Source organism: Cygnus olor, chromosome 1, assembly GCF_009769625.2.
Source record: "Cygnus olor isolate bCygOlo1 chromosome 1, bCygOlo1.pri.v2, whole genome shotgun sequence".
Taxonomy (NCBI): Eukaryota; Metazoa; Chordata; class Aves; order Anseriformes; family Anatidae; genus Cygnus; species Cygnus olor.
In genome coordinates this window covers 192,060,247-192,348,604 of record NC_049169.1, presented here as the reverse complement: position 1 = coordinate 192,348,604, position 288,358 = coordinate 192,060,247, and the positions used below count along the sequence as shown (strand labels likewise).

The 288,358-nt window shown below is 40.7% G+C and overlaps 7 protein-coding genes across 18 annotated transcripts in view; 4 read left to right on the top strand and 3 right to left on the bottom strand.

Annotated features, from left to right (window-relative positions):
• Positions 1-1,242, bottom strand: part of SLN (sarcolipin) — a 2,005-nt gene extending 763 nt beyond the window's left edge. The window contains exon 1 of the mRNA XM_040544111.1: positions 1,135-1,242. The gene's annotated coding sequence lies outside the window, so the exon portion shown is untranslated. The remainder of the gene's footprint in view (positions 1-1,134) is intronic.
• A 44,435-nt stretch (positions 1,243-45,677) lies between these two features.
• SLC35F2 (solute carrier family 35 member F2) lies at positions 45,678-66,048 on the bottom strand. Of its 2 annotated transcripts, XM_040544110.1 has the most exons (9): positions 65,798-65,910; positions 64,693-64,755; positions 60,309-60,484; positions 59,639-59,766; positions 54,424-54,583; positions 52,800-52,956; positions 51,950-52,002; positions 51,142-51,296; positions 45,678-47,014 (listed from the first exon to the last, which is right to left on the bottom strand). In XM_040544110.1, the coding sequence occupies exons 3-9, from the start codon at positions 60,451-60,453 to the stop codon at positions 46,796-46,798; spliced, it is 1,017 nt and encodes a 338-aa protein (XP_040400044.1). In that variant the 5' UTR covers positions 60,454-60,484; positions 64,693-64,755; positions 65,798-65,910; the 3' UTR covers positions 45,678-46,795. The 2 variants fall into 2 exon arrangements, with proteins under 2 accessions (XP_040400044.1, XP_040400043.1); XM_040544109.1 differs by lacking the exon at positions 64,693-64,755 and having other exon boundaries at positions 65,798-66,048.
• Positions 66,049-91,036: 24,988 nt separating this feature from the next.
• Positions 91,037-103,848, top strand: RAB39A (RAB39A, member RAS oncogene family). Its single transcript, XM_040544108.1, has 2 exons — positions 91,037-91,435; positions 100,561-103,848. The coding sequence occupies exons 1-2, from the start codon at positions 91,089-91,091 to the stop codon at positions 100,985-100,987; spliced, it is 774 nt and encodes a 257-aa protein (XP_040400042.1). The 5' UTR covers positions 91,037-91,088; the 3' UTR covers positions 100,988-103,848.
• A 9,541-nt stretch (positions 103,849-113,389) lies between these two features.
• Positions 113,390-146,609, top strand: CUL5 (cullin 5). Of its 2 annotated transcripts, none has more exons than XM_040544106.1 (19): positions 113,390-113,746; positions 120,272-120,381; positions 122,703-122,802; positions 124,208-124,384; positions 125,937-126,078; positions 127,213-127,358; positions 127,435-127,515; positions 128,710-128,803; positions 131,533-131,663; positions 132,410-132,517; positions 133,112-133,176; positions 136,174-136,306; positions 136,838-136,969; positions 137,600-137,723; positions 138,488-138,663; positions 138,782-138,943; positions 139,644-139,762; positions 141,141-141,264; positions 142,929-146,609. In XM_040544106.1, exons 1-19 carry the CDS (start codon positions 113,723-113,725, stop codon positions 143,121-143,123), a joined length of 2,343 nt encoding a protein of 780 aa, XP_040400040.1. In that variant the 5' UTR covers positions 113,390-113,722; the 3' UTR covers positions 143,124-146,609. The 2 variants fall into 2 exon arrangements, with proteins under 2 accessions (XP_040400040.1, XP_040400041.1); XM_040544107.1 differs by lacking the exon at positions 113,390-113,746 and adding an exon at positions 115,216-116,327.
• Positions 146,610-152,725: 6,116 nt separating this feature from the next.
• ACAT1 (acetyl-CoA acetyltransferase 1) lies at positions 152,726-169,540 on the top strand. Of its 2 annotated transcripts, none has more exons than XM_040544105.1 (12): positions 152,726-152,830; positions 154,587-154,634; positions 157,910-158,027; positions 158,842-158,937; positions 160,516-160,616; positions 163,025-163,168; positions 165,096-165,246; positions 165,799-165,894; positions 166,541-166,654; positions 167,054-167,118; positions 167,692-167,849; positions 169,171-169,540. In XM_040544105.1, exons 1-12 carry the CDS (start codon positions 152,774-152,776, stop codon positions 169,289-169,291), a joined length of 1,269 nt encoding a protein of 422 aa, XP_040400039.1. In that variant the 5' UTR covers positions 152,726-152,773; the 3' UTR covers positions 169,292-169,540. The 2 variants fall into 2 exon arrangements, with proteins under 2 accessions (XP_040400039.1, XP_040400038.1); XM_040544104.1 differs by lacking the exon at positions 152,726-152,830 and adding an exon at positions 153,000-153,262.
• Positions 169,541-170,109: 569 nt separating this feature from the next.
• On the bottom strand, positions 170,110-194,143 carry LOC121063558 (protein NPAT). 4 transcript variants are annotated; one of them, XM_040544100.1, is made up of 18 exons: positions 193,876-194,143; positions 190,898-191,016; positions 189,225-189,285; positions 187,949-188,021; positions 187,434-187,474; positions 186,089-186,319; positions 185,506-185,590; positions 184,226-184,358; positions 183,545-183,636; positions 183,374-183,461; positions 181,157-181,253; positions 180,667-180,792; positions 178,168-179,856; positions 176,252-176,367; positions 176,054-176,162; positions 174,933-174,990; positions 172,267-173,419; positions 170,110-171,402 (listed from the first exon to the last, which is right to left on the bottom strand). In XM_040544100.1, exons 1-18 carry the CDS (start codon positions 194,063-194,065, stop codon positions 171,325-171,327), a joined length of 4,539 nt encoding a protein of 1,512 aa, XP_040400034.1. In that variant the 5' UTR covers positions 194,066-194,143; the 3' UTR covers positions 170,110-171,324. The 4 variants fall into 4 exon arrangements, with proteins under 4 accessions (XP_040400034.1, XP_040400035.1, XP_040400036.1 ...); XM_040544101.1 differs by having other exon boundaries at positions 185,506-185,587; XM_040544102.1 differs by lacking the exons at positions 190,898-191,016; positions 193,876-194,143 and adding an exon at positions 190,399-190,506.
• ATM (ATM serine/threonine kinase) lies at positions 193,990-270,816 on the top strand. 6 transcript variants are annotated; one of them, XM_040544094.1, is made up of 63 exons: positions 193,990-194,149; positions 195,296-195,388; positions 195,471-195,583; positions 196,795-196,940; positions 197,348-197,512; positions 206,541-206,706; positions 206,994-207,232; positions 208,047-208,210; positions 208,574-208,737; positions 210,091-210,462; positions 211,013-211,207; positions 211,550-211,645; positions 212,707-212,932; positions 214,907-215,038; positions 215,756-215,881; positions 216,001-216,090; positions 217,117-217,288; positions 218,472-218,671; positions 219,193-219,275; positions 219,384-219,539; positions 220,024-220,099; positions 220,253-220,383; positions 221,786-221,906; positions 223,365-223,541; positions 224,190-224,359; positions 224,673-224,919; positions 225,515-225,630; positions 227,572-227,698; positions 228,554-228,753; positions 229,873-230,044; positions 232,078-232,242; positions 232,518-232,650; positions 233,674-233,769; positions 235,175-235,346; positions 236,006-236,147; positions 236,784-236,960; positions 237,433-237,607; positions 239,109-239,196; positions 239,546-239,701; positions 240,714-240,819; positions 241,492-241,580; positions 241,672-241,774; positions 242,748-242,896; positions 246,022-246,126; positions 246,678-246,797; positions 247,699-247,933; positions 249,831-249,998; positions 255,055-255,174; positions 256,049-256,266; positions 256,800-257,007; positions 257,937-258,050; positions 258,440-258,598; positions 259,854-259,992; positions 260,351-260,433; positions 261,655-261,795; positions 262,736-262,852; positions 264,037-264,186; positions 265,275-265,440; positions 266,724-266,810; positions 266,892-267,006; positions 268,577-268,640; positions 269,159-269,295; positions 269,415-270,816. In XM_040544094.1, the coding sequence occupies exons 2-63, from the start codon at positions 195,317-195,319 to the stop codon at positions 269,596-269,598; spliced, it is 9,195 nt and encodes a 3,064-aa protein (XP_040400028.1). In that variant the 5' UTR covers positions 193,990-194,149; positions 195,296-195,316; the 3' UTR covers positions 269,599-270,816. The 6 variants fall into 6 exon arrangements, with proteins under 6 accessions (XP_040400028.1, XP_040400031.1, XP_040400030.1 ...); XM_040544097.1 differs by having other exon boundaries at positions 239,546-239,702; positions 240,718-240,819; XM_040544096.1 differs by having other exon boundaries at positions 193,991-194,149; positions 269,418-270,816.
• Positions 270,817-288,358: the final 17,542 nt, after the last annotated feature.

The following is a 288,358-nucleotide window of genomic DNA, read 5'->3' as shown; positions in this document are numbered from 1 at the left end:
GAAGTACAAGCTATCTCAAGAAGCTTATCACCTTTGATTTCCAGCATTTGACAAGAAAGTCTCTCAGTGCCACCCCAAAACACATCTCACAGGGGTGAGCAGTCCCTGGAAGGTTGCTCTGCTTTGTGCAAGCATTTTATAATAAATAATGCCAAAACCCCATTTATTACTTTGAACTGGTATACACTATAAATATAGTACTGTTTAACATTCTCCAAATTCCTATATTTGTTTGCATATTTTCATTTTTAAAAGAAACTAGTTGCAAACCGTTCACATATAAAGAAAGGCTAATAAATCTCTAGGATTTTTACCCCAGTCACTTTTTCAACATTTCTTAAGTAATCTTTGCTGTAAATAAATTTTGCACAGAAATACTACAGCTTGGGAAAAAAAATGAATTTCAGCCTCTCTTGTAAAAGATAAAAGAAAAAACAATGTATTATTTACAGTATCACTACAATTAGAAGGAGAACCTAAGGTTAGATGCTTCCATGTCTGAAGAACTTAGTAAATTTTATAAGTAAATCCTATGGATAAAATAGGATTTTTGCAAGCATCTTCTGAATTTCCTGAACTTTCAAGCTGCTATAGATATTTTACTTCCAGAAATCCTATATCTTACTTCCAGAAATCTTACTTCCAGAAATCCCAGTCAAAGTCATATTCAAAAACTCTTCTGTTGGTTATTCTTTTCAATTACTTCATCACAGCAAGTTTTGATTTCTGTATGTTCTTGAAGTTCATGCAGAGAAATGAGAATACTTTATCAGGAATGACATACACTAATCCCATCTGTATGCCAGGTAAATAAAAAAAAACCTTTAAACAAATGAGACATAATCTCTAGACAAACCAAGAATTTCAGCCACACAACCAAAATCTTAGAAGAGAAGCTAGACTGGGCTGTAACATCTACAGAGCAAACAAGAGAAGCCTTGGGACCATACCAGAGTGAAGACAGAGAGTTTAAATAGAAAGTGCTTTAGTTTGCAGATTAAATATTAAAAGCCTAGTGCATGCAGTTAACAAAATTCCTCCATTCCCAAGCTGTTTTGCCAGCCTCCCGCGTCCTTGGGCAAGAGAAAAATCTGACCTAATAAGTAAGCCAAGTTTGTTTGTTTGTTTTTTTACCTTAAGGTAAATGGAGCCCAGTGGTTCTGCCTCTGGGGTATAATTTTCCTCTCAGCTTCTGCCTATCTCCCACTCGGTCTGGATGCCCCGTCCCTGTGTGGGAACTAAAGTAGTCTGAGGGAGGAGAGCAACAAGTGCATTGGCAACCAAGGTGCTGACATCACCCCCAAAATATTTTAAAAGGGCTAAGCTGGGCTGCAGGACTTGGTTAAGGCTTTTTCTGCTCTGAGGTCCACAGGCTGATTTACTCGCGTTAGTTCTCCTGAAGACAGCAGGGCTATGGGCAACCTTTCGGAGGCAATGGGATTTTACAGGGTGATTCCTGGGGCCCGTTGGTGTCTTCACACCCAACGTGGGGAAAAGAGAAGGAAAGAAGGATCCACTTGCAGAAACCTGTGTGTTGATTTCAGCTTCTCTGAAGATCATTTCCAACCGCCCACACAGTTAACTTCTTATGTACAGTATGGTTGCTGCTCTCCTGCTTACAACTGCATACTATCCTTATCATCCAACATCTTCTCGTGTTCATACAATTTTAAAAGAAGGTGAAGAAGAGCAAAATATGCTTTGCATTTAAATACAGTGTAAGGAAATCCATGAGCATTTGCTGGATAGAAAAGTTTGGTACAAGGAAGTTTGAAAAACACTGTCCTTCTAGTTAGAGCCCCCACTCACCTGCATGCTCCTCCCTCATCCATTTCCCGTGCTGGTATTAATACTCCATATTTTGGAGCAGACAGAGAAGTATTTCTGCCGCCCTGCAGCATTTCTTCCCAGAAGGCACGCCGCTTTCCAGTCCAGGTAGCTGGAATTCCCACATAACCTTATCTTTGCCCACGGCACCGCTAGAGCTTGTAGTAGATGCAAACAAAAAGAAATGGCAATTTGTTCCCTTTAAACCAATACGGATGACATGATGCCTCAGCAGGGTGGGCTAGACCGAGTCAGGAGCAGAGTGCAGCCTTGTACTGCCACAGGTCCCCTGGGCCAGGTGCTTGGAGCCTTTGCCTCAGATAAATAACACGAGTACTTCCAGAGAGGGGTCAGCTTCTGCTGCCGGCTGGGCAGGAGGATTCCGGTCAAGTCAAAGTGTGTAAAGCTAGCCTCAAAGTTGGCCCTCATCCTCACTGCCAAGCCCTCCTGGTGTACAGTATGGAGATTATCTCCTGATTCTGATGCCTTTTGTGTATTTATGCTAGGGAGTATCGAGGCTGGCTGGGAGGGTCCCCTTCCCTGGGTTCACCCATCCCCTTGCACCCTGCACGTCACAGTGATGCCCCAGTGAGGGAGCCTGGCTGGCTGGAAACCAATCCCAGGAAAAATAAACCAAAACAAATAGTTGTGGGTGGCCGGGGGGGGGGGGGGGGGTGGAGGGGAGAGTGGCTTGGTGTTTGCTGGGTGAGCCCTAAATAGCATCCCCACATGATCACTGGACGCAGGAGGTGGACAAGTACCACAGAAACCTTCCCTCTTATTGGCTTGGCTGCCTTTTTACTGCCCTCCTAAACATCCAAGCAGCAGGGCTGCAAAAGCCAACACGCTGAGTGGGAGTCCTCTGCTAAAATATGCAGAGGAAGGAGCTTTACCCATGCTTCATTCAGGACTTAGATGTCTATGTAGCTTGCAAGGCCCTGTAGTGATGTGTGCTGGGCTGGGCTGAGCCACCACAGCGTCATTTCTTAGGGAAGGCTTGAGCAAATTTGATGTCCTCATTTTGCTGGTTTCCTGTGGGGGGGGATATGGGAAATCCAGGTTCAAAATGCTCCCCTCAGCCCAAAGTAAGCAGGAACATCTTCTGGTTTCCACATGTTCTCCCAGCACCCCCTTCATCTCAGACTTCATCCACAACAGCTAGATATGAAATGTCACAAAGCAAATGTAAAATGGTCTTTGCCTGAATATCTTCAAATTTCTAGGATTCAGCTTATTAGGACTTCCAGACTGGCTCTACATCCAGGGTTGGGTTTATAGCTCCCTCACTGCTCATACTGTCAGGGTGTCCCGTCAATATGAGCATCTGTTCTTGCTGCTGTGATAGTTCATTGGGTGAATAGCCCTAGACCAGGGAACTTGTTCATAGTCAAGTTCTCTACACAACATCCTCAATACTGCTAACATTGCAAAAATGAAATGGCAAGCTCAAATATTCCGTATAGCTGAGAAATTAACTTTCTTCAACCTATCAGCAACTTGAAGGCAGCTCATTTGATAGAACTCATTTGCTAGAGACCCTACTAGCTAGGAAATACTTTCTGATGGACAAAGCTAGTCCCTAGTAGCTTTAGAAGAGTCAGACTACTAAGTTACACATACTTTTGATGCCATCAGACAGAATGCTCCTATATATACAGATATACATGCATACATATATTTCGCAAAGACTTGTGAGCAAAAAGCATAACACTGAATAGGGGTTACCAATAAACACACCTGAGCTGTGGGGCCTGCCTGGATGTTGACTGTAAACCCAGCCAGTGTCTGGAACATCTGACTCCAATACGCTGTGGATTAGACTCTCCAGTTGCCAGAGGCTGAATCTTCTGAACCATCCCCAAATCCATAACCTTGCTATTTACAAACAAAGAGCCCAAAAGCTTTAAAGGCCATGTCTTTAAAAGGATGTTTTATTTAGCAAAGTTATGTAATACTGATTAGGAAAGCAGAAAGAAAAGAAAAAAAAAAGAAATAAAAAGAGGAGAATAAACTAAATGGCTTTACTTTAAATGCTACCCCAGAGATTTAGATACTGTGCTAAATATTTTCTTGTCACTTTTATTTTTCCTTCTTTTTCTGACAGATCTGGTTCTCAACTTTCACATGCCCTGTGCCAAAGCTCCCTCTTCATGCCTCACATACTCAAACTTAAGGCTCTGGTCTATATTTAAAGTTGCTGTGACTATCTCAAGTTCTTCCTAGCCCACTAATCAAGTAGCACATAATCTTTCAAAACCATTCTTATACAATCAGAGCAGATCGTGTTTATTTTGGCTCTCATACCTTTTTCACTACATGCAACATGTATATATATTAAATCTAATAATCAGTTCATTTTTAAAATGGCACCTACTCTTTCGTGTAATCATGAGTATGTTCTTAGAAGACCCACTCAAAACACTGATCTTACTCTGTATGAACCTAAGTTTGTAGCAGCATACTATACTTTTAATCACAGTATGTATTTCATACATAACTATCATGTCTCACCACGGGACCTGAGAACACACATGACTTAAGTCTGGTCAGCAGATAGCCCACATATCTTAAATCTGCCGATTTATAGTACTTCTAACTGGGCACCACCACTGCAAAAAGCTACTGGGCAGAAGACATACGAAGGAGTCTGGATATTGCCACATCTCACTTTTAGGGTCCTGGCCAAATTCACAACACCCACCACAGCATCCTGCCACAGTGCTGGGCAGGTGCGGGACCCACAGCACAGAGCCTCCTGCAGAAGTGGTCACCAGAGGCTCCCTTAATAGAGTCAGCGAAGGAAAAACACACACTTGGTAGCTGCAGGTTGTCTGCCCGCTGTAGAAGTCTGCCATAGGGTGAGCATCCCTGAATTCCACAGATAGTACTGACTACATCTGAAAGGAGCTTTGGGAGAACAGGAAGGCTGGACCTAGCTAAAAGGCAGAGGTCTATTTTCAGCAGATGGACCTACCTGAGTTCCCAAGAATGGGATCCACACCAGCCATGGGGTGAGAAGGTAGTTGGTTAGGTTAGCTGATGGAGAACGATATGGGCCAAAGCAAGTCTTAAACGCTGTCATTGTTTGTGAGCCAGTTGCCTTTCCTGGGGCTGCAGAGACACTTCATTCTGCTTAGACACAGGTGGTTTTAGCCTCTTTGTGTTAAGCCTTATAGCCTTTTATTTTAAAAGTTGAATGCATTGACACTGTTGAGATCCTTCCTCAATGCAAGGAGTGAGACTTTACATCCTCCAAAGCCAACAGCACACCATGTCCCTGTCCTGAGATCTCACATATTATTCCTATAGAGAGTTGCCTATCCAGCAGATGAGGAGAGGCTGACAGACATTATCGTGTCTGTATGACATGTACATTATCACCAGTATGCCTTTTTCAGATTACTGAAGCATAAAACAGATCCTAAAGTGGACAGGGACATCAGATCAGCAGAAAGAAAGGAGAAATCATTAGATGTTTGGAGTACCCAGTCACAAAAGGAGTTACCAACTACCTTTGCATCCATCTCAGTCACAGGCACATATGGGAGGTGGAGATCCGGATGCATTTCTCTTCTCCCTCTGGGCAGATGGGCAAAGGACTGCACAGCCCTGTGAGCAGGATTCAGAGAGCTAACTGCCACTGCAGGTCATTCAGCTCCTAGAGAACTTCACTGACGAAAAATGTAAGTGCATCCAGATAGTGTCTCCAGGGATGAGATGTCAGCCCTGTGAGGATCTTCAGAATTTATGTTTTGGGCATGGTGAGCATAAGTGCTCCATATTGTTGATGTTTGCAGCTCACCAATCTTGTCCTTCTGGAAATCACTGAAAATGTCCATAAAACTTTCACATTTTAATGACCACAACACACTCTCTCACAGTCATTCATTCACATTGAGTTTTGCTTCATGCAGGCTTGTTAGCAAGGCTGATCCTCAATGGGAACACAACAGGGAATCATCACGATTTTTTGGTGTCTGGTGAGTGGGATTAATCGCTTCTAAGTTGAAATATCACACTGCAGTCAGTGGGGAGAAACAGTACTCCAATTGGCAATTCATTTCACATAAAATAGATATTTACAGTGGCCTGCAAGGTATTTAGCTCTTATATCTCCACAATTATGTGAGATGAATATGAACTGAGAAGTCCAGGATAACAAGGCAAAATGTTTTAGAGAAGATTGTAATAGCCAAAGTGTGGATCACTTCAAATGCACATTTATAATTGATGCCAAATCACAGTCTCTTGTTCTGTCAGATTTTATTTATTTTTAGACTTGTTATTATATTTTATTGTTTAATGTTTTCATTTTTAGCTTTGTTATTTCTAGACTTCTTTTCACAATAAGCTGTGAGACAGAAAACATTCTTTGTTATTTCTATCCAACATTTCCAACTGGACAGAAGATGCAGTACTATGAGCCAAGTTACAAACCCACATGGTAACACAACGAGACTAGGTCAGTGGTTCTGACCCACAGAAGGTCACAGGCAGCCCTGAACACAACGGAGAAAGAGGACAACTTAAATTGCATCTAAGGCAACACAAAAGAAAGGTAAGGCAAGAAGGATGAAAGAGCGGGAGGCCTCAGTTTTAGTCTGTTATAGCTGGCTGTCTTCAAACTGCTTTAAATGTCAGGTCAAGAGTGATGAAAACACCAGTTCACCTGCAATAGCAGTGACCTCGTCACCTCAAGGACAATCAGGACAGTGAATAACATTTAGGAGACTGAATATCAGTGGTGAAATAGTGTGGAAATGCTGTAGAAAGCTTAGCCAAAATGGTTGTATTTTACATCTCAGCTTGAATACACTCACACTTGCTCTGAATAGAGCCATGTTCTAGGACACAGCCTTTGTTTTTCACTAGATTTTAAAGAAAAATGTTGAAAGGCAACTTTTCCTGTGGTGCTAAGCATCAGACCTTGCAGATAATGAATTTCTTCTGGAAGATAACTGAAAGCTCTCAGGGGATTCAGGACTATGCGCTGGGACATGCTCTCACTGCACTCCCTTGCCCAGCCAGTATTGGCTGAAGCTATGGAGAGGCTTTTGAGCTTAACTTTCTGTAAAGCTAATTTCAGCAACCAGGGTCAAGGTCACAGCAAAGTAGGTTACCGTGGCCACACTCCTCCACAGGGTTAGAGCTTAAAACATGCTGCTGGCCGGAGCTGCAGCCACAGCAGGCAGGTGCAGGATCAATCCCTGTGGCTGCAGGCCCCACACCAGCAACATCTTCAGGGGCAGAGCAGTTCTGACCATTGCCACTTCAGTAAAAGTTTCTTACTGCAATGGATGCAATCTCCAGGTTGTATGTTTGAACTGGCAGACTTTCACCTACAAACACAAGGCGCTAAGGCAGCAGAAAAAAATCTAGTCAGCATTTGTTTGCATGAAAAACAACCTACAATGTAGCATCCAAATGCATGACAGGCATTGATAGCAGAATCTGTACTGGAGGGAGAACGTGTAGAAATTCAAAATATGATCAGCTTTGTTTTCTGAACTGATCTCTGCTCACAGGTGGTGAAGGAAAATCTTCAGTGCAGCAGGGTCAGAGGCACAGGCAAAGAAGAGCAGCTTTCTGTACACAGACTTTGAGGTCCGGACAAACTTCGCATGCCTGGCAGAGAGAAGACCGAAGAGTGGTTACTGCAGTCTCAGGCTAAGAAATTCAGCAGGTCTTCCCAGTTGCACAGCGTATAGTGTTCAGGCTGGGAGGTCTATAGTATTGCTAGTGGCAGGTAGGAGTGTGAAGACACCCTTAATGTCAGCCTTTCCCGACCTGCTAACCCAATACATCCTAGGGTTTCACAAACATCTTTTGGGGCTGGTAGCCAAAATCTTTTAGAATTGGTCTTCATGAAAAGCTCTTTGAGGTTAATGGACATCTGTCTACTCTTGTCAGCAGGCCTTGCATGAGAATTTTACACCAGGATGCTTTCTTGGGATGAGTATGACAGTTTGCTGTGTTTGATACACTGATAAAGTAACGAAGTACTTCCCTATAACTTGTGTTTCCTTATGGTATCACATTAAGGAAATATTTTGAGTGAAACTTTACAGTGCTCTTATATCAAGACTGACTGATGCCTCTGTTGCTATCAAAGTAGTGAAACTCTCCAGCAACTGGTCCAGACGCCCTGGCACAGGAATGGACACAAGGCAGCAAGGGAGGCTGTGAACTGGCTGTATAAGCACAGGCAGGGTGCTTATCTCAGTGACAGCAGGGCAGGTTACTGTGAGCTTATTTCTGAGTAGGACATGAGGTGCTGCCGATGTCCAGCAGGTTCTCCCTTCACCCTACCCCAGAGTGAGGAGCCTGTGTGCCCACAGCCTGATTTAGTTCTCTTACACGAAAAGAAGTGAGTCTTTAATAAACTATGTCCTGGCACTGCATAGAAATATATTTTTATCTCCGTGAACAACCATATCAGCACTACTGCTATGTGAAAAGCTCTCAGCTCTAGCTCATACAGCTGTCGTGTGAGTTCTTAAATCTCCAGAGTCATTTATAAGGCACCCTGTAAAAACTCCTTGTGAGGAAGGTTTGCCTTTAGTTACTAGGTAGCCACCAGCCGTTGTTCCAACACACCCTGGTGCCTTCGGCCTGCAGTGTTTGTGTGGATCTGTAGGACTGTGGGTGGATGAACCTGCTGCTGAAGGCTCATGGCCTAGCTCTTCCCCAGCATGCAAGCCTGCATGGATGCCCTTAACCCAAAGCGGTGCTTCTCCTCTGTGGGAAAAAATGCTTCCTATTTGCCACAGAACAGCAAACACAGATGCTATGGAGCAGGTGCTGCATTTCAAGGAGGCAGCATTATTTCTTCTCAAATGGATGATATGTTGCCCAAATCCACATAGCTAAGCTGCAGCAGCCACAGAGAAGTGGGAACCATTTCTTGGTGGCTATAAAGGCCTGTAGAAGGGTATGCCTAGGTGGGGTTTTGGGGGCTCTCCTGAAGGACAGGAGCTACTGACAAGATAGCACAGCATTGCATACAGCATCCAAAAGAAGTGGAGTCTGGAGTCCCTCCGTGTACTTCTGGGAAACCTCAGGCAGCCCCACCTGAGTCCAACAAAGCAAAACCTCTGAAATTCCAGCTAAACCCTAGCAAAACTGAGTCCTTAAATAACTTTTGGCAGCCAAATAAGAAACAAGTTCGGGGTGATACTCTGCCTGTTAGCATGAGCTTTCGTTTCCTCCCACTCTCTCTACTTCACAAACACCAACAGGGAACTCTTGGACTTAACTGTACAGTTTGGTTAGATTAAAAGAGAAAAAAGAAAGAAACAGCACCACGGTGGGATGTCATTCCCTCAGCTAGAAGATCATCAGGAAGATCATCTAGCCAGCAGTGGGTAGTTATATAGTACAATGTCCACCATGAGAAGATAGAGCCCAAGCCTAAGAACGTGGAAAGGGAACCATGATCTTCCCGAGGGATGCTCAGAGCAGTGTGCAAACAGAGCCAGCAAGCTGAAACTCTAACCCGCATTCCATCTGGGGGAATAAAATACCAGATAGAAAGTGCCTGCCCTGCTTCTGCATTTGTAAAGCTCAGAGGTGGAAGCAGCATATTTCCAGCCAGGAAACACTGCAAGAAAACATGAGGGGCTGCAAATAGGGTATGTAGGGATGAGCTCCAGCGCCAGCCCTTGAAGTATAGAGACTAGGCTGAATATCTGTATTAGAACCAGGAATATTGTTGATTTTAAGAAAAAAAAAAGTTTATCTCCATAAACGTTTCATAACATGAGATCTGGTGTGACCATGGTTTAGCAATCATTGATTAGATATGTTTTTTACAGTAGTTTGAGTTTCTGGATGCTGTAGACAAGACCCTTGAGTTAGTCAGGAGATGCCTGAGACAGGAGCAACACAACATATCTTTTGCAAGGTGTAGGTGCGCTCTAATAATGTAAATGGGAGTAATGAGTAGATAAAGTGCCACTGAATGGTGGCTAAAATATGTTTCTGCTGGCTCACCACATTCATAAAGACCCTCTGCAGAGAGATGCTGATACTTACATTTCTATTGTATTTATTAAGCCAAACACAAGGCCAATATAAACTAGCCTTGCTCCAGTGAGAAAAGTCATGATCCTCATCTTAAAATATTTCATTCTGTGAACTAAAACCAAGTGAGAGACAACCCTCAGTACAAACAGTATTGTTTTCATGATTTCGAGGCAGAGTGATTAATGCAGTGCTTGTGGTATTTAGTTTTCAAATTGCCCACATCCAGCATTCCAGCTATAGGCTGAATTTGGTTTGCATAACACCATCAAGTAACCATAGCAACCCAAATAAGTGGTTGATTCCCAAGAAAAGTATGAAATAAAATAGCAAACGTGACCTTAATTTAAGTAGTCATGGCCTAATCAGCTTTCCTTCCTACCTAGGGGTGTTTGGTGTTAATGAGCCCATGAAGGATCTCATTTTTCTCTTGAATTCAAGAGGAATCTTGCTACAGGTTTTAGCCAGGCCAGAAATGAGCCCTAAGTGCATGGCGGCCCTATTTCATGTTTTTTTTAGGACAAGCAAAGCTAATATGTCTGCAGTGACACCACAGGGAGGGAAGGCAGGAGCAGATCCCCTCTCAGCACTGACTCACCCTTCCATCTTTGAAGTACTAATACACAGCCAAAGAGAGTCAAGAGGTCTCTAATGACTTTCTAATCACATCAGTCATTTACCCTGAGCAAATGGAAGTAAATCTGAAATGAAACTTGGCACAAGACTATGCAGACTGGAATTTTGTACGTAACTATTCAAAAGAAATTGTGTGTTTGTTTTGTTTCGGTTGGTGTTTTTTCTTTTTCAGGACAATTATGGAATAAAAGAGAAGCCAGACACAGATACCCTAGACAATCCAGCAACCCCCTCTCACCCCAGGACCCAGACCCTTGCTCCAGGCTATCACTAATACAGCCGAGCTTTAGGGACTGTCAGGATCCAGCTCAGAAACGAAGCTTTGAACAGCCAGATCCTGGAGCAGCCCAAGTAAGCACCCTCAGTCTGGGCTCCCCCAGTGCTTCTTTCCTATTGCTTGGTCAAAACCCACATCTGATATAAACTGATATAAGCCATTTAGAGGTTGCCCTCCTCATCTGTTTTACTAGACATATGTTTGGGCTTTTTGCAATACAATTGTTAAGAGTAAACAGTGATTTTTAACAGGACTACTGGCCAGGAACGTACAGGGAGCAAAGTCTTTTAACACTCAATAGCTACAATACTAAGGTTAAGCTTCCTCTTTTGTTTGTGATAAATATCCCTTGCCCTCTTCCTGTCTTAGCAATCACACCTTGTGCGTCACTGGTGAACAGTTAAATCCACTTTTTCCTTTCTACAAAATCAATTAACACATCTCGGCATGAGCAGATGGAGGCTTCATTACCTGAGGGTATACAACTGCAGACAGAGAGCAGCGAGTGAGCAGTGCACAGACACCTACATTTGTGCCTGCAGACTTCAGTGTGATACGGCTAAGGAAAAAACAAGGCCATCCGCTCCCTGCTCAGCCAGCATACCTTTCCTCGGAAGCACCATACCCTCTGTTAACACATTATCGTTCATTCCCTTCTCTGGAGTGCTTTACGCTCCCAGGGCTTGATTAGGCAACCAGTAAAATCAAATCTGCATGCAACCAAACCAGCTGTCAGCGTACCTTTCCCTGGATCCGACCACAGACAGCCCTGCAGCTGTGAACTGCCAGCACATGGTGTTTGTGGCACCTGGTGCCAGGCCGCCGCCCTCCCTCCACCCTGAGCGCACCGCTCACCGCAAGCCACCCCGCACTGTGCAAACACTTGCAGCTGGGCTCCTCGAGGGGCTGCCCGCTTCCAGGAAGGGTGAGCCTGGAAACCCAGGGACTCTGTGATGTTCCCAGAGCACCTCCCTTGTTTCCCTCTCCATGTGCAAGGTGCTCTCAGAAGACTGTGTCGAGTAGCAGCAGGATCTGCCCTTAGCAGGGTGCTACAAGTGGTGTTCTCCCATCAGACATAGGCGAATTGCCTATACTGCAGCCCACTTCCCGTTGTTGGAGCAGACACTAGAGGCAAAATTGGCCGTATGTCTATTTTTCCTTGCATGTTGGCCAAAACAAGTGAAAGGGGAACGGAGGGCTGCTGTGTCCTTTAGCTGTTGCAGTGTGTACAAAGATCTCCCCAGCTTGTAAGGAGAAGTGTGGCTGGTGGCAGGTCTGGCTGCCTGTGTGGACAGATCACCAGCAGGGTGGTAATTTCGGGCTGGGAGGGGTGGAGCTCCATGATGAACCCCCACAAGAAACGAGAGAGCTGCTGAAGATGGCCAGATGGCAGCACTAGGCCTTCAGAGCCAGCCATTATGTGTTCCCATTATTTCACTGTAAAGCAGTCTGAGCTTTGACACCTAGCAATGAACACGTAAACAGTGACACCTAAATGGTGACCTTGACCAGCAGGAAAGTGGTTGACCTGTATTGTCTGTGAGGGGTGAAAGCACAGGGGTTCCAACACGCTCTCCTTGAAAGCGCTTTGTGTGACAACACTGGCTGATGCACCTCTGGCATTCACCCTTCTCTGAAGCCCATTTCAGCTCTTCTTCACTAGAAGAGGTGTAATCTGCCATCTTCCAGGTGTGTGTGTATCATAGGAGACACTTTCCAGATTGGAGGTCAGGCTGAACTGGCGGCAAGACCGAATTCCTACTTCTTCGTAGCTTCTCTGACAGAGAGGCTCAGGCACACGGGTCAGTACACTCCTTGTCTTGGCCTGGTCATATGAACAAAATCAGTTCTTCGCCTAGTAACCACCTGCCCCTAATAGTCTGCTTACGCTGGATGACATGACATTGACCTGTGCCAGACCTAGCTAACAAAAGCATCTCTGCCACCAGCAGGAACAGGCAGTGAACCATGCCCTGATCCTCCGCAGAGCTCCTGCGGGGCCCGCTGCACTCTTGGGGAGAAGTGGCAATCTGTGCCAGGTCAGACAAGAAACTTGTTATCCCAGGAAACATTAGCAGGATGTTGCTTCATTATCTTGAGATAAAGTTCAGTTTTTCCACCCCTGACACGCTGGCAGGGGTTGATGTTTGTTTGATGATTACCTGCGCAGCAAGGACACATGCCCCGTGCTAGCTCGTGTTGTTTTCTCTGCGCCGTTCTCCTTGCAATAAGAAATGATTGGTTCAGTGCCAATTATTTTCTGAGGTTTGCCGGCTCATGGCTTGGGTATGACCACCCTGGGAAAAGGGGAGGTGCTAGGGAAATGTCAGCCAAGGAGCAAAGCAGAAGTGTGCATGTGTATGTGTGTACGTGTGTGTGTACAAGGGGGACAGGATGCACGGGATACTCTTAAGCAAACAAGTTTGTCCCCCCCAAAGGCATGGCTATGCATTCCTGTGCATCCCCAAGGCATTTGACTTGGAAAAAGAAGGTCTTCCCCTGTCAGCACCCTAACAAAGAAGGTGCATGAAGCATGGTTGCAAGGAAAAGTGGCAGGCAACAGAGCTTTCTGCATCCAGCCACAAGTATTTTTGGACAGGACTGAACCCACAGCCACTTTTCACTTGGTCAGCAGCAGTGCCTACGGTGGGATTTACCACTATGCCTGGCCATGGCTGGTCCTTCTCACCATACTGCACTAGGCAGGGAAAGCAGAGCGGGTTTGGAGTGGTCAGGGAAATGCATGCCATTTGTGGCATCACCAGAATACTGCAAATAACACCATGATTGTATAAATTACTGTTTTTTATCAAGTATACTCAAATCATTTCTTCAGCAGAAACTCAGACTCTTACCAATTTAAAGGCATGGTAGCAGAGAGATCAAAAAGACAACCAGAGTTTCAGTCTTAAGAGACTGTAAAATCGGGGTTATTTGGGCAGCTTTCCTTCCTCACATCACTCCTCTGTTCTTTACTCCACATCAGTCCAAATCCAGGTTATCTTACTTGTTCAAGCCATGAATTTCATAAATGCCTTTGGCACTTTAGCAGACCTATGCCTGTAAAAACTGTAATCTGAGCAAGAAATATTTCTGGTCTCACCTACAAATCTCACCTTGAATTGGGGTTGCATCTCAGTACTGCCTTTGTTGCCCAGTCACACACACCACAGATGCTGCAAGGGGCGAGGAGCTTTCTGACCAGCCTCCTGAGTGCACGATGGAGATAAAAATTCCAGCCATCCATCTGCAGCATCACCAGTGCCCACTCTGAGAGCCTCCCTGGAGCACCTGCTGTCCACTGGGTCCTGTCTCCATGAGTGAAGGAAATTTGGCCTTCTGACACCAAAAAATCCCTTTTCAAGGCTCAGTGTTCATCAGCTCTGAACTTCTGCTGAATTCACTACTCTGCATTTTTTTATACCCTGTTTATTATTTTATCCAGGTATTTCAGATTCCCATCCCAGACTACTGATGATGCAGCGAGTGAGGGGAAAGAAGTGCTCTATTACTTGATCTCAGTCCCACCAGGCTTAGCATAAAACCAGAAGTATCTCCTGCAGGAGGCGAGTTCCTTGTGTCATGAGCTAAGCCTTTCGGACAGATTGACAAGCCAGCCTTTACACTAATTTCTTTGGCAGGAGGTCTTCATCACATAGCATAGGTTGGCAACATCAGCTCATGTTTATCATCATTTTTGGGACAAAGCATGGCTTGTCACACCTGACATTTATCTTTCGCCATGGTTAGGTGCAAATCCCAGTTTACGGGCTTGCTGAAACTTTAGCTAAGCTCCAGTTTTAAAAAAGAAGCAATGGGACAGGATTCACCTACCCATAAATTTGTCAGGCCTGTATCTCTGCTGCTCATCCTTTCTAGACAAAGCCCATGGGCACACAGGGAGGAGGAGGATATCTGCTCTCCCCAGACCCTGGGATTTCTCCCCTGCCATAAGGATGCCCTTGCCTCTGTGCTCCCCACTAGTCCTTAATGCCCCATCTGCTCTGTGATCCAGGCACATCCAGGACACACACTTGGCCAAGATCCATGGGCCATGCCTCCCACCCTCAGGCCCCCAGACTGCCCTTGGACTATTTTATTCAGTAGGTGCAGCACACAGGCCTAATGTCACACCAGGCTGGTCAGCCTCTGCCTTGCAGACCTGCCTGCCCTCTTGGCTTTGCTCAGCCATGGCAGAAGAGCTGCTGTGCAGTGAGGACATGTCCTCCTTTCCCTTCTGCCCTGCGAGCTACGTGCTGAGCTCTCACACAGTCCCCAGAGCTGAGATGGAAACGACTGTTCAGCACAGGTTGCATTGCCACCCCCTTATAGATAATCATGTTCCCTGCTTAGGTCTCCTCTCATGGCAGACTTGCCTGGACCTTTTTTGGCTGCTTTGGGACTGAGATACAAAGCAAAGTGTAAAATTGTGCTCAGGGCAGCAGCAGCACCTCTGCTCATCGATCACGCAGGGGACAGGCGGGCTGGAGGCAGCCCTGCGGCACGGCAGGAACAGGGCTCGCAGCGGAGAGGGTCTGTGCTATTAATGGTGCCGCGAGGGAACAGCTGCTCCACTTACAGCCCATGAAATATTTGCAAAATAAACTTCTGGAACGTGATAAGGACATTTAATAGGATGTCATCTCCTGGGATTAATGGGGCACTAGAAGAACTGTAAGGTCATAATCCTGCTGCAAAGAGTGACTCTGAGGGAAAGTACGCTGCTCTCTTCTGCTGGTTTGCAGTGCTAAGGCATGTAGTCAAGAAACCCTTTGTGCCAAGCACTGGTCAGACACAGAATTGGCAACGGGCACAGGTGCAGACCTGGGGAGCAGGTGCTGAACCCAGCCAGGTCTCCACTCGCTCAGAACAGACAGAGTCTTGTCTATGCTCCTGGCTTTCATACATCCGTGCAGGCTGCAAGAACATTCCCTCTTCCCAAGGTGGACTGAGGATTTATGCTGCCTCCCATGTTGTTGTTTAATCTTCCTGGGACAAGCAGAGAGGAGACTGATGGCTCAGCCCCAGGGCAGATAGAGCAGCACAAGACAGAGCCATGGCACAGCCTCAGCATCCTTATGGCCTGCAATGTCAGCACCACTGGGCTGAGAACAGACTTGTGCTACTGATGCCAGTGCTCACACTGCAGAGTCACCACCCTGATGGAGGAAGGGGTTCAGTTACCCAAACGTTGTTGTTGTACCTGTTGGAAACAACGTGCCAACGGGACCCTTCAAGGTGCCAGCCTCTAAGCGCTGTGATGACCAATTTTAAAACAGTGCTCACCTGCTTGGTGCACGTGGCAGTGAACAAACTGCTTCACCCAAATCTGCAGGAGATAAACATGGCTTCTGTGCATTTGCTGGTGACACCACTAAGTCAGGTCTCTCAAACACTGCTGTATGGCCTAGCTGTTCCCCATGAGTCATTAGCAACCGTGAGTAGCTCCAGGTAGAAAGCAGCTGCCCTCTGGCCAGCGAGGATTGCTGTGTCCGTGGAGGCTGTTGCAGCACGCGGTGCTCCAGACCTCTGCGGACTGAGGTCAGCGTGGGCTGGTCAGATGGGGACAGAGCATGAGCCACAGCGGGTGAAGGCTGCTAAAGGGGATGGGGAACTGCCCAGTGCCTGAGGAGTCTACCTGGAGGTGTAAAGGGCAAAATCTAGTTAGGCAAGTTCAGGCAGCCAGGCTATGCGAATCTTAAGGCATTTTCCTGCCTGCAGTGCAGCTAGGTTAATAAATGCTTATCTGAGGAGGCAAATCATTCATAGCTCCACTTCTAATTTCAAACATTTATAAAAGGGTGCAGTGTTACACAGATGGAAATTTGTACTGGGACGCAAACAGACACTGCACCGCAGAAATATCCTGGCTACAGAAAACTAATGCAAGCAGAGGGAGGACCCCCTTCTCTGCGAACTAAAAAGCCAGTTCCCACCCAGCATTCAGCCTAGTTTATACATCAAAACCTAAAATGAGCCTGGTGGGAGGGAGGCAGTACCAGGAGGCAGGTCCAGAGGTGTGCTTGCATGGATTTCGCTTGGCATGGTACATCCTAGTTTGCCTCATCCTGTTCAACCCCAGCTACCAGAAGATGTCAGGGGTATTAAGTTGTCTGCATTGGGATTCAGATGAAACAATTCCCATCAAGAACATTTTCTCTAAACTGTTAGTAAAGGCTATATTTTTAACAATGCTTTGGGGTTTTGTTTTGGTTTTTGTGTGTGTGTGTTTATTTTGGCTAAAAGCTAGAGCTAAGAAAGCCCTGGAGAAAATCTCCAGCACCTTGGGTGAGATTTTAAGATGCATTTTCTCCCATCTCCTTTCTTGGTAGGATGGAGAGGAATTATTCACAGTTTATTTCTCACTATCTTTCATGAGAACTGTTCGCTGAGACGATGAACATTTACATAAATTCAGCTGTTCTGTAAGTACTGTACCATTTCTTAGTTTTCCTGTCACATAATCATGGGCAAATGTGAAAATTTCAGTAGAGAAGCAGTTAACGTTTACAGAGAGTTGTAGCTGCAGTGTGCTCAGGGAGAAACAGCTGGCAAAATAACCTCCCTCAAGGGCCTGATTTAAACCCCAGGAAAGCCAGAGACGCTTTTCCATGGTTTTTGGTTCAAGCAACACTTACTCTGCTTATCTCTTGGACCACTTATACTGTTGTAAAATTTGGATGGACTTGCAAGCCAAGAAAAAAAAAAAAAAAAGACAAATTCAGATCTACTTCTTTAATTTGAACAAAAATCTTTGAAATAGAATGTGGACTTTTTATTATATTGAAACAAAAAAGAAAGCTTGTATCAATTGCCCCAATAAAGAAGAATTAGTTTTTCCATTCAAAAGCGTGTTATTTATTTACTTTATACAGCAAGTTCTTTTGTCTGAATTTCAAAGCTTCTGAGTATCACTACAGACCAAGCTATAATTTATCTATTTGATAAACTGCATACCGGAAAGCTGTTTTGGTATGAACAGTTCAGACAATGAAGTGGTTGCATTGGCTGTTCTTTATTCCTAGATAATTCCAGAGGAGAGAGGGGAAAAATGAGAACGACCTATATAGAAAACAAGCGTGATATTTTCTTTGCTCAACTGTCTTCATGATTAAGATGTAGGGGTGTACAGACAAAGCTCATCTCCAGCCTAAGGAGATCAATCTTTCTGAAATGTCCAAAGTCTCTCTGGAGCTCCAGGTCTCAGCTGGTGCTGGCCACCACAGACAGGGAGGTGGTGGGCAGAGGTGGGAAGGTGTCTGCCTTGCTCCCAACCACAGGTGGTTGGGAGGGTCTCACCTGCAGCCCCTTGAGAACGGGGAGGGGGTTTCCTGAGTGCTCCTCTCCCCTCTGGTGCCTGCTCAAGCCCATCATTGGGGCAGGAGGCTCCCTGCCTGCTCTGCATTTTCAGGAAGAGTCTTGCTGCAATTCATAGGGTTGGGAAAGCTTTTGTAAAGTTTGCAGAGGCCAGAAAAGCCGAGAGGAAAACCATCCATAAATTCTCTGCCTTTGCACAGGTGGCAACTTTGATTTCCCTATTATATTGTGTACTATGGATATTTTACATTTATGGATTGGGGCATTGTTACTCAAGCTACAAAGTTTGTCACAGGCTGTGGGTAGATAATCCTTGTGTTTTAGACAGGTAAGGGACAGACTGCAATAATTTATTGAGGAATGAAATGCTGGTCTTTACAGATGCAAAATTCCAGAGAGAGCTTGGCTTTTCAATCATTAGTCCTTGCTGAAGCAGCATTTAAAGTATTCTTTACTGCATGCGGTTATATATACTCACACCAGCCCTGTACTGATACGGGCTTGGAGGTCTGGCAGGTTTCCCAGATCATTGTTGTGCTCCGTAAGTCTCAGACAACGGAGGTACAACGCACAGCCAGGCCTGCTGTGAGCCGAGCAGACGGGGTCACAGCGGTGCCACCACTGCATGGGGTTTTGAGCTCTGACCACTGCCACCGTGGCCATCCTCAGCTCTCACTTCCTCCCTTCCTCAGGACATCTGTCAGCTGGTTGCTTCGAAAATCTCATTGAGAAGGGGTGGGCATTCTCTGATCCCAGAAAGACTTGTTTGGATGAATTATTCTGCAGTATAATGTTTCAGCTGCCCTTACTCTCCAGGCATGGAAAGCAATGAGAACATGTCGAGAAGGATTAGATGATTCTTCACTTGGAGGACTGGTTAAATAATCTGCTGTCATGTCAGGTGAAGAAAGACGTGGCCTGGCTACAGAGGCAACCCCAAATGGACACAGCAGATGAAACAATACCAAAAATGACTCTGCAAGTGGTCTGGGCCTGAAAAAAATGTCTCTCCACATAGCAGCAAAAGTGTCTGAAGCAGTTAAAAGATGCCTTCATTATTCAGTGGAAGAAGGTGGATCTGTGGAGCAGCTTACTGGGTGCTTGCAGCCAGGACACTAATGTTTGCATTTAAATCCACAGAAGGACACTTTCATCTGAGTGCCTTCTGAGAGCTGCCAGAGTTGGAGAAGCTGGGAAAAAGAAGGAAAGCTCAACAGTGTCAGTGGCTTTTAGATACCAACGTATTTCTTCTGCCTACTGGCAAAAAATAATACTAATACAATAAATGCACAAGTCTGACAGGTGGCCGATCCATGCACCCACAGCCTGGCTGAGCGCCGAGCTACCGGAGGCGGGGAGCCACGCGACAGCATCCCATCAATGCTCGAGTGCACGCTTAACTCTACGTGAGTCAGCTGCTGATTTCAGAAGAGCTCTTCTCACACAGAAAGCGGAATGCAGTTGAGGGGTTTTGCTGAATCAGGCCCCAGGGAAACTGTGATAGGACATGTTAAATTCTAATATGATTTCCTTACTGAAAGATGGTCTAGTCTTATTTTAGTCGTTTGAGGTACTGCTACTGACCATTAGAGTAGATCTCTGTGATCCAAAAAGTGTCAGGGAAATGCAAATGCGGCTAAAGTGTAGCCAGTTTCAATATTTTAAAAGCTCTTTCAATTTGTTAGCCAAAGCTGCATGTATGGCACTGTGTCAACGGGTAAGGAAGAGGAGCACGTAATTCTGCTCTGTCTGCACATCTCTGTTAATCCAAAAGCTGCATCATTTGTTGAAGGGAAACACAGATGGTCTGACGTAGAGTCAGTACATTTCATTTCATAAAGGGGCTGCAGACTCCTCAGATGCACCAAGATGCTTAATATTAGAACCAGACAGCAGGGAAAGTGGACAAGGGTGGAGTAACGCAGCTGTCTGTGAGTGTGGGGTGTATTTCCCAGCACATTCGCAGGGTTTTGTGCTTACTTGGTGGAAAAGCTGAAACCAATGGGATTTGTGGCTCAAATACCCTCATCTGTCCTTTCCTGCTAACATCACCCTCTCTATCATCATCTTAGAGACAAAGATGGGGGGCCCTTGCTCTGTGTTTAGGCTGTGGTACCATGCATCGTGGTACCATGTGGCATGGTCCCCAGAGCCAAGGGGAGTACAGATATTTAGCCACGCTAGGCTAAGAACACCTCATCATGCATTATTGTCCTGACATTCTCCAAATCCGTCTCATCCCATGAGCTTTGTTTTACAGTGCTGGGTGAAACATGTCCCCCACAGCCAGTGCAGGGAGAGGCAAACCTGGTCTTCTTAGGCTGAGGGAACTGAATCCAGGTCTTTCATTTCCCAGGCAAGTGCTGTGGTCATTTCTTGATACATCCAGGTGGGTGGCTGCGCAGCACCACTGGTGGCAGCAATGTGTTTTGTGAGGACCCTGCTCCCAGAGGGGTGGGATGCAGGCACAGAGACCAATGTATGGACTGCCAGGGAACTGGGTAGGACAGCTGGAGACTTCCAAGCAAGCTGCAGTGCCAATCTGCATGTCCTGTGCACAGCCTGAAGTCCCTGCAGCCAAACAGCATGGTGCCCGGAAAGCGTGGACAATTGTACAGGCACTTACCGTGGCATGGCCTGGATCATTTTGGAGGGACATCTTGGGTCTCAGTTTGGGCTGTGATATTCAGTTCTCTCTCAGTATCTCTCCAGATCCCTATGGTCATTACCACCTGCAGGGTTTAATTTTGGGATCACCGACCATTTTTCCACAAGGCTTCAAAGTCATTCTTTGTTCTGGGAGTCCTGTTCTGGTGGTGGGTCAGGAAGGGAGCTGCAGGCATTTGGACTGTTGCTTTACCCGTTGTAGTGTTGGTACCTACTGGAAACCCCCAGGAGGATGTATGAGGTCAACCTAAGGCTCTCTCCAAGGTCAAAGCACTCCAGAGAGGCACACAAAGAAAAGGCTTCCAGGAATCCTCATTAAGCCTCAGAAGGAGTCAGTCCTGCACCAAGGCTGGCCTTGCCAGAGGGCAGGAAGTGAAACATTCTACCAAAATATCTGGTTGTTTTTTCGAATTAATTCGGTCCCTGTTTTTTTTTGTTTTTTTGTTTTTAATTGGTTTCTTTGAATTCTACTTCTGTTAATTGCTGTGATGGCTACCTCAGTGTCATCTTTTCTAATACTTCAGTTATAGAATTGCGTGCTTAAATGCTAGCCAATGTGACACCCATCTATAAGAAGGGCCGGAGGGCAGACCCGGGGAACTATAGGCCTGTCAGTTTGACCTCAGTGCCAGGAAAGCTCATGGAGCAGATTATCTTGAGGGTCATCACGCAGCACTTGCAGGGCAAAGCAGGCGATCAGGCCCAGTCAGCATGGGTTTATGAAAGGCAGGTCCTGCTTGACGACCTGATCTCCTTCTATGACAAAGTGACGCGCTTGGTGGATGAGGGAAGGGCTGTGGATGTGGTTTACCTTGACCTCAGTAAGGCTTTTGACACCGTTCCCCACAACATCTCCTCAAGAAACTGGCTGCTCGGGGGCTTGGACTGGCGTACGCTTCGCTGGGTTAGAAACTGGCTGGATAGCCGGGCCCAGAGAGTTGTGGTGAATGGAGTCAAATCTGGTTGGAGGCTGGTCACAAGTGGTGTCCCCCAGGGCTCGGTACTGGGGCCGGTCCTCTTTAATATCTTTATCGATGATCTGGATGAGGGCGTCCAGTGCACCCTCAGTAAGTTTGCAGATGACACCAAGCTAAGTGCGTGTGTTTGATCTGCTTGAGGGCAGGAAGGCTCTGCAGGAGGATCTGGATAGGCTGGAGCGATGGGCTGAGGTCAACTGTATGAAGTTCAACAAGGCCAAGTGCCGGATCCTGCACCTGGGGCGCAACAACCCCAAGCAGAGTAAAGGCTGGGAGATGAGTGGTTGGAAAGCTGCCTGGCCGAGAAGGACCTGGGAGTATTGGTTGATAGTCGGCTGAATATGAGCAGCAGTGTGCTCAGGTGGCCAAGAAGGCCAACAGCATCCTGGCCTGTATAAGAAGCAGTGTGACCAGCAGGTCTAGGGAATTGATTGTCCCCCTGTACTCGGCTCTGGTGAGGCCGCACCTCGAGTACTGTGTTCAGTTTTGGGCCCCTCGCTACAGGAAGGACATGGACGTGCTCGAGCGAGTCCAGAGAAGGGCGACCAAGCTAGTGAGGGTCTGGAGAACAAGTCTTACGAGGAGCGGCTGAGGGAGCTGGGCTTGTTCAGCCTGGAGAAGAGGAGGCTCGGGGGTGACCTTATCGCTCTCTACAGTTACCTTAAAGGAGGCTGTAGTGAGGTGGGGGTTGGTCTGTTCTCCCACGTGCCTGGTGACAGGACGAGGGGGAATGGGCGAAAGTTGCGACAGGGGAGTTTAGGTTGGATGTTAGGAAGTACTTCTTTACCGAAAGGGTTATTAAGCATTGGAACGGGCTGCCCAGGGAGGTGGTGGAGTCACCATCCCTTGAGGTCTTTAAAAGACGTTTAGATGTAGAGCTTAGCGATATGGTTTAGTGGAGTGCTTAGTGGTAGGTCGGAGGTTGGACTCGATGATCTTGAGGTCTCTTCCAACCTAGAAATCTGTGTCTGTGTCTGTGTCTGTGTCTGTGTGTGTGTCTGAATTCTACTTCTGTTAATTGCTGTGATGGCTACCTCAATGTCATCTTTTCTAATACTTCAGTTATAGAATTGCGTGCTTAAATGTTCCATATCAGTATAGCATAGCCAAGACAGGGGCCTGTGACAACTACAGAAGTGAACCAATCATGATATAATCAATATTATCTTGCCTTCATCCTGAACACTAAAATGGAGTAGTTAACAAGAGCATACAAGTATTTTGTAACCTTGTGATGGCATAGGCAGACCTGGAGGAGGGTAGCAGCATAAAAATATTAGGCATAAACAAGGGAAAGCAGAGAAGAAAGAAACCCATTTGGGCCCCAGATTCTCTTACTAATGGGCTCTCGGGCCTGATGAGCTGGACTTCAGTGACTATGAGTGACCAGGGACCACAGCCAGTAGTGCAAACTATTAGCTCCACAGTATTGTGTCCTCACAGATAACAGACTATGGCTGCAAAGGACTACATTTTCTCATAGTAATGGTTCTTAATATTGTGTAAGAATTGCCCATTGGCAAGTGTGTTGCTGGTTAATTAATTTAGCAGGCTACTTAGTTTTAAAGCTGGCTTGATTTGCCACTCCTAAACATTCCCATCACAGAGATCTCTACCAGCCTAGCTGATATGAAGATACACTCAAACAAAATGGCAAGACCTACCTAAGCTGCAGTTGTATCTTGTGTCAGCTCTACTTAAGTACAGTTTTATCTGCACATTAAAAGCTGCAGCATAGCCAACAACTACCTGTGAACTTCCCAGTAATATTCCTGCTGCCCTTTGATTTAGGACTTGAAAAGTGAAACATTAGCTTGAAAGGTGAAACACAAATTGCTGGGGCAGGAGGTCATTTGCTGGAAGTTTTTATACCTCAGGAGTCCTATTTGCAAGCTCTTCTGACTACAGTAGCTACACGTTTGCTTTTCAGTTAAAGTGAAGTGTTCTTGTTTGTTAAGATGATTCCAGGTGCTGAAGCTGCAGGGAGGAATTCAAACATACCATGATAATCATTATAACCCACATGAGGTGGCAACTCTATCCTAATTAAGAATGCAACTTCTTAAAGATTTAACCTGGCCTTTGCCTGACAGTGGGATCCCAACCATGTTAGAATTTTTTAATCTGTTTTAACAAGGGCAAGGAATTAAAGCGGTCCACTGACTCAGCCACAGTTTCAAGGAACAGTCTCAGACTCAGAATTAAGACAACCCTCCTCCATTTCAGACTCAGCTAAGCCTCAATCTTTTATGTGGGGCTCGTAGATCAGTTTCCTCATGTTGTTCTGCCTACCAGCTTACTTGGAAACCTCCTTCTGCTGTACTGCAACTAAGCACAGAATTTTCTCTCGTAATCAGAGTGAGCTCAGTGTTGCTGAAGACATTTTGGTCTCAGTTCCTCCACCAAGGTGACAATAAACAACTGTAGCATATCTACATTTACAAGAGAAAATTGTCAGAGAAGAATGTTATTTGAAAAAGATGCTATGCCTGTTTAAAAGGCCAGCTTGAGCTATAATTAGGCAGCACTCAGCTGGATGCAGAGGAGGTCCCTGAACTGTAATGTAATACCTGTGTGGAATAAGACTAGAAACAAATTTATAATGCCAGCCCACAAAGCAGCTGAAGTTGAGAATAAAATTGGGCAATGAAACAAAACAAGGCAGGAATGAAATCTACATCATATTTACTACCCACCTTCTAGCCCAAACCTACCTTTTAACCTACAAATGAACTCCCTCCACATTCAAATATTTCCACTGTAGGAAGGGAGAGAGGTGAAAGTAGAGTGTGGTGGCTCTGGGGAAGCTGGGACCACGCCAAGGTGTCCTGCAGCACTGGAGACGCTGGCAGGGGCACAGCCACCCTTAGGAGGAGGCAGGAGTCACAGCAAGGCAGAGTCCTGCAGGTCCACCCCAGCTGCCCAGAACTGTTTTTTCCTACCAGGAAATTTGCTTCCAGCTAGTAGCACCTCAAAAACAGATCGCTGCTGCTTGGTGTGGTTTTGACCAGATATGAGTAGCTCCAAAATGCAAGAAGAGCTCGGAGGAGACCGAGCTGTATGTAGGGCACTGAGGAGAAGCCCTGTTTCAGGCATCTCCATCTCCTGGTGGACCCCTGGCCATTGTTGATGCCCTGGGGCATCAATTCTGATGCAGACACGGAAGAACAGGATCTGAAATTCATGCTCAGCCTGCATGTCCTGGAGGTGGTCACTCTGACCGGCTTCCAGAGCCTGTGGGCAGCCAGCACTGGCTGGGATGAGGAGTGAGCCAAAGAGCTCCAATTCCAGGAGTCATACACATGGCTGGACCAGCACAACCTGCACATCCATCTCGGGTCCAAAAAACAAGACCACAGCACTGTGGCTGGAGCTACCCTGCTCATGCATACCCTGAGTTTTATCAGCAGGTGTGAAGGACTTGCAACTTGAAGGAAGTTGCAACTTCCTTTTTTGTCTCATTAACTATTTTGCTTCACCATGGGATGTGTAAATAAAAAGGCATCCCTAAGCTGTACTGCTGTCTTATTTCTGCCTGGCCTTGGGAGTGCTCATGGCACATCCCCACTGCAGAGACTTCTCGGGCCATGGGCAGCACAAAGGCAGAACACATTTGTGTTCCGAATGTGGAGATGAACCAAAAGAACAGGTATTTGGAGACTAAATCCATGCTGTTTGTTTTATCTCCCTGATTCAGCATATTACAAATTTTTGACCTTGTATCGATTTCTGGTTTTAGCAGAGACGGTGTTTACAGGAACCAATTGTAACTTGACCTACTTACGCTTTCTTGGTCTAAGAATAGCTCATCCTGGGCTTCCATTGCCTGCCAGGACTGACAGCTGCTCGTGAGATCACTATCAGACATACTTTAAAGGGTGTTTTCCACTTAAGGAGATCTACAAGATGCCTTTTGCCTTTTTTAGGTTTCAATTATTACTAGAAAAAAATAATAATATTCATTTAGAAGAGATTGTGGCCTAAAAATGACCTTGCAAAACACATCCAAAGGAGTTGGTAAAGCAAAGTGAGAAAGAGAAATAGCAAAGCAGGACAGATCTATGTCTGTTTCTTCTTTATTTTTGGCTTCTAGGATCTCATCAGCAGCTTGGACATCTCTGCAGCCAGTTCCCTTTTTTGGGCTCTTTCACCCAATGCAAAGGTGTCTGTGTGAATGCGGGTCCATGCCGAGGCACATTTATATCCTGTCTTTCTCACCTTCTTGCCTCAAACCCCTGATACCCACACAACACTGGCAAAATAAGGGGCACTTCCACTGACCAGCCATGCATGGACACCGCTGGACCTGCCCCACTGCCCACCCCCTGTCCTGCCAACACAGCCGATGCGGAGTGAGACAGGGCCCACAGCCAGCCCAGTGCTGCTGTGGGTGCAGGCACTAGTGGCTCTGCTCCCATTACTTTACTGTGGGTTTCTGTGTTTGAGGCTTTTCAACTGTGTTTGGGGCTTTTCAGCTTCAACCTAATGTGTTTTTCCAGAGATAAATCTGTTCACTGGCACAGCTTGCCCAGAGAGGTTATGGGACCTCTCTTCCTCCATGGAGGTCTACAAAAGCTGCCTGGACGTGGTCCTGGGCAGCCTGCTGTAGGTGTCCCTGCTTGGGCAGGGATTGGACCAGGAGACCTCCAGAGGGCCCTTCCAAACTCAGCTATTCTGTGATTCTGTGAAACATGCATGCAGGGCTTTTGGTGACAACTAAATGTCTTTGAATTTCTACTTTTTTAGTTATAACTTTGTTATTTTCCTACCTTTGGGATTATAATGCACCTTCTAGGTAATAGCGGTCAGATTTCCTTCTCTGAGAAATGAGACTGACAAATAATGGATGCAAGTATTGGAGGAGGAGGGGCAGAGAAAGCAACAAATAAGACTTGAATTCGTATTTGAGAGCAATCAGAGGAGCAGCCTCAGTTCCTCCCCTCTCGCAGGGTGGTGAGGTCCATGCAGCTCCCCTGGGGCATTTCCCAGGGGTGCACTCCAGCTGCACGGGCCTGGATCTGCAGGCAGAGTCAGGCTGGTGCTGCAGCAGATAAATCCACCAGGGAATTTATCATCAGGGCTGGCAAGGTGCAGACAGCCCACATGCCAGTGCTAGGATGCAGCAGTTTGTGGCAAGACCAGAAGCCCCAGCGAGGGCAAGGCCAGGCTCGCAACATCCCACCTGTGTCAGGGCCACCACCAGCGGCCACCACACAGCAACCTCCTCAGTAGGCCTGTGCCAGGGCTGTCTCCATCCCTGGCTGGGGGCTAACCTCCCCAGAGGTTCGTCTTCCAGTTTGCTGTAAGATATTCATTTTTCCCTCTCAAGCACAGGTACCCATGTGCAGTGGCTGGTCATCCCCTCAATGAGGCTTCTGGAGGGACCATCCACAAACAGGAGGCAGGCACAGGGAAGCCCCACTGTACTGCCAGGATTTTCATGGAAACTGAACCAAAGTCATCAATACTGGACAGGACTCTCACCAGGGCTGTCACCAGCTTTTCACCAGGGAGCACAACTTGAAGCATCCCCTCCCCTGCAGTCCCTCAGCTGCACACCAGGCCCTTTCCCTCCCTCTCAGCCACCCAAACCACTACCCCACCGTGCAACACTTTGCACCACTGCGTACAGGAAAGTCAGAGTAAATCTCTCATTCTCCAAACCTTCCAAGACCAAGGATACAATTTATCTGACCTTGTCCTGAGGGCAGGAGCTGGAGAATGTAGCACCCCTGCCTTTTACTTCTTGCTTCCACTGCTGTTGTGGAGACTCCAGGTGGCCAAGCACACGCCCTAGTAGGTCATGGCCAAAAACTTATCTTGACATCTCCCTGAGACAACAGCAAGAAAAAAGATTTGAAATATGAAGACCTCATCAGCAGAATGTGATGCCTATTAATCTGACATTTATTTGCATTAAGCTAGTGATATTTATTAATGCTCGTCATTCACAATGGACATGTTTTGCAGAAACACGTTTTGATCCGTCATTCGTTGTCACCTGGTTGCTGTTATTAACTGCTATGGCTTCGTGATTTGCTGCTTTTGTGTATCATAGATCACTTGAATCACATGATTGTCATCTTCCTGACTGAGCACTGTAGATTTTATGAACAGGAATCAAGAAGTGCGTACAGATAAATTAAAATTCTTAATTACTATCTCTAATTTATAAAGTCCCTTAACTATTTGGTAAATAAAAGTTGTGCACAACACCTAAAAAGCAATTTCATCATGTGCCCTTTCAAAGACATTATTTCCATCGCTATGTTTTATTACTAAAATGGTAGTATCTGAGGATCAGAATCACTTGAGAAAGCACTGAGCAGTTAAGTAACAAGAATATCCCTAACTTGAAGAACTTAAACCTATGCACAAGAATATAAAAAGATATAAAACATATAGATTTTATTTGGATCTGGTGAAAAAAAAAAAAAAAAAAAAAAGATGAGGAAACCCAAGAAGACTAATGGCACTACTGGTTGGGGGACTGGGAAAGAAAACTTTTCTATGGGCACAATCCAATATATTGTGTTTCATTCAAATTACGTGTCAGAGAAAACTTGTGCATTCAAATACCTGGAAAATTTGTGACTCATCTGATGTGTACTGATAATAATATTTTCCGTATCATATTTGTTTTACTCAGTTTACCCAATCTTCATCTTAAGGACAACCTGCTTTATCCCACCGCAGCACCTGAGCACTCACCAATCTTCTGGAGTGATGCCCATGGAATCCATGGCTGTAATGATGAAAGAGGGAAATTAGCCCTTTAGAGCCTGGTCTGAACTGGCTAGTTAGCTCCTTCTTTTGACATGAGAGCTTAAGCAAAATTGCAAACTGTTCATAGAATCGTAGAAACGTGGACTATGCTGAGTTGGAAGGGACCCACAAGGATCATCGAGGTCTTGACTCCATACAGGACCACCCAAAAATCTGACCAGATGCCTGAGAGTGTTTTCCAAACACTTCTTGAACTCCAGCAGTCTCAGTGCCATGACCACATCCCTGGGGAGCCTGTCCCAGTGCCAGACCACCCTCTCAGTGAAAAACCTTTCCCTAACACCCAGCCTGACCTTCTCCTGTCCCAGCTCCATGCCGTTCCCTCGGGTCCTGTCGCTGTCCCCAGAGAGCAGAGCTCAGCGCCTGTCCCTCCGCTCCCCTCGTGAGGGAGCTGCAGGCCGCCATGAGGCCTCCCCTCAGCCTGCTCTGCTCTGGGCTGAACAAACCAAGGGACCTCAGCCACTCCCCATACATCTTGCCCTCTAGACCCTTCACATTCTTCTTAGCCCTCCTTTGGATGCTCTCTAATAGTTTTATGTCCTTCTTGTACTGTGGTGTCCAAAACTGCACACAGTGCTCAAGGTAAGGCCATACCAGCGCGAAGGGCAAAGTATAGTGCAAGCACAGACTAGAGTGCTTCTACAAGGAAGAAAAATTGAGGGGTATCGTATTTCCCAAGTATGTAAAGTGTTTTATCCGTGAGTATATAAAGAGTCAGCTAGCAACACACAGTCTATGGCCAGGACCTTCTCACAAAGTTTCATGCCTTGTTTTCTCTCCTGGTTTCATAGAAAGCACCTCTCTGGTTGCCTTCACATCTGACCCTTGGTGGTTTCCCTCCTCTCACAAAAAAGCAGCAGCTACCACACCTTTTCTCCCTCCTGAGATTTTTCACTCAGACCATTAGGAAACACCTTGGACCCCAGGGTCCAAACACATGGCTTTCCCCATGTGCATTATTTTTCTGCTGTACCTAATCAGGGAGACATTCAGTCTTCCCTTGTTCTTCAGAATGGAAGGCAACTGTCATGCCTTCATCAAAATGTGAGCTACCAAATCGTATTCTGATGTGAGCTTCTTACAACAAAAAGACAGAGAGAAAGCCCTCAAAATGAAGTCTTGTTCTGACTTTTATTTACAATTAATATGGAACTCAGTGAATGAAAACAAGCTTGAAAAATGAAGAAAATCCTTCACAGAATTACATTATGCAAATTGTTTTAATGGAAAAGCCTGCTTGCTTTATTAGAGCCCATACTGCCTGCTCGACAGTCATGTTCTTAATCAGATTAATTGCTCTTGCTTCTGCAGTTTAGAGGAAAGCCAGGGTTGCACACAATTGTTAATGTAGATTAAAACTAATTTACAACCTGAAAATCTGCACTGTGATCTGCAGCATCTCAGCTGAGCCACAGACACCTCCCATCCTCTGCCCAAGGTTGATGAGACTGAGAGAGGCAACAGCCTTGTAGAAATGCTGAAGTGTGGTTGTGCTAATGCTCTTGCTCCCTTTTTTAATTTAATCAGGCTCTCTCTCACAACAAGATGACAAGCAAGTGCCCCAGGAATTGTGTTGGATATGCATGGACATCTACTGGGTACAGAGTAGCAGGACTAAAAAAACGTCCCCTAGATGTTGAGGACCTCTGTAGCAAATTCACACATGCCAAAAAATTGCTGTGTACATGCACAAGGTACAGACTGAATAAAAAGGCAGTTGCCCATCCCTGTATTTGCCTGTTCAGGAAACGTGATTTTTATTTAGGAACAGAGTGTTGACGCAGAGTGCTGTTCTGGAATAGTTGATTCACCTAAATAGTGTTAGTCAATTTGCTATGTACGGTAAAAGCATCCAAGAGCTCAAATGCTCAGGTTATCTATAAGAAAGATTCCCATTGCAATCCCAGTCTGCATATGGGCTTTCCATGTGAGAAACAAAAGCCTACTCAACAAGATTGGATCTTGCTATGATTCAATATGATACTGTAGTGCCTTTTCATGCAGTAATAATCCTAATAGCACACATTTCTGGTAGCTCCAAAATAAGGTATCTGCAAAATGACAAATTATTGTCCTTCCTTCTACTGTCTTGTGCAGAAAATAACATGAGAAACTTCCAATTTCCTACTTACAAAGTAGACTTGTTGCTAGAAGAGCTGGATCTCAGTTTGAAACATGAAGTGAACCTTCAGATCATCAGGTCCAGCCCCCTGCTCTTACAGGAATTTATGCCCCCAGATCACCAGGAGGGCTCCAAGCCAGTTAAATCAGCATACTATTGGATTTGGAGCTTGGCTTTGTTTTCCATCTTGTTTCACTTTCAAAACAGCAAAGGTCAAGGGTGTGCCATTACTGTGAATTCACGCAAAAATAGGGAAGACTCAGCTCCCTGCATGTCGTCAGTACTGTGATTACTTTGTGAAGAGCCTGTGGAAGTTTTAAGAGAAACCAGGCTTACTTGGGTTAGTACTGCCAGTTTCCAATATTTAAATATCATGAGTCAGATCCTGAAAAAAAAAATTAATTTTCTTCAAATAGCAGCAAATATAGAAGTCTTTTGATTTAAGCCATTATTGTTTCCTTGGATCACATTTCTTCTGCAAACACAAAGGCAAGAAAATTATTTTTTTTGTAAAATGCAAGAAACTCACCTCATCTCAGGTTGCCAGGACCCACAGGTCTAAAAGCACCCTGAGATGCCTAAAAAAAATCACAAGAATTAGTAGCTTAGTGCTAAATAAACTTGTCTCCAAATGGAGTTTTGATTTCCAAGTACATTGACTTGGCTCCTATTCTCTTTAAACCCGGAACCTGAGTAAGTGTTGGATTTCTCTTCTTCTCTTCAGTGCTCTTTTGTTTCATGTACAGGGGAACAGTCATTATTCAGAAGGTAGTGTGATAACTTCCTTGCAAGTAAGACAAGAATCTCTTCTTACCCTTTGAAATGCCTTAGATTATGAGATAGTTTCAAGTTAAAAAAAATTGCCAAGGAATGAAATTTCTTCAGAAGTGTCCTTTGAGTCAAAGATGAAAGTGATGCCCAGCAGGTACAGGCTAGCTGTAGTCAAAGAGAAGATGAACTCCCAGCAGAAGCTGTGAAATTCACTCCCTCTAGTTTAGCTACTGTGTAAGACTACACTGTTCTCTATTAATAATCCTTTTTTTTTTTTCCTGTGCACTGGTTATACCAATAAATATGCAAAAAATCTGCCTGTGAATCTGCCCTTTTATCCTAATTATCCTGGTGCTTATGGTGCTTTCCCTAAGAACAGGACTTGGACCTCCAGACACTTCATACAGTGACCCAAGTGCCATTAAGAGATTACACATCTGCACACCTCTGCAGCAGGTGAAGGACACCAGGGCTGTGAGAGGGGGCACCAGCTTGGACCTCGGGAAGATGATCTTCTAGACTTAGCAATGATCTGCTGATGTATCTGTGAGCATTTAGCATCTTCTGCCTTGGTAAATGTGAGATTCTGGGAAAGTTCATTGATATTCTGTGGAATTATATGTTTGAATTCAATGCTATGAATGCAGAAAAGCTAAGATCCTCTTGCAGGAGGTGGAAAATTAACATGGAGAGGCAGGGTAAGCATCCAGACCAGAGATGCTGGTGGTAAGAGGACTGTTTCTGAGAAAACTTCTTTCATCTCCTGCAAATCTGTACTACCCTTAAGCCCATATTTCCTTGATTGCCCTCATGCCAACCATACTGGTTCTTACTCTGACTTTAAGCCAGGGCACGCCAACAAGGGAAGCTCAGGCTCAGGTTTGTGTCCCTGACTCTGTTGCCAGCTTTAGCTTCCCCAGGAAAGCAATGCTCACAGAATAACGACACGTTGCATCCTGTTCTGGTCAGGCAAGTTATAACGTTCAATTTGTTGGTGCTACAACATAGTATCAATGTTGCACATTCAAGGGTCCTTTAATGGATATCAGGAAGGAAATGCCATTCTTGTCTGACTTGAAAAATTAACTCTTAAAAATTAACAATGTTCCCAGTAGATCTCTAACTCTCAGTCCTCTAAGACTGTTGAGGATCAGAGCACTCCTAGGCTACTTCTTGTATCTAACTTCAGAAGTATTTGCAGGGGAATCTGGTATCTTCTTATCCCCCTCTAATACCTGGGAAACATGAGTTTGGAAGATCAAATGACTTTCCCCAACCACCTAGCAGTCCCGTGACACAGTCTCCTGGCTCAGCTCCTGGGGTCCTGGCTATCATCACAGCTCCTCAGACCACAGCAGTTCCATTGTGTTATGTGAGAAGCTGTAATAAAATAGCTTATTTCCATGCTTTCTGAGTATCCTGTACTTCGTGCACCTCCATTGTGCCTGTATGGCTGGCAGTAACCCAGTAAGCCCGTGCTGACTGCTGCATACCCAACCAGCAACCAGACAATACCATAACCCTGCTATGCAAAGTGCTTTAATGCACTCCTTCTAAGTTAACTAAATGTTGCTGATGTTCTCTGATAAATAAAAGCCCTCTAAACTGTTCCCAGTGGTACAGTACTGATCAGGGAGTAGTGTATCTCAAGGCAACTCCTTTACGTTGAAATTTTATATAAAGAATATGCTGAAGCTTCACCATAAATAATTAACTCTCTTTTTAAAATATTAATGCAGTTTGTTGATAGCTTCTGTTTTGCTTATGGTGTCTCAAAGATGTTGTCTGTAGGCAAGTATAGATCTTATCTCTGATGAAAAAAAGCTTTGAAAATAGTCTAACACCTTTGCAGTTGAAAGTCTTTCTCCAGACAGGCACTTTTAACTGAAGTGTGCTGTCTGCGAGGCAGCGCTCCTGAGAAGGAAGATCTAAAGATCAAAACAGAGCACAGCAAAGTCACTGCAAACAAATCTGTTTTGTGTTTGACCAGCTAATGTCAGCCACTTACAAATCCCAGAATTTTGGTGCTAAGGCCACAGTCAGAAGTATGCAAGTTTGGATAGAGATGGTTTGAGGCAATAATTGACATTATTTCCACAGTAACTAATACAAAAAGCATTAATTCAAGGCAGCTCAGTGCTGAGAAATGAGAGCAGTCTGTAGTACATCGTTTTCTTTACTGTAGTTCCCTTCTATTTAGAAAGAGCATATGGGCATCAAGGCTGATGGCATCTAACAAATGAGTACTATCCCCGTTTCTGGAGCCAATCATGAGGCTGCAGATAACTAGAACTGCATTTTTAAGCTCGTAGAAATGTGACAAAGCTTTTCCAATTATTTTTCTGTTTGGAAAGACTCAAGTTTCCAACCAGCTGTTGACGGGGCACCGAGAGGAATCTGGAGCATTCCAGTCTCGACCCTCCACAAAACAGAGGGCACAAATGCCACAGCTCTGGTGCCAGCTTTATGAGTTAAATGCCTCTCAAAGCTCACTCTTCTAAGAATGGTCCTGCGTAGCCAAGAGCGACTTTTGTTGTCAGCCTCGCGTCCTCTGCTCCCGACAGCTCAAAGCTGATCCTTCACAATATTTCTGTGCTGTTTCTTGATGCAGCTTGGTAACAGCGTCTATCTGGCCTGCACTGAACACTAGGGATTTCGTTTAAAAATAAATAAATAAATAAATGGTTACTATTAAAGGAAACTGAGAAAAATGAAGTATAGAATAAAAAAAAAAACAAAACAAAACAAAAAAAAAACCTTCCTTAGGGTTGGAAAGTTGACAACTGCCAGCTTATAAGCAGAGTTCCAGACGTGGAAAAACACCCCTCCACATCCTTGCCTTTGTGCCAACCCAGTAAAATATCCACTCTCAAAATGCAGAATTAAATTGCCTCCTGTTACTGCAGTAAACCTGCAGATGAGCGTGGCTAATCTGTTGTACTGAACACAGGCATCTATTGTTTGTGTTATTATCTGCTGAGCACAGATTCCAACACTGAACACAAATGCAGGGCATTGGTATGCCGGAGCTCCTGAGCTCCGCTGTTTGTGTTAAATGGGTTCACATAAGTACTAGTGTAAATGGTCAAGCTCATTATTCCCTCCTAGGAATGTGCTCGCTCGGTTTCAGATGAGAAGGAAGTGCTTCTGTTGACTCCTGCGGCTTCTTCAGACACCCAGAGCAGCTCTTGCCTGCAGACCTGTCACTGCAACACGGCCTCGAGTCAATTAGGCCATTTCAAAATGCAAAAAGAATATTTGGTGTCACTGGCAGATGGTGAAGCTCTGGAAGTAGATAAAGTCTGGGTACATTTTCAGGGAAGAAGAATGAAGAAATAAGCACATAAAACTGAAATGTTGCTAGACCTTAGAACAGAAACGTGGTTTTCTGGGTGTGTTCTGCCTCAGCTGAGCAGTGGTGTATGAGGGAGAATTTTCCTGCACTGGATCATGGTCCTCTCTGCAGCAGTGAAATTTCCAGGAGTCTCCACTGCTGGCAGAGCCTAAACAGAAAAATCAAAGTCCTAAGAGCTCCGCACCTGTATAAAGATGTGTACAACTTCTCCCCTCCTTCTGGTGGTACAGCACTGGTCTTTTCTGGTTGACTGCTCCATCTTCCAAATGGGACACTTTCAAAACTACCATATTACCTTCGGGTTGCTTTAGTATCACGCTATTAGTCCAGATCCTTATCTTAGCAAGTTAGCATCAAAATGTCACCGCATGATCAAAGCACCGGAATTCACACTACTTTCCCTCTTTGCTTGAAGAAGTGAAATTATTAACTAGGTTATTAAAATAAAATTTTAACACTGTATGCATTCACAACATTTTGCTTCCACTAATTAATTTCCAACTGAATCCCCTGCCAGAGGATCAGCTTACTACTGAGACAGAGGTCACAGCATGCAGAAGCTTAATTGGAGGGGAAGAAGTCGCAGAGGGACACAGCCCCCCTGCATCTCCACACTGGGCTGGACCGACGGCTGCCACGGGCCAGGCAGAGCTGGAACCGCATGAGATTGTGCAAATGCAGCTGCAGGGCTTTGCTGCTGTGGAGCTCTGTCCTCATTGCAAGCGTCAGAGCATGCACAGGAATGTGTTGCCTTCGTAATGAAGAGAATTGTAATCAGCTTGTCCCATCCCTGAAGTAGGCAGGATTACATTTCAGCAGCAGGGTGGCCAGGTGTTCACCAGCACCATGTCCATACCAAGATTTTAGCAAGCCTCCAGATCTGCCTATGCAAGGCACAGCCGCAGGGCTGCCACTAGTAGCTGTGGCTTGGGTGACTGAATGGACCCATCCCACTGCAGCATCTTTGCAAACAACCCCTGTCCATGTGGCCTTCAGCAGGAGAGGGGGAAGGTGATGGGAACAGAGGTCGTGCCCATCCAAGGGGCCACATCCCACCTGCCTGACCACACTGTTGGGAGCCACCATAGATGTCCCTGCTTCCTCAGCCAGGACGCCCATAGTCAGGCAGGACTAACCTGACTATCATGGAAAGGGGATACCAGCACACACAAGTTCATTTTAGCGATCATTAATCAGTATGACCAGGCAGGTGACAAAAATTCATCTGGCAAAAGCATCCATAGGTCAGTCCCTTACTGGGAGAAATCAGATTGGCATCCATCTTCTGCTCTCTGTTCCCCTTTTTAAGGGAAGCATGTGAAGGACTTGGTTTCAGGGACATCAGTCCATCAGCTTTGTCTGCAGGATATGGGACACAAGCCTCAGAGAAGTTCTTCCTTGAGGCTACAGGCTGATCCAGTACTGAGTAACTCTCAACATGCAACATCCCCAATTTATAATCAAAACTGAATATTGGATTATTTGAATGAAATTTCTCAGATCTGTCACTTCTGCTAACTGAATGGCCATCAAATGACTAGGGAAATTTCCCTGTGGAAAACTTTGTAGTACTACCACCAAATTAAAAAGCAAAATTCAGGTCTTCTGTAAAGCAATTTTAATTCAGTTTGTTAAAAAAAAAAAAAAAGCCTCTAAATTCTGCCAGCAGCCTTATAATACTACTTAAAGACTATTGTACTCTTTTTGCAGAAAGAAAAGGTAGCAGTTCTTCAAATTCTCTTCTTTTAGTACAGAGATGAAAGGTCCTTTTCTTTACAAAAAGTTACCAGCTCTTAGTAGACCATAATCCTTGTAATGGAGTCTTAAGGTTAACTGTCTGGGATGGGATATTTGTCTTTTGAAATGTCTTTCATGTTTGGATAAATCATTCCCTTCCCTCAATGCAGTACCTTTTTTTCCCAGCCGTCGTTCAAACACTATCAGAAAACCTGTGAAGGAACTGTAGAGGAGAGACAACACACACTGTGAAATTACAAGGACTTTTGTAAACACCTATAGAAAATGCAGACGGGTGTTTGATGCAACATTTTACTGCAAAAATGTTATATTAGCAATAGTCAAAGTAGGTCACTAGAGCCTTTGAAGTGGCTCTCTCACTCCACTGGGTGACACCACAGAATTTGCAGAATTTGCAGAGCAAAATTAAGGGATGAGGAGTGTGCTCTCCAAACTCACTGGCTGTCCTCTACTAAAAATAGTCTTCAGTGAAAGAAAGCAGGACCCAGGTATGCACATGGGCTTGACATTTAAGAGGCTGTCATCACACTGGCATTAATGAAGTTTGCACTAACACTCGTCACTGCTTGTTCCTGGATGAAGTACATACGGATTCCTGGCACCCAAAGATTCACTGCAGAAACGACACAGCAGAGGGGAGAAAAGGACATTAAAAAGGCACCTGTACTGGGGGTGGAGTGGGACTCAGTCTTCTGAAATGGTGTCACAACAAACTTGTGCTGCTCATCCAGACCCTGGACAATAGAAGAACTGCTGGGTCCTCCCTGTTCTGCTTCACCTGAGCTATCTGGTGGTACAGCTCACCTCTACCACAGTTTTCACCTGATAAAACACGGAAAATAAAACTAAAGACCATCAGATTCTGTTTTGCTCTGACTGGTCTTCCCCAGACAAATTTGGGGAGGACGAGCATAGACCAGCAGCTCTTCATGGAAGGCAGATGCACAAGGCTAAGTTTTAAGGCAGGGATTTGACCCACAGGGACAGGAGCTGTGTCACACCACGTGTAGGCAGGGGCTTCTTCAAGCACCGCTCCACACGGGCAGCAAGGGCAAGGCTGCACCAGCCTGGGCTCCCATCGCCCTTGGCAGACTCCAGCAGTCTCCTAGAAGACCTTGCGCATCAGACAGCCCCTCAAACCACATGCCAGGGCCTGAAAGATGCAACCTGAGTTTGAGGACATAAAACCGTTCTGGTGGATTGCAACTCAGCCTTCACACCTTTTCAGATTCTGTGAACAAAAGAAAATCTCAAAATAATAACTAACATCTTAAAGCCACCGGGGATTTCCATAGAGACCAGGAAGACCAGGACCAAGTACTGTGCAATGTACTTGGAACCAAACATCATGTGGACACCACACGGGCAGGATCCGGCATCACTCCCCACTGGATGCAGTTTGCTCCACTTCAGCAGAGCTCCCCTCCAGGACACCAGAACTTGAGCATCAGCCACACCATGTGACATTTTTCAGTTCCCCAGAAAAACACTTACTGCAAGTCTGAGTGTGAGGAAACACACCTAGTTGGAGAGTTCCTTTTCTTTCTCCATCCTGGTAGACCAACCTCTCCCAAAAGAAGTTGGTTTTTACAGCATGTGGCAAGAATTATATTCGTAACAAGCGTATAAGGAAAAAAAAAAAAAAAGGAAATACATGGCAAAGACTTAATGTGGTGATCTTCTGGTGTTTCCCAGAGCCCGCTCCATACTAGTTGCTGTGAAGCTGTCAATGCCTTTCTCTTTGCAGAAGCAAATCCTCTGCTGTGGTAGAAGCTGCAGCTTCCACTTGTGCTTGAAAACTGAACAGACCAAGCGTGGTGGTTTTACCCTGCTGGGCAGCTGAGCTCCACCACTCCACCACAACCTCTCTCTCACTCCCCCTCCTCAAAGGGAAAGCAGGAGAAAATACAATGGAAAGAGCTCGAGGGCTGAGAAAAGGACAGGGAGATCGCTCAACAATTATTGTCATGGGCAAAACAGGCTCACCATAGGGAGATTAATAAAATTTATTAATTATATTTATTAGAAATAGTTATAATAATTATAATTTATGGCCTATGACTAACAGACTACTCTAGTGAGAACTAAAAACAAACAAAAAAAACACCTTCCCCCATCCACCCTATTCTACCTCCTCCCCCTGAGCGGTGCAGGGGAAAGGGGAATGGGGGCTGCGGTCGGTCACCCACGCTTCATCTCTGCCGCTCCTTCACAGTCACTCTCTGCCCCTGCTCCCCGTGGGGTCCCTCCCACGGGATGCCGTCCTTCCCGAACTGAGCCTGGGGGGCTGCCCACAGGCTGCAGCTCTTCAGGAACTGCTCCCACACGGCTCCGTACCACGGGGTCCATCCCCCAGGAGCAAACTGCTCCAGCACAGGTCCCCCACGGGCGGCAGCTCCCCCCAGACCCCCTGCTCCTGCGTGGGCTCCTCTCCACGGGCTGCAGCTCCGGCCCGGGGCCTGCTCCACCGGGGGCTCCTCCATGGGCTGCAGCGTGGAGATCTGCTCCATGTGGGACCCGTGGGCTGCAGGGGGACAGCCTGCTCCACCAGGGGCCTCTCCACGGGCCGCAGGGGAACTTGTGCTGCGTGCCTGGAGCACCTCCTGCCCTCCTGCTGCACTCACCTTGGGGGCTGCAGGGCTGCTTCTCTCTCAGCTCTCACCCCTCTCTCCCAGCTGCTGTCGCACAGCAGATTTTCCCTTCCTTCAATCTGCTCTCCCAGAGGCCCAACCAGCGTCACTCATGGCTCAGCTCTGGCCAGCGGCGGGTCCCTTTTGGAGCAGGTTGGAACTGGTTCTGATCTGACCTGGGGCAGCTGCTGGGCTCTTCTCACAGAGGCCACCCCTGCAGCCCCCCTGCTACCTAAACCTTGCCACATAAATCCAATACACCAAGGCACAAGCTCAGGCTGTGTCCCGCAGTCATCCATATCGCTGAATTTTGTTCCTGGCATGGTTTTGTCTCTCCTATATAGTCCCTAGGACAGCTCAGGGCTTGTCATGGGGCAGCAACCATTCCCTACAGGTGACAGCACTGCAGCCACCCCACTGGGCATGAAACTTCTTGGCTGTTTGGGTCTGAGCCACACTGTGCCATTGGCTTAGGAATCCCAAAGCACCTCTTTTAGTTACCAGTACGTGGTGTGCACTTACGCAGCCATAAGGTCTTGCCAGTGACTCACTCTTGGGCAGGTCTACCAGTGCCATGGAGGACCTCTGCATCTTGTGTCTGTAGGAGGTCCCCAGCAGGCCGGAGGGCTGATGTGGCTCCAAATCCTATTGCATGGGCCTCACGTCTTCTGTGAGGCCTTCTGTGCTGCTGCAAATCCCTTCCAGTAAAACTAATCACCTGTGTATTTCAAAGTGGGCCCCAAAAAAGTGAGTCTGGGCCCATGTTTAACTGGGATGTGAGGATGATTTTCAGCCTCATACCTTCAACCCGTCCCCATGAGCACAGACCAATTTGTGCTTCATGACACCCCAATTGCTGCAGTGGCTGCCGTCTGCAGAGCCCAAGGGACACCTCCCTTTGGCAGATGACCCTCAGCTGGAACCTGAGACCCAAAGCGAGTCATCCCAGCCATTGAATGTCCCAGCTGGGGTGGGCCTGTGGCTCCTGCCAGGCCTGATTCTGTGCAAGCCAAGCAAGCAGATTCTTCCTGCCCAATGACTCAGATTAAGGAAAACAACCAGAATAAAAGCAATATCTCTCCAGTGGAGCAAAGTGTGTGTCACCATTCACACGTTGGTATAGCTCAGAGATAAGATGGCATCTTGAGTTTGCACACATGAAAGTCATAGAAGCACAGAATCCCGGAATATCCCAAGTTGGAAGGGAGGTAGCCCTCTGATTGTTTCTCAGTAATACAGACATTTCTCATGTTTGTACAACTAGGCAGATACTGTAGGGGGGAACGCACCATATCTTTGTGAATGCTGATTCCTGTTTGACTAAATTCATAACCTTAATATCACATTAACACGGCATGTACATTTATGCTGTAATTGCATTCCAACTGCCTGAATGCTCCTCTTAATTTGCTCATGCTACTTTAGTTTTGTTGTGAGTTATAAATCATTCTTGCTCTCAAGAAACAAATTAATTTATGGATGCTACAAGAGATAGGATTACCCAGCAGGATTTTTTATTTATTTATTTAGCACATGCTACGTATAAACTTTATTAGATGAAAGTAATTTCTTCAGGGAAGTCCAACAGGCACTTGCACTATGGCAGAGGGAGACAAATTACACAGATTTTTTAGCTTCAAAGAGCATGGCAGTCTCCTTGTGACTGATTGGAAGGAGCTCTGCTACAGATAATTCAGCAAAGCAAAAATACCAGTGTTATCATGCACTGGTCCAGCTTTTAAATACTCACTGATTTTTCCAGGGCACAAATATTATGCACACATACTTATTATCATCAGAAGCAGTGGCTTGTTTAAGGCTGGTTGGTGCTTTCCACTCCAAGCAAGCGTGGAGTCATCATTAAAAATCTATAATTTTTTGTCATGTTAGTTAATTTTTCAAGGATGGGGTGTTTTAGTGGCTCAGTAGTTTGAGGCTAAAATGTAAAACACTCCTCACTTCATTACAAAGATCCATGTATGGATGAGATAGCTGGTTTCTTAAAAAAAAAAAAAAAAAAAAAAAAAAAAGAATAATCTGTTAAAGCAAAACCTGTCTTTTCTGGAGGACTGAGAAGCATCCATGCTTGTGTGCAGTCCTCTGTCTGCCACATTTAACCTGCTTGCCACCATCCTTTCAGTCATGCACTGTTGAGTTACATCATTGACTTCTGGAAGGCGCACTCTCAGAGTGCTCTGTGCAGATTCAAAATAACTAGGTGCGGTGTCAGTAGATGGTGCTGAAGAGCAGCAACATCGACCTGGACTGTTGTAGCATCAAAAATATACCTGGAGAGTTGCAACGGCTTTTGCTAGCTGCTATTTATATAAATTTTCTGTGACCTGCAATTCTGGGGATATTGCACTATTTCCAGCCTTTGATACAAAATCACCCTTAGTATTTCTACAAAATCAATTTAACATTCTTAAATAAACATGGCAACTTCTGTTGTACAATAATAATATGCCTCCATTATTTTTTTTTGGTCATGTTCTCTAATGCCTTCTTGGGATGTCATTTGTACTGTAGTTCCAGTATTCATTACCTGCTGTCTTGGAGTACTCTGGATGTTCTGACACTGTGATTTATGAGAACAAAATACACCTTTATTACAACATTTTTACCTAGCTGTTCCCAGACTTTTTATGCCTTTGGAAACAGAGAAGCTAAATACATTTGTTGCTTTAAAAACTTGGTCTGAGACAGTGAAGGAACACACACAGACACATACACACAAGTTCCAGCCAGCCAGCACTGCCTTATGCAAATAAATATTTAAGCCTATTTTAGAAAAGGATCTAGAGATGATCTCACAACTTTTTGCTGGTATATAAAGAGATGCTCTCACATCCAAGCCAAGGTTCATTCCAGCTGCATGGGGAAGGTGCAGCACGAGATGGGACACCAGGCAGGAATGTACAGAATGCATTTCACCTCTCACATCTCCCAGTGGTGGTGACATGGGCCAGCTTCCTCCCAGCTTTGAGCCTCGGTGCGCTCTGACCCACCAACCAGCCAGGCGCAAAGGTTTTCCCTCTTGATTTGCTCTCAGTTCAGATGTCATTCTGCAAAACGTTGCAGTCAGCAGTGGTGTAAACACTGGTGACCCAACGCAGGAGGTATCTGGTATGTATTTTGTTTGCCATCAGCTGTAGCCGCAGTGATCTTCCTGCCTTGCTGCATGAGCTCTGCTGTTGGTATCAACAGCCAGCGAGATCAACTGGAGATGAGCTGGAGAAATAAAGTTTATTTTGAATACGGTGTTGTCATGAGCTTGAGTTTGGTGGTACTGATCCCAGGTCCTACATTTAAGATGAAAATATCACAACTGTTCCCAGCTGGTGGCTTAACAAAAATACATCAGACTTGAAGGGCATGGGAACCTGCTCCCAGAGGCTGCTTACATTCAGAGAGCTCTGAGTTGTAACTTTCTCTCTTCACTCTTTATATGACCAAAAGGCAGCTCATGAAAAAAATAAAATAATATAAAAATCAATTCTCCTACTTCCAGAAAAGGTGAATTCAACATTACTTTGGGAATTTAATGTCATAAAGAGATGCTACAGCTTAACTAAAAACTACAAATTTGATTCTGAACAATCAGCTGCAATGCTTTGACCTGTGTTTTACAAGAAAGCAGATTTTCCCCTCTGCCTCTCTAAAATATATAACTTGCAGTCTTGAACAGTCTTTTATAAGAGAAAAAATAAATTGCATCTGGAGAGGAGTGCAAGATGCACATTTTGGATACCACTGCACATAAATCTTGCTGAAATCTTGCATGGGCTTGCATAGCTTCTAAGCAAATCTCTCTTTCATCCCTCCCATAAATTGTTAATCTTCCAGCTTGGATAGTCCCTTACTACAGACACTAATGTGTGTAAGAATGGGGCACTGAGCTTGGTTGGGATCTCCAGACCTGGTTTGATCCCACCCAAAACTAAGCACCCAAAATAATAAATCCTGATAAGGAAATATTTGCATCTTTAAGGGAGAGCTGAATAGATCTCCCCAGGGGATCGCTAAAGAGAGAGCTCAGGATGGTGAGGCTCCAACACCTCGAATGCTGCTCACTTGATAAATGTAGGTTTAGGTGTAGCCCTAAGTTAAAAATTAAATTCTATAACATCACAGCTCACCAGCTTTGTATCAGCTCTAACACGTAAGTTGCCAAGAACTTAAATCAGCTGTATTTTGGTGAAAGACCGAGACAGTACCAGGAGACTTCACTTTGCATTTTTAGGAATCTTCTGTCTGCTTGCTCAAAATTGTTCATGACTGATCATGTAGCCTCTGCTGCTTCTCTGTGTCAAACTTCCTATATTGATTGAAATAGATATTTACTAGACAGATATTTATAACTCGATGAAATAGCCCACAATACGTAATGTGTGAGTGAACGCTGCTGACAAGGACTGATATGCTTGTCCCAGACATCACATCATATAGAACCAAGAGTGTGCAACACAGGAAAGGTCAAAAACCTTAAAATAGCTGATGTCAAAAAGCTCATCTTCTCCCTCAGACTGTAGTGCAGATAATGTCACCACTCAATTACTGCCGCGCTAATTTTTCCTTTTCCAACACATCATGACATTCTGATGCCAGATAATTCTTGATGTCCTTGTAACCAAACCTTGGAGGGAGGCTGGATGTCACACATTTTTATCTGGATACTTGGGTTTAATGCAAGTGACAGCTGGGTTGTTTCTCCAGCTTACTCCAATATTAAAAAGATACACGTGAAGGAAACTTCTACACACCTTCTCTCAGAGGTGCCAGATGATCTGGCATCTGTGATTCATTAACTGAACATTTGTTTCCCCAGGGGCAATATGCCTGTCACTGGTGTTCTGTAGCAATGCATCTTTCTTGAAGACTCTGCATCTACCTTCTTCCCACCCACGGGACAGCCGGTGGGCAGCGCGGCGTGTCTGTCCCCCATCCCATGAAGAGCAGGCACCAGGGGACCAGCACCCTGTGCTTTGGGCATTGCAAGGCTCAGGCTTCAGGAAACTGCCTGAGCCTCCTCTTTTAGTGGAGCTGCTGTGACATGAGCTGGTGACCCAGAGTCCCCTTTGATTCTTTTTTTTTTAATATATTTTTTTTAATTATTTATTTATTGCACAAAGGGAAAAACCTCCGCCTGCTTTTCTTCTAATGGGAAATATTAGAAGGGATGCTGCCAACTTAAGAGCTAACTTACCTGCCAAGGTCAGCACGCTTTAGCACGCTGTTGCCAGCCTCTGACTAGGGGCACTTTCAATCACACCTGCCTTATAACTGCAGCTGCTGCCTCATGATTCAGAGCCTCTGCAAAGGGCTCTGCTATTTTTCTTGCGGTGCATAAAATGAGACCATATTTTCATGCCACACTGCAAACGGGATGTGCAGGCACGCCAAAGCCCAGATACACGCAGCTGCTTCAGCAAAGCCCATGGAGATGCTGAAATGCCACCCAGCGACCACAGAAAGAAAATGCTGCAGGTCGGGCCACGGGCTTCACCTGGGATTTGTCAAACCCAGCTTTAGCTGTGTAAATGTTAAACATCTAAAGTAATCGCCTATGGCCCAGCACAGTCATCAGGGAAGCATCCAGTGGCTCAACCACAGGCTGCAGTGCCATTTTGGAGATCCTAGGTCATCTCACCTGGCCTCCACCTGCTGCTCCAGGCCAGAGGTCTCCTCTAGAGCCTGGGTCCTATCTTGCCAGCCCCAACAGATGCCACAGACTCCACAGGGTGTCTCTGTTGACACCCTTTGGCAACTGAATCATACCCCACAGATTCAGATTAGACAGGACCCCAGCAACCCTATTACACAAACTACATAGCTTGCTACATTTAGGAACTAGATCCTACTCTGTGACAAAAGCTGCAGGGTTCCGGAGCATTCACCTACAGATCTATAGATTTGCTTGTCATTTGTTTTGTAACTGCACATAGATAACTAACAACACAGGTAACGGTGGGTGGGATTTAGCTCCAGGTTGTAGGCATCTAAAATTAGGTATGGAGAACTACAACTTCATCCAGATGGCCTCTGTTAGGCATCTGCTGCCATCAGACTTCCCTACCCCAAATGGTTTCAGCTTTTGATGTACAGATGTCTACAGATGCCTGAGTTTAGGTGTCTTAATCTGGAGTCCAAATCTAACCCAAATTGTAAAGCAAAAGATAAAGGGGCCCAAATGCTTTTCATCAACACCTCTTTACCCTTCTGTGCATGAACTACGTAGTGAAAAGATGATGTCTGTCGCCTTACTATCTGCTGAAAGTTTGTTTGATATTGCTAAATAAATCAGGTAAGATTTTTGCTGAATCATTTTGCTTGCATAAACTATACCAGAAGTACACAAACTAGTCTTTGTGATTCGATCACCACTATCTCCAGGAAATGTCACGTTTAGTCATTATGGTATGACGTTCAGTCATTAAAAGAATCATTTGGTCAGTAAAATCAACTAATATAATTTTCAGCAAAAAAAAAAAAAATCTGAGCTTATAAAAATAAACAAACCAAGAGCCAACTCTTCAGCTGCTGAAAACTTTATTCATTGTTACTTCATACGCCTGAACTGTGAAGATTTGTACAAAAAAGATCCCCATATGGTTTTACTGATGTGAAAACTGCAGCTTCATGAATTTTAAACATTTTATTGTAAATATGAAGAGGGGGAGTAAAACTGCAAATGAATCTACTGAAAGCACTTAACCTTTGGGAGATTATGTCATTATCGTTGCAATGACGATTGCCTAAGACCTCAAAAATTTTTTAGAAATGCAAATTTTATTCAAACCTTTCTGCAGAAATATGTCCCATTTCAAGGAGAACTTCACTGAGAAGTGAACTTCAGTTCAAACACTTGCTGTTTCATCCAGAAAAAAAAGTAAAATCAGTTCTTACGGGATAGAGGACTGTCTGTCTCCTCCACCTAGTGGGAATGCACCAAAGAGCAGGCTACTGAGAGAAAAAGAAGGGATTATAAAAACACAGGCTCAAACTGCCTGTATAAGCAAAATTAAAAAATAAAATACTTGTTCTCTGCAGCAACCCCAGCTGCGACAAAGAATGCAGGACTATGAAGAGACAAACATTTGACTGGAATGTCAGAAGCAAAAGCCTTCAGCAGATAAACGAAGTCCATCAGCACGTGGAAGGTGTGTGCACATAACACGGCTCGCAGCGCTAAATCCCATGAAAAGCTGAGTGGCTTTTGCAAGATGCTATGTGAGGGCACCCGGCACTGAGGAGTGGGAACCATGAAGCCCCCCAACAGCATCTTGCAGATTTAGGTCCCTAATGCAATACAGAGTATATTTGCTCCAGTTAGCAACCTGAGAACATTCTTTGGCTTTTTCCCCCAAGCATTTGCTGTTAAGTTAATTAAGCATTTAAAAATAACAGTCTCTCACTTCCCAGAGACTCCACATAAATATTACTCTGTCTTCTTCATAGGGCCAGATTTTCTGCAAGGGTAAATCAATACAGTTTCACTGATTGAAGATCTGGCCTTAAAAAGTCTATCTGGTGCATTAAAACCAGCGCAGCATGACATGCGCCTTGGCAGTAGAACAGTTCTCCAGATTAATATTTGAAGAAAACTTTGGCAGTAAAATAAAAGCTCTGTGTTGAAACACTGCCATTTTTTTAATCAGTGCTGACCACCACAGATTCGTCTCTTGTGAACTGCACGGTTACAACCGGCGTTTGGCTGTCGTTTTCCTCAAGCTTCAGCCCAGCGTTGTCCAAGCCGGTGCTGCGCGGCTGCGGCATGGCAGTGGGCTCTGCAGTCTGAGTCGGAGTGGAGCAATACAAGATGAAGCCCACCATGATGATGACGAAGGACAGGATATAAAGACCTGAAAACTAGCAGAGGAAAAAAGCGCGTTAAGTCTTGTCTGATGCAGAAACACGCAAATGCAGCTTTGTTTTAAGAAGGCAAAAGCCACCCTCCCTGTTAAAAGTATTTTAATAAGGATTACCACCACACTCTGCATTCAAGTCTGGAAAACAAACATGAGCAGCTCTATTCACTGATAGATTCGAGCTGCTGTTTTTCTCTGCAACTCCACCTTAAAACTGTTGGGCAAAGAATATATATAGGAATCCTAATAGATAGAACAAATGTGGTGACACCTAAGGACAGTTGTTCACACATGTGAATGCTGGAACACTGTTCCCCTCAGAGAGTATTTTTTCAACACAGACAAATATTTCACGTCCTGGCAAGAGATGGATCTCTCCCTCCTACTGCAAGTCACCAGAGCAGTTGGTTCTCTGCACAACTGTTAACCAACTGCAGGGCCAAGTAACTGCTATCACTGGTCCAAAATTGGTTTGTTCCCTACACCCAGCAAGTTCTTGAAGAGATGGAGACTGTGGTGCCTTTTACAGGGTGGGCATCTCTGCTCCCTACTGGAAATGAGCAGTCAGTGGTGTGAGGTGAGGATATGAACTGCTGAGGAACATCAGGCATTTGGATCACTATCAACTTGACTGTTGAAAGTCTAACAATTGCCAAGATCCATCCACCTTGAAAGAAAAATAAATGCTTACTTCATAACATCAAATTCAATAGGACAAAGTGCTCAAGTTATGCACAGCCAAGAACACTTTCTCAGCAAGTTTGGTAAAATCTTCTGTATTGTCTTTGCCAAACCACAGATTAAGGAGTAGGATGACGGACATAGTGCATCTTACATCTTACTGTCACGCCAGTGGAAGCAGTATCTTTACCCAGACTGTAGGGTGACAGTCTGAATTCTCAACACAGCCTGAGAAATTCCAAAATATACCCAAATCTCCTTAGCTTCTTTAGATTTCTTTGAAAAATATGTTCTGGTTTGTCAAGCAGCTGAGCTGGATGAAGTGAATGGAGCTGGAATGGCACTGGACTCTGATCCAAAACCACCTGAGGCATCCACAATTAAGGCACTGCAATTCCTAGCTGGTAGTCACTTGGCCTGGAAACCTTTGGAAGGCACTGTGCAAAAGCAAAAGCAGGCTGAAGCAGCCTGGCCTTCTGGTATCTGATGCTGAATCCTGAGGCTGCTCAGAATTAACTCATCTCTGAGAGGATTCTGATTTTACTCTGTGCAGCGTATATCCCTTTATTCAATACCAAGCCTGACGTGTAGTTGAGGTGTTACTGAAGGAGTGCAACTCCATCTAGTGTCTGTATTTGCAGTATACTCTTCCTGAAGGAGTTTATACAACAGAAATGCTTGGAGACCTTCTTTAATATCTCTTGAGGGATTGCAGATATCTGTATATAATGAGCTCATTAGGAACAAGCACAGAAAAGATTAGCAGTGGAGTAAAAGGAAAAAAAAAGAGCTTATCTCTTAACAAGAGAGATGCAAAATTCACATTCCACCTTAAATGGATTTAGTTGGGCTGAAAAGTTGACGGTGTCAATAAACACTGTGCTCAAGTCAAAAACTCAAATTCCTGGGCTCAGCCACTGCTGTAGCCACTATACTTTTCTGCAGCTTCTGTTTCACAGCAGGCTCAGACACCAGGAGCTCAGAGCTCTCCACACCTCATTCAAGCCTGCAGCCCAGTCAAGGCTTGAGTGGTTCACTGTGAAATATCATCTGGTAATGGGGAAAATCTTTCTTTATTGGATAGTTTGATTCATTGCATTTTTATTTGTAGATTTATGTGTCCAGCATGTTTTCTAATCCATGAGGTGCCCTGCCTGGTGCCTTTGCCCCACAGGGAAAAAAAAAAAAAAACTAACTTGAACTTTCTGCTGTGAAGTGTTATGTTAAAAGCCCTGCCAAAATCAGCCTCCATCATTGCTTGGTTCCTAAACCATCTCAGACGCTCTGACAACAGAAGATGTGGCATTCTTTTACTCCCTTTTTTGGGTATTTTGTTGTTTCTAACCACAGATGCAATTTCATGTTAACATGTACTTGAAATTCTCTCATGCTACATCCCCAGAGTCTTCTCTAATTCATTTTTCCTTTTTGCCACCCTGTAGCTAATAATGGAAAGATCTGTTCCCACGAAAACCTCTTCCCCAAATAAGCTAAAAATCCTACAGTTTATTGTGTCCCTTCCAAAGCTCTTGCTTACTTCTTCCTCTTTTCTATTCTGAATATAGATTTATAATGTATAAGGTGCAGTCTAGTCAGAGGTGTCCCCAGGGGTCAGTAGTGGGTCCGGTCTTGTTCAACTTCACCATGAGTGGCATGGATGAAGGATCAGAGTGCACCCTCAGCCAGGTTGCTGATGACACAAAACTGGGAAGGGTGGTTGATAGCCCAGAGGGCTGTGCTGCCATTCAGAGACCTGGACAGGCTGGAGGTTTGGGTGAAGAGGAACCTCTTGAAGTTCAACAAAGAGAAGGGCCCTTCACCCAGGGAGGAATAACCCCAAGCACCAGTACAGGCTGGGGGCTGACCTACTGGAGAGCAGCTCTGCACAGAGGGGCCTGGGGGTCCTGGTGGGCAGCATGCTGACCAGGAGGCAGCAACGTGCCCCTGTGGCCAAGAAGGCCAACGGGATCCTGGGCTGCATTCGGAAGAGTGTTGCCAGCAGGTCAAGGGAGGTGATCCTCCCGCTCTGCTCAGCCCTGGGGAGGCCACACCTCAAGTACTGCACCCAGCTCTGGGCTCCCCAGTACAAGAGGGACATGGACATGTCAAAGAGTCCAGTACAGAGCTACAGAAATGACTAGGGGACTGAAGCATCTCACTTATGAGGAAAGTCTGAGAGAGCTGTGAGGGTGACAGAGCACTGTAACAGGTTGCCCAGAGAGGTTGTGGAGTCTCCTTCTCTGAAGATATTCAAAACCCTCCTGGATGCCATCCTGGCTACGTGCTTTAGGTGACCCTGCTTGAGCAGGGGGTTGGGCTAGATGATCCCCAGAGGTCCCTTCCAACCTCAGCCACTCCGTGATAATCACTTCTTCAGTTAAGCTATCTAATGCTGAAATACATGTTTGGAAGTGACTTAGAAAGGGTATTTTTAACATGTAAGTACAGTTCATCTCCTACATTCATTTTTAATGGATGCTTTGTAGTTTTTAGCAATTTGGAGCAAATTTTGGAACCCAAACAAGGAGGAAAGATGAGCCAGGAGTCTCCTGAAAATGAAAATCTGGCTGTCATTGGGTCCTACCATTACCAGACCTCTCTGCCACAAAATAAATTGGCCTTCATCGCAGAAACAAGTCTAACATAAAAGCTTCTGACTCTCTAGAATGCTGTAGAGAAAGTAACCACGTGGAATAACACAAATTAAGTGTCTCAAGCAAAGTTCACAGGCTTCTCACTGAGCCCCTTCAGTCACTGAGCAACTGACTTGACTTCTCCAGCTGCTGTAACGAGCTACGTTCTCACAAGTGATTCTGGATGGAAAGCATAAGGCGGGATGAAATGTTTTAGCACTGTCATTTAGCTTGAATAGGCACTACAAAAAGTATTTTAGGAAGCAGTAAAAGTAATTGCCTTTTGGAAAGCATAAGGAACATTTATCTGCGTTTTTTTAGTTCTTTTAGTCACTACTAAGCAGCAGTACTGAGAGAGCTCAAGTCTTCTCCTGAGACGTTTGTCGTACTGAACACATGAAATTTATAAAAGAAAACTATGATTTCTGTAAATCACACTAAACTGCTACTCTTTCAGGACAGTTAGATTCAAATCCTCCCTTTGGACGCTCAGAGAGATGAACCAAATCTAAAGTACAGCTCCACACAGGGAGTACAGCAAGAACTCCACCATTTACCTCAGGAAATTATTTACTATCTCTCAACTAATGTATTCCACGAAGTGTAAAATTGTTTTAAAAAATCATTAACTGCCTAATGGTGCACCATGAGGTAATTAACTATGAGTCCTGACTGACATCTGTCAATGACAACTCGTACAAGCTGTAGAAATTCACAAGTGCAAACAATTGTTCAGGTGCTCTTCAAGTGCTCTATCTATAATTCTGGAGTAAAAACTTACTGTAAGCTATAGTGAGAGAAAGAAGTGACTTACTTTGTAGTAAAACAGGAAAAGTCCAAAGAAAAGGCTGTAGAGGTCCGCAGTCAGAATGCCCAAGTTGACCGAGGTTGCACTCGTAACTTTAATCACTACTGGCATGAAGCTGTACAGCCCAAACATACACAGGGCAAACACTGCGAACAGTAACGCTGAAAAATAAGATGACAATTGACTCCTAAGGGGTGGAATAATGAGTTTAAAGAACACTGATATTCTTCAGATGTGTCAAAACTATGTATGTTCATCTTTCAGGATAAGGTCTCCGAAAAGATATGGAAATGTAAACTTAAGAAAAACACAGCAAAAATACATCTCTTCCAAAACTACCCTGTACTGCAGAAATGACTGTCTATACAAGATCGTTCTTTCCTAGCTAACATGACAGCTGACTGAAGAAATTTAGATCCATATTTCTTAATAACGTACAGTTCTGAGATCTAAATGTGTCACAGATCCCATTTTCCCAGTATCTCATCTAGGAAGGATGAGAGAAAAATATTCTTGCAGTGTTCCAACACCAAACACGTTTGTGACTAAAGGGGGTTGATTTTTGCAATTTATTTTGAAAAATGGTTTCATGCTATATGTAAAATGCAAAATCTGAGCTCAAAGTTCTAATGTTCGACCCTGCACTCCTTATGTCTTTGTTGAACTGCAAAGTTTGCAGAAAATAAATGTGCAACAATATGAATGTTACTTAATAACTAGAGAAAGGAAATGAAAACCCCAGCATTTCAAGTCTAAATGATCATCATTTTTCCAGTGTTCTGTAAAAATGCACATCATTTTGCCTTACACATACCAATTTTCCAGTTCCATTGAATTCTCATTATATCCCTATGTTCCACAATGGCTCTAGAGTTAGAGAAAAGATATAATAAAAAAAGAAAAAAAAACACAGATTATATTGTATTCAAATAGAGAATTTAATTAACAGAATATACAAGAAACATTTTGATTTGTAACCCTTTAATTTTTGTTTGAAATGTTATTGAATGGCACTAACTCCAACCTCTAACAAGCATGAGGAAAGACTTGAAAATTAAAGTGCCTGAAAGTCAAGAGCACTTTTATTGAATTCTTATGCCTTCTTCCCAGGCCTTTTCATCCTTCAGATTCATTTTTATGTGAAATATAATTTGAGGAAATTATTAACTCTAATGATGAGAAATGAGGAACATAAAATTCATTAGATAGGCTTAAGTGTATGTGGTCTGTTCCTCTAAGGTGGTTATTTGTAAAAGTATACATGGCTTCATTTGAAACTGAAGTTCAATATGGAAGACCTCCTGCTAATGATTATCTCCTAAAACTATCCACTGAGAAAAGCCATTAAGAAACACATTCCCGCAAGCAGTCCTCAGCGTACTGCATGGCCTCACGAAGGTCAACAAATCGAAAATAAAGCCAAGTATCACTTGTATTCAACTGTAGGATTTGAGCTTTACAATTGCTGTAATAAGAGCAGTGCAAACCAAAAGGATATAAAATGGATGCTGATCAGCAACAAAAATAAAATTCAAATAGAAGGACTCCAATATAGCCCAAATGCAGAGGCAACAAAGAATTAACAACAACAAAATTTCATTGAAGACAAGCAATCATCTGTAGAATATTCTTAATTAGTTTTAAAATAAATATTAGATCCTTACAGCTGTAGACCGCTGATAATAGTCCCAAACAAGCCCACCATTCCTAGAAACTCCACTCTGCTCAGATTTTTCACAATGTATTCCTCACTCACATTAGATATGGCATACAAAGAAGCACCCAGAAGAACTAAGACATCTCCAATCACCACGTCACTTCCTGTACAGAAATATTAATCCACAATAAGGGTAATGCTGCAAACACTTTTGTTTTAAAAAACTTTCCTTAAATAGACAAGCAAATTTATCTCTAGCATTTCTATTTTCCTTGCGCTTTTCAGGGTAGGGGGGAAGGAAGCATCTGTGTGCAGGCAAGTTGCTGGCTAACTGCTCGCATCCCCCTGCACAGTCTGGAAGGAGCTGAACTTGGCATTTAAATCACATCCTGACCAAGCTGCTGTGTAGGTCCAGGTCTGCTTCTGCTGACATTAGGCGCTGTCGGAACTGCAAAGTCCAAGTCAGAGATGCTCTCTGCCTTTTCTCAACATCATCCCGCCTTTTGCCATAAGGCAAAAATCCATCTATTGATTTCAGCAGAACCTGGACTGAGCTTCAAGCTTATGACAGATCTTAAGTGGGCGCTGCAGACAGGTGGTATCAGGTGTCACGCTGTGCTATGTGCATACTGGGCAAATGGGACTCCCTGTAATACAATCGGTCATCAAGCAAATGCCGTTATGCATCAGCTGAACAGCAAGGCAATTGCTGTTGTTTAAACCCTTGAATTGATTTAAAATTTCCTTCCCTGAGCCAGCTGGCAATCACTGCAGATATGTCTGGAATATGAGGGTAAGCAATAGTAAGGACATGCAGGTCAGTGAGTTGTGCACAACGGGTCTAAAGTGTAAGGGAAAGAGCATTTTTCTCCCTTAGGGCCAAGAGGTTTGTAGCACACAGCATCACAGCTAAACCTCAGTTTGACTTTCTACCTTACCTACAGCTGTGACCCCAGCAGGCTTAGCTTTACACTGCCTGATGAAGGCAATGCTACTTTCCTGTCCCTCTGAAATTTGCCTTGCCTCACACCCTCTGGCTCTGGAAATTCTCAATTCTTATTCAAGGTAAGATCACTGGGATTCTGGGCATCCTTCCTCCCAGCTCCTCTTGCTCTCATGCCATAAGACAGCACTTTCCAGGCTGGGGACCTTGGGGACACAGGGACTATTTCTGCTGGGTCTGCCAAAGACAACCAGAGAAGTGAGCCTGTTGGTAAGTAGCTTCTGGATTGCTATTTGTGCTCAGAGAACACTGCCCACCAGCAAAGTCTGAAGCATCTTTTATCAGACCCCGTCATATGTAAAATGAACAAGCTTTCAGGAAAAAGGCCTTTCATCAGGTTTCATCAACAGCAGCAAAATTTAAGCTTAACGTGAGTGTTTCCCTTTTAAGGTGGAAGAAATAATCCAAAACCACAAGCAAACAAAATTTCTCAGCTCTCTATAAAACCAACGTCTCCTCAGCCACTATCTTCTTGAAGAAGAAATACAAATAGCAGTGTGTCTTCTCCTTTTCTTAAAATAAAACTATATCCTTTCCCCCTGCATTTGCCTCTCTTTCTCCTTTGCAAGTTGGACAATCATAGAAACTGTGACCCCACTTTTCCCCCACGTGATAAGCAATTCCTTACCTTCACTGTCTTGCCTCCCTGCCAAAATGTCTGCACCCACCATTGTTCCTACACCCAACAAGCAGACGGCAACTGCGATAAAATGGATCAGTCGGTATCTTGCACGGAGAATGAACCAGGACAAAGCCATCAGCACAGGGATCCCGAAACAATCCAGTAGCTGTGAGCACAGAGAAATGAGTTTCACAAGAAGCCTACCCCAAATGTGGATTTCACTATCCTGAAAGCAAACGTTCAGGATTTTATCTTCCAGCATCACCAGATGTTACTGAAAACCACAAAAAAAAAAAAAAAAAAAAACCAACAAACGTGGATTCGTTTAAATGCAGGAGGGGTCTGACCAACATTTTAACATGAAAAGTACATTGAGAGCAAAGGGGTCTTGGGGAGGGGGAGAGGAGGCACTGTTCCCTCTCTCACTGACCTAGAAACTCTTCCAGTGATGGATCTCATCTATCTTAGCAGCTTCACAAATTAATGCTAGGACGTTGCACTGAAACCACGCTGCTTCCCGTGACACCAATACGAGGAGGTGGTTCACCCACACCAATCTGGGCCTGCTAACGGAGACAGCTGATCTGATTTTACAGCAAAGTGAGTAAGGCAAAAATCAGACCCTGCAGTTTCGTTAATTTTTTTTTCTTCAAGTGGATCCTACTGAAAAAGCATTGGTACATGTGCTGGGAGCCACGTGCTAAATTGGTGGAAGGAAAACAGGATGGGAAGAAGAGGTTTTCCAAGCCATCTTCACAATCTTCTGGCTTCTCAAAGTCATGTACAATCCACCAATGTTTTTTCAGCCCACCTCAGCCAGAAGCAGGTAACTGGAATTTATCCGTGCCACGGCAGCAAAGACACACAAGGCAGCTGGAGTTCAGAAGCACTTCAGATGTGTTTGCAGACATTGCCCTGAGCAGATTTAACAGCCAAAGTTCAAGGATGTCTGCACTCCATGACAAACACTGACACTAACTTCTCTTTCCTTTCTTCATTACCTCCTCCCTGTGTGTTCCTCAAATCTTACGTATCTTTGCCTTGCTGTAAGCCTCACCCACGTTATGGGGAAAAAATAAAAATCAAAAATCAGCTAACCACTTAACACAGAAAAATAAGTAACAGCATAAAACGGACTTAATGTTCTATAATAACCAAATAACACCAAGAACATTGAGCTAATCATAATTGGTTCAATACTTAATTCGACAAAATAGATTTTGTTTCCAAATTTGTCTAGGGCAAAAAGAGGTGGATTTTCTGAGTGCCATATAGAAGGGACCAGGCTATAGCAGACCAGATAGTCAGCCTTCCAAAGACTGCTCACGAATTACTCTTAAATGTCAACCCTTAAAACCTGGCCTCCTGAAGTCAATACAAAGTGTTAGGTTCAGGTCTCTAGGACTGTGGCAGAAGTGTTACAAATCAAGGTAAGAGCCCCCAGTCCTTCTGTAACGTTCCTGTCAAACTTCTGCCAGCTTCTACCCACCACCACGGTCTTCTACTTCTGTTAGTTCAGCCATCACCCACAAGGGTTACATCCAAACTTTCTTAAGTCTGTTTTTACATCTGTAACTACAAATATTAAAGCCTTACCAGCACAGCATTAAGGGGGATGTTACAGATTAAATCCTAATGGTTCTCTCTAATCCTTCCATTTATTTGTCTTTGTTTCTTGGATTGTCTCCAGCTTGTTCAGCTTCCGAAGTCTGTGTAAAAGCACAGGTACTTGCCCAGGCTGTATTATCAGACATTAGAAGCACACAAGTCATAACACATGACACCGTGTATTTCAATACAACTTTGTTCTATCAAAAAAGTATCGTGCTGTGAGTTTCTATCTATCAGCCTTTTTCTCTACCTCACCTTTTGTCTGGGTTCAAAAAAAAAAAAACACCAAAACAACAAAAACTTCTAAGACTTCCTCCGAATTTGGCTGTTTTAACAAGTATCAAGAAGTGTCGATTTATCTGTTTCAGCAACATGTATGATTTAGCTCTCATAACTCTGTTTTTTCACCTCTGGTCCGAAGCAGTTCTGTCCTGAATACAGAGCTGTATTTGAAAGCACTGAGTCTTAACCAAAGATCTCTGGTGTTAAGTTGTAATCATGGAAATGAAGAAATATTACAAAAATAACGGAGCAAAATGTTTACCCCCCTCATAGTAGACACCTCTTCTGTTAATAAGTAAGCTTTCGCTTCTCCATTTATTGGGTTGTTACCATGCAGCTTTCTAACCTCCAAGCAGTTTTTCAACCCAAACAGAAAGAGCGGAAGAAAAAAACCTTCAGTAAAAAAAATACTTAATTAGGATGTAAGGAAGTAGTAGATAACGTCCTCTTTCAGTAACACCAGATGGGGAATCGCTGCATCCAGACCAATAACATGCTGTAGAGCTACAGCATCCTGGTTAGCGGACTAGCAGCCAGGACATGCAGGCACCAAATGATGAAGAACACACGCTGGTAATCTGTTGCAGGGAACAATTACCCCCAATTACAGCCAAAAAAATCTGATTTCCAACTACTGGGTCTTGACTTCCCTTCATCTACTACGTTACTAAGCTCTTTGGTGGAAAATGCTCTCTTCTGTACAGGATCAAGATCAAAGAAGCGCAAAGCAGATGCAACATCGCAATGAATCGTGTCAATGGAACCAATTAAAAGAATGAAGTTTATTTATTCCAGCTTCATGACACTTACGGCAGTACCGCGGTTCTGATTACTATTGCCAGTAGAGCCTCACCAAACTCTCATCTTCCTCAATCCTAGCCTGTATCTTTACACGGGGGGGGAAAAGATAACCTGTTGATCTGATTTACAAGTGTTTTGCCTTAAGCCAGGCTTTGGCCACACTGTTTATAGGAAGGTTTTAAAGGTAGGGTGAGTAAATTATTAAAAGACGTTTTAAAACGCGGTTAATCAATTATCACAGATTGCTGGAGGTTGCTGGTTTGTCGTAACTGCCAGCTCCAGACAGCTTTGAGAGCACTAAAGCTCACCGGCTCCCGCTGCTCACTTCCCCACATGCTTTCCAAAGGGCGGCCTCCAGCTGAGCCCCAGGGGCTCACCCCGCAGTTTCTCCTGTTGAAGTTCAGACTCTTGCACAAGCTATTCCGCCTACAAAATTTCCCCACCTGAATTATCAACGGAGAAAACGCTAATCGTGCCTCATAACGTGCTGAAAACATGAAGCCACAGCTGCACTGCTCGCTTTTTGCTGTGAAATATGTGGTCAAACAACAGCACAGTCAGGTCCTGCCTCCAGCCAGGAGCACACCAGCACTGAGGAAGTCTCAGCCACAGCCCTACAAAAGGAGTCGCGGCTGAGACCAAAGTCTTTCTCTGTATTTACAGAGCAGAGAGCTGCCATCCTGATGTTATCTCTGCAAAAATCTCCCAAACCCCTCCTCGCAATGCTAGCTTTTGATAACTAAAGAAAACCTTTTTTCTTTCCCTGTGTTTACGTGAAAATACATGGAAGTTCCTTGCTGAGCGGAAACTTATCTTTGAAGAAAACCACTGGGCTGAGCTGAAGTTCCAGCCCGCCAGCATTTTCACAGTGATCTCACTGTATTCAGGAAGGTTTCACATACTCCTGCTTTGCTCTTTCACTCCCTGGGCATCCATTTACAGCCGCTACTAAGGCCAGAAGCTCTGAACCACAGATTCTAATGTAACTGCTGAACTGCTTGCTGCTGACAGATAGCCAAAGCCTTGTACTGGAGCAAATCACGGGCTTTTTCTGTCCTGAATCTTGTTTCTGACAGTGCTTAGAACCTGAGAACTCCAGAAAATGTGCAAGAAACCTGGCTGCAACTGGCAGTTGCAGCAAATTCACAGTTACTGAACTGGCACTGGAAGCATCAGTCTGAAGATTATCACAAGCAAAAAAGGTTCAGCAAATGTTTGAATTTGGCAATTGAACTCGATGACCCACTGTACCTATTCTTTCTTAATTTCCATGAAAGAAGTCATGGGAACAGCTTTATTACTGCTGAGAATTTGGATCAAAGTCCTGTCTTTTCCAGCAGTAAAGTACGTGATCAAACAGTGTCTCAATTATCAGCTTAGCTTAGTCTTGAGACTGAAACATGTCATTCTTTAGACTAATTTCTGAGGCATTATTTGTAAGTAAATTAAAGGCTCAATGAGCCATAACACTTAATTACACAGTGGAAATGCGACAATAATAACCCATAAGGAACATTACTGCTCTTGTAACAGTGCAAGAAAAAGTTACTGCAGCTCTCTAAAAGGAGCCCAGACCACAGGAGTTTATTGCTTTACAGGTAAATCTTTTAAATATTAACCCTTGTTACTTTGAACACTTACTTTTACTCTGTAAAACTGATACCTAAACACTCTTTTTCACTGAACAGCTAATTCTGTATCACACCTTATGCCTTTATTCAGGTAAACGGGGCCATGATCCAAGCCACAGATCCACCATCGGTAACAGCAGCCATAGGCTGGCACAGCTCCATCGCCCTCTACTCTTGCTGCCGCGCTGTCCCCTCCTTGTCCCAGCAGAAGCAGCTGATGTCCATGCAGGGTAACAAAAACAGCACCCTTGGTCCTCCTGCTGTTTCAGGACAGGAGATGTGTCCTGGTGCAGTGATGCAGCACCGAGCACTGGCACCGCAAGGGACGTTACTGTTAACTGGCACTTTGGGTGCCCAGCACACTTCCCTCCCATCTCTCACACAGAGGGGTCTGAAGTGCCACATCTGAACGCGTTGCTGCATGGTCAGAAACACCAGCTAACTTCCAGTATGTCCTCACATGTGGGATTACATCGCACAAAGCCTCCCACTGCTTCTAGGACTAGGTAGGAGATCCACTTCGCCTCCATCAGCAAGAACCCGAGCTGAGTCAGTGTTATCCGGTCCTAAATCTTTATTTTGTCTCATGAAAACAAAAACAAAACAAAACAAAAAAACCACCTTAGTGGCTGTCAGCAAACTCTTAGAAGTGCTTTCTATCAAAATAATTAGAGTTCAACTCAAGAGCTGGCACTGGGTAATACCAGCCAATTTTCCCAGCTTCCTGGAAATGTTATTCATGAGGCAGGATGCTCTTCTTTGTACTGCAGAGAAAATAGATATTGAAAAGCTTTTTCAGGCTTAAATAGCTTCCCTATCTGTCCTACGAATCTCATTTCAGAAACAAGACCAAAACTGTAATCAAAGCAGCAGTCCAAATAGAGACTGATCCTTACCTGCACGCTTGTGAGGGTCGTGTATTGGTAGGCTTTCACAATCGTGTAATTGGCTTCGACATCAGCCAGTCCCAAAAACAGGTACTTCCACCACCTCTGCTTCAAAATTTTAAGAAGACTGTCATCACCTGTTTAGAAGAAAGCAGCAATCAACATGTTTCCTTGCATGGAAAGGAAGGAAACTTGCTTTTTAGAAGCCTAAGTAATACTGAGGTGTTCAGTTTGGATTGCCCCTGGTTAAGAAAGGTACAACAACAGCAAAATGTAGCCTGGGAAAAAACAATACAAATAGTGAAAAGCACAGAAATCCTTCCATGTGAAAAGAAAAAAAAATTAGGAATGCTTAAAGAGTAAATTAATAATATAGGAACAATATTAAATAGCCTCTGGTTAAAAAAAAAAGTAAAACAATGCCTTTCTCCTAATATAATACAGGACTTAAAACCAAAGAGAACAATTTTAAACAGATATGAAGTGAAATCTAATTAACTGCACATTTAACCTACGAAATTCATCCCCATGTGTTATTATAAGGCAGGAATTTCAGCAGGATCTTTAAAAAAAGAGGACAGATATCGAGTAAGTTCTTTAGTTTCAAAATCTGAAAGGAAAATGTAGAAGAGAAAGAAAAACAAAAGCAGCATAATCTCCCGTCCCATATTTCACATACCAGTCCTAAATGCCAGTATTGTTGTATAAACTAGAAGAAGCAAAAAATAGTTGATAAAACTTTGCAACATGGGAGTGTTCACTTGGTATTGTTCCGCTAGGTACTGGCTTGTAACAGCAGTCCCACAGATAAACAAGGAGAGCATCTGGCCCAGAAGGATGGTTTTCAGAATATGCCTGTAAATATAAAAGACAACACAGTAAGCTTAGAACCAAATGTTCAAGCTGGTTTTGAGGATGTTTGGTTATTGTACAGGGAAAAAGCTGGTTTTTAGATTGGCAATTCTTTTTTCACTGCCTATCAGTGTTCCTCCATTTCAGCAGCAAGCGGTGCTCTGTCTACACAGATCTCACCCAACCTCAGGACAGCCAGCAAAAATAGGTGAGGCCAGCCCGACCCAGCAGTAACAGAAACTGCAAAACATTTGCAAGGATCTGCACGCAGCTCAGCCGGGCAGGCTCAGCCCAGTGAGAGGATCTGTTCTCATCGTGAGAGATTTTGATAAGCGCAGCCTGAGTTACACCCTCTGTCCTTTTTGCTATATTCTGTTACATTCTGGTATAGCTGAGGATGCAGTTAAGAGCATATTTTGGCCACAGATCACATCAGCTTTTATTGTGACTTCTAAGTCACAGAATCACAGAATCATCCAGGTTGGAAGAGACCTCCAAGATCACCGAGTCCAACCCCTGACCTAACACTAACAAGTCCTCCACTAAACCATATCACCACCTCATGCTCTTCTAGCAGCGATTCTTCGCTTAATATAAAGTGGCCTTGGACTATTCCAGATGTTCCCAGATGAATAAAAGCACGCAAAGACCGCTGTGTATCCTGTGGTGAGGCTGGCTTTCCTGCCACTGGAGCTATGCAGTCGTGCCACCCTGGTCCCCGCCTGCCTTCTCACAGATGCTGTCCAGCAAGGTTGGCTCGATGCTGCGCTGCCTGCGTGGGTCTGCACAAGTTCACATTTAATTTGTTTACTCTGAAGACTACCGATGACAATTTAACTGCCTGCACAACTGATTCATTTGTTGCTACAGAGTAATTGAGCAAGGAAAGAGCATCCCACTAGGATTTTGCACCTATCCTGTGCCCACAGCTCTCCACTGATAATTTCCAAGTCGCTCCCGCGTGCCAGACACACCACGGGACAGACACTGGTTGTTTTTCCAACGCAGTAATTACCAGATGACCCAGCCACGATGTGCAATCCAGCTGCCAATGGCATCCGTAGGAAGGGTGTGTTCTGGAGTGCTAACGCCAACTCAAACCATGCAATTGATCCCTTCTTTTGGGATGACGGCATCATCTTTGCACGGGGTCAAATTCAGCTGCCTGCATTTCATTTTCAGCCCAGCCTGACACCAAGGCCCATCCCCCCTTAAAAATGCTGCTAAACACACTGCCGTCTCCAAATCCATTCTGATGAGACAGCAAATCTCTGAAGTCCAGCAGTGCTGCACTTCCAAGAGACACGAGGCCCATGTTTTGCTACAGCTTGCCTTGAACATCCTAGCAACAGTGCACATCCACACTGCAAATATTCATGGATCTTGTGGCAACCTTTAAGATCCTATCCAGCCTGGTGTGAACGCCTCTTTCTGGCCCATGAAAGAACAAACATTCCCTTTTCCAGCATTTGGAAGGCTGAAGTAAGCAAGGGAAGCCACGTTTCAGATAGAAATTCATCACGGCTACTTTGTGGCACAGCATTAACTGTGAATACTGCTGTAAAATGCACGTAAAGCAGAAGGAGAGGTTGCTGGGAAAAAAAAAAAAAGCTTTGGAGCTATCCCATTTTTGTCATACTGGCTTTCTTTTCACTCTAGCAAGTACCATCTGGTGAACAAATTAGCAAAGACTGTGCACACATTCCAGTTAATCCTTCAGACCAATGCAGAAATGTCTCTTTACGTACACCTGAAGAATTCAGGCCATCAGGTGCCATTAAGAAGATTTCTTAATTAAGAATTTCAGAGCCGAGACTACCTCTTCTCTCCAGCAGACACAAGCATGGCTCCCGGCTCTCCCTTTGCCAGCCCTGCAAACTCTGGCTCCTCTCGTAGGTGGTAAGAGGACAGAAGAGCCACTGAAATATCAAGGAAGAACTAAGGTGGTGAATGAGAGTAAGGGAAAATGGGGTTTCAGCAGCACAGGCAACACCACCCCGCAGGCAGCTGGCCTGTTTAAATATGGGTTTCTGTGAAGCAGGTTTTTAAACATCCTCCCAAGCTATGCAAGAGGCAGCTTTGCTTCACCTAAACTATCGCACTCTCTTTACAGAAGAAGCCTGGACTCTACCTGCACGGTGTTTTGGCCAGCTGGGTACTGACCAAGCTCTGGTGAGAGGCTGAGAGAAAATTTGCTGTCGTTCAAATTTGCTAAGCATTAATCAGCTTCAAAATCAGCTTCATTTATCAAAATCAAGGATGATCTGGTTGTCTCAGAGGAGCTGATCCTCAGCTTTCATAATAACTAAGTTTCTCCAGTTTCAAGTACCTAGGGAATTCTCTCTTTGCATTTTTGCAGGTGGGAAGAGAAGCAGGGCTGGAATCTGCAGGACTGTTTGCTTGGTGGTTACTGCACCAGCAAGCATTGCTATTTTGTTAATGTGTGCCCAGGCACTCCTACAGCGCTCGCTTCTGCAGTGCTGGGGGCTTCTGACAAGGCAGGCAGTCAGCCTCAGCCCGCCTTCTTTATTTTTCCCCATTTTAACTCAGGGATTTGTCTTTTCCCCTCTCTGAACAGATTCAAAAACACTGAGATCAAATGAGGCAAATACATACACTGATCACTGACAGTAGAAGTCCGTCCTCAGAAAACATCCTAAGAACCCCAAAACACTCCATTTCTGGCAGCTTTCTCAGCCATGCACATACAGCATGAGCCTCTTGCATGGGTGCCCCATGCCACGACGAGGTGCACACCTGCCAGGAAGCAGCAGCACTTTCTCCCCACTCCATCTATCCAGGTGCCAAAGCAAACTTCTTCCAAGTGGGACAGCCACAAGGTGCCTGCAGCGTGACGTGGCAGCAAGGCAGCGGTTTGACACAGTAAGGTTACTCGTGTTAAACGCGTGCTCAAGTGCTTTACTTGAGTTTTAGGAGCTCAGTGCTCACCAAATTCCAACAACAAATGAAAAAACCTTTCTACAAAGTGTTCCTCTGCAAGAATTTGAGAGTAAACTAAATCCTATTGGTTTCATTTTGCAAGACAATTTCTCATGGGAAAAATGCTTGAGACATGCTTCCCTTCATTCTAGTATTGACATGACTATCGATTACTGTGATTCTTATTAATAATTCACCTTTTCTTAAAATATATTAACTTTTCCATGCCAGAAATTGGTCCTCTTTTCTTTTTTTGTTTGTTTTTAAATGCATTGGTAAGGACTAAACCACTTGAGACCCTGGTGACGCAAGGTAAGTGGTCTGAAATGGCCTTTTAGCTTTATAGCTTATTTTTTTGGTAGTATTTTTGTTTTGTTGTTGTATTTTTTTGAGGAGGGCGTTCTGGTTTTATACTGCTTGGTACTTGGCTACTCAGTAATTACTTCTCCTCTCCCTTTAGACAGTGTATCTTATCTGACTATACCTGTAAGCAGCTCTGAGTCCTTCTTGGATTTGCAGAACATATGATGACTTCCCACAGAGGTCTGTAGGAGGCCAGCGCTGACCAAGCCTATTCAGTGTGCAGCTCTCAACATCATGAGAAAGCCAGAGTGGCTTTCTGTGGCTCCATGTGAAATGCAGAAGAAAAATACCCCAGGATACTAAAATATATTCAGAGTCTGTATCTGAGGAAGTCAAAGAAAATCTGTTAGGCCCACTGTTAACAGTTTTATTGGCTATTTTAATAAACCCTATAATTTTAATCTGATTTCTTTCCCCACTAAAACAAATACTGCTTTCCTTTCAGTAATTAAGATTTATTTATGCCAGCAGTTAAACAGTAACAGGTAACACTTGGCAACACTCTTTATGTAGACAGCTTACTCACATTTCAGCTTTAACTACTACTAACTACTACTGACCCCTTCCTGAACAAGAAAAACAAAAAGGAGACAGACTTTCATTTGAAGAATCTCACATTGCACATGAAAATGCAGGTTCAGACTGAAGCCATATTCCAATATGATGAGTAGATAGTTCAGGAGAGAAAAAGTTTTTTTCCAGAGTTAAACTTTTCAGTATTTCAACGCTCTATTTTGAAATCGAGGTCAATTTAATTCGTAAAAGGTAAGGAACTGGAGGAAAAAAAAAATGTTTTGCTTCAAGAACCAGAAAGTATACTTTCTATGTTTTTTCCCCCATGTATTTTAGCTTAAAAAAAAAAAAAAACACAACAACAAAACAAACAGTCCAACTCATTTATTACATACAAGTATTAAACCTCCATATACTCAGGCTTCTAAGAAATCTCAGGTGGCTGAGCCTCCAACCACCTGGAAAAAAAAATTAAAATTCAATTCAGTAACACAGAGAAGACCTTGAAGAAGTCAGCGAGAGCTACTTATTTTCTTTCAAGTACCAACAATAGACTCAGTACAGCCCTTTGGCAACATTTTGGCAAAACTACTAGCACAGGTGAGGTTACTGAGCAGCTCATTCCAGTCCTATCCTGCCTTTTGGGGCATTCCTAGCATGCAGGAGCAACTGGAAGATGAAAAACTTGTAACCAAGAACAGAAAGATGGGTTTTACCCTCTGGAATAGGTCTGTATCTGACCGCACACAGCCCATGTCTTTCAGGTGTTAAGCGTGATGCTGGCAGGACAGCCAGCACCTCCTGTTTGTCAGCTGAGGGTACCTGATGCAGGACTTCACAGAGATTCACCTGGAGCCCTAAAAAGGCTTTTAAACAGAGATCCCCTCCAGATGAAGGCCAGACCTGTGGGCAAGGGGTAGTTCTTGCGGGCTGGGCGCAGGAGGAGGCAGTCTGTGCTCGCTGAAGGCAGCCCTTGGCCAGCACACGAAGGCGTGCAGCACCTGCACGGCCGGTGGGCTTCTCCCCCCAGATTTTCTGTGCTTTACCAGTGCTGCCAGGGGATGTGACACACCTTCCTGGGGCTCTGTCCCAAGCTGATTCAAGGGACGAGGGGACGGGGGACCTTGGTCTTTGTGGACTCTGCACTCTCAGGTATTTTGTTCTCTCAGGTATTTCGTTCTATTACCTGCCTTCCCCACCCCCCTTTGCCACAACGCCAATAAAAAGAGGATAAAGAGGAAGACATAACACTAAACCAGACCTACCGAAACCAACCCAACAACCCCAGCGCATCCCGGACCCGCGCCACGCCGCTCCCACCGCCGGGAGCTGCAGCACATCGCTCCCCCTCGGGCTTCCCTCAGCGGGGCTCCGCTCCCTGCTCCCCCCCCCCTCCCAGGCTCGCCCTCGAAGACCCGCAGCCCTCCCCCGTTACCGAGGGGGCCGAGCGGCTCGGCGAGCAGCCCGGCTCCACGTGGAGGCCGGCGGCCGCCGACTCACCATGTGCACAGCTTGGCCCCGAGCAGCGCCAGCAGCCGGCGCCGAGGGACAGCGGCGGCCTCTTGGGGCGCCTCAGCCCCGGCTTCGGCCTCGGCTCCAGCCCCGGCAGCCTCCATGGCGCGGCGCTGCCCCGCAGCCCCGTGCCCGCCGTGAGAGAAGGAGCTCCGGGCGCTGCCTGCCGGTCCTGGCCTGACCCAGCCCGCTGGAGGCCGGGCCCAGCTTTGTGCCCGCCGAGGAGCCGCCCCCAGGCGGGGCACGGCTCGTCGCGAGGCGGGAGGCTTGTGGGGTTTCGTGCCTGTGTGGCGGGAGTGCCCAAGCTCTGCCTTCCTCCTGGTACAGCAAAGTTACCCCAGAGACTTAGGTTTGAGTTGTTCCCCGATCTCTGCCACAGCTCCTCCAAGTCTCCGGTTCACACTGATGAACCCCATCCAGAAAGATTTAACCCTGCCCTCGTCGTCTTCACCCACATCTCTCCCACTCGTAGAACTCATCTGGAGAACTCGGTGGTGTTTTGCATGGAGGTTTTTTTAATGACTCCCACTTCTAATGACACTCCGTCTGCATCGCAGATGATGGAAAAACCAAGAGGTGCCTCCAGGAAGAGCAGCCTCCTGCCCTTGGTGCAAATGTCTGTCCCTGTCCTGGCTATGCCAGCATCCACTCTGCCACAAGATGGCTTGTCTCTGTTCCCCACAGCATGATGGTTTGATCTCTCTCTCTCCATAACCTAAAATAAAAGTAAGATTAAAAAATAGAAGAACTATCAGCCACTGCGTATGTTGTCATATCTGATCTCTACAACTGATGTACTATTATCTTTGCTTTTCATTTTATTTCTCATATATTTGCAATCTGCTGCTGATTCACCAAAGATGGAGAATCATGGTTTTGGTGCTTTTTGTCTCCACCTAAGCTCCACACTTGGGGTTCCACGATCCACGTAGGCTGCGGCTGCCTCACAATCAAAAAGAAGGAAGGAAGGAAGGAAGGAAGGAAGGAAGGAAGGAAGGAAGGAAGGAAGGAAGGAAGGAAGGAAGGAAGGAAGGAAGGGAGGGAGGGAGGGAGGAAGGAGTAGCAAAGATTTTTTAAAAGTGGTGGTACATGTGTTAGACTTTGAGGACTAAGTTCCGTTTAAGGTGTAATAAACTTGCTATCTTTGGAAAATGTTATGGTTTGTGGATAAGCATGTCCATGAACACAGAGATACTGGGATATCTAGGAGCCAGGAGTTGGACTCAGTGACCTTTGTAGGTCCCTTCCGACTCGGGATATTCTGTGATTCTGTGATGACTTTGTGCTAAGACACTCCTGCTTCAGGCTCCAGCTTTTACCACAGTTCTGTGTTCACCTCAGGTGTGACCAGGGCTGCATGGTGCTGGCGAGGCCAGCGGGCTCCTGAGACCCAGCCCAGCCCAGGACTGGCATTATCGCTCCCTCGTGCTGCCTCACCAGCAGAAACCTGTGAGTGTGAACACCAAAGGCTGTGCATCCTCCTTCAGGTGTGAAAGCTCTGCTCCTGGAGTTCTACCAAAGTAATTGGTCTCACTATAATGTGGCTTATTCTGTCTTTTCCAGGGTGAGTGGTTAAGTTTAACTGCATTCAGAATGCATTTGGATTCTCAATGGTCCTCTAAAATAGCAGGCATACATCTCTTCTGACTTTGAAAAACATTGGTAAAGAACTATTAGCAATGTATTTGCATAATTCTTTAAAAAACGAGGCATATTCAAAATTTATGTCAAACTATTTCGAAGTGTGATTGAAAGAACTAAGAATCTAAGTATTTCTTACAGTTGGTTATCTTCTAGAATGGTTGAAGGATACTCCAAAAGTAATGGCATAGCTGTTTTTCAAAAAATAAAATAAAAAAATAAATAAAGCAGAGAGGATATAAAAGTATTAGCACAGCCATTACAAATGAGACTCAGATGTACCTCTCATATCATTATCTGCTTTCTTGTCCTTTTTGTTAAAGTTTGACTTCAGTGTGTTGGATCAAGCTGTTAATGCTGCTAAGAAAAACTTAAATTTGAGCAGGTGATAGGTGATAAAAGTAGGTGGGGGGAGGAGTCTCTCCTGGCTTCTTTGTACAAAAATCTGCTCAATGTCTGGAGTCAGTCTGTTCTCTCTCACTGCGCTATTTGTGTATTATTTTCAATAATAGTAGATAAAAACAAATAACATAATTTTTAAGTTGACAGCATCTGGAAGTTCTATGGAACTTAAAGCAAAGGGCCATTGTACACCCTGACACTTTACTGTATATTACTATTTTCTGTTTTTACTTTATCTACAACAAGAAGCACAAAATATCATAGGTGAACTTAAAATCTGAAACTGCCGCAGTGATTTCTAATAAAATTATGAGCAAGCAGAATTGTGAGGTTTTTTATCAAAAGCATTTATACCACTAGGGGTCCTTCATGGTCAGATTATTATTTCTTCCACTTTTTTCCCCACTTCTTCATGCATGCTACATATGAGAATTACTGTCTATAAAGAAATTTACTTTGTTCACTATAATATAATCTTAGAAAAATGGTGATTTTCCTTGCTGAATTGTTTTATGGAAAAAAAAAAAGTATATGGATTTTTCAAATAGAATATTTAATAGAACCTCCTTTTTTATGAAGTAAAATGTCATTTTATTTTGTAGCTCAACAACTGCACATTTAACATTTCCAATTCTTCACCAACTTACACTCAACTTCTCCAACAAAACCTCTTTTCTCTTAGACAAAAAATAAAAAAGGAAGCAAAGGTCAAACTACTGAGACAAATCAGAATAAACAATTCAAACAATAGCACAATATATAAGGTAGTTTTTGTCTGCCTTATTTTCATGACTTTCTTCGTATTTTTCCAAGTTAGAAGCCAGTTAATAATGTTTGAAAACTGAAAGAACTGTGCAACCTTGGGAACTTGGGTAGTAGGACTGAGATTAGATGTATCTTTACAAAACACAATACCACTTATCTGGAAACCAGTAACAAAGAGTTGTAGCATATGCTCATCATTTGGAAACAATTAGGTCCTAAGACAAAGAAGTACTTGCTGTTCCCAGGATGGCCATGAGCTGGAAAGGCCTAGTAGCAGCACAAAGGGCAAATGGTAATCCTAGGATGCGTCAGCACCCAGAGCCAGGACAAGAAGCAATGGGCACAAACTGGCACACAGCAGGTTCCCTCTGAACATCAGGAAGCACTCTGGTACTTTGCACTACTGTACTGTGCAGCACATCTGTACTGAGCGCTGTGCCTCGCTGGCACAGGTTGCCCAGAGAGGCTGTGGAGTCTCCTCTTTGGAGACCTTCAAAAGCTGCCTGGACGTGGTCCTGGGCAGCCTGCTCTGGGTGTCCCTGCTTGAGCAGGGGTTGGAGCAGACTTCCAGAGGTCCTTTCCAACCTCAACAATACCGTGATTCTGTGGACCTGTGATCAGCTGGAATCAAGACAGAGATGCACTGGACTATCATCAATCCTGGAGAGAATTCTTCTGAAATATGGCATACATGATGATTACTCATGTTCAAGAAAAATGCACAAAAAGACGCAAAAATTGAAGCCATGAGAGCATGGCTTGTTAGTCTAGCTGAGATGCTGAGATGGACAAGGCTGCTGTCAAAAAAATGCACTGAGAACAAACCTCAGAAAAGGAGATAAACCTTTAAAAATAAACGACAATGTTAGCAGAAGAACAAGCATGTATATATTAAACATTATTAATTTTAGGCTGAAAATGAGTGACGTGCGGAAAACAGACTCCACAATCAGTAAGATGGTAAAGTAGGTATGTTTATCCAGCACTGGGCAGCACGGGGAGTAGTCCCACCAAAGTCGTGCGCACCCCTACACGGCAAGTTGCCTTGGTTATATGCAGCAAAGAGTTACATATGCATGGTTTCCCAATACGCCTATACGTATACATAACCTATCCCCACTTCATATTAAAATTAGTTCCAAGAAGTCATTTCCATAAACTTCTCCCGTCTGCGCTTGCACAGTGTCTCCTGGTGGTGGTCGCGGGGATGAAGGCTGATAACTCTTCTTCATCACCACTAGTTGACCTCCTGCCTTTGTGCAGACTCAGCTGCTCCTTGGCTCTTGTCCTAACCACAGGGGCGGTCTCAGATGGTTTTTGAGACAGGTTCCCTGTTTTTGTCAGTAACCATCCTTTGTGACAGGCCCCAAGACTTCTTGTTTTGGTTAATTTGCACAGTGGTAAGCAAAGACATTAAGCAACATCTATTTTTAATACAATAATCTAGGTGTTCATTAGTCAGCATCCTGTCCACTAAGATTCTCTTAACTCCCTCTCTCATGAGAAGACATATTTCATATTTGCAATGCAGCTGTCTTTGTCAGAAAATCAGGCCCTGGAATGGATATTCTATGGGAGTAGTAGAAAAAAGAATCACAATAAATTACTTAGTGCAACTTAAGTGTTAGGCTGGCTGACTCAAGGGGCAAGCACGCTCCCAGGAATTTCAGGGCTAAAATTCCAACTTTTATTGTTCCTAACGGGCCTGTTTTCTGACAGCAGGCACTTATGGGGAGCGGGTGGTGTTGAGACACAGGGCCCCCACAGGCTGAATGCCGGGCATTTGGTATTGTGAGGGAGGTGCTGCAAGCAGGCCGAAGGATGCGCCATGGCACCTACACCATGGCACCAAGTGCCACCATTTCCTATGTGCAGAGTAGCCAATCAGCAGACGCTGCCAGAATCGTGCCCATGGCTCTCCTGCTTTGATTGGTCAGCCCAGCCATCACTCCAAGAGGTGACCCACTCAGCAGCACTGGAGGCAGAAGTGGGGCGGGGCCCAGACACGAGGAGTGAAGGCGTCAGGGTGGGGGCAGCTGCCGGCCCAGTGAGGGCACCTACATTTTTGGGGCCCACCTGGTCATCTGGGGTGTGACCCCAGGAAAATATCCATTGTTTCTGCAGATGTAGTGCCCCTGAGGCCTAAGTAAACTCATGGGAGTGCTGATTTCTGTAATAACCAGTTAGATCCCACAGAGCAGTGGCTTCACAGAATCACAGAATCATCTAGGTTGGAAGAGACCTCCAAGATCACCGAGTCCAACCTCTGACCTAACACTAACAAGTCCTCCACTAAACCATATCACTAAGCTCTACATCTAAACGTCTTTTAAAGACCTCAAGGGATGGTGACCCAACCACTTCCCTGGGCAGCCCATTCCAATGCCTAACAACCCTTTCAGTAAAGAAGTTCTTCCTAATATCCAACCTAAACCTCCCCTGGCACAACTTTAGCCCATTCCCCCTCGTCCTGTCACCAGGCACGTGGGAGAATAGACCAACCCCCACCTCACTACAGCCTCCCTTAAGGTACCTACAGAGAGCGATAAGGTCGCCCCTGAGCCTCCTCTTCTCCAGGCTGAACAATCCCAGCTCCCTCAGCCACTCCTCATAAGACTCGTTCTCCAGACCCCTCACTTCACACCCAGCCCAAACATGACTGCCTCCAACCTTCAGTCCTCCAGCACTGGCACCATTGTAAACGACACTCAAAGAGCTCAGGGGATGCTGGAGATACAGCTTCACAAGGGCAGCTATGTCTTGGAAAGGCAGACACAACAAAGCCCAAGTACCACCACAATTTGCATCTGCTCAGGACATGTTGATAGCATGACTTTTTCCCCACTCTACCGCTGAAATGAAGGAAACTGTTCCTCAACCCCCTAGCAGATTTCTTTCTCTTTTCAGAAGTATATTCTCCCAGTGACTTCATGGAATAACATTTAACACCTCCAGTTATGTAGCCACAGCGTGCAACAAGACCTCTTTGACTTTAACCTTCTCTTCTATGGACTAAACAAAATAGGTTTGTTTAGTTTTGTTTAAGTTGGTCACCCTGATGACTGTGAACATAATACTGGAACCTAGCAAATTGCCTAGTTTCCTGGGTTGCACTTCAGTCAGGAATTATAGCCTAATGAATATGCCTGAAGTTTGGAAAGATTTTTCATTTTGTTTTCCAGGGAGAAACTCCTGACTATATGAATTCGGTGGGGATCAAACAGGTGTACTTGGCTGCATTTCTGTCAGATTAGACAATGCACAGAAAATGGTCATTCTGGCCTGCATTACAGGCCTGGTTTTGTGCCGTGCCCAGTGATCAGTTCATTCCCTGCATGGGCCCCTGCCCTGCTCTGGTCTGGGCTGGTTGGAGCTGCACCCCCCAGGGGACCGACCAGCTTTCCTTTTCAAGGATGAACCACTGCGCTGAGCCTTCCACCTCTGGTGCATGCTCCAGCCCCTTCTCTTGAATTCTTCTAATCCTAGCAGGTGTCCCTGCAGGTGGTTGAGCCAGCAGAAAACTTTTGTTTTGTTTTGTTTTTTATCACAATTTTTTCTTTTTTTTTGGATAAGATTAGTGTCCTGATGACTCCGCGTCCTGAATCAGATCACTGTCAAGAGGACAAACACCACTTCCAGTGCAAAGGCAGAGGCATACAGGGTACAGGGCTGGAGTTACAAGAATAGCTCTAGTGTAGATCTGTTGTGTTAAGATTGGGTTCTTCTTGGTGAAACACATTTTATCTGTGCTGTCATCCTATTTTTAATATAATCAGTTTAGGAATTTTAGCATTTAGAAGAATATCACTAATGAAGTACTTTGTTTACTACGTTGATCCCATTTTATTATTAAAATACCTTGTGACACTGCACTTAGCCTTGATATTACAGCAAAAGATACAATGAGTGTATATTTATTTGCAAACCCTGCCATTTTGAGATGTCTTAACTAAGACTGCATTGTTTCTGGAGTATTTATTTCAGACCACTTGTTTGTCTGTGATGGCATACTGAAAGAAATTATCACTAAACTCACCACGGCGAAGGCCAGAATCTACAACTGGTCTGAGTGAATGCCAGACTTTGCGTTCTGTGTAGTTTACCCTTAAATCTTAACGCATGCAGACCAAGGCTGAGAAGAGACTAACCAGGCACTGCCAAAACCAGGTTTAAGGGTGTGATAACATTCCACAGGCCAGTGAGCCCCCTGTCTCCACTCCCAATCTAACAGAAGAGTTGGGCAGTGTTTCAAAGGTTGTTTTTGCACCATACTGGCACTATAACTTCTCCTTCACGCCTTGGTGAAAGAGTAGTAGGTAAGAATGTCTCAGGCAGTATTGTGATGGCCCATCACAGGCAAAATGTGGTTTGCAGAGAGAAGACATCGTTTCATTAGGTCAACTACTAATATTTGAAGATAGATAGACACAAGAGAAGATAAATACGCAAACAGTTCATCCAATTGGGTTTGCAGTGTTCCAGACTTGGGCTGTGGTATTATTAAGATAGGGAACTGAGAAAGAAGTTTTTTGAAAGAGCTTGCAGCAGCATATTTTACCTTGTCAGTGAAAGACTGGACGAGAGTTAATAAATCAGCTGCACAGTCTGTGATGCACTGATAAATGGTCATACCTGAGAGAGGAAGAGGACAAAAACTAGTTCTTTCCTTCTTGTCCACTTTTGCCATATTCTTTTTTTCAAGAATTAATACAATCGGTACTATGAGAATTGAAATGCATTCTGAATTTTATTTTATTTATTTTGCACAAGCTCCACAAAGAAAATGAATGTCCTAATTGTTATAAGGTAAGCACATGAATGGAGATCTCCAACTGCTCCAGCCTGATGAATGTTCCTTTCAAAGTGTTTCTCGGGTTTTATCAAAACATATTTTAGAATCGCAGAATAGTTTATGTTGGAAGGAATCTCTGGAGGTTATCTGGCCCAACACCCTGTTCAAAGCAGAGTCAGCTAGAACAGGTTGTTCAGGGCCATGTCCAGTTAAGCCTGAATATCTCCAACCCTGGAGATTCCACAACTCTGTAGGCCCCTGTCCCAGTTTTTAAGTACCCTCATGGTGTGTGAGAGAGAAAGATATAAAGAGAGAGAGAGAGAGAGAGAGAGAGAGATTCTCTTATCTACTCAGAAATTCCCTTGGAAATGGTGACCGTTGTCCTTTGTCCTTTTGATGTGTGCCTCCAACAGAAGTCAGGCTCTGTCTTCTGTACTTCCTCCCAACAGAAAAAGCAAAGACTGCAGTAAGATCATGCAGGGTGGTTTAGTAGTTTCACCATTTAATGTCTCAGAAGCATGGTTTCTGCCAGTTTCTTTTTGAAGTCTTACATTGTCTTACTTGTTATTAACTGTTTCTTCTTTTTTTCTGTTCACATCTATATTGAAAGAAGGGTTACTTATTCTTAGGAAAGACATTGTTCTTAAAATCAATGCATGCCTTCTGACATTTAGAACCACGCTTGGAGGCAGAGTATTCTGAAGAAGTATATTCAGTGTTACCCAGGAAAAATCAGATATTGCATGTCAACTTCAATATGGAACTAAAATCAAATTAATTTTTCTTCATTTTAAGTTTTTGTCAAGATCAACAAGACATGAGTAGTAGCAGACATTCAAATGGTGTAAAATAAAACTCTATTTTACATATTAAAATACATGGTTGAAAATAGATACTGTAAGCTCGTATAAATAATGCAGAAGTAAACAGAAGTAAGCAATTATTTTTCCTAAATTTCCTACATATACAAAAGACATTTTATTCATATTGCCTGCTTGAAGAATTTCTAGTTAGATAACATGATCTTGTTTAACATCAATTTCCTCTTAGAAAAATGATTATTTTTTCTCAAGACCACTCTATTGCAGTATTAAGTATTTAAAGCTTTTGTTGTAAATACAAATCTGTTCTATTATTAATGTTGGATCTTAGGTTTTGGTATTTTTATTCTGAAGAGTTCCTAAAAACTTTCTCTAGGAAGAGAGAGAGGAAAGTATTTCATAACAGTAGAATAAAAGATAAAGAGATTAGGTGTCAACCAGACCTGTGGAACAGCATTCCAGTCTTTGTTTTAATCTTGGCAAGACATCCGACTAATGAGTAAATGATGCAAGCTGCACCTTTAACACAGCATTACCTTAGCTGAACTTTCCCTGCGTTGGAAGATATTGGAAGACATTTGGAACCTACAGTTTAGCATACATCCAAAGGGGATTTTGTTATTGTTGTTGTTCATCTCATAAGTGAACACAAAATGAGCAGGTTTTGTTTGTTTGTTTGTTTTTGTCAAAAGTAGTCTCCGAAAATAGTAGTCTTCCAGACACTCAGGCAAAGCTCAGCTGCCATATTAGAAAAGCGTTTATTCAGTACTTACTTAACATGCTGAAGTGCTTTCCTAAACATTCTTACTAAGAAATGTAACCAGATTGGTTTAGCCATTCTTTTTTCCTATTCCTAGAACTAAAATTTATCACAGAATTCTCTTTATCTGACAGTCTTCATATATATACAACCTTAGTAAAATCAATGTTATGTTGAAAAAATAAATCAAAGAAGAAAGACTAATTCTTGGAGATTTGTTAGGAGGGGAGGGTTTACAAAATAACATATGCTCCTGTCTAAAATCTCAACTGTTTCATAGTAAGATGGTTCATGATTTTATCAGGATTTTATCTCACTTAAAGCAGTATAAGGTAGCAGTGCTCTATGAACTTTGATAGTGTTTACGCAAAGGTACTTGTAACATTGAACAGAATTTTGTTTGATTGTTTGCTTTATCTTACAACTTTTCCTTATATTCCTGGCCATCAGTTCTGGAAACTGCAAGTTACACCTTTCCACAGGAAATACACAGGCAAAGAATCAGTATCCAAGACATAATGACCACATAGGAACAGTGCTATGCTTATAGTTTGCCATTCTGTTTGGGTATGATAAATATAATAGACCATGCCAGATAAATGCTTACTATTACATCTGTGAGAGAAAAAATATCTAGACTGATTTACAGGAACTGCTTGCATGATTTTACTACAAAATCGCTATTTCATGAAAATTGTAATTTTTGTTGTTTGCAGTTTATTATGTTTGCAGGGTGGTGTTTGTTTGTTTTCTTTCCTTTTTTTTTTTTTTTTTTTCTTTTCTGTGTGATGCCTCTTTGGCTTGCAAATTTTTCAGGTACACCCCCCTCAGCCACTTGATCCACCAGTATCCCTTAGCCCGCCACAACTACTCAGCCCACTTATACTACTAAAAACCTTGCCACCAGTACCCAGCCTAAAAAAGCAGACAGTGGTGTCAGCCACAACAGTCACAATGTGACACCTCAGTATTACAGTGATCACTTCCAAAACACCTTCTATTTCTATAACCAGTATGTACGAATCAATGGTTATTCAGTTCTCACAGCGTGCTAAATTATACTCCCTTGTTATCTGCATTTCATTAGCAGTGACTCAAAACTTTTTCAAATAGCTCTGATTACTTTTGCATTTTGAAAAGACCATAGTGCTTCCTGGAGTTGTAAACAGTACAAGGTATTAGAGAATGCACACTCAGGAAAAAGGACTTTCAAAATTTGTAGACAAATACGTATTTACTTGTACTTTGACTCACCTGGAACTGTCAGACAATTTCCCATTTCTTAACAGGTAAGTCAGAACTTCACCAAAAGAAAGAACAAGCCCGTTCATTATTTGGAAATCACAAGCCAGATGTTAATTTGAGCTACACTGGAACAAATTCAGAGTGACTGCCAAGACTGTAAGTATACATCTGAACTCAAACTTTGATCTAGCCATTACTTCAGGCTTGCATTCAGGCTGGCCTAAGTCAAACAAAGGGCTAGGTAGCCAGCTGCTCACCTGACCTTGATGAGCTGTAATTATTGGATATCTTCAAGGAAAGATATAATAAAAACTGTTCCTATGAACCTGATATAAATGCTTCTAATTGAATGAAGTATGAAAACCAGAATGTTTGATAAGGCTTAATCACTGCTAACCAAGGCAAGCAACTTTTACCTCCAGGTCTGGCGTGAAGAGAGCTGCTGAATGACCTGTAATGCCACCAGCAGAGCTGTGCATGCCTAGGGCTTCCAAAAGGGGGGCTTGTTCATAAAATAACCCTCTTAAACTCAGGTAATTGTCTTCCAAATTATTTATTAGTTTCATACTGTCAGCTGCTTGTACTAACAAACATTCATTATAGTGTTTCTGTTACAGCAGTGAATGTGATGCTGTCATTTAAGGAGACTTCAGCAAAGACAATGGGGAAAAACAATTTTACCGCAGCTATTGGAATTTATTTCTGGAAAAAGTCACTTTTCTAAAAATGATTGGTCTATAAATCTCTCTGTGGGTCCAGTCCTACAAAATGCTGAGAATCTTTTCAGCACGGATGTTTTTTCCATTGGCTTTGACAAAAGTAAGAGGAACACTGCACTTAGGCAAAGTGTTTGGGTTTTGTTGTTGTTTTGGTTTGGTTTGGTTTTTGTAAAGTGGTTTTGCTTGTTTGTTTGTTTTTGTGTTTGTTTTTTTTTTCCAGCCTGTCTTAAAATTACATTGGCTAGAAAGAGAGAGTTACATCTCCGTAACACCTCTGCGACATCTCCGGCATAGCACCTCACTAGCACAATGTATCGTTCGTTACACCTTCTTAACAAGCTTAATTATTGCCAAGGCACCCCCGTAAACCCAGCGTGCCCTGTAAGGCACGATTGTTTAAACAGAACGTATCTGAAGGTAAAGCACAGATTTTGGCAGGCGAGACGTGGATTTTTTTTTTTCTACCACTGTGCTCAAATGTTCACTTTTATAAACTTTTACTTCATTTAGGATTTTCAGCACCGCCCCTCCACCTCCCTCACGGCAGCAATGGGAGCGCTCAGGGGCCAAGATGGCGGCTCCCCGGCGCCGCCTGGCGGCTGGAGGAGCGGCGGAGAGCGCGAGCGCGCGGTCGCAGCCCGCCTTGCGCGCGGGGGGGGGGGGGGAGGTGGGCGCATGCGCAGTCGCGCGCACGCTAGGCGCGGTGGCGGGTGGATGCTCGCACAGCTTGGGATTTGGCGCCAAGTGTGAGGCGTCGGAGCCATCTTTGGTGCCCTGTGTGCGTGTGGTTTAAGCTTCAGAACTTTACCGGATTAGTATTTGTTAACGCCCTCCACGCCAGTGCTTAGTGTTTATGGATTGTTGTTAATACACAGTAGAAATATTTGTTAGCAGTACATTCAAAATTAGGTACCAGTGTAGAAATCACAAAGCTGGTGCTGTGGTTTGAGCACCGGTGACCACAGTTGCGGTGTCCATCTCTGTGGAAGCAATTAGGCTCCAGAGCTCTCACATGAGAAACCACTTTCTTTCCAAGCAAGAAAGATGATATGCAGGGCTACTTCAGCGATAACTGAGAAGATAAAAGCCCAAATATCCACATAACAACTATTACAAGAATGTTAAAAAAAAAAAAAAAGCAAATGCTTTTCTATTAAAAAGCTCTACCTGTAATTCTGCTATCAGCATAAAATATTCAAGTGTAGCTAATGGTAAATACTAACTCTTTTGTTGGTAATGTTTGTTTTTTAAAAGAGTAAAGAGCCATTTCCTCAGTATACATCACACTTGTTCAGCATGCTAGGCCATAGAATGTGTGTCGAGGAAGGAAAAGTAATTTCATTCTTTGCTTATCTGTGGTAAACGTTTAACATTCATCTTCATATCGCCAATGTTAAAATGTGAATTCTGCCAATAAAACACTCTGAAGGCACACGTGGTAACGTGGCATATATACAGATGTTAAACTGTCATGTTATGGAGTAGGTATATTTGAAGAACTGAGAATGTTGGACATACTCAAAGATTTTTCCTTACTTTCTCAAGTGAGCTAGAATGACAAAGTCAGTTCATGCACTTCACAGAATGTGAATCATAAAATATCCTGAGTTGGAAGGAACCCCACAAGAACAATCGAGTCTGAGCCCAACTTCCACACTATAAATAAATTTTGTGGATGGTAAGACTTGTGAGTTGAAGTTTCAGCAATGGTGTATAGCATTGCATTCAGTGACCTTTTGTTGGTGGATTTAATGACTCTTGCACACACAGTACAAACTCTCCTCTGGATAGTGGCCTGGATGCATCCACTTCTAGCACTGGTACTCCAGAAAGAGCATATTGCTTGCTTCCAATTCTGCCTATTTTATCCATTTCTCTGACTCCCTGCGTACATCTCTGCAGACTCAAAGAGGGCTCCTCTTACAGCTGAGGAGGGAAATGAGAGATCTCCCAGCCTGCATGTGGTTTGTGCTGCCTTCCCAGAGGGATCCAGCAGCTCCTCACCCCCTTCTAGGCCTGAATTCATCCGCAGGCTACGGTCTCCTTCAGGGCTGTACCTGCTCCTGCAGGGGTTCCTTCATCAGCTGCAGTCCCTGCAGGGAGGACTGCCTGGGATGTCCTCATAAGTCTCCTCCTGCATCTCCTGTCATCTCCTCTTGAGCCTCCTTCTGTACCACTCCTTACACATCCTCACATGTCTCCCATTGTATTTCCTACCTCCAGCAGCTGTTTTTTTCTTAAATATGCTTTCACAGAGGGCTATATGCTTCTCTGACTGGTTCTAGTTTTGGTGCAGGATGGGTTGGTTTTGTCCATGCCAGCTGGAACTGGCTGTGACTGAAGGGCAGTCCGTGATCTTCTCCTACACAGGTGACCCCTGTAGCTCCCCTGCTACCAGAACTACCAGTTATGCCCAATATACCAGTTTCTTTAACTCCTGGCAACTCAAGGTCTAATTAGGGGCCGTATTTAGGCAGAAGTGTTTTCAGTCTCACCCCTGCTGCTCCACTGGCCAGATTTCCTCTGTCTCTCACTGCCACCTGGTGGATAGTGCTGCTTGTCAGAATTGTCTACCATGGCACATCAAGCAGACAGACCTAAGGAGCTTCCTTTCCTTCGATACAGTATCCTTTGGCAGATAAAAAGAGAGCTACACACCCATCACCGTCAATATATTGATTCAAACCAATCATAGCATGTAAGTAGCAGCATTCCAAGACTGAACATTGAGAATCCCTAAAAATCTTTGACTGATTCCTAAAAAGAGACGCTTTCTGGGCCCTAAGAACTGAAATGCTGAGAACAAAGATGTGTGGGTGATCTTTCAGAAATCTCAGGCTGGAGTTCGTGTGAGGGTTTGACCTGTTGATAATAATTTTCATTTTTATCCCAGGTGTCATTCAGATTCAGATTCATCCCTGGGACCAGGAGCAGGACTTGAAAAGAGGCTTCACTGATGAAAGGCTTGTCTGTGTTTTTTCTGAAACAGAACAGTCTAGTTTGGAGTGACAGTAATATCCGTGACAGTAACAAATGACTCAGAAGGGGTAGTGGAAGTGAAACCCTCCCTTCCTGGCAGGGATCTCAGAGAGCTGGTTCTGCAATGGCATGCAAATAAACCCTTCAGGAGAACAACCTTACTTCCCTCCACACCCCTCTCCCCCCTCTTTTTGTTATCCTGTCCCCTCATCCACATTCTGCTCAGTCCCTTAAATGAGACCATGTGCAAAGCAGGAGGCTGGGGTCGGCGCATGGTGGTTCCTCCATCAGTAGCTGTCCCTTTAGAGTCATGCCTCTTGGTCATGGTCTTCTTCCTCCCGCTCCAACCTGGTTGTTTTGTCTTTTGTGCTTGCACTTTCCATCCTTTCTTAAATATGTCTCTCAAGGAGGCACTATAAACTCACCTGCTTGGCTCTGATATGCCACCAGCTTGGCTGATGGGCTCAGCTGTGTCCTCCGATGGGGCCAGTGGAGCCAGCTGGGCTACTCAGCAAAGGGTAGCGCTAAGCTCTTTTTCCACACAGGTCCTCCTGCAGCCCCCTCCCTTCAAATTCTTGCCAACTATATTCAGTGCACAAATATATGCAATTTTACAATTTGCACGGCTTCCCTGTGCCATGGCAGAGGTGATGCAGTCAGGGACACAAGCCGGGCGGGTTGGAGCTGAGGTTTCTTTCGCAAGCTCCTCATCCTGTGGGAGGGATGGTGCAATTCTGGAGGGAGGTCGGGTGGCTCAGCCTGCTGGTTCCTGCTGTGCTGGGTGTCGTGCTGGCACGGGGTCATGAGGTTGTGCCGGGCTCCGTCCCTCTCCCTGGGCTCCCCACAAGTTGCAGAGATGATCCTGGTCATGGGTCTTCCCTCCCTGTAGTCTTTTTTCAGCCACATCCGATTACCCCAGTACCTCTCAGTGCCCTTAGGTACGGGATTTGCTAGAGAATACATTGTTGATAATTAAGCCATTTCTTTTCTGATTTGCTCTCACCATTGCTTATGTTCACAGTCTGCTTGCTCCAGTCTTTTCTGGATGCTTTTGCAATTCACGGTGGTCAGTAGGTCGTTTGCACAGCTTGGCTGTGTCCTTGAGCAAAACCAAAACCACTCTGTTGTTGGTCGATCATGCTTTAACTGAGTAAAAAGTCAGTTAGTGTTCACAGGTTCGTGCTAACAGCTACGCTAACTCAGCCTAACCCATACTAATACCCACACACAACAGCTCGGCTGCTCTCTCCAGCTGCTGAAGTCCCAGATGCACAAGTCCCTGTCACTCGGGGCTTCTTCTGTCTGTTACACACACTTGCACACAGAGAGCCCTCTTTCCCAGGAAAATTCTTAGAAATGATGTTTTATAAGAAGCTCGGACTAGGTCTTCCTAGATGAAGGGAGACAGAAGGAAGGTTCAGGGTATTGCCAGACAAGCTGTCGTGGTCCTGAGGACTCTAAGAGGCCTGAATTGCCCTGACCAGCCTCATCTGGGGCCTCCCCTCACTCTCCAGCCCATGGGAAACTTTATTTAAACTCTATTCAGCTTTAAATGGCTTTCCAAACCCTACCAGAGTGTGAAGGTTCCCATCACAGGTCTGCCTCTGACAGCTCTATGGAAGCTGTAGTTACAGCTCTTCAAAATCTCCACTAACACATTGGGGTAGCAAAAAGTGTTGTGTACCTTAAACCATTTCCATAACTTGGATTTCAGCATTTTTAAAATGTTCTGTGGCTGAGCCTTTCACTTCACTGTGAGTAACAGAATGGGGAACATAATACTGCTTAACAACTTGTTTAGAAGGCAGTTTGGAAATTCTTTTCCTTGCTCTGTCTGTAGTCTCTGATGCGTAAATTCCCTGTTAAGAATAGTTTTTAAAGTCCCAGCTACCTCAGAGCCCGGCTTGCCTTTCAGTCCCAAAGTCAGGGTCTATTTGGATGATATATATATATATATATATATCTCACTGCTGAGATGTGCTTAACACTGTCATTGTATTTGGAAAACTCTTGAATAACTACTGAAATACACCCTCCATACATTGAACATCCCCCTTTTGACACAATCACGTTGTTTCTTCTAAGATGCTTTCTTGCAGGCCTGCAAAAGCCTTAAGCACTCCTGGTTTGTGAGCCATTTTGCTCACCTGTTCAGATCAATGGTTCATATTTTAGCTGCCTCAGAAAATAACATTTCAGCACCAGAACTCCACATCTTTCCAGGAGCTAGTAAATCTCTTTTGACAGACACTCTGGCACAGGCATGTCTACTAACACACTGATAGTACACTTGTTTGTTTGTTTGTTTGTTTGTTAAAAGAAAAGAAAGGAAAGCACCAGGCAGGCAATTTCAGTCATGGTCCAAGACGCCATTAACGAAGTATCTGGGATTTGGGGGGTTGCCTGTGTGGCACCTTCAGACTTTTTTTCTTCTTGAACACCGCTGTCTTTGACCTTTCTTTGAATACTGCTGTCCCAAGCAAAACTAAAACTGGTAAGAAATGCTGTCTTTTACTCAGTCAGACAAGTTCAAGTTTTGAAAACTTTCTGCAAAATCTCTGTTGGCCCAATGATAAGGAAACACAGCACACGTATGTAGGATGTGAGGGTATTATGTGTAAGTAGAATGAAGACCCAATGCCTACAATTTACTTAGTTTATTTATTTTTCTTTCTGTCAGATGATGTTCATTTGGGATCACATCTCCATCCTTAGATCTGGGGTCTTCAGCAGAATATACTGCTTTAAGAATTGCAAAGACTTTTTTTTTTTCAGACGTCTCATGAAAAAAAAAAAAAAAGACAATAAACGAGACTTCAAACTAATGGAGAAACCTCACAAAACAGCCAACAGTAGGAGGAACCTCTGGCTTTGTCAAAACTGTGGAATTCCCTTGGGCAGAGGAGGACTTCCTGCCCTGAAGGCACTTGATCTACCACGAGTGTAAGCAAGGTGGGGCTCCAACTGGCAGCACAGGGGCTGGCTTTTGGGGTGCAAGACCCTGGAACCTACTTGCAGCTCCAAAGCCTGAGACGAGCCTTTGCCCTAGAAGGATGCAGGGCAGCTGACACCTTTTTAGGATGTACGTTGCCCCTAGCCTACTCTGTTCCTCCAGCGGTCAGAGGGAATTGTGGTCCTGTGCTCATTCGGACTGGCTGACCTGCTGGGTCTATGGATGACAGCTCAACTCCTGTGTGTTGCAGTTCTCCTTGGCCTTCAGCTTCAATGCAGTATCAGATGACCACATGTGGGAGCCTCCCCCACAGGGCTATTACCTAAAACTGTTTATCACTTTCCGCATTAGATCATCAATACGTAAGCTGGCAATGGCTCTGCTACCCATGTGGCCTGAGGCCCAATGACTTTGATGTTCTCTGTCCCTGAGGCAAATTAACAGTTGCCACTGCAGTTTCTGTAACCCTTCAGCCTTCCACCCAAATAGCAAGAAAAGAAACCTTACCTGTGCTACCAGCTTCTACTGGCTTGATCTAGTCAGTTCAAGCTCAGCAGACGTAATTATGGCTCATTTGTCTGGGCAATTCTTCTGGGTAGGTGAAACTCAGTGACACCTACCATACATGGAAGCTCTTTGCTTAATTTTCCTAAGTGGTGCAGGGAGAGTTGCCTTCCCATCCTGAATTAATTCAGCAACTCCATTTATGTATCAGTGTCTTCTATGTCCTTTGTGAGGCCTGAAACAGTAAAAAGCATATGAGTTGCAGGCACAAGACAGGGAAGAGATATTGGGAAGGCAATTAAAAATAATATTCCTCTTCAGAATTTATCAGAGAATGCATCTGGAGCAAAGGTGGAAATTCGTGAAAAACAGATGACCATGAGAGTGGGTGATGACTTATAGGATTCCTCCAGAGATGCAAGGCTTACAGAAGAAAGTACTGACTTTGACCAGCATATCCACAGGGTCGATGGCACAAAGCTGAGACAAAAAACATTCTTTGTTAGCTGAATTCTACATTGTTTCATGCCCTGACACTTCCCAAACAGAAAAGAGCTGTAGGAGGTGGACGTCACCAGAGCAAAGAATGTGCGGAATCTCAGAAGGATTTATTCCAAATGATAAATGGAGAAGTTGAGTGAGGTTACAAATAACAGAAAGGAAGGCATGAAAATGCATTGCTCATTTTAGATAGTAGAATAAATTGTTATTTTGGATTTGGTTCTTAATCTCACCTAAAGGTAGTCTTAATCTCACCTAAAGGCAGATTCTTATGCATCTTAGGTATTAACTCTGAAATGTCAATGTGCGTGAATTCAGTTCAGTATTTCAGTGGAGCAGATTGCATGTTCCTAGATTTTCCTGACACCTCACTGCGCTAATTGTACTTCTGTGACTGTGATGTCTAACATGGCAAGATTTTGTGGAAATGGATACCATCTACTACACTTGGAGCAAACAGACATTTGGGAAGCAATTGTTGTTGGAAGTCTGATCTAGTCCCAGTCAACATGAAGCTGGGAGTGACTGCGCTGGGTATAACAGTATTACAACATCATGAGGGAGGCAAAGAGGGTGTCTACTGAACCAGATGACAAGCCTATGGATGAGGTATGGGTAGTTTACTTGTGTGGAACAGGGGTGGCTTAACAGTCGGTGAGCTGTGAGGCAAACTACACAAATTACTTAATGGTTATAAAACATCTGTTAGGCAAATACCAAATTTCTGGCTTTTAATGTTCTGAAGAGTTGTAGCTTTGTAAGCCTGTCTTTGAAATTATGGTGTAGGTCCTTCTGGAAGATTGGGTTTGAGAAGTTAGAAGTTTTCCTTGTTCCATCTGGGTGTTTCTGTTCCTTTCTGACTGCCTCTGTGAGTTCATTCTGCTGTGGAGTTGTTTCACTTGTGTCATTTGCACAGAGCAATTAAAATGCCTCATGAGTAAAGCAGGTCTGAGATATGTATGTGTAGGATCAGTGGATTTTGATGATTCAGTCCTGCAGCATTTTCTTTTTTATTTTTGCAGTGTTTACGCATTTGTTCTAGCACGTACATATCTGTCTCAACAGCACAGGGAACACCTTCACATGCATCAACCAAGGACAGCTTCTAAGAGGACAGAGCGTACCTTTGAATGAACCACCGCATTACCACACTGAGACTTAGGAGACTAAAAATACCCTCACCAACCATTTATTTGTGTTGAAATGTACACTGGAAATCGTTACTGATACCATAAACTGAAAGAAGCTTATAACTCCTACCATGTTTTCCCAGAATCTTCCTCTCTCCTTGGCCTGCGAAGAGCTCCAGGTGTTCCAGACACAGTGCCAGAAATGAAGCTCCAGCAATACATAACAAATGAAATAAGGTTGTGTTAAGCAATAAGTACAAAAACTTCCGACACATTTCCCTTTACTCAGTGGAGGTTTTATGATGCATTATTTTTTTCTCAACCACCTCAGCTCCTTCTAACACATCAGTAACAGGAATTCGCCACCTGCCTCTAATACTGTTCCACAGGTCTGTGGCTTTTTTTGATGGACATGCTGTCCCACAAAGCTTAACTGCTTTTCTGCACACAGTAGCATCAATTAGGTTATTCCCCAAACAAACTGTTCCCAGTTTGTTCTGAAGTTTGAAGCTGGAGCTGTATCAGAGCTGTAGAATATATAATCAGTGTCTGTATCCTCCAATGGGTCTGTTGGTTTAATGGAAAATATTTTCTGGCCTTACAAATCTTGCCTCTATTGCAAAATAGAAGCCTCTATACTGAGAAAAATATTTTTAGTTATTCCTAAACTTTACTGTAGAAAGACTAGCTGCACATTCTCATACAGGAAGACTGTTTGGAAGAGCTTCTCAGAAAATTAAAATCAAAAAAAAACAAAACAAACAAACAAAAAAACACCACAGCAAAAGACCAAGAGGCACATGTTGGCATTCTGGTAGCTTAGTCATGAGAGCTGCGTACAAACAGCACAGGGCAGAGACGCAGCAGACTGCCAGAAATATAGAGCACAGGAGTGCTCTCATTATGTACAAACTGAAATTTAACCAGGATTGAACAAAAAATGTTCGTTTTTGTTTAGCATTTTAATTTACCTGCCAGTTGCTGAGTCCTACAGAACAGAAGAGGATGAAATGAAATTTTTTCAGTTAAGAAGGCTGAGTAGGGTAGTTTAAGACCAGAAGTTCACATGTGGTATCCAGTCCTGCAAAGGCTGCTTGTGTGATCTCAGGCAGGCAACCTGGATCTTGCTGCCTGAGCCCCAGTTTTTGACATGAAGATACCACTGTCGCGTACAGAATGTAACTACACTGATATTTCTTACACATTTCTCTGTGACTTTGATGTGAGTTCAACAACTATTCCTTAAAAGTGTATTTCTCTAACTTACCAGAATGCACTTCGCTATCAGTGCATAACTGCATAATCGTTACTCCTTTTTTGATACAAACACTTCCATACTTGAAGATATTTGTTATAATTTTTCTTCCAAAAGTACACTTTTAACAACTTTAGTGTTAGAGCGGCATAAGATTTAAGGTGGTTCTGACCCTACAATTTGTTGGTTTTGAGTTTTTTTTTTCACTGCAACCATAGAGAGTCATACAAGCAGTGTCATTTAAAACAGAAGCTGAACAGTATGATTGCTGCAGCCTTAATTATAGTTTTGTGAGAAGGTGCACAAGCCCTTGTCAGACAAAAAGAGACTGGGTTCAGTGTTACCAAGAAGAAGAAATGTACTATGCCATTGAGGCTCTAGTAAGCAAATTCAGTGATTCTGAGAAAATTGATTAGTTTACACTAAGAAGAGTGGCTGTGTGCAGCTTTGTCTTCATTAGCATTCAGCACTCCTAGCACTTAATCCTAGTTTCCACTGATGCAGGCACGCACAGACCCGCTCAGCAGCTACTGCAAAACTTTCCATACAAACATAGTGCAAAAGCGAATGTGTTTTTTTTTCACAGTCTTGTCAGGTGAATACTCACTCTGCACTTCAGTAAAACTGTACCAATGGCTTGGGTTTGTGTTGTCAGTCACTCCTTAGAATAGCATTTAAATAATATGATCTTCCTTTTGCATCACCTTCTCATCCTTTTTTCTTAACGAATTTACTTGAAGATGTTCATATCTCCCTCTTACTGAAAGCAGAAAGTTCCATAAGCCATCGCAGAGGTTTATGTTAGCTTCAGCAAGAGTTAGAACGACTCACTGAAAACACCACAGGAGAAAGTGTAAAACCCATCAAATACTGTGAACTGCAAAAAGAAAGAAGGGCAGCCGATTTATTCTCATACCACATAAGAGATTTTAGGGCAGACTGATCATATCAACATAGTGCCATTGTGCTACTCAGATACTAAATTTATATGTGTGCATCAAAGAAGTGAGTGAAGAAACATTACCAGACTGTTATGATTTAAGAAACATCCTTCCCACTGAAATCCAGCTGGCTCCATGGCATTGAAGGAGAGTCATTATTCATTTGTAGGAAGTATCCCACCTCTAGTACTACTCTATTAAAAAAAAAAAAAAAAAGAAAAGAAAAGAAAAAAATAAGAAGAAGAAAGAAAGAAGAAAGAAGAAAGAAGAAAGAAGAAAGAAAAAGAAGAAAGAAGAAACAAGAAAGAAGAAAGAAGAAAAGAAAGAAAGAAGAAAGAAGGAGAAGAAGGAGAAGAAGGAGAAGAAGGAGAAGAAGAAGAAGAAGAAGAAGAAGAAGAAGAAGAAGAAGAAGAAGAAGAAGAAGAAGAAGAAGAAGAGGAAGAAGAGCTGCCAGCATCTTCCAACAGCATATGCATAGTGGAACTTTTTCTGCAATGAACTGAGCAGCTGTGTCAGCCTCCAAACTAATAACCTAGGCCATAAATATGGGCACGGCAGCTTACTTCCAATCCAGTCCCTTAGTTCTCTTCGGTTCTTGGGAAAGCATAAATTTTCAGACCCAGGTCGACCGGGGTTGAGAATCAACTACTTTGGTCCATGTCTGTCTAAGCCTCTGTGTAATGATGTGTGCATGTTCTTCACCTGATCTGTGGTGACCTACCCACTTTAAAAAAAGTTAAGAATAATCCACACAAAGTTAAAAAAAAAAAAAAAAGGAAATGAGGAACTTTTAGATTGCAAGGTATTAATTTATGGCTTAGTGTAGTCATCTATATTAGATTTGGAAGTAGTATTTTTGTAATAATTTCCCAGAGTTTAGGCTGGATTTACACTTCTTGGAAGAGCAGACTCAAATTGCCAATGCCATGGTAGTGGAAACTGTCTGAAGGAAGGTCATGTTCATGCTGCTGCTTTAACTTCTCTGTTTCAGCTGTTCCACCTCCATAAACCAAACCAATTTTTGATCGATCTCTTCTTCCAACTGCTGGTCAGAGATCTCTGCGATGGACTGGGCACTGTCAGGGCCCCTGCTGTCTGTCAGACTAACGAAAACTTGAATGACTTGGAAATAAAATTCACCCACCTTGTCCACTCCACATCAAACACAACAAACACGTGTTTCTGAGGTAGCATTTCACATATGGCATTCAAAAGGTCCCAAACGAAGGTATAAGGTTGTGTTTTGGATATATATGAATTTCTGCCTCACCATCTTTCTACAATGCCAAGCTGAGTTAGGCAGACCAGACTCTGGAAGCCTGCAAATACTTAGAAACATGCTTAGCTCAACTGTAGGCAAATTGACTTCTCTCACCTCTAGGAATGAAACGAGCTGTGCAACTCATTAGCATGAGGTTCTTCCAATCCTGATTGCAGAGGACAACAACCTGCTGCGCCTCTAAGCCAAAAAGCACAGACCTGAGGCTCTGAAGGCCTGGGGGTGTCAGCCAGGGCAGTGATCCACACAGGGTCTGGGTACTACATAATGAGCACTTCTGGCAAGCATCAGAGTTGCTGATATCACATACTTCATGCCTCTGTTTCACAAGCAAATGCTTTTTGTACCCAAGTGCCACTTTTGTTAAAACAGTTAGAAAAGATCACTAGGAATAACCTATAAACATGCCCCGTATCAAACTGCAAGAATTGGATTGATTGCATCCTTCTGAAGGTTCATTTATCAAAGTTAGCATTGTTTTATTTTAATTGTTACTCAAAGGGAACAACTACGCAAGTACAAGCTACGTTCAATTTATTTTTCACAAGAGCAGCTAGTGAAAGTAGAGGGGAGAAACGCACAGGGTTTGGTAAGAAACACACTCAGACATGCACATGGGCATAGAAGGCCTGGGGACTGCATGGCCGTCCCAAAAGGTCCTTGGAAAGCTGGGATTCCTGGAGCAGGCAGCATTCCACAGCTTCAGTTCAGCATGCACAGCAAGGTAAGCCCCTTTGGCAGCTTCGCCTTTTATAGGTTCTGGGTTACCCAGCTGAGTGTCCCAGGGCCAGCCACGCTGCACATCCCACCCCAGCTCATTTTGGGGTTGGAAGCTGTGATCTCCTACGCGGTGCGTGCAAACCCCTCTTCTTCTGACTTAAGACCTGCCCTTAGTCAGGCCATGCTCTTCCACACCATGGGGCTGCAAGGTCTACCAGAGCCTACATGGAGCTACACTTACTCATCTCACCCTTGTGACCACCTAACACATTGGAGTATCAAAACCAGACTGAGGCAATGAGAAAACTGGTTGTAGCTGTCTGTCCCACAGAGTTACAACAGGTTGACTGAAATACATCGCCCATCTCCACTCTCCACTCTCCAAGTGTGCATCCATACAAGCGTCCGCTTGCTGCAGATCTGCCAGCAGCAGCCCACCTGTCAGCTCTGTCAGCCTCCTCCTCATGGCCCCCAGGCCCCCAGCCTCCTGGGATTTCTGTGAATTTGTCCCCAAAGCCCTCACCAGCAACCTGTGGGTGTCTGCTGTCCTCTGTGGTCCTCAGGCCTTACAAGAAATCTGAGGAAACTGCTGCTCAGCAGACTGACCATAGCATGATACTGAGCTGAAGATCCCCGAGGCAAAGGAATTCCTCAGGAGGGCATCCACACTGACAGAATCATTTCATTACCAGGGTAAGGGTATTTCAGCAAGGCACCCGAAAAGTGGTTTGTACTGTGTGGAAATCAGGACCGCGCACCCATCTCCTCCCCTGTTCCCGTCTCCTTCCCTTTATTACACCTCTTCCCAAGACAGCAGTCAGACACACTCTCCCCAGACACACCAAATGGAAGTCCAGAGATTATTATTCCTCTGCTTATGTCTTAGGGAGAATAGGAGGAATAGAAGGGCACCGAAGCTGGTGAAGGGCCTGGAACACAAGTCCTGCAAGGAGCAGCTGAGGGAACTGGGGTTGTTTAGTCTGGAGAAGAGGAGGCTCAGGAGAGACCTTATTGCTCTCTACAACTACCTGAAAGGAAGGCGTGGGGAGCTGGTGGTCGGTCTCTTCTCACAGATAACTAGTGATAGGAGTAGAGGCAATGGCCTCAAGTTGTGCCAGGGGAGGTTTAGGTTGGAAATGAGGAGACATTTCTTCTCAGGAAGAGCAGTCAGGCATTGGGACGGGTTGCCCAGGGAGGTGGTGGAGTCACCGTCCCTGGGGGTGTTCAAGGAAAGGTTGGACGTGGTGCTTAGGGACATGGTTTAGTGGGTGACATTGGTGGTAGGGGGACGGTTGGACCAGATGATCTTGGAGGTCTTTTCCAGCCTTAATGATTCCATAATTCTATGACTCTAAGTGTTCTCCCCCTTCCCCCGTCACCACACGCCAGCTCCTCGCCCACCTCCCCCGACCCCTCTCCCTGCTCCTTGCCCGCCATTTCCTGTGGGCTCCCCCCCGCCTTTCCCTCAGGCTCCCCCCATCCCCACCCCGGGGGGCCCCTCTCCACATCCCCAGCACCTCGAGGAGGAGGAGAAGAAGGAGGAGGAGAAGGAGGAGGAGGAGAAGGAGGAGGGGGATGAGGAGGAAGAGGAGGAGGAGGCGGCCCCGGCGGGAGGGCTCTGCCGCGCCGCCGCAGCGCAGCCGAGGCGAGGTCGGCCCCGGCGGGCAGCCGGTGCTGAAGGGACAGCGGCCGCCCCGTCCCGCCCCGTCCCGCCCCGTCCCGCCCCGGGCGGCCGCAGGGAGCCCCCCGGGAGCGGGGCGGGGGGGAAGCGGCCGGCTCGGGGCTCTCGTCCGTCCGTCCGTCCGTCCTGCCGCCGGCCCCCGCCCCGCCCGGGCCGCCCGGGCCCCGCTCGTCCCCCCCGCCGCCGCGCCCATGCCGGGCGTTGGGGCGATCGGAGCGCGGTGCGGGCACCGGTACCGCCACCGGCCCCGGCCCCGGCCGCGGAAGAGCCCCCGAGAGAGCCCCGAGGAGGAGCCGGGCCAGGCCGGGGCCGCCATGGACGCGGCGATTTGGATCTACCAGTTCCGGCTGATCGTGCTGGGGGACTCCACCGTGGGCAAGTCGTGCCTCCTGCACCGCTTCACCGAGGGGCGCTTCCCCGGGCCGCTGCACTCCGACCCCACCGTGGGGGTGGACTTCTTCTCCCGCCTGGTGGAGATCGAGCCCGGCAAGAGGGTCAAGCTGCAGCTCTGGGACACGGCCGGGCAGGAGCGGTTCAGGTAAGGGGACCCGGGGCGCTGCCCGAGCCCCCCGCCCCGAGCCGCCTCCACCCGGCTCCCCGGCAGCCCCCTCCAGCCCCGCTGCCCTTCCCCGCCCAGCCTTCGCCCGAGCTAACAAGTGGCCTTGCCCTGTGCCTCCTTCCTTCTCTCCTCACTGCCCTGGAGTCCTGAACCTGGGGTGGCGAACCCGCATCTCCTCCTCCTTGGCGGCCGGAGGGCCCCGCATCCCTCTCCGGTTCTGACTTTGTCATCGTCGCCCGGCCTCCCCTGCAGCGCTCCCCGCTCCCAGCCGGGCAGACCAGGCCACCTCCCTGCCCTCCATCCTTGCAGCACCAGAGCAGCCCTGGCACCATCACAGCCACGGGCGGTCACCCACTGGGGTTTTACACCTGCCTTCTGCACCTGCTCCAATATTCACTAGTACTCCCGTCAGTGAGCGCGTAGCTCAGCTAGCTCAAATGCTGCTCCGAGTGCTCAGTCCTCTCCTTTCCTCTCTCTGTCACAAACAGTTTGCGTACAGTGTTGGTTTGGACCCAGGGTTCAGTAGGTGTGAGCTCAGGTGGGATGCTAACGCGCAGCCCATCTGCCTGTTGTGCTCTGTGCTGCTTCACCCACGCGCTTGTTACTGGGTCCAGCAGTAGGGTTGCAATGGGTCTCCTCACTGGCGACAGCAGAACCCGTTCTGCTCCCTGGCTTCCTCTGCAACAGTTGTGCAGATCCTGGCACTCAGCTGAAGAGGTGGGGTTTCAGCATCTTACCAGGGAAGGTGAACCCTCCTTCAATAACAAGCACTACAGTGAAACAACAAAAAAAAACTTTCCAGGGCATGCATGAGTCACAGGCTTAAGTATATTTTCGCAGGCAGGCCTCTGAAGGGTTAGGAAAGAAATTACCAGTGATAATGGCAAGCTCTTAACATTTTTCATCCTCCTTGTGCTTTCCAGCAAAGAAGGAGAAATCCTTGTAAACAAGTGACTAAGGAGGTATAATCTCTTTATTTTGAATTTGCTGACGAATAGCCAGGATGGCCAATGACAAGGCACTTGACTGAAAGGAATGCAAATACAGAGTTTTGCATACATCTTAACTCAAATGATAGCCATCGTTTACAAGGGAATGCTCAGGGGATATTCAGTGATGAGTCATGCATTCAGCTGCTTTAAAATTTACCAGTAGTATACATCTGTGTTTTTGCCAATGCCCAGCAGATACAAACTGGAGGAAGTAGTTTTAAACATCTGTGGTTGTTTTTCTGCTAGAAGTTTCTTGTCAGTTGGTGTACCAAATATCACAGCATTTATTGCATAGTCTGTTTTGCATGTGCTCAAGTAAATTGTAAATATTTTACTAAATTATACACCACAGGTTAAAAACTTGCATGTTCTGTTCTCTGCTATTGGAGAAGACTACAGATCACAAGCAAGGATAGTCTTGGGGAAGAACTAATTATTCTGAGAAATAATCCAATTTTGTGGAATGCCGAGCAGTTTGCAGTTAAGATTCCCAGTTGTGCTCTAATTCACTTGCATTGGTACTTTAGAGGAGGTAAAACCTGGTTTAAAAGCTCCTTGGAGAGTTGCCCGTGTGCAGGACAAAACACTGGCTGTATAATAACCCCCTTCTTTTGGTCCCAGCTATTAGGGACATTCCCTGGGGACAGGTGCGACCCACCTGCCATCACACCATCTTGAAAGAGAGCACTTATTTTCTTGGAGAAATTGTTTACTTGTGCCTAGTTCATTGATGCCTCTGTATTTGAACTGGGTTTCTTGCATGTTCTTAGAACTCATCCTTAACATGCATCGTTTGCATTACTGCTCAAAGGAAAAGTAATTTTTAACGCTTCCACAAGCAAGCTGCAAGCACAGTTTACTTGTTATGAGCTCAGCCAGTGCAGTTACTTACTATATTTGTACGGACACCAGTGGGGCACCACTAAGCAGGATCTCCCATGGTGCTAGCTCCCATACAGACAACATAATCGTCAGTGCGTCGAGTGGTTTACTAGAAAAAGAACCTACAGACCTGCTTAGTGTAGACTCAGGTCCATAACACAGACTAAGGTAAAGGAGGGATTCCCCCTTCCTTTTTAACTTGGGGTTAGTTGTCATTTAGAGCAGTCTGCTGCTCTGGCTATTTGTTTCACATGGTCTACTTTGCTGTGATTCGTTTGCTTTAATTTTCCTGTATTTAAATCCAACAAAATGAATTTTAATCGTGGAACTTCCAAGGCTATGAAGCAATGCTGCTAAGACTGAGAATTTATTTCAAGAAGTTAGGCACATAATATTATGGGAATGCCTCAGTCATACTAACCCCGTTAATATAGCAGACTATGATATTAACTAGGTACATTCTGCTTCCAATACGTCTTGAAAATAAAACACTACCCTTACTCTTCTTTTTGAATAAGCAATATGTATTTTCAAAATTACCATCATTATAACGTAGTCTTTAGTCCTAGTGTAAAAATAACTCTTCAAAATTAGGTAAAGCTTTTAGTGAAAGTTTGGTTCATCTGGTAAGCATCAGTAAGATCATAATGAGAAAGAAACACTGTGACTGATTTAAAGTCGTCCTAAAGCCATGGTCTGATGTGATTAATACATCTTCTAATTCATTTTCAAAAACAGTTGTTCAGTAGCCATCATCTTACCAAGGCTTACCTTGAGCGTATTAATTAGGGTCTTACATCCTTAACCTAATATTTAGATCAAGCTAAGAAGATGACTTCTTTTTGAGACTGTACTTTCCCCTGCCATTATGCTACCTTGATCAGAATAAATGAGTGGAACGAACACGTACTCTACGTGGGAAGTTATCATTTCAAAAAGAATTTACAATCTGCATTTAACAACTACTCCCTATTAAAACTAAAGACTCTAAAGTTATCCTTTGGAAAAAAAAATCTAACATATCATTACTGTACATCATAACATATGCCTTCTTGAAGAGTAGTGTCACCTCCAGCAGTTCCAAATGTAGAACAATCTGGAGGAACCTTACAGCATTCAATATCAAGGTGTTGTGGTTCCCTTTCTGTCCTTGTTGTAGTCTTACCTTTTTATCAGGTTCTGATCGGGAGAAAACTGATTTTCTCCAGTCCTTTATCCCTTTATTTACCCTGCATTTACCTTTAATTTATTAGAAATGCCAAGCATTTTACAAAATGAGCAAAAATATTATTCATACAAGTATTTTTGCTGAAAATCAGGAATAAGGATAGTCTAGAGGATGCTGGGACAGTCCATATTTAGCAGCAGCATAGTTAAGGAGCTTTGTAACTTAAATTTTGTTTATATGGAGTGGGGGAGAAAATAAGAATTACCTTTTCAATAACGCTTACATCAATTTTTGTAACTTCCAGACAAAGATGGTATAATATGTTACATATTTAGTGTGGGCTGGCCAGAGGCAGTAGCATACCCATCGTCAATGGCCAGTGTGCCATGCACACTCCAGTCTGCACTCTGAGGAGCTGTACAGCCACGAGACTCCCAGGCAGAAGGGGTTGCACTCACCTCTATAGGTAGGAGGGTTGTTTCCCTTTCTTCAGTGCTGCTTCCTTAGTGCTTTTTCCTTCCTTTAATGCCTGCTTCCTATGGAAGCAGGCAAAGTCCCTCCTGAAACATTATCAGCTTGCACCTCCAACAAAGGCACACTCAAAGGCATTGGTTAGGACATTTCCATTAACTATTGCTTTGAGAAGGGTTCAGAGACTCCTGTGAAAGAGAAGTGGAGAGAGGAGGCAGCGAAGAAGTATCAGGCACAAAGGAACAGAAGAAAACAAAGTGTTGTAGGCAGAAAGGTAAGACACGTGAAAGATAGGTGCGGGGATGGATCGGAGAGTTCAGTTCCCTTTCATTCAAAGTCACAGGCAGATTTGCCAGATTCTAAATCCAAAATAAGTTGTGCTTCCCACTTCGAACACGTTGTCTGAAGGCTCTTCAGGAAAGCAGACAGCAGGCTTCATTGCCTACCATCTCCCTCATTTTAGAATGGGGGAAGAATGAGAGAAGCCTTTAGAAGAAAGGCTGGTCTTTGGCCATTATTTTCTCATCCTGATCCCACCCTGTCTTTAGCTTAAGGCTTTCCCACTGCTAAAGGAAATACTCTCCCTCCTTCCCCACAGAAAATGAATCATGGTGCTTCAAGTAACGCATTCCCTTCCATAATGGTAGTTTTATGACAATTAATTAGCTGAACCAAAATTAGCTGTCTACATGGGAAGACATTTCAGGAATTTAGGATCTACGTGGGGATAACTGGAGCAATCGGAGTCTGAACATCCTTTATGCATAAGCTGGATAACATTAAACTTTACCTGCCATCCGTTCGTCATCCGGACCCTAAGGTTTTCTTCTTTTCTTCAAAAAGAGACAATAAAGGAGTTAAAAACATTTTGCTTTTGGAGTCAGATGCTGCAGCACTTACCAAAGTGTGTGTAATCATGTCAGTGATTGTCAAAGAGTCCAAGAAGGGCTGGTCTGGTTTTGTCTAAGGTCTGTATTCAGATATCTTGTCTTTGATAGAGTCTTTGAATTCTCCGGAGTACTCTGCTAGCCTGTACTTTCAATTTGAGGGATTTCCTGAGACTGATGTGGTTTATCTATTTACTAAACCTCAATCAGTCTCTTGTTCAATACTTGTTCGGTCTGCTGTGGAACACAGACAACCTCTTTGCATTCGTAATGTCTTTCCCAAGGAGATCCACAAGTCTACCAGCTGTTGCCTGAAGAGCCATTGTTTTCAGTTTGTTTCTTCTGAAGCTGGCTCCTAGCTATATTTGGCAGCTTGTACTTGAAGGGCTTTTGTACTTGAAGAGGTTAACTGTGAATCTTTATCTGCTCTGCCTGTGATGCTCATGGTTTTGTAGACCTCTGTCATATTTGCACCAAGTTGTCTCTTTTCGAGGCTACCGTGTCCTCGCCAGCTCGGGATTGCTTGCTTCGTTAAGATGGTGTTTACGCTGTAGAAGAGCAATGTCTTCTGTTGAAGGCTTTTTCCTTTCAGTTGTATCAACTAACGTCTGCTGAGAAACACCACTTTAAAAGCTATTAGAAGATCTAGGGCTAGATATCACTTAGTTGCCTGGTCGCTGGAGCGAGATCCAGAGCCGTGTATTAGGAAGGTTCCTTGCACAATGCCTGAAGCATCGAACTGATCACACCCTCCAAGTGGGACATGCCCCAGGGACAACAAAGGGGAAGTGATGGGGGTGGGAAAGGGATCGAAACCAACCCTGCTTTGAGGGGCTTCTGCCACGTGAAGTTCACAGCCTGGAATCACCTCCTGAGAGCAAAGGAAGAGGATAAAGAATGCTCTCCCTGTTTGTGAAGTACAGGTGCCTATACCTACAGCTCCTATAAAACACAGCTCTTAGGGTTCTGAGCACATCAACAGTCTGTGCAACCTTTTGCTTTACCAGGGGCCTGGCTGCTTGGCGTCTGGCCAGTTCTTGCTGTTTCTTTACAATAACAACACAAAACATTCATGCAGGAAGCAGGAAAAGTGTGCTTAGACACATCTTTCCTAATCTCGTAGTGCATCTTACCAGGAAGGCCATTCAGGAGTCTGGATCGGTGTTTCTCGTTCCTAATGGTGGCACTGCACAGAGAGGAGTACAGAATTTTTGAGCCAGAAGTAGGAGTACAACTCTGTAGACTGGTGATTAAGGGCTTTGCTGTGAGCGGCAGCACTGTAGAGTCTGATCAGTGTTGTAAGTCCTTTGTGGATTTTACATTACATGGCTATGGGATGAAATATCTCAGTGTTCCTGAGTTCAGAACTGAAGAACTGCACCTTGAAGAATCCACTGCTGTCTGGCCCTGTGAACTTGTCTCTCTTGCACAGATCCAAAAAAAGAGAAGAGATTATTCCTCCCTCCCTCCACTCACCTGCTGCTTTTGCTTAGATGAGCCCAGCACCTCCTCTTCCCCTGTGGGGGCTATGGCCAGTGGCTCCCAGGCTTTCCGGATGACTCTCAGCCCTCCTTATCTCTTGCTGGCCACCAAGCACACTCATCATCAGGCTTTTCAGTGAAGACGTACACAGTATATTGACGTAGTCTGTAACATCTCTAAAGGTGGAAGTGCTCTGAGCAGAACGCTTAGGGTGGCCTCTGTAGCGTGGGCCCTGTGAACACGGCCCTGTGTGTTGTGAAGCGGGGCGCTAGGAAGCTGTGTGAGAGGTAGGTACCTTCACTGAAAGAAAGCTCACCTACATTTCGTGGGGAGTTGGAACCCATCTGAAGGTGTTTGGTGTGTTCCTGGGGAGCTGTTCCTGGGACACTTGGGTTGGTTTCCAGCTGTGACAGGAGCTGAGGGAAGGCAGGCGCTGCCCCATGAGCTGCTCCCAGCCCGCACAGAGGCAGAGCACGCAGGCCCCGCAGAGCTTGTCTGGGCACCATGGTTAGATATAGAATCATAGAATCACAGAATCATTAAGGCTGGAAAAGACCTCCAAGATCATCTGGTCCAACCGTCCCCCTACCACCAATGTCACCCACTAAACCATGTCCCTAAGCACCACGTCCAACCTTTCCTTGAACACCCCCAGGGACGGTGACTCCACCACCTCCCTGGGCAACCCGTCCCAATGCCTGACTGCTCTTCCTGAGAAGAAATGTCTCCTCATTTCCAACCTAAACCTCCCCTGGCACAACTTGAGGCCATTGCCTCTACTCCTGTCACTAGTTATCTGTGAGAAGAGACTGACCACCAGCTCCCCACAGCTTCCTTTCCATGCAGCTGAGTGGAGCACAGCTTGAGATGTTGGTCTTTTAGCTCTGCCTAAGCCTTGCTAAAGGCACCTAAAAGTACTATAATCTTTAGCCACAACATTAATGAGGCAAAATTTGCTCTTGCGCTTATTTTCATAGGGTGAGAGAAAAAAAAAACAGACTTACCAGACCATGAAATACACCCACTTTACACAGTTCATTTTCCAAATAACTCTGACATCCACTGAAAATACATTTGTCTATACTTATTCTACTCTAATTGTCATATTTAAGTCAAATATTTTGCATCTGTGGGATGTTTCAGATACTGTTGAACAACCTGCTATGTTCATGTGCCCAGACGTTTTTCCCAGTTTTTGCGATGTGCAGCCCAAAGTTACAGATGCTTTTTAATCATCTTTGTTACAGGCAACATATACAGAAAATTAAATATAATGGCCTAGATCACCAGCTAGTGCCAGTTGGCGTAGCTCTGCGGAACTGAGTTACAGCCAACGAGGGTACAGAATTCCAAGTGTAAGCACACAGTAAGACAATAAATACTGTTCTTCAGAACTCCACTTCACAGACACGATACAACATTATTCTACATAAAAATGCTAAGTAAATGATGCAGTGCCTTTTCAGTACTAACCTTTTTTTTCAGCTGCTAATATATTGCTTTGGCATAACTGTTTTCAGGACGGGTTCTTTTTCTTGAAAATCGGTTGTATTAGCTATCACTTCGAAACCAAATCCCATTTTTGTCACATACTTCAGCTCTGTCTGGAACAACTTGAATTATTTTGATGTACTCATCTGTGTTTGCAACTGCTTTACTGAAAACAAAATGAAACAAAAAAACACTTAAGAAAACCTGAAGCAGATTTATTTAGTACTTCACAAAATACAACCTTTATTTATGGTCATTTTTCATACCCAGGCTATGTGAATAAGTTGAGGGTGAGACCCTATTGTCTTCAGATTCAAACTGCTCAGAGACATACTCCATGGAGCACTCTGTTGCTGGAAACATAGAAAAGATCTTTCTAAAACATTAAGACAAACAAACCCTCCCTGTTATCTAAATAAAACCCTTTCAAATGCAGTTTGCCGTGACTAAATGAATTTAGTTATGCCAAGAAATCTAAGCCTTATCTAACTGCACTTACCTATCTGTAATATGACTACTGCTCCTAATTATACCTTGGTGTTCAAATTGTTAGAAAACACTATATGAAAAGCGATTAAGTGAAAATCAGAGGGAGCTCCTTTTATGGAAAGATGCAGCTGTGTACCGTTCATCCTGATTCAAATGTTTTGAATCTCCATTCTCTCAATAATCTTAAGATAAAATATAGTTAATTCCTGTTAATATAGATTTTGTGTCTCATTTCAGTTGGAGAATACTTACATATACACACTTGCTCTATGTTTACGCTACTAATGTAGTGCTTATATCCACTCCTAGGTAGGCCATCATTTCATTTAAAATGTCTCTTCTTGCCTTCTCCATCCTCCTCTATTGCACGTGATTACAGATGTAAAATCATTTTTAGTCCCTATATCTTACTCTACATTCTAATTAACTTTTTTTTTTTAATTATTCTTCTTCCAGAGCATATTAAAAATCTTTCTGGAGGAAGGGTCTCCTTCTTCCAAAATTACTTCCAGTGAATGGTCTGGAACACACAGGGCTGAAAAGAACAAAATATGTCACCACTTCTGGAAGTCTCATACCAAAAAATAGTAAATGCAATTAATAAAGAGCTTTTGAACCTCCATATGAATGATATGCTGGAAATAGAAATGTTCTTTGTCAGTGCTGTAACAAGTGTGTGTTGGCCCAGCTCAGTACAGTGTTGTTGAGGGAGTTTCCTTCCTTAGTCTGTTGACCTCTACAAGCACAAATAACTTGTGATTATCTGTACAATTTTTGCTGTCAAACCATTTGTCTATAAGGAATACAAAAGGATACAGGTTACCTGTTTCATTTGAAAATGACTGATTAGAACAAAGTGAAGTGAATATTCTTATAAAACTGAAGAACTCAGACTTTCAACACTAACAAATACTGTCAAAATATATATATAAATATTGCCCTGTGAACATGTGCAACAGTTTGCTAATAAAGAGTACTTTGCAGAAAAATTCAGCACTCAAAATTGGCACTAGAAATGTTGACTTAAGAACATTTAGAGTATGACTTTTGAAGTAGGAAAAAATTAAAACCTTTTTTGTGGAGAAGGTAAATTAATAAATTCCAGTTAATTTCAAAAAAACATGGTAAGTTCATAAAACTTATAGTGGGTAAAAAAGGAACATAGTCACATGGAAAAATATCCTGTTTACAAATAAAGTGAAAATATATTTTAATTTTCCTTTTTTGTGTTTTTCTTCACAGATCAATAACACGATCTTATTATCGCAATTCTGTCGGTGGCTTGCTAGTGTTTGACATCACAAATCGACGATCTTTTGAACATGTGAAAGACTGGCTAGAAGAAGCAAAAATGCATGTACAGCCCTTTCAGATTGTTTTCCTGTTAGTAGGACATAAATGTGACTTAGTATCACAGCGTGAGGTTACAAGGGAAGAAGCTGAAAAACTGTCATCTGCCTGTGGTATGAAATACATAGAAACCTCAGCAAAAGATGCCACAAATGTTGAAGAGTCCTTTACAATTCTTACGCGAGACATCTATGAACTTGTAAAAAAAGGAGAAATCACAATACAAGATGGATGGGAAGGTGTTAAGAGTGGCTTTGTTCCAAATGTTGTACATTCATCAGAGGAAGCCGTAAAGCCCAGAAGACAGTGCATCTGCTGAATTTGTGGCATGCCAAAGAGCACATCAGGTGTTCAGAAGATGACTCCAACCTAAATAACAGAATAATAATTCTGAAACAATATTAGATCATGGCATAGCTGAATCATAGGATAATAACTTGGTTTTGTATCCTTCTGTCTAATTCATAACTTCATAAAACTTTAAGTGCTTTTGTTTTTATTTTATTTTGTTTTACAGAGTACAATATCTTCGTGTGGTCTTCAGGAAAAGAAATTATATATTGCTAAAGGAAAAATTAATCCTATAGCAAGACATTGTGAAAGCGCAATAATCACCGTGACAACATCCTCTCCTGGGCTCTGTATTTTGAATACAGTTTAAAATCAAGCCCTGCTAGGTGAGGATGAGATGAGCTTATTACTTTTGTTCATCCTGCCTTAGTTTTGGACAAGAAAATATCATACCTTATACGTTTTTTATGTGATTCTTTACTCAAGTGCAGCATTGCTCATCAACGTTAAAGTTTAGTAAACTGTAGAATTTCATAATAAAGATAATTCTAAATAAAGCAAGCTGAAAGATTGCTCCAATAGCAAACACTTTTGATATGACTATGAATACAAGCCTTACTAAAGAAAAAGAATGTTTTAGAAAAGATGATTTATTTGTATATGAAAATGGGTAATAGAAGCAATGAAATTTAGCAATGAAATTTACTATTAAATATTTTCTGAATTACCAATGAAACTAAATGTAACATCACATATGATCCAACTATTTTGACTTGTATACAAAATAGATTTCCCAACTGACTGAGTTGCATTTTGGAGGCCAGATCCTCAGCTGGGTAGTTATCATAGCCACACTGATGCCTAAAGAATTGCGTTAATTTACACAAACAATTTCCATATCAGCTTTAAAAAAAAAAAAATTATCTACTTCTAACTAGATGTAAAAAGGAATTTAAAAGTGCTGTAACCCATGGGGACCCAGAACTTGCATTTGAAGAGAATAAGGATTGGTTTAATCTCAGCCAACAAATGTTAATTGGTTGCCTAAAAAATAAAGGTTTTAAAACCAAAACTGTTACAAATAGAGTGTTTGGAGAGAAAAGAATTTCTAAAATAATTCTTGGCTACAGGCAGCAAAGTTGGAGAAGCCCTATTCTAAGAAAGCAACACACAATAGCTTTTAATAACAATAATAATAGGAGAAATCTGTGATCATGTAGCATTTTACTGAGCTTGAGGTCATCCTACTGCTACTACTCTGAATATAACACACACTAGCTTTACGCAAACTGTGCCCTATATGTCTAGCACTTAAATACCAAATAAGTCTGTGTCTATTTTATCTCTAGTAGTGTAACAAGATGGCTTGATCTCCAGAGTTGATAAGCATCTACAGTTTACCTGAGCATACTCATAACCTCTGAACATCAAGCCAATTACTTTCATATAAAGACATGGTATCAGGTTACAATTCTCCATTTTCATGATCAGGGAACAGGTCCATCTAATCTTAACCTTTTTCTTCAACAGTCGTGCAATTGGTTTTCCTTTAGATTACTTTTAGGTCCTTTTACAAGCCTTTTGTAAATATTCCATGGTATCAAGACAAGTTGGTTCCAGTCAATTTCTTCATTTAGGGCCACTAAAATTATTGTCTTCTGAGGGAACAGAAAGGTTATTCTTTCAAGAGTTTGAGTCTCATTTGCACTGAGGCACAGTTACCCTGTCATAGAATGATACAGAGGCCTTAATATAAACAGGAATCAGCCTTAATTCGTTAGCAATTAAAATAGTTAGCTAATTCTAGTCTCAGCATGCCACAAAGTAATTGCTGTGAGCCTGATTCTCTATTAAACTACACATTTTAGTCATTTCTACCAATTCCATTTTGATTTGAGGGCATTTTAGGCACTCCGAGTAAACATAAATAACAGCAGATGCCAAAAGCTAGTGCGGAAATCAGGTCGTGTGCATTTGACACTGATTATCATAGTAGGCCCACGTTGTGTATCTCAAAAGATCTTCTCTTAGTTGTTTAAGAGGACAGAATGGACCAATGAATAAACCGGTGGCTGGGGAGCCAACAGGCCTGAAGTCTGCCACTGGTTCACTGTGTGTTTGTGAGCAAGGCATTTAAGCTTTCTGTGCCTCACCTGTATCTCAGAAATGGAGCTGATCATTCTTCCTGATCCTTCATTCACAAAGTCCTTTGAGACCCCATCTGACTGTATGATCTCTGGTCTGGACTCTTTTCTGTGTGTGCTATCTGTTGTAGAGCGTTTAGCAGATGCAGTATCCATGGGATGTGTATGCTGCATTCTCCTATCATACCAAAAATGATTTAAAAGATTAAGACAGCTATATAAGTACCAGGTATTGCTGTTATTATAAATCTACATTTCATTACACATTACCTTCAGGTTAAAATCTTTTATGTTAAACTTTTCTTCCTGAATACTCTGGAACCAATGAGCTTTTCATTCTGTATGAAGAAATCTGCGTGTGTGCAGCAGGGAAGGGACTGGGAGAAGAGGGGAGGGAGGGGAGGTGTGTACAGAGAAATAAACACTCATCAGAACAGAGCCTTAACGATCTCTGCTGTGAATGTTGTACCTGTAAGTGTCTGTCACATTTATTACAGTGGGAGTAGAGCTTTGAACCAGATTCAACTGTGTAAGGAACTGGTGTTGTCAATGCAACGAGAAGAGAAATTCACTGCATTTTAAAGTACTGTGCACATCGTTGTCTTATTTGTAACTCCTAAAAATGTAGATTAACGTGTACATTCAAACATTGTCTATCTTGATGATATATTAAACCAATACCGTACCTTCTCACTACATGCTTGCAGTTAATGGAAATGTCTGATAAATAGATTACTTGCTGAAATATGTCAGTTTGCTTTCAGATGCTTTGCACTGAGTATATAAGTAACAGGTTGTAAGTAATATGCTGTGGAGCATGTTCAGGGCATTTATATTCCTTTTTTTTCCCAAGAAAGGACAAATATGATGCTTACTATTGATACCAAAATGAAGTTTCCATAAATTTGGCAACCAAATTAGTAAGTAGAAAATATTAAAAATGAAAAAACAACAACAAAAACCTGTTGCAAATTAAAGTTTGGTAAATCCCAGATAGGAAAAGGAAAAAACGGTTAAAATAGTAACCTGTTTGTATTTGGATTCACAGGTCCAGCAAATGAGTGGATATGAAATACCATTTTTGATTCCTACAGTTTTTTAACTTGCATTGCTTTAAGTTTGATAAAGAAAAAAAAATCTTTCTCTGCTCATATAAATGTTTTACACATGAATTCTTCAGATATTTTGGCTTGCTTATAACTGGGTTTGTCCTGTGTAAGAAACAGAGCGTAGCTACATGTCTCAGGAGTCATGTCAGGGAACCAAGGAAAAAAAATTGAGGTAACACACATCCATAACATTCATTTATGCCTTTGTTATGGAATAGACCTACAGATCTAACTCTGTGCTAGATGATTAAATTCCTGGTGGCTGCCTTGTGCTCACAGAAAATAATACTGGCTTAACTGAGTGCCCGTGTACACTAGAGTTGCTCGGTGCTGAGATCCCCCTGCTCCAGCCAGCCTGGGACTGGTACCCAGGCTGCCTTACTTAGAGCAAAGATGGGTGGATCCTCAACGCTTGCAGGTATGTCAGGCACGGTGTTCCAGCTGCCTCGCACAGTACATACCTCCTTGCTCTCTTTACATAATTAACATCCGGGGGAGCAATTTTCCCCTAGCTGTAGACCCAAGCACGTGACAGCAGCTCCTCCAAGTCTCCACCCTTGCCTTTCGCCCAGAGCAGGCACAGCAACCTCAGCAGCCTTTGTTCAGCCTCGGAGAGCAAGGAGGGCCGAGGGCTTGTTCTCTGCACGGGCCTGGAAGGGGCATGACATGCAAACGTGCTGGGCTGTTTGAGAAATGGTTAAGCATCAAAGCACAATTGTCTATAGCTAACATTTGCTATTCTCTAATGATTCCTCTAATGATGCTTTGTTATAGTACTTAGCTGTATGCAGCACCACTTACAATGCCTAAGTTAGTTTCTTCAGGATAATAACAGTATCATGGAATGTATTTGAAATGGGAAGAACTTGACCAAAAATTCATCCTCCTGATCTTTAGAGAGAAAAATGAATCTCATGACTGCATGTATACATACCTCCCAGCCCGTTTCTAGTAGTAATTCAGGGCCTGGGCTTAGCATTAGGTTTTTTGAGGCTTTCAGCTGAAAACCGACCACCTACACGCGGCGTCATTTTACTCAGCAAAATTCCCTCTTCTATGAAGCGAATGCAGCTGAGGAAAAACTGATCTTTACTCTTGAGCACGGCAGAGTTGTTTATCACGTTTCAATGAACGTGCAAATCTGACGAACATAATGCGATTGAAGACGTGCCAGTCCAGCATAACGTGAAGACTATGAAGTCGTGCAGGTTCCTGAAGACGATTTGCCTTGCATAATACTTAATTAGTGGGAGTGTAGCATACGTGTGAAGAAAACATAGTTGGTTCTGAGAACCCAAAAATATTTCACTGAGCGGCAATTCTGCCATGGAAGAGCCAGCTCTGGAAACCCAGACCTCCAGTGAGCACTTGTTTTTCTTCCTGGAGCTGCTGCTCCCACAAGCAATGCCTGGAGCAGCGAACACGAGACTCAAGTGTGTCCAGGAAAAGAACTCGCTAACAAATACCAAACTGTGATAACATACCAGAGGAGCACAATACACACACGGTGGGCTTTTCCCCTGGGAATAGCTGTTCAGTAGCAAGCACCGCTGCAGCACCTGAATGGCATCACCCACCGTGACTGCCCTTTGCCCCTGAAGGCTGGACAGGAATAGGGAGTAGCAGCTTTTTATGTAGGGGTAGGTAAATTTTGATTTAAACTCACAGCTGAAGAATCCAAAATCCAGATCCAGAGCTGCTAGAACGGATCAGCATCTTTGAAGGTATCCCCTGTACTCATTTTGCAGAGAAAGTCATGTTTTAGGCGAGGCCTGAGCTACTTGGGGATTGACACTCAGTGTGTCATCTGCTGAGAGTGGGAGCAGAGCTGTGCAACAGCTGACACCAGCCTTCAGCAGTGTCACAGCCCAGATCAAACTAAGAATAACCCTGCTTACCTCCACAGGCTGCTAAAGACCCACCTTGCAGCCAAAGAGCTTCTAAAGAAACCTAAGAGTAGAGACAACAAGAAGTTACCTGCACTGTAAACAAAATAAATGCCTAGGTAAATGAACTGAAGTTTCATCTAAATCACTGGGATTCTTAATTGCTGTGGCTTCAAATCTGCTTGTGTAAAAACTGATTTTTCCTTTTCTATGAAATTTGTGGAGGGACAGACCGAGTCTCCTGGCCAGGACAGAACTCGGTTGCCTGGGAAATGAATGCATCAGGTAAGGACGGAAAGGAGGACACAGATCACCTCCTCCATCCCTGCCCAGCCCAGAGAGAGCAATGAGACCGAATGTTGTCAGAGCCCTTAACACACTACAGAAATTGCCATAATTGCTGTGGGACTGCAGATGGGATGATGGAAAGTGCCAAAGACGTGGAGCTGACACAGAACTACAGGCTGCTGAAGCCGCCACTCCAGCTGCTCCCTAAGGACTGGTTAATGCTGTGGGCAGCCACAGGAGAGGAACAGTTGGGTATAAATCTGTGTGGACACTACAGCCACCTTGCAGACTTCTTCCCATCTCACCTTCTCCTCTGCATGTCTTCTTTACAGGAAAGCACTGCCAGAAGCTATATTTGGCACTAAGGTATGACAGGGAGCAGGGCGACAGCAACAACCGCTAATATTTTTAAAGTATGAAGGTCCTAAGACTACGGGGAAGAAATATGGAAAATATTTCAGTCATAATCCTAGTAATAAAAAACTGGCAGGGCTGGCACTGCTCGGCAGCACTTTTGAGAATTGCTTAAGTTTTCTACAACAAGCAGATAGTTTAGCTATTTAGTCATATTTTACATTAATTTGCTTTAAAAAAAATAATTAGTGTATTATTCAGGAGAAAAAAAGTCTCGTCTGTGCAGATCATTTTTGTCATTTCCCTGATGTATAGCCGGTGTAACGTGCAATAAAAGAGCAAGCTATGCCAGGGCATAAGCTTAGAAGACATAAGTCTTGACTCTCGTCAGTCAGACCATTGAAACAGCAGCACCGTTCGTTTCGCTGGGGCTTTTCTCTGCCCACTTCTCTGTGGAAAAGTGTCTGATTCTCAGAGAGCTTTTAAAACAAAGCAGAGACAAAGGTCACTGAGCAGTGAAAAGGAGCTGCATCTGTGAGCAAGTGTCAGAAAAGCAGCATATAGAATTATAACTTTTCATGTTAAATCCTCTTGCACTCCACCATGCTGCACAAATTACAGCTCCCTGAGTCCACTGAGTGAATGGAACAGTAAATTTCTAGCTGTCCAAAAAAGGCTAGGAGAGGAAAAATTAGATCGGATTCAATTCCCCGCAGCGGTTCTCTGCAGCTCCGTGACTGGGCACGGAACAATGGCCACATTTTGTCGAGCGCACATGGCTTCTCCATGTCCCAGGAGGAATTCAGCCTCGGCAAAAACCCTCCTGCAGGTTCTGCCTGCAAACAGTAGTGCTGCACCGCTACGCATCATCTTCAGCGTAACTCAGGGCAAAAAGCAAACTTTTCGACCAAGTAAACTGCGAGGGAATAGCACTGTTGTCTAAAAATGTATCAGAGAAGAATAAACATCAGGGAGAGAGAAGAGTTATCTAATCTACAGGACCACGTTGGCATAACAAACAGGTCTTCCTGAGATGCACGGCATAGGCATTTCTGGTAATGCTAAGATATGAAAATCTTAAACAATTTTAAGTGAAAGCAACAATGAGCTCTGCTCCTACATGTAGGCAATTTTTCCAGAATAATAGTCATTAGCTGAAAGAGCGAGGTGAAGCCCAGATAGTAAACACCAGAAATAAAAGTGTTTGCTTTCTTGCTAAAATAGAAACAAATACAGAAGTTTCACATAAAAAGTTTGGTCACCGATGGTGCTTCTGTTTCCAGCTGCAGGTGTTGGCTTCTGTGTCTCCTTGCCCCTTTAAAAAAGTATCTTCAGAGACTATCGTGGCACAGGTCATGTAAGGGGCCATACTGCAGTGATGAACGAGGCTTCCCCACTGAAAGAACAGAAGACTCAATATCCCTCATACATTCATCTAGTTTAACTGGAAAGGAGTCTAAAACTGACTAATCACCCACATTTTCTTTTTTTTTTTCCTTCATGGACTAAGTAAAAATTATAAGCAACTATGTATGTCTTATTCATACCAGGTGTTTCAGGGAATTAGGTGCATAGCAGTGCGTATCTCTCTCCGATGCAACTCAAAGCCAACAGATTTGCCCCTGGACTCAATTCACGCCAAGCCATCTAGGATATTACGCAGGGTATTCATTTCACTGATCATCCAAGTCTTCATGAGCTGCTACTTGCAAATCACTTCGGACAGCTCTGGGATTAAGTGTCGTTCACCCTGTCTTTTACAACCCATGCAAAGGACATAAAACTGTACAGCAATGTAGCACCATATACTAATCAATAATTAATATCTTCATTACCATCAGAATTTAGTAATAGTCCATTTGCAATAGAAATATAGCAAATAAAACAAGATTATGAAACACTTTGTACTTTCGAAGTGCCCTGAAGTGGTACTAAAATACCACAAAACCTTGAGGCTCAGAGATGTCTTTACTTCCCAGAAAAATAATGCATGGATCTTTAGAAAGAAAATAAATCACAGTCATTATGTAAGCCATGCAAAATGAAATGAACTTTATTTTTAATATCAGTAAAAAGTACTATTCACTCCTTGTCTCAGAGGCTTCTCAGTTTTTCAAGTTTTCTTTATTCCTTGACTGGACTATTCACAAGTACTGCATGGGAGCATACCAGGGCAGGAGCAAATTGCTGCTCCTTCCAGGCCAACTGCCTGAATGTTCCAGTAATGGCTACGGGATTTCTAAGGTTACTGAGAACAGACAAGACCATGGAAGGTGCTCATATGCTGTTGCGTCATGTGTATTCTTACATTTTTCTGCAAGAGTAGGTTTCTATGCCTCTGCTCATGCCCAAACCCAAGCCCAAGCCCAAGCCACGTTCCTGAGCTCTCACATCCCGCTGCAAGCTTTCATCTAGACACCCACCTAAGGCTGAGTCTACATACAAAGATCTCCTTAAAAAAACAACCATACCTCCATACCTCCATACCTCCTCTCCTCTCCTCTCCTCGAGTCTCCTCTCCTCGAGTCTCCTCTCCTCTCCCCGAGTCGTCTCTCCTCTCCTCTCCTCTCCTCTCCTCCCCTCTCCTCCCCTCCCCTCCCCTTCCCTCCCCTCCTCTCCCCTCCATAAACAGCGCTAAAGAATACAGTAAAAGACATCATTGGTCTAGCCATATCCAAATGGGACATATAAAATCTGTCACATTATGAAATAAACCATTTTAAAATATAGCATTATGTAACAGCCCAACTTAATTTAGCTTAAATGCTGGCTAAGCAAAATTCACTAAATTCTAATGATTTGCATTTTGGTTTTGTCCTCCAAGCTTTGTATCAAAGAGAACTGAGATGAAGTTCCCTGCAGAATGTTATTTCTGGCTAACTTCTGGTTTATTTTCTGTCTAAATGATACCTAATTTTTTCTTCAAAAGTAGTTGAAAAACATCACTGAATTGTGGCATTAATAGTAAGCGTATACTAAAAAATTAATAACTGCGATAGAAATTGAAAGGAAAATTGAGTCTCAAATAACAGGAAATAATCTCATTTTGAAAGAGTTTGAAGAAAAGAGGATAAACCAGTTCATGGTCCCAGAAATGACTGCCTCAATGTCGCAGTCTAAAGAGTATCTGTATGTACCCCAGCTCCTGTGGGTCACAGACTTGGGTACCTGTGAAGTAATATTCAGATTGTGGAATGGAGTGGCTAGTGCACATGTATACAGTCCACGCATTTTACTGACCTTGCCAGAGACCTTGTAACTTCAGCGCTGTTGAGGAATTCGTACACAATGGACAGTATGTAATATACTTCAGCCTATATTGTTTATTACTTACTATACATACAACAGTATAACTGCATGCATTATATATACAATGAATATTGCATATATATTTAAATATATAGTATATAATGCACAAATAAGATAACAGCAAAGAAAATAAAGACTAATTAAAGATTAAAGACTAGGTAAAGACCAGCGTTCAGAAGCTGGAAACTTTGTCAAAATAGGGAACTCTTCAGTACCTCCTTGTTACTTCTCAGGTAAGAGAAGGCCTTAATATGGCTACTTATTAATTTCATAAGGCTGCAGGCCTTATTTAGTCAACATTATCTCAACTTCCATAGAGTACAGATTCACTGAATATTTTCTTACAGCTTTTCTATAGAGGTAAGACTTTACAGTCTTTAGATGTCTCTATGGTCACTCGTATGAATTTGTCTTCAAATCATGTCCTTCATTGTATGTCCCAAAAAATACTGAGAGTACTATTGTCCTCATTTGCAGTTGAGGAATAAGTTATCTTAGAGAGCAAAGCTGTAAATTTTAAAAGCTAGGAGAGAAGCCAAATGCTCGATGTCTCAGGCCGTACCTGAGGCACCTTTTTGCTCTGTATACAGTTCCCATTGACCTGAGTGGTGACTGTGAGTACTTGACACTTTTGTCAGTAACACCATTGCCCTTCCAGATGGACAATCAGAAATTCGCTTGTGGTTTTCCTGGCAGCTGGGAAAAATATGATGTAAATGACTTGTGTCAGGTGAGCCTTGCATGACTCCAAAGATCAAAGGGTTCATAGAATCATACAATCATAGAATCACAGAATGGTTTGGGTTGGAAGGGACCTTAAAGCCCATCCAGTTCCAACCCCCCTGCCATGGGCAGGGACACCTCCCACTAGACCAGGTTGCTCAGGTCTTCATCCAGCCTGGTCTTGAATGCCTCCAAGGATGGGGCATCCACAACCTATCTGGGCAACCTGTGCTAGGGTCTCACCGCTCTCTGAGTGAAGAATTTCCTCCTAACATCTAATCTAAATCTCCCCTCCTTTAGTTTAAACCTATTCCCCCTTGACCTAACATTGTCTGCCCGAGTAAAAAATTGGTCTCCATCTTTTTATAAGCCCCTTTTTAGTACTGAAAGGCTGCATTGAGGTCTCCCTGGAGCCTTTTCTTCTCCAAGCTGATCATCCCCAGCTCTCTCAGCCTTTCTTCACAGGAGAGGTGCTCCAAACCTCTGATCATCTTCATGGCCCTCCTCAGATCCACATCCTTCTTGTGCTGGAGGCCCCAGACCTGGATGTAGAACTCCAAGTGGGGCCTCACAAGGGCAGAGCAGAGGGGCACAATCCCCTCCCTCCACCTGCTGCCCACCCCTCTGTTGGTGCAGCCCAGGATGCAGTTGGCCTTCTGGGCTGCAGGCACGCACTGCTGGCTCATGCTGAGCTTTTCATCCACCATAACACCCAAGTCCTTCTCTGCAGGGCTGCTCTCAATAGGTTTTCCACCCCATCTGTACTCTTGCCTGGGATTGCCCCAATCCAGATGCAGCACCTTGCACTTGGCTTTGTTGAACCTCATTAGATTCATGTGGGCCCACTTCTCAAGCTTTTACTGGTCCCTTTAGATGTCATCCTTTCCTTCTGTTGTATCAGCTGCACCACTCAGCTTGCAGTGAATGGGGCTACATCTGGCTGGTGTCACTAGCACTGTTCCCCAGGGCTCAATTCTAAGGTCAGTACTGCTCAACATTTTTATCAGTGATCTGGATGCAGGAGTGGAATGCATCCTCAGCAAGTCTGAAGATACTAAACTGGGAGGTGCCGTTGACTCCCTGGAGGGATGAGAGGCCTTGCAGAGGGATCTACATACACTGGAGCATTGGGCAATCAACAGCATGAAGTTCAACATGAGCCAGCAGTGTACCCTGGCAGCCAAGAGGGCAAACTGCATTTTGGGGTGCATTAAATGCAGCTTACCCAGCCGGTCAAAAGAGGTGATCCTCCGCTATATTTAGCGTTAGTGTGGCCTCACATTGAACACTGCGTGCAGTTCTGGGCCCCACAGTACAAAAAGGATGTCAAGGTCCTTGAAAGCGTCCAGAGGAGGCAACAAAGTTGGTAAAAGGCCTGGAAGGCATGTCCTGTGAGGAGATACTGAGGGCACTTGGGTTTGTTTAGTTTGGATGGAAGGAGGCTGAGAGGTGATCTCATTGCTCTCTGCAGCTTCCTGAGGGGGGGAGGCACAGCCGGTCTCTGCTCCCTGCTAACAGATGACTGGACATGTGGGAATTAGCCAGTGGAGGATCAAACTGGACATAAGGAAAAATGTATTTACCATGAGGGTGGTCAAGCACTGGTACAGACTTCCTTGTGAGGTGGTTGATGCCTTGTCAGTGTTCAAGAGGTGTTTGGACAATGCCCTCAATGACATGCTTTAACTTTCAGCTAGCCCTGAAGAGGTCAGGCAGTTGGACTCGATGATCTTTGATGGGCCCTTCCAAGTGAGCTATTTATTCTATGTTATGCTATGCTGTGCTATGTTATGTTCTTCTGTCCATTTCTTAGGAGAAATGGACAATTCAGCTGACAATTTCAGGGCAAGTCTGTCTCCTTCCATGGTTCCCTCTCTCACCACCTCAGTTCTTTCCAACTTCTTTCAGCAAACCAGACAGAGGTGAAGGAGACAAGCCATGCTCTTGTACAGCGACAATTCTGCCAGTCAGGTACCCTGCCTGGGAGCAACAGCAAAATCACTTGTGGGGATCACAGTGCACGGGTGACAGGGCCACGGGTGACAGGGCCACAGGTGACAGGAATTCTGGGGTCAAATAAAAAGCTGAAAGTGTAAATGTTTTCTTCAAGACACATTTTAGATGAAGGCTATGTGTTTTAATAAGAAAGTTAAATTGTGTTTTCTATAGCTATACACCGAAAAATCCCACCGTAAAGGTGCCTAAAACCCACACATTTCTTACTAAATAGAAAACCCGTGGAGTCTAAAGGGTTTATGAAGAAGAGTGGCCAGTTATGGGGAGATCGGGACGTCGGGAAGTGACACTGCTCTGTAAAACACGGGTCCGTGCCTGTACCCGCGGGGAGCCCCCCGCCGTGGGGCCGGCAGGCCGCCCGCCTTCCCCTTCCCCTTCCCCTCACGGGGAGCCGGGGCGGTGCCGGCCCGGCGGGGCTCGCCCCGGAGCTCGGCCCCGGAGCTCTGAGCCCCTGCGGGGGACCAGCCTCCGGCCGGCCCAGCGGCCAGGCCCTCCCGTGGCCGCCGAGGCGATCCGGGGGGCGGCGGGACGGCAGGGGGCGCTGCAGGCGGAGCTCGCCACCCGGTCGTCCGCGCTTGGCGGCGGGGCCGGCTCGGCGGCGCCGCATCATGTGGGCCGGCCCCTTCCATGGAGCCGGGGCTGCCGCCGAGCGCCTCCTGGGCGGACGCCGCCATGAGGCTCTGAGGGGCGGCTGCGTGCCGAGGAGCCAGCCGGTCGCCCCGCCGAGCGCACGGAGCCTGCTGCCGGCATCTCCCCCGGGAAGGGGAGCCCGGAGCTGCAGCCGCTGCTCCTGCTGCCGCCGCCGCGGGGCCGGCCGGGCGGGCGGGCGGCCCGCGGCCATGTAAAGCGGCAGCGGCCGGGGAGGGGGGGAGCCGAGCAGAGCCCGGGGAGAGGAGCAGCAGCTTCAGCAGCCGCCGCCGGCCGGGGAGGGATCATGGCGACGTCTAATCTCCTAAAGGTGAGAGCGGGGCCCGGCAGGGCCCTGCGGGAGGGGGCCCCGGCGGCTGGGCCTGCGGGCGGGGGGCCGGGGCAGGCCCCGGGCTCGGAGCTCCACGGGGCGGCGGCGGCGGCGGCCCCGGCTTCGGGCGAAGGGCGCCGGGCCGGTGGGCTCCTGCTGCCGCTGCCGGTGGCCTCCTGCCGGTGGCCACCACTCGCCCTTCCCCGCTGGGGTCTCCTGACACCGACGGGGGCGCGGGGTCGGCCCCTTTGTTCGTTTCGGGGAGCCCGGGCGTGCGGAGGGCGAGCTGAACAAAAGAGTTGGGAAAGGCCTTTCGTGGGGAGCAGGTGGCCTCGGTTGGGTTGCCACCGCTGTGGTTTTTTATTATTATTATTATTATTATTATTATTATTTTCTAACCGTGTTTTTCCGCAAAGGAAAACTCCTCGAGGCCTCCCGGTTACGTTAAACAGCTTGGCTTTTGGAGTCAGACGTTTCCCAGCGCTTCCCCGGCGTTTGATGACAGATGTCAGTCACCCCAAACTGCCGCAAGTTTTAACACAAGTTTTTGCCGTCACAGGCCGGTGTCGGAGCCCGGGACTGCCTGTCCTGATCTTTGCGGCACGCGTGTGGAGAGGAGCGTGTGTGGCCTCAGAGGCCATGCCAGCACACAGAGCGCGGGCCTACCTCAAACAACTGCTCCTGGAGCCGCCAGCAAGCGCTTCGGGAACGTCAGGCTACTTGGGGTGGAAGGCCCCAAAGAGGCTACTTCTATCAGTTAGCGGTTTAAAATATACATAAATATAAAGTACATGTGTTCAGCACTGTGTACGATACTTAAATACCGTTCCAAAGAAGTGCTGCTCACATTTAAGCAACCTGACCTATTTTGGATGTATAGGTTTGTCCTGAAAGTGCTGGTTGTACCGCTCTGAGATGCTCAGTGAGAAAATGAGAAATAATTGATAGCCTTCTTTCTGCCTGGTATCCAAAATAAAAAGGTTTAACTGCCTGAAAATACATATAAAATAATAATAATGTTATTGAAATTTAAGTGTACCTAAAATGAATTATCATTAATTCCTTTCATTTTGCCTAAGTGGGTAGCTAGATTTTAAAGGAAATAAGGCTGAAATAAAAACATGAAATTACAGAATTCAAGACTGCTGGAGGAAAAACTTCATGTTTCACCCAACGGCATAATGTGATTTTTGTGGAAGAAGATGATTTTAGAGTGAACAAACTCAGTTTGTCTACTAGTTATTGTTTTAGTCCTTCACTTTGCAGTGAATCTAAGGATCTCTGGAAAGACTGCTGTGTGCTCTGACAAGACCTGGTTGTATAGCCCATAGCAGACAGAAGAAACAGGCCTGTGAGATTTGTCAGCATTCCACGTAAGCTGTTTTGAAAGAAAAATAGGTGTACAGTAAGTGAAAATAGTCAAAGGCCTTGATTTTGTGAGATGACTCTTTCTGGTCTGAAGCCTCTTTGTTGGCTTAGTGATGTCTTTGCAATCGGCTTTTAAACCATGAGCATTTTAAATTGACAAAAAGATGTATGTATGCACAGTGTGTTTCAGGAAAAAATGCTACATAGGTATTTAGAGCAGGCCTTTTTGACATCGTGGGGGTTTTTAAAGCAATATATGTTAGTTTCCTAAAGACAATAATTTATGAGTCCTATGTTACAAAAGGGAATATTACTCAGTGATTTGACTTATTTATAATGACACACTAAACCAGTAGGAGACTTGGAGCTAGATAAGGTCTTCTGTTCCCCAGTTCTGATGCTCAGAGTGCTCTCAGAGAAGCAAGCTGTCAGTCCTAGGTTATTGTTGATTGGCAGTGCCTTGTACTGATTGAGGTTTGGAGATGTACTTCTGCTTTCATGCTCAGGGCAAAAAAGCAATGTCCCCTGTACGGTAAAAATCCTTGAGTAAGAAAGGAAAGGTGTTAAAATCTCTATTTTTTTTCTGTATTTTTTTCTCCCAAAAGCCCATGTAGTCAAATCCAAGTCAGGTTTAAGTGGGTCTTGTTTTTGCTAGGATAAACAGGAACAAAGAGTTTTCTCTGGTTTTCCCCCATCGTCTCTTGACCTTCTACACAGCTTAGAAAATGAAGTGAAATACTTGTGTCTTACTCTACTAATGAATCCTAGCAGAATCAAAATGTGACTGCCTCTCATCACTTTAAAGGGCATCATTGAAACTTCACTAATCCAGTTTTCATAAATGCGCAATGTAAACAATTTTTTAGTGAGAAGCATATTCTGAAAGAGCCTTCTTCAAATGCAGAATTAGAATGACCAATCATGCCTTGAATCCTGATGCGACACAGGGAATTGTAATGTGACCAAACTTGCAAAACACTCAGTAAGACCTTACATTGCCTGGTAAGCTAGTTTGTACCCAACCTGTAGCAGCATTGAGGGTTTTTTTTTTGCAGGTGGCTGATGAGTACCATAGAAGTCTGGTCTCTTAAACTACGTGTGAGGCTGGTACTTTCAGAACGGGGTACTTTGATTCAGGGAACATGTTGGATTTGTAACCCGTTCGCTTTGTTGGTGGCAAGACACTCTAAGCCAGTTCTCTCCTGACATGAAGGTACACGAGATTTTCTGCAGCTCCTGGAATAGAAAGCAGCTCAGTTTATCACAGCACAAAGAAAACCTGAAGCTGTATCCATGCTAGCAGGTCTTGACACTTCTGTAGAGCTTACTGGAGCTGCTGGAGGTGGCAGCAAGTGCAAGACTCCATGCTGGCAGGATGAATTGCAGTTTGGGCCTGGTATTAGGAGGGAAGTAGCAGATACTCTGTGGATTTAAGTGAAACAAGAACCATGATTTACCCTTCCATTTGTTTCAACTATATATTTGGATCTTATGCCTCTGTCACTTAAAACTGGCAACATCTGAAATTTTTAAATTCTTCAGCTTAAAGTAAATATTTCCAGATTTGTATTTTAAGTTCATCTGTGTCTTCCTGCTTATTTCTAATTAGAGTATCTTTAAGAAGCTCATGAATGTTGCACCTTGGTTAGTTACATAGCAGAACTTTCCCTGTGGCTATTTTTCTGCTTTGTGTAGCAACTTCACTACTACCATTATACTGATTTTTAGAGCTAGTAGGGAGGGAGATCAATCAGACTGTGAATCTTCGTGCTTATTGCAGTCTAGGAGCTCGTATTTCCTACTTCATACCTCTGTGAACTAGCCTTAATACGTGCGTTGTCTGAAAACAGTTCAGTAGTAAAAGCAAAGATGTTATTGAAATGTGCTTTATAATAGAGGCTGTTGCTTTTCCACAGTGTTGTTTCAAGCGTCTGACAGATCAGGACTACAGTTGTGTGCACCTAAAACGTCGAGAGTACACAGTAAAGAGTGCTGCTGAATGGCCAAGTGAACACTTCAAAGTACAGAGGGGCAACAGCAGGGAGGTCTGGGAGCAGAGCCTCGATCCTCTGATTTCTAGTCTAGCTCCCATTGAATTCCACATTTATTTAGGCTTTTGTATCATATTCTGTGCCTGCTTCTGCTGTGCTGCTCTGAAACTTGTTTGTAGTTATGGAGAAGAATTTCATGTTATGTGGTAGTACCCAAATCAGGAAAACTGTTAGTGGAACAATTCAGATTGCATTCTTTTACTAATTCTACATAATATCCACCAACATAGGCTGGGAGGTTTTCTGTGTGATAGTGTAAAATAGTGTGTTTAGGTGTTTGTTCATAGAAGAAAGGAAAGCTCTAGCATATATTTCAATATAATAGCGAAGCTGTGTGCGTTTCAAGTGAAGTTTAGTGTTAAAATGGAACTTTAAATCTCTGAGCACATTTAGTAAAGTGACTTTTGAAACAGACTATTTCATAAGCTGAGTTATTTTCCAAAGTGTTAAATTTTAAACTCCTAGGATGGTTACTTAGCCAGGGTATGGCCATCAATCCTAATTCACGTTGTCAGAGGAGACGTGGTAAGTGCAGTAACCCTAGTCGAAGGTGTGACTTACCTTCCTGCTTGCCTTCCCTTCTAGCTGTGCTTTGAGGAACTGAGCTGAGAAAGAAAAATTCTCCAGGAAATACCAGTCAGAAGTCACCGGGGTGTGCAGGTGCTCGAGGAAGTGAGAACAGGTCCTTCGTTTTGTCCGGGTCACTGGTGGCTATGTGACTTTGGTAACGACGAAGAATTACCACCGTTTGACCTCTTCTACTGTAAAATTGTTTTTGAATTATTCTTATGCACTAAGAGGGGTAGGGTTATTGAATGTGACCGATGCACAGTACGCTGTGTTGTGCGCCCTTTCGTGTTGTAACTTAAGTACAAGAGCATAAGATGAGCAGTCACAAAAGCGTGAATCTATCTGTGAAACGTTGAATTGTTAATCGAGATTAAAGAGTAGTTTAGATGAGTGGGATTTTTAATCCCAATAATCACGTTCCCTCATCAGCTTGATTTAGGAAGAGAGGAGGAAGTGTAAAAAAAAGTCTTATGTTTAGGAAGCAAAGTTCTAAATTTTCTTTGTTGTGTTTTCTGCCAAGCTTTATTTAGGGAATTCTTTTCAATTAGGTGCATGTTTGTTGCAACTGGGCGTGTGGTTTTTACAACTGAAGTGGAGTTTGTGTGCTTCTTAGCATGTACCGGGAAATCATGATGTCAATTGCATGAACACTACTACTTGCAAATACTATTTTACTTCCTCTGTGTTTTACAGTGAAACAAGTCTTACTCACAAAGATAAGAGCATTCATTTTAATTAGTTTATTTTTTTTTATCTTCATCTGTGTTCAGGAAAGGGCTGAATTGCAGAACAGGCTTCTCGCCTTTACCAGAAAACTTAGGGGATCTACTCTGAAGTTTCACTCCAAAGGAAAACTTTTAAGGACGTTGGTTTTACTTATCTTATAATGCCTTTTCTGGAACTTCTAACTCCTCAGCAGCTAGTCTTTCAAGTTCATTATCCTGCAAAGAGGGACTGGGAACAGAAATGGCTGCAAGTAGAGGCTAATCATTTTCACAGGAATAGAAAAGATGTGAGAAAGTCATCAAAGTTTGGGAAATAATTGTAATGCCAGGCCTATTTGGGGGAAGAATGTATTTGAGGATTTTCAAAGATGTAGCATTCAAATTATTATTATTATTTTACAGGGGAAGATAACAAGCAAAAGTCCCTTTCTCTGAATTTGACAAGCAATTTGAAATATTTTCTTACATGATGAAAACATTCTGAACTTCCTTGGACAGGGGCTGCTTCCATGAGACCCATACTCAGTGCCTACCACGATGATCTGATAATGCTGTGAGGCCTCCTGGTGCTGTTGCTATAAAAATAGTTCCTGCGATGCCTGTTGCATCTTTATAACTTAAAGCTGAGATGTAAGAGCAGCAGGGGATACAGGTTCCAAACTGTGCTTATTCTGAATATTAAATAACAAATGTATTTGTAAGTTTCCATGTACAGGTTAATCAGAAGAAGATGGTTTAGAGAACATGGCATGCTGCTCGTGCTTATTTAGCTGAAGAGATGCTAGTGGCAGAACAGTGCACTTGTCAGAATTTCAAGTAGTTAGACTGTATTATTTGCTGTATTTGAAGTGAATTGTGTCAAATTTACATTACTAGCCAAGACAATGAGCTGTTCAAAAGTAAACAGTGTATTGGAACATAATGGTGGAGGTAACCAGTAGTCGTTCTGCCACAACTTCCGTTCAACTGTTTCTTTAATTGCAGGTTTTTCTTTTTAAAATGTGGAGCTGTAAGCAAGTAGGATTACAACAGTAAAAGGTGTTTCTCTCTTAAAGTGGTTTGGTTTTGTTTTGTTTAATAATGGAAGTCACCTGATCAGAAAAATATGGGAGCACTTGATTTGTTTAACTTTCCTTTTAATTTGTACAGTGAGTTTGAAAAAAATCACCTTGGATTAGATTTTTTGGAATAGTGTGAATCCTTCTGAACTGCACCAGCTGTAACCTTGGCTACTGAGGTGCTGATGGCCAGTTAGCCCACAGGAAGGGAGTCTGATACAACAGCTCCTGTGTTACTCTGCTTCCTTCCTCTCTTTGCTGCTCATGTCAAGCACATGTGGAGCTAAAGGTACATGGCAGCATCCACAGGTGCTAACCTGGTTCCTAGCTGCCGTTTTGGTCATGGTAACTTATTCAGAAAAGGTTTGCAGCCCTGCCTCCTGTCTTTTGCTGTGTGTATCTTGGCTGGAGCAGTTCAGCTGACAGAGTATCGTTCGTGTTGTCTGTGTATAACTCCGTTAACAGGTGGAGAACATTTGCTGGAACCTGTTGCGCTGTACTAATGCAGTGAATGAAGGAAGAAGTTGGCTAGCTGATTCTCTAAGAAACAAGTAGTAGCTTTGTCACTTTTTAGAATAATACTTTTTGTGAAAAGCTTGATTCGGCTATGGTGGTGTTGCTCAAATGCTGGGTAATGAGAGACACCTCTGAGAAGAAGGTGTTTTTATGTTATCCACAGAAACTGCAATCCTTAAAGATCACTCTAAATAATAAGCTATTTTATTAACAATACATTTTTTTTGTTCCTTTTAGAATAAAGGTTCACTTCAATTTGAAGACAAATGGGATTTCATGCGCCCTATCGTTCTGAAACTTCTTCGTCAGGAGTCTGTCACAAAACAGCAATGGTTTGATCTGTTTTCGTAAGTAATTTTTTTGGCATCTTGTGTTCTCCTGTGTAATAGAAATACTGTTATGGTACTACTTATCCTACTAGTTTGTTACGTTTCACCAAGTGTGCCTACTTCACAGTAAATGCGCAAAAGTAGTGTTTTACTGGGATTCAGATCTTTGCAAATAAAGTGGAGAAAGAACAGCAGAGCTTTGACTTCATCTGATCATAGTGAACAAGTTTTCTACCTGCCCACAAAGCTTTTGTTAGAGACACGATGTTGATTACTACTTTGGCAGTAATTTCATTTAAAGGCAGTTTGAATGTTAGATTTTTCTGATTTAAATGGTTTTCTTCTCAAGTAACTTAAGAATGCTAGTGAAGTAAAAGGGTAATGCAGATTAACTGGTATAAGTTGAATAATTGCATACCTTAAGAATAATACATATAACATTTTTCAGACATTGTTTGCATTATTGTACCTTCTAAAAACCTGCGAGGTAGAGATCCCTCTCTCAGGATAAAAACACCGCTGTTTTCCTCCTTCCAAAAAGCCTGAAGTTACTTCCTGTTAGGTGCTGATTTCTTTCCTTAAAATACATTATGTCACCTTTGTCAGCGTAATATGGAAGTGAGTTACAACATACATATCAAAAGTTGACCTAAAATCATCTTTGTCTCAACGTGGCGTTATTTTCTCTCAAATACAGTTGCAGCTTAAATCAGCAGTTTCTTCCTCTGCTTTTTAAAATCACTCACAAAAGTTTAGTTTGAAATGCAGTCTTGTTGCTCTTTTTGAATCACAGTGCAGTAATTCTCTTTAGAGCCATCTGATTGCACCTGTCACGCTTTTCTGCCAACCAAACAGAAAGGTAGTTTATCATGTAATGAATTTTAATATCTTATGATATCACTGCCATAGTAGTTGCCAGAAATGTGGTGTAGTTAAGTTACAAATTCAGTCCTGAGTCATTGCTTTCATTTTTTTTTAATAACTAGTTCAATAATTCTGCACTGGTATTGAAATTTTCCAAGTATTATTTTGCTCATAGCTGAATTGTTGAACTGAATTTAAGTACCTTTAAATTAAGTATATCAAGGGAAAGTATCCCACTCTCCTAAGTTTTTGTTTTTGGACAGCGCTTTTTGTTAAACTTTTTAATAAAAATTTGAAAGCTGTAGGGGTGTTCTACCTGCTCTTTGTGTATTATCTTCCAGTATTTCTTTTTAACTTCTGTCAGGAAATGGTGGCATTCTGAATACAGTAACATCTTTTCTGCTCGTGAAACTTACATAAGCCTCCTAAGTTAGCTAGATCTCTGTAAATCCTTGGCCAGCGCCTTTGTTCTGTGTAAAAGGAACTTTTTATCTTGCAGGTTTTGTCTTTTCAGTTAAACTAAAAAAGTTGCTTTTGTATTGAAATAACTGTATTGAATTAATAGGAACAAAGCCATACCTGTAGATACTGTAGTTGCTTTCCTGCAAAGACTTGGCCTTATTATTGAAAGGAGGAAGAAGAAATAGGGGAAGGTAATGAGCTAAAAAAGAACCCAACAACCTTGGTAGGCTACGCTAAATATGATGTTACATTTAGGAGTGTGACTTTCTTTATTTAGTCTTTAACATGGAAAGGAAATAGGAATTAAGTTACACTTGCTGGACTGTCACCTGAGAAACTCAGGAATTTATTTGAATATTGATTAAAACTCATTAATATAATTTTGCTTTGTGTTGCTATTTGGTAGCTTTTCTGCAGTAGAGCTGCACTTCAAAATGCTCCCACCATTGAAATGTTTAAGTGATCTTATTAAACTATTTAAAGCTTTTTAAATTACCTGATGCCTGGACCTCAGGTTTCTCACCTGGAAGGCTGGTTTCCTTTGCAGCAGAAGAATGTTATAGTGCTTGGATTGTGAAAGTTTGAGTGAAGGCTGCGTCTTAGAGTATTTCAGAGTAACACAGGCTGAGTTGCAGTACTTCTGCTGGCAAGTGATTTCCATCATTGTCAAAGAAAAGCTTTAAAAAATTGTCCATAATGCAATAAGGATTATGGAATAGGTGGTGAAGACAAAGTTGACTTCTGCATATTCTTTAAATCTCCTTCTTGACCATAATATTTTCCTAGCCAGGTTGCTGTTATTGCTTCCCATAATTCCTTAAAGTTTTGGTCTCTTCTCCAAACGTATTTTCTTGCATGTGTCACTGTGATCTACCCATATATTGTTGGACAGTGATAACTAATGTATGTATTATTTCCTTAGAAGTACTTAAATTATGGCTGTTTCAGCCTCATGTATTACAGGATTTAACTTTGAGTAGTTGCTACTAAAAGATGAATAAATTGTTTTCTAGAGATGTACATGCCGTTTGCTTGTGGGATGACAAAGGTCCAGCAAAAATCCATCAGGCTCTGAAGGAAGACATCCTTGATTTTATTAAACAAGCACAAGCAGTAAGTTATTAACGTTTCATAACTTCTATTCGTATTATTAGAAAAAATAACCAAACGATTCTGACTTTCTTTGGATTGAAATGCATTGCTTTTTTGTTTGAAATGTTGATATTCTAGAGATCGTAATTACCCTGTGAACTTCTGTTGACAAACAGAAGATTTAGCCTTGAGCATTTGCTTTGTCTCATTGTTTTCTCACAGTTCTTGAAACTGGGGTAAGCAATGTCTTTCTTCTTTTAAGCATTATTTTTGTTTACCCAACGGTGCTTATGGAGTATTCTTCCTCTTGAAAATTTCTTGAGGCAAAGTTTTCTATAAGAAATTACTGTCTGGGAAGTACTTTTTGTCTAACTTCAGTGCTTTGCTGACATTTGTTAATGGTTTTTTAAATGTCATATATATGGCATATTAGAAACATCTGTTCTGTTGGCTCAGCAAGATGCACTGTCCAGTTTTATGGACTCTCTGCAAATAGTCATCAATAGATTCAAAAGGCAACTTTTGTTTTTAAAAACGCGTAGTAAAAGATATTCCATGTAATAAGGGATTTGAAAGTGATCTCTTGTGAGATTCAAAAAATAAATGAATAAAATTCCATGACAAAGATTTGTAAAGGGGAAAATGAATCTTTAAAGCCTTTCTCTAGTGAAGAGATTTACAGTGCTATGGCTTTGTTCAAAGGAAGATACGGTTCTTGTATAGGCCTTTATATAAGCAGGCATATACATGTTGATTTTTATTTACTTTAAAGTTCCATCATGCATACATGCATAAATGCTGTGCTGAACCGGGGCCCTCAGTATGGTCTGTGTTGGCTGCTGGTTTAGGGACATCTTTTTAGGCATTATGATAGTGGTTGTAGTTCTCAAGCATTGCTAAAATATACTTGTTACCTTTTATTTGGCCCAGATAGCTAGTTAAGTAGATGCATTAAATTAAACTTTTTAAAGTTTTTTTTATTAATTTTTTTTAATTTTTTATTTTTTATTTTATAAAAGTCATTTTTTAAACTAAAAAATTAAACTTAAATTAAACTCCCACTGTATATAATGTAATAATCCTTACAGGCTTGTACATTTTTTTTTGGTATAGTTGTACCAGTGCAAGCCTCTAAGACCAAAGACTTTAAGCTTCTTGACTTGCAGATGGCTTAAAAAAAATATTCAGTTGGAAACATGTTAACAACTTCTTTGCTGGTACCTTTCCTTTCCATTTAGGAAAGGTCTACATGCCACAGGTTGATGACCACTGCTCTAAACTAAATGGCACTTAAATGTGTAGACATTCTTATTCTGCTATATCTATATATTTGTATTTTGTATGGGAAAATATTATAAGCAAAGTTAATCTGTTTTTATGCAGAAATTTGTTTATAAATTACCTCCTCTTCTTCCCCCTCCTCCAGAGAGTGCTGAGCCATCAAGATGATACAGCTTTACTAAAAGCATATATAGTGGAGTGGCGCAAGTTCTTCACCCAGTGTGATATTCTGCCCAAGCCATTTTGTCAATTAGAGATTACTTTAATGGGCAAGCAGGGCAGCAACAAGAAGTCGAATGTAGAAGACAGTATTGTTCGAAAGGTAAGTGAGAGGTATTAAAGGGTTTTGTTGCACACTATTCTGCTTACAGTGATAGTACAGAAGATATTGTGTGTCTAAAGATGAAATTGCACCAACCATATAATACGATGTATCATTTTACTTCAGTCCCAGGGTCAGAACAACCTGCAACTTGCTATTTTTTTCTCTGCATGGCAATTTCAGTTTCTTTCTCTAGTTTTGCTTTGGCTATTAGCAGTTTCGTTTCTTTTTGTTTTGTTTATTTGGGTGGTTGTTTGGTTTTTATTTACTTAAAAAAATACTATAACTTCAATCCTAGTGGAGAGACAATTATAAACTCACCTACTCTGAAAACTTTTCCTCTGCCTGGGAAGCTCTTCATATAATCACCCAAAATGATCTTTTTATTTTCATCAAATACCTACATTAAATTATTCTCTGTCTATAATATCTAAAAGCAGTTTGACCATGACAAAGCTGTGATGTGTTTCTGAGGTAGGTTGACATTCCCTCTGTTTTCTTCTGCATTTGTACTCATTTCAGCTCTTGTAAACCCATTCTATAATTGTACAGTGCAGCTGTAATGTGCATACTGACAATGTTAAAATTGTCCAAAAGTAATTGAGGAAGCATAATCAAATAAGTGTTTGCTTTAAAGAACATTGCAATGTTTTGAACAATTCCCTTCCAATACATATGACTTTAACATTAGAAGTGGAAGTTTAGCTGAAATTGACAAACAGTTATGGAGAAACTTAGAATAAAGAAAGATAAAATGAACTCTCAAAAGGATATCTGGCTTTTATCGGGTGCTTGCTGTGTTAAAATCTACACCGTACAAAGCAAGAATGAAAGACTATGCAGTCTTACCACTTACTTTGCCGTATTGCTGTGTCATCTTTTCCTAAGCTTGTTTTTTGTAAGTTTGTTCACAATCATGAGTCAGAGTTTGAACTGGTAAATTTTACAATTCCAGCTGCTTTCCACTTCCAGTATAGACTGATAACTGGCATGCTTAGGGTGCATTCGTGGTAGTTACTGCCATGTTTGAAGGTACATGGTGATACATGATGAATATGCTTTGCTCTGCATATTGAAATTTCGTGTTAGAGAAATGCAACCCAAAACCATCTTATTTATTTATTTACATAACTGTTGTGGTGTTTGAGTTTTAGTTTTTACTTAAGATTGAGCCTGCCAAATGATGAACTGTTTGTCTGAAAAGTACCCCCTGGCACTACAACTCCTGACACATTCTATTGCTGGAAATGGTACTTGGCTAATTAATGAAACCTGTAGAAGGAATACAGAAACAATACAGAATGGTGGAAGTAATAACTGAATCAGATGATCTTTGCTTCCCCAGTTGTCCCATTTCATAAAGTAAGCTTAAAATATAAACTGCAAATAACCTCTATAACAAGCCAAGAGCGAGTTCTAAAGTAGGTATATATCCTGCAAACTAGATCATAATTTGCTTGATTTCTGTTTCTGCTCTCTTGTGTTTCTTTTGTACAAACTTAGGTCTGCATATACCTTTCTGATGGGATTTTTTTTTCTTCCTAATATGCAGCTCATGCTAGATACGTGGAATGAATCCATATTTTCAAATATAAAAAATAGACTTCAGGACAGTGCAATGAAGCTAGTTCATGCTGAAAGACTGGGAGAAGCTTTTGACTCTCAACTTGTAATTGGAGTTCGAGAATCATATGGTATGTCTCGCACAAACTGATCTCTCTTGCCTCCTTACCTAAGGAAATGAATTTTCATCATAGAAGTTGACAGATCTGTTGGTAATTTTGGAATGATTATCTCATTTTGTACTGAAGATGTTGTGATGTGATACCAACTAAATTCTGTTCAAAGTATCTATAACTTCTAAGTGATTTTGCTATGCATTGGTTTCTGCAAAATTGGTATTTTCAAGGAGCAAACATTTTGATCTCTTAAGCTTGCAGAAATAACCTCAAGTCTGTGCTATTTTCCATACCATTTGTGATTTTTCTGACAGTTTGAAAAAGAAATAGTAAGCAGGCTGCATCTAAGACTCCCAGCTTTTCTTTTTTTACAGCAAAATTTTTTACAGCAAAATGTAGATTGGTATATCGGAAGCTTTTATGACATTTCACCATTGTCTGCATTTTTTTTCAAAGCTCTGCAGCCTGTTGAAGTAAACATGCGACTAATTCTCTCTCAGATGACTTTATAGATATTCTAAGTATTTAGAATTCTAAATGTATAGGTGTTCTAAATTCTAAATGTTTTAAAGCCTGTTCCATTTAAGGGCTTGTTTTATTTTATTGATTTATTTATTTCCATAACAGTTGAGAGGAAGGTGGAAACTTTTTTTGCTCAAGGTGCTAGTTAGGAGTAACCCTGCTGTCTCCACACCTAATTTTTCTAAAATAGGAAAAAATCCTAATACAGAAAAAAATGTCAAAAATAAAGTCATGGAGACTCTTAAGAACATTGTCTAAGAAAAGCTGTTTGCTCAATGAGGTAGAGAAGTCTTTGCTTCATTGGGCATTATGCTGAGCTTTGTTGTTGTTGTTTTTTTTTTTAACTTTTCAGTATTGCAACTGTATGTGTATTTTTCTGGTTACAATCTTAGAATGTCTGAAATGATGGAGATAAGTATACACTGTTTTCTAGTTCTCTACAGGTAATCTAAATCTTCTTGGAACAAAGATTGAGCAGTTGATTACCTTGGATTCAACGTGCATTTGCGGGATATTTCAAATTGTTCACAGGCATCTTGAAATACAAAACTTATTTTAATGAGAGGGATTTGCTTATTATTGGCCATGTAATTTTCCAAGAATTAAGTTTGGACTTTCTCTTTGCAGTTAACCTTTGTTCTAATCCTGAAGATAAACTTCAGATTTATCGGGATAACTTTGAAAAGGCATATTTGGATTCAACAGAGAGATTTTATAGAACACAGGCTCCTTCTTATTTACAACAAAACGGTGTACAGAATTATATGAAATATGTAAGTAAAAATTCTGTTGTAAATTTGTTCTGGAAATGTTAGTGCTTAAAATGATTGCTGTTCTACTTTTGCACAGGCAGATGCTAAACTCAAGGAAGAAGAGAAAAGAGCACTACGATATTTAGAAACAAGACGTGAATGTAACTCTGTGGAAGCAGTAAGTATAGCATAGAAAAATCACTGTATTTTATTTTTATATATAGTTATTACATGTGAGTTGATTTTGTGTGTGTGTGTTTGTGCTACTTGGTAGCAATAAATTGTTATGAAACTGTTGATCTTACTTTTTTTAATCATCTGTTACATTTTTTCTTCCAAAAACCTATGTTACTTTCTAATCTGGCAATTTACAATTTCTACAGATATCTTAGTAGTAAATCTAGATTAAAGTTCAGATGGAAGGGCAGATTTTCATTCAAGTTGATTTTTATTCTTTCATTTTGAGTCAGTTTTTTCCCCATATGCTTAACAGTGGATGAGGATGTTTGAAAACAAGTACACCGATGTAGTAGGTGAACAGTTTCTCAGTGCTCATTTAGAGCACCTGAAAGTGTTACTGTTCATTGCGATCAGAAGGAAAAATGAAAGTTTCATTAAATCTGTTCCAGATTTCCTCTTAGACTGAATACGGCCATTTAGTATGTTCCTGTCCTGCTCTCTTTCCCCCCAGCTGAGCAATATTTTACACAGTTCAGACTCAGGAGAAAGATTTAACTGCAGTGAATAGCTCATAATTGTCTATGTTGGAATTGGTTCAGGAAATAGGTTATTTTAAATAAGTACCCTTTAAATCTGAATTTACTGCAGTTGATCAAAATTTATTTTATGTCTCGTGTTAAGTTGTAAATCATTCAATTTGCATAGCTATACATTGTAACCTGTATGAAGAGGCTGACAAAAGAGAAATGGTCCGGACGTGTACAAACGGTTTCTGTGCTAGATCTGGCTGTAGTGTCTTGTTTAAGCCAACCAGGCTGGTCCAAATAGGGTATGCTGGAATGAGAACTATTCTTAGCTCTTGGATGTATACTTGGAAACTAAGTAGGGTAGTTGGTGTTCCAGAAGTCATGGCTCCCTAGAGAGGAAAAAGGTGGTAGAAATGTTAAGCTGGTTCCTGGTTTGGGAGAGGGTTTACCACATTTACTAACCTACACATTTTAAGGAGATACGGTTTCATGTATAGATTTTTCTTCAAACTACACTTATTTCTGTGAATCAATTTTTATTTTATTAATTGTTTTATACAGTATACATGTTGAGAACAGATTTTGTGTCACAACAAACTTGAGACAGCTCAGACTTTTGAGTTCAGATGGCTAAATGAGCTAATTCTGTGTTTAATACGTTTCAGCTAATGGAGTGCTGCGTCAATGCCCTGGTGACATCTTTTAAAGAGACTATTTTAGCTGAATGCCAAGGCATGATCAAACGAAATGAAACAGAAAGTAAGTGAAGCTTCAAGAACAGTGCAGGATGAACTCAGCGTCGGCTGTATAAAAATAGATTTGTTGGCAGATTTATCAAATCACTGCTTTTAATAGATAGTGGCAGTGTTTTGTAGATAAAATGTTACTGCGTGTATGTAACTTTATCCCACAAAATTATCGTTATTGGTTAGTATTTTTTAATATCACTTCTGTATGTACGGTACCCTGACTTGAATGACTGAATAGCTCTCATATTACTTGAATGAAAGGAATATTTTATTATTCCTTTTATTTATTTAGCATTTCTTATTATTTTCCTTATTTTTCTTACAGCTTATTTTCCTCATGTTAAATTTACTGTGATAAATTTTCCATGTGTGTCATTTTTTGAGTAGTTCATACTGTCGTGTTGTTCCTTCTCTGGCTGCTTCCCCCCCCCAAAAAAAAAAAAAAGTGAAACATCTCTTAAAATATCTCTTATTGCAATATCTCTTATTGCTCATCATCTGGTTCTTAGTGCAGGACCAATAGGTCCATGAACCAAACGTCTGCCAATTGTTCATTTGGTTTGATAACCAGTATGTGACTGTGAATACTGAAAGTTAGCTCTGTATGCCTTTTTAAAGTTTTCAAAAGGCTCTGCTGCTGCCAGAAATTGGGAGGTTAATGTTCAGAAGTTGTGTGTTGGTCCTGTATGATAAACCAAACTAGGTAAGTCATTAAAAAGTCATAAATCAAGTTGAAATCACAGGGTGATTACTTTTTTTGAAGGCTCAGTATCCTGCAGACAGTGATTATTTATTAATATTTATATGAGTTCTTCACTTCTATGCAAATCCAGTGAAAACTGGATTTTATAACTTAAAATAGTGTAGGAAATACTTCTAAAGCTAGAAATATTTGCCCTCAAAACTATGTTATAGTGATCTGTTTGTGTAGCAGCATGATTTCTGGCAGTAGTCCAAAGCTAAATCTAGAAAGCCACCAAACTTATACGAGTATAGGTTACAGCCTCTGGGAGAATACAGGAGGCTTATTTAAATGAAGAGCTTCAGAAGATTTCATCTGTAGCACCCAAAGCATCTTTCTTTAGAAACTTGGTGAAGTATTCACACCGTCCTCTGTTCCCTTATGGCTGCCTCTGCCCCATGATATTGCTGGGTTGCAAAATACTTTTGTTTTTATTTGGTATACAAGAACTCAAGCATCTCTTTCAAATCTTTTCTTTCCTGGACCTATGTTACACTGTTTAAAATGCTTTAGTGAAGGATGCAGGTGCAGATGATTAAAGATTTAAAGACTGGAGCTATACATAGAAATATATACATCTAACAGTATCCTCTGCTGTACTTCACTTACACATGTGTCTCTCTGACATTAATTGCCCCAACAACTTCATTTTTTTTCTTATTGAACAGCATCTGACATAAAAGGGCTGTTTTTTTATGCTATGAGCTGTGCAGTGCTGTAAAATACTCAGTTACACTAAGTATTTAATATTTACGTGCCCTGCAAGGGAAGGAAGGCAAAATGTTTTCCACCAAATACCAAAGATGTCATGACTTGCAAACACTCTTCGGAATCAGCTTTGTGAATTCTTGTTTACTTATAGTACTGGGGAGGGAGGCCTAAATTTCGTTCTTGAAAGACTTCATAACATAAATAAAAAGTAAATTTGTCTTCTATGAATGAAAAATGAAAATAGAACTTGTTTAAATGCCTCCAACAACTACAGTATGGATTTCTTTACCTTTCAGTTGCATTCTGAGAGGCATTTCATTGAAATGTTCATTTCTTCTTCTTTTTTTTTTAATTTGGAAATCCATCTTTGAAGACTCTGAAGTATTCCTCAGTCGCTGCTTATTAGGAGAGACCACTGATTTTTATTTTTTATTTTTTTGGGGGGGGATTATTATGCCATCACTATCTTGGATGAACAGACATCATACCCTTTAATATCCCGCCCACTTTTTTTTTTTTTCACCAAATATCTGTGGTCTCTCTAAGTTCATCTGCTGGTTTTAGCCCAGGTGTTTCTTTGTGGCCAGCTTTGTGAAGGGATTATTGATGTTTCAATCCTCTTTTCTAGTAATGTTAAAAAATAACTTCACAAGAAGTAGACAAATACACTGTATTATTATTTTTTTTTTTTTAAGTTTTTGAAATGGTAACTTTAAGAACTAAATTGTTTGGGGAAAAATAAAAGAAAAAGTGCTATGTACCATGATCAGTTCCAGTTACTTTAGAATTTGGCATGCTTTTATTTAAAACATTGTAGATGATATTGAAAGATGCATAGAGAGAGCTCTTTTTGGCTTTAATTTTGAAAGAGAAATGTTGAGACCATATGATTTCTTACTCAAACTCTTGTAGGCTTCTGACTGAAAGAGATCCATTTTTGCCAGGGATTTTAAGGCAAGTTATACTGGGAGCCTGGATTTGATCTAAATTGCCATTGACTTCAGGGAGTTATATTCAAGTTTGTGATCTTAGATGTGTAAGCAAGTATTACATGACAATAGATATTTCTTTTTTGCCTTCAGAAGAATATCCTTGTGGGTTCAGAACTAATACAGTCTTCAAAACATTTTTCTTTCTAAGGGATGAATTGGATTATCCGTTCCTTACATATTCAGTGTCTCACTTGAGATAATCCCAAGCAGCACACTTGTGTTTTGCTTTTGTGGTTTGTTTGTTTTTTTAACAGGTCTTTGACTGGTGGCTTTATCAGTATTTGTATCTTTCAGAGTTGCATTTAATGTTTTCACTGATGGATAAAGTTCCAAATGGGATAGAGCCCATGTTGAAAGACTTGGAAGAACATATTGTTAGTGCTGGACTTGCAGATATGGTAGCAGCTGCTGAAACTATTACTACTGTAAGTGTGTTGTTTTAAAATAAATGAGAAAAAAAAAGTTAAATGCCCTAATTTTAGGATATACAAATGTGAATTGAAATAATTATTGAAGATTTTTTGTTTGAACATAAATCTTTCACTCTATCAAAATTTGCGATGCCCTTAAAATGTAAGCAATACAGAAATTATTCTCAGTTGTTGCTTTAAAACATGAATCCAATTTGTGGTAAAGAAAAGCTTATAAACTAAGTGCAAAGGATACTTACATGTTAGGATTTAAAAGGCCTAATCAGTTTTCTCTAAGTCCTAACTCCCTGATGAAATTTGAAATTTACTTTCAACCACTGATCTAAGAGTGGTCATTCAGTGTGGAAACTTAAAAAGCTTTGGTTTTCACCATTCTTTCTGAGCATTTTATCATCTTTTTCTCTGGGTCTAGGAGGCCTGAGTATTTGTAGCAATTAGGATGTGCCTTTGGTTGGTCCTTGAAAACCTTTTTTTTCATTGGGAAATTATTCTACAATATTTAAAAATTGTATCTGTTCTCTTTATATATTTTTTTTTATATAGGTATTTCTATTCTGAAAATCTGTGAGGCTTACATGTTGTAAAAGTCCTTTCAGTACAGGGAATAAAAATAAAATGTTCAGTCATAATCACTCAGGCTTGACGATACTGTGTTATTGCAGAGCGGAGAATTATATGTAAGCTCACACTAACTTCTCTGGAGCCTGTTTTTTGTTTGATTTTTGCCTCTTTAACTTTAGGATTCTGAGAAGTACGTAGAGCAATTGCTTACGCTATTTAATCGATTTAGTAAGTTGGTTAAAGAAGCTTTTCAGGATGATCCAAGATTTCTTACTGCAAGAGATAAGGTATGTGTTTCTACTGACCACTTGTTTTCAGCTTTTTAAGAATTGTTGAAAATCATATTATGATGTCTCTCAAATCCCTTGCTAAATCTAGAAGTTGCTCTTATTCTTGTAAATATGTGCACTAAAACACTGAAATATAACAATTCAATAGTTTTTAATTTGTAGCGTAATAATGCGTTTCTGTTGCATTCATGTATAGCTTTGTAATGCTGTAGATCAGAAGATGATCTTTGTGTAGAGCAAATTAAATTTTAATGCCTGATTCAGCGATACGTTTAGGAATTACCTAAAATTTGTATTTGGGTGCAGTCCCATGACTTCAGATATGCAACCCATTCCATGCAATCCCTTCCTAAGCTGCTGCTTAAGGTAGTGCGTTAACAGAAAAGAGGAAAATGTAAAACATCAATTAATGGAAAACTGAGTCATAGGATTTGAACTCTCATATCGAAAATCAAATCTGTAAACTTTGAGCTAATAAAAGAATTAGATGAATTTCTTTTTTGCAGTAATTTAAAAAGGGAAATAAAATCTATGATTCATATATTAAAGAGAGAAATTGAGTAACGTGCTAATCATCTCAATTTATTCTAGGCATACAAAGCAGTTGTGAATGATGCTACAATATTTAAACTTGAATTGCCATTGAAGCAAAAGGGGTAAGCCTTATAAACTTTAATGTAAATCAAGGTTTTTAAGTTGTTAAAGACTGAGCTTCTCTTTTTAAATGTCCTTATGAGGTAGTGCTGTATTTAAAAGTGCTTTGTATTTTTTGTGTTACAGAATTTCAGATTGATTATCAAACTGTTAAGATGCTTTTCACGTGGAGGCAGATCAGTGAATAGCAGTTGATTTAAACTCAGCTTATTTCTTGTAATTATGGATCTATTGTTTTGTAGTAATGAGTTGTTTCAGTGGTTGAATTTAATGATGCTTTCATGGATTATTTCTTCCAAAAAACTGAGCTACATAACTGCCTAAATTTCAGTGAAAGTCCTGGGGAAAACTGAGGCTGTAATCTTTGAGAACTATGACTGGTTAAGATGTGACCATCCAGCAGCCAGCTGGATGGCCTTCTCTGGTGCCAGCTGGGAGCGGGACCTGTGCGGCTGTTCCTTTTTTGTTTCAGTGCAGGGTTAACCAGGTTAGTTGAAACAACTTTCAGTAGAAGATTAAGCTGACCTATGTGACTCTTCACTCGAGAGGAAAAAGCACGCTTACAGTAGCTACTCTGCAAACTCAGCCCAGAGGAGGTAGAAGTCAGTCAGTTGATGTTAACATTTAACACGTGGTGTGCCACCGGAGTAGGAATCTGTACACATTATGTGTTTGGGCTCGCTTATGTGTAGTTTGTAGTCTGATTTACTGCAGAAACAACGCTTATGTAGCTGGGCTGCCAGCTTCCCTTTCCATTAACTTCTGAACTAGTTTGTCCAATCGTGTTGAAATTAGGGTGCATTGAAAGGTGAATGAAGGGTGCACATCTCCAATTTCTGTACCTTATATAAAAATAGGAGCACAGTAGATGAAAGAAAGCAGAAAATGGAAAGAGGAAGTGCCTACTTGGGAAAAGCCAGACAACAGGGGACGTGGATCCAGATTGTTCTCATGTTAGATAGTTAGGGCATCGTTTCTTATAGTTTCTAGTTTAGAGACCATTTATTTAAAAAAACAAAAAAAAAACAAAACAAAAAAAAAAACATGAGTTTGAAATTCAGAGGCGCTTTTAATTTATTTGCTAGGACTCTGTTAGAAACTGGGTACATTCTCTTTTTCAGAATACTAACACTGTGCACAAAATAACGTGCGTTCAATGGCAAGCTGATCTAAGTTCTCTAAAAGCCATAGATAAAGTAAGTCTGCGTTATCACAAGACAGTTATACCAGTTGAAATGATTCTCTACATTTTTATAGTTATGGGTAAAACCTGTATATTTCTTAATTCCAGTTTATCACATTACTCTTTTCAGGATAAGTTGCTATCAATTTAACTTACCTACAAGTTCCTAGTTTGTTTTTCCTGGGGAAAAGACATAATTAAACTATATCTGTGAGAATTTATTATTTAACAGCCACCCTTCCCCAACTCACAGGTGCTAGATACCTGTTCAGTATTTGTGTTCATGGCATCACAGAACGGCTGAGGTTGGAAGGGCCCTCTGGAGGTCAGCTGGTCCAAGCCCTGCTCAAGCAGGGACACGTAGAGCAGTATCTTGCCCAGGACCAAGTCTAGATGACCTGGTTCTTACGCTCTTTGCTTTTGGACTAATGGTATGCCTGGACGGGGATTAGCCTTGCTGTTTTTGTTACTGGAGGAACACCTTTACAAAGGACTGGATTCCTGCTTTGCATATTTTGCACAGATGTAGGCAAGATAGAGGAGTTTGTCTCTGCTAATGTTTGAATTTCCCATGGGAATATGCAAATCAATACCACATTAAAACTGCTTTTCAATCCTAAAAATAAACCTGCCTAGCGATCTCTTAAAGACCACCATGATGGCAGTGGTCTTCTGTCCAGTATTCTTCCTTGCAAGCTCCTTCGATTTGCCCACATACACAGTGTATTTTAATTAAATTAAATTTCATCCTGTTTAATCTGTGCCATTAAGTTCAGTTTAAGAATTTAGTTGGGTTTTTGTGTGTTGTCAGAATCTTGAAGACTGCTATTCAGAAATATGTCAGAACCCATTGATTAAATAACGGCTCTGCTATGTGATAAACAAAAGATTAGAGATCTGCTTTTACTGCAGGTGGTCTTAAGCAGCAGACACCAGCCTGCAAGCTGCTGCATGAACTAAAAAGGATGAGTTCTCTGAAGAGTTTTCACAGCTGTCTACTCTAGGTGACAAGCAAGGGTGAGAGAATGAGGAAGAGCACTGGATTCATGAGCATCCCTACAGCATCTTACCTGTAATCTTGCTCACTGCCTTTATTTCTCCTAGAGAACCATTTACAGAGTGCTGGCCCTAACAATTTGAGACTGGCAACCAGGGGGTGCCACCTGACTTCTGGAGTAGGATTGGTTGTTGGCACTATTTTAGTCAACAGCCTAGATGTGGGTTCAGAACACAACCCTGTGCTTGCAGGCCTTTTGAAGAACTGTCTACTACTGAAGAGTCTGTCTACTGTAGCATCTTCTTGTTCAGCTTTTTTATCTCCCAGTTGTTAGCCTCTTGTTTCTGCCTGTTATAGTTTGACCATGTTACTAAGTGCTAGGTGTGTCAGGTTTTGCCTTCTGAGAAATGCAGTGCAGGAGGTTGTTCTTGAGACTTGTCAAGAGACCACACGGGCAAGATGAGTGAGACATTTCGCTATGGTATTTGTTGATTCTTTACCGGAATGCTCACTGTTGTGCAATATTTAGTTGCTTAAAACTACAGTTTGAATGTAGTCATAGACAGAGTTCTAAAATTAAAAGCAGTTGGAGTGATCAAGCTGTAGAAGCTGTCTGAAAATGTTAAACAATATTTATTCTTCTAAGAAGAAAAGGGAGTTGTCCTTTAATTTTTCATTAGCATAACAAGGGTATGAATTCTCCACCAAGTCCCCTGCCAAGGGATCAGGAAAGAGTGGTCTGTCTTGTTAACAGTGCAACTACTCCAGAATAGCAGGATTCTCTTCAGTTTGAAGATGTGTTGTTGTTCTTTTATTTAGTGTTGGATTGAAAACACAGCCGGAATCCAAATGCCCTGAGCTTCTTGCTAATTACTGTGACATGTTGCTAAGAAAAACACCACTAAGCAAAAAACTAACCTCTGAAGAAATTGAAGCAAAGCTTAAAGAAGTGGTACGTTCTTGCTTTCTTCTATTTGGTTAGTCTTGAATGTATTTAGTTTTTTATTTCCTTATGTGGGTGGAGGTCTTGATCTTCAAAAAGCTATGCGAAGTGTAACAGTTGGGAAAGGAGTTTCTTATATCATGAAGTGTGAGTGTTTATAACTTGTTAACCATGCAGTGTTTCATGTCTCCGTGTTGTCAGATCACAAAATTGAATAAGCTAAATTATTGCCTATATCAAACTAGTGTTACGGTAACGGATGTTAATATAGAAAATAATACAGGATACGTTTTCATGCCAGTTGTTAATGTCTTCTCTGATTTAAAAGAAGTTCCTTGATGGCTGACAAATGAAGAAATCAGAGGTGTGATGTTATAAAAGATTCGTAGCTGATGGCTATGATACAGTATAGTACAGCTCCTCTTAAGGCAATCTCAGGTAGCCTTTTCCTACTTCTTAGTCCACAAAGGCATGAGATGGGCATTTAAAGACTTGTCAGATTAACAGTGCAAATAAGTATATTACAATCTTTCTTGACAGCTTTTGGTACTTAAATATGTACAGAATAAAGATGTTTTCATGCGATATCACAAAGCTCACTTAACACGACGCCTGATATTAGATATATCAGCTGACAGTGAAATTGAGGAGAATATGGTGGAGTGGCTCAGAGTAAGTAGCCTGATGACTTTCTTTTCTTTGGTTATTCCTGTTGCTTGTGTTAATTCCCACTCTTAGACTTAGATATCCTTCTTGCTGAGGTGAGTTCTATTTTAAATCACAGGCTACTTTCATCTTCTTACACTTCAATTTTATTATGATACTTTGTGGGAGTTAAACAGTTTAGCTTTCTTTCCTAAGAGAAATGTTGATCCTAATAGTGACAATGACAGATTTTAAAATATTTCACATATGATTACCTTCGTATTTTCCATATGCAAATGAGCAAAATGCAGCGTACTTGTTGTTTAGGTATGTAAATTATTTGAGACTGGTGGCCTAATTGTGAAACTTTATGTACATTTGAATATTATTTGTATGCTTTACTTAACTGATTCCTTAATGCATGCATATGTTCTTAAGCACCTGGATTTTTTAAAAAAGAATCATCATATGCCCATAAGGGGTAACTGCTTGCAGTCCATGCAAAAAAGACCTTTATAGTACAACAAGCAACAATGTAATAAAGTGATGCTATCAGTGTACTTTACTGCTTTTCATTTTTTTTTAGTTTGTTATTTTAAAAGTGAAGCTTTTTGTTCTTAGCTATGTCATAATTTAGTGTCCTGTTTGTTTATACAGGAAGTAGGTATGCCAGCAGACTATGTAAACAAGTTGGCTAGAATGTTTCAAGATATCAAAGTATCTGAAGACTTGAACCAGGCCTTCAAAGAAATGCACAAAAATAATAAACTTGCTTTACCAGGTATTGTTTTTCAAGCGATTTGCTGTTTTTAATTTCTCTTGCGGGAAAATAATTCTGTTGAATCTTGAGTTAAAAATTACATCAACTGCAGGTTGAACGTAGCCTTTGGGGCACTGCTACCCCCTAGATTGGAATGTCTGTACTCTGTGTAGACTCCGCTTTCTCTTACAGTTGACACTTGAGATATATTATTCTGGTAGTTTCTGTGTTTTTCTCACTGTTAGCAATCTTGTAGATACAGACTCCCTAGCTAATTGTAGCTAAATTCCAAGCAAGATTTGGATTGGTTTCAACCAGCTGAATGCCTTAACTACCCCCTTCTTTCGTGTCCTCATCATTCTTCGTGAGTGCTTCATGCTGTGCTCTTCCTTTACCTGCTGGCGGGAGAGATGGATGCACGCTGTTAAGAGTTCAGATGACATTTCTGAGATTAAATTTCACTGATGAGAGAGAGGCTGGGGAACATCCAGGTTTGGACCTGTCACTGCTGAAAAGCCTTAAGTAGTGCTTACTGACATCAGCTATAAATCTGCATCAGTGCGTAAGGAGCTCTGCAGAGGCAAGCCAGAAGAGCAGAGGTTTCAGTCAGCATTGCTGGCAGAAAGCCAGTGGTCCATAAATAGAGTACATTAATGTTTAAATAGTTAGGCACCCTGCTAATTTCTGAAAAGTTACTCCTTCATAATTGTATTAGGAGTAGACAAAAATGCATTCTGTTTGTCTGTTATACCTGCAGATTCCTCTAACCCAGTATTGTCTTACAGCTGACTCTGTGAATATTAAAATTTTAAATGCTGGTGCCTGGTCCCGTAGTTCTGAAAAAGTATTTGTCTCGCTGCCCACGGAATTAGAAGACCTCATCCCAGAAGTTGAAGAGTTTTATAAAAAGAATCACAGTGGTAGAAAACTGCACTGGCACCACCTCATGTCCAACGGAATTGTAAGTGTCCAGTTTTTGTTGCTTCAGCCTCAACGACTGCATGTTCTGTGTGTTTATAATAGCAAGAAAGCTTCTTATTCAGAAAGGCTTATAAACACGTTTGCCATTCTGTTCACAGATAACATTTAAGAACGAGGTTGGCCAGTATGACTTGGAGGTAACAACATTTCAGCTAGCTGTGCTGTTTGCATGGAACCAAAGACCCAGAGAGAAGATCAGCTTTGAAAATCTTAAACTGGCAACTGAACTCCCTGATGCAGAACTTAGGAGGACTTTATGGGTATTTCCCTTTCTCTTGAAACAGATTTCTTCCCGATTTTTGTACTCCGGAGTACTGGATAAGTATTTTTAAAGCGCTATCAGATAACACTTTGAAATGTGGACGCCTTCCTTGCTAATTAATCTGTTGTAATGCTGGCTCCTTGCACTACTGTTGAGCACACACAGCCTTTACATTAACATGCTCTCTATTCTCAGAGTTACATAACTTAAGCTTTTGAAAACAGCAAAACCTTTCTGACCGTATACTGCCTAAAGCACACAGCTGTGATCGTGGTTTATGGAGCAGGACTGGTTTAATTCTAGGAACTCACTATCACTCGGTAAATGTATGTTGCTTAAAAATAACATCAGTGTTTGCTCTACCAGACTTCTAATAATTTAGCTCACAAATAAAAAGAGAAATCATGTAAATGAGACTTAATACCACAAGCTACTCTGTAGCCGTGAGTTCGTGCATTTTACTTTGTGTTATTTTACTTATGCTAACTCGTTTTACCAAATCTCTTTCTGAAATATGGCCCCTTTCTGATTTTACTAGTATCATCGTGTTGCCCCCTAGCAGCTCCAAACAAGGCTACATGGTTCCTCCGTTACAGTCTGCACAGTGGTGAACAATGTTCTTAAATAGTAACTTGTTTCCATTTAGAAAGTCTGGTGTTTTATTTTCATTCTTTTTTCCCCCCCCTTTTTCTCTGTAGTCTCTTGTAGCATTTCCAAAGCTGAAACGTCAGGTTTTATTGTATGAACCTCAAGTCAATTCACCCAAAGACTTTACAGAAGGAACCCTCTTCTCGGTGAACCAGGAGTTCAGTTTAATGTAAGATGATGTTTGAAAATGAAAATAACAATGTGCTATTTTATGATTAAGGGAATTCACCTTAACCTTCATCCTTGGAAGTTTTCAAGATTCAGCTAGACACAGGCTTTGCTATCCTGTCCTCACTTCAGTTTTAGTGGTAGTCGTGCTTCAAATAGGTGGTTGAACCAGATGACCTCCAGCGGCTCCTTCAGACAAGCGTTTGTATGGTTCTGATTTCCGTGAAGTTAAACTTCTTAAACACCTAGGGAAGAGGTGCAAAATGTGAGGCTCTATCTTCCTGTTACTAGTGAACCCATGAGATTTCATGTAGAAAGAACACCATGTAAGCAGAACACGAGTGCTTCCATGCAGAACACCCCCAAACACACGCAGTTCCAAAAGCAGAGTTTTAATTTAAAGGAAATGGAACTGCTTAATATTCTGGTATGCTGTCAAAAGCGGGGCTTTTTGGTGTGACTTCCATCAGAGAGGAGTGTCTTCATTTCAGTGAGAACTGCAGTGCTCTTCTACTGGTGCTTTGAAATCGTTCAAAGCACACAGTAGTATGGAGAGAATATATACAGCCTCTTTTATATTGATTTTTGCTTCTCTTCATTATCAATAACTACAATTAGAACTGGCTCCTTGCTAGTGACTTGAGTTCTGGTCCTCGTACTCAGTAGCAGCTGGACATCTGGATCTGTGGAGAGAGAGGTGACAAATCTGCTGCTCTTGGGGCTTAGTTTCTTGCCCTTTTGCCCAGGGCCACGATGGTTTGTTCATGTCGTTTGGATCACAAGCTTTGGGAAATGATGCAAGCACATGACAGAAGAGTCAGGCTGCACAGAAATTTTGGGGGTGACTGCTGAAGAATACCATGAGCTTTTTTCTTATGTTTGTTGTAGTCTGTTTTTTCCTCTTTTTTATTTCTTTAATGCCATACAGACAGTTCTTGTGATGTAATGAACTGGTCCCATTTTCTGAACTCTGTTGTAAAATCTTCTTTGAAGAACCCTAGTTTTATATAATTAAAGTGAAATATATTTCTATGGAAATCTATTCTTTAAAATAGTGCTGGTAACTTTTCAATTTTGGACACTGTCAGTTTCAGCTGATGATTTTTTTTTTTTTGTAACAGTAGTATATTCATGTTAGTTTTTTCCTTTTTTTCATGAAGGAATTGGCATTGAATTCTGATTTGTCAGCTGGCTTTCAATGGCTATCAATTATCAATGGCTATCAATGGCTATCAATTTGTCAGCTGGCTGCAATGCTAATAGCCTATAAATATCTGATATATGATGATACTCCTTGCTGCTGTAATTTTAGTTTAATAGGAATTCCTTAACTGAAAATGTATTTTTGCCTTATTTTTTATACAATACAACTTTTTCAGAAAAAACGCTAAAGTTCAGAAAAGGGGCAAGATAAATTTGATCGGTCGATTGCAACTTACTACAGAGAGAATGCGAGAAGAGGAAAATGAAGGAATAGTCCAGCTAAGAATATTAAGAACCCAGGTTAGTAAATGTCAGAGGAATTTAAAATAACCTTATTTCTTTTGTTGTATTACTGCTACTGCATGTTATCCACATTTGAATGTTGATGTATGAAATGAATGCTTCTGGATCCTACTGGCTCTTACTTCTGCTATGTGCTTTTGATACTTTGTGAATAGCAGATTTTGTGTGTGCGTGTGCTTGTGTACTTGTAGTTGTCAGCCTCCTGTTCTGATGCAACAGATTATATTAATCAGGACAGAGCAGCTATTAAGCAAGTAGTGAACGCATAACTGTGTAGTGATGGGTAAGGTTGACTTACCTGAGCCACCAACATGAAGCGTATATTCAGATCTCTTTGACTACTCTGTGAAGAGAGTAGAATAATCTCAGAGATGGGATCCCTCTTTCCTGATAGCAGTATGGCTTTCTGAGAGACCTCTTTAGAGGGAAAGTTTGTAATTGCAGCTTGGCTGTACAGACTGCTTCGTGGTGGATTGTCCTTTCTCATTCAGGTACCATGTCAAACCTTTTGAGCTGACAATTCTTAGCAACTGATTTGGGGGAGGGCATCCCATCATTACTTGCGATGGAGTCTCAAAATTCCATTTTACCTCCAAATTGCAGGTTTCTTCTGATCAGTCAGATTAGACTCCAAGCCAGCCAAGTTATAAACTGTCACCTGACTTAGCATCCTGGACATTCTTTCAGCCAAAGGATTAATGCCTAGTTGTGCTTATCAAATAAGAACTCCTTGTGAATGTCACTTAGACACTAAACTCGCATTTCACAAAGTATTCACAAGGTGTATCTCAAGTCACCCTGGAAATGGTGACTTCTGCTCAGAGAATGTAGGACAGGTGAATGACCATTATAGGTTTTAGTGACTAACGCTCTAGATATAAAAAGCAACAGTAGATTCACCTTTGACTGGAGTTGTCATACTTTTCGTGCATCTTGAGTGCTTCCTTTTGTTAAACTATCAACTTCTTTGTAAAGACAGTTTGGTATCTACTTTGGCCAAGGAATACAGCAGCAGAATGTGACTTACACTTAGTGCTTGATTGCTGGCAAATTCAAAGCTGTATGCTTCATGGATTTGTAACTTTAAACATGTTTTTAACATATCTTAAACGAGCCTTTTGTGTACTTCTTTGGTTTGAGTTTTGTCAAGTTCTTGGCGACAACTTAAAAGGTAATGAACTCTGTTGTTTGACCTTGCAAGTAAAAAATGTTCTTACATTGTTTTTCAGCATTCTTGGTTTTATTTTACTTTGTTCCCTCTTACAAGACTAGGGGAATAGAAACTTCCAGGAGATCTTTCTACTGTTTTATTCTAGTGTTTAAAGTCTAATCATGATGGCCTACTTGGGCAACTGGTTATAATTCACAAAGGTGAAAGAAAGAAACGCTGTGTTTGGAGAGTCTCTTTTCAAGTGGGTTAAGATTTGGTCCTCACTTGAGAAATATATAAGCCAGAATAGATGTTGGCACTGCCTTGTTTTAACTGGGGAATGTCTTAAGTGCAGTATTTATGATGGCAAAATAACTTTTATATTTGATGTTTTAGGAAAAATATACATTTCTTTGCTGTCTTGCCTTAACCAGGAGCCAACTATTAATGATGTGCTCGTTTTGTTACTTCCACCAGATATTTCAATTTTTTTTCTCTTGTTCCCCACCAGGAGGCTATCATCCAAATAATGAAAATGCGGAAGAAAATTACTAATGCCCAGCTTCAGACTGAACTGGTAGAAATATTGAAAAACATGTTCTTGCCACAAAAGAAAATGATAAAAGAGCAAATTGAATGGCTTATAGAGCACAAATATATCAGAAGAGATGAGTCAGATATCAACACCTTCATATATATGGCATAATTTAAGGACTCCGTGAGATGCTGAAAACATAAATGGAAGGGTGCTTGGACAGACAGCTGCAACAGTTTGTGCTGCAGAAGGACTTGTTTTGACTTTCATTACGTATTAAAATCCCTGCCTTACCTTAAAGAGGACTATATTTTGCCAATCTCATTCAGCTAGCATGATGGCATTCCCTTCATGTTGCACACTTTTAACAGCATGCTGTTTTGTGGGAAACTTGCATTCATGAAGAGCCCATTGTGAACTTTTAAAAGTAGATTTGATTTACACCCACTGGGAAGAATACAGGTTTGGGTTTTTAGATGACCAGTACTTGCACAAGGAAAAAATATTCAAATATTCATGCACTGAGGAACTGCTATTAGTTTTGTTTTGGTTTTTGTTGTTTTTTTTTTTTTTTTGAAATGCGATTAGGACTAGAAGTAGCACTTTCACTTTTGTGTTTTGGATCAACAGAGTAATGTACTGTCCACCTCTGATCCTTTTATGTAATAACATTTGAGAGACACACATGCCTCACAAACTGATATGTATTTGTTACAGTTAAAATCTGTTGGCTAGAGCAGTGCTTCAATCTAGTAACTGGATTTTAATATTTGACACATTAGTGACACAAAACTAATTCCAACTCATGGGTGATATTTTTCCTTAAGCAAGAGATCATTGTTTTTAAATTGCTGTAAAGAAGTGGATATACATTATTTGTTACTTTACATTATTTGGACAGGTGATTTGGTACAATCCTTTTTGAGAAGGTAAAGCATTCTTGAATACTTCACTCTAAAAACAGTTTTCATGGGTGGTTGTGTTATAGTGAACAGAAATATTAAGTGTATTTCCTTGTACATTTAATATTTGTATTCCAAATGTTTAAGTATGACTACATATATCTGAATGCATTAAATAGTAATTGATGCACAAATCCCCCGGAAAAAGGATAACACTCGAAGATCCCTGTATTAATTCCTCATTAGTAACTCTAACCTTCGATACATATATATAATCGAATTTGACTGGTTTTGTTCCTTGAAAGTCAATGCCTTTATATAAAAAACAAACCCTCTGCTTTTTATTTTGAAACTGGCAGGATGGGAAATACAATTCTGGTGAAAATGGTAAAAAGCTAAGGAAAAATACCTTGTTTAGCGTATGCAGAGAGAGTGCCAAATACACATCAGGATTTTCAACTTTTTAATGTTACCTCTTCTATTTTCAATCATCTTAAGTAGTTGTTTGGCAGTGCCTGCCTCTCTGCTACTCTGAAATGTCCCAGCATGTACTGGACTTATAATAAGAATCACTGGAGCAGAGTGCCTGTCTTGGGACAAAAGGTAAGTTGAGCTTTACTCAGTTATGTATGAATATTCTTATATAAATTGCAAGTGTGCGATGTTTTTTTACCAGTTCAAGTACAACATCTAAAGGTCTTGTCTTCTCTGATGATTGAAAGGGGGTAGAGGATATAATTAACTTTAGTCAAAAAGGAAAGCCTTCTAATAAGATAGAGGAAGAGATTTATTTAACATGGTTGCAGTAAAGGATATAATAAGAGTGGTTTGAAAGTGAACTCACTACAAGAATGGCTGTTTGCCCCCCTTAAAGAGGCTGCATGCTGTTAGTAATGGAAATGCCAATGGGACTGCCTAAGAACAGTGTGTACTTGGACATCTGTTTGCCTAAGAAGTTTGCAGTAGTGAGGGTTTAATGAACAAGAAGAGATGGGGAGAAATCAAGACCTGGTAAATTACAATTGATTGAAATCCCACAGCTTATGTTACATGTTTTTACTGATACTCACAAGTAGATGCTGCTTAAAAATATTGCATCTCTTATGTTCCCCAATGGTGTTGCTGTTGAGAATCAAAAGCAAGTGGTGCTCTGTGTAGTTAACCACTTAAACTCTTGGAATATTAGAAAACAAAATTCTAATAAAAGCCTTGTGCTACAAGATTTTCAGTATCTGTAACTTAAATTACAAGTAATAAATGCTCACTTGGGATTGTTGGAGGGAAACTGACAACCCAGAGCTCTAAAGCATGACAGTCTGAGCACGTTCTTTTCAACATAAGGAACTCCAGCCCTTAACCGTTGAAGAACAGGTATGAAATTGTCACACAGAAGGAGCTGTAAAGGGGATAATGCTAAATCAGAAGCCATTGATTAACATTTGAGAGAGAAGTTGGTGGGCTCCATCTCAGATACAACTGTTCAGGACGGCAGAGAGTATGCAGAAAGCAACAGGTTGCTGAAAGCTAATGAGCTACATCTTCCCTCAACTAATAAATATGAAATAGTGTAACCTAAATGCTATCTATGTACTTCTCAACTCCTGGAATGTGGAAATACAATTGGTAATGTGCCTATGACATGGTCATTTTTCTTCAAATATATACCGAAGATGGATGTCGGGTTTTTTTTATTAAATCTGAGAATCACACCAGCAAATTTGTTAAAGATGCAGAATCTCATTTAGCATCCTTCATCAGGTCATGTTCACCAATATGCACTTAAAACTAGGATCACCTGGGGCACAGGGAGATACCTGGGGTAAACTGTTCTTTTGGGGAGGGCAGAGTTCAGATCTCAATGAAAATGAACTATTCTTCACTTGCAATATGGCAACAACGCACTTTTAAGGCTGCAGTTTTTAGCTATGAATATACATGTCCAAAGACCTTGCTTAAAGAGGTGCTGCATCTGAAAAACATGTTGCCACACACACTGCCACGGTGAATAGCTACGGAAAAAAATCTGTTGTAGGAGAAGGGGGAAAAAATCACTCGTAATGGGTTTAATTAAAAAATACTGTTAAAACTTTCTCTGTCCCAACAACGTGATGAGTATCTCAGTTTCAATTCTGAAGTCTTCCATTTTCCTCTTTCCACAGTTGGTGTCCCTAGCTCCTATTTTTGTTCATCTTTCATTTGTTCTGACTGTAATGCAATTACATTTCCAAGAGAAAATGTGACTTTCTTGTTTTCACCTTTTTAAACTTGATATAAGTGTTCTGAATGTTCACATGTTGCATTGATTTGCATTGGGATGCCATTGTCCTGTAAAGTGCAAATTTTAAAAATACAATTGGCAAAAAGATTTGATAGTTTTACAGAAAGATTTGCTATCTTAAACTCAAACTGTTTTCTATTTTCATCTAAATGACTGGGATGCTATCTTTGTAATTCTCTGAGGTCATATTTGTGAAATAAACAATACATGAAAGCTTTCCTGTCATATACACTATATGTAGTCTGGAGTGTTGAGCAAACTTGAGTTCCTGAGTTGTAATATCTATCTACGTATGGTATTTACAATTTTGAATGTGTGCCACTACCAAGATGATAATGCTGTACAATTTTGAATGGTGGTAGTTTCTGTATGGCAGTCCAGCTGAACTATTTTGATGTACTGCTTAATTTTGAATTTTATTTTTTAAGTTGTATAATTTATTTTCTTGCAAAATAAAAAATGTAATATAAAAGACTACTTCTTTTAGCAAGATATTTTGGTCTCTTTCCCCTGCAAAATTGTTTAAGTCTAGTTCAGGTACTGCTCCTGAAAAAATACCATTATATGAAATTTGCCAGATTGCAAGTCCTAAAGTCTTGTGATCGGAGTAAATTTTAGATTTAAAACAAAAAAAAAAAGGGGGGGGGGGGCTAAAAGACTTAATTCCTTTTTAGTTGTGATTTTCAAGTACTTGAGGATATACATAGAGTTATTTCAGTTTCTCAAATTCTATTTAGAGGTGAGCTATAAGTCTTGCAATTTAAATTTATCAACACCTGCCATGCCAAAAGTGGCTTGGGGTGCCTGACTTTAGGGCATTTTTTAAAATGGTTATGTCTCCGTATAAGTTACTGGGATGTAATTGCCAAAATTACAAAAATGCCAAATATTTTGGTTCACGTGTCTGCAGTTACTTAAAATGAGCATCTCAGAAAATTACTGGTGTCATTGCCAGATTGGTGAGACCATCAGGTGCCTGAACTGCACTAAGCAAACAGAGGTGTGGGAGCTGCTGATTGCCCACAGGAGTGCTTTTACTGCAATGGCTTTTCTTCTCCAATTGTCCTTGTCTTCTAATGTGAAAATTTTTTCTTACGTTTCAACTCCTTTTTTCTTTAAGTGCACCAATTAAATGTAATGTTTTGTGCTTTCTGGTATATGCAAATACTAGAATTATTTGTGTGGAATAAGTAGTATTTTTGAGTGAGTGCACATGGTAATGTTCAAACTGGCAGTTTGTGTAGGTAGAACTTTCATAGCATGTTGCCATTATTTCTAAACTTTTTTTTCTTCTTCACTCTTAGGGCAAAATGTCGCCTTTCACAACAGTGGTCTTCTAGGTGAAGTCCGTCTCTATAAATAAGCCAATTATCACAGCAGTTGCTTGGCCGAATCAACTCCTACCAGTTCAAATTGATCACAGCTTAGCCAGAAGCAGTGGCCTAAATATGAAAGGTTTTAAACCTGCTTCATTCTCCTACTGAACTAGGAATGGGGCTTTCTTTCTTTCTTTGCTTTACATGTAAACATCTGTTTGAACAATACACAGGTGCGGTCCCTGCTTTTCATTTTCGGTTGTTTTAGTGATGGAGATCCACTGTGTAACTTGAGCTGGATGCTGTGCACCACGTCCCGTGAGTGATCTGAAACCTGTAAGAGAGAAGGGTTGGTGGCGTGTTGTCCGCTGCTTCCATCTGCTGACCTGGGGCATGGTTACAGCAAATCTCGTCTCCCAAGCGAAGGAAGAGGGCACATTGGTTTTTTTCAGTCATCTAAAACACTGAAAAGTGACAAATAGCAGCTGTGAAATTAGTATATTATAGATGCTATTGGTGAGAAGTGATGGTAAAAGAATTAAAGGAGGGAGTGCACTATTGTTTTTTATGTACGCTTTTCCCATTTTTAAGACCATGGTCTAACGTGATGTGTGTACGGCTCAGGCTTTGCTATCTGTTGATTTCTACTACTAAAGACATAAAGGAAATTGGCACACCTGCAGGTCTTGTAGCAAGTAGTGGGAGGAACTTGGATCAGGGTAGGTACTGTGTAGGAGTTACTGTACTAAGCAGGTATGCTAGATGCCTGCAAGCCCCCCTGGCCCCAATGCTGTTCAGCCATCGTTTCTGGGGACACTGGGGCGTGGAAGAACCGCTGTCCGTGGCATGTCACCAGTCACTGCAGCCAGACTTGGTGCCAGGGGCCTTGCGTGTTGCCAGAAGCTTTTGACAGGCTTCCACACCAACCAGGGGCAAGGATAGCTAGTTGTCATGGAACTGGGGAAGCGAGGGCTTTGGCTGGGAGAATTCAAGTGTGCATGTGACTGAGGTTTACAAAAGCTGAGTGGCAGAGAGTAGGGCAAAACTATTTTCAGAGTCCTGTAGCATCAGCACTGTTGGGTATCTGATAAAAATTAGCAGCTTGCTTTAAAACGCTACGCCAGGACTTGCTACCTGCATCCCCAGCTCCCCCCAGAAACAGGCTGGGTAAAGTCATGTGTAAGTCCATAAACAAATACTAAAGGCAAGGATATACCCCTCTATTACTGCTGGACAACAGGTAGATGGTTGGGAAGTCCAGAGAAAGCACTGTGACTCTTCTGCTCAGCCTCAGTCAGTGGCCATAGGGATGATATTCTGCTGCAGTCCTTGTTGAAGTCTCTTCTTGAATTCTTTGAAATGCGAATTATCCTAAAAAAAAAATCTGAGGAAGCAACAGCTGCAAGGGGAGGGAGGAGGACAAGGAAGAGGAAGATGTGTGAGGATCCCAGGACCAAAAATGTAAAATGCTGGGGAGCACCCAGCAGAGCACCCTTGTCAGTGCCCACCATCCCCTGAAGGCATCTCCATGACTTCTGCCTTGTGGAAAGAGCATGTCACATGCAAAAGGATCTCTTCCCTCCTCCCCCTGCAGCGTCCTCCTCTGCTGGTGTGTGTGGCCATCATCCCATAACTTGGCATGGGGTCAGGGCACAGTTGCTGTAAATAAACTCCGTTTATTTACCTTCCCGCTTCCTAGGGGAAAGTGCAGCCCAAACCAGCGGGAGGACTGCGCCCTGCTGCATCCCCAGGCACATGTGCACATGAGGGAATGCTGGCTTAGATGCGTTTCTGGTTTGATCCTTTAAAAGAGTTCTTGCTGTATTTTTTATGCTGTGGTAGGAGCTTCATCTCCTGAAATGTGTACTCTGGGGAGATGTTTCTTTTTTTCTTTACCTAGCTCCTCTATCTGGTAGAGTTCTTCTGCAGCTTGAGACTAACTTGGATAAATGTTACTTCAAGAACACCTGTCCTCTTGTTGGAGACTTAAAAATGCAAAACAATAAAATAATTTCAATATAGAGCTATGTTGTATGTTCCAAATGTCCATAGAGCTAATACTTATATCACTGAAAATTGATAAACTACCCTGTGGACCAGAGATGTGATGCTTTGTATGTTTGATTGTCACATTTCAGCAACCTCCTAAGCAGGAGACCACGGTGCATCAAAGGGGTGGTTGTCCACGTACCAGCTAACCTGAGAAGCTGCAAGCCTGTGTTGTGCTGTGCCGTGCCTCAGGTGCGGCTTGGCCGCCTGGCCTGTGCTGCACATTCCCCTTGGCTACGGGAGAAGTTTGGCTGCCTGATTGTGATGAAGGAACCTGTAGGAGCTCCCACGTGGACTGGCAATTACACCACCTCATGTTCTTGTCGTTATCTTAAAGGGAAGCAGCATCTTCTCCTCAGAATCCTTTTGTTTGACTGGAGAGGTTGGGTCTAGAACAGTTTTATTCTTTGACAATCCTGTAAGAGCCCTGAAGGCCTGGGGGAACCTCTCCATGATGGGATCTGCACCACAGGCCATGCTCTGACTGGAGGTGTGTGTGATGTTGCACACCTCAGGGTTTCCACTGTCTGACAGGACTGTTACTTATCTATACTACCATCTTCCATTCTTACATGAGCTCCAATAAATGGCATTTTAGAATCATAGATTCATTTAGGTTGGATAAGACCTTCAAGATCATCGAGTCCAACCATCGCCTAACACTTAAGTCCACCACTAAGCCCTGTACCTAAGCACCACATCCACATGGTTCTTAGATTCTTCCAGGGAAGGTGACTTCCCACCTCCCTGGTGGCCCATCCCAGTGCCTAACCACCCTTCCTATGAAGTAAATCCTTCCTGGCTTCTAATCTAAACCTCTTCTGGTGCAGTTCGAGCTTTTCCCTTGTGTCCTATCGCTTTAATCAATATGTTTGGGAGTCCAAACACCTTTCCAGCTGGGGTGATGTGAACCTGGCCCCAGTGCATGACATTTGGCACGGTTGGCAGGGTCCCAGTGAGCTCTGGCAAAGGGAGAGCGAGGAACAGACTGGGTGCCCAGCTGGCACGCAGCCACAGCATTCGGCCAGGGTGACCTCCCTGCGGAGTTGGGAAAATGAGAAATTATTAAAATGCCTCACCTCAGATAAATAGTCTCCAAAAAACAGGGAAAAAACTCAGCAAGATTTGCATCGTGCTTGGTTGTTACCAAGATGCTTGAAATGAATATGCCACTATTTTGCTGTAAGGCAAGAAGAAGTGTGAGAGCTGCAAACACGGCAGCACAGAGGCTCAGAGGCAGCTGGGGCTGGTGTGTCTGGTGTTGGGGTATGCAGAGCAGGAGGGAAACCTGAGACACCAAGGGGTGGATGGTGGGAGGGAGATCTGCAGGACTTCATGCTCAGGAGTAGGCAGAGGAGTCAGATGGTGGGGTGTGGTAACAGCATTGTTAATCCTTTGGGGATTAACAAAGCACAGAGGGCCCTGCGGGTATCGCAGCACACTGTCTATGTGCTCAGTTACGTGGAGTCGTAAAACTGCAGAAATAAACTAGCAGAGGCTGAGACAGTGGTTATAGTGAGAATGGGAGCTTGGAGGAAATAGCACCCATTTGAGTCCTCCTGAATTAGCGTGTTTGGGTGCTGTCTTGCAAAACCCTGTAGCTGCCCAGGGACTGAGGAGCACTGGATCTTCTGTGGAAATTCCACTCCCTGTGAATGTGGCTTTGGGAAGCCTTAAAACTACAGGATCCCTCACCCTTTCATTGGGACAGTGACGTAGTATCTTGGAAAAGCATAGCTGAGGCTGGTTGGTATTTACTGGAACTAGCCACATGGTGAAGCATGTGTTCTCCAAATTTTGTTAGCGCTGACAGAGAAGCTGTCACCCTGGGAATGAAAACCCATGTGTAAGGCAAGTGTCCCCCTTGCTCTGAAAGGACTGCGAACATCCCTGCAAAGAGCTGCACTCGGAAAAGAGGACAGAGGTATTACTGTACTAGTGGGGCAGCATTGTTGGGCTGGAAAGGAGGCCTAAAGCACGTGAGCTGCAGAGAAAGGCTCCTCAGAAAGAGCAATTCCTGGCACTATTCCAGGTGGGAACACCTAGGGAAGAGATGGATGATAACCTAGCCCCTTACTTGCAGGGTTTGTATAAAGAACCAAAGGGGAAAGGCCAAGGGATGCTGAAGCTGTGCCTCCTTTGCTTGGCCCCCACGCTGCCTGGCTGGAAAAAGGGCTTGGGAAGGTGTCCTCCATCTCTGTTGTAATAGCAGGAGACAATTGCTGGGGCTGTTGCCCATGTCTGCCTTGTAATGCACTGCAGCTGCTGTAATAAGCAACAGGGTATAGCTATTTTAGATGACAAGTCAGAGGTAACCCTAATTTGTGGAAGCCTGTCCCCATCCCTCCAGAATAAATTAATAAATATTAAAATGAGGAGGGGGAGGCAGTTTGGTTTGTAAAGAAACTATGTGTGTCCTGGTGTGCAAAAGTAGGCTAACAGCTATCGTATGCAGGTGTCCTTCCTCAGGCTGCAGGAGCTTCTGTCACCCTGCCAGGCCGTGCAGACGCAAGCACCAGACAAGGTGCTACCGCCCTGCTGCATGCCTTCTTTGCTACAGCTGTTGCTAAGAGTCACAGGATCAGCGCTCCTTTTCCTGGGAAGGTCAGCAGCCCACGTTCAAGGGTACCCGCACAGGCACGTGATTTCTCATGGGACTGTGCCTCAGTGCTTGGAGGACTGTGGTTTATGCCCAAGGGGCAAAGCTGTCCCACTGCATGGGTGCCATCCTGCTACCTGGGCTTACTGAGTGCGGGAGGTGGAGGCGCAGGCTGTCATGAGTGATAAAGAACAGTGGAAAAAATGACAATCCAGCATTCTAAAATTGACATGGTCAGATGATGAGTTTAACAGGTTGCCCAGGGAGGTGGTGGAGTCACTGTCCCTGGGGGTGTTCAAGGAAAGGTTGGATGTGGTGCTTAGGGACATGGTTTAGTGGGTGACATTGGTGGTAGGGGGATGGTTGGACCAGATGATCTTGGAGGTCTTTTCCAACCTTAATGACTCTGTGATTTATTTCTAAGGGGGCAAAGCCAGGTCCCTACAAAATCAGCGCCTTATAGTGACAAACCATGCCCACAGGAGACCCAGTCAGGCCTCCGAGCACCGAGGGGTCCCCTCAGCCCCCTGAGGCGGGGCGAGGGCAGGGCTGACATGACACCGAGCTCAGCCAATAGCAGGGCCGATCCCGGTCCCGCCTCCGCCGCACAGACCAATGCGGAGCCGGGAGGGGGGCGGGGCGGTGCTGTCCGTGAAGGTGACGGGGCCGACAGCAAAATGGCGGGCGCAGCGGGGCTGGTCGGGCGGCGCGCGGCGGTGGCCGGGCTGCTGCGGGTGAGGCGCGGGGTGGGGGGGGCGGTGTGAGGGGGAGGGGGCGCTGCTCGGCCCCATCCTGTCACGGCCCTGGCACCGCCGTGCGGCCCCGGGGGCTCAGCCAAGGTCATGGCTGTGTCTGAGGAGGAGGAGAAGAAAGAGGAGGAGAAGAGGGAGGAGGAGGAGAGAGGGAAAGAGGAGGAGGGAGGGAAGGAGGAGGTGAGGTAGGCGTAGGGGTAGGGGTAGGGGAGGCAGCCGGGTGTGGCCGCGCTTGGAGGGGCGCCGTGAGGAGCTGTGAGGCTGCTCCTCACCCGCCCGGAAAGTCTTTTTTTTTTTTTTTTAAATAAAAGTCTGTCGTTGGCACGGAGCATGGCCGCGGCTAGCAGGAGGCGGCTGCAGCGTTGTCTCCTTTCTTTCCAGTGCGCCGCAAAGGCAAGAGCCGGGCGTGATCTGGTAAGCACGCACGGTGATCCCGTGTGAGGGTAGTGCAGGAGAGATCCTGTGAGCACACACGGTGATCTAGCCGGGGGGTAATCCAGGAGAGATCCTGTAAGCACGTGTGGCTTTGGTGCTGTGGGGTTTGGTGCTAACAAAGCCTTTACAGCTCTTGCCGGGGCCCGGTGCAGATATAGGTCACTTTGAGAGAAATTTCGTTCAAAACTCTGTGTTGGAAACCCCAGCCTGAGCTGTGAGGGGGGGAAAATAACGTAAAAACAATCGGAAAAATGTCTTTTGTTAGTTGAAGTTTGTCAGATGGCGAGAGGAACAGGCAGTGCTTTGAGCTGTCAGTGCAGTACCAGCAGGCGTTGTTTGACTCGTAAGATGGATGGTGCCTCTGTGGTGTCCGGAGGTGGTTTTTACTTTTAATTAGTAATCATTCAGCTCTCATCCAGTGGTCAGAATGTCTTCAGTGTGCTGGAATGTCATCTGAGTAAATGGCTTGAACTCTTTGTGTTTTAAACTGCTGGTTTCTGTTGGAAGATAGCTCGTAACGTTTGCAGTAACACCTGCAGGTGTATCTCTGCATCTCTGCCTATTGCACCGCTGCTTACATGGAGCTCCTTGCCGGTGGATTAGCCTGTTCAGGTGTGGTTTCTGTCTTTTCCTTGGTTCCATTGGCATCTCTTGTAGCATTCTGAACTTGTTATTCCCACTTTTGCACATGAAATGCCAATGAAATGATGCTGTAGGTGTAAACTGCCACCGTTTAAAAAGCAGAGCATTTAGTGAAAGCAAGGAATGAACCCAAGTCAAGAGAAGCAGACAAACTGTTGCTGTAGACAGACTAATGCTTCTCAAGATAGGTAGCTCTCTGGTTGTCAGACCATTTGTAAGCGTACATAGTTAGGCACTGGGACGGGTTGCCCAGGGAGGTGGTGGAGTCACCGTCCCTGGGGGTGTTCAAGGAGAGGTTGGACGTGGTGCTTAGGGACATGGTTTAGTGGGTGACATTGGTGGTAGGGGGATGGTTGGACCAGGTGATCTTGGAGGGCTTTTACAACCTTAATGATTCTATAACAGATTTGGCAAAAACAAAATGCTTTTTGTTTTTAAAAGAGTATCTGATTATTTTTTCAGGAGATATTTTCATCACAGATGTTACGGTGAGACTTTGTACTAGACGACATATTAAAAAAGGCATTTTATGATTTTTGTATTTTAGTAGTCTGTGCTTCTTAGACTATTTTTTGCAAAAAAAATACTTGGAAATGGTACATTACTGAAATGTTGATACGTTGCTTAGTTGATATGGAATTCTGAGGACTTTATTTTTCAGGCTTTGAAGTATACAAGCCGTGGCTATGCGTCACAGCGTACTTTAAATGTAAGTATAAAGTGCCGTCTGAGTGCAATAAATCACTGTTAAATCTGCTTCTTAACCTCTGAAGTTCAGAAAGTTATCACAAGAAACCTGCGTTGTTGACAATGTGTCTGTTGCCCAAGTCACGTTACTGCAAAAATTAGAATAAAGGTCAGATTTCCCTTTTTTTTTTTTTTTGCTTTGCTGACTGTTAGCGTGGGACAGAACTGGTTAGAATTGCATCAAGTGACTTAAATTTAATGCAGCTTTCTACCATTTATTGGAGAATACAGATGATGCCAATACAGATGATGCTCTTTGAAATGATTTGTATGCTATCCCCCCCTTTGCTGTTGTAATGTGAATGATTAATACCTTAACAGTTAACATTATTATCACTTAAGTCAGTCATGGCTCCAAAGAAGGAGATACAGAAACAGACCAAATATAACTTGTCCTTTTTTTCTGGTTTAAATATTTTCTAGTGTTTTGTTTCTTTGCTTGTCCCTGAATAAAGAAGTCAAGGTGAGACCCCGTGAACTTTGGTCAGACTTCCATTTAAAGCAGTACAGTTGGAGTTCTTGCTGATTCTTATCAGTAGCTGTCCAGGGTAACCAGAAATCAGAAACGTGCATCTTTGTGGTGCCAGGTCATCGTGCTGCTCTCACAGGGTTAGCAGGTAGTCACGCTGATGTAACATTAAAGCCAAGAGGCAAAAGAAAATAAATCTGTTTCAAGAGACTACTAAGATTAGAGTTGAATGTTGTACCGTGTCTTTAACCACTGTTTACACGTAAGCAGATCTTTAATCTGATGGAGTTTTAGCAAAGCCTGGTAGGATTCTTACTCTTCCAAGGCCCAAGGTGTTACTTCACTAAGCATGGAGTTAATGTTCACATAACTGTAGTGGCTGGAATCAGGTGAGGGAAGCTCCAGTTTATGACGATGCTGTCTGTGGTGTACAGACCCTGTCAGTACACTAGTGTTAAATTCCCTGGCATTTGGTAGGACACCTTTATGCATCAGTGCAGTGGGTTTGAGGAGTTGACCAAATGGAGGTTGTTTAAGCAGGGTCACCTAGAGCGTGTTTCCCAGGACAATTTCCAGGTGACTTCTGAGGATCCCCAAGGAGGAGACCTCACAGCCTCTCTGGGGGTTGCTGAGCAGAGCCTGGCTCCGTCCTCTCTGCACCCTCCCTTCAGGGATTTAGGGACACGGATGAGATCCCCCTGAGCCTCCTCTTCTCCAGGCTGAGCAGCCCCAGCTCTCCCAGCCTCTCCTCACAGCAGAGATGCTCCCAGTGCCTTCATCATCCTGGTGGCCCCGCGTTGGGCCCTCTCCAGTATGCCCAGGTCCCTCTGGTACTGGGGAGCCCGGAACTGGACCCAGCCCTCCAGGTGTGGCCCCACCAGTGCTGAGGAGAAGGGAAGGATCACCTCCCTTGACCTGCTGGCAACGCTTCGCCTGATGCAGCCCAGGTTGTCCTCAGCCTTCTTAGCAGCAAGGGCACATTGTTGCCTCAAGTTCAAGCTGGTGTCCACCAGGACCCCCAGGTCCTTTTCTGCAGAGCTGCTTTCCAGCTGGGTGGCCCCTAGCATGTCCCAGTGCCTGGGCTTGTTCCTCCCCAGGGCCACGGCCCTGCACTTCTCCTCATTGAACTCCACGAGGTCCTGTCAGCCCATTTCTCCGCCTGTTGGGGTCCCTGTGGATGGCACGTGGCCCTCTGCTGTATCAGCCACCCCCGGCTTTGTGCCGTCTGCAGACGTGCTGAGGGTGCGCCCTGCCCCATCATCCAGCTCGTTAGTAAAGGGGTTAAGCAGGATTGCACCCAGCACTGACCCCTGGGGATCTCCGCTGGTTACTGGCCTCCAGGTACACTTTGTGCTGCTGGTCACAGCTTTCTGGGCCTGGCTGCTCTGCCCGTTTTTGAGCCACCTCGCTGTTCAGCCCATACGCCCCTGGTTTGTCTGTGAGGATCTTACTGGGGACAGTGTCCAAGGCCTCCCTGAAGTTCAGGTAGACAGTATCCCCTGCTCCCCTCATCCGTCAGGCTGGGCACTTCATCGTAAAGGTTCATCAGGTTGGCTAAGGATGACTCCCACTTAAGGAATCTGTGCTGGCTCCCCCTGATAATTTTTGTCATTCGTGTGCCTGGAAATGGTTTCCAGGGTTAGCTGCTCCGTGAGCTGCTTCCCAGGTGTCCAGCTGAAGCTACTGGCCTGTAGCTCCTGGGGCCTCCTTGAAGATGGGAGTGATGCTTGCTTTCCTCCCGTCCTTGGGCACCTCCCCCAGTTGCTGTGGCTACCCAAAGGTTGAGAGTGGCCTTACAGTGACACCTGCCAGCTCGCTCAGCACTTGTGGGTGCGTCCCGCCGGGTCCTATGAACCCACACGTGGCCAGTTTGCTCAGGTGTTCCCTCACCCGATTCTGTTCCGCCACAGAGGCATCTTCCTTGCTCCAGCCTTGCAGCCTGGGTTCCTGAAGGCTGGTCTTGTTCGCAGACTGAGGTGGAGGAGGCCCTCCGTACCTCAGCCTTTTCTGTTTCTATAACCAGGTCCCCTGCCCCATTCCCTGGTTTTCCTTTTGTCACTGACGTACTTAGAAGCCCTTCTTGTCTTTGATGCCCGTGGCCAGATTTGTTTCCGTTTGGGCTTTCGCCTTCCTAGCCTGCTCCCTGCATGCTCAGCGTTTCTGTATCCCTCCCAGGCTGTCTGTCCTTGCTGCCACTGTCTGTGGGCCTCCTTTTTCTGTTGGAGCTTGCCCGGGAGCTCCTTGTTCATCCATGCAGGCCTCCTGGTGTTCTTGCCCGACTTCCTTTGTGTTGGGATGCATCTCTACTGAGCGGGGAGGAGGGGATCCTTGAATATTGGGCCCCTCTCTTGGGCCTCTCTTCCCTCCAGGACCCTGGGACTCTTTCGGGTATCGCCCGCCCCAAGGCAGAGCTCAGTGCATTCCAGCTGTCCTCTCGTATAAAGCACAACCCCGCACCTCGGCTTCCCAGCCTGTCCTCCCTGAAGAGCCTGCGTCCCTCGCTGCAGCGCCCCAGCCATCAGAGCCACCCTGCCCCATCTCTGTCCTCCCACCGAGATCCCTGCAGCTGTGCCCAGATCCCCAATTCCTCGTGTGTATTTGTTTATTCCTCGTGCTGCATGCATTCATAAAGATAATTTTGGTGCTCTGAGCTACTGGCAGGATAAAAGGGAAGCTGGGACACGAATAAAGTGAACAAATTTAAAACTTTGGTGTACGTGTGCGCGTGTAACGATGCTCTGACTTTTACTCCGTGCTTATCCTCTTAGGAAGTGGTGATAGCGAGCGCTGCAAGGACGCCAATGGGCTCTTTCCAAGGATCTCTCTCGTCACTGCCAGCCACCAAACTGGGTTCCATTGCAATTAAAGGAGCAATTGACAGAGCTGGTAAATATAAATATTTTTTTCATGAGAAAACATCACACAGCTCTGCATGTTATCGGTCTGTGTCTGTTGGTTTTAACTTGCTTGTTAAACAAGATAGCTCGGGTGTCTTGTTTTGTTTTGCTTTTGCTTCTAGCACTTCTATGTCTTTATTCACAAATGGTATTTAAATAAACCTGTTTCAGTCTGAATTAAACGCTGCAGAATATGATTTAGGAATAACCGTGCTAATCCGGATCCCACTGAACAAGCGAGTTGTTTCGCTGTAGTTCTGTGACACACCTAAGCTACTTGTTGCTGAAACCAGGGCTCTGTCCTTGTCCTCTCTGTTTTTTTACATGGGCACTTACACTTGTCTCACACCCCTGTGAGCCTATTCATAGACTTTTAAATCAGGCAAAAAGTCACTTTGGAGGAGAGGAGGGTTAATTTTCTACAGATTTGGCTTCTTGAAATAGCAAACTACAAGAACTTTACACCAGGGCTCTTGCAAGAGAAGCCCTGGGAGAGCAGGCCCCTTCTGTCTGGTGGCAGCCAGCTGTTAGCGTGGCTCGCAGGTGTTAAACCAACAAACCTGTTTCTTTGGACATAATTCTGGTAGGTAGAAAGCTTTGTGGATCTGGGATCCCCAGTTCCTCATGTCCCATGAACGTGGGGATACAGCTCTGGAAGGCACCAGACCTGGAATGCTTTCAGCAGACAGGTTGGACGCGGCATGCTTTGTCCCTTTACTATGGGAAACTTTCATGGGAAGGCTCATAAAAGGGAATCACAGCTTTTGTGAGAAGAATCTCAACTCAGGAGTTTTGTTTTATAGGTATCCCCATGGAAGAAGTGAAAGAAGTGTACATGGGGAATGTCTTGCAGGCTGGGCAAGGACAAGCTCCGGCAAGACAAGCAGTCCTGGGCGCAGGTACGCGTTGTCCTGACTGGGTTAAAGGTGGTCTTACCTTTCTGCAGAGAGCTGCTAACAAACTGGAGGGGCTGAAGCTCTGAGCTAGGGCAGGGTGGCTGCCCAGCCCTTCAGCAAGACAGGCTGCATGTGCTGCTCTTCCCGTGGGGGTAAAGGCTCCGTGTAAGTGAGCCTAAAGCGCCTGTGCTCAGGAATCAGTTTTCACATGTACAATGGCTGTTACTGCTGCACTGGTTGCAGAACCTGGAGAAAATGAAAACTTCCAGAGCACTTTTTGCTAATGATAGTTGCTGCTCTTTGACTCTTTCATGAGACAGACTTTATCACTAATCGTAGGATCATAGAATATCCCGAGTTGGAAGGGACCCACAAGGATCATCGAGTCCAACTCCTGGCACCACACAGGTCTACCCAAAAATTCAGACCATGTGACTAAGTGCACAGTCCAAATGCTTCTTGAACTCCGACAGGCTTGGTCCTGTGACTGGGTCCCTGGGGAGCCTGTTCAGATGTGTGACAACCCTCTCCGTGAAGAACCTCTTCCTGATATCCAAGTCATTTTCCTGATATCCAAGTATCAGGATATATATAATATATCAGGATATATATCCAAATATTTGGATATCACTATCCTGATACCCATATCATTGCCTTACCCACTAAAGGTTAAAACCATCGGTGAGTTTCCATGAACTGCAGCTAGGGATATGTCCTTACACTCCTCTTCTTGAGGAGCCTGGAGTTATGACTGAAAGGATTTGCCCTGTGATGTCGACTACAGCACAAATGGTGCTGGGGTGCAGGGATACTTTCTTCTCCCTTTTGCTGTAGGGCAGGCTTTCCATACCTTAGTATGATTCTGAAAAAATGTATGGGTCCAGGAAGAACTGGGTGCTTCCTTGGCTCTGTCCCTGTACTTCTTTGAAAGAGAAGGAACTGCTGCTGTCAGGGGCAAAGGGGTGGATATGGCTCTTTCCTTTCCCCTGGCCAGTTTCCCCATCTCATTGCTGGCATGGAGGTGACGTGCTGGTAGTGGAGCCGTAGGACAGAGGCAGCGATGCAGTGTTTTTAAGCCAAACTGCACAAAAGAGAATGCCTAGCTATTGTCCTGAACACTCAGTAACAGTAGTAACAGCTCAGTAACTGTGCTGGTGACACCTAATAACTTTGGTCTTGTTTGGTACTGCATAGGTTGAGGGTTCCTGTACTTCTGGGGTAATGTCTTGTAGGATTTAGCAACTGGCAACAGCTTGTTTATGGCTTTTTAGGGTCAGGGGTCGGGCTGTGAGGAGGAGGAATAGTTCTGGAGTCTGTTCTCTGATCTCCTGCTGTCCGAATCCTCACTTGCTTCCTCTCATCACCTGAGCCTGTTGTCTGAAGGGGAGAAGCGACAGGAATCTCCAAGAAGGACAATAATTAGGGGTGAAGGTAGATAAATTGTCCTGGCAGGCCAAATAATGCTAGCTGGACACTCTGGGGTTACATAAAAATTAGTCCCGTACGAAATCTTGTTGAAACACCAACCCAGTGGTAGTCTACCCTTAAATAATAGCTGTTTGTATAACTTACTTGACTTAGGTCTGCCCATCTGCACCCCTACTACAACTGTCAATAAGGTCTGTGCTTCAGGAATGAAATCAATCATGATGGCAGCACAAAGCCTGATGTGTGGGAGTCAGGTATGTGAATTTTAGTGCTGTTTTATGGAAAAAACACACAACTAATGTTGTAGATCCCATCCTATTGATGGCTGGGGTCCTTGATTTGGGACTGTGTTTTGACTTGCAATAATGAAGCTAATTAGCGAGGGTTTTTTTTAGGTCAGGCAACCTTAATTTTGTAGTTACTCAAATATGTTTTGGTTTAAAACAGGAAAAAAAAAAAGTATTATGGTTAGGGAACTGTCAGATTTATTTTTAGAGCTGAGTAAGTAGGGTAGATTTTGGTTTATGGTATCTACATCCTCTCCTCCTCTCCCTATTGTATTCCTTCCCCCCCACCCCCCCAAAAAAAATTAGGGAGTTTCAAGCTTTGTGATTTGAAAACTCAAGATTTTTTTTTCCCCTAAATTTAGATTTTGTTGAAAGAGATTTCATCTTGCCTTTCAGATCCTTTTACCATGTAAATGAATTAAATGTACATATTAAAACAGTGTCATTTCAAAGTACATTAAAGATGTTTCAGGCTTTTTATTGCTTTCAAAGAAGCTGAAGCTACTGTTGCTGAATAGCATTTTCATTGAAGAGCTTGTTGGAGGGGAATTACTCATCTCTGCCAACTGTATTCTAAGATTCTCTGTATGAATAGGAAAAATTCTATCCTTGAGTGGAAGGATGAGACAATACACCATTTTCAGCAAGCTGCTAAGTGCTAGGCAGCAAAGAATATAACAAAAGTGTGAATGTGAATTAAAAACATTCCGGTTTTGCTTTTAATTCCATACCTAAAGCATCTGGCAACATCCTTTCTCTGAAGTGCAGATACTGTCAGCACAATATATATTTTTGGCTTACAAAATAAATGGCTCATAAGTGAGAAATATACTTACCTATATATACATTGTCCCCCACGTGAAAATAGCATTATTTTTTAAGCTGGGCAGCTACATCCTGCTTTGGCCTTGTATTGCAGAGAGCAGCACTTCACCCAGTGCCTGCTGAACTCGGTGGATGGCTTCCCACTGGACTTTGAATCAGGTCCAGCTGTGGGAACAGCCACATTTGGATTTAGTAACGTGCGTCCAGCGAGTTCATCGCAGCGGTCACGGATGTGGTTGGTTTGACAGATGCAGGCCGTGCGCTCTGAAGGGAGCTGGACTTTCAGCTGAGCTAGCCACACCTGCTCTGCTGCCAGCCCGAGCAAAAGCAGACCCGCTGCCCAGTTAGTGGCTCTCAGAGCTATAAATAATGCCTTTTTTGGGGGATTGTTTGTTTTTCCTGGCTGCAGACTGCAAGGTATCTGTGGTGGGAATCAGGGATAGATCCCAGAGGCTTGAGTCAGCGCGCATTTAGTGTTGTACAAACAACTGGAGTAACTCCAAGTCTTTCACGTGATGGAGCTGAAATGCCCGCGACTCCCGTTCCTCTGGTCTATTGCTGCCCCCGTACCTCCGCTGCCTTTCCGATTTCCCTGCCTTTCCAGTTTGTCTCCAGCCTCCTTTGTTTTCTTTGGTACTCCATGCCGCTGTTCCTGCATCGAGTTTATAATCTGTTCTGAACCAAACCATTATTTTTCTGAGGCTCAATTGCAAGACCTAATTACAACTCATGTAAAATACCTTTTCTAGTTATATTAACAGCAATACTGAACTCTCAGAAACTAATGCTATGGTTTTTTTTTTTTTTCATTTTTCTTGCAATTATCTGTATCTCAAAAATCACAGCTGAGTCTGTTCTTCACACCTGAGATGCCAGGGGTTTTATGGGTTGTAGCCTGATGAACGACAGATACATGTATGGCCCTCATAGCTGTTTGTGTTTGTTTGTTCTGTCTCAGCTTGGAAAGGAAACTAATTTATAAATAGCCACGATGATTCAGCTTAATTCAAGTTCGGTGGTCTTTATTAAAGTCACCTTTTTTCGCTGGCATTTTCAGATGAAAAAAACCTTAAGTCATCTCTCTTTAGGTAGTGAGGTGTAACAACGTTACGTAAAACTGCAGGTACCTCTGAACTTCTGTCTCTTGATTGGTCTCTTAGATTCTGGCTGTTGCTTGTTCCATAGGGAGCTGCTAACGAAGAGCAAAAATGAGAAATTTAGAAGAAAAAGAAACTGTTTAAAGTAAAACTTACAATCTGATCTTGGAAGCTTTTGGAGTAAAAGTGCAAGAGACCAACGTGGCTCTTGCAGCTTTCCAAAATTACATTCCAGGTAAAAGTCCAGTTGCTCTGTCAGCACGGATTAGCTCTCTTCAGCTGTTGTCCCTGCTGTTTGCTTTTGAAATGCATAAAGATTTTTTTTCCTTTTTCTCTAAGACTCCTCAGAACTATGAAGTGTCCACTCTTAAGCTTTTCTTAGTATTTGTTCCCAGAAGAAGTCGTGTAGAACACGCTGCGTATTAATAATTTGAACTTGTATTGTTTGAGCAGGACGTAATGGTTGCTGGTGGAATGGAGAGCATGTCTAATGTTCCCTATACAATGAGCAGAGGAGCAACGCCGTACGGAGGAGTAAAACTGGAAGATCTGATAGTAAAGGATGGACTCACAGATGTCTATAACCATATCCATATGGTAAATATTCCTGCAGAATTCTGGATTATCTGCCATACACCTCATGCTGCTTTGAAGACGTTGCTTATTATTAAGCTGCTTCATCTAGCAAACCTAGAAATGGGGAACACTGAGGGAGGAAAATGTTTTCCATTTCCAGGCTTCCTGTAGTAACCATGATGGAGAGACTACACAGAAGGTCAAAACAGTAGAAAATTGTGTTAATGTTTATTTGTCTCTCGTTGAAGCCTGAATAGCTTAGAACAGGGATTGAAAAAATCAAACCAACCACCCCACAATTTCTACCACTGATAGATTGCTTTTGCTCTCGGTGTAGGAGAGGGCAGTCAAGTTACTTGACGCCTTTGGGGGTAACCGCTTTGTATGGCTTGGTGGGCTCTCATGTTTGCTTTCCCTCCCCCAATGTATATACCTGGTATCTTCTGTTAGAAGGCTGGAGTCAGCTGGTGCGCTTGGCTCATCAGCAGGATAACTTACCTTGGACAAACAGCTGCAAACTTGGGATGGGCGTGGAAAAAATCCGATGTGAAGATAGTGAGGAGTAAGCATCAGGAAAGAACATTTTGAAAGGAGAGTAACTATTTTCAGTGTACAAACATTTCCGACCTTTGCCTCTAATAATTCACAATTGTAGGGTGTTATTTACTGAGAAGTTAGTGTTCTTGCTACTATTCCTGAAAACATCTCACGAAGAATGTTCTGCAGTGTATAAGCTGTTCTGTGTATACTTCATACAGACCTCACTGCTTTTGCTTTATTCGTTTTGCAGTACCATGCACACTGTTTAGGCTATTGGTTGAAAACCTCTCAATTTCAGCTAAAATGGTTTTTGACCATGAGGATTTTTCACAGGAATGCAAATACTGGCTTTGCTAGTTCCTGGTGAGCAGGGGGAAACCTCTGGGAGCTTGTTGTAATACACAGAGTTTTAATAGATTGGGACACTATTTCAGGAACGTTTGTCTTTATTATAGCAGCTGTGGGTTGCTTGGAGAATCTTAACGGTCTGTAAGAGAATATACAGGAAGGACCATCCGATTTAGGACCATTCCGGCTTTAGGAACTCACTCGTGTCTGTCTTCTGGCAATAGGCCAAGTTGCTGGTGCTGTGAACACTTCACGTGTGTAAACTGCGCAGAAGTGAACTTGCTTGAGGAACTGGGGGAACAGTACTAAAGGGTTTTGTGGTGACTCATTGGGTTTTCTGCAGAAATGAGAGGTGGAACAAAATCTGATTCAGAATAAATCTTTCAGGTTGACTAAATGAGTTTTTATTTTATTTTATTATTATTTTATTTTATTATTATTATTTTATTATTTTTTATTTTATTTTATTTTGTTGCCAGGTATTGGGACAGTGTTGGTAACAAATTACGATTGTATAATTTTGATGGATTCATCTATATATGATTTGATTATTTCATTCTAATTATTTCATTCTGGTTATTAGACAAAAAGTATACAGGCATATATTTGTACAGTCTTTAGGATATCGGATCCCAAAGGCTAAGTGAGCCCTATGTGTTGATGCATTCCTGTAACCTTTGGAACAGACCAGCCAGCAGTGGCATGGAAACGCTAGGAAGGTGATGCAAACACACTGCTCTGTGGCTGAGCAGCGTTCTTCAGTCTGAAGAAGGCAGCCTAAGCACTTTAAAACTTGCTTTGCATGCAGTTTTTTAATTTACTCAAAAGCCTTGTAAGGAATGTTCCTTCCCAGCTGGATAATCTGGATTTGGAAAACAGATGCTAAATCTGAACTTCACACTTCAAAGGCAGAAGCTTCTGGTTGATCATGATTGTGCGAAGTAAAAATGAACACCAAATATTAGCCACGTTCAATTCTGAAAATCTGCTGGTTTTTCACTTAAGTTTCTAGTTCACCTCTCCAGAAGTACCAAATGTAATGTGTCTGATTTTTTCCAAGGGCAACTGTGCTGAGAATACGGCAAAAAAGTTCACCGTTTCACGAGAGGAACAAGACACTTATGCCATAGGCTCTTACACGAGGAGCAAAACAGCCTGGGATTCGGGAATATTCAAAAATGAAATAGTTCCTGTCACTGTTTCAAAAAAAGGTATGGAAAGGTGCGATAAAATGGATTGTTTCTCATTGAAAGCCGTAACGTCTGTATTTAGTACAAACGATGCTGTTTAAATATGCAGATCTCAGGAACATACAAACCCCTACATGTGTATGTATATCTGTACTTTTGCTTCAGAATAGCTAAGAATTTCCTGCTATGCAGACTTTCTGGTGACCAGCAGTCAATCACCTGTAATCTGTTTTTTTTTTCTCTAATGCTACAGACCATAATTTTGTCATATTTTGGATGACTATATATTGAATTGAGCTAGAAGAGCTTGATGACCTGTTTTAATTTCCCTGTGAATTACCTTAAAAATGTTTTGTCCCTTTCATTCACCCATCAAGGAGTATAAATGGATTTGCTATGAATGAATGGGATTGAGGAATATTTTTTTTTCATTTTCATTAACACACTTCTGAGATGCATAAATTAGTTTCATTTTTCAACTAAAATGAATTGTTTAAATAAGGCAGCATTTAATTGAAGAATGTGTTAAAAATGGACTGTATTACAAAAAACTCAACTGAATTTGAATTTCAGGAAAGCCAGATACAGAAGTGACAGAAGATGAAGAATATAAACGTGTGGATTTCAGTAAAGTTCCAAAGCTGAAAGCTGTTTTCCAAAAAGAAAATGGTAAATACTGTTAAATCAACTGCTTAATTGTTTACCAGGTACACAGATTCTTTATTAAAGTGAAGAGTACTGCTCACAGGAGCTCGACTACACTGACAGTGAACCATTAACTTTTAAATGTCTGTGAAGGAAATATCCTAAGAAGAAATCTGAGCCGTATTTTCACAACAGTATAAGCTGGCTTGAGTGAAAAGAGATGGTCCAAGAGCCTGTAGAGCAGTGAAAACCTGTTCTGTGCATTTACGTTAAAGATTGAAATGCATTACCTTGGTCACTACAAAGTATAACCTCTTGGTTCGGTGAGAGCTGGCAGGCCTTTACGTGGTTACCTGTTACTTCCCCAAGTCTGTAGGTGATGAATCTTTCTGGCTGAAGTCGGCGTTCACTCACAGCCACGTCTGAGCTGGAATTCTGTGTTAATGCTGGCAATGCTGCTGGCGTGGAAGGCATGATGTGAACTGCCCTTTAGATAAACCTTATGAATACATGGGACTATACTTGTTTAATCAAACTCAGCTGAAAAAAAAAAAAAACTAACAAAAAATTGCTAGTTAACTCAGTGCAGTAGCTATTACCAAGGGCCTGGGCGATGTACCTGGGCTGTGTCATTTTCCCCTGTGTTTAAACAACGCATTTCCTTTTCTAGGAACAGTTACAGCTGCTAACGCCAGTACTCTGAATGACGGAGCAGCTGCTGTGGTTCTGATGACTACAGAGGCAGCCAAGAGACTGAAAGTTAAACCTCTGGCACGGATAGTAGGTGAGATTTTTCTTATCTTTGACTACAGCACTGGAAAATATCCTTCTAGCATATTTATACTTTGACTGAGAATCCTGTTTGTCCTGTTAGCCTTCATGGGACAGAAAAGAGGAAACCTTAGGCATACGGCTGCATCTTCTTAATACAGTCCTTGAAATCTTAAGTGTCATACCAGCAAACTGTTAGTCATAAACAGTTTTCTATGTGCAGTAACATCAAACATCTGAAAACGTTACTAAGCGACTCACTTGAGGCACTAAACTTCAGGTGTGTCTATTTTCAGGGACCATTATATTCAGAATTCTGTCTTGGCTGGGTTTGCTGTTTGCACAAATGAAAATCATATATGGTAAAAATAAAAGGTGTTTAAACAGCTTTTTTGACTTTTTTTTTGTACAGCTTTTGCAGATGCTGCTGTCGATCCTATTGATTTTCCTATTGCACCTGCGTATGCTGTTCCCAAGGTAGGAATAAAACTGCTTGTTTTCTGAAAGACAGCAAAATTCCTCAGTGCTGGATCGTTGGCTCAACCCTCGGTGTATCTTCCTCTAATTACCACTGAAATTATGATTTCTTCATAAATATAAAATACGTGTTTTTCAGAGGATCAGGGCTAGAATGTACGTCTTTAAAGTAACAAACTTTGTATTTTTCTTGGAAAAGAATATTGTTTTCTACTGCTTTCACCAACTTTGGCCTTGTTTATACTTCTGAAATTAAGCAGCTGGTGTGGCTGAAAGGCAAAATAAATTTGGTTATACACGTATAGACTAGTTCAGAATGAAACTAATGGCAGCTGTATGGCAGTACTGTCTCACTTTAAGTGTACTTCCTGTAGCAGTGGTCTTTGTATAAATGTGAGGGAAATGTATTCCTGTCATAGGATACTCTCCATTTCTTCCATGGCAAAAACTAAACTTGTGCCCCAGTACCCCAGTTTTGCTTTTTCCATCTGAAAATAGACCTAATTAGTTCTATAAAGTACTTTAGCTTCCTCATTTTTTCACAGCAGTAATTATTTTGATTACTGTTTCTAGATTTTAAGTGAGACGGGCCTGAAAAAAGAAGACATTGCAATGTGGGAAATCAACGAAGCCTTCAGTGTTGTGGTGCTGGCCAACATTAAAATGCTGGGCATCGATCCACAAAAAGTAAACATTAATGGAGGTGCTGTCTCTCTCGGGCATCCAATCGGGTATGTAAAATAAGCATTGGTTTTTGTTCTGCATGGAGGCATTGCCTTCTACATGCTGCTAGCATACTCGATTTTATTCTCAAATTTAATGCAAGTAGGAAGGGTAATAGAAATTCAATAGCATATACACGTGTACTTGCATTAATTCAGGTGTTAGATGTCAGGGTACTTTGCAAAGAGCATGATCACAGTTTTGTCTTCACAAGTAGTTACCACCTTTTATAAAAAGCTTGCTTGTTACCACAGCTATACAGATTTATGAAGCTTTAAAAAAAGTCACCGCTAACATAAGAAAATAAACAGTAATAATTAATCAACCAGTTAAGCTAGTAAAGTGTACAGATAAACTTATGAAAATAGCATAAGGGTATGGTACAGGGACTTGAATTTCCTTCTGTCAGCAAAGTGAAATTCCTAGTCTTGTCAGAGTATTCCCTGTAGGGAATCCAAACGTTTTCCATCACCTAATGCAGCAGATGGGGGATGCATAGCCTGGGGGATGTCCTTGGGGCTTCTGTTTGCTCTGAAGTTCCTTCACCTGGCTGAATTCCCTGCTGTGTTCTCCAGCAGCTGGAATTTACTCATGACTTAAGTATATCTCATTAGTCCTCCTTAAGGGTGATCGAGCTGCAAGCTCCAGGTCTATGAGGACAAATCCATTTCAAATCTACTAGCTATATGTAGGTGAGAAGGAACCAGGCTGTACAGCTGGAAGCAGTTGGAGTACTTCGTGGTTCAGAAGTTTGCCTTGACTAGATCTTTACAGCTTATGCTGGCAAAGATATTCTGGCATCTCCTGTGGAATAGCAGCTTCTTCTGATAAGGGAATAGGATTTTTTTTTTTTGTCTTAAAACAAGATTTCTACAGTCTGACGACAGCATTTAAATGGCTTAACTTGGCATGAGCTAGATGAGTGTACTGTACTGCATTACAGCAAGTTGGAACCAAAGAAACTGAATCATTAGCTTTATATATATATTTTTTTTGTGGTAGAGACTTAATATTACTTTCTTTGAAAGATCTTTGATACTTGCAGAGATGCTTTGCAATATACAGAACAGCTAGAGGTGACTTCCTTTTTCAGAAGAAACATAGAGGTTCTGTTTGTGCACATATAGAAATCTTTCTGCTTGTTAATACTGTAGCTAAAGAAAAATAGCCCACGCTGCTTTTAGATGTAGGTTTGTTTGTTCTTTTTGTTGGTTTTATGTTCCTGGTTTTGTTTCTTTCCAGTGAATCAGCACTACATATTCTGTCAATGATCTTGTATGAGTCAAATTTTCTTCAAACTAAGGTGTTCATATTCTTTCTCTTAATCAGAATGTCTGGAGCGAGAATTGTTGTTCACATGGCCCACGCCTTGAAACAAGGACAGTATGGGCTTGCGGGAATTTGCAATGGCGGAGGAGGCGCTTCTGCGATACTGATTGAGAAGCTGTAGGCCCACACAGCTGCTGGAAACAAAGCCTTAACCACTCTGATGTGAGTGATGAGCAGCGCCTGTTACATCCCATCTCTGAGTGGATGAATTCCTTAATGGCTGTTCTAAAATTTCTAAAACATCACTGATACAGACAACAGGGCTCTTGTACCTTTGACTCAATGCAAGTTTTTATACAGTACAAGTAAAAAAACAAGAAATCATGATGATGTATCAAGACCTGACAATAAAGAATGTCTATGTCAACTGTGCTCCTGTCACTTATTTCTCAAGTGCCACTGAAACTGCCTTCTCTTGGTAGGTCAGACAGTGCTGTTAGTAGAACAACTACCTTCTTAGAGTCTGGTTGCTTAATTTGCTATTTTAAAGTTATTAATTACTCAAGCCTGCTTAGCACACAGCTTTCACAAGAGATAAACACTTAAACACTTCACAGTTCTTTTGTTTAAAACACCTGCTTTCTTATTTTGCCATTAATTTCATCAAGAAGTCCTCTTTATCAGATGCTTGAAGAGGTAGCAAATGAGCAGTGGTGTTTAAATGCTACATGTTAATAAAAATCAACCTCCATCCACACTTTTTTTATCCATTCTAAAAAACATTTGCCCAAATTACAGCAGCTTGGGTGCTGAAAAGGCTTTTTTTTGCTTGCTTGCTCTAGCCCCCGACAATTGCTGCCGTTAGAGCTTAGTGTTTAATACTGAAGCCCTTGTCTTCAAAAACGACCGAGTTATAGCAACATAACAAACATTTCTATACAATATCCACAAAGCTGCTTAGTTGATTTAAAACCATTAAATGAGACACACTTTTTATTAAAACAAAAATATTTATTAAAGCTGTAAATGCTATGCAGTATTCAGTTATTGGATGGGTTTAATATAAACATCTACTGCATAATACTGGTTCCTTAGGAATCCTTGTATACTATCTGAAACATTGCCCTGTTGCTGTACAGAACTGTTACAAGAGAACTTGCATTGTTTAAGAACTCAACAACTGGAGAACGAAGGAAGAAACACCAGTAAAGGAAATTTTGCAGTACTGGAGCAAGGCTTAGTGTGGCCATTTCCTCCCATGCTAATTAGTACTGAAAATGTAGCTTGAGCATCTCTTTATTTGAACGATTTGTATAATAGCTATGAGGAGTTCTATGTTCAACAGAAGGATGCAAATTTTACTGTGTCTGATTAAAAACATAAGTAATAATAATAAATGCTTTCTTAACAACAGAAGTGACGGATGAAAGAACTTACGTTTGCAATAGAACACTTTGAAATCCTTGTCCAGCTATTGCTGCAGCTGAACTATGCATACTGGAAGTACTTTGTTTGAAAACAGCTTTTGCATTCAAAATACATCCTACAAGTACTTTAAACATATGCGGACTATACAAATTAAAAATCTCATCTCAAAGACTGGTTGGGAAAAGCTTCATGAGATTAGAAATGCTTTTGGGTGGCTTTTTTTTTTGGCCTTACCTTTAGCTACTGGTGTTTTTGTTAACTCATTCAAAGCCTTACCACCTGCGTTTGACAGTTCTAAGAGAACGGAATTTTAGTACAAGCCAGTTTTAACTGAAAAGTAAGTTACTGTAGGATTCAACAAGACAATGGCAATTGGCCAAGTTAACTGTCAGGTCTTCGAACAGCGAATTACAAACACCGCCTTCAAATCCACAACCTTTTCGTAAATCGACTGAGCAATTCATGTGGGTGAACAGAGAATGCAGCAGAACACAGACAACACGGTGTAACAGGAAACGTACAACTTTTCTTACATTACATTTATACAAATTTACAACTTTGCAAATTAAATGGCTCTGTAATTATGCAAGTGCTTTTTCAAAAATAAACATATACCAATGCAATATTTACACTTAGCAACCTGCTTCAGAAAGAGCATGATTTTGCTATAAAGTGAAACTTCAGTGCACTGAAAGTGCAACTCACCCTTTAGAATTAAGTTCTCATGCAAATCCTCAGCATAACAATACCTAGCTTTATATGGTCACAGTTCGCCTTTCCTTTTTTTCATTCATCATAATGCAAAGATAACAAGAACTTGTCCACATCCATTCCTGCTGGAAAAGAATTCGGTAGCTTCTTTTTCTGTAGGAGAGGAAAAGAAGAGCTGTGTTAAATGCTAAGAACCTGGGCACGCTGAACCAGTCTGTAAGCCTCTCTTTTTTCCTCATCCTTCCACGTACTTTGCAGAAATAACCATGCAAAGCTCACTCAGAAACCAGGCGGTGAGATGTGTAAACACTTGTGTGCCCCTGGCGTACCAAGTGCCTGACTGCGGGCCAGGAGTAACCGCAGTTCTCAGCTCGAGCAGCAGCCCGCCCACGCTGCTGACAGGGCACGCCTTCTCTGGCTCTTGTAACATAGACAGTATGAGTGAGTGAACATTTTTCATTTGTAGTGTCTCAAGAGTATGCTACAGCTAGGTATGGCCACCACAACGCTATACTGCGTCTCCTGTTTGGTTACTTCCATGCATAACCTTCTCTTGTCTCATTGCGCCTTTGCTATTTACCACTCAATCAAATCCCGGAGACAAAGGCAAGGCTCTGTACTACAAGGACTGGGAATACACAACACGTGGGTTTGTAGTCCTGGTGGTGAGTGAGGATGCAAAAACAGCCTGGATTGTAGCAAGGCCTAGTCTAAGTTTGGTCTGATTTCTAACTTCAATCTAGAAACTTTGAATTTCTAAACTCTAACTTCAATCTTTTTAGAGAAATCATTTGATTTTCATGGATATGTGCAATGCGAGTTAGTTGCGTGTATCTGAAGGTACATTAAGCTTAAGAAAACCGTTAGTTCAGAACGGGCTTGAGGCAAAAGTTAGTAACTGACAAGCATAAATAGGGTGTCAGGGAGTTGGACTAGCACCTCTGAACCAGTATAAATTATATAGATATGTATGTCTAGCATACTTAAAATTTTAAATCAGATAGTGCCCGTACTTGCCTTTATTTTCTTCTTTTTTGATGGTGTTGGAGAGCTTTGAAGGTCTTTTCTGTTTGCAGAACGGGAATTCCTCTCGCCCTCACTCAAGTCCTCCAGTTTCCTCTTCTTGACCGTGCTCCTTAAAGACCTGAACTGCTGCGTGTTGTCCTTCAGAGGAGTCGCGGTACTAGTCCTTGCAATAGCAGCCCGCGACAGGATCATCAGCGTGTGAGCAGCCATGCTGACGCTGTTTTCACTACCTGTTTCGCTCGCTGGGCTGCAGGCAGGCAGGTCTGGCGTGGCAGGAGGGACCATTATTCGAGGGGTCGCGCTGTCCTCGTTGAAGCGCCGGCAGGTCGGCGTCCTCACGCTGTCTGTAGTATCATCCGTGTGCCTGTCCCCAACTCCAGACGGCGTACGGGGCACTGGCAACTCTCCGTTTTCAACTGTCTTGCTCGTAGGGCTGTGCCACTGAATGTCCTGCAACATTTCCACGCACTGTTTAGTGAACGGACTTGACAGGCAGAGGCCCTGGCTGGCAGCTTTAGCTGGTTCTCGCTTTGGCTCCTTTGAGGACAAAGAAGCGGGCGCTGCAGATTTGCTATTCCCGTTTGACAGCGACCCTTGCTTTTTGTTCAGGTCCTGCACCGAAGCGACCGTCTTCTCATTCCACAGGCTAACGCTCTGCTGACCATTTGAGAGTTTGGCCGGGTCCTGGTTCTTCTGCTTTTCATCAGCATCTCTCCGCAATTCGTTTTCTTTATTTGCTGTGGTCTTGTGGAAGGGATCTAACGGAAGCCCCGCAGCTACCACCTTCCGCTCGGGCTGCGGATCCTTCGCGGATACGCTTCTGTTGCTACCAACTTCTGGCTTACACAGAATTCTAGGCAGCGTCTTATCCTTCTCTCGCTTTGCTGCCTGTGCTTTAGCCGAGGACGGTGCAGAGTCAACAGCAAGCGAGGTGTTTTCACTTCTTTCTTTTTGGGACGAAGTTTTAGCAGCCTGAACCTGGGCGTTCCCTCCTGGAGCCGGTAGGACGTTATCAAAGCAAAGCACCCTCCTGTGACTTTCTTGTCTTGAATTGGAGCTTGTGCTCTCCACTGATACAGCAAGCAAGTTCTCCTCCACCTTCCTTCCTAGTTCTGCAGGGATAAGCTTGTCTGGGTTTCCAGTCCTGAAAGCGAGATGAAAATCAACACACTTCTTCCTACTGCATGAACTCATTTCAGCTTTTGACCCCAGAATCTGTTTAAAGCCCTCCCCATGCTATAAATAAACATACAAATATAGGGCTTCGTCTCCACCTGACAACAGCCCCATTAGAGTGAAAAATTTACCACATGTCAAAAGAAAGATGCTTCTGCTCTGCCAGCTCATACCACTGCTGTGTTTGTGCCCTCTTCCTGGCTTATTCTGCGTTCCCAAAAAAGGCCTCTATATTTAGGTGTGTGAATAGTTCTCTCCCATGAAAACATAAGCCATTAGGGTTTACAAGAGGAAAAGCCGTATTGGGATGGTAACTTTGGGACCTCTGGCAGGGTACAGAAGGTGTGAGTGAGTGGTAGTAGTTTGATTCATTTCTATGAAATTTGAGATGGGACAAAGGACAGATTAGAAGTGAGAAACTACATTTCTTTGCAAGAAACATTTTTCTCCCTCTGCTATGCAAACCATGTCTGGAGATCAGTTACAACTAACAGGAAGCTGAATTATCCAAACATTACATCAAATCTTTCGCTTTTGTGGCTTTCCTAAAAGCACAAATTTTCACATGCATGCATATCACATGTATGCCTGGCTATGCGTGTTTTGGTTTTTTTAATAATAAATTGACTTGTTTGATCCTGTTTTCCTCCACTTTTCCAACATTTTAAGTGAGTTCTGAAAAGGTAGTTTTTTTTTTCAAGTGCGCTCTATTTTCACAACAAAAAATGTTTCACCTCTAATATTCAAACTGAACTTATCTCCTTCTATATTCTTTTGTTCATTCCAACATCCTTTTGCTTCCTAAATTCATTTAAAAAGGAGAGTTAATACTGAAGCCTTGCTTTTTTCTCTCTCACTTGTCCAACAGAAGACTTGCACCCATACTGATCAGGAACTAAATTATAATCATCAGAATAAAGTTAGCGTGCTGTTCTCCTTGCCATCTATCCTTTGACTTTTCACTTTATACGTGATCAAAGAGTGTCAGTGTTCTTTCTCATCTCTGCACAGCTGAAACACAGGTGCAGAGCCCAGCCTAGCAAGTTCCACTGATTTGGGCAGTGGTAAAGGCAATGAGGCTTTACTACAAAACCATGGGTACCACTAGTCTGAAAAGAAAAGGGAAAAAATGTTTTAGTCATTGAAATCTTTCAGTTTATGTAACAGGTAATGTCTGCTACCTTGGACTCAATTTTTGTTTGACGAGTGAGACAGGAGAAAATAAACACAAGACCGTACAGAACTGACAGAGGACCAGCAACAGCAGAATTCCAGCACAGACCTGTCATTACCCTGCTGCTCCATCACTACTAGCACCCATCGCTATTTATCAATACTCTTAGCAGACAGAAAGGAGGAAAAAAATAAAAGGGATACTGCTTATGCCATTGTTCAGAAAGGTGCCTCCCTCCTAGCCAATACTGTACGAAGAAATACATGGCAGGAAAAAGCAGCAGGTTTGAATAACGAGTGCTACTCACCGCTGTGTTCGAGAACTCGTATGGTTCAAAGTCTCCGATACACTTGCTACCAGTTTTCCTGGAACAAATAAATCATTAGTAAAAGTACAATATTTGGAGATCATCTCACAGGCGGTACAATTTACATTTCACCTGACAGAATCAATAAAAACACAGCAACAACACTGCAACTTTTTCGTAATTTTAGAATTTACAGATAACTAGCTCAGCAAAGGGCACCAACTAAGTATAAATGAGAAGCTTGCTGTCTGTGCTTGGGTAGCAGATAGGTCTGGCAAGACAAAAACAGGGAAACTGGACTTACAAATGCACAGCCAGGATTTCCAAGCAGAAGGGAAGTAACTACAGGAACTCTCAGTTATCCATCAGCGAACCTGAATGCAGACTCACTATGCCATCCTAGGTTTTTGCTTAATTTGTGACTTCATTCTGTTTTAATTTTTATCCCTAAGCCCATTCTTTTTAACAAGAGGTAGATGAGCTAATACACAGGGTGTCCTTATAACTCAATTTATTTTGTATTTTAAAATATTTTTCTTTACCACTTCCTAATACTAAGAAATAACTAACTCTAGTGTTGTTTAAATTTGCTATTTAAGGAAGCAATGTTTCAATGAAACGAATACGCAGAAGTGTACACCTGAAACGAGAAAGAGAAAACAGGCAGCAGAATGCATTTGTTTGGTAATAGATACGCGACATATCTATTAAAATTTTTTCTTAATAAATGGTTAAAATTGCTGCTCTTCTAATGAAGTCTGTATTTCTCCATGGCTTGGTGCTGATGGCAGCAGTAGGCTGTACTTACAACCCAGGAGATGAAAAACAATCAGAAATATAAAGAAAACTATTATTCTTAAACTGCATTAGAGTCTTTAAACATTCAGTTTCCAAAATAGGCTTGATCCCATATCTGGAACAATCTAATAAATATGCTGGGAGTTCTTTGTAAATGCAGCACGTATAATTACTGCTCACAGGTATGCGCCTCTCTCAAAGCCATCCCAGCAGTCCTTGGGCAGAGAAGTGTTGGCATTTACAAAAATGTAATCGCTCAGAACTGACACGTCTTTGGAGCCTTCACTTTTCTTCTGCCCTTCTCAAGAACGCAAGGTGAGTACCTGTATTAGTCTTGTTTCTTGCTCCGGGAATCTTCTGTGATTTGGGAGGGATAGGAAGTTTGGGGATGCTTCTGTTGCACACCGGATTAGCGACAGGCATATGCAGAACCTTAGAAGAATCAAAATATTCCATTACGATTTACCAAAAGGCTTCAGCTTTAATTTTGAAGAGACAAAGATTTATTTATGACACAGTACCTGGCGGGCAGGGGCTGAGAAAGCATTTCCATTTTGTCCTACCACCGAGAGAGGTATCATTCCCACCATGCCTTGCAAAACAGGCTGCACTGGTGACGCAATTATAATGGCAGAACCTAAAAAATATCAAAGTATTAACACTGTACAGAAACAGAAATATTTGTGCAGGTGAAAAGAAAGCAAAGTCTTTTTAGAAAAACTTCATGATCCTTCGTATATGATACTAGTAGAAAACAGGCTATGCGTGAGTTATTTCTAGTTTCAACTGAATTCTTCAATTAAACTCTGCTTTTCTTTATAAGAAATGGTTCAAAATTAAGCTTGAAGTATAACATATCTATGTTAAGGCTTGAATTTTGAATTAAAATAATTTATAAAAAGCAGGAAAACTAACATCAAAGAGTTCGTTTTGCTGCTTAGCAAAAGGAAACTATTATTTGCATCCTGTTGCATACAATTAGCACGCTCACAAGTTGTTAGCAGCATTTTTTTTTCCCTTCCATCGTACCCACAACACCTTTCCCGTATGAGCGCACATAAGCTGGGGAAGGCTAACTTTGTCTGCACGTATGTATGTAATGTATATTCTGCCTGGTAAGAGGCATGTAGCGCATTTACAACATGTAGTGCATGAAGACTGTGGTTAATTAGTCGGCTTGAGACCAATTAATAAAACCCAACAAGACTTATTTGGGCTATTTAACCTCAAGTTCCTATTTAAATATTTAAGTCACGATTGAAATAGTTCTTTTAAATCAGTTCTGCTGATAAGTTGTGTTTCCCGCTGACAGATGTATGGGAATTACAAAATTATCAAAAAGTGAAAGAAAAATTTATTCCACAGAATTCTTCATCAGCATAACCAGGAAAAAGAAAAAAAGTAAAAAGCAGAAGAACAAACAAATTTTTATTTCTCTCCCTATGGGAAAAACAAACAAACAAACACACACACAAGCAAACAAACAAAAACCAACTAAAGGTAACAGCTGCATTAAGAAACCCTAACGATACAAAATGCCAGCAATCTTAAGATCCTGCACACACTGTTGAACCGATCTCTGACCACAAGAAATGACTACGCACAGAAATAACTGGGACAAGTTTCTAGTTTTGGAAAAAAAAATAATCTGAATGTGTTGATTATAACTGGCTTCTGGTTAGTTTAACATTTTTAAAAACACTTTAAAAACGTTAAGTACTGTAGTAATAAAAACGCCTGCACCAAGAAAAAAAAACAGATTATGGAAAGAAATAATGTTATACTTTTATTTATATTATTTATATTATTTATATTCATAATATTATCTACTTATATACACTATATAATTTATATATTACATTATGTAATATAGTTATTATAATTATTTTATTATCTATTTTGTTATTTATTTATACTTTTATTTACATTTATTTGTCTAAATGCACTTCCAGTGTAAATTAGGCCTTTGGAAAAATGAAATAGTATAAAACAAGGAAGTAATTTTGGAAGGACTATCTTCATCTAGCCAGTTATCTAAGGTAAATATGGATGTCCCTAACATTCTACTTACAGCAAGAATCTTATTAAAACAAACAAAAGGCCTGCTTTATTTAACAGGTTAAGGCAAAGTCAGCTGAAACAACAGCATCTTTTCTAGTGCAAGCCAAGCTATCCTTCCTAAATTTACCACTGCTAAAATTACATGATTTAAGCTTCTGAAATGTGAGGCTATTTTTATCAAAGCAGCATAGTTAATGATTCTGCCTTATTTTTATTTCATTTTTAGTAGCAATTAACATACTCACAAAATACTAGATTCAAAGGGCAGATAGAGCAGTCTTTAAAAATTCAGTTTACTTCTAATGCCCTTACAAAAAAGAGAACGAAAACGCTACATACGGAACACATTTTCAGTTGTTTTTACTAATGAACTTACCTTGTGGGAAGTTTGGGGAGACGGTCTGGTTTGCTGCAAAGGTGCTGCTGGATCTGGGAGGAGTCCGTAACTGCTGTACTGCTGGAGCTTGCGCAGCAAGAGGCATGGAATTGCCAGGCAATACAACGACATTTGATGGTGTTACAGCTGTGCCCAAGGTAGCTGGATCAGTCACGCACGTGGCAATATAAAGGTTGTTTGAATTGCCAAAAGCTGTGCTGGTTGCTGGCATCAACTGTATAAATCCCCCTTCCTTGGAAAGATTATTTGTACCTGCAACTGAAAAAACACTGCAGTCTTCATTCTGAGTGTTAACGGAGGTGGCCACAGGATCTTTAGGTCTAAGCACGAGAAGATTCTGCTCCGCCAAAGCTGAATCCACACCTTTTTCTGGGTCCTCTGAAGTCAGACATTTGGACAGGCCTGTAGTTTTCGTTGGGGATTTGGCTGGGGAAGACAGTATGATGGTTGGCAAGTTTTCTCCTGTGATGCTGGAAACAGCATTATTCAACTCTGTGTCTGAAGAAATAAACGGGTCATCACTGATGATGATCTTCAGGGACATTATATTAGAAGGATCAACATCCATTGCTTGACTACTGGAAGACACACCACTTACACTTTTGGCTTCAGTACCCGACTCATCTGTTGAGGAAGCCGTTTCTGGCAGAGGAGAGTGGCATATTTCGGATGTAGTAAGATTATTTTCAGTGGATACTACAGAAATTTCTGTACACGCCTCATCACCAGGGGAGAAATATATATTATCAGCATCTACTTTTGTAGAAGATGAAGGTTCCTGCATTTCCACTTGTGCTCCCTCTGAGTTTGATGGTCCTGAAGGGAGGTTAAAATCCTTCTTAGGATTATCGAGCGTATGCTGATCACTCGAATATGGTTTGTTAGAAGTATCAACAACTTCAAGCTGCAACTCTGTTTTGGCAAGATCTGGAATTTTCACTGCAGATCTTGCAGCACAGTCCGACTGCACACTCCGCTCCTGCTGATTAGCATGGTGGCTTGAGTTCTGTAAAATACTAGGTAGTGGAGCTGTATCGTTTGTTACAGGCTGTTCTTTTCCTGCATCTGCTGACAGGCCAGAAATTGGTGCATTATTTTTTCTCAGCACTACACTGTGACCGGGGCTTCCATCAGAAGAGCTTTTACTAAGTGTTTTTTCAGATATTGATGTATCTGGTGATAAGCAACATTTACTTCCAGATTGTATTCTGTTTTCACTGGCTGTAGAACCTTCTTCCAGTGAAATCAAAGAAATCTGTGGACTACCAGAATGAACATATTCCAAATTAGGACTACTTTGTGCACTATGACTTAGTGTGCCTTTTCCAATTCCCATAGATTTTTCACTTTCAGAAACTAGTGCAGATGACTCTTTTTTATCAAAAGAATCTCCACAGTGTTCGTTACACTCACTGTCAGGAATCTGCCTCTTGTTAGGTTCAGTCAAAACAGGCACAGAGTCAAAAGCAATTTCAAGCTCGCCAATATGTTCAGGGGTAACAGTTTTAAGCACATCAGTCTGCTTCCTTGGTCTACAATTTCCATGCAGTTGTTCGCTGGTTGCGTTTTTCTTCGCTGTATCATCATCACTAATGGTGTTCTTCAATGCACATGATGCTTCTGCTAGCTGAAAACCTTTACAGGCTAGTGCTTCTCTAGAATTATCACCTGAAAAACAGAGACTACATTGGTCCTGTAGTTATTACAACAGATGACCCTTTTACAGGGTTTTAGAATTGATTAATCACTTCAATGGAAAGCTGCGTCACACAAAACTAAGTAGGTATAATGCTACTCAACCTGACTTCTGAGCTAAGTGGAAAATATATGAAAATATACAGTTAGATTACACAGATTGGACAACCTGATAATTCATTCTGAGCATAAATAATACGCATATACATCATAAGCAAATGGCTCAAGTCATTAAATCAGATTTGCAGAAGCTCAAAGAACATCTCAAAATAAAAACCTTTTTGGCTCTATTTCTCATATACTTTCTCTAAATACCTGCTACTGACTATTGTTAAGAATGGGGTAGACAGACTGAACATACCTTTTGTCCAGAGTAAGACTATTTGGGGGATTAATTAACCAACAGATTTCAGAATAGAGAGAAAGTAGTTGTATGGTTAGATGAAAAACATTATCTTTGTATTTATGTGCTCCACACTGAAAATTGCAAAACGTCTCTGTTCTGAATGAGAAAACAGTTTTACAGATATTCTGATTTCATTTAGGAGCTTAACCACCTGTAAGTACACTGATGGTCTGCTGTTAAATTTCATAGCCTGAAACTTTCTAACAGACCGGGTACATGTGTATGTCCATACAATTTAAACATTACCACTGAAAATATAAAGATTTTGAAATGTACAATCAGATTGTCTGAAAATACTCTCACAATGAAAAATTAACAGACTAAAAGAGATTTTAGAGGGGAAAAACAACAACAAGAACAGAAAGATCTATACTTACTAGTTTCTTCTGTTCCTAAAGAACTTTGAAGTGTTTCCAGGTTATCCTCATCCACCAGGATTGTATTTTCTACCCCACTCTGACCAGAAATACCAGCAGGTAAATTCTTGTTTACCTTGTTCTTCCCTATTTTAAAAATAAAGCATGAAGAATGATTAGGTATGTCATTTTACACACATGTAATTATTGCATTTTAAATGAAGCGTATAGATTTCAAATTCAAGAAATGCCATCCTAAACTCAAAGAAAAACATTTTTCTGAATTCATTACAAATCCAGCAATAGCATAGAAACTTCCTTCTATTTTATGTGAGGATATCCTTGATAAAACAAATAGAAAAAATTTACAGTAGAATAGAAAAACAAATATGGACTATCATCCTTTATACCAGAAGAGTCCAAGTTAACAGGCATAACACACTCGCTAAGCCAGCACAAAACCAGAATTTCAGCTACATGAAACTGTACTATTGAGAATAATATACCCTACCATAATCAAACAAGTCAAAGAGTGCCTGAAAAGCTGGATCTGATTCTGTCTGTTCCAGAATGTCCTGTATAGCCTCTTCTGACATATGAATTTCACCCTGAGAAAAGACAAGACAGAGAGAACTGTTAGACAATTACTTCTGTAACATAAAGAAAAACAGACAAAAATTATTTTCAAATTGTTTTCAGTTCCATTATTCCTGCTCAGTGCAGAAACATGAAGACAAATGCAGGAAATGTTAGTCACAAATTTCACACCTGTAAAAAAAAAAAACACGTTAGTGATTGAAGGAATAAAGCACCCCAAAATCCAAGCATCTTTGTCATACGTTACACCCTACACATGCATATTGGAATATTCTCCACGTGATGACCAGCGTTTGTTAAGAAAGACTAAATCTTAGGCTACACTGGAAGCTTACATGGATCCTGCGAACACTGAGCCTGCACTAGCCAACCACAGGCAAAAAAAATCCCCAAATTAACCTTGATTTCTTGTTTTTGCATACATCTACAAGACAACACTAAGCAAAAGGAAGTTTTATTTCATTTACCCATTACATGCTCTACAATATAACCTCCAGCTACTTTTCTGTGGCAAGCAGTTGGGAGGCATGGTGACGCAGGACACTGATCTACTGTTCCTGTTCCAGGTCAACTTCTTTGGTAGCAGCCCAAGAAGAAAATGAGTGGGGCAGCCAGTACACATTCAAATGTTCAAATACAAAGTTTCTCCTTACTTCCAGATTTTCTAAGCACTCTATAACCCTTACTATGGTGGTTATAAGGGTTGATGAAAAAGATCCAGAAAATACTACATGCTGCTTCTTTAAAGACTTGGACACACTTTTGCACCTGAACGGTGAGAAGTAGACCTGCTACTCTCCCCTGCTACTGAGAATGTTATTAACCCTAAATTTCCAATGGAAAAAGGGGAAAGATCAGCCTAGTAACAATGCCATTTCTGATGTAATCAACAGAAATTCAAGCTATTCTAGGCTGTACTTAACTTTAGCAGCTATTTTTAATAGATTTTTTTCCACACGTACTGAGCTTGAGATACGTATCTCACAACTAGGACTAGAATCTTTCTAAATTACCTTTTCAAGATTTCTCTGTTTTACATGACAGTTGAATTACTGGAATTTATAATTGACTATGATAACCAGGACACCCCATGTGATCTACTTATTTTGTCTCAGCTACTCTAAACCAAGAATGTGTTTTGATTTTATTCCACTCAGAAAAATGGAATACAGCCTTTCAGCTCTGAATTTTGACAAAAATTGATCTGAAAAATCACCAAATGACAAAAGAATAACAATTAAAAACCAGACACCTCTACTTCATAAACATACAACTGGCCTGAACTCTCCTACTCTTTTTATGAGGGCTGTGAAGATTCTGATTTCCCTCATTAGGAGTCCTTTATAACTCTGATTGCCAACACAAGGGTTGTAGAAGAATGAAGGGGGAACATTGAAAGTTCAGTTCATAGAAGCAGAAACTAGTATTTTCTTGCTTTTGGAGGAAACACAGGTTTGAAGACAAAGCAACCTTATTTAGGCTCCAAACACAGCATCAGTTTTTATACTGGATGATCAAATTTATCTTACAGCAAATGAGAAAAATCAGATCAGACTAAACATGTTAGGAGACTGAAAGATAGTTTTATATTCCTTACTCTTTTAGCTAGAGTACTTTTTTTTTTTTTATAAGGCTATTGATCAAATCCTTAGTGAGAAGCTCCTGAAATGAGTGGTACCAAAGATTCAGTGACAAGCACGCAGCTGGTGACTGCGTGACCAGTCTGAGGGTAAACTCAACAACTGCCAGAAGTGGTCCCACTCCCTAGGCTTTTGACCCCGTTGCTTGCTTCTGCTACCCTGGTAAAGGCCCTGGGAACTAATTCACGGTGCTAAACCGGCTTGAAATGAATTCCAGCTAAATACTAGTAGCCTGTCAGTTCAGCTCCTCAAACCAGCCCACCACCATACAACTAGGTAAGAGTTAATGCTAAGGCAAGGGAAGTTGTGGGATTGCCCCTCGGGCAGAATTTATCCTTTAGATGGGCTTAGCTGTTTCACAGAGTGGGAGGGAGGAGAGGATGGCAAGCTCAGCTATTGGACAGTAGACTGAAGTTCAGCATAGTCCCTGTAACTGATCATTCTCATATGTCTGGTCTTCAAATAATGTAAATAGGGCACTCCACACCTACCTGAAGTCCAAGGATTTCATCAATTGATGTCTCTTGTTCTGCTGGGCCACTGTCTGTCTGTTTGGGTGCCTGAGTGACATTGCCATCACTGGAACACATCAGTTGTTAGTTCAGAACTCAAAAATAAATCAAATAAGCGTACATATGAAGTTTACAGGTCCCTTTTATTACCTGCTCAGGATTTTGTTGATGTTCTCAGCGAGCTTCTCCTGAAGAGACTTGTTGCTCAGGATCTTTTCTCTGGCATTTTCAATAACCAGTTGCTGGAAAGCAGAGTTTTAAAGCTGTCAGGTTTTACTTTTATTATCACCAGAAATTGAATTTCCAACTTATTTGTAAAATCAATCAACTTAACACACAGAACACTCTTTGAAGCAGCAGACAGGGATAACAAACTATTTTAACCATTTCTTGTGTTGCTAGTATGAATTCCTCCTCTTTCTGAAGGAACTGACTTACCTCTGCCTGTTGCATCTTTACTGTCCACCAGGACAGCCGATCTATGACTGCATGACATCTCTGTGAGAAGCATCACAAAACATTCCTCTTCTTCTGCTCTCCTCAAGTACAGGAAGTCTGATTGTGCTTTCAGGTTTTCATTTGCTAAAAAATTACTGTATTCTGACAACTTAGAGGTGTCTTAGCAAAGCCAGTAAGTCAAGGAAAAAAGCCTCTACCTAGCCATGCCACACTCACTAGCTCAGTACATAGAGCTGGTTCAAATATAAAATGATAAATTTAGCTTCTAAAGTTAACTGCTATAAAACCAACGATAAACAACACATAAAAGACTAGTTCTCCTTTCTGAAATTAGTTCTTAAATGTAAATACCTTCCATAAGCATATACTCACTGGGAAGTTACCATCTATAAATTCTTCAAGTGGCTCACTTTCTTTTTCTATTATTACTTCATCAGGGTCTTGAGAACTCCTACTTGCTGGAAGAGGCCCAGAGGCTGTGATACTTTTCCTCTTCTGAGATTCACTGAAACATTCCAGGACATTTATGACATGTTTTGTGAGAATATAGCAAACAACAGAGCTAACAGTCACTAAATCAAGTATCTCTCTTCCTCATTAGCAAATCAAAGATTTTAATCAACGTACAATTAACTACATATTGGAAATACAGTAAAGCCCTATACTTGCTTCATCACGTTGTACATATATATTGTGTCTGAATACATAGAAGTTACAAGGAAACATACAAAAATTATGGATAAACAGCACAATGGCAAATTACATTTCATGCCCCCTGGTCAGTATTTTTTCCCTCCAGTACACACTACTTTAACTGGTGGCACAAGTTCTAACTTACTGACACTTCAGAGAAGTATTTTGGCGTCACCACTGAAAGTGATGACCTCTCCAGGTACAGCTGTTGTCAAAAAAGCAACCAAATGTTAGGCTGCATAAGCATTTAGATGGCAAATATGAAACGTGATGTTTTTTATATGGGACCACAGTGTAGCCTATTTTGAAACCATCAATCAGCAGCAGCAATGAATCACTTACATATAAAAAATCTGAACAGGAATCGAGAGGATACAGAAACATAACAATGAGTAAGGATCTGGAAAACTGATAAGCAACTGATAATCCTGATAAGAGTGGGATTTAGTCAAGGATAAAGACAACAAAAGGAACAAAAGGCTAAACACATTTCTTCCTTCGTTACAAACGACACTGGAATCAAAGAGTAAAAAAAAGATGCACAAACAGTGTAAGAACAGTCTTTCACACCACTTTTAACATGATTACGAAAAATTTTGCTGATTTTTTTGAAGCCAATAGTTTTTCTAAGTTAAATACAGACCAAATGCACATTTACATCAATATTTAGAATTTTCATAATTGGTAAGGATATTTTGGAGCGGGTACTAAGTCTCAGGCTTCGTGTTTATTCGTCTATCTCGGAAACAACCAATGTAAAGATCAGCTATACGCAAGAAGCACAGGCAGCCTCCCACCAGTCTAACATTAACTTCTTAGACTTGACTTTCCTTGGTGAAACACCAGACACTGGCCACTGTCAGTGGGTCTTAAATCTGAAAGAATTCACCACCTGGAAAAAATTACACTAAGGATTACGATGCTGCCTAACCTCTAAATCATCCAGAAGGACTGCTTACCTTTTCCGTCTTCCTGGAGAAAGCAAATTTGAATGGAGCTTTCGTTCCTGTGTTGCTGGAACTTGAATGTGTATGAAATCTCCTGCTTTATAAAGGAAGAGAACAATCATGATGCCAGTATTTCTTCCAGTGACATTCTTAGGGCACTATAGAAATCTACATATAATATATTATGTTCCAGGGAACTCCTGGGAGTTCATCGAAAATGATTTGGTATTATCATGAAAATGAGAAGCACTACTTTTAAACACATCCTGAGAAGAATCACATCCTCTCTGCTAAAACAAGTGTTTCGGGGGAGGCTGATTACTCATAATACAATAATGACAGCTCGATGCACTTCTGATCTCTGAACCTGCATCAGTAAGCAAGGATGCAAAAGCCATTTCTCTTTTGGGCACTCCTTTTATTTTAATCTGCTGAACTATTCTGGAGAGCTTGGGAACAAAGCAGGAATTTTCTAAAACTTTTTCAGTGGAAGACGATTAGCCCCAGTTCTAGAAAAAATTCACCAATATCCACAGATTTTTCACAGAAAAAAAACCAAACACATTTCAGAGGAAAAAAAAAGAGTGCAACTTACTGTTGATTTTGTTTTCTTGGGTTTGTGACTGGTGTACAAACAACGTATTCAGTCTTGTCTGTGATATATTCTGATTTATTGCTGGCCTGTGAATAACTTGAGGAGATACAACAGAAGAGGAATTCTGTGGCGCTGACTGATGGGCTACAGATAATAATCCTGAATTTGGAGGAGCCGATTGCTGAAGCATTCTCTGTCTTTTCATTTCTACAATTCCACTTCTAGTACGTGCTGGAGAAAGTAAAGAGAAGATGAAAATATATGGTAAATGATCTTAAAAAGGTTGTGGAATTCCAATAATTAGTCCTTGCATACAGTAATTTTAGACCTAATTACAGACGCTCCATTGGAACTTTTCTATGCTTCAACAACTAGTTTATGAAACTTAATAAGTAAGCAACACCTGCCTTTGTCTTCTGTGTTACAGGTTTGAGACAAAATAATTCAAGAAGCACAGACAACTTATACAAGCATGGTTACAATTTCTGTGTCACTGACTAAATATTAACAAGAATAAATCATACCAAAATGACATTTTACTACGTAATATACAACTCACTTACCTGATCTTAACTGAAATAGCTAAGCCAATACAAGTTTGCATTTACCACACCAAATCTCACAAATTTAAACAACAGCTTGCTGCCCAACCCAGTGAATCTCAGATCCAAGAACAATCACTACCTATATTTCACATTCTCTTTCCCCATACAGGTTACTCAGCAGTCCTACAGAGAGAAAACATATTTTCAAGTTAAATAACTTTGCCCTTTTACCTGTTCATTTGGCAGTTTTTGTATTGAAAGAAACAATTCTAGATAGAGCAAGTATCTTTACTTTTTTGTTACAAAGAACACTATATTTGTATTTTATTTAGGTGTATATTTGTATACATATAACATAACTTTTAAAATTGCCATTCATTTTTATATTCACCTTCTACAGAATTGAAACTGAATCATCAGGTGTTATGGTTACATTTTCAGTTCCTCTGTGAACCACAATTTAAATCAACAGCTGCAGTACTGAAGCAGCAGTTTTCAGACTTTTTAACTGTGTAAATTTCTAAAAAGTTTTCAGCAGAGAAAAGAATGCTATATAGAGAATTTAAGCCCCTTGCAAAAGGCTCGTTTTTTCTTATTTCCCTTTCCTGACCATCACAGTAATCCATAGACTGTACTGGCAATAGCAGACACATGTTGAAAAACCACTGCATTAGAGATTGGGCAATATTTTAAGGGTAAGGATGAGTTATTGATTGCTGCAGCATTCCCTCATTTTTCACCAACACAGATCATTTGAACATAAAGCCTACTGGTCCCGTGCAATTGGTTCAGTTACTTACTCCTTTGATTAGCAGAAAATCCTGTGGAATTCTGCATGCTCCTATAAAATAAAATAGGCGATATAAATAAAAGGAGCACAATGAAAACACTCAACTACATGTTGTGATGGTATCATACAGTTAAAGTCAGTCTGGTCCCAGTCAAGCATTTCTTCAGAGAGCTTCAATCTACTGGTTTTTATTTTTATTATTTTAAACAATGGTCACAAATTCTTCAAATGAAGCTTACTGATGTGTTTTTGACCAAGTAACCACAACGGTATCGGATTCTATATGACTCATAGTATATTGCTTTATGACAGGAAGGCCACATATAAAACCGTAATAATGCCCTCCTTATCTGCTATCTTGAAACGTATACGCAATTATCAACTCTCACATACCTCCTATCTCTTTCACCATCTTTCAGAGGCAAGAGATATCAAAACCATTCTCACACAATAAGGAGAGTTGATCAACATAGGGCCTCAATCTTATGGTACATTTTACTTTTTTTGGTTTCAAAATTTTATTACCTGATCTGAGAAAGTGTGTAATCTAGTTTTTTCCACAGAGATGACATCATTGCTGGAACTTCATTTGTTGTTTCTAAAGCAAAAGATAAAAACAAAAACAAACAAAAACAACCAAAAAAAAAATTTAAGTGTCTAAAACAGGTAACACGCTCAGAAAAAGTAAAATCACGGTCAAAATAATAATTACGGTGTGATTCAGGCATCATCTAGCTTTAGATATCTGCTCACCTTCTCAATATTCTGGTAATTAGAGAGCTCTCCTAATTTTAAAATTTTATTTGACATCATCATACATTCATGGATGTACTTCTCAGTTTTAGAAGCCTAAATGAAACTGTCGAAAGTCTTTCAAAATGGTAATTCCCAATGGAATCTGCATGTGGTTTTGGTACCTGGGCAAACACATGCTAACCTAACTTTCTAACTCAATTCTGAAAATACGATTTATATTCCCAATTCACTTATGTGATTTTGAAAATTGTAACCTAGCACATGGCCCTTTAAAAGTAAACGTTTCTTTTAAGATGTCACCCAAACAAATAAAAACACTTGGTACTTCTGACATGAATAACGTTAAAGTATAAATGTATGGAAGTAAGCACATTCATTTAAGTGTTTTTCACGGTGCCAAGTACAAATTATTGCGAAGAAAGTGTGTTTGTCTTAATTGCCATTTCTATTAAACATAGTTTGAAAGGAAAAACACATTCAAAAGTAATCCAAACATGCTATTTCTTAAATTAGTCTTGAATCTAAGCACTACTAAAATCTGATCACACAACACGTATCAAAAATTTTAAGATTAAGCAACAAACAGAAGCTCAATAAACATTGTAAAAAATTGAATAGAAGTTCTAACTCTCTCTCTACTACTCATATATAAAAAAAAGTTACTATGAATTTATTTTAGTCAGTTTTACAAACAAAACGAGAAACATTTCACACCATAGGATTCTTCCTCATTATTTATGTCAAAATAAACCGTTCAACTTTACAAACATAAGCTTCCATATTCTGCACACTTTATTATATTTCTGTGCTTTATTCAAATTTGAAGCGACAATACTTAGGCTGGAAACTCCAAAGAAAGATAATTTGCTCACACGATGCCATCATTCTAATTGGTAGTCTGCATAACGGGGAAACCTTGAACTTTGAGCATAGATGGGGGTTGCTCTAAGTCCAAATCTAGGTGGAGATATTACCCTTTTCCTCAAGGAAGTTCACAACAGATAAACACAAAGAATTTTAAAAGAATCTCACTCTGAAGACTTACCTTTTGTTTTCATGGCTACATATTCATTCAGAATAGTTGTCAAGTTTTTTCCACACAGGGACTGGAAAAAAAATAATACAGATCTTAGAATCTTCACTTATACTTCAACTTGAACTTTTACTTCAACTGCTGCATCACATTATATTCAGGCAGTTCTTCAGAAGACTATACCATGCTGACCCTCAACACAAGAACTGTACTCTCAGCTGGTACTGAGTTGTCCTAACCTAGGCAGAGAGCAATCTATGGAACAAAATGCCATTACAAACACAAAATTTGCAGTGGATGATCTTATTGCACAACAAAGGTATAGCAGTCAGACCTGCATACCCTCAGGTCATCCTTGTTATTACGGAATAAAGACACAAGCAGATGACGAAGAACAGCTCTGACAGATTAATAAGTAGGTACCACGCTTGAACACAATTCGCATTACGATGCAAACGTGAAAAGAACTTCTGCCTAAAGTAAAATTCTTAACAGTCACACAGAATTAACTTTCGTATTGTATTTACTTATTCTGTTACTTTAAGTGAAATGAAGAGAATTAAGCTTTCCACGTTATCACTGTCATTTGCTGTACCTTCTTGTCTTGTTTGCTAGAGGGAATTCTACAGTGCATGAAAAAACAAAGCCCTTTACTACAAGTATTTTGAGCTCCAGTGAAACTTTTTTCTTAGACACTACCGTATTACCACTTTCCTACGAAAAACAAGAAGAATCTTTCCACTGACAAAAAGAATAATAATAATAAACAAACAAACAAAAACACCTGCACAATCTCTTTCTATTTACCACTGTTTTCTTTCCTAATTCTTGCTGGCCACGGGTTTGTTCTCAATTCCATCCCACCACAGTACAGTTGACCAAACATTTGTAAATGAAACAGGTTCAACAGTCTGTTTTGAACAGACACATCAAGACCTCAAACATCAGAAAAAATATTCCACACATTTTTAATATTGTGGATAAAATACCAGACCACAAAATAACTGGTATATTATTAAAATGAAGTGGAAAACAGGAAAATGATGCCCATACAACCATTAAAGTTGATATGCAAAACCCACAATTTGCATGCTATATTAAAAATCTCATTTTATATACATTAAAAATACAAAGTACCTAGTCACCCCGTAGCTAAATGCACAGATCTACATATATAGCTACCCACTGTATTTAGGTTCCTCCCCAAAGTTCCACATTTCACCTGGGACAAAGCAGATGATACTGAGCAAAGAGGAACCTGAAACAAAACATTTGTCATCAAAATTTGGCGGCCTCAGGTAAAACTGAGGTACCTTACTTAAATTAGTATTTACATGAAGTGGCACATTACTGGCTGCTGTATCTAGGATAAGAAAGCAATCTTCAATAAATAACAAGAGCAGTCCTGAAATCAGTAAAACCCTCACAACACCCTTACATCAATCAATCCTCAAAGGTGCAAAGCAGAGCCAATGTAAAATGCCAAACACAATTTGCATATTTTACATTTAAAAAGTAGAAACCAAGTAACTGCTGATACCAGGGGATGCCAAAAAATAGAACAAATGATCAAGCTCATTATTTTAAATGGCATTTGAGAAGCAATTGTCACATTGAAAAATGTCAATATTCTTTTCCACAGATGCAGGATAATTTAAATTGCTGCTCTGCAAATAAAAACTCACCAGCAAGCAGGCTGGAATAAACCCATCCTCTGTACAGTGCTCCGCATATTCTTTCAAATCCGAGCTTTCTAAAATAAATTCACGGCAGGTAGCTAGAAGTTTTTCCTGTTGTAAATACCCTGCAACAAATCAGATTAAAAAAAATGTTCTATTTCATTCATTACCTCTGTTCAGTAGGTATCAAAGCATTAAAATAACCAGTTGTGTAAAGTGCTGAAATAATTTGGTAAAGATCTGTATGTTGGACAAGTAAAGTAGAGTTAGTTTAAAAGAGCATATACCTCACAAAACACTCTATCAGTTAAAAACAGAAAGAGCAAAAACCATTACTGATACACTGTATTTACAAATATTCAAGCCTGAAAAGGGGGCACTATCAACAACTTTGGATTCTTGGATTAAGAGGCTTGCAAACTAAATATTCATTGGATTGAGCACCCCAGTTTCATAATTAAAAGGAATTATACAGTACTTTATTAATAAAATGCACTGCTATATAACAATAACTCTGCACCCACCTTCCTGTTTCAAAACAGGTAAAATGTGCAGTTGTTACCGTTGTATTTGATTTTTTTTAAATAATTGCATTATATGAAAATTAACCAAAAAAAAAAAAGGCTTTTACTCCTCAATTACAGTAATTTCCACTTTGAATAGATGCACTAGCTGTCATTTGAACAGTATACACCCCAAGACTCAATAGTTATGTTAACAGGAAGTATACTGAAAAAATTTACTTTTCCAAAATTGCAATCCTCAGCAACTATGTTCTATTTCAATCAAGCTTTTTGAGTCTGCTTTAATCTTCACATACTCTACGCACTAAAAGATAAAAATAGATCAATTTGAATGAAGGATTCTAGAACAAAGACCCACAAAGAAAATGTCTTTTCTTTCTTGTCTGTAGCAGAACTGAACATGAAATGTTTGAAAGAGATGTTAAAATATGGATCTCGTTATACAATGTAAAATATGTGTACGTTAGCACATGTATTTATGTAGAACCCCCAAATGGTCTGCCTCAGTTCAAGAATGCCTACAGAAAAGTGCTGCCTGCAGTCTGCATGAAGACACAATATCTTTCGGAAGATCCAAGTACAGAAGGAAAAAAACATCCCACTTGAGACACAAAGTTCTTGTCTGGGTCTCCAACAAATAAGCAAACTTTAAACGCAGTTTGGGAATAACCACCATGAGTTTAATCACGATGTGTGAGCTGGCCTACCTGGCAAAAAATGGTGTTTGGACCTGCAGAAATGGAAAGGCTGTCCAATTTCATTTTTCAAACACATTTTGCTAGAAAACTCTCATACTTGCTAAAAGCTGTAAGCATGTTTTGGGGAAATAAAATTATCTGCCAGCCTCGTTCATACCCACTAAACCTTCCACTGTTGGCCAGAATTGAGGACAAGGTATTAGGTCAGAAGGAGCTTTGATCTGTGCTGGTAAGGCTGTTCTTACAATCAAACTCCACTGGACGATTACATAAAAAGTTTCAATTTTTCTTTCTCAAACCTACTGCTACTACACTATGTAAGGGATGACAGCTGCATACACCAAGGTTCTGCAAAATAAGGCCTTCCAAACTTTAAAAAATGTCTGTATCAAATTTTTCTGGGCAACTGAGCTTAAATGCTTACGTGTTTTACAATTCCATAACATCATACAATCTTCAACACTGCCAAAACCAAATCAAAGGCACAAAAGGTTGAGTACCTTCTGAACTAGGAATGAGTCAATATTTTGTTCTATCTTAAGAAACACAAGCACACGTCTAACCCATAGTATTAATTCACTCTCACATTAATTAGAAAAAAAATAAATTTTCTTATGCATTTTTCTCTGGGTGATCTCATCTTATTATTTTAGTTTTGTTTCCTAACCCAATGTTCACCAACCTTCACAGCAACAGAAAGTCTTAGCTAGAGAAAAAAACATCTAAGATGGAAGAACTGCACTGGAAGCCTGTTTGTCTGCTCACAACCCAGGGATGCCTCATGGACGAGGAATCCCTGTTAGAGGACAGAAATAACAACAGGGAACATCCTGTTCTACAACTTTGGTTGCTCAGAAGCTTTCTGGGCACGATGCACGCACCATGGCACAACAGACGCGGGATGGGATGGACCATCCCTAGGACGTGGCATTGCCAAGATTTTCTACTGTGTATGTCTGCAAGTTTCTGTTAAGCCTGTGAGATAAGGTTTTTGCCCAGACACCTGTAACTCAAGCAACTTTTTATAGGAAAGCTCATTGACAAATCTTCCTTGGCTAATTTGAATTCTTTTTTCACAATGCATGGAGCTTCTAAAAATCCTGTGAGTTCACCACCACAATGCATCTCTGACTAACCTCAGTTCTCAACACATCAGGCAGTATTTAAAATAAACTGAGCTGCAGGAACACTGCAGAAAAGATTCAGCCTTAATGGCTTTGGGTTGGAAAAATGCTGGACAACTGGATACAAGACGTGACAACACAGACACCAGGAAATCTTAGAGATCCGTGCCAACAGCTGCTTACAGCTTACCTACCTCATACTGCAGGGCTCTTATTTTTGGATTTCTGCCTGTTTGCTCCCACTTTGGCATTACCCAGACACGCCAAGCCACAAGGCCATTTAAAAATCGCCCATGTCCTGGCACGCTTACTGTTAGGCTTTCCAAGCAAAACCGGACTGACTGCAGCCTTACCACTGACCAGAACCAGGGAGGGGAAAATAAAACCACCTGAACCGCCACCTCATCTCCTGTGTCACGCCGTCCCTATTTATCAAACCTCCCCCACCGGGCACCTGCCGCAGGGACACGCCGGGAACCACCGCATCCTCCTCAGCCCAGGGAGGACCCGCCCGGGCCACGCGGTCCCCCCGAGCCCCCCGCCGATGCCCCCGGCCCCGGGGGGCTCCGAGGGGCCGGGAGGGGGGGGGGGTGACAGCGCGGCACGGCTGCCCCCTCCCTCCGCCCTCCTGCACTCACCCAGCACCAGCCGGGCCACGTCGGACGGCAGCAGCATGGCCCGAGGAGGAGGAGGAGGAGGAGGAGGAGGAAGGCTCGGGTCCCCAAGGGGGGGGGTCAGCGCGGCTCGGAGGAGGGGAAGGCGCGGAAACTCCTCCGGCCCCAGCGCCGCGCCCGGCCCTTTCCGCCGGAACCCGCTGCCCGCCTGCATCCGCTTCCAGCTCCGCCCCGCTCCCGGTTCGCTCCGGTTTCGCTTCGGATCCGCTCCGCGGCTGTTGCCCGTCGCCCGCCGGAGGTGGGCGCCCAGCGGCTGCCGGCCCCGCGCCGGGGGGCGGCGGGGCTCTGAGGGGCAGGGGGGGGAGCAGGAGGAGCTGCTGGGGGTTAAGGGAGGGGGGCTGGCTCCTCGTTCCCCTTCGGTCCCCGCAACGTGCTCGGTCAGCCGTCCTCCTGCACCGTGGGAGCGCGAACACGTTGTTGGGTTTTAGAAAGTCGTGCCTTGCTTTCCGATGAGAGCCCAGGGGGATGAACATAGGGTAAGACAGCAGGTTTTTAAAGCTTTGATTGTTTTATTTGTCTGAATGGATATTTCTGTGTTCTCACCTCGGTGCTCGAGAGGTAGTGGGGTGTGTGCATCGTGCATGCCCATTCCCAGTGGCTGGTGGTGGCCTCAGCAGGTCTGTCTGGCGTTTTCAGACAGCTTCTCTTTAGTCTAGCCTCAAGTGGTAAAAAGGAGAAGCATGGAAGCCGTATTCAGTTCCATCTTCATGATCTGTGTCAGCATAATCTTCCAGAAAACAGATGCAAGATGTCGCTAATTCCCATCTCTGGTAAAGGAGATAAGGTATACTTTTAAGCAGTCACAGAAGCAAAAAGTTGTTTCCCCATGTGATTGGTACTCAAATATCCTTTGGCAAGGTGAGACCTAAAGGACTAGCTGGTATGATAGTGCGTACCCATAGAAGTGAAGGATATTAGAGAGGAAGAGACTTTTCACAGTACTCACATCTCCTGGCACCTGGTTAAGAGTGCTTTTGTTAATGGCTAACTACTGAAAATGAGCGTTGTTTGATTGTCTTCAGCTCTGTGTCATTCTGATCCTGTTACCCTTGATAGTTCACTCAGTATTGTCTGACCAACTCTCTGCTCTGCCATCACTCCTAGAAACAAAAGAAGTCAGAGTGGTGTGAAAGGGGCCTCTGCTCTTATTATCTAGGACAGTTTCTTGTGGGAATAGCCTACGTTCTTGACATCAGATTTTCTACTTCAGTCTCATGACCAGTAGGACTGACCCAGATATGAATCAACTTTTTAGTGAAGTAACACCGTAGTTGTGTTTGAACATGGAGTTTTCAATATATTGTGTTCTCGCTTTTTGAACTGGTTGGCTTGGCTTTGTGTTAAATAAAATAATTACTGTTTTATCCATTTCTTTTGATTGCAGCTACAAATGTTAAGCTGAACCATGAGTTTCGCATTGCATGATCTACTTATGTGCTGTCGTCGCCTTGAAAATGAGAGAGCTACAGAGCGAAGGGTAACAAGTTTTCTTCTGGTGTGTGTGCCTAAGGCAATGAAGGGAACCATTAATAATTCTTCTTCTTGAAATAAATTTTCAGAATGAAATTGAAAATTTCAAGCGACTCCTCCGTGATCCTGGAACAGTTCTCCGGCTGGACCAGAATTCTGATTCTGGACACGGAAACCAACTCAACTGGGATGCCGTATTTAGGTAGTTTCCTTTTCCTGTCCAGAGCGAAGCACCTCTTTTTTTTTTTTTTTTCCCTCCTCTTTTTGGATGGTCACAGTTCTCTTGCATGGAACATCGTTATTTTGTTCGTCAGGCTTATATTAATACTTACATTCTGCAGATTGAGTCAGACTTCTTTTCAGTTTGTAAACGAGAAATGGCTTATGTTAGTCTCTCTCTAAAGGAGCTAAAGTTAAATTAGCCAAAAATTCATGAAGTGGTTCAGTGCAATACTTACCACACACAGACGATGCAGTAGATCTAACTGCTAGGAAACTAATCATTAATTAGGTGGTTGATTTTTCATACAAAAAAAATAGTTACTTTTGTTTATTGAAATTCTCTACGTCTGATTTTCATTCTATAGTTTGTACGTAGATTGGAGATAGCTCATCAGAATTTTTTGTGTTACTCAGTTCTTCAAAACACAATGGAAGGGCTGTGGCTTTTCAATTAAAGAAGTTGTTCTGTGATGTTTGTAGAGGCCTATGTTGGAAATAGTCTGCTTTAGGTATACTACAAGTAAAGACTGAGTGGGAGTGTGGTAAGTTCTTAGAGCAGTAGAGCCCAATGTTAATTTCATGTTAAAAGTGCATCTGAAGTATTAGTTTTTGTAAGCTGATGTCTAGGCAGCTTTCCAGCATGTTTTTTAGTTGGACAACATTTGAATAGTTCTCATTTCTTAGATGTACCACTAATACTGTGAGAAGTATTTGATAATTTTTTTGTGTTGCTTTTGGGATGACCAGTAGCATATAAGAATACGAAAACAGACTTTCAGCTGAATACAAGTAGTAGGACAGAAATTCTACAGTAATTGGCAGTGACAAAACCAGTGAAAAGTTTAATCTATTCATACTATATTTTAATTGCAAATGATAGAGAAATAGGACTTGAAGGGACTATTATTATTTTGTGGTGTAATGTTGTATCATAAATAAAAACTTGGTATTGCATTTTTTCTAATTAAAAATATTGTATGTAACATCATGCAAAGTTAATAGGAAAGTTTGGTTCCTATTCAGGTTGCTTTTGAGTTATCTTAAAAACTAAAAGCAATTTTTGTTGTTTTTAGTTTTTAATAATTATAATTATGAAAAGGTTAAGTGCCAGTGTTTTAGTTTAAAACATTTACCTGTTTTATTAGTCATAAATTTGCAGATCTTTCATTGGTATCTCTTATATTTTTGAAGTGTCTTGAAGAAATATTTCCAGAAAGAAATGGAAAACCTCAGACTGACAAAACCAAATGCATCTGCTTCAACCCAAAGTTCCAGACAGAAGAGGATGCAAGAGATTGGCAGCCTGGTCAAATATTTCATCAGACGTGCTAATAGAAGTCAGTAATAAATGGTCGTATAAAATTATTGTTTTGTTTTGATGCCTTAAACTTCAGATTCCTTCTCTGAAGTGAGTTACCAGGGTGGGATTCATCTTGGTTGCTTCCAGACATTTACAATTCAAATATCTTCATGTGAGTTAGTCCTTTGTGTCTCTGTCCTTGTTCATGATCACTGTGCCTTTTTCTGATTATTCAGTGTGCTTCTAACTGGTGTATCCTCTCCTGTCTCATGCATAATTTCATTCTTAGAAGCAGTTTAAGTAGATGATCTCTAACAAAATGGTTTCTGAACTGTAGTTTTATTTTTAAGTAAACATGGAAATGTTCATTTTACAAGCAATTAATTCCACGTTTATTTGGCACACTTTGGATTAATTGGAGTCTGCTGTTGTTTTTTTCCATAGGAGGACCCAGACTGGAATGCCAGGAACTTCTGAATTATGTCTTGCAAATTATAAAAGATCCAACAAGTTGTGCTGCTTATGGCTCTGACTGTAGTAGTATACTCCTAAAAGATATCCTCTCAGTAAGGAAGTATTGGTGTGAGATACACCAGCAACAGTGGCCAGGTAACATTTTCAAGCCTTCTTAGAAATGTCTTTTACTAGTATGGAAGTATGTTTAGGGGCATTTTAATTGTTTGATGCTTTCCCTGCAATGCCATGTTGTATGAAGCTCTACACAAACCTTTATTAAATTTTGTGTCAGCATTGAAGACTTAGCATTGAAATATACAGAGCAGCAAAGATTAGGAATTGATTTTTCTTTCTGCTTACTGTTTGTGTATTGCTTGCTGAAACATGCACTTACAAAAAATGGAGTTATGTGCAAGTTCTCTGCAGAGTTTAACATGTCTAATGATTTTAATATGTATAAAGAATCCATGGAACATGTGTACAGGAAATAGCCTCTGTAACACTGATGTTGGTGTGCAGTTGTTTACAAGTTATTAGGTACTGGCTGGTATAGTTTTGGAATAGTTAATGTACTAATGTCAGATTTTATTAGAGTTTTGTTGGCTCACGGAAGTCTAAAAAAGCATTGATTCACTGTTGTTAGGCAAAAGAAGGTGGTAGAAATTTTACAGTTTAGTTTGTTGAATGTTGCATGTGTAATTCTGGAGAAAGTGTAGAAGTGAAGCATAGAACTTTGCATTATTTGCATGGTGTAGTGTTTTAGAGTTGGTTTGTTTTCTGAGAAAATGCTCTGCTCTGTAGCTTAAAGAGCGTTGCTTAACTCCAGAATGGAAATAAATTTGCAGAGGACTCAGAGGAGTCTAGTAATACTGGGAGTCAAAATGGAGGCCAAAAATTTTGTGTAAGGCTGGCAAAGCTAGGAGGCTGAACTGTACCAGTATGGTATGGGAGATGTGATAAGAAAATTGGAGAGACTGAGGGTGGGGTCAGAGAAGCTAAAGAAGATGGTACCATTTGGCTGTAGAGGTAGAACTAGAAATTGGAGGTTGGAGGGGAAGCTTGAAATGTTTGCGGGAGCTGCCTGAGGCTAGGAGCTAGTAAGGTGGGGGGAGAAGACAAAGGGGGCTGTCACCCCGCAGGTAAGAACTGGGAACTCAGGTAAGATTGAGAATAGGCAGATAGGGAATGGGACAAGAAGTCAAGGGTGCTGGAGACAGATATTGAAGAAGGCAAAGAAGGGAAGTGGAGTGTGAGTGTCACGGGAAGGGTTCATACAGGTTGCATAAGGAGCCTGTGGAAGTTGTGTAGCAGTTAGGTAGCTGAGAAACACGTGAGCTGAGTATATCTAAATATAGCTTGAAGCACCTAAGGGAGGGGCACAGTGGAATGTAGTCACTGAAGTGAGGCAGGGCTGAAGGCCATAAATCTAGAGGAGGTTAGACTTAAATCTGTTATATGAAGCAAGTTGCGGTATTAGAGGAAGAATATATGAGCTTTATGAAGGTTATCGTAACCTTTGCTGGTGATTCCAACTTAATGCTTGTTTATAAAATCTTGGAGTACAATTGATAAGTTTGTTTTCTGTTGATAAAATCAGCGATGTGGTACAGGAGTTGAAGATTTGAATGGAATAGAATAGTTCAGTTGGAAGGGACCATCAGAGACCATCAAGTCCAACTGTCTGGCCACTTCAGGACTAACCAAAAGTTAAAGCATACTCATGAGGGCATTGTCTGTTTGACGCTTGAACATTGACAGGTGTGGGGCATCAGACACCTCTCTAGGAAGTCTATGTTTGACCACCCTCACCATAAAAACATTTTTTCTAGTGCCTAATCTGACCCTTCCCGGTGCGGCTTTGTGCTGTTCTGACATGTCCTGTCAGCAGTTACCAGGGAGAAGACACCAACACCTCCCTCTGTGCTTCCCTCCTCAGGATTAGAACATAGATTCCAGATGTTGCTCCAAAGCAGTTAGATTTGGCAAGCAGCTACCTACTTCATGAGGCCCTTCTATCTTTTGGAAGTTCTGAGCTACTCGATGTAGATAATCATTGTCTTAAAAATTATGAGGAGGTCTCATATTGGTGTGTATATTGTCTGCATTGTCAAAGGACTCACCAAACTCCGGGAGAAGCTGTATTTCAGCAGAAGCTGAATGCAACCTTACTGAAGGAAACCAGAAGACCCATGAGGTGCTCGTGGGGCTGTGCACCCCATGCATCTTTGGCATTGACTTTTTAATGAGTGGATATTTTAGAGACCAATGAGGACATCAGTGGGCATTTGATATTATCACTGTAGAAATGACTGAGGACACTCCTTTGCTCAACTGCTTGACCCTCTCAAAAGGAGGGGGAGTGAGGACTGCAGCAGACATCACCTCAGTTGATACTGGTTGCAACTTGGTGCACTGGTGGCAATGTTGGGCCAGCAAAGATTTACACAGTCCTGTACATGGGTCTTACCAAAGGTCTGGAAAGTTCAGGGGTAACTGCTCAAACCCATTCACCATTCAACAACTCCATCTGGATAGTGTGAAAGTCCAGTGAGGATTGGAGATTAACCAGAGATGTAACATCAACCTTGAACACAGCAGTATCAGATGTTTGAACTACAGTAGGAACTGAAAGCAAAGTTTGCTACCGAGTATGTGACTTTTGACACAGATAATGTATTTTGTTTTCTGTTTCCCTGGCCCCTGAGTGTAAACCACAGTTTGCCTTTACCTGGAGAGAAGTAGAACATGCTTAGAACTTTTCTGCCACAAGGAAGGACACGTAGCCCATCTGTCACAGACTTGTACAAAAGGTTTTGGAAGAAGGCAGTGCTTCAGAGCACACATTGATGACTTTGTAATGTGGGGAAACATTGTCTAAGAGTTGAGTGTATAGCAAAAGCGAAGAGATGATTGAGATTTTACTAAAGGCAAGATTCACACTCAAAGGAGGTAAAAAAAAAAAAAAACGTGCAAGAAATAGTTTCTTTGTGTCAAATGGCAAGATGTGCTGTCGTATTCCAGCTGATGTGATTTCCAGAATCAAGACAATGTACTGCTGACTAATAAAAAGGAAACAATTTTTTTCTTGGAATGGTGAGATTTTGGCAAATGCACGTCTCTGGATACAGTCTGCCTACGGATCAAGTCACCAGGAAAAAGGTGACATTCAGGTGACAAACTGAGCAACAGTTGAGATCCAACTATAGGCTACCAGGTATATACGCTGTCAGAAGAAACGTTACCCATCTGTGAATGAATCTGGGCTGCATTTGAAATACTGGAATTGAAATCAGAAATGTTTCTGGCCCTTCTCCTGCTGGTCCTTCACTGTGTGCCGAAAGGAGAAATGCCTTTGGCTTACTACATACCAAGTGATACTTGGAATAAATGGGCAGCCTTAATAACCCAGTGGGCTCATAAGGGCAAGGAGGCATGCTTGGGCTTGCTGGAGGAGTTGATGGATTGGCCCAAACATTGTGATTTCTTGGGTGCCACCCAAGGTATTACCATATGCTCAAGCCCTGAAATATAACAGATTTTCAAAACGTTAGTAATATGCTGTTTTTTCTAATGGTTCTTGCCTAATTGTTGGCAATCAGCAAAAATGGAAAGCTGTCGTTTGGAATCCTGTCCAACAGGTGATAAATATGTATGAAGGTGAAGGGTGGTCAAGTCAAGGGAGACATGGACATAACTGGACAGAGTCCAACAAAGGACCATGAAGATGATTGAGGGACTGGAACATCTCGTAGGAGGGAGGATTGTGATTGAACTGTGACTGTTTAGCCTGAAGAGGAGAAGGCTCAGGGGTATGTTATAGTGTATACAAATGCCTGAAGCAAGGGTGCAAAGAGGGTGAAACCAGGCTCTTTTCAGTGGTGCCCAGGGACAAGACAAGGGGCAGTGGGCACAAACTGAAATGGAAGAGGTTCCATATGAATGCCAGGAAGTGTCTTCATGGCAGTGAAGGTGATGGAGCACAGGCAGAGATTGCCTAGAGAGGTTGTCAGGTCTCCTTCCTTGGAGATGTTCAAAAGCTGCCTGCATGTGGTTTTGGACAAGCTGCTCTGGGTGTCCCTGCTTGAGGAGGGTATTGGACCAGATGGCTTCCAGAGGTCCCTTCCAACCACTCTGTGATCCCCAAACCTTAAGAAACAGGACTGACATTTTTTATTGCCAACAGTTTCAGGAAAGGAGAAGAGGCTGGAAAATGTCCAAAATAGTAGCTAAATCTCTAATAAAGAAAAAAAACAATGCAAAGAAAGGATTGATATTACTAAGGAGGCTTTTATTCTCCTGTTGCTTAACAAACTACTCTCCTTCTTAGGTAATCTTAATCTTAGGTAATCTCAATACCGTGACGCTCTATTTGCTGTGCCACCCTCTGCTGCTGAAGTTAGTTTTCAGGGCTTGACTTCACCTGTCTATTGTAGGAGTTAAGGCAGAGATAGATCTATCCCAGTGTTACTGCTATCTACAGAGAACTGTCCTTGATAGCCTGAGAACTGTGGGAAGGATGGCAATAAACAACAGAACCGTGCATTGTCACATATATTCAAGGACCAACAGACTTTCTGTTCTTTGGAAGAATCTGCAGAAGATCTCTTCTTCAGCAGCCTCTTTTCCCTGCCTCTTCACATAGGTCGTCCACCCCCAATGTTGTCCTCACATTGTTGCAGGCTTCTCTGAGATGTTTTTGCAACACCACAGGCCTGAAGCAGCACGAAGAATCATAGAATCATTAAGGTTGGAAAGACCTTCAAGGTCATCTGGTCCAACCATCACCCTACCACCAATGTCACCGATCACATCCCTAAGTGCCAGGTCCAGCCTTTCCTTAAACACACCCAGGGATGGTGACTCCACCACCTCCCTGGGCAACCTGTTCCAATGCCTGACTGCTCTTTCTGAGAAGAAATGTCTCCTCATTTCCAACCTAAACCTCTCCTGGCACAACTTGAGGCTGTTGCCTCTAGTCATATCACTAGTCACCTGTGAGAAGAGGCTGACCCCCAGCTCCCCACACCTTCCTTTCAGGTAGTTGGGGGGAACAATAGGGTTTTCCCTGAGCCTTCTCTTCTCCAGACTAAACAACCCCAGTTCCCTCAGCCACTCCTCATAGGACTTGTGTTCCAGGCCCTTCACCAGCATCATAGCCCTTCTCTGGACACGTTCCAGGGCCTCGATGTTCTTCTTATAGTGAGGGGCCCAAACCTGAACGCAGTAGTCAAGGTGCAGCCTCACCAAAGCTGAGTACAGGGGGACGATCGCTTCCCTGGTCCTGCTGGTTACACTATTCCTGATACAAGCCAGGATGCGATTGGCCTTCTTGGCCACCTGGGCACGCTGCTGGCTCATGTTCAGGTGAGCATCGACATCAGATCCTTTTCCTCTGCACAGCTTTCCAGCCACTCTCCCCCAAGCCTGTAGCGCTGCATGGGGTTGTTGTGGCCAAAGTGTGGGACCCGGCATTTAGCCATGTTGAACCTCGTCCCATTGGCCTCTGCCCATCGACCTATACTGTCCCTCTGCAGGGCCTTTCTACCCTCCAGCAGATCAACGCTTCCCCCCAACTTGGTGTCCTCTGCAAACTTACTGAGGGTGTGCGCAATTCCCTCATCCAAATCATCAACAAAGATATTAAAGAGGATGGGCCCCAACACCGACCCCTGGGGAACGCTGCTGGTGATGGGTTGCCAGCTGGATTTCACTCCATTCACCACCACTCTCTGGGCCCAGCTGTCCATCCAGATTTTAACCCAGTAAAGAGTGTACCTGTCCAAGCCATGGGCTGCTAGCTTCTCCAGGAGACCACTGTGGGAGACTGTGTCAAAGGCGTTGGTGAAGTATAGGTAGACTACGTCAACAGCCTTTCCGTCATCTACCAGGGGGTCACCCAATCATAGAAGGAGAAGGAGATGAGGTTGGTCAGGCAGGACTTGCCTTTCTTGAACCCATGCTGACTGGGCCTGATCCCCTGGCAGTCCCGCATACATAGTGTGATTGCATTCAAGATGACCTGTTCCATCACCTTTCCTGGCACTGAGGTCAGGCTGACAGGCCTGTAGTTCCCTGGTTCCTCCTTATGACCCTTATAGATGGGTGTCACATTAGCAAGTCTTCAGTCACCCGGGACCTGTCTGGATGACCATGACTGCCGATAGATGATGGAAGCCGGCCCAGCAATCACATCCGCCAACTCCGTCAGCACCCTCGGGTAGATCCCATCTGGCCCCATGGACTAGTGACAGCCCAGGTGAAGCAGCAGGTCTCTAACTGTTTCCACCTAAACTGGGGGGAGGGGGGATTCTTCTGCTCCTCATCCCAGACTTCCAGGTTGGGAGGATGAGTACCCTGAGGATAAGTGGTGGGTAAGAGTGGGAAGAGGAGATGGAGGACCGCATGAAAGCTGTGTTTGAAAGGATCACGAAGGGTCTTGGTTCACTTAGATGAGGCTTGATGGAGGCTTGGGAACATGAAAGTCTAGAGAGGTGGCAGAAGTATGAAAAGACACTAGACCATGCTCTTAAGCAGTGACTGATGTGCAACCTATTGGACTTGGAGAAAAAAGACAAGTCAAAAAGTGAAGGGGACTGCAACTCCTCCAATGACTTGTGTAGGGGACTGGTTCACAAAGTGTCTATCCAAGTGTTTAAGTAGAGCTAGGAGGATGGTGCATGACAGCGGGGTTTAGAGATTTTTACAATTTAGGCCTTTGTATCTCCATGAATGGAGGTGTTGTGCCTGCTTGTTTAGTTTGGTCAGGTTAATAAGATTTTGTTAATGTTAGTTTTCAGTAGACCCTGATGGCCTCCAGAAGACGGATTATATCGCTGGCTGTTATACTTATCCCTTTCCTATATTCAGATCTTGATTTTTAAAAAATCGTATGCAGTATTTGCCTTCTTACCTGTTGATCTCTGTGTATGTTATGGCTGTATTGGCTTTCCCAGGGAATCACAGAAGCAGAGAATAGTTCATCATCCCAGATTTCTAGTCCAGCCTCCTTAAAGCAAGCTCAGCTATGAGATCAGACTAGCTGGTGATATGGGATCAAATTTTCTTTTTCTTTTTTTTTTTAATGCTTTTTGTTGACTAGCTTGTTTTGCTGCAAGTCTTACTCTTGTTCAGATTCTTGGCTTTGCGTAAATCTGTCTGCTTTCCTTCCGTGTGTGTTCTTTGAGGGGAGGTCAGCAGGGAGCACAGAGAGTTGTTGTGAATAGAGTTCAACCAGAAAGTGCTCTGTGGGTGTGACAGCAGGAGTGGTTTCCCAACCTGAGGAGGTTCCAGTACAGAAATCCACCCCCCCCCCCCCCGCCCCGGGTTAGGGAGCTTTGGGCTATTGTGGCCTTGAGCTGCTGTGCAATTGCAATTGTGTAGGACTCCCAGTTTTGAGAGTGTTGGAAATGCTGGCTTCAAGTTTCTTGCTGAGGGTCCATCATCTTGCAGTGAGATCACTGATGCACATTCCACTTCCACCCTTTATGTAGAAGAGACACGGTTAAATCAGGTGTCGGCACTGTTGTCTCCAGCTTAAAGGTTTGTGACCCAGTAATGTAGGGCTATGAGGCAACCCTGATTCCCATGATACAGTCACCTGAGTGCTGCAAATGGCCCTATGCCTGCTTGGGAAGAATGTGTTGGTATCTCTTTTGAGTAAGAGGCCCGAGTTATGAAAGACCTGGTGAAGGTGGCATTTTAAGTCCTGCAGGAGCCTGCCAAGATGTCCATAAATCTACCAAGGCCTGCACGACAGTGAAACAGTAGCCCTTGCAATTTATTTGTAGTTGTCCTGAGCTGGCTTCTCCATAGTTCAGCTATCTGAGATCAAAACTCTGGATGAAGTCATTGATACTCCATGCATGGAGTATTCAAGATATTTTGAACACCTCAGAGGCCTTGATCCTGACTGTCGAGAGCTCGTTCACCCTAAACTGACGAACTACTCGCTAGCAGAGTTGAATTTTGTCAGGCTCATCTAGGTGATAGTCAGTCTAGTGAACAAATCTGCAGACTCCTGAAGTTCATTCAAGGGTGGTGAAAGTATGGGGCCAGTTCTTGACGGAAGGCCCCAGTGGTTCCCCTTCCATTCGGAAGGTTTGTGGTAATTGGTCATTCTGCATCCCAAGGACTATATGAGCTCAGAGCATGACTGTGAGCCAAGCAGTCATAGTGGCTGGGATTCCCAAAAGATCATTCTGGCTTTATATCTTATTAGAGAAAAGGAGGCCTGAGAGAGGTGGATGCCCATTCTTTCAAAGCGTCCTCCCAGCACAACTACTAAAGTCATAGGACTGAGCCAGTATTCCTCGTGTGGATGTTTGCAGTGGCTACTCTCCATTTGAGGGCTGAGGGACAGTATCACATCACTTGAAGATGGCATGAAGCAAATAGTAATAAGGCATTTGTATTTGTCATGTTAAACTCACGATGATGGTGGATCAGTAATGTGCTACTCTGATATGCATGATGCTCATGGAAGGATGGTGTGGTGATTCTTAAATGGGCCTTGAGATAAGAAAGCAAAAGTCTTTGGAAGGGACCTTTCCTTCAGAAAATTTTTTAAATGAATGTAAAGTATGGATGTGTGGCTCTGGGGTCTGGAGTAAACTATCTGAACTGCTTCTAAAGGAAATATGGGGAGCCTCAGTACCAATTGCTCTGATCTGTTGACCTGTTCCTGCTGCACCAAATTCTTCGTTAATGTATTTGTAGCTGTAAATTGCTTCTGAGTACTTTTATTGTATATTCCACAGAAAATGGAGCCCACTGCGCTAAGCAGTCAATGTAGAGTGGAAGGAGTTGAATGTAGAAGTAGTTGTGAAAGTTGGCCATGTGGCTGTAGCCACTTTGCTCTGTGTAACACAAAACAGATTTTATCCCAGCTCAGAATGAATATAACTTTACTTCCAGTGCAGACAAGACCACATTCATTTTCTCTCTTTCTCTTTTTTTTTTCCTGGTTAACTTTAGTGGATAATGACATACAGCTGAATTCAGAAAGGTGGTTTATGTATATTTAATGTAATATTTTGCTTCCAGCATTTTTAATGTAATCATTTTAATGTAGTCTTCTTAAATATGTCTTAAATATATGTCTTAAATATATGTCTGTATATGTATAATTGTGTATTTATAACATCTCCACACTATTACATATACTTTCAAAATACATTTGCAGATCTGCTGATGCTGTATGGACAATTTTACCTTACACCTTCTGGGAAGATGAATAGAGTCTTGGTGGCTAGGATAATTCACACACTAGTGAGGGGATATTGCTTCCAGACTGATGAGTTGAAATGTGATGTGTTTAACTTCTTTTCAAGAGCAATGCAGTGTGCGAGGTATGTTGCAAGTGTTCCTTTTTTATGTTAATACCTGCTTTTATAGATAATAACTATTTAAAGTATTTTGGATTAAACTCGAGTAGTAGCAGGTAATCCTCTTTAGACATATTTCATTGTTCTGTCTTTGAACGCTTTTAATAAATTCTTTATTAATAACTTCTGCACTTGTTAGGCAAATAACATTCAGATTAGAGTTACATGCTAGTATTTACTTTTAAATAATTTGTGTGAAAAGAAATATGATTATTCGTTCTGGAAGTTTGAGTCTTTGGTTTATATTGCAGGCAAGACAGAAATATTGCGGGCCTGGATCATATTATTGCAGCAATGAATATCTTCTTCAATACATTTGCTGTTAACTGTCGCAAACGGATTTGTAAAATTGGAGAAGAAATTTTGCCTACAGTGCTTTATATATGGACTCAGTATAGACCAAAAGATTCCTTGAAGGAATCAATAATTGAGTTATTTCGTCTCCAAGTTCATATGCATCATCCAAAGGGTGCAAAATCTCAGGAAAAAGGTACTATTGAGAGCTCCCTGTTTTATTTCTAGCACTGTATGTGATAGTTCAAATTATTGTGCTAGTTTTCTGAATTTTGTTACCGAGTCTTGGAAATGCTGATGGAAATGATGATTACTTGCCAGTAGTTTTATTCTACAGATCTACACTGAAAATGAGTTTTCAAATTGTATGCATTACAATTTCAATTTGTATGCACTGTGTGCAAATTGTATGCATTAATTGTATTAAGTCCTGTAAAGTTTGGTTGTTTTTATCCTAAAGTTATTACTAAATCAAAGCACAAAGTCTTTGGCAAAGGGAATAGTAGTTCATATTGAATTTAGGTTGCCATATGTATCATATACCCATGAGCGTTAGGAAATGATTGCAGTCTGACTTACTATAGAATACTGGCCAGAAAACATCACTCAGTAATTTCTGTTTGCCTGTCATGGCCTAGTTTGGTTATAGCATCATTATTTTTTTAAAAAGATGGTTATTTTTGACTTTGACTACAAATGGCAAAGAGTTTACTATTAGTCAATACAATAGCTTACCCACTGCATTTCATTGTAGTCTTTCTAGTTAGATAAAGAATTGAATATTTCAAAATTCTTCCCTATGCTTATATACTATGATTAAGTTGTCTTTTAAGTTTTTTCACTTTTTTACTTCATTCATTCTCCATTATAAGACTTATTCTGCAGGCCTGCATTTGTTGTTTTGTGTGCTCTGCTCTGATTTTTGCTATATTTTGTATTGTCTAAGTAGGTTTATATATTGTATGAAGTGAGTGGCACATGTTATGTTTTAATTTTTCTTGCATGTACAGGTGCATATGACTCAAAAAAATGGCAAAGTATCTTACATAACCTATATGATTTGCTGGTGAATGAAATAAATCTCATAGGCAGTAGAGGAAAGTATTCTTCAGGCTCAAGAACTATTGCTGTGAAGGAAAATTTGATTGGATTAATGGCTGATATTTGTCATCAGGTAACATTTTTATCTGAATATAAATTTGATGTATATACTTATGGTATTGTACATTTTCCTTTTTAAAGTAATATGTCTATAACATTTCCTAAAGATCATTTACTGAAGTATTAGTTCCTTTTCTGTGCTCTGTTGTGTTAGTTTTTAGTTTTTGTGCAGGTTAGAAGTGTTTGGACTTTTAAATTATACTATTTTTCACTAGTGTTTCAGATTAGAATGGAAGCATAAATTCTGTTGCAGTAAGAAATTATAACTAATACCACTTACTGCCTCAGAAGAGGCTTTAAACAGTAAAAATGGACCAGTTTAGTGTGACATTTCAATTTTCCTTTTTTGTTTACTTTCTAATTTCTCTTCATGAAGGTATTTACAGAGGATACAAAAGTTCTGGAAATTACCCAGTCGTATACCGTTTCGCAGTCCAGTGATGAAACAGTACCAAGCAAGCGCAGGAGGATTGAACTAGACTGGGAGGTAATTCGAGAAAACCTGCAAAGATCACAGAAGGATTTTGATGTCATACCTTGGTAATAACATCTTTACATGAAACAAATACCACTACAGACATCTTAATAAGTTAAATTATTTTCCTGAATACATTGTGCTTTCAAATTAGGTGTCTGCACGTGCTGTATATCTAAGCAGTAAGCTTAGATTCTCACAGCATTTGGAAAGTAGTGAGTAGTGGTTTTGGCACTCTTGCTTTAAAAATTTTATACGTATGGTTTCCTGAGAAATAACAAATGGCATCTGGTAAATTGTGTTGCAGTGCATAACATATTACAGCCTCTTATTTTTTATCTGTCTTTTGTGCTAGATATTACCAGTCTTCATGTAAGTGAATGTGTCATCCAGCTCATGAGTATTAGGAAATGAAGTTGAGGTTTACTGCTGCCTTAAGCTGGCTGGGTCATGGAACAGCAACCATTAACAGTTAGGCTGTTCTGAACTAGTTCTCGCAGTTTGCCTTAATACCTTGCCTAAAAACTGTTGAAGTGGAAGGCCTGGCATCTTAGCTTGGACACCAATGAAGGTGAATTTTTGTTGACATTAGGGACTTCTGAACTGTTCATCATCTTCCACTGGCTGCCACAGGCGAAAGAATCTAGCAGAGAGTAGAGATACCTAGATTTTTCCAGGACTTACCAACTGTAGTCCTAAACTCAAGAATGTTGACTTTTTAGCTTCAGTAGATTACACTAAATGATTTTGCTGTCACCGTTCCTCCCTTTTTTACTTTTCTTGGAAATTGCTGTATAGGATACTAGAACAGTGTAGCTGTTTGTGAATTGGGTTCTGAGCAGCAGCAAGGTGTGCGTTTAATGCTCACTCTTGAGACAAGGTGACTGTTTAGGACCTGACTGAGAAGTTAGCCCACTGTTCTGAGGAGAGATAGCAGTCTCCAAGAAGTACTATGAGTACTATAGAGTTGCATCCATTGCTATGAACAAAACCCTTTCACAATTCACCATTCCCAGCTTAACTTTTTGTTCATTTGATGAATCTTGATTTTCATATCTGCTGAAGTGTTGTCATTTTTATGTAGTTTCTTCCTGGAAGTCACTTCCTGAGTCAAGAGTGTGTAACAAGCTAGTCTAGCGGAAGGACAAAAATAATTTTCTTGTCTGATTTTTTTTTTCATGGTCAGAAGCCAATGAAGTCAGCTTGTAAGAAACTTTTAGTGGTAGTGAGGCTAGACAGGCAGACTTCCCAAGTGAAAAAGTAGAACTGCTGAATCTTTAACCTTTGATAATAAACAAATCAGCTGAATACTAGAAAATATAAATGTGAAATGGCAATCAGAGAATACAGTGTTCAGTAACTTTTGAAGACACATTTATGTATGCTTCATATTGATTGCTTCACATTGTGTTTTCAAGGTTACAGATTACAACTCGATTACTATCAAAGTATCCCATGAGTCTTCCTAACTGCGAGCTACCTCCCTTACTCAATATACTTCACCAGTTACTGCCTCAGCAGCGACGTGGAGAAAGGACCCCTTATGTGCTGAAGTGTCTTAAAGAGGTAGCTTTGTGTCAAAACCAGAAAACTGATTTGAAAAGCACCTACAAGTTAGAGCTCAAGAGAACCTGGGCAAAAGTTTGGTCTCTTACCATTCGTAGCGTAAGTTTTCAGCAAATCGAAGTGGAGAGCTTTGGGTTACTTGGAGCTATGATTCAAGGAAACCTTGTTGTAACAGATAAAGAACTTTGGAAGATATTTTCAGGACCTCCATTGAAACCTTCAAGGTAAAACGGGAAGCAAAGATATTATTTCATGTCTGATTCACATTGCTTTTTACTATGTAACCAAAACCAGTGCATTATTCAAAGTATTATTATTGTTGTTTTTGTGGCTGCATTTGTAGTTAAGAACTAGCCACATCTGTGTTTTAAGCATTTGAAACTGATGTAAATATGTGCATAAGTGTAAAAGCAGAGGTGGAAGAGGAGAGGCAATCATTTTTTAAATGTTAAATCTGACTAAAAATGTAAAATCTGACTGAAAGAGATGTGGTTGGTTTTTCAAAGTTAAAAAGTATGATTTCTTCTAAATATATATTTGATTCTGAAATTAGTGTCCGGAAACAGTCTTTAAAATAAACAGGAAACATCTGTATTAGCAAAAATATGGCTTTTAAAAATGCAGGTTCTAATAAAGGAGTTTTTCTAGTATGTATGCTATTAAGTTGTTTGTGCATTTGATGCTCCCCAAAAGTGCAAAAATACTGACTTTGCTCTCTCAAATACCCATTTGTTTTTTTCTCATAAATGCCCTCTCTTCCTTTTTTTATTACAGTTCTGCAGTATGTTGTTTAGCATTACTGATGTCTGCCTATTCAGTGCCAGAAAATTTGGACATAGGAATGGATCAGAGTAATTGTGAAAGAAATCTGGTTTCTGTATTAAAGGAGGCAATAATGAAATGGGTACTGTCCTGCTGTTTGGAGGAAGAAATGGAAGAATGTCTGAAGTTGCCTCCTGTGCTCTGCAGGTAGAGTCTTCGTGGCATAATTTTATGTAAACTTGCCCTGTAATGCAGAGGACTGTCCAGGGGAAAGTGGATTTGCAGAACCGTATGATGGTACTGCTTTGGTAGAGTTAGGTTTTTTAAGCTTACTGTAGGATATCATTTTTGGGGACATAGTTTAGTCATCTACCCATAGCATAGCACATACAGGAAGTATGTGTTAGAAATCTTAAGTGAAAATTTAAGCCACTTTGAAGGTACACATTGAATCTTGTCAGTGTTTGTGCACACTACAGTAATCCCAAGAGCATGTCTGATTGAAAGAAAATCAAAATAATTCAAAATAATTTTCTTTTTTTTTTTCAGTGATTTTCCTCATCTTATGATACAAAAAATTCTTGTGAGCCTTACAATGAAGAACAGTAGAGCTGCTATGATTTTTTTCCAAAATGATGCTAAATGGTATGTTTTTAAATCAATCATTATAAATATTTATGCTTCTTATATTTGCTATTTTATCAAGCAGAGACAATGAAATGCATAAATGTTCCTTGAGCTCTTTTGCATCTTTCTGTACAACATTGTCAGTACCCCATAAAAATAAGAGTTTTTGCTATTTGTTAAGATGCTTTAGGCAGATGTTGAAATATTAGCAGATGTTGCTGACAGAGTCAAAGATTCATGTACTGAACAAAATATCTTAGGAGGAATAAGTTTCTCAAGCAATACAGCTAAATATTTGTCTCTTTACACACAAATACATTAGATACTTTTAACTCCATAATATCATATTTTTCAAATAATTTGTAACTTTATACAAATATATATTCATGCTTGTTAACATTAACTTCCATTGTAAAGGAAGCATATACTTTAGGATTTTTCTTGAAAATCAGAGGAAATCTGTAAAGGTTAGGTGATTAATTTCTGGGTCCTTAGGCTACTCAGTATTTGTGGCCCCAGTTACATGTTACTTGAGTCTCTTGGAGTCATTCTAAGAATGCTGTTGCATCTTTCTCTGATGCATATGTTTGAGCTCCCGGACTATATCCAGCTTGCTCTTAATGAAATTAAAGTGTGTATAACTTCTTGTAATGAAAGATAAAAACATTAGTTTCAGGCTTCTTGTGAATTTATGCTGCAATTATGTGAAGTAGATTGATGTCAGCTATCTCAACACAAACCAGTTGTTGGTACGTGAGCTACAGTAGAACTTATGATGCATATACAGGCTTTATTTTTCCTTGTAGTTTCTTCAGACAGAGCTGAAATGGTAAGTATCCATTCCATGGTGAAAGTCACCTCAGAAATAAAAGATTAACCAGTTTCATTAACTTTTTTACAGAAGTTAAAATTTTAAATTTAAAAATTTTATTTTGCCTCTTTTTTAACATTTAAATAATAGTGTTAAAGACATATATTCATATATGTTCATATATGTTCATATATGTTCATATATGTTCATATATGTTCATATGTTCATATATTGGCTGCTAAAGTAGAAACAATGTCTCTTCTTCAAGTGTGCAGCACTTCCAAGGAAAAGAAGAAAGCGATTTTTCTGACGTTGAAGAGCTGTATCTACAGACAACATTTGATGAAATGGATATTTTCACTAACTTTGCAGTAAACGTTGCAGATAAAAATGTGACTGGTTCAAGACTTGCCATCAACCAAAATCTTAGGGAAACACTGGAGTACTGCCTTTCAACAATGTCAGAAAAGCTTTTAAGCAGCTATGCTCCTGAGGTAAGTTAGAAATTACTCTTGCATCCTTATAGGTGTGCTCCCAAACAATGTATTTTCAAGGAAAAGTATAGAGATTTTCATTTCTTTTGTTGCTAAAAATGAACTGCAAACATTTTACAAACTGTCTTCAATAATATGAAACAGAGAAGTCTGTGCTTTTGTACATCATTGGCAAACCGTAATTTCCTCAAGTATGTAGGAAGCTACTTTACAAGCTGTGTAGAAGTTGCTACATAAATCTTTGTTACACTACTTTTTGAGATGTTTGCTTCAACTTCTGTGCCCCTGTAATGCTTCAAGCTCTTGCCGGTTTTCAACCAAGATTGCCTGAGGCACAGAGGTCTCACATAGGTTTTGTAAAAAGAGGCAGCAGTGTAAAGGCAGAGAAAGCTGCAAATACAGGCTGTATTAACAAGAGCATAGCCAGTGCTCAAAGCAGATGATTATCCTCCTCTTCTTGGTGCCCTCTGTGTCTAGAATGCTGCATCCAGTTTTGGGCCTCCCAGGACAAGACACTTGGTGCGTTCAGTGAAGACCAATGAGGTGGTTAAGGGCTAAAGCACTTGAGCTGTGAGCAGACACAGAGGGAGCTGGGCTTGTTCAGCCTGGAGCAGGGATGGCTCTGGGGGGACCTAACAGGCTTTGAGGGAGCCTCCCAGTGCCTATAAAGTTATCTGGAAGACACGGCCTGGCTCATCACAGTGGTGCATTGCAGGAGGGTCGGGGACAGCAGGCATAAACTGAAACAAGAAATTCACACCGGTGCAAGGAAAGTTTTATAGCTTGAGGACAGTCAAGCAGTGCCACAGTTTGCCCAGAGAGATTGTGTAGTTTTCATCCTTGGAGCTTTTCAAGCTCTGACTGGATCAAGCCCAGAGTAACCTGATCTGACATCAGAGCTGGTCTGCTGTGGGTAGGAGGTTGGACCAGAGACCTCCTGAGGTCTGTTTGAACCGGAATTATCCTGTTATCCATTTTATATCTTCCACTTGTTGAAACAACAGGATCTTTCCGTTGGAGAAAAATCTTGACTTGTAGAAGAAGAGCCAAAGCCTAATGGTGTGAAAAGTTGATGAAGACAAAAGCAGCAGGCTTTTTAAGTTTCCATCTCCTTTGACAGGCTAGCTATGATTTTGATACAGTGCTGTGCCTCCTTGGCAACTTGTTGTTAAGGTCCTATAATACTTGGTGAGACAAAAGAGGCAGTGCAAAGGTTTGAAACAAGATATGTCAGCTAGGCACTGTAAAACCTCTTCCTGGTTTTGCATATGTAAACAGTGTGTATGCATGAGTTTCTCCATCTTTTTATAGATACATATTTTAAAGAATGTGATAGCAAATCCTCTTTGGTCTCTCTCCCAGAGAAAGTAAAAATATTCATCTGCTCTTTCTTCTTCTTTGATCCAAATAAATTAGGTAAAAAAGGGGTCTCCAGAATGTTCCTGTGGTAGATTTGGATGCATTCACAACCCTACATGCCATTTGTTTGTTGACATTTGTTTGTTACTGCTAAGAAGAAACTTATGAATTTACTAAGATAGCAAGAGGCAGTGGTAGGAATGTGTGGTAGTCCATGACTAGGCCCATACTATCTCTTGTCCTGGTGTGGTGGTTTTACTCAGCTGGGCAGCTCAGCTCCGCCACAACCCCTCTCTCACTCCCCAACTCCTTACACATGAGGAGAGCTGAAATTATTACTATGATGGAACCTAAAGGAGAGGGAGAATTTAAACTATTGTGAAGGAGGGAGGTGTAAGGGCCATGAGAGATGCAGAGAATATTATAACATGGAGAGCCAAAAGGACTTGCTAGGGACCTAAGACAAATGCAAGATGCAGAACACTAAAATGCAAAGCTTCATTCATTCTGACAAAATATGTATATACAAGTGTTGAAAAGAGACTAAAGAATTTGTATTTTTCTTAAAAAAAATCATATTAAACCACTGGTGCTTATAGTGTGTGTTTTATTTAGTCTAGGCTTGTTGCTGCTGAACATCTTGTTCGATGTGTCAGTCTCTCAATTGGTGTTCTTGGCTGCTATTGCTACACTGGTTTATTTACAGAAGAGGATGCCTGTAAATCAGAGTTGTTCCAGAAAGCTAAGGTAAGCAGCAATGTGTTTGCAAACAACTTAAAGTAGATCGTTAAATATAAAATCATTTTAAAAACTCTATTCATATTAACACACCTTCAGACCATGAATATTTCCCTTGATTTCTGCTTAAAAAAAAAAAAAGCAGTAGAGAGGTTTAAATATGTTACTGCTGCTGAAAAAGTCAATGAGTTCTGTCAATATACCAATATATCAAGTTTACAGATTCTAAATATTGGTATGTTTCTCTATCACTCCTTTTAAAAAGATAAAATAATCAAGGATTTTTGGGCAAAAGGACTACTTAGGATGAAAATTCCTTTCATTTATAGGTCTTTCATGCAGGATTTTTTTTAAGATGGTCTAAGCCAGTATGATGACAGCTATTGTTGTTTTTATTGTTGTGTGAGGTGGTTTTGCACTTCAAATATGGAATCCCAAAACTTTACATTATGGACAGATACCATATTTTTCTTTCATGATGAAAACTTCAGTGTTTCAGTCTGGTCTGTGCCATTTATTTGTCGCTTCTGGAGCAGAATGTTTGGAAAAAAAAGGAAAAAAAAATGTGCCCAAACTCACTGATGCACACTGTAAATATCAAAGCTGTATGAATCAGAATGTATGAATGCGTATGAATGAGAATTATGTCCTTTTGTCTGTGTGTGTGCTGCGCATGTGCCAACATATAAAGGAATTTAACTGAGATATTTGTTGTATTTTTATTAGTCTCTCATTCATTATGCTGGAGAAAGCATTTCTAACTCAAGAAAGAAACTAAATGAAGATGCCCAGATCAACTCACTGAGGACTTTGATAATGCAGTGTACAAAATGTTTATGCAATTGTACCAAGGTAAAGCTTATGAAGTAATTTTTGTTTCTTTCCTCATTAATGAGATCACAAAGTTGGATATCATGTGTGGTACATGAAAAAAATGAATTAACCTATCTGCACATCTTACTTTCTTACAGAACAGTGCTTATAAGATGCTGTCCAATTTATTCCTGCGTTTGTTAACATCAAAATTTATGAACGATCTTGTAGATATTTGCAAAAATCTGGTAAGTACGTTCCCTGTGTTTCTGAATGCAGAAATGGTATATTTCTTATGGTATAATAATTTGGAGGCAAACAAAATACGATACTTATTGGGAAAAAGAAAGCACTAAAATACATTGAGTTTTACAGAGATTTCTAACCGGCAACATTTCTATTTAACATTTGTGTATTTTGAACACAGGCACAGGGGAAAAATAAGGACAAGTGGATAACATTTGATCAATGTTAGCATGCCTATTCACATTAAAAAACACGCTATTTTTGGAATTTTTAAATACTTTATTAGTGTTAAATGATATATAGATTTTATGCCATAGAAAGAATTTCTATAACACGACATTTAACTTTAATGCATGTGGAAATGTTAAGAACTTTTTTTTTTTTTTTTAGTTTGATGGATTTATGTGTCTTAAAAAACACTGTAAAGATGTTTTTATGTAGATATTAAATCTTTGAACTGTAACTGGCTCTCCTTTCTCACTGACAAAAGTAATAGGGTGGCACATCACTGTGTTTACTACAACTCTTGAAACTTCTCATTTTGGCAGATTGTGCTGTAGTCAGGTCTAGGTAGGCAAAATCCTTTTTTTTTTTTTCAGGTGAGGAGAACCTGAGAAACTTACCTTCTGTTAGCTTCTCATCTAGTAGGGAAAGTAGTAATTACTGTGCCCTCAAAAAGGCCCTACGCCGCCTTTTCATTTCTGTGTAATTATGAAGTATGGTGGGAAGTTCGGAGTCTTCCAGAGGATTGTTTTTCAAATACTAACAATATCCTTGGCACCATCTAAAACACAAAAACGTGTGTCTGTCTCAGGAAGCTTATGTCTTAAAGAGAATAGTTCAAATACAATTCACATGTTTAGAAGACAGTTTCATAACAGAGTGAAATTCATCGCTTCAGTGTAGCCCTTATTTTCTTCACCTGTTCGAGTTGACTGGAAAACTGTGGTGTCTTTCCTTGTCCTATGCTTATGTGTTTTCTCCCATCATTAAAAGCCAACTTTAAAAGAATATTGTGTTTTTGTCAGATGACATTTACTGGAAAACCAAGTGACTTAGGAGAAGGGGATGTAGTGGGGCATGATCCTGAGGAGAGTATAATGGAAGCAGATAACCAGGTATCTGATAATCTATTTGATGGTCATTCAGTGACTGACATCAGTGGTACAAATGAATCTGGTGACATGCAAAGTGTAACAGGTAAGCTTTCTCTCTGTCCAAAACTATTTGCAAAAGATTAAGACCCTGCTTTCCTGCCTTATTTTTACAAATTGTTCTTTCCTTGAATGACAGTTAGGTATCATATTGTTCTGCTTTTAATCAGGTAATAGTTGAACCAGGTACTTTCTAAACAATAATTATTTTGTACTTCATTAGTGTTTTAAAGATATTAATCAAATACTCTAGCTCATCTGGAAATGATAAGTTTATTTTTTATTTTACAAATAGTGAAATGCAGGAAACTAGTTAACTTGCTCAAAGTCAGAAATTTTGGAAAAGAAGAGAAGGTGTGTCTGTAGACTACCTGTCTCTGTCATTAGGTTGTGCTTCATTTTCTTAAAAGTAGTCCTATTTCACTTCTCCTTTTGCTGATCAGTAATTCTTGGCAAGGTCAGCTTTCTTGCATCTCTGGACCAGTAGGAGGAGGAACATGAATTTGTATGTCCTTGGGACAGGCGTTTATTGCTGTTAAGACCTATAAGTACAGATGTTCTCTGTCATTTTAATTTCTTTCTTAAAATGATGCGTATTTTAGTTTCTAATCAGGACTATGGTTTCTGTTTTGTTATTGAAGAACAAGGAAATCATGGTGTTACACTACTGCAACAAAGAGCTGGTCTGTTTTCTCCATCGTGTTGAATAAATGTCTTTAGAAATATCTTCTCCAGCCATCCAATAAATAGTTCTAAAGTTTGTGATTGCAGAAAGTTACTCTAAATGTGGCAGAGCTCTAAATGTGACAGGAAATGACATTTGTAACTATTTCTTCTAGGTTATAATTGAAATTTGGATGAGGACATTAATATAGTGGTAATTGTCGTAATTTCACTGTTGGGGAAGCTTTGAATCTGTAGTTTAAAATACATCCTAAGTAATAGCGAATGGCACAAAAAAATGGTTCTGCTGTGTTCATTGTACTTTGACGGGAGAAATAAGCCATCTGTATGAGCACATAAAATTGAAAGCATCTGTTTTAAAGAGGGCCTTTTTAGATGTAGAAAGCATTCAAGAAACTACTGTTGCAGTATCTGTTCAATAACAAATTAAGGTTGCTAGTACTCTGTCTATTATAAGAACTTAGTTTTGTAAAGACATAAAATGTTATAAAACTTTTTTTATTGTACTTGGAGAGGCATTTCTTACATGTGAACCTTATTTTCAGGTGCTGTGAGTCCATTAGCTGAAGAACAGTTGACAAAGCAGGATTTACTCCTCCTTGAAATTTTGAGGTTCTTATGTATTTGTGCAACTACAGTCCAAACTCGGACAGTGAGCTTCCGAGCCTCTGATATACGGAGGAAGCTGTTAATGTTAACTGATCGGAGTGTCTTTGACAGTGCTAAGCCATTGCATTTGCACATGGTGAGTGTGAGATTATTTTACAGAAGACTCACCTCTGTTCCTGTACTGTTTTAAAAATTGTATATTCTTGATGGCCTTTCTCTTGTCAGTCCTCTGAGAAGACCAGAAAAAGGCTACTTCTGATATTTTGAAGTGTGCCACAGTAGGCGGGGAAGGAGCAGTTAGAATTTGTTGTAAATTAGAAAACAGCTGAGAAGTATAAACATCTTGCCTTTATCATTAATTATTTGTTAAATACCTAGAAATGGTCTCTGTCATAGAACAGGATCTGTGTTTTAATTTACAAAGGAAATATTTTTTAGCTGCCAAAACCAAAAATTTAATGAGCAATATTAGTGTGACAGTCTGCATAAAAAGATGGTAGGATTCTAACACGTAAGAGCTGACGTTAGGTATCCTTACTGCATGATGACATTTTATGTGACAGTTACTGAAAATGTCTTTTAGTTTTTCTTGTTGTCTACTTATTTTCTTAAGAATTATTTTCCATTTTGGTTCTTTTTTTTTGTTGTCTTCCCCAGTACTTGGTCCTTTTGAAGGAGCTTCCTACTGAAGAAAACCTCTTGCCTGAAGATGAAGTTCTTATGCTTCTTAGACCTCTTTCGTAAGAGAGAAACTATTTTAGCATTATTAGAGCTATTTTAGTTCAACAGCTGCAGGATTTGAGGGCTGTTCAGTGGTTCAAGATTTTTTTTCTTTCTTTCTTTGACAGTGCTGTGTGTTCCTTTTACCGTCGAGATCAAGACGTTTGTAAAGTAATTCTAAACAATTTGCTGCCTATAGCAGTAAGTTTGGGCCAGTCCAGCGCACATGCGGAAGAGACAGGGGATGCTCAAGGGCAATTTTTGACAATTATTGGAGCCTTTTGGTATGTTTTCTCTCCTTAATCAGAAGTCTGTTTGCTGGGCATAAGATTTTTAACTTCGTTATCCATGTGATGACTGTAGTGATGTTGTGTGTCTTGCTATTGGTATCCCATGAGTCCATGTGCTTTTCCTTTATCCAGCATTTAACTTTCCAGATTTCTATGTCATATTTGTATCAAAGTGTCTTTACAGTCCTTAAGATGATAACGTTATAGAAATAAACACTACACAGTTGTATATTAACAAAGATTTTACTCTCAATCGGATAAGTATCACAAGTATTGGATAAGTATAACAAGTGATAACTTCAGCAATCAAAAATGAATGTTGCTTATTATTGTAGATTACCAGGAAAATCATCAAATCCCGCCAAACTTACCTATTAAGCACAAAAGAATGAACTGCAAGCAGCAAAAACTAACTTGTTAGACTTTTTCTCAAAATAGTTGGCAACTTTTTCATTTATTCAAATGTTCCTTATTTTAGGAAGCTATCTCAAGGAAAGAGATGCACGGCACCAGTAAGAGTAGCGCTTTTAAACTGCATGAAAGCCCTGCTAGAGGTAATCCCATTTTTTCTTACATTCATTAGCATGTTAAGTATATACTTAAGGTGTGCTTGAAAACAGTGTCTAAAGATTTTTTTTGCATATATCAGTAAGTATATCACTGTAAGTATTCTGTATATTTTAAACCTCAATATTCATTTTCTTCAGGCTGATCCTTATTCCAAGTGGGCTATCCTTAACGTAAAAGATGGAGATCTTCCTGTGTGTGATGCTTTCCCACATTTTCTCGCAGATAGTCACCATCAAGTTTGCATTCTCGCTGCAAAGTCAATTACCAGGTGATAATGCAGATCTTTTTTCTGTTTATAACAGTAATTTTCACTTTAACTGGGTCTTACTTCTGCTACTGTATAGCTGCTGTTTCTAGTAGTTCTGGCGCATTGATCTTGAGGGAATATAAAAGCCTATGAAGTATTCTGTGTGTATATATATATGTGTGTGTGTATATATATATAAAATTATGTACATATATATAAACTGTGTATAATTGTAATTTTTGCATTAGATACATTATGCAAAACTTGAATATGAAATAGTTGTTTATCCTTTAGAAATAAGTTGGGCACATTTTGTAGCATGAAGACTATTTCAAAGGATCTTGTATTTTTGAATACTATGTACAGTTCTTTCTCCATATCTCAGAAAGGATGTAATGGAACTGGAATAGGAGTGGAGAAGGGATTTTCAAAAGTAAGGAACACTTTACACACATCAATTGGTTGTATAAATTGTAGCCCTTCAGCATAAAGGGAGTTGAATTGCCCGAGATACTACGTTACAAAATATGGAGTGGAACAAAATGAAGATAGGCAGTCTTTTCCAGTTTAAAGACTAGGGGACATCAAGTGAAGCTAACACATTCAAGATTCTAAGAAAATATGGTTTAGTTCATACAATATTCAATTATGCTGATTATTATCCTACTGTGTTCACCTGTCTGGATGCCCAAAGTTTACAGGGACTCAAAAAGCGACTGGGCAAATTCATGAAAGAGAAAATCATTGAAGGATACTAAATATAGTCACCACTTCTAACTCATGATCTGCCTAGGTCCCATGTTGTCAAGTATTAGGATATATATATTCAAGGGTGTTACTATACATACAAGGGAAGCATATGGTGATCTTTCTGAGGTATCTGCTGTTGGTCACTTAGAAATGGCTAGAATGACGTTTGGTCCAATCCACTATGATGTTCCAATTTTTGTAGCAGAGTGAGTTGGGCCTTTATCTAAAAAAAAATATATACTTAATACGTATAATATATGTATATACATATATACACATATATATCTATATATGAATTATATACTATGTGTGTATGTGTGTGTATATATATATATATATGTATTTGAGAAACTCTTTATACAAGTACATTTGTTTAATAAATGTATTCCCAACATACTTCATGAGGTGGAATGTGCCATTGTGACAACTAATTGCAGTTTGGATTCCTGCACTGGCAGAGATTGGGAAACTTTCTTTCCAGCGTTTAGCCCCAGCAGATATTCTTCCTGTTACTGATAAAGTTTGAGGGAGAGGAAGGAAGGACTGCTATATACAAGAAAGTTAAGAAGAAAATTAGAGTGTATAGAAAAGCAGAATCTTATTATTTGCTATGCACAATATGCAGCAATTCTGTAGACTAAATGTTATGCTAATAATTATTGTTTTTTTGAAGTTTGTTTCAAGATGTGAAACAGAAAGATTCTTCTGGATTGTCAAAACCTCTTCCCTTGAAGCTCCAGCAAAAGGCTTTTGAGAATGCCTATCTCAGAGTTCAGGAAGGAATGAGCAATCTGGTAACAAGATCTAGTCATTAGTTTTGCCAAATTTTCAGGTTGTGAATACGATGACCTTTGAAATAAGTGTGTTTAGCTTTCCAAGAATATTAATTCTTCATGGTTTCTGGTAATCTGAGGTGGTGGAACAAGGTGGTGGACAGGAAATCCATTATACATTCAGTCAGTCTCTGTTTTGTCCACGTTAAAAATTTGTCAGCTTTTTCAGCGTATGCTTTGGACTGTATAATGCTACTTGTTGTTGCAGATTTCACTACTGTAACACTTAAGAAAGAAAAACGGAACCATACTATTATAGACAATATATAAGTAGTGAATAGGTAGCAATGTAAATTTAAATTATGTACTTAGTATAAAAGCAGAACATTAAATTTCGGTAAGGTAAGGTTTCCAGTGGTATTAGGACACTGATTTCCACAAAATTAAAATTTGCTTAAAATATAAAATATTCAGACAAAAATTCAAGTAAAAGAAAAGTTTTTTTTATTGCAGTAACTGGAAATGTAGTGGTGTATATTACTGCAGAATTTCTTTAACTGTTAATATTTCTATTAGTGTCTTTCATTTTTTCCTCTTCCTTACTACCATGCCTAGTCATTTAAATTTTCCATAATATTTGTCTGTTGCTCTATCATATTTCCACATGCTGTCTCTGTTCGTTGTGTTTTCTCTCTTTGTTGCACTGGCTTGCTGTCCTGTAGCTTGGGCTTGCAGTTGAGGCCTCGTCCCTCTGTGATCTCATTCCATCTGTTGCCTACAGACTTCTGTTGCTCCAGCTCTTTGTTTCATCTATTTTCGCTGTTGCCTCGGCTCTCTGCTCTGTCACCTCACCTTGCTGTCATCTCTCATTAGCTTCTGTCCTTGGTTCAGTTTCATGTTACTTTTATTCAGAATGTGTCACTAGTCAACACTGTGCATTAGGAAAGGAAGAACTGTATTTGAATCACAAGGTAGTTCTTTCCTGTATGCATCAGTGGTTTGTGCTCTTTTTTCTCACATGGTAATATATATGTTATTGTTAGGAAACTAATAAAAAAATTAAAAATTAAAAAAAAAACTTGAGGAAAATCCTGCTGCTGTGTTTGCTTTAGAGGCAGTAAATTTTACAGAGGATCAAAAGGAGACTTCTTAGTGCCTCAGTCATTTATCTGCTAAGTGTGTTGCCTTTGTTTGAGTTGCTAATACTACATATGAACTGGAGTATATGAGGTACAAGCATGTATGCTAACATGCTGGAGGCAGTAAATTGTGTTTGAGAGGTGGAGCAGACAGCGGAGGGATTTAATTTTTAAGCAACCAAAGCAAGATTTTCAGAAGTGTTCATATCAGCACCCTTTGTTCTAACTTATTAATTTAGTTCTCTAGATAATTGATTGTTTTAACAATCATGTTGCTTTAACAGAATTAGATTGTCTTAACAGATTTTTTATGTAAGTTCTTCATTATTTCTTCCTGCAGGTTAGTGGCGATGCAAGTTCTGAAGATCTTTTGGATAAGCAGTGTAATAGAAAAGCAGTTTTGCTGATGCTTGTAACCATGGTTCTGTGCTGCAGCCCTGTATGCGAAAAGCAAGCTTTGTTTGCTATTTGCCAGTCTGTGAAAGAGAATGGGTTAGAACTTCACCTTGTGAAAAAGGCAAGTAAAAATTTCTGGTTTATATTTAGGTTGTAAGTGAAGCAAAGCAAAATTGTAATGGTGCAAAATGCTTTTGTCAATGTTGAAAGTTGTTACATTTTTTAATGCAATGCATGCCTAATGTGAGACTTAAATATCTGAATGAGTTTGTGATTAAATCTAATGATCTGTGTAATGTTAACACAGAAATGATATCTTAACACAGAAATGATATCATAAAAAGCAATTTTAATAGTAAATCCTGTACCTTAAAAGCACAGATCTAAAACACAAATAGATTTTTGTACATTAAAGATTTCAGAGCTCATTAAAAAATTCTTTCTATCCACTAAAAGTAAGTTGAGTTTTCCAGTGTGGAAAATATGCAATATATGTATATGCAATGTATTGGAAGATGGTATGTGTCTTGGTGAACTCTTACGTTGCTGTTCATAAGGGTGTACTGAAATAATTGCTGTTCATACTGCAGTCTGTCATGCTGGTCATTTTTTTGATGTGTGTGTTCTCTCATTTTTATCACTTCCTACTCATTGAGTTGCATGAATAAGCATTAAAAGGGTGTGGGAAGGACATGCTGTAATATCACTTTCACTATGCCGTAATATCATGTATTGTTTGTGCTACTTTATAATCTTATCTAATGCACAGGTTTTGAAAAAAGTATCTGACATTTTTGGCTATAAAAGTATAGAAGACTTCATGACATCACATTTAGACTATTTGGTGGTGGAGTGGCTGAAAATAAATGACAGTGGATACAACCTGTCTGCCTTTCCTTACGTTCTTCTGAGCTATACTAGCCTTGAGGAATTCTACAGGTAAGTTTGCTATATGAAAGCAGTTTATCTAGATTTATTTACAATTATGACATAGGGTTTCAAATTTCTAAATGTAGTTATGCATCAAGATTTTATTGTAGGAAAACGTATTTAGAGCTTTTCTAATGTATTTCTAGTATCTTGTATACTATAGTTATGCTGCAAAGATTTTTTGTGTAGTAGTAGCTAGACAATAATTACAAGTTTAGTCATAGAGGAATCTAGTAGGGGAATGGTATTTGTTTTATTATGCTTGAGATTTTTTCAAAAATATAATTCAAGGACATTCTGGAAATGTATTTACTACATGTAGGTCTTGTTACAAAGTTTTGGTTCCACACTTGGTCATTAGAAGTCAATTTGAAGATGTGAAATCACTGGCCAACAAGATTGAAAAAGACTGGAGGCAGGTTTTGGCAGACTGTTTTCCAAAGATACTTGTGAATATCCTCCCGTATTTTGCCTATCAAAGCCATGGAAAGAGTGAAGTAGCAGAGCAAAGAGATACAGCTTCTAAAGTGTATGACGTGCTTAAGGATGAAGACTGCTTAGGGAAACAGGTATCAGTTTCAAATGTGTAAATTAAGTTGTATGACTTGAAAGAAACTTTTATATATATAAAAATGTAAAATAATTAAAGTTTATAGATACGAGATTATTGTTGTAATACAGCCAAGCTAGCTGAATGTGTATCCCAGATGTTTCAAGTAATTGGGATTCAATAGTATCTTTCAGGCAGACAGTATCTGAAGTATAATTTATTTCAGAATGTGATAAAAAGAAGTTTAATTATACAAGCCTGAGTTCCCCTGTTATGTATCTCTTTATGTAAGTCATGTTTTCCTCTTAAAATATTTTTAATACTTTCTGAAGGCTCTCCTTCTTCCCCAGAGGCAGACTATACAGAATGAGAAGTAAGATTAATCTTACTTTTATTTTTTATTTTTATTTTGCTAGGGAAGCAATTGTTCTACCTGTGACTGTCATAGGTAAGACCTACCCAGGTGTAATTTCTGAATAAATTGTATGTTTTGGCTAATTCAACAAATACAGAATCCCGGCAAGAAAAGATGGGTTTTCACAGAAGGGAAAAAAAAGTGTTAAATTATTTTAGCTATTTTTTTTCTTGCTAAAATACTATTTTTCCTCCTCTAGGAAATTGACAGTTTATCTCATAATAATTTATCAGAAATTGTGGTTGAACTGTTGATGACCTTACATGAGCCACCTAATGAGGAGGGTGAAGGGTCTCATCTGAGTAAATACATAGGGTAGGTATTTGTAGATCTTTAAAAATTTGTAGATTTTTTTATGTATTTGTATAACATTGTGTATGGGTGTATGTGTATAACATTGTGCATTAAAATGTGCCCTTCAGGCATAAGAAGAGGTATCTTTGAAGCTGAGAATCAGTGGACTTTATTTTCATTAGTGATGATACATCGTGTGCATCCTTTCTAAATAGTTATTCTGTGTTATCAATAAAGGGGAATCTCTCTATAATATGTCAGTTAATGGAAAGAATAAATAGGTGGGCAAGAGAATTCCATTGTATGTTGATAAGCTCTGGACTATGGCAATGTTGGATTAGATCAGTTTAAACTAGGAAGGAAAGCCACCCTGTAAAATTTTACTTGCTGTAAAATTAGCCAGGTTTTAATGACTATAATTTCAAGTCATTCTTTCAAAGGTCTGTAAATATTTAGAAGTCAGAAGTGAAACTGAACCTTTTCTTAGCAGTTCCTATAGTGGCTGCTCTTGCCCTTGGTAAGAAAATTGCTTAAACAATGCTGGATTAACTAATTTCTAGCTAATAGAAATATTTGAATGCCAAAAATAGTTTCATTTTCATTTTTAGATTTTCCTCCAAGGTACCTGTGGTGGTTTTACTCGTGTGGGCGGCTGAGCTCCACCACAACCGCTTTCTCACTCCCCCTCCTCAAAGAGGAACGGGGAGAAAATACGATGAAAAGGGCTCAAGGGTTGAGATAAGGACGAGGAGATCGCACAGTAATTATTGTGACGGGCAAAACAGACTCAGCATAGGGAGATAGTAAGATTTATTGCCTATTACTAACAAGCTAGATAAACGAGAAACAAAGGAAAGAAACCAAAGGCACCTTCCCCCGCATCCACCCTCTTCCACCTCCTCCCCCTGAGCAGCGCAGGGGAACAGGGGAATGGGGGTTGTCGTCAGTCTATAGCACTTCTTCGCCGCCGCTCCTTCTCGGTCACTCTCGTCCCCTGTGCTGTGGGGTCCCTCCCACGGGATGCAGTCCTTGCCGAACTGATCCAGCGTGGGCTGCCCACAGGCAGCAGCTCTTCAAGAACTGCTCCGGATATGGGTCCATACCACTGGGTCCATCCCTCAGGAGCGAACTGCTCCACCCTGGGTCCCCCACGGGCAGCAGCTCCTGCCAGGTCACCTGCTCCTGCGTGGTCTCCTCTCCACGGGCTACAGGTCCGGCCCGGAATCTGCTCCGGCAGGGGTCTTCCACAGGCCGCAGCCTCCATCGGTGCAGGTCCACCTGCTCCACCGTGGTCTCCTCCACGGGCTGCAGGGTGGAACCCTGCTCCACCGTGGTACTCCATGGGCTGCAGGGGGACAGCCTGCTTCACCATGGTCCTCACCACAGGCCGCAGGGGACTTCTGCTCTGGCACCTGGAGCACCTCTCTCCCTGCTTCACTGACCTTGGTGCCTGCAAGGCTGTTCCTCACTCCTCTCACTCTCCCAGCTGCTGTGTGGCACAGCGTTTTTTTTTCCCTGTCTTAGATATGCTCTCACAGAGGCGCGAAACAACATCGCTTATTGGCTCAGCTCTGGTCAGCAGTGGGGCCCTTACCTAACATGGGGCAGCTTCTAGATCCTTCTCACAGAAGCCACCCCTGCAGCCCCCTGCTACCAAAACCTTGCCACGTAAACCCACTACAGTACCTTATATTAGACTTTTTTTTTTTTTGTAGCAAAATGATCTTTCAAAAAAAGAATAAAAGAGTGTTAAGGAGAAATGAGACCTTGGAAACTGCCTTATAGGGGCAACAGAGTTAAAACTAAGAAGTGTGTCACTCTGTTTGATGTTTTGAGAGCTTCTCACTTATTGAAAGCAGAAAGGATTTCCTAGCAGTTACCCATCTATTCCATGAGACTTATTTCATTTAACACATGGGGTTTGATTCTTGAAAAAAAAAAGCCTCTTATTTATTCATTCAGGGAACTGGATCCTTCGCCTAATCCTCCTCATTTTCCATCTTACGTGATTAAGGCAACCTTGGACTATATTAGCAGCTGTCATAAAAGCAAATTAAAAAGTCTTGTAGCCGTTCTTACTAAAAGCCCTGTAAGTATGTAAAGTATGTAATAATGACTTTTTTTTTTTCCTTTAGAATATAAAATTCATTTTATGGGTACATTTAAATTTAGTTAGACATTTTCATCATGTATATTTGAGGAAAAAATACAAACTTGACACATTTTTGTTCTCTTTTTTGCCTTGTGAAAAGGAGGAAGTCCTAAGTTCCGGGGTATGGTAACCTTACAAAAATTCCAGGGCTTAGAGTATAATTGCGTTATATAATGCATATACAGTAATGTATAAATGGAATTGTATTAAAGGCTGGGGAAATGTCTGTATACCAGATACAATTCAGATGTAATTTATTTATTTGGCATATGTCTGAAAAACATTCTAAAGTAATTATGTTTGGACAGTTTTTTTCTAATTACTGTCTACAATTCAGATGTTAAAGTTAGCTTCCCTTAATGACAGTGTGAAATTCTGTAGTCTGTCGTATTTTCAGACATTTGATTTTCTGTCGTTAATAGCAAATAGGAAGGTGTATAAAATGATGCAGCATAGGCGTATTCCAGTCTTCTAACATAATTCCTTAGAAACTTATCTTTACAAAGATAATGCTATTTTATTGCATATGTTGTGAAGAACACAGCTTACTTTGCCCATCCATAAAGAATCTAAAAATAAGAAAAAAAAATAATGAAGCATGTTTGTATAAAGCTTTTAAGTGTCAAAGTTAGTACTGCCAGCCAGTGGAATAAATTCTTTAAATCTTTTTAACCTCTTTGTCCATATATATATGTCTCCCTATTGTTTAGCTTTTTTTTTTTTCTTGATATAAAGTGTATCTCTGTTGGCATTATGAATGATCTTTTTATTCATAGTTCTATTTATTTTTAGGATTCATTCCAGAAAATTCTTCTAGCCCTTTGTAAACATGCATCAGATACAAACAACGTCTACAAGAGACACAGAGTTCTTATAATATATCATTTCTTCGTTAGTCTGTTACTTAAAGAGATAAAAGATGGTTTAGGAGGAGCATGGGCTTTTGTCCTCCGTGATGTAATTTATACCCTGATTCACCACATCAACAGCAGGTAAATATGACAATTACATCATGGTTGTCATATCTGTGTTCCCTTGTTCTTGTAACCTTGCCTGTCTGTATTGCTGGTAGATTTGAATTCATTTGTAGAAAGAATTGAAATTTCCAGAAACACTTAAATTGCTTTTATTTGATAATTTTGGAATTTAAATTAAAAACTCATTCTAAATGGCGGACTGCTTTGTGCTGTCCTTGTATTTACATATTCACTGTACTGCAGAATTTTATATTTATAGTAGGCTATCAAATTATAGAAACTTAAAGTGTTAGGAGATTTTGGTGACAAAAAGGCTGTTTGGGAATTGAAAGTATCCTTCCGTAGAACAGAAGATACCTTGTAGGGAAAGTAGAACTAGACTCTTCCTAGAGGCGCACAGTGAAAAGACAAGGGGTAGCAGCTGCCAAATTGCAATACAGGAAGTTCTCGTTGGGTATATGGAGAAAGATTTTCACTGTGAGAATAGTCAAATACAGGTTTGCTATTTATTCTCCATCCAAGGAATCACAGAATCACAGAATTGTAGAGGTTGGAAGGGACCTCAAGAGATCATCGGGTCCAACCCCCCTGCCAAAGCAGGTTCCTTAGAGAATGTGTCAGAATTCAGCTCAACAAAGCCCTGGGGAGCTGATCTGACTTTGAAGCTGGGCCTGCTTCTGACAGGAAGCTGGACTTCATAATCCCAGAAGTCCTTTGAAACCCAAATCTTTTTTTTTTTTTTTTTTTTTTTAAACTAATGGCTGGTTATGTGAAAGGGAAGAGGGTGCAGAAGGTATGTTTTCCACTTTATGTTTCTGTCAAAATTGTTCTGGCAAACAGTAATCTTAAAGCCTTTTAATTTTTTAAATTTTTTTCCCTTTTGGAAATGTATTCTTCTGTATGCTTTTTACTTGATTTTTAAAGTGTTTCAGTCAATTTGTGTATTCTTCAGTTCTCCTTTATCTCCTGAGCTAAATCCTTAGAGCCTTGATAATTTTTAAGTTTAGAATCAAATTTTCCCATAAAGATTATTCATATTCCTCCTTTTCCTCTATTCTTCCCTGTTGTGTAATAGCTTAATACTTGAGACAATGGCAATTTGTATTTCTTTAATTTTTTTGTTTCCTGTGGCAGACCTGTTATCAGAGACATATCCGTGCGCAGCTTCTCACTCTGTTGTGATCTTCTTCATCATGTTTGCCACACAGCAGTTACATGTTGCAATGATGCTCTAGGGAGCCACCTCCACGTTATTGTAGGAACACTAACACCTCTTGCTGTGGACCAACCTAAGATTCAGCAACAGGTAGTTGTTTGTATTTATTCCTTGTCTGTTAGCTTTTAAGTTTATGTTCACTTCATAAAAGCAATACTTTAATTAGTGTTCAATTTCAGTTCCTTTTTTCTATGCTTCGTAAGTACACAAAGCAATAACATCGTAATGTTATTTGGCATGTAACTCTATACCTTTAATTGTTTAGGTAAAAATGTCTCTACTTCTGGTATTTCTGTGTTCTGTATTTGTAATTCCTATGGCTTTAAGCAGTGATGGAGATGTATTCCATCATAATTGTTGAGGTTACTTTCTAATGTGAGTGATACTTTCTAATTCTCTGTTTACTTAACCTATTAAACAGTTCTCTTTTTAGTTCTTAAAGAGCTTTAATGCTGTCCTTATGCCTTTCATGTCTTTGAATTTCTGCGTTGGTTTCTGTCGAATATGAAAGAGGTATAAAACCTTCAGGGTAAGTTTCAGAAAAAATGTTCTCAGTAGAGAAGAGACACCAAACCAGTGATACCACTAAAGAAAAAGAAAGAGAGAACATAGGTATATGTAAACTGCTGGTGATGGCAAGTTGGTTACAAGAGATCAAGTAGCCAAGCAGTTACCTACAAAGCTCTCACCTTGCCATAGCCACACTGCTTCTTGCCTTGTGGAAGATTTCACAGGAAATACAATGGAGACCTTTGGAAGGGGAAGCTGTTTAGAAGACAAAGAAATAGGTGCAGAGAACAGATGTCAGTGGTTCAGCTGTTTATTGATTAAATTGATACTAAAATATATTTAACACTTCATCCTTAACAAAGAAATGAAGCAGTTTCTATTGTGTGACAAGCCTTGTTTTCCTTCTGGTGATAACTTGTACGTGTGGTCCACTAGAGATGGAAATATAGTTAGATTCAGTGACTTCTAATCTGTAGCTGAAGGTGAGAAAAGAGTATGCTTCTTGCACTTTAGTCCTCACACTTGCCTTCTAGCTTAATCTGGTGACATTGTACCATGTGTACCTTCATGGTTGCAGTGTAGCGTGCAGTACAGTGACCTCTTAATGCTTCCAATTCAACTGTAGAGCTACACTGGTTCAGCTCATAATAACCCAGCAACTTTTTTCCCAGCCCAGTGGTCACCAACCTGATGTTTTATAATATCTCTGTGCAAATAATTTTACATACACAGCTGCGAAAGCAACATGTCAGGGCATCCCTGGGCAGAAACAAAGTGGGGAGGACAGAAATTTCTCCAAATTCAAACTGCTATCATATATGAAATCTTCTGATGTTTCCTGCAGGGACGTCCTTCCTCTAGTGATGACTTTTCAGTTTCTTCTATTTATTTTCCTTCCAGCATTGAATGGAAGCTAGTCAATCATTTTCAAATAAATACGAGCGTCCAAACAAAAACCTCATCATTTAGATTGTAGATCTTGAAAGCTGCCTGTATTGAATATCCAGTTGCATTCATTAGTTAGTAAGTAAAGCACAAAAAAAAGCATTTTTCAGATAAAATGTGTTATCCCTTATGCAAGCATTTATTTAAGTTGTAGATCTGCTGTGAAACAAATTCTGCCAGAGTTCAGAGGTTTGGACAGTAAATCATTATTTTTAGGCATTTGTTGGAATTTCAAATTACTGACACTACATAGTAGAAATTAAAAATTTGTAGATATAATAGAAATAGTAGAAATTTAAAAGGTCCCAGTAACATCAAAAGGCCTGCTTGGGTGTAGTGTGTTGCTAAATCATACTCAATATTGTATTGACCAATAGTTGAAATTAGCTTCATCAAAAGACAGGATAAAACTGCAGGTTGTGATAATAAACACTTTGATATCAGTTAGGGAAGAGGCAATAGCAAAAACTCCTTTTTAGAGTATATCTGTGATTTCCCTATGCCTCTGAAAATTTTACAAATTCTGATAGTGTAAATGAATTATCTTACCAAGTTTTTTATAGTGTTCTCAGTTCATTGAAACTAAGAGAAATGCAGACTTTATAACCTAAAGAAATATGGCTCAAAAGTGATTCTCTTTTTTACTTTTCATTTACTTTTATGTTCAGGTCCTAGGCTTATTGAAGTATCTGGTGATAGACAATAAGGATAATGAAAATCTGTACCATGCAATCAAACGCTTAGATCCTTTTCCTGAATATTCCGCTTTTAAAGATTTGCGAACAACTCAGCAGAAGATAAAATACAGTAAAGGACCATATTCTCTTTTGGAGGTAATTACATTTTCAATTATATCTCATGGTGTAGTGGTTTTTGCAATAAAAAACTTTTAAAAGAAAAATAGTTTTTGAACTATGTATAGCTGAGAAAGATTTAAATTAGATGTGAATCATTTTTATTGCCGGTTTCAGAAACTGAGGTATTTCTAGGTCTCCATGCTTATTTTGCATCTATTAATCTCCACGTTGTGGACTGCTGTGTACCGCTTCTTTACTTGAAGCCTTTATATGTGTGTAAAATGTGCTTAATACAAACTGTTGTTTTGCAGGAAATGAATCACTTTCTCTCAGTTAGTGCTTGTGATTCACTGCCCTTAACACGACTTGAAGGACTGTATGATTTACGCAAACAGTTGGAACGATATAAAGATCAGATGAAGGATCTCCTGAAAATTTTCCAGGGTACAGACATCTGATTATGTGTTTTATTTCATCTGTATCTGGTTTTATATGTGTAACAGTTTAATCCTATTCTAATTTGACATTGAATGATTTATTTTGTGTCCTGTTTTTGGTATGTTTAGCAATGTAACCTTATTGTAATTTCACATGCAGAGTAGAATGGCATGTATTATTGATGCAAAATCTGAAATATCTCCTGCAAAGCATGTTATAAATATTCTGTGAAGTGTTACATGACAGACAGGGTAAAATGCCCATATAGCTCTTGGAGTGGGGCATACATTATTGTGAATGACGGGGATAATGTATAAGTATATTGTTATATGGCTGCTTAATGAATTTTCTTGTATATGAGTCTCCCTGCTCCTTTACAATTACATTTAAGTAGCTTCATTACTAAAACTAGATTTTAGAAAGGCGTAGTGTGTTAGAAAATAAATCTCACAAACGTTTGAAAATAATAGGATTTAGCTTAGTTGAACCTTGCCATATCCCAGTGTTCTCGTTTAGCTCCCAGTCCAAACCCAATTCCTTCCTATTTTGGATTTCAGATGTTTCTAACAAGGCAATTTCATTTTTCTCCTCAAATCTGCATCTGCTTGTCTTACTGAATGACTGGAATATAAAAAGAGCTGATGTAATTTTCTGTAGATAAATGAAGAGTAAAATTTGAGGAAGAACAATCCTCTGTCCTAGGCCGTAAGTGCATTATGTCCACATCTTGAATATCATTTACAGTTTCAGTCTCAAACTTCTGCTTGAAAAAGGTGTTTGTAAAAAGCCAACAAGTTTGTGTGAAAAACCTTGCGTCAGAGTAGAACTTGAACAATCTCGGCCTTGTAAGCTTAAAAAGGATTGAGTAGGAACAGAGGTCTGTGAACTGCTGAATGGTATGAGGAAGCTGAGTAGGGAGCAGCTATTACCACTTTTAACAGTGCAAGAACAGATTAAGTTCTGTGGCAGCACTTATAGAAAAAGAGAAATTTTCATGTGTTTTGTTTTGTTTTTCTTTCTGAATGATAGAAAAACCAGAAGATTCTGTAATAGTGAAACTGGTGGTGAGCTTACTGCAGCTGTCCAAGAAGGCATTTAATCATGCAGGTGAAAAAGCAGTGCTGGGTAAGTTAATGAGTCCCACAGATCTCGTAGGGCTGTCATTGCAAACAAAGAATTGAAACTGTGGCTGTTCTCAATGTTAATTCCCACTGGTATTTTGCCTTTGCTGATAGAGGTAACCATCATTAGAATGGTTAGAATGAATCTTCTTTTCAGTCAGGCATACAACAACTTAGACTAATAATGTAAATTTAAATCAGTTTAGACCCTAGTCTCTTCTATACTCGACATCTGCCATTATATGGGTCACTGTAGTAGGTTGAAAAATAGTAAGAAAAATGGAAGAGAACTTACCTGAAAATTTGAAAGGCATATTTTAGTGGAAATCAAAATAATTGTTATCCATCTTAAAGCCTCTCATGTATTATTAAAATTATTCTCACCGTTTATGTTGGAGCACCTGATTAATGTTTGGTCCAATGTACCAATGTCAAAATCCAAATCTGCTCTTCCGCAAGTGGGAATTCCTTCCATGAAGGTGATGTTTACTGAGATAAGATGTCTAAAACGGCTAGATACACAAGTAATGAGAACATTTGCCTTAATATATATTTTTGTCTAAAGTACTAATAACCTATGATTGCAATTGCAGCTCACATTGACTTCAGTATGATACAGCACTCTTCAGCACCTCTGCAAGCTGTGTGTTTCAGCCTTTTCTGCATTGTGTTTCCGTAGATGATTTGTTAAACTTACTCCAAAATACAACCTGTGTATCTTCAGTTTGTTCTTTATTTGCTCTGGTTGTTAAAAGCAATATTGTAGAAGATGGAAATGTTGTCAAGCGTGGCAAGTAGAAAGGAAAAAACAGGGAAATAAATATTGGTTCCTTTCTAATGAAAATTAATATCCCCCTCTTTTAGAAACCGTGTTCAAAGTCAAGGTCATTTTTTTCCTTGTATGTAGTCTTGAGTTTTTATAAAATATTTTCTTTGTTTAGAAAGCAAATGATGAAAACATCGATGAATCATTTTAAGTAAAATGCAGGTAGTATTTATATGCTGCATTTGCAGGCTTCTCTGTTTGTGTTTATCATACTCTTAGGGCATGAAAAAATGATTTCCCTTAGTGGCTGTGATTCTGACCTTTTGCACTTCCCTGATTTGGACACAAGCAAAAATAAAATCCGTGTCTGATTTAATCTGCAAAATCCAGAGCCATATACACTTTGAGAAAATTGAATTAGAAAGCATAACTGTATTATTTATGAGGATTAAGCTGTGAAACATGCATGTGATTTTAATCATAAAGCTCCTCAAGTGATTATTTATAAATGTGTGCAGCTTTTGACCTCATAATAATCTCCGAGTTCTAAAAATGGTTTATACTAATTGACTAGTCGCAACATTTTTTAGGGTTAGACCTTGTTTTAGTGTGTGTAAAAATATAAAATTACCTTCATTTGCAGAGGCTGTTGGAAGTTGCTTGGGAGAAATAGGTCCCATGGATTTCTCTACCATAGCTCTTCGGCATGCTGAAAATGCACTGGATTCTAAAGCAGTGGACTTACTTGAAGATAAAAAGCTTCAGTGTGTCTTTATAATGTTAACTCAAATAAATACTGCTTTAACAGATAATTGGTGAGTATATTTATTTATTTAATTTATTTAGTCCAAAGCTTAATAGGGGCCATTAAGCTGTGCGTTGTTCATATCTGAGTAGCACCTCTGAAAGTGCATTTGGATCATGCCTGTTAACACCATGTGCTTCCTCAAGGTTCAGATTACTTATCCAATCAAGCTAGAAATTGTCTAATTAAACTTGAACCAGAGAATCTCTTCTGTGCTGTAGAGGATAGTGATGTTGTAGAGTAAATAGTGAGGCTTTGCTTTATAACAAGGTATGGGATGGTGTATTTTCAGGTTGGAAATGAGGAGACATTTCTTCTCGGAAAGAGCAGTCAGGCATTGGGACGGGTTGCCCAGGGAGGTGGTGGAGTCACCGTCCCTGGGGGTGTTCAAGGAAAGGTTGGACGTGGTGCTTAGGGACATGGTTTAGTGGGTGACATTGGTGGTAGGGGCATCGTTGGACCAAATGATCTTGGAGGGCTTTTCCAACCTTAATGATTCTATGCTTCTATTCTATGATTCTATGATCCTAGTCACGAAGATTTTTTGATTTGATGCACATGTTGTTAGATTGTGGAATTCTTTGTCTTGTATGTTTATAAAGATGATTTTTAAAATAAAATAGCTGAATGAAGTTATTAATAATGACATTCTATATGTTATTCTTTCAGTATTGATGTTAGAGCTGCTGCTGTTTCCTGTTTGAAAAACATATTAGCCACCAAGTCTGGCACTGAATTTTGGGAAGTTTATAAAAAAAGAGGTGATCCCATGTTAATCTATCTACAGCCTTTCAGAATGTCTAGGAAAAAGGTACTTCTTCTAATATAGCTTATTTATGTGACATGAGGGGTAGGGAAAGCATAGAAATAAATATAAAAAAGTAAATTTGAAAATATTTTTGAGATCATCTTTGTTGAATCCAAGGGTTGGCCTTTTCATCTGTCTGATTGCAGATGTTGCTGCTTTTTTACATCTCCTGTTTTACCTTTCTGTTTCAGTACCTGGGGCTTCTTCAGATAGGAAATTTCCAATTTGATGTTAGAAAGCTGTGTGCTTTCATTACTAGACAGATGATTTCTGTTTACCTGCTTAGAAATCTAATGCATTCTTTCTCAAGATTCAATCATTTGATGCAAAAACCTGGTGGAAGATAAGTCAGAAAAAAGGTTGCGTAATTAATCATAAATCAGATATTTCCTGATTTTCAAACTTTTAATTTACAACCTAAATATGCTGTCTAATGTGGCCTTGTTGATGTTATCTGTAAAATTTTAATATTAATACTTTCAGATTTCCTTGTAAAACTTTACATTTGCATGAACAGTCGGTATTTTCAATCAATTCATGCACAGTCAATATTTAATGTGTTTTAATCTGTGCAAATTGCAGTATGTTTTTTAAATGCTGCATTTGTTTATATTTGCAATATATATTTTTCTGTTCTAGCTTTTTGAACTACCAACTAACAATTCAGAGGCTTCTTTAGAAACTTTGGATGACGCAAACCTGTGGCTTCCTCTGGGAGAAAGTCATGAGACCTGGATCAAGAGCCTGACCCGTTCAATACTGGACAGTGGAGGTGTACAAAATGAAGTTCTCCAGTTAATGAAGCCACTGTGTGAGGTGAGCTGAATTATACACAGACTTCTGTGGGCTGTTATGCACAAAATTATATGATTACTCAGGTTGATAACAAATAGTAATTTCTGTTGTTAAGTTACTACTTAACAGTAAATCAAATACTTCATAGTCAGGATACTGCACATATTTTATGTGCACATATATATTCACATTCTTGAATACAAGATTTGAGAGAGAACTGCAATCAGTTGAACTATGTGTGACTAAACTGAATACTAGTATAGCCATATTGAGTGTTATACATTTTTGTATATTACATGTTCATTCTTAAACATTACATGTTTGTTTTGAATAGTTTTGAGTTTTGTGTCTAAATTTGATACATTTTAGTTTTTAGTTTTGTTGTACAGTAAGACAGTAGAATAGCTGTTAGGCTTTTTGAGTTTGTTATAAACTGAGAAAAAAAGGGCTTTTGGTTCTTTTTCTTAGCAGCTGTTCCCTAATTGTATTCTAGGTGAAAACAGACTTGTGTCAAACTTTGCTTCCATACCTGATTCATGATATCCTTCTTCATGATTCAAATGAATCTTGGCGAAATCTTTTGTCAGTTCATGTCCAAAAGTTTTTTACAGCCTGTTGCAGATTTGTCTCTTCTAGTAGATCAGCTACACCACCAAGTTCTGACTCAGGTAATGTCACAGTATTTTTCTTTCAGTGAGAAGAGGGATCCTGATTGTAAAAAAGTATCTTCTTCTGACTTCAAATACATGATGCGTACTTGTAGGCAGATAGAATTTTAGAAACTTCTGTCCAGTTGTTTAATCAGTGGAGGTATCTGTCATTTTGAAGCTTTTCATTGAAAAGACCCAAGTGGTTTCTTCTGTATATCTCCTTTTATTACTCACAACTGGATAATGTTTATTGCTTGCTGAATTCAGATGTGATCCAGTGTTGTATGCTGCAAGACTAAGACTTGGACTGTCTCTTAAAATCGCAAATTGGCAGTTAAATTTCTTTCTTACTCAAACACAAATGAATAAAGTCATTTTTCACCTAGTTTTTCCCCTTGGAAAAAAGATTAATAACCCTTGCTTGAACATCTGCCTTATGTTGATAATGGTCTCCCTATATATTAAAAAGACTTGTTCCATTCCAGAAGAATGAAAGGAAACTGTAATCCAAAATAACTGTAGCTGAGTTTGAGTAAATGCACTAACTTCCATTCAAAAGAAAGTACTGCTTTGGTAAATTGAAGTAGACAGAGGGCTGTTGGACCTTCTTTTAGCCTGAGAATAGAAGTTTGAATTGCTTTGTCTGGCTGGAGTGTACCTTCTAATCCAGCTGACTAGTGTCTTTCCAGATTAGATTGTGATTGGAGTGAGCAGAAATTTGTGTAAAAACATCTCCGTTATTATACAGCGGGAGTAGTCTAATATGACTGAACTCATTTTCAGGAGCTGAAATCGTATATTTCTCTTACTTGTGCGTGGCCCTTAACACAAATACAGTAACTTCAGATTAATCCTTCTTTTTTTTTTTTTTTTTTTTTGTGCAGTAGCTACTCTGCCATATCTTCCATATCTTCTGTGACTTACATATCTTCTGGTGATAAAAAATCACCAAAGGAATCAGTCTGTAAAATGTCTTGTAGCCTCTTTACAAGAAAGTCACACAAGCTTTGGGTTGCTGAAGAGGTGAAAGGAAGCCTTCATTTTACACTAAGGCTGCTCTAAATGAGGCTAATATTTTAAGGCTCAATGTAAAATACATGAGGTGTATTTTAAGGTACTTTTCATAGGTGCTGCCTAGTGTAGCTAGGAAGACTAGATCAGTATCCTTTCACATAGGTACCAAACTGTTCCCTCAATAAAGATATATTGTTGTCCTGCTTTGGAAGATAAAAGAGGAATAGCAATTACCTGTTTCCTTCCTGTAAGCAGTCAGGGAAACTACTGCACAATTTTTTGCTCAGATATACAGAGTAAACCAAAATGTTCTATGAAAAATATGGATTTTCTAAGTTCTCTAAACTTCCAGTTAGTTCAGGGACACGTGTAAGCAAATGATAGAGGTCTCTTGAAGCATTGTCATTCTATGCAACGGATCTTACTGAAACAGTAAATGCAATATGAAGGACACTGTTATGACACAAGTCCCATTATTTTCTTTTTTTTGAAATATACATCCTAGAGCAAGAAAACCAGGTTTTCAGAAGTCTGGATAAAGTATCTCGACGAACCATGCTTGCTGTTGTTAATTACTTAAGAAGGCAAAAGAGGTGAATTATGGCTTTCCAAAATGTTGCTTAACTTTAATTATGACTGTTTTAAGGTCTGTTGATGTTCTAGATTAAGAAAGAAAAAATGGATAGAGAACGCTGCTTAAAAGAATAAAGATCTAGTAATAACCTTACATTTATTATAGAATAATATGGCTAGCTTTAAATGATATTAACTATGCTGAAAGAGTTTTCTGAAAACTTCTTGCATGATAAACTTCTTATGGTATGGGGTTGGGGTTGGGGAGCTAAGGTAGATTTAGCCTTTGAAAGGCTTTATAGTTGAGTTGGATTTATTTTGTTTAATGTTAAGTCTGTTACAACAGTATTAAAGTCTCTATTTAATCAGATCTGTTTCAGGTACAGTTTTTGATGACAGTTTCTGGCTAGATCTGAATTATCTTGAGGTTGCTGTAGCAGCACAGTCGTGTGCTGCTCACTTCACAGCCTTGCTCTATGCAGAAATCTACGCAGACAAGATAAATATAGACAAACAGCAGGAAAGGTACAAGGCTTGAGGATTTCAGTTTCTTGACATTTCTAGTAAAATGGATCATGTTTTATGTTTCCCAGTAGTGTTTTGTTATGTAAAAAGCTATGGAAACTTTAAAATAAATGCTTAGGCATGTGTACTGACCTTGAAAATACTCTATTAGTTCTTCAAAGTGATCCCAACCTTGCTAGTTTGCTAGCTATGGCACACTTGAAATTGTGGCATTTTAATTACTAACCGGAAAGTGTGCTTTGTGTGTGTGTTCTGGAGGAAGTTAGTTCAAGCTAATGCTTCTGGATACCAAGAAGTATTTAGTCTCATTTTCCAAAAGGAACACTTTTCAGATTTTATTTCAGGAAATTAATAGTGTGCTACTGGTCAAATTATGTCCAAAAGTGAAACAAGGGGGAAAGAAACCACAGAACCTTGATCAGAATTGCACGGTTTTAACTTTCATAATTTTATAATTTCTAGTGTAAAACTGATCTTCTATTGATCTATGTAGAGGGAACTTTCTTATATAATGCACAATTACCTTTTATCTTCTAGTCTAACAAGATCCAAATATGGAACTAATTTACTAGCTTTGGTTTTGCAACAAATAAATCTAGTCAGTGAACATATATCAAAAGTATGGTTGTAAGCACAGATATTGTACAGTTGCTTTTATTGTTTCACAGAAGAGAGCATTCCTGCTTCAGGCATTCAGAAAAACACATTAGCAATTTGATTTAATAAAAATTAAACATTACAGTTGTTCCCTCCTCTCCACCCCCCCCCCCCCAAAAAAAAAGAAAACAAACTACAAAGCATTGATGTTGAAATCCCTTGATGTTGATATTCTTGTTTCTACTTTGCCATTCTGGTAAATGCCATTCTGCCATTTTGAATAACTTGGGAATGTGACAGGCTCGATCTTGTATTTAGTGTATGTACCCCTTAATTCTAAAGTGTTTTTTCAGCATTACTTTAATTCTTTGTGTGAAATTTCATTTAACTTTACTGGTTCAAACATTTCTTGTAGGTCTTCTTTTAAAAAAGCTAAAAGTTTGACATTTGAAGAAGAAAGTCAAAGAACAGCTATTACTATTCTGAATGAAAAAAGTAAAGAAACTGGCATAAGCTTACAGGTATATATGTTTGTGTGCTTAATAATCTGCAAACCTTCTTATATAATTACAATTAGCAGTAGGTCTTGTCTGAGCTGAAGGCTGTATTTGAAAGTTCTACCTATGCTCTAATTCAAAGTGAACTCAGTGGCCTTGACAGACAAGTTAAATCAAGTATTAGTTCATATGAAACACTGACAGGTAAATTTTCAGTCACAGCAAAACAGACTTTGTTCCCCAAAAGAACCGACCTTATGGTGGTAACCAGCAAAGTAGTTTTTTTTGTTTGTTTATTTTGTCAGAGAGAAATGCTTATTAAAAATCAGTGAGCTGGTGTAGCAAGTTACAGTAATCACAACCATAGTAGCGTGGTCCCTACAAGTCTTATTTAATATATAAAATCTGATTCAATAGCCTTGTCTAAGTTATATTTTTCCTTAGTTCATTATTCCAGAGCTGCATTTTTTTTAATATCGTAGCAGAGAAATTAGGTGGTCCTGAAGAGTTTCGCTACACTACAGAATTTTTCTTTCTGTGATGATAACAGGCTCAGATATTGCATAAAGGAGAATTAAGCAATGATAACAATGTTAATGGAAGGTACCTTTATTTATAAATTTACATCGTATGTATAAAACTCGCTTGAACTAGTTCCAAGAGAGGTAATTCTTTGTTTCGTGGTCTTTGTTCTAGGATCTTCTCATGGACATATATAAAAGCATTGGAGAGCCTGACAGTCTCTATGGCTGTGGTGGAGGAAGAATGTTACAGCCATTAGCACGGTATAACTTGTTAATGGTCTTATGTTCTGTAAGTAATTGATTTCATTTCCTAGCAAGGAACTTAAATTGAAAACTTCTTAACTTACAATAGGATAAGAACATATGAGCACGAAGCAGTATGGGAAAAAGCTCTTCTAACGTATGACCTTGAGGCAACCCTCTCTCCATCTACTTGCCACGCAGGGATAATAGAGGTAATTATATTTTGTAATAGGAAATACATGTAGCAATTGATATCCATTGTACTGTGTAAAGTTATTCATACTAAAACCAAAATTGTTTTAGGACAAAGAAATCTCTTCAGTTATCAAGTTCAGTCCTCTCATTATAGGTAGCCAAACCGCATGATACAAGACAAATCAGCATTTGTCTGAAAACACCAAGGCTTACTGTCCTTTTGTCACTCACCCATAATCCCTATTTTGGGTCATGAATTTTGTGAAATATTTAAAAATATTTTTCCATTTTATACAAATTTTGGGTAGCTCCTAAAATGATGAGATATAAAAAGTAATACAACTGGTTATTTTTGTCATCTCATTATTTAAACATCTACATTACAGCAACTGTGTTACTGGAACTTGTATTTCTCATGAAATAAATACATAGAATTGGTGTTGTCTTGTTTTAATGTCTTAAAATATGTTGCTTTTTTACCCTTTTTTTTTGCTTTTTTTGTGATACTAAATTATTTAGTGTTACTGTTAGACATAATGGCTGCACATGTAACCTAGATAAGTGATCACAGTTATAAAGTTATAATGGTCTTCGAATAGATAGGAATTAAAAAGTTGTAGGAAACTTTTTCAAATCTCCACTAGGAAAAATAGTTCACTAGGAAGTAAAACCAGTTTTGGCTTACTACTCACAAATGATGGAATGGAGAAATGTCAGCAGATAGTTCATTTTGAACAGATCATAGAAATTTTGTTTCAAGGGATGCCAGCCACAGTAGCAATGAAATAATTTTCCAAGGTGATTGGTATTAGATGTGTGATTTAATAGTTATCTTATTGAAAGTTTTTTTGTGCTGCATTTAGAAATACTTTTGGTTCTATCTTACCTGCGAAGGTTTCTTTGTCACCAAAGGCAAAACAAATACTTTTAAAAAACAATTCAGTTTATCAAAGGAGGAAAAGCAACTTTTAGTAATTTTGTTAATTACAGGCTTTGCAGAATTTTGGGCTTTGCCACACTCTTTCCATGTATCTAAAAGGACTGAAACATGAAAACACCGAGCGGTGTGCAGAACTACAGGAAATACAATACCAGGCAGCGTGGAGGAATATGCAGTGGGACCAAATCTCTTCTGTCATGTAAATCAATTTATTTTTTTCATAGTTCTGTAAGTGAAAGGCAACTGTTTCAGTTCCAAGCAAAAAAAAAAAAAGACATTAGAATATAATTTCTGGGTTGCAAGTCACCTACTTTATTTTAATCATTGAATTGAAAATCTGTTGTTTTCACTTGGACCTGTTCTGTTTGCACATCACTTTGGTATCCTCAATAACTATGCAGTTGATTCTTCTTTTTGTTTGTTCATAACTCTCCCTTAATGCTCTTCCTAAGTGAAGTTTTACACTTTTTACTCATATAGTAAACGTGTCTTAATTATGTATGAGGGATAGATACTTTTTAATGTTTAATGTATAAACAAATGGGAAGGATAATAGTAAGCCATGAGAGGTCTTCAAAAACTGAATTAGAAAAAAAAACAAACAGCAGTGTTGATTCATGGCTACTGTATTGTAAGAAGCAATCTCTTCCCTTGTGTCATGTTCTATACCTAGCATTAGTTATTTCATATGACTGGTCAGGATATAATCACAGAATGGCTGAGGTTGGAAGGAACCTCTGGGGGTCATCTGGTCCAACCCACTGCTCAAGCAGAGACACCTCCAGCAGGTTGCCCAGCACCATGTTCAAACAACTTTTGAGTATGTCCAAGGAGGAGACTCAACAACCTCTCTGGGCAGCCTTTGCCACTGCTTTGTCACCCACGCGATATAGAAGTGCTCCCTGATGTTCAGAAGGAACCTCCTGCGTTCCGGTTTGTCCTGGCACTGGGCCTCTCTGAAATTAGCATGGCTCTGTCTTCATTACACCCTCCTTTCAGGTATTTTTCCCCATGTAACAACTAGTCCTAGGTGATGAGTGATTGTAGCAGGAGACCCTCTTCTGAGAGGTACGGAGGTGCCCGTCTGCCAACCCGACCCACTCTTGAGGGAAGCCTGCTGCTTCCTGGGGGCTTGTATCAGGGATGTCACCAAGAGACTGCCAAGCCTTGTATAACCTAAGGACTATTATCCGCTGCTGTTGTTTCATGTGGGCACCAGTAATGCAGCCAGGAGTAGTCTGAGGAGTATCAAGAGGCATTACAGAGCCCTGGGAGCGGCAGTAAAGGACTTGGGAGCAGAGGCAGTTTTTTCATCAGTCCTCCCAGTCAAAGGGAAGGGGATTGAAAGGGCCAGTCGAATCTGGCAAACAGATGGTTACAGGACTGGTGCCTCAGCTACTTAGACCATGGGATTCGTTTTGAGAAACCTGGTCTGCTGGGGGCTGATGGGGTCCACCTGTCAGAGAAGGGGAAGAGCATCTTCGGCCATAGAGCAACTGACATCATCTACCTGGACCTGTGCAAAGCATTTGACGCTGCCCTCCATTATATCCTTGTCTCAAGGTAAAACAAGTAAACAGAAATTGTTTAGTCTGAGGGTGGTAAGGCACAGGAACAGGTTGCCCAGAGAAGTTGTTGAAGCTCTTGAAGTGCTTAAGGTCAAGTTGGACAGGGCTTTGAGCAACCTGTGGAAGGTGTCCCTGCCTATGGCATGGGGGTTAGAACTAGATGATCTATAAGGTCCCTTCCAACCCAACCCAATCTGTAATTCTATGATTTATAAACATTGATGAGATCCCTCTGAGCCTCCTCTTCTCCAGGTTGAACAGTCCCAGTTCTCTCAGCCTCTCCTCATAGGAGAGATTCTCCAGTCCCTTCATCATATTGGTGGCCCTCCATTGGACTCTTTCTAGTACATCCAGATCCCTCTTGTACTGGGGGGCCAAGAACTGGACTCAGTACTCCAGGAGCAGCCTCACCAACGCTGAGTAGAGAGGCAGGATCACTACCTTTGACCTGCTGGTGATACTTTACGTAATGCAGCCAAGAATATCATCAGCCTTCTTAGCAGCAAGAGCACGTTGTTGACTGATGTTCAGCTTGGTGTCCACCAGGACCTCCAGGTCCTGTTCTGCATGCTGGGTGGCCCCCGAGCATGCACTGGTGCATGTGTTTGTTCTTCCCCAGGTGCAGGACTCTGCACTTACCCCTGTTGAACTTCATGAGATATTTGTAAGCCCACCCTGCCAGCCTGTCAAGGTCCTTCTGGATGGCAGCATTGCCTTCTGGTGAATCAGCCACTCGCCCCAGTTTTGTGTCATGTGCAAATATCATGTGAACTCTATTCCTTCCTAGCACAGCTACATCATTTCACACTTGGGGAGGAATATATTCAGTACGTTTTGATAAAAGCACAAGTAGCACTATGGGTTCTTCAGTGACTCCATCTGCATTAACTTTGAGTAGTTGAAAGAATGGAGGATAGAGAAATGGATCTGAATACACTCCAGGTGCATTCACATCCTCTTCTACTTCCCTATCGTAGGGTGGTTGTTTAGAAGCACTGGGAAGACTTCACAGACATCATATCCTGTTGAAGGCCGTATGTCATGCCACAATCAGAACAAACTTCATATAGGTGGGCTCGTATAGGTGTACGAATAGGGAGATGCTACTCTAAGATTTTGTAGTTGTGTGCACAAACCTTTTAGGCAACTAAGATACTCATCTTTAATACAAGAGCAGAAAAAGCAACGTATAAGATAGAGAATGGGATGGTAAGGAAGAGGAGGATCAAGGAGAAGAAAGAAAAGCGAAATGGGTAAAACAGAGAAATGTGGATAGAGGGAGTGGATACAGAAAATGAATTTGAACACCAGCCTTATGATTTTCAATATTTTTTTTCCATTTAAAAAATATTTCTGAAGTTAAATGTAAAAAATTGTTGATTATAGTTGAAGATGCATACATCCCATATCTTTCAGCATAATGCCTTGAGAATTGTTAGGATTAACTTTTTATTGTGATGTTGTTTTTGTCTTATTATTATATAATTGTGAACATATTCTCCAGTATTCCAAACATTTTGACAATTACTGTTTTTTCTTTGTTTTAAAAGAACAGATTGTGTTTATAAAATACTAAATTACTTTGAAATGTAAAGGGTTACATTGTAATTTTTTATGACCTGAAACAGCAGTTCATCCAGCCACAGAAAAATGTACTGGTAAAATATTCATCATAAAGATAAAATTGAATGCTTTGCAGAGAATTACAATTTCCTTTTCATTTTTATGTTATTTTTGTTTTATTTTTTTCTTTAAGAGATGAGACAGGAGGATTGGGGTACCACAAGTCATTGTATGATGCTCTTCAGTCTTTACGAGATAAGGAATTCTCTGTTTTTTATGACACTCTTAAAGACGCAAGGTAAGAAAAAAAAAAAAAACGAAAGGAAAAGAAAACCAGCTGTGTCAACATTCTGCTCGTATAGAAAGGGGCAGGGGGAAGGCAGAGGGGGAAGGAGAGATGGTAGTCACAAGTTACGTATAAAAGACTTGTGGTGGTTTTGTGGGCTTAAATGAAGACTCATTCATAGAATAAAATCAGTTCTTCTGGTCTGCAACTTAAATTCTATTATTTTTTTAACATGAATTTATCTTTTGTGCATATACAATTTGCATGTTAGTTGAGGTTCATTTCTAGTATGCATTTTTTACTTAGCAGTCCTCTGAAATGGATTTGAATGCTTTCTTGTCTTTTTCAAGTCAGTTATAACACGTGCTTTGGAGTTTATAAATATGTTTATCATGTTTTCACTTATTGACAAACTTAATTTTTTGAACTTTAATGGTATTACAAAATAATTCCAGACAGAATAGATTTGCTGTTTTATTTCTTCTCACTGTGGAAATTATGTTATGGATATTCGGAATTCTTTGTGGATATTGGAAGAAAATATTTCTCTGTTAAATCCATAGGGTGAATGAAGTGGAAGAGCTATGCAGAGGCAGTCTCGAGTCTGTGTATTCTTTATATCCAACTCTTTGCAGGCTACAGCTAATTGGAGAGTTGGAAAATATAGGTCCGGTATTTTCCAGGTATTTTTTAAGCATTGTTTTATACTGCTTTTTCAGTTTTCTGTATGTTTGATAATCGAGTCTAGCACACAAATAAAATGACTTCATCAAATTTTATTCCTGGACATCTCACATTCCATCTTAAAAACTGTATGAATTTTATCTTTAGGACAGGAAGACGAATCCAGATCCTCTTTATTTCCAGACTGGATTTATTCCTGGTCTAATTTTAATTACTTGATACTATAGCAATATTGTATTTTAAATAATTTTTTTCTTTCCTTTGTTTTGAGTTCCCTTGGTTTGCTAAAAATGACTGAGTCATCCTCCACTAGTTTCCTTTCTGACACTGTTTTCTATTTCCTTGATCATCCCCGTGGTTCTGTTGAACGTTATTTTGGTTTGAATCACTTTTGTAGTGGACCAGTATTACCATCAGTGTTCTAGCTGAATTCTTAACATTGCTTTTTAATAGTGTTGTTAACTTTGCCTTTTTCTGCCATAGTTGTATCAGCCTGGTAACTTATAGTCATTCTACAGTCATCTGACCTTATGAACCTTTGCTATTTACAGTTAATGAACTGTCTAAGAAAGTCACACATACAATGGCAACCTATACGGCTGTAATGCCACAGTTTTGAATTTATTCTTATTTTGATCTGTGTTTAACTTATAGAACAAAGTAAGAATTTTGATTTCTAATCTTTTAAGCACTCCTGGGACTGTATGCATGTGATTCCCTTTTGATGTTTTTTAACGCTTAATCAAGAATATTTACAGCAGGGGTTTATGGACTCTTCCTTCTTTTTGAACTGTAGATTGTGAACTACCTCTGTACTTTACTGTTGTTACTTGTCTTGCATTTCACTAATATTTAGCAGGAATTGATAACAGATCTTTTCCATTTTGGTAATAACTGCAGATCTTCTACTACTCAACAACTGAATGATATTTATTTGAAATGGCAGAGACAGTCCCATCTTCTCAAGGACAGTGACTTCCGTTTCCAGGAACCTATCATGGCTCTGCGCACTGTAATTTTGGAGATCTTGCTTGAAAAGGAGGATGAAAATACTAAAAGAGAATGTATTAAAGACATCCTTACCAAGCATCTAGTGGAGCTCTCTAAATTGTCAAGAACTGCTAATAATACACAGGTAACAAATTCCAGGAAAGATCAGTGATGGATATTTGGGTTTTTAGTTTATAAAATAACTTGATTTTTCAACCGTACTGAAGATTAACTGTATTCTAAGTTTATTCATTGAAACAATTATTTAGAGACTTGAAATATGTAGAACTTACTCATGAATTGTATTTATTGGCATGTTTTCTAATTTTTGATCATAGTTATAAGCCAGTCTCTGAAGTAGATAATACTAAGATGAAATTTTTACAAAAGAATGCTCTTATAGCTCTATTAGTTTATCCTGGTATAATTTTATATATCCAGCTTTCACTTGCATCATGTTGTTCTAGTGTCCCAGATTAAAGCTGCAGAAAGAACTCTGTTGTGTCTGTATATTGAGTGTTATCTTTGAGGATTTATAACCTCAAGGCACCATTGCATTGTGTTAAATATCTCTCTGTGAATGACTTAATGGGATTTGCAGGAACAGTGGTTTCTGCAGCTGCTAATGCTGAAAACTCCATTTAAAATCCAGAGTCAACCTTGGCTCATTCTAGCTAGTGCGTCTGCAAGTAGTAACTCAACAAGAATTTGTAGAGCAACAATATCCTCCAAGAACCTCTGAAGGAAATAATTCCAGCTAAATATATAACTCGGAAACATGTTCAACACTTCAAATATGTGAAAGTATATTAAAATGTGATTTCAGGAAGTTTCTAACTCTCTTTGTCCATAATGGTGTCATTGGTAGAAAGCTGTCTTTGATTTCATAAACTGAGAGGTTTACTCAGTGCCTCTGGAATTATTTGGGAAATTTTCTTAATCATTTTTTTATCTCATGCCTGCCCAGTCACTAGCACAGTTCTGATGACTGGCCTGTAAGAGCCTAAACAGAAGTTCAGAGTTTTTCACTTAGATTTTCAGTTACAGAAAAGGATTAAAATTGAAATGTTATATTTGGGGGGGATTAAAAGGTTCTGGAAGATGGAGCCGGTGTGTTTCTGGAAACACTATCATTCCAGCCTTTTCAGTGCTGTATGTCATGGATAACTTTTGGAACATACTTCTGGACCTTATCAGTCTTTCAAACCACGTGATGATAACTCTTGTCTTTTGGCACACCACTAGCTGGCAGTATAAAGTGTCTGGATGTGGGAAAGTTTCTGGGGAAGCATTCTTCACAATTAATGGCTTTTCTTCCTCTTTGTTGCCACTACTATCCATTAGGAGGAGGAGTAGAGTTCTGTACAGAATCATCACACTGACCACTAATTGAAGTACTCAAATTTCCATTTACAGGCATTCTTACATTTTAATTACTTACCTTGTGTAAAATGCTTATTTAAAAGTTTGAATGATGTGGTTGTTAGTTGCACAGCTTGTGAAAATACACGTTAGCCTCAATCTTCAACATGATTAAAAATAGTTTGCTCTTCATGCTATCATGTATTGATGCTAGATTACTAAATAATAAGGATGTTATTTCACCAGTAATATGAGTAAAGAGGTAGATATACAAACAAATTCATATATGATGGTCACATTTTTTGTATTATTATTTTTAGGTCTCTTTCAACATAATAATTGTGTATTATCATTTTAGCTTAGTGATTATTTCAGCAGATACTGATTGTAGGGTTTCTGTACCTTATATTTCCAAGTAATGTAAAATGTTAAATGTTGATAGTTCATTTTGGGGTTTGTGAAGTTCAATTCCATACTCGCTTTTTGCTGCAAGTCAGGATTGTCTGCAAATTCATAGAATGATCATCTCTTTCTTCAAAATACATTCTTAGCATTAGATAGAATATGCTGCACATGCAGGGCAAATTAAGATGGAGTTTAAAAACAAAATTTGCTTTAAGGTCCATGTATTTGACTTGAGGAATTGTTGATGATCATGTATTTTTTTTTTTCAATTTCAGCTTCCAGAAAGAGCTATGTTTCAGATCAAACAGTATAATACAAAGCAATATGGAGTTTGTGAATGGCAACTAGAAGAAGCTCAGGTTTTCTGGGCTAAAAAGGAAGAGAGCCTTGCACTGAATATTCTTAAAGGACTGATAAAAAAATTAGATGCTGATTGGTTTCAGGTATGTGCTATATAGTGTGTTAATTTATGGCAATTAAATTATTTAAAATTGTATTGCCTCTTCCTGAAGCTTTCCCTTGGAAGAAAATTAAAAGTTTGTCTGCGATATTACTAAATTTTTCATTCTCAGAATGTCTGAAAGCAAAAATAGCTGTATTAGCAAACCTTAGCAGGGGATTTCAAAGTCAACCTGTAAGAGCAGAAAATGTCAGGATTCATTATTAACTTTTCTGCCTCTAGGGCTACCACTGTGAAATTTATAGCATTTTAAAATCAGAGATTATTTCCCTTGATATAAAAAAATAACTTGTTCTAAACAAAGCTATTACATAGAGTTGTATCTTCTTGTTTTGTGCCAATAGTTATATGGACTAATAGCGAAGCAGAGTTGTTTAGGCATATTATATTGGGAACTGTAATAGTGTACATGTTTCTGTTACAGGAAGAGTCATATAAAGGATTTTATCTCTTGTCCTTATTGTGCAAAAAAAAAAAAAATATATATATATATAAGAAGACACTAATGATACATTTTAATGGTAAAGAAACACTCCTTCATTGTAGGCATTTCCCTTATGTCTGTAGGGAATCTCTGTGAAGAGGTGGGAGTATGATTTGGGGCTTCTGTTTCAGTGGGGGTGAAGCTGTATCACAAACTATACAGAAATTCCAGGCAGGTTTTTGGCTGATAAACTTTAACCACTGTACCTTAGACTTCTCTGTCCCTTGAACTCCAGTATCAAGGGACACAGATGTGATCTGGGGCACTGTTTCACATCTTTGAATCCTTCCCCGTTTACAAGCACCCCTGGGCTTTTTATTTTTATCTTGTACCTCTGAAAATGGAATCTTACCTCAAAGATTAATTTCTCATCAAACTTGACTTCACCAAGTGCCTCTGGATCTTGGTTATTTTAGATCCCTTTGAAAGCTTCCTGAAAAATCACACCACTTGATGTGAAGCAAAGACTATATTCATATCTCCAGTTCAGAATACAAGAACTTAAACAAAAATCCTTTTCTCTTGTCTCAGTAATGAACAATAGGAAGTTCCTAAGAAAACTTGTAAAGAATAGTTGAGCTCTATAGCCAGAGTACTCCTCCAGACTAACTTGTAGCACAAGAACTTCCAGAACCAGAGGTAGTTTCTTTGTGTGTAATTCTTTACTTTTTTTTTTTTTTTGTACCACAAATTTTTCCAGTCACTTGCTGCGTTTGTGTAAGTTTTTAATGTTGTGGTTTAACCCAGCAGGCAGCTCAGCACCACACAGCTGCTCACTCTCTCTCTCCGCAGGTGGGATGGGGGAGAGAATCAGAAAGGGAAAAGTGGGTTGAGATAAAGACAGATTACCAGGTAAAGCAAAAGCCATGTCACTCCAAACATCCCCCCCTTCCTCCTTCTTTAACCCAGCTGTTATTGCATGATGCCTTATGGCATGGGATGTCCCTTTGGTTAGTCTGGGCCAGCTCCTGGCTGTGTCCCCTCCCAGCTCCCTGTGCACCCCCAGGTACCTCGTTGGCAGGGCAGCACCAGGAGCTGAACAGTCCTTGGCTCTCTGTGAGCGCTGCTCTGCAACAACTAAAAGCATAAGTGTGTTATCACCGCTGTTTCATCAAAAATCCAAACACACAGCATCATACAAACCTCTATAAAGAAAATGAATCATCCCAACCAGAACCATGACACCAAAAAAACTCTGTGACAAGGAATTCCACAGCTCAGTACTCATTGTTTTAAGAGCCGCTTGCTTTTGTCCATTTTGAACCCTCATCTTCATTTGATGATAGTTCTGATCTTGGAAAAAAATAATAATCGCATATTCCCTGTCACCATTCTTCATAGTGAGGTAACGCTTTATAGTTCTGTTTCTAGACAGGAATAACCATCTCACAGTCCACTGCTATATATAAGCCATGTATACGTTCTCTGCCTGCCCTCTTCATGCATCATTTAACATTTATTTTTTTGCTGGTAGTTTCATTTGCTTTTTTCATTCCATTTATTTTCTTGTATTGTCTGTCATAAGTTTTTTAGTCTGTCATTTTGTCACTTTGCATAACTCAACATCATCACCGGATTTTGTTCACTGTGCATTGCCTTCCCCAGATTATTGTCTTTTTAACAGCACAGATCACTGGGTCTTTTGGAGCATTTTCACAGGTGACTAATGACCCTGTAAAAAGTGGCCCACTTATTTCTCTTTTTGCTGCCTATCTTACTTTTTTGCCCCTCCAGGAACCATGCTTTTTGTTTCTTGAGGCTTTGTTCCTTCAGGAGCTTTTTGTTGAGGAGCCATGTCACACAACTGCTGGAATCTCTTGGAGTAGACTGGTATCAGACAGTTATTCCTTATCCCTGTGCTTGTTGACTTCTTCTAGAAGTCCATTTGAGCTGGGAAATGGGATGCATCTGAGGATGCTAAGACAGCTGGCTGTCATTTCAGAGCCACTCTTGTATCACCTCTGAATGATCATGGAGATCAGGGAACGTTCTGATGACACCAAGAGGCAATCACATCCATATGCAGAAAAGGCAAAAAGCAAGATCTGAGAAACTACAGAGCAGTCAGGCTCATTTCAATCCCTAGGAAAATTACAGAACAGGTCTTTAGGGAAGTTATTTCCATGCGCATGAAGGACAAGAAGGTGATTGGGAAAAGCCAGCACAGATATACTAAGGATAATCAGGCTTGAATAACCTGATCATCTTCTGTGATGAAACAGTTTGCCCAGCAGATACAGAACAAGCTGTGGATGTCATCTGTCTTGATTTGAGCAAGGCATTTGCAACAGTCTCCCACAATATTGTCCTCGACAAGCTGGTAAGATACAAACTGGGTAGATAAAACCACAAGACAGGTGTAAAACTGGCTAGACAGTTTAGCTCAGAGGGTGGTCAATGATGATGCAAAGGCAGCCTGGTAGCCAGAAAGAAGTGAGTTTTCCTCAGGGTTTGTTACAGGCTCTGATACTATCTTTATGACAGAGATTTATGTGACAGGACTCAGTTCCTTCACCAAGTTTGCATATAACAGCAAACTGGAAGGAAGAGTGACTGGTGAGTCAGACAGACCTCAGTAGTTTGGAAGATGATACCAACAGAAGTTGCACGAGATCAGTTCTTCACCTGGGACTGAATAACCTCAAGCAGTGGTACAGGTAGGAGTCTGACCGGCTGGGGTGTAGCTTTGCCAAAAAAGGACCTGGTGGTCCCAGTGAACAGCAAGCTAGAACAAATTGCCATTGTGCCCTTGTGGCAATACAGGTGAACCATGTCCTGGGCTGTATCACCAAGAGTTGAGCCAGTAGGTTAAGAAGTGTGATTGATTATTCTGCTTGGCACTTCTTAGCCCACACTGTCCAGTTTTGGTCCACCCTTCAACAGAGGCACTGAGAAATTGGAGAGGTCCAACAAAGGGCTATGAAGGTTATTAGAGGAATGGGGAACTTGGCACAGGAGTAAACATTTTAAGGATTGGTTTTATTCAGCCTTGAGAAGGCTCAGGGTGCAGGTCTAATCACAATCTTCCAATATGTAACAGGTGGTTGTAAAGAAGGTGGAGGTAACTACTCACAAAGATGCACAGTGAAAGAGCAAGAGACAATGGGCACAAGTTATTTCAAGAGAAATGCCATCTGGATACAGGCAAAAAAACTCTTCACCACTACCACTGTAACACATTTCCCAGAGAAATGGTGAAATCTCCCTTGCTGTAATTTGATAGTTCAAGATTGAGTTTAAGAGAGTCCTAGAAACTTAATCTAAAGCCCTGTTTTCAACAGAAGGTTGGGCCAGATGATCTCTCCAGAGGTTCCTTCCAGCATGGATTTTTCTGTCATTCTGTGGTTTATTTTTACAAAAGCTATTCTGGCATTTCTTTATATTCATCTATCAATTCTCTTTGTGTTTTTGTTGTAATTGTAACTCCTCTTAGTAATAGTAACTCCTAATATTGTCTATTAATGCTTTCATATTATTTGTTTAGTTGTCTTCAAGTTGTTCGCTGGTTGTTTTTTTTGACAGTCTGATGGTGGGTTCTGTTTTCATTTGACAGGATATTTGATTTTTTTGTATTTTTTCTTTTTCACTTTGATAAAACTTCATTTTGCATACTGATGTGGTAAAAGTGTCTTCATCTTCCTTACCTTTCTTCCATGATAGCTTTCTTAGATTTTTTTTTTCTTAGAGTATTTTTTCGAAGTTACTAGACATTCACTTTGAGTCTGTATACGTTATTAAGGAATATCACACTTCAGAAGGTTGGAGTATTTAGGGCAAAGTTCTGTACCTATCAGGACAAAATCAAGAGTTTGCTTTTCATTTATGTTATTGTTTCATGTATCAGTTGATAAAGGCATAAAAAAATAGTTCTAGTCTTACCTTACAGTGTTACATTTACCTTGGATTAAGGAGCTTTTGTGTTTTTGCAGTCTATGATATTCATCAGCATTTCACAGTCAGTGTTGCCATCTTGATCAGGTGGTCTTTAATATATACCCTGTGCTCAAAGTATTTTGGAAATTTGTCCTGCTGTAGAATTAAAGCTGAGCTTCCAGTCTGGAAGCAAGTCCACTGGAAATCTACTCCATCATCTTCTCAGAGTGCTTTTAACCAAGTTTCCATGGAGAAGTCTGTCTGAAAAATTTGATGATCACACATAGTTATCACAATACCTGAATGTTCCCTACAGCATGCACTATGGTACTTCAGATTAAATGGGGATGTTAGAAATAACATTTCTGGAAACACACTCTGAATTTACTTTATTTTTATTAAAATTTGTTATTTTTTATTGTGTTTTTAATTGTTCAAACTGTCAGGTATTTTAAAATAGGCACTCTCCTTTAGTCTTATAGAGAATGTGATTTAAGGTTATTGACTACTGTATATGTAGATAGTAAATGACATTGTAGGTGCATTACATGTAACAGGCCTAAGTGATTAAATTATGTTTAGAAGTAAAAAGTTTTATAAGTAGCCTACCAAATATGTTAAAGGTATTTTCATTTGCTACCTTCCTCTTCTTTTCTTTTTCCAAAAATTTTCTTTCTTAAAGGTGGAGAATAATCCTCATCTGAAATTGATGTATACAGAGTGTCTGAGGCTATGTGGAACCTGGTTAGCAGAAACGTGCTTGGAAAACCCTACAGTCATCATGCGGAAATACTTAGAAAAAGTGAGTCTAGTCTTTGAAATGCACAGACTTTGAGATAATGCTATGTTAAAATGTCAAGTGAAATTTACAATGTAGTCTTTTCTGGATTGAAAATACAGATTCTTATAAAAATACAAGTTTCACATATTATTATAGAACACCGTAATATGACTGCTGTTCCTGTTTTCCTTTTTCCTTCCACCCTATCCCCATCTTTTCAGGGATTACATTCATTACAGTCTCATTCCAGGTGCTGGAAAGTCTTGCACTAATGTTTCAAAGTACTGTAATTTTTTTTAAAATAATCTTAGCCATAGTAGAAACGTTTTTATTAATATATATCTGCTCTGCATTTCTTTATTTCTAATTTATGAAACTGTACATAGTTGCCTCTCTCTGTTACCCTCTACATGGTTTCTCTGATGATTTGAATCAGTGACTTTCACATACAATTTCCTTGTCTTTTTGGCACTATCTTCGTTTTTTCCTCTTTATCTTATGACGTAAGGTAAAACTAAGTTGCAAAACTTCATGCTTAGTTGCTCTGAAAGACAGATAGTGGTAGGAGAATCCTGTATGGTTGTTAAAGCTGTTTGATACGTGATAATATTATTGACAGTTTGCACTGAAACACTCCTCAAAGGTTAAATTCACTTAGAAAAAAATACTCAGCCTGGTCGGTTTTATTTTATATATATGTATATATTTCATCACAGTCAACCTTAACTAATCTGAACAAACAAGTGTCCCTACTTGAGCATGGATTTGGACGAGATGACCTCAAGAGGTCACTTCCATTCTGCGATTCTGTGATAATAGAGTTTGGTCAGGTATTATGCAGTAGTCACTATTCATCTGATTATCAGGCTTTTTATTATTGTAACTTCCCTTTTAGGCTGTGGAAATTGCTGCAAGCCACAGTGGAGACAACAGTGATGAGATGAAGAATGGAAAGATGAAGGCTTTCCTGTCTTTGGCTCGTTTCTCAGATAATCAGTACCAGCGAATTGAGAATTACATGAAATCCTCAGAGTTTGAAAACAAGCAGGCATTACTGAAAAAAGCCAAGGAGGAGGTTGGCCTCCTGAGAGAGCACAGAGTTGAGAGAAACAGGTGAGTGCTCAGACTGAGAGGTGGTTACTGTGGAGCCATTAAAAGCTTTGTCTTTAGTAATTCACCGTCTGGGCAAGTGGTACAGCATGGTTCACACCTCTACAACTGAATTTTTCCTTCTCTTCATAAAACAGTGGCTGAACCCGTAATGCTTGTTGCATAGAGTTTCTTTCTTAACTGGGCTTGGACATCATCTAAGAGAATTGCTAGTAGGTGTGGGCCAAAACTAAGCCAAGGAGCATTACAGCAACAGCTAAACAGTATGGATGATTTCATCAAGACTGAGATTGTATCATTAGAAAGAAAAAAGACACTGACTGAAGATTTACTTAGAGTGGTGGGTTTGTGTTGGACATGCACCAAAAGAATAGCTCCTACAGTTTCATTTTGTAGATGTTTATTTTACTGGGCTTGTTAATACACAACAAGTTTAAAGAGAAAAAAAAGGTTAAATTGCCAAGCAACAGAATTTGGACAGCCTAGTCTGTTCATTGAGAAATAATGTTGTTTAAAAATAATGTCTGTTCACATAGATATACAGTGAAGGTTCAGCGAGAGCTTGATCTGGATGAATGTGCCATACATGCCCTAACTGAGGATCGTAAAAATTTCTTGTGTAAAGCAGTGGAGAACTATATCAGCTGTTTGCTAAGCGGAGAAGAACACGATATGTGGATCTTCCGACTCTGTTCCCTGTGGCTTGAAAATTCTGGAGTTGATAGAGTCAATGAAATGATGAAGGTATATGTTTGCTGCTTTTTTTTCCTTATTATACTTTTACATTCAATTATCCACCTTCTCCTCCTTCTCCTATTTCTAAAGGATGAATTATTGTGGTGTGATGTATGCTTTCCTGGATAGCTCCTTAGCATTTCCATCAAAACTTTCCTTTTTCAGTCATTGCTTATCAGTTAGTTGCTCATTAGTAACACTGTAATTCTCACTGCATTTTAATTTACTTTAGCAATTTACTTTAGCAAGTCTGTAAGATTAAACATATCTCATGATCTTTCACTGTCGTTACCTTGTTCTTTACATACCTTGAATGCTGCCCATATCCTTCTGTGTCCTTTAGTATGTTATTCTGGATATATTGTGTATACTTTTGGGTGAAAGGATGTACTTTTAGCCTATCTGTAGAATGCAGCAACCACAGACCAGGAAGGTTCTCATTGTCAGGTTGTTTTTTTTCATTTCTGCAGTGATGCGGGATATTTGTTAATTCTTGCATGAATGATAAGTATTTATAACAGAAATCTGTGTAATTTGTAATTGCTTCATTTTGTGTTAACTTTGTATTAACTTTCAAGAGTAGAAAGTGGTCCTTTACTCACACTTTTAACACACAATTGCTTATTGTCTTAAACTAGGTTGTAAATTTTTTTATTAGGAGTGTTTCTTGCCATAGTGAATCTAGAAATGTGGGCATTCTGAATTAATGTATCTAAGCTCTGCTCTAGTAGAATAGTAAATAGTACTTTCCTCATCAAGGACATCCAAGAGGCAGGAACCAAGATGATGTGATACTCACTTGATCACTCAGCAATAGTTACCCTGTTAAAAAAAAAAAAAAAAAAAAGCAAAAGCAAAATTTCTAACCTGGTATTTTATGATTATAGTCTTTTTTTGGTGTTTAATGCAGCTTTCTTGCTGAATTTTCTCTACTACAGAAGAATGCAGAGAAAATCCCTTCATACAAGTTTTTGCCTCTGATGTACCAACTGGCTGCTCGAATGGGAACCAAGATGATGGGTGGTCTAGGATTTCATGAAGTTCTGAATAATGTAATTTATGCTTTTTTGTATCTAAAGATACCTTGATTGGTTTAATGATGCATACTCCTAAATAATATGTATCTTCCTTTGTGCAGCTATAGCACAATGAGTTATGGAGGTGGTGATGCAAAATCAATATTGTGGATGAAGCGAGAGAGAGGACTGGGGAATTCTCATTGCTACTTTGTTGTTTTTGTTGTTGTATAAGAATAGTCTTACGTATGTATAGAAATGTACCTTGAATGTATTACAATTCTGGAGGTAATGTCTAAGTGATATTACTGCTCTTTATTTCTTACGAAGAGCCTTAGTAGCTCAAAAAAATAATTATGTTAATTAAGTTGCTTTATTTCTTCTGTACAATTTTCAATAATGGGATTTTTTCTTTTCCTTGACAGCTGATGTCTAGAATTTCACTGGATCATCCACATCATTCTTTGTTTATAATATTGGCTTTGGCAAATGCTAACAAAGATGATCTGCTGACAAAACCAGATTCAACTAGAAGAAATAAGTTAATTAAAACTGCACCAAAAGAAATCTCCCAGCTTGATGTGGTAACTATAAAAAATTCTATTTCACTGTATTCTATTCAGTTTTGTAAAAAAATATTTATTTATTTCAAGGGCTGTTTTAGTGTAGAATTCAGCAGCAGAAAGAGTGGGAAGAAAGAAGTACTTTGTGACAAAAAACATTCTTTTGCATGTGAATTGGTAATTACTGTTGACATTTTTTTTACTGAGGCTAAACAAGACATAATTAACATTTCCTGCAACAAATGCCCCCAATTATTGCACAGAATTTTGTGATGAATGTCCTTGACGAATTATTCTCTAAAAGGCACTTTAGTTGCAGTAAGTGTTTGAGTAGGTTTATTGTTTATTGTTAAAAGTAAATACTGAGCATCTTTCTGCTTTAAGTGATAACATCTGTTCTAAGTGTTTAGCCATGCGCAGTATACCTTTTGTTCCTTTGTATGACTTTAATTTGCTAAAAGCCATGATGAAGTGTAGTACTGAACTGCAGTTTCATGTTAATGTTGTCACTGTTTAATTTTTGTTGGAATCTGCCAGTGGAATCATCTTGTATCTGGATTAATGTCCTTTTTCTGCCCCATCTTTATAGTCCTGGCATGGTTGTTTGTCATTGCCCTCTTATCCCTCATTGAATGTTTTTGTAGGTCTCCCATTTCCTTCTGGAGAGGGCCCACAATTTCCCTAGTCTTCATTTTGTCACTGATGTACCTATAGAAGCCTTTCTTGTTGCCCTTGATGTCCCTGGACAAATTTAATTCTAACAGGGCTTTGGCTTTTCTAACCCAATCCCTGGCTCCTCCAACAATGTCTCTGTATCCCTCCCAGGCTGTCTGTCCTTGCTTCCACTCTCTGTAGGCCTTCTTTTTCTGTTTGAGTTTGCCCGGGAGCTCTTTGTTCATCCATGCAGGCCTCCTGGCATTTTAGCCCCACTTCCTCTTTGTTGGGATGCATCACTCCTGAGCTGGGAGGAGGGGATCCTCGAATATTAACCAACTTTCGTGGGCCCCTCTTCCCTCCAGGGCTCTTTGCCCCGTGGTACTCTACCAAGCAGATCCCTGAAGAGGGCAAAATCTGCTCTCCTGAAATCCAGGGTATTGAGCTTGCTGTGCTCCCTCCTCGCTGCTGCCCTCTGGATCCAATGGTGACCTTCAAGGTCTCTTCCAACACAAACGGTTCTATGATTCTAATTGTACTTAAATGACTGCATGTTACTATGCATCCTTAATCTTACAAGATGTAGTTTGCAATTGATATTTGTATTTTATTGTTTTTTTAGGACAGGATGGAGGCTGCTAGCAATATAATCAATATCATAAGAAAAAGGAGAGCTCGTATGGTTAGAGATATTGAAACCCTTTGTGATGCTTACATCATATTAGCAAATGTAGATGCTAGTCCATGGAAATCTCAAAGAAGTAAGTCTTGAAAAAAATATTTTCATTTTCAATAGTGAAGATATATATATATATATATTCTTGGATGAAAAAAATATTTCTTAGTACTGGTATATAGTTAAAAGAGATACTGTGATAACATTGTGCCTTTTGATAAATGTAGAATTTAGTCTGGATTAAAAGTTGTAGTAGTTGCTCGTACTGTAAGGTATGGACTTCATGAGTATGAAACTCCAGAAAACTCCAGTTGTGCAGTGGTCATCTTCATCAGCTCAACAGACGTATGCAGTAGGATTTTGTGTCCCAAAAACTGTTTTTGTGAACTTCAATGTGTGTTTATAATTCCAAATGTAAAGGTATGAATTCCATTTAATTACAGAAGGAATAAGTATTCCAGCTGACCAGCCAATTACTAAACTGAAAAACCTGGAGGATGTTGTTGTCCCTACTATGGAAATTAAGGTGACTGAAGTTGAAATAGTTATACATTATAATATCAAATCTTAGATCCAAGTTTCTCTAATGACAGTCAGAGCATTTCTCTCTTCATCTTCCCATGTTCTTTACAGGCCAGCCTATCTGGGTACTTTTCCTGTGAGGTGGGAGATGCGGGGTGAGATCCTTCCCTTTGGAAGGCCTTTAGAAATTTTTAGAAGACCATGACCCCAAAGTCTAGGATAGCAACTTATCATATAAAGATGATTTTGCCGCTGTTAGCACTGGCTAGTCTTTCATCATCAGAAGGGGTGATGAGGCACCTAAACAACAGAGAGGATGTGGGAATCTGAATCTCTTATTTTATAGGTGCTAGCTCAGAGTTTTAAGGAGGCATTTAATATACATAAAGCTGTGAGATTAAATAGATCTGCCTCTTCTGCTGTTCCTAGTTGGCCAGCTTATGTGCTTTAGCTCAGTAATTTAGTAATGGTAAATGATCTGTTCCCATTAGCACGAGTTGTTGATTGGATGGGTGCGTCGGCACCCATTCATATATGCCTGAGTAAGTGAGCATGCTTCCTCTACCTAGGAAACTTAGCTGTTTGAGGAGTGTAGAGTTGTATTTTGGGCCATCCACCTAAAATGTAAGTGTTTGAAGCTGAGCTTCCGTATGTTGAAGTCCCCCTGGCTATCTCTGTACAGCTGAATAGAACAGGCTAAGGGAATATTTTATGCTGTTTGACTTCAGAGGCCGGAAATTGCCACCCATGCTAAATAACATTTGTTTGTAGGGCTCCTCTTGGTCCCTGTTGTTGCACCTTTGTGAGATACAATTGTTATTGTCTTTGTTTTTCTTCTTACCCTGTACAATTTATCTGAAACAGTAGGAGGTCTGTAATATAAACAACTCAAATGCAATTTCCTTACAGCTAATGGAGTAGGGTTGCTTTGTGGCATGGGGATATCCAGGATGGTTTAAGATACAGACCATACAGATTTGGGCAGTTTTAGAATTGTAGATTGGGTTCATTTGCAGGCTAATGTAAATCTAATGTCCTCCAACCATATATGAATATTTTCTGGGAGAACGCTAGTTGGCACAGGCTGAAATTGAGTTATTATTCTTGTAGATGACAGAACGTTTATATTAATATTTAGCATATAGTTTGCAAACAAATCATTAATGCTTTCTCTGAGGGAAATGGAGATCATATTTCTAGTAATTTTAAACTAATATAATTTCAGGTGGATCCCACAGGAAGATATGAAAATTTGGTGACAATAAGGTCTTTTAAGCCAGAATTTCACTTAGCAGGAGGCCTGAATCTGCCTAAAATAATAGATTGTGTAGGATCAGATGGTAAAGAAAGGAGGCAGCTGGTTAAGGTAGGTTCTGTCTGTTGTAGGGGCATCTCAGAGATTTGGCGTGTTGGTTTTTTTTTTTTAAGTTCTCATGTCAGTTTTCTCTGGTATCACTCGCATACTAAATGCAAAATTTTCACAGTTCAGTGTCAGTTTTCTCTGTTCAGGGCTTTAATAAAGGAAATCACAAAGTATCTCATAATATTTAATATTTTTGTAAATATTGTCAACAATATACAGTAGCTTATCTGACAATTACCAGACCTGCTGACTTCTGTGACTTCATGTGACTAGTGACCTGCAGCAAATAAAAGCCATCAGCATTTTGTGTAAAATACCTCCCTTTTTCTTTTTTTCCCTGTATAAATATAATTATGATTCAGAGACAATTGAATACATGCATGTAGACACAAACCTCTAAACAAAAAATTTTCATTAAACTCACTTGATGTCATTCCGTCTGTCCCTGATGGCTTTGTAAACATTCATCAGCTGCTGCAAGAATTCTGACTTCCTGTTAAGTATGGGGTAGTTTTGAAAGTCTTAAAGGGAAGCCTGAATCTCCAGATGTGCATTCCTTAATCAGAATTGCAGTACCAACTGATGCTGCTTCAGCCGTGTGCTGGATTGCTAAATATGGTGAATGAAACACCTTTTTTTTTTTTTTTTTTTTAAAAAAAGGTACCTTAAGGAACGTAGGTTCATTGAAACCTTAATTGAATAACATTTGTGAAAAAAGAGAAGAAAAAGGTGATAATTTAAGTTAATGATAATTAGCTTAAACAGCTGAGTACTATTAGAAAACCAAATGTAGACATTGATTACATTTTATTACAGTTGATTATTGTGGAAAAGTAATTTGTGTTTTGTAGATTTATTTTTTCTATGTATTTTAAAGATGCAGAACAAAAAGTCGTATGCTGAAAAAAGTGCTCTTTAACTGCTTTTTCTATTTATACTACAGGGACGTGATGATCTGAGACAAGATGCTGTTATGCAACAGGTTTTCCAGATGTGTAATACATTGCTCCAGCAAAACACTGAAACACGAAAGAGAAAATTAGCTATCCGAAGATACAAGGTAACCCTGAACAGATGCTGCAGCAGAGGAATAAGTACTACTGATACTGATAAAGCATATTTTCCTATTCTTCTCTTCTTAACCCAAAGACAATTTAAAAGCTTATCTTTTATGTGGTGTTAAAAGTGTCACTGTGCCTTAAAGTGTGGAATAATCTAATTATTACATTTTTTTTCCAAATCCTTAAAAAAACCCTGCCTCTCAATGTATATTTAAATATTATTCAAAGCTTTCTGTATATTAACTTATATGAACTTTATATGAACAGAAATGAAGTCATTCGGTGTCTTTGAACTACAAGTTGCTTATCATTGAAATTGAGAATAGAAGTTTGTTTATAAATTCTTGTTAATTTTAGTCTTGCAGTATTCCTTCCAGTTGAATCCAGAAGACTGGTCTAGAGTCTGTTCATGCAGAATTTGAATTGCAGAACAGTTTCTGTTGGAGTTGGGAGTGCGGCAGTAAATTCTAATTATAAACATAGAAAATGTATTTAAACAGGAACTTCCCCCCCCTTTTCCTTTTTTTGTGTGTTAGGGATTATTATAGTAATTGTGATGGTGACCTGAGTAAGTGCTCTAAAAGTATAAGTTCTTGTCCTTGACAAGTGAGAAATTTGTATTCTGGAATTTCTAAAGAATTCTGGAATTTCTAAAGAAAAACTGCTAGCATAGTCTAAGAAGTCACGATTTGATTCACATTCTTAAAATAGTTTTCAATGAAGACGCATGTTTGCACATGTGTAAAAATGAATGAGAGCAGGGAGGAAGAAAATGAGGGGTTATATTATGAGATAAAGAGACTTCCATGAGAAAAAAATAATAATGATAAAGGAAACAGGCAGTAGCTATTTCTCTGAGGCCCAGAGATTGTTCATTCTCAAGTTGTGTCTTCCAGAATACTAATCCAAACAAGCAAACTGAGTAGGTTAATTAAGTTGTACTGAAGTATGTAGTGAAAGGTCCTCTGGGCTAAAAAAAACTTTGCAAGGATATGCTAGAAGAACCTTGAGTTTATGTTATATATGCATACCCATACATTAAAATCATATATTTTGGCCAGCTATATGGTTTGATTTTGTGTCTTTTTAAACAAACACAAATATCCACCAATGCTCTGCAGTATGTATTTGTAGCTGTGTGTGTGTTTCCCTCCCCCATGCAGCACTGGTTTTGTTTTCACAGGTAGTTCCCCTTTCTCAGAAAAGTGGTGTTCTGGAGTGGTGCTCAGGAACAACTCCCCTTGGGGAGTTCCTTGTGAATATCGAGGAGGGAGCTCACAAGAGATACAGGCCTAAAGATTACTCAAGTTACCAGTGCCAGAAGATAATGATGGTGAGTCAAAATAATTAAAGAAAAATATCTAGCTCATATTCTGCTACACAGAAAAGGTTTCTTTAAGTATTTAAGGAGAAAATAAAGTTATACTTTTAGTATAACAGTGGTATTAATATATCTTCACACTAATCTGAATGCAGCCTGGAAAGAGTCTTTACAAAATAAAACTTGCTGAATGAATGTTTGCTGTAGGAAAGATTTTAATATAGCTAAATCTCCCGGAAATCTGTGAAATGTTTTCTAGAATATAAATACATTGGAATACCAGAACGGTCGTTACAGAGACCCAACAGATTCAGTATAAAGTTAACTTAGAAAATTAATTTATGCTTGTCATGTTTCTCATTGCATTGAAAAATAATTTTGTTTTCATGAATAAGCCAAAATGCTGAATACTAATCCTTGGGGAAAATGGGTTTAGAATGCAGCTGAGATGAACGCATGGTCTTAACTGCTGTTAGGCAGTGTGAAGAGGTCTGGCTCCTCCTGTGCGCTGACATCCATGTACAGGAAAAAAAAAAAGACTAAAGGGAGACTAAAAAGAAGAGTAAATAATGACCACTACCATATGTAAAGGACAATAAATTGACTCAGCATGTCACTGCAGACAGTTTTACCTGTTGTTTTACTTAGCCACAATGTGCAAGAAATTAATTTCTTTTAAATCTGTATAGATTTAACAGAATAAATGTGTGCTTAATTGTGGCTTTGTACAGCTTTTGCATGTGAATGAATGAGTGAGAATGACTTTCTCACAACTGTGTGAAGACATCAGAAAAGCAACAGAAGAGAGTGTGGGGGAAGTATGTCTCAAAAAGATATATTTACCTGTATGTAAAATACATGCAGCCACTGAACCAAAGAAATGGGATGTGTTTTTCATATGTAGCCCATGAGTTGTGTATGAAAATATAATTGTTTAGTAAAACAGACTAATAGGCGCATTAATGATTGCTGGAAAAAATACTGTTTCATAGCTGAGAGAAATGAGTGAGAACAGCATTCGGGGGAGGGGGGAAGGGGTAGGGCTGTATTTCTCTCCAAAGCAGTCAATCATGGGAGAAACGTTTCTTGTGTATTTAAAGGATGCGCAGAAGAAACATTCTGAAGAGAAATACAACATCTTCATGAAGGTCTGTGAGAATTTTCAACCTGTGTTTCGTTACTTCTGCATGGAAAAATTCCTGGATCCAGCTGTGTGGTTTGAAAAACGGTTGGCATACACTCGCAGTGTGGCTACTTCTTCTATAGGTATTGTATTGAACTATTAACATGTTTTTTTTAATTAAGTAAAAAAACAGTTTATACCATTTCAGATGTAATGCTTTTAAGCTTTTGTCACCTGTCAGAAAAAGTGGGGGAGGGGGTGAACAAAAAATTTCATCAAGAGCACCAGCACTATTTTAGGAATTAAAATTTCTGACACACCCCCCTCCCCTTTTTCTGCAGTAGAAAGATAGAATTAAATTGTTTCTTTATTTTCTGTGTATGGGGTTTGTATATTTAGCTTCTGGTAGTTTTTACCTGACTATTTCAGTTATTGTGCTTTAAGATTTTTTCATTTCATCTGTATCCTCAAATGTTTTAGCTGAGTCATCTGTATCCTCAAATGTTTTAGCTGAGTTGAAAGGCGTAATCTTTTACTTCCCTTTTGCTGGCATCATTAGGTATGGCTGAAATGGTTATTTAAGCTTTGGCATTTTTTCTTTGATTTTTCTGTCTCCATAAGTAAGTATAGGCACACAGATTCTGGATTTCTTCTGGATGACTCAGTTTCATATCATGTCTCTGGAAGATATTTGATAGTATATTGTATACGTTACAATAGACCGTATCGTATATGTTAGCATATTGTTTATACACTCCCTTTTTGCTGAAAAATTAAGTAAATCTACTGTCTAGCAGAATTAAGATGAAAGTATTTTATAGGAAATATTAATCTATGTCCATTAGATAGGGAAAAAAAAAGCATCAAGGTTTCATTTGAAGGTTTTCTAAATGTGAGGACAGTAAAGCACTGAAATAGGCTTACATGAAAGATCTTATAATTTGGAGATTTTTGAAACCAAATTAGACAAGGATCACTTAGGAACTATTTAGGTATACAGTTGCCCTGACTGAGTTATGATTATATGATACTGTGAGTTAAAAGGTTTTCTTAGAAATTGTAATAATGAGAAACCCCTCACTTTACTGTGTACTTGCTTTTTATCTTTAATTCAAAATTGTGAAATTGTTTGTTTAACCTATCTACAGGGAGAAGTGGGCAAGAAGTCTGTGAAATAGATAAAACCATCTGGTTTTGTGTATCAGAACTGCCATTTTGCAATTGCATTCAGTCAACCTTTTTCTAAAATTTGTGGAATGACATTTGCTCTTTACTGGAGTAATACATTTACATGGGGGAAGAAATAGTCTCACTTTTAATTTGTTTCCATGTGTTAAACTGATTTGAATAATCTTCTCTTTGTTAAATGATCCCTGTTTCTTATGGCATGTAAATAATAGTTTCAGAACTTACCTTTTTCTTTTAGTCGGCTACATACTTGGACTTGGAGACAGACATGTTCATAACATCCTGATAGATGAACAAACTGCAGAACTAGTGCATATAGATTTGGGTAAGTGGGACAGAAAAGAAAGCTTTCATTTTTATTTACTCGAACTTTATTTTTTTTAACATGTATTATTTTTTCCTTTAGGAGTTGCTTTTGAGCAAGGTAAAATCCTTCCCACACCAGAGACTGTTCCATTTAGATTAACCAGGGATATTGTAGACGGAATGGGTATTACTGGAGTGGAAGGAGTCTTCAGAAGGTAAGTGATCCTATAGGGCGTAGGGGTAAGGAGGCAGCAGTGTACTTACAGCATTATGATTGTTTTATGTTACGTAGTCTCAGTGCTTGAGGGGAGACTTAATTTCTGTTAATAATACCAAAAACTAAATGCTACCCTCTAAATCATACACTGTTATTCATGTACACAGATAAATATTTCATTATTGTTACCCAGTGTATCATATTCTTCACTGAATAATGGGTTAATGTCACCCTCTTGTGAATCTCAGGGTTGGCTCAGTGCTTCTAAAGGCACCACAGCTAAATTTCATCCCTCAATTTACACTGCTAGGATTTGTTTTCTTCAGAGCTATGTACTTCCTTTAAAACTATACTATATATCCAAGCCATGAAGTTTCTTTAAATTATTTTGTTCTCTTATATCTGTTCAGTTTTTTTATTTTTAATTAATTTGTGGTCTTTTTCCTCTTTCAGTTCATTTATTTGGTATCACTTTGCAAGCGCAAAATATAAATCTCACAATAGATTTGAGCTGCAAGACAGAAAACACCCCAAAGGGATGAGTTTCTGTTAACTTCCATCTTATTTTATGCTAATGACCTGAGAGGGCCCTAAAAAGCAGGTCATTTCTCTCATTGGAGGCTTTCATGATATTAATGCTTGCAAGCCCCGAATTCCATGTCTTTGAAAAACATGTAATGTAAGCATTGTCTTTGTAAGGTAGCATTTAATAAGTCCTAATGCACATTTGTACTGTAAAGGAACAATCACTGCCACTTCTATTCTAACCATGATGCTCTCAAATTCACCATTTCTTGTTACTTCTGAAACTTTTGTCCCATGATACAGAAAAAAGTGAATTGTTTGTCTCTGGCAGAAGTAAATACAGTTTCTGGTGCAGATATTGTTTCTGCCTTAGCCATACCGACCTGTAAGTAACTGTATAGGTGTAAGCGTATAAACAAGGCATCTCAAAATTGGGTGTGAACACAGTCAGTTAACTTTGTAGTGTATGTTCCGATCCTGAAGTAGGTAAGGAGGCCGACTCTTTCCCTGAAGAGTACCTGTCTCATAAGGAAAGTTTCTTATGACTTTCAGACACCTAGTTCAGTGGGGAGTGAGTGTAAATAGCAACTTCTACGTCTAAAGCTGTTGGAGAGATTTCAGAAGTAGCTTAATGTCTCTGGCCACCGGCTCTGCTCATTTCATAGGAAGGTGCCCTGCCAGGATTCTCTGATGTCTTACAGAGCACCTCCGGCACGCACATTTTCACCCAGCCAAGCAGTACTGCCATTGTGGCATACCACAGCAATCAGTGGTGGCTCGGCGGTTAATTCTGCGTATGGAAACAGTTCAGACAGTGAAACTGGTAATTTCTTTCCCATAGGGAATTTATCAGTTCTGTATATATTCTCCTTATGGTCGTATAGTTCTAAATTTCTCCTTTTTCTCTAAAATGGAAACAGGCAGGTTACTCATATGTTAGAAATTAGCTTTTAATAAGGGTACAAGTACCCATTTCTAAAATGAAGGAAATACCATTTAATTTCACCAAAAAGAATCTAAAAATACAGTAAAATATTTTCTAGATGCTGTGAGAAAACAATGGCTGTTATGAGAAATTCTCAAGAAGCTTTGCTGACCATTGTAGAGGTAACTATTTTTTCATTCTTTCCGACAGCAAGCTGTCACAATATCTTCAATTTCTGGTCTTTGTATTGGAACGCATTACTATACTGTTTAAATTTATATTTATGGCTTGTCTTTCTTTTCTATGTTTTATTTTTTGAATTTTCATTCAGCAGCATTGGTCAGATTTGTCAGTTCATGTAATCTTCAATAAAATCAAGACCAGTCTGTACTTTCTATGGGAACTATTTATTTCAGGCATACACAGTTTTCCCTGTTCAGTAGCTAAAATATTTCTGGCTGTGAATGTCAAAACTGAGTCAAGTATGCACAGTACAGACACCTGCAAATGATCAGATGTTATTTCATCGTTATATTGTCTACTAAGCATTTTAGCCCAATATTACTGGATTTTCAAAAAAAAAAAAAGTTCTAATCTGGTTAGCATGAACATCACCAACTGACCGTTTCTCTTTCTGTTAGGGCACTGAGCTAGCTGTAATTAACAGTTTAAATTAAATAGATGCTTATTTACTGTGTAGGTGCTGCTCTATGATCCCCTCTTTGACTGGACCATGAACCCCTTGAAAGCTTTGTATTTGCAGCAGAGACCAGAGGATGAGGCTGACATGAGCTCCACACTCGGCGCTGATCCACAAGAATGTAAAAGAAAAGCCAGGTGAAAGATTTACTTTTTTTATCGTCTGTTGCTGTGCTTTACATTTTTATTGCTGAACATTGCTCGTTCTGGTCAGGACCATACCTAGTGCCACTGTTTTTCTGTCTTTATTCCGCCAGCAGTGATGACCAGAGTTTTAACAAAGTGGCTGAACGCGTCCTGATGAGACTTCAGGAGAAGCTGAAAGGCGTTGAGGAGGGAACAGTGCTCAGTGTGGGAGGGCAGGTGAACCTCCTCATCCAGCAAGCCATGGACCCTAAAAACCTGAGCCAACTCTTTCCTGGATGGAAACCCTGGGTGTGACTTGGGAGGTTCTAGTATGCTGTTAGAAGAAAGCTATTTTTAAGCAGCAAGTGTCTGAACATTTCAAGTTTCTATTTCCCAATTAAACATTGGATCAGGTCAACTCTAAAGGTTTATACGTATTAGTATTAGGTGGATGCTTTGGGGATGGCGTGTTTTTTTTTCTCAAGAACCTGTTACCAAGAAAGCATTCTGTTTTTCCTCCACTTACGTTCACCATACAGTACAAAACAGCCAGTACTGTGACATTCCTTATGACTTGCAAGGACTTTGCTCAGGCACACTGGATGCATAGTGTTCTTTACCCTGAGATTCATCACCTTTGTCTAGCTGTTAAATAGCTAGTCTGGCGTACGATAATCCAGTATGGTGACATGGCTGGTCTGAAAACCAGGAGTCATGAAACAACTAGATAAAGTACATTTCAAAAGGGAGGGGGGCATGCTTTAAAGATAATGCTTCAATGACACTTGACAAAAGTGTAGAAGAAAACAAGAGAACTTTATGTTTAAAGACTTGAAAGTTGTTTTTTTTTAGCTTTGTTAAATGGACAATTTTTTATAGAGATAAGGTCATTGAGTCAAGTGTAATACTGCTGTTTTTTCATGTTGAAATTATGCTTGTACCTAATTTTTATAGCGTTTCTTTAATACTATGAAACAAAAAAAATCTTAGTTTTTGTAACTCTGACTCCTGTGACTGACTGTACAGTGAAGCCCAGCATCCTAGCATACGAGCTAACCCCTCTAAAGTAAACAGTCATTCAGTATCTGGAATACCTTTCAGAAACATTGAAGTTTCATTTTGAGCACACACACAAAAAGATTCTGAATGTACACATTTTTACAGAAGGCATTGCTTCTTTTGAAATAAAAAATAATAATGAAAAGGATAGTCTGTGAATATTGACAATGGAAGAATCCCTTCAAATAAGTGTCACTGGTATATTTAATAAATCTTTCTGAATCATCTCTCTATAAAAATCTGAATAAAAATTGGTGTACTCTCACATTATCCTAGTTTACACTTTATGCATTTTTGCAGCAGTGTAAGTGAGGAATTTCTGGTCTCATTAACATTTCACTGGTGTTTATTTTATTCTCACAATTTTGATGCTGCTTCTTTGTTTTATATGTTATTGTCAACATAGCAAGATGAATCTTTTGTATTTTGTTTTCATTAAGTTGGCATAAATTTCTGTTTATGTTCAGAACCAAATGTGTATCCTGTTTTTTCTCTGACAAGTAACTCATGCAGGAATACAGTGATGTGTTCTCTGAAAATTAAACTTATGTGACAAGTCGGAAAGGACTGAACAAAAAACACTTGAAGAGTTTTTACTTTTAAGCATGGATTAAAAAAATCCAATATTGTTATAGAATTTTTTCCTCATACTTCTTATAGTGGAAATTCTATGGGCTTTTTTGTTTGTTTTCTGTATTAAAGCTCTAGCTAATCATACAAATGAACATTGCATAAAAGCATTTGTCAGATGCTGTCCTTCCCTCATAAGTTACAGATGCTCCACTTGAAAAGGAATACTTTCATCTTGCTGAGCTGCAATTTAGTTTTGTTATTTAAAATAAGCATTGAAACCATTAATATTAATACAGTTGTCTAAGGAAAGTGTAACGTCAGAGGAAATAATTAATTATTCCTCTGCAATGCTCTTAACTTGGTACTTAGTGTCTAGATTTTGAATGCCCGTATATTTGCAATTGTTCAAGGTGAAAGAAATGCAAATAAAAATGCAGGGTAAATATGGTAAACGTAATTAAAACCTGCTTACATTATTGGAAGCTCCTGTAGCAGTCAGACACCACCTAGCTGACAAACACGTAAGCAGTTTGAATGGTTAACAAATCCTGGAGTCTCCAAAACACTGTCAAAATGAAGGAGTTACAATACTGTTAATTATGGTCTTCATATGGTCTTCACATAATGCTCATTTTCATCATCTATCCTGTATGTTAACGCTGTAAAGTACACTTTGTACTTTGGCATTCTGAGACTGCATAGGGAATGATGTCAGTGATACCTTTATGGGCGCACACAACTTCGGGTTTCCCCTCTCCCTCATCCTTTCCCCATCCCTGTACATGTGTCCAAAAAAAGTGCGGTGCAAAGTGATTACGCCCTTTCATGCCCTGGAGAGTTCCCTCTTTTCAGCATCGTAGCTGTTCTTCCCCCATTTTGTGTTGGGTTTACGTGGCAAGGGTTTGGTCTGTATTTTCTGCCTACAGATCAAGTCCAAGGATGGCTCCCTGTCTGTGTCTCTTCTGGGTACCACATGCACTTCTTGCCTTAGGTCACGGTTGCTTTGTACAAGGGTTTGGGTCAGTTTATTAAATAACACTGTTGCAGAACAACCTGCAGTTGTTGTTTCAGGATGACGCTGAATACCGTACTGCATGACCAGGATGTAACATGAGGTTATCTGGCGGAGGTTTGAGGATGTAAAGCCTGTTGGGACAGCATGGGATTGGGAGGAGCCGAACCTCCAGCAGTGCTATCCGCTGTCCCTTTCGGACACTGTTCCTGGAATGAACTGCCTTCCAAACCAAGGCGGAGAATTGCTCAGAGAGAGCTAACTGGTGCCGTCCAAAAGGCAGCCCAGAAATTGGATTATTAAGCACTTGGGAGAACTGGGGATCCAACTTGCTTGATATATGGCAGGCTTCCTATCCCGTTTTATTCGGCATTATAGACACAGACCTTAGAGCCAAATCCAAGATGAATTACACAGCTCTTCCAGGCTGAGAGCTAATTCTTCAAAAAGTTGCTGTCCTTAGACCTCTTCCCTAAAATGGGTACTGACTGCAGGAAAAAAAAATAAAAATGTATATATATATATATATATACACATATATAAATAAAATAAAATAAAATATCCACTTCCTGAGCAGTGCTTCTGGTGCTGAAATTTTCTGATTTGTCAGGACAGTAACTCCTACACTAACCAGCATTGGTTTAGTTATCTCATTAGACTGCTCCAGCTACACTTACGCTGAAGTTAGAAGGAAACCCATCTGTACCATAAAAATATATCTGCTTGACAGAAGCCTCTGCATGTCAAAATATGAAGTCAAATAAAGTTATTGAATTTTAAAGAATTTTAAAGAATTCTGAATATTAAAGAATTCTGTGTGTGGCAGCACTGACATCCTGAATATGGCTGAACTGGCAGGGAGAAAGGCTAAAGGAGCCTGGTACGCTCTAGCACTTAAGCAATGCCTGTGAGAAGTAAAGGAAAAGGTCTTGGAGGGAGGGATAGAACAACTGCAGTTTACAGGTGAACTGTGAAAAGCACTTCAGTAAATGTTTTTGAAACAGGTTAAGGTAAAAATTCTTGGCAGTGATGAGTGCTAAAAACAAGAATCTTTTTGTACGAACTTTTTCAGTCTGAAGTTTGTGCATTGATCTACGCTATGGAAACCTTATGCTGTGCTCTGAAGAAATGTGTTCTGAAAAGGGAGATTATTGCAAATATGATTTAAAGCAGAACTTGATCCCTCTGTCATTTGTGTTTCTAAACAGCAGAGTCCACTCTTGAACAGCTGACGTGCTTTTTCAGTCAGGCAGTACTTGTTTAGTAAGCCTCTACCACTGAAAATATAATTATACTTCACATCACAATGAAATAGAGCAAAATGCAAATGAATAGTAGCAAACTTACCGTATAGGACCTGTATCAATTATAAAAATTTCTTCACTAGTGCTACATTTGGTCTTGATGCAAAATCTTACGGGATGCATCTCTTACAGGAAAGGGAGTAAGAGTTTCTCTTCTTAGTTAAGGTGTGGAATCTGAGACAATCTGTATGGATAATGTTGCAACTTAAGAAAGTGGAAGTCTAGGAAACAGAGTGGAAATGAACATCAGATATTTAGGTATTAAAAGTAACAATGCCTATACCTGCTTCAAATCTTTATACAATTTTTAAATCAAAGCCAGAGACAGTTCTTTTTTTGTTACAGAAACAAAGAAGAGAATTAACTTTTCCTGAGATTGCACATCTAACTATCAAGTTTCTGTAAATATGAGAAATAATCTCATGGCATTGCTCTGTTTTTAATTACTATTGCTCTACTGTTAAAAAAAAAAATCATAAAATTAGACTATACTTAGCTTTAAGTACAGCTCACTGGAGATTTTGTCCAGACAGCAGCATGAATACGAAATTACATCACTTTCAATTATGTAAGTGTAAATGAGAACAGAATCTGACTCTTAGATTCTGTTTTGTTTTGTTGTTTTGACTCACTACCCTAATCACTTGATAATTTATGTTAACACACCTATACCTTGCGTAACACGTAAGTATATCATACACACTAAAAGCCCCTTGGCTATCTCAAAACACAGAAACTGAGGCCTAACTGATGCCCTATCAGCACACAGCAGTCCTACTGGTGCAATTAAAACCAGTTTTAAGACGATTTATTTAGGTCTGTGAAAACCACTGTGGGTGCAAACCACCATGTGACACACATCTGTTTATAATTCTCTCTTATCATTTTATCTTAATTCTGTCATTTACATGCAAGGTCTCGCAAGGCAATGACAATAAATGAGGTATTGTGTTAAGGCAGACATTATGTAGGGAAAGATAACACAGCCCTTTGAGACTGGTTCTCCTCAGGATATATGGTGATAACAAAGCAAGAGTGTTGTCATCATTCAGGTCCAAATTAGCAAGGTTTACTTTACGCAAAACAGGGAAGTAAGCTTGTGGGCTCCCTGTTTGCGCCGTTCCTACCGCCCTTGTCAACCTTTCCTTCTAACTCCCACAGTATTTTTGTTCTTGTTCTAGCAGGTTCAAAGTATCTGTTTGTTATTCTTCCCAAAGCCCTTTCTGCCTGTCTTTGAGCTTCCTGTTTTCATTAGAGCATCTGCATTACAGATGTAGCTGAGCGCTCTTCTTATAGTTTGCTGCTGTAAAAGAACTACACATCACTTAATTAAAGGCATGTTTGAAGATTTTAAAATTTATATAATGCTTAAAATATATATGTAAAATCATTTTAATAAATTGATCTGATGATATAAAAAGAAAAAAAATATATTGGTGATATAGTGTGTGTGTATATATATATATATATATATATATATAAATGTCTACCCTATTGCATTGTCCAATTTTTATTAGAGGTATGAATATCTCAGTAATCAAGTGATCCAACTGACTCCAAACTGATGAATTTCATGAATTTCTTAGCTGGAGGAGGAGGCTGTCACGTGTCCAGTATATAACATAAGTCATTTACTTTGAATGCTGGCTACTGCCGTGCATTTAACATATCCAGTTGATGAATAACTTATTATTTTGCTATTGGTCTTCCAAAGTCTCTCTATCGACTAATTTGAATTTACTGAAAAAAAAATATTACAAAGAAAATTAGGATTTCCTTTTGTGGGATGCTCCATTATTTTTGTGGTATGAAGGTGATTTATCCTTGTGGAATAATATGAACCTGGTGTTTTTCCTGAAAGAATCATGAAATCAGTCCTAGAAATGGATGCCTGGCCTTTGTGACATCTTCTTGTCATGTGCAAGGTGACACACGTTTCCTGGTAATGGACGTACTAAGTACATATAGAACGAAAGTGCTTCAAAGAACCTCATTTGCCTTTACGAGATAGCCTGTTGTTCTTCAGAACGAACAATCAAGAGCAAAATAAACTTAATTCTAAAATTAGTAAGTACACCTGCAGTTGTATTACCTTGATTAACAAAACCATATCTTGACAGTAGAAGACAACAATACATAAAAATGACTACATCATCCCAAAGCTGACAAAACTTTGTATTTTAAAATGAATTTAGCTAATCCTCAGAGTAATTCAAAACTATAAAGTATACAGGAATCTTGGATGATTGCATGTTGCATATTTCAAAACACGCTTTAATGGAGTGTTAAGGTTTTGGGAGTCAGCCAACTGTCTTGCTACATATTGCTACAGAGCAGGATTGGCGGTAACAATTGTATATGGGACTTGAGTGTGAAAAAAAAAAAAACCAACAGTTTTCTTAGCGTCATGATAAAAGTGACTAGTGTCTGCTTCTTTTATCAGAGATGAAAACCACCTGCGTCTGGAGCGATGACCAGTGAACTTCAGAAATAAACAGAGTCATGACTGGCAATGATGAGCCCAGCACGCAGCATTTCCTTTTCACAGCTACTTTTATCTGGAGTTATAGCTCACTGCACAAAATAGTAAATGGATTTTTTCTTTGGAAAGTTTTGAAATCTGCTGGATTAAAAAAAAACAAAACATTCTAACTTCACAAGTAGATCTATTTCATAGGTCTTGCAGGATAGTACTCAGTGCTATTTATACACGTTGTTATTTAGGATGTTATTCGATGAATAAATTGGGAGGAATATGATATAAATAAAGCATTTTAACTTTTTATTGCATGTACCTTTAGTGATTAACTAAACTGACAATAAGGATCTTGTCCATGATATCTTTTTTTTCCACGGAATAAGTGAAACTAAATCCTGGATGATGCATGGGGCAACAGTGAGGAAAAAGATGAGTTTATATATCAGGGAAAAAAAGTTTGCTTTTCTCTAATTACTCTGACAAAAAGAAGTCTCCGAGCATTGTTCTCTATATGCTTGTACCTGCTGCTGCCCTCATCCAGCTTTTCCAAAAATCTGCAGCACCTTGTTCAGTTCTGTATAACATCAGGGCTTTTGGCAGACATGACTGCAATAGGTCTAGGAGTGAATATTTTAAAAGAAATACTTGGAGGAAAGTTTCATGAAAGAAACAGTTACATTAGAATATGATAGAGCTTGCTTTTTCTGAACAGATGAATTCTTCAAAATACACAAAACATGATTTCTAGCAAACTTGGATAAGGATTCAATATATGTGAAAATTTGTAATGTATTTCTTTAATGGAATAGAGAGGAGCCATCCATATGTATTCAAGGTGATCAAACCAAAAACAGATCCTCTGCATTTCTTTAAAGTTATTTAATCAATTGAACTTCCAGGTGGTTTACTGTGTAACTGCACTCATTTGATTCAACCTATCTTTTGGCAGAATTGCTATAATCAACCAACATGCACTCATCTATCTGTTTTGGTGTCAGAAAACCCACTAAAAATCTTGATTCCATCGTTCAATTCTTGTCTTGCTAAACAGAGAGAAATGGAAAAGTTTCAGATATCTTCTTAGCCGAGCATTCTCTCTGGGTGTTCTGGAACACCTTTGGTGAGAAATGGCATGAAAAAAATGGGGAGCAGGTTGAAAATCACAGGAGTCATTGAAAAATACACCGTGTGTTATCTCCTATTACCAAGACTCAACCTTCCTTAATGGAAATTATTCTGATGAAAGGTAATCACATCTGCTTCTCTCACTCTTTGGGAAAGAAACAAAAAATATGAGATACCACTGTAAATATACCACAACTAAATTGATAGGATATAAGTAAAATATTTTTCCTTTTCACGTTTTGTCATGGTGCAATTACTTTGTAAATGAGGATTAAGATGGGTCCGTAATTCCCACCTACATACATTCTCCTTACTTCATGCTCTTACTAAAGGGGAGCATCTTGTAAACGATAAATTGACTTCCCACCCCGGCCTCTACACTACAACTTGAACAGCAATCTAAGTAGTGCCTAATGCTTCATTAGCATTGTGTACAATTGATGTGAGGTATATTAATGATGTTTTATTCATAAAGCAATGATAAACAAGGAGGATAAAGTCAAACAGTGTACTGGTTTGGCTGGGATAGAGTTAATTTTCTTCATAGTAGCTGGTGTCATGCTGGTGATAATGCAGGGATGTTTAGTTGTTGCAGAGCAGCACTCACACAGAGCCAAGGACTGTTCAGCTCTTGGTGCTGCCCTGCCAGCACAAGGTGCACAAGGACCTGGGAGGGGACACAGCCAGGAGCTGACCCAGACTGACCAGAGGGATGTCCCATGCCACATGGCATCATGCTCAGCAATAAAAGATGGGGGGAGTTGGCTGGGGTGGCTGCCACCGCTCAGAGATCATGTTATTTCAAGTTATTTAAATATCAAATATCAAGAGACAAGTATTTTATGCCTAAATCTAAGCAGATGCGCATACCAAGGTATGTCAAGTTAAAGAACTTTTAAGCATTTACATACAATTTTTCAAATTTGACTGAAGTCAGAAGCCTGTGCACCATAGGCTCACTCTGTAGCTAGCAGAGGTAGAAAGGCACTTCCCCAGAGCAGTTTTACAACAGCTAAGCTATTAATAGCCATAGGGAGATGACAATAGGGACCTTAACAACTATGCTCCTTGCTGATACATCTCTGCTAAGTGACTAAAGGCAGGTGGAGTAAGTCTGGCCTCTAAAAGTCTGCCATAAAAATCAGGCTCCACTGAAATCAACAGAAAAAAACAGCATTAAAATAACCAGAGCTGTGCTCTTAGTAAGAGCAAGCCAACCACAAATCTCTGAATCAGTAAGATTGACAAGTACTCAGGTCTGCAGAGACTGTGAATTCAGAAATCTAGTTCTATCCACCGTGACCTGTTCGACTGAAAACATTGACTTTATGCAAATATATGTTTAAGTTTCACTCAGTGGCTATTCTGTGCATCCAGAATGAATACCACAGTGAGTATCATGTAGTGTACAATGACACGTAGAGCACCTAGCTGGATTTGATGAAAGCACCTGCTGCAACACCGAGCAACTCTGCCTGCAAAAAGAAAAATAATGATCTATACTGCTCCCATGCTACTGAGAAATTAAGTCAGAAACAGTATCCTGCTGTGAATACTCTATTTCAATTACTTGGTAGTACTTGCAGAAACAGGCTCTTGATCAGGTTTAGGTCCTTTACTAGAGAGACTAGAAAACATGCAAAACATAATGAGGTTTCTAGCAAGCAAACAAAGCTGCTTAAAGAATACACCAACTACAGGCTCTCAGGAATAAGCAAAGGAAATCAACTTGGCCTATAAATACTTTCATAATTATTAAACAGCTTTCAAGTGGCTTACAAGAAATGAGTTCCAGTCCATTATACTTACTTCTGAAAGGCAGATGTTTATGTTTTCACTTTGATGCTCAGCTTTGTTTTCCCTTGGATCATAGTTTCAGTTGTTTTTAACTCCACAGTGCATCTCTAACTGTGGGACTCAGAAAAGACCGGGGGCAATCAAAAATACTGTTTGATTTATATTACTGTAAGGAGCCTTGTTTTACAACACCATATGGCAAACAGAAAACAAGACAAGCTAGTGTTGGAGCCTAAGTATCCAACTTTGTACTGCACTCAGTAACTTGAGCAGTGACAAACTAGTAACAGACAAGCACAGCCTTTATCTCCAAGGGTCACTGCACTTCACCAGAACATGAGGATCTGTTCCTCTAAAACTTACTAGTTCTTTTTTGTATTGAGATATCTAAATCCCTCAGTTATCACAGTTGTTTTGAAAAAATCGCTGGGTAAAACAGCTCTTCTTTTTCAGCTTCTATTTACAGATCTACTCCTAAATTAATGTTTTAATCCTACCCAACAACTTTTTTTTTTTTTTTTTTTTTTTAATAAGATCAGGCCATAATATCCAGATCCTTCTTTAAATCTTTTTTCTAGCCATCATTAACTATTCATGACTCTTGAAGATATATCTAGATACGTCTTCCTCCTGCAATACAGCACCATCCTTCTCCTGGTGAGGGCTGTGCCTCCTACCTGAAGTCCCTGTCATGGGTACTTCACTGCATGCTGTGGATGAGTACAGAAAGGGAGGGTGTGTAGCACAGCAAAAAACACTGCTGTGTATATATCTGGGATATAACCAGAAGGGTATGGGAGGAAACAAGCAGAGAGAACTGAAGGCAAATTTGAAAGGAACAGGTCTGTGAGCTGGGCTCTGTGGGCAGCCTCTCACAAGAGTTGCTCCAGAAAACAGACATGTGTATCATTAGACAGCAGAAAGGATATGAGAGGTGGACACAAGGCTGAACAGAACACCACAGCATAATTCTGTGATTATCCTTAAGGTTGGGGAAAATTGGATTTCTTGGCCAATGTTAATTCAGCCGATTTTCCCCTATATATAATGACATGATCTTTAATTACATATTATAGACCTTTTTATTTCCTATACAAACCCATTGCCATCTACAAATGTACCACATATATATGTTGCCCTAATACCTGCTATACCCGTAATTGTTAGAAGTTGATACAAAGTGAGACAAAAGACTTTGAGATAATAGACCTATTTTTTTAAAGTCCTTTGCAACTGGAGGCAGGTCATTACCACAGGCACTCAGTGACGTGTACAATCAAACTAGTTTGGATGCACATGACTTGCAGTTCTGTGTCTTTGTAAACCACTTCTTTAGTGTCTTTGAATTGTTACCAAGAAACAGGACAGTGTAGAAACATGAATAAGCTAATAACTAGAATAATCTCAGACAATAAGAGACTATGAAGCTCCTATAAGCACTTCTTTGATTGTAATATTTTATCTGAAAAATGGAAACCATTATCTAAGCACATCATGTAAAGCACAGCTACTTGAGAATCTGCTCTTCCATGAACGAAAGGGACACTGTCTTTGTCAGCAGCTGATTTATTCCAGGAGTTTGTCATTCACCAAAGTGGACGCTCATCAAGATCAGGGCAGTAGAGTTTTACTCAGGAAGCAGGACAGTGCTCAAAATCTTTTATTTTCTTGCACAAACTTTATCATCAGCTCTACTGTTTCAACTACCTGGACTTATGAGGTTTTTGTTTGTTTGTTTGTTTGTTTTCTTTCAGAGATTAAGTGGGCATACACAAACCCTGCATGTGAAAACCAAAGAAAGTAACAGGGGTAACCCTTTCAGCTAAAGGAATACAAAATCCTATCACACTTTCTTACCAAATTTGACCTGTGGTAAACGGACCTGGACACAGTGTGGATCCTGTCTGTGGTCACACCTGGTGACTGAGGCTTGTATCAGACAAACTGATCAGAACAGAAGTGCATCTTTTCTGAAAAGCAGAAGAAAGGATTAAAATTGACAGAAAAATAAGAAAATACAGATTTCTTGTAAAAGTAAATGGGATACACATTTCTTAATATAGGGCACAAAAGAGCTACATAAGGAAAGTAAAAAAGTATTGTTAAAACCAGCAATAAAGCTAAGCAGCAACAACAAAAAATCTTAAATTGATAATCAAGAAGAGTTTCCTGGCAGATCTAAACATTAGAATGAGAAAAGTATCCAGTAATGAATAAATCTGCATTATCTGTGGCAAAAATGCACAAGTTATAGGGACTTCTGGATGTCTAAATACTATGATTACAATTCTCATAAAAATAGAACATCCATTCTGTTATCTCTGGAGGAACACAAAGATAGACTCTGGTTAAAAGGAAAAGTGTGTGTTTGTTGTTGTTTCTGTGTAAAAATCTGTTTAAAAAATCAAAATGCTAATTAGATGGCCTGCATGCAGAGTATTTCTTGTTGCTAATTAACCATGCTTAAACCTTCTGTCTAAAGACATTGCCTGTCACTATCCATCAAAATATCTGTCTTTGAGGCATATTTCTAGCCAACACATTTATTTTACCTTCGCACTCGTTTTTCTTCCTTGTTAAAACGTGATTGTAACTGTACCATACACAAAAATTAAAACAGCCAGTCCATTGAATGGCTTATTTTCCCAAAACGTATGAGTTTCAGAGAGCCGCACATGAGAAAACTGGTATCTAAGATCGGTGGCTCGGCAAAGCCTCCCTGCCATTACCCTCGACCTGTAGGAACGGCTGTTTCCAGCAGGGGAGGTAAGAGCTTTATGAGTCGGTTTCAAAGCCCGAGTCTCGGGGAGGCAGCGCCATCAGGGTCAGCTCCCCTCAGGGCAGCACACAGGCCACGGGGCAGCCATTTTGTTCTCCTCGAGCTGCACGAAGGCGGGAAGGGTCGTGGCGGGGGCCGGGCTGCGGTCTGACAGGGCCCTGGGACTCGAGGCAATTCCTTCCCAAAAGCGAGCTTTTTAATAAAGATATCTATTTCAGGAAACAAAGCTTTCTGAAATACAGCTATGGCGTGGTTGTTAGCCATCGGAAAGACAACCTACAAAGGGTGTATTGGGAACACTGCTGGGTGATAAGGCGGGCAAAGCTTTCTATTATTCTTCCAACTTTTAAAGTACCTCCCAAAGTGAGATGACAGTATTTAGGTCTTTTGCTTACTTTCCTGATGACTTTTTGTCAATAGAAGCAGCAATAAGATGCTTTTTATTCTTAATTTAAAAAATTTTGATAATTCTTTAATATGTGGCTTCTATTACTGTATAGCCTAATAGTTTAAATTACCATCAAATCATAAACATTCAAGATGGGAACACTGGTTGGTATTCTACCTGTCATTTCTCAAAGAGCAATATAAGAATAAGGAAATAATACTGAAAAGAAAGTAAGCTTTGTCATAGGTTTCAATGACATTTGATGACATACAGCTGGATCTTTTGTTCAAGCTCCTTTTAAATGGATATGTACATCACTTTGTATGTCCATGCAATGTCTATCACTTTGGTAAGTAAGTGAAACTCTGTTTCATAAATCAGAGATTATCAGCTCACCTTATCAGTCCCTTTATTTCTGGATAGCCCAAGTTGTCCCATGATCAGATCGGTATTGTAGAAACTCATGTATAACTTTGATTTTCTTTGTCAATAATATCAAGACCTGATAGATGGCTTCAGAATTCACATTGTCCCATGTAATGGGAATTTTAAAATCAATCAGAGAAACTGGAGACTTTATTTTATTTTGGTTTATTGATCCTTCTCATCACACAGAATATTATCCTGACTTATTGAGTGCAAAACATAAGTAAAATATTTTAAAATAAATCTTTAAAATACAGTTAGCACTGTAACAATCAGTTAGACAAAAGAGAAGGAACAAATACATACACTGATTAAGCCAGGAGATAATCTCAGGAAAATTTTTGTCTTTTATGTAAGGACATTCAAAATCCTTAAATATAGAAGACATAAAGCACAAGAAGAACCCACCCTAGATTTACTGATGTCATTACAAGTTGGTTTGAAAGACAAAGACTTTGAAACAGTGATCGAAAAGCTGTGCCAGTAATAGAATTCTGTTTGAAAGTAGGCCCGAGTGTGCTTATGCACAAGATAGCTTTCGAAAGGTGCTCAGGCCAGTTTGAAGAGCCAGATCTTGCCAGAGGCCTTCATCTTCAACAGTACTTCAAATTAAAATTTATTAGAGAAAGTAATTATGTATAATTTCATATTAAATTAAAATGCAAAGGCAAAAGTATTAGTTTGACAGTTTAAGAAGAAGACAAAGGTATGTACATTATTATATAAATGTGTAGCTATAAAGATATAATAAATATATGACGACATTGCTCATTGGAAGAACGGAGAACGTACTAAATGCTGACCTAGCTGAAAATACAGGGGCTAGTTTCTTTTCTGTGAGTGAATTCTGCTTGGGAATAGGGAATTGCCACAAGAGGTGTCGTGGCTGTCAGGTCTTGAGATATTAATAGGGAGTATCTGCTAGCCCCATGCCAGGAGCAAGTGTTCCTGTGAAGCAGGAATGCTAATTTGACCACTTACCACTCAGGATTTGTTTCTTTGCTCATATTCCCGAATGAAAGTCTGTCTCAGCAGTCAAGGAAAAATGTATTTTTCATGAATTGAGAATTTTTCAAGCAAGGAAAGAGGAGAAACTTTATAGGTTTTGATTCAATTGAATTACAAACTTCCTGGTGTGAAAGAGAGCCCTAGTTTGTTTCTTTCAGTCTTCTTTCTCAGGCAAGCCACTTTAAGCCTTTGGGCACTATCAGAATATATTTATTATATGAGTGAAATATTTGAGTTACAGAAAAGAGAATTTAGCCGTTTATTAATCTGCATATCATATCTTCCTTGCACTAGAAATAGGAAGCTGCCCAGCCAGAAGCTGCCCTGCATCTCAAAGATATTAAAGCTACTTTTCCATTTTTCTTTGAACAATGAGTTCTTTCCACTCATTGTTTGCATCGGAGTGGGTAATTTTGTAGACCTTCTTTTTTATTACAAATGTGAATGCACTGGGCAAAAATTCTATGCCATTTACTCTAATGTGATCAGAATTTGGCCTTTCTATGTGAGTATCATTTGTGTTTCTCATCAGAAGTGATTTTATAATAGCTTCCTTAACAAGATAATCCATCAAGGAACTGATGTCAACTGCACCTAGTAACCTACTTAACAGATCCAGTTTGGCAACTATTACACACTAGTGCATGTCATCAAAGCAGGGTGTAACTTATATTAAATAACTATAGCAAACACATTTGATAGTGGACCAGAGTTGCTAGAGAAGGTTGAAGGTGATAACTTAAGAGCAGAATAATTGTTTGGCTTTGGAGTACTTCATCTTGTGACTGGAACAGAGAAAACACCTACTGCTCACAATGGTAGCGCAATCATCAAATTCCAGTAAATGGTTGAGTTTGGTAATGATACTTACAGCTGTGTGTTCATGAAGGACTTCACAAAGATCTCATTTCACTTTGGTTTGTGAACAGGCATATGATAGTAAATGTCCCTAGAGGAGATTTTATTCAAATTGGCATCTTCGTCGGATACATTGCCTGATTGAGTTGATCATATTAAGTTTTACAGGGAAAAGCCAGTTTTCTTGTGGGTCTGTTCATTTTGAAATAGAAGATCCAATTGCTAGTATGTGTTTCTGTGACTAGAGCGATAAATAGCGATAGGCATTGTCTTAAATCCAGCAAACGATTCATTATACATATAGTCTTGTTAATGGTCAGCAAAAAATGCAGTTTTTCTGGATCTTTGGAAAGATCTGTTATTTGATACAGTATTTTATCATAGGAACATTTCTTTTCTTGACGGTAATTAGAAGTTAGTATTTCATAAGAAATGTGTGGAATTATTCTTCATCTTATATATGTATTACTTGCATTTAAGTATTGCCAAGTATTTACAATACATCATGAAGTCATATCTACATGATCAGTACTGCCTTTAAAAGACTTTTTTTTTAAGAGAAAAGATAATAATCACTGAGTACAAATAAGGTATTTTGAATTTACACCTACTCTTCAGTTTCAGTTACAGGAACTTTTGAGTCAGCTGTGACAGCTGATTACCTAACAGACACAAGAGAATCTTAAAGAGAATATAGGAAGTGTGAAAGCATGTAAGTAAGATCAGGGCAGCCTGATCTAGTGGGACATGTCCCTGCCCATGGCAGGGGGGTTGGAACTAGAGGATCTTTAAGGCCCCTTCCAAGCCAAACCATTCTGTGATTCTGTGATTCTATGAAGATGGAATAGTGGTGTGAAAAGGCATGCTGGAGTTGGATGGTGGGTCCACATCAAAGTAGCTATGTTCATAGGGCAGAAAAAAGCAGAATTTATTGGCAGAGATGCATCTTGCATAAGGTACATACATTCCTGTTATTTTAAAAATAAATCACCTTACCAAATAGCATGAGTAAACCATCTTAAGGACACCTGCTGGAATGAGTTGAATCTCTGTGTAGGATATTGCATGAGTGGTTATGTCAGAGAAAAGATGTTTTCTTGACTCTTCTGTGTCTTATATTTTAGGAGATAAAGTTTTATTGTATAACCTCGACTCTTAATTTCACTGTTGTGAGTTATCTAATTTTGGTCTTCACTATTAGTGCACAGTACAGAGTATCCCAGTAGGATCCCTCTGAACTTAGTTTGCTTGTTAAGTTCACTTCATGTCTTCACTACAAAGTATGTGCCAAAGTATCTGTATCAATCATCTTTCCTTAAAAGAGGAACAACTTTTACCAGCAGATCTTTTTTTTTTTTTGACTTGACTTGCGGTATTATTGGTGTTATTAAAAAGAAAAAAAATACAAACAAAACAAACATTAAATTAAATGAATGGTACTGACAAAATTATCTTTTTCCTGAAGTAATAGCTTATGGTTTTGACCACAGGAGTAAAAACATCGTCTCTTGGAAACAAAACCAACTTTCACTCTAAGCCATTTTCGCTCTGTCAACAGATTTCCATGTTAATGTAACATTCAAATCTCTTTCTGTTGCAATAGTGAAAAACTTGGTGTGAGTAGCATGCAAGATCAAATCAGGTGTTGGACCTGAAGGATGCTAACTTGGTAGCAACCATTTTGGTTTATGCCGGCCATCCAGTCACAAGGTGACCTGTCTACGGTGAGGAGTGGCGTAACAACTTGGATGGACATTTTGGGAGAAAAAGAAGCTGGAAGCATGGTTGCTGTTGGCCTGAAGGTAAGCAACAGCATCTGTTCATGCTAAACAAAGGTTTCTTGAGTGGCATAAGCTGTAGTGGAGATCATGGTCTGTCAAGGATAGCTTGAATAGGTCAGCTTTTACATGAGTTCCATCTAGAATAATTTATTCCATGGGTTTTTAGCGGGAAGGTAACCATGTGAAGGTCTATCCTACTTCACATAGGTCCTTCTGGTATTCTGCTGAACTTTGTTGAGTCTCTCTGTGTTACGTGATAAATGTGTGACACAGATGTGTCCTGATGGATTTTTTTTTTAGTGTTGGGAGTAGGATGGGAATGAATGCATCATGCTCACTCACCAGTGGCCTGCACTGAATACTTTGGCATTTAAGCATATGTCTAACTATATGTCTACCTGAATATTTCATTTGCATAAAATTAATTACTTTGAATGTTCAGAACTGTGCTCAAAATCTTTTGTAATTGTTTCCTATGTGTAAAGTCTATAATCAGCTTGTTGAAAGGTCAGGTCTTGCAATCCGTAATATAATGCCAAATCAATTTATCCTATTTCTCTTGAATCTTCTGAGTACTACATGAATATGGTATATTGTGATAATATACAGTAATAACATATAATATTGGAATGTAATTTTATAGTATTGTAAACCAACATTAAAATATCTGCATAACATAGTAAATATTATCAAGGGAGACATAAACATGAATAGTGTCAAAAGTCTCAGCAGACGAAGGCGACTTTGCCTCTTGGAGACACTCAAGAGCTGGATGCTTTTATCCTCCCGTTAGGTGACTAGATAAATGTTTGTTGTATGACTGAAATGTAGTTATATAATGATGTAGGTTGAAAGGGACATCTGGAGGTCATGTAGGTCAACCCCTGTCTCCTTGGAGATACCAGTGTGAAGATTTTTTTCCCTACCTAATTGGAATTTCCCATGTTGCAGCTTGTGTCTTGATTCGTATGCTTTCTGCTGTGTACCTCTGAGAAGAGTCTGGCTTCGTTTTATCTACACCCTCCCTCTGGAGTTCAGGAAGGTAATCTTTCCCTTGCCTCCTGTTTTTAAGGCTGAACTAACTCTGTCTTTCAGCTTCTCCTCATACATCATGTGCCCCAACCCCTTTATCGTCTTGGTGGTCCTTGGCTGGATCTGTTTCATTAGATCAATATATTTCTTGTACTGGGGAGTCCAGTGTTGAATACAGTGCTCCAGCTGAAGTCTCACATCTGCCAAGTAGAGAGGAAGAAACATCTCTCTTGACCTGCTGGCCACACTCTTGCTAATACATCTCTTGCTTATCACCACTCACGTGACAGGACTGGATTAAGGCATGTGCTAAAGATGTCCCCAGTGTCTTCAAACAGACATGCAAAATAATCCCCTTTCTATTATTCTTACAGCAAAATACAAAATTATTTTACAATTAATTAATGTCATAACCCTCTACAGTATAGATTTTCTTACACTATCAACAACTCCAAAGAAAAGCTAAGCATTACTACTCATATAGCCTCATTAAAATGCTATAAAATATTCACAGACAAGAAGATTCTAGTGGTTAAATCTCGTGAACTAAAACATTAATATATTTACACAAAATATTGGCACTTCATCGCTGCCCTTACAGAACACTTCTGAAAACCCGAAGCTGTAAAGGAGCTGATAATATCCTAGGTTTATGTAATGCTTCTTTTCCTTATTATCATTTCTTTGCAAGCTTCTTAAACATGCTCAAACAGGTGATGTATGTTTTCCCTGTCAGCTCTCCTCCCTAACTAAATAATTTACTTTCTAATGTAATAAATGCCGGGCGTAGGCTTCCCAGGATGGATGCTTGAATCTAACATTCCATCAGGCAGGCTTTGATTATAGGGTTTTTAAATTACGAATCTACAAGGCGGATCTGGAACAATACTGTCATGAAACTAATATATTAGTTATCTCGAGGCAAATCTCAGAAAACAGAGTCTAAAAATGTGGTGAATTTATCTCTCTGTTACGGTCAACGCATAATGATTTACTGGTTCTTATTTCAAGATAAAATTGATGTTGGGTGATTATTTTCAAATGTGGATGCCTAAATATATTAGGACATATATATAAAAGACAGCATAAAAGGTTGAATTTTCTGGAGTATTCACTGTATGAAGCTACTGTTAAGTTTAAAGAGATCTGAAAATAAGAAACCTAAGTGGACTCAACTGAAGGCTCTGCATGACCACTACTTGTGGAAGTCAGACCACATCTACACAGATGCCTATGTGTGAAAATGTTGGCCCTGGACTTTAGGACATGCTATTTCAAGCAAATAAGCCTGTGCCTATCATCACCGATAGTTTTGTGATGGTGTGTTAAAACTGACTACTGTTGACAAAAGCAGGACAAAGACTTTATTCTCTATAGTAAATCCTATTGTGTGCTTTAAAAGCTGAAAATACTGCAGCAAAAATCAATGCTGTGGTATGATATATATATTTAAT

Excerpts from the sequence above, each read along its gene's own strand:
- SLC35F2 (XM_040544109.1), bottom strand. The coding sequence starts at position 65,913 with ATGGAGGCTGCCGGGGCTGGAGCCGAGGCCGAAGCCGGGGCTGAGGCG. Across the intron at positions 51,297-51,949 it reads TCAATGGAACTGGAAAATTG|CGTTACTGTTCGCAGTGTTT; the intron begins GTATGTGTAAGG and ends CTTATTTTTCAG. Across the intron at positions 47,015-51,141 it reads TTTTCCTGTTTTACTACAAA|TTTTCAGGTCTTTATATCCT; the intron begins GTAAGTCACTTC and ends TTCCTCTGCTAG.
- RAB39A (XM_040544108.1), top strand. The coding sequence starts at position 91,089 with ATGCCGGGCGTTGGGGCGATCGGAGCGCGGTGCGGGCACCGGTACCGC. Across the intron at positions 91,436-100,560 it reads GCCGGGCAGGAGCGGTTCAG|ATCAATAACACGATCTTATT; the intron begins GTAAGGGGACCC and ends TTTTCTTCACAG.
- CUL5 (XM_040544106.1), top strand. The coding sequence starts at position 113,723 with ATGGCGACGTCTAATCTCCTAAAG. Across the intron at positions 127,359-127,434 it reads TACAGAATTATATGAAATAT|GCAGATGCTAAACTCAAGGA; the intron begins GTAAGTAAAAAT and ends ACTTTTGCACAG. Across the intron at positions 137,724-138,487 it reads TAATAAACTTGCTTTACCAG|CTGACTCTGTGAATATTAAA; the intron begins GTATTGTTTTTC and ends ATTGTCTTACAG.
- ACAT1 (XM_040544104.1), top strand. The coding sequence starts at position 153,179 with ATGGCCGCGGCTAGCAGGAGGCGGCTGCAGCGTTGTCTCCTTTCTTTC. Across the intron at positions 158,028-158,841 it reads AGGAGCAATTGACAGAGCTG|GTATCCCCATGGAAGAAGTG; the intron begins GTAAATATAAAT and ends TTTGTTTTATAG. Across the intron at positions 166,655-167,053 it reads ACCTCTGGCACGGATAGTAG|CTTTTGCAGATGCTGCTGTC; the intron begins GTGAGATTTTTC and ends TTTTTTGTACAG.
- LOC121063558 (XM_040544100.1), bottom strand. The coding sequence starts at position 194,065 with ATGCAGGCGGGCAGCGGGTTCCGGCGGAAAGGGCCGGGCGCGGCGCTG. Across the intron at positions 184,359-185,505 it reads TCTCCAGGAAGACGGAAAAG|TGAATCTCAGAAGAGGAAAA; the intron begins GTAAGCAGTCCT and ends GGAATGTTTCAG. Across the intron at positions 180,793-181,156 it reads CTTTGACTTGTTTGATTATG|GGAAGAACAAGGTAAACAAG; the intron begins GTAGGGTATATT and ends TTTTTAAAATAG.
- ATM (XM_040544094.1), top strand. The coding sequence starts at position 195,317 with ATGAGTTTCGCATTGCATGATCTACTTATGTGCTGTCGTCGCCTTGAA. Across the intron at positions 220,384-221,785 it reads GCTGCAAAGTCAATTACCAG|TTTGTTTCAAGATGTGAAAC; the intron begins GTGATAATGCAG and ends GTTTTTTTGAAG. Across the intron at positions 235,347-236,005 it reads ACTGCTTTAACAGATAATTG|TATTGATGTTAGAGCTGCTG; the intron begins GTGAGTATATTT and ends TTATTCTTTCAG.